Genomic DNA, 288,358 nt, shown 5'->3' with positions numbered 1-288,358 from the left:
CTTGAGAAATATCTCAAGGATTTCAAAAAGAAATATCTAATAAGTTAGACCTTGGGTTATTTACTAGTGAAAAAAATAGAAAAATCATAACCTCTGCAGGAATATGGAAATGCTCTTTCTAGGGCTAAAAGAATATTCAGCAAGGCGTCTGGATTATCCACTCTGTATTGCAGATTGTTTAGGGAGAGTCTGTAAATTACCAGGCTTCAGCAGCTTGACTTCTAACTTCTACAGCTGATTTGTTGTTGGGGAGTGTTGTTCTCCCTGATGGTTTGCTTTCCCTCTGAGGGACTTCTGAAGAAGTGCTCTGATACAATGCAGTTTTTAAAAACTGCACATAATTTCTTTCCAGGCTACCTCTTCATCTTCCACGAATCACTGATATAGAAGCAGTTTTGAATAATATTTCACCCTAGTCAATAAGGTAGGACTAAAGCACAAAATTTGGGGAAAACCAAAATTGTTGTATTAGTATATTTATCGTATACTTATTATTTATTGCATGTTATTTATGTTGTTATATTGATATATTTTGCTTGAAGTAGCTGTTTATGTTAATAAGTAAATCAGTTATGAAAGCTAGACTTCATTAAATATTGATTCATAACTCACAAAGCTTTTTCATACTTTATTACACAAATAAACAAAAAAAATCCAGAAGCTGTTAGGCAGTATGAGCCATTCATGATTTTGGTAATAATTTTCCAAAACACTGCTGCTGACATGCCACCTTGGGGGCAACCTCAGTCATTTATTTACTTTTTGATGTGTTTGATATAACATTGTCAGAACAGGAAAGATGCAAACCAATTAAAAATCCTCCCTATGCCCAACTGGAGTAATTTACCAACACAAAGGCCCTTTGATGCATTCACTTTTATTATGAAATAAAACAGTGTGTATTTCGTACAGCTTTTGACGAGATTAATTTTGAATCTTCGTGTCAAGAGATGTACAAGTGTTATCTGTAAATGAGAAATGTATGCAAGGTACTCAACTACTGCTGAATTTCAATGAACTTTCTGGTTCTAATGTCATGAAGCTCTGTCAAATGTTAACAGAAATTAAAGGTAAAATTCATATGGAGCTTTCACAAATCACAGCCTTATCTGTCAACATTTTATAATAACCTAACAGTTATGATCTATCAAGGTATTAAAGTGCAATTCTGAGCCCCTAAGGAAAAATCATGACATTCTCAGACCAGTAAAATAACAATAAATATTTTTATTGAAAAGAATTGTCAAGCTTTCCTTTCAAACTTCTCTCACTAATTGCATTTCAAACAACTTCTGTTACAAATGTTGAGAATAGACAGGAAAAAAAAAGCCACTGAGACTATTATAACTTTGAAACACTTTAGATAACACTAGTTTATGTTTATTTAACGTTTCTTTCTTCCTGCATTTTTAAAAATGAAGCTGATTTTAAATTTTTATAAGGTAGTTTTCTTTACAAGCACATGAAACTGTGGCACTACAGTTCTCATTTAGCAGGGTGGAAGAGACATTAAATACATGAAAGCATTCCATCTTATCTGTCAACACTTAAATTTCTATAAAGACCTCTGTTATATGAATCCAGACACTCTAAGAAATGTGTGGCTTCACATTCAACTACTTGGCCCAAACTTTGAAAATCTATCAGGCCTATGAAAATCTATCAGGCCTATGAAGTTCATTGTGCTTTTTCAAAACTATATTAATCTTATTTGCTGCTGCTGAAATCATAAGGGCTTATAGCCAGATTCTGGTCTGCATTACAGCCCGGTTTTGCTGCTCCAAGGTTCAAAGGGCTAGAAAGCCAATCATAACAGTCAGCGAAGGGTTGGATCAGCTTCATCTGACTCATCCCTAGTTTTCCAATGGAGAAGTTGTGGAAAATGTCAAGAGTTCCCTGTTGAAAAAACATTTGCTTGGAATTATCTGAATAAAAATTATCTATGAGGATTATATCTTAATTATTTACTAGTTTGCTGTTGCCTTTTCCCTGTGTGGTTCAGAAGTACCATTTGTTTAAGGTGTGGAAAATCAAAGGTCAGTTCTTATGCACGTGTGCATGTATATACATGCATATGCATATATACTGCACACCTATATGCACACACACCTGTCTAAGGGGATTAGAAGCTCACATATTAAGAAGATTCTGTGACGTTTAACATGTACACTACCCACCCTCTGATATTAAACTTATTTGTTTCTGCCAGAAACATTCAATAGATCAGGGACTCGATGAAGTACTTCAGAAGATTATTCTTTTGTTGTTATTGTAGTTGTCTTAATCACTAAAGGCTCTATATGAAGTTAAAGAGAATGGGGGCATGTTCAGATGCTTATTTTTTCAGTTAACAAAGGTAGAAGACTCAAATTCAAACCTAATCTATTTCTGCTTTGACACAGCGTGTGATTATACACGCAAGTACACTTAATTCTTAAATGGGTTCCTGAGTATTGGAAATAAAAGTGCATTTGGACAGGCATGTCTTTCTCATATCTTACAAGAGATATATAAAATTTCTAGTCATTATTTACACTGAGAATCTAAGGTAAAGGCTTATCCTCTAGTCTGGTGGTCAGGACATGTGCATTATCAAAATGGGTTCAGCTCTCTTTCTTCAGCTGCAGGTAGATGTTGAAACTGTGTTTCTTGTGTTTCAGGTGGAAGTTGTTACTAACTGATCTATTTATTAAAAAGAGGTTATCTTCAGTTATGGGAATTTATCCTTTCATTTTCTTAGCAATTTTACCTAAGAAAAAGAGAGCTTTTTGCTTTTATTTCATTTCATTTGATTTTATTTCATTAGGACTACAGAAGTCCTAATCACTGTAAGTTTTATTTGCTCTGAAGTATTTTTTGAGGAACATTCACTTCACCTGCCAAACCACAAATAATCTCTGTCTCCTTATGTTATAAAAACTTAAGTCTTATGTTGAGGACAAACTGTAATAACTATAATAATTTTAGAACCTTTAAAGTGCTACTTTTCTACCACTTTTCATCCGTAGAAATTCCAAGCAAATTTTTCATATCATTGTCCATGTAGTATCATTTTTGTCTGCACACAAGTTTTGGCACAGTTAATGCGAATCACTGTTTTCAGAGTTTTCATATTTAATCTATATGATGCTGTCATCAATCCAGCAGAATTAACTTGTGGTCAAACATGCTGTTTAGGAGAAAGGCACAAAGTGTTCTGCTTCTGTAGGAAAGTGCTCCAGAGTGAGCCTGATACCTTGGACCTGGAAAGGGAGGTGGCTGGAACTTTCGTTCCTTACACAAGTTAGGGCTCTGTTTGCATGGAACTGTTTTCATGTTGTGGAAACTGTTTTTCATGTGCTGGGGTAATTTCACTAAAAGCAAAGCTAAAGAATTCTTTTCCTACCAAGAGATTTCCTGCTTTCATTATTATCCTCAGTAGCTGTATGCAGACCTCTAGATCTTTGCTGCAGCTGCCAGGTCCCTCATCTCAGAACCTTACTGTGCCACCATTACTGCATTCAGCATTTTCTCAGAATATGCTTATTATTTAGGCCCTGGTACTTAATATTTCTGACTGGACTCACATGGCTTTTTCCCGGTATTCCACAGATCTACTTTCATCCCTGATTAGATCCAGGAAATGCAGCAATACAAAAATAACCAGTGGAAAAAAGAGTAAAATTGATTTCCTTACTAGTTTTAAGAATAGTTATGAATGTTTATTTGTGGGAAATAACAGTCTGTGCTCTCTTCACTGCATGATCTTTAAAACTATTTTGAAATAAAAAGATTATGTCTCTCCTGCAAAAGGAGCACTTGTATTCCATGCACTGTCATTCTTTACTTATATGCATGTATGAAAGCAAAACTAGAATTCCTGAAGAAAACTCCAAAACTTTTCTCTTAAAATAAAAAAGCCAGGTATTCAGCATTAGATCTGAGTTAAATTTGTTACTGCATTCCAACTTCTAGGCAGGAACATTGTGATAAGATAGAACTATAGTTAAATGCTTGGACTGCCTTTCTTTGTTAAAGAGCTTCAGGTGAAGGAGATGTGGTAGGAGCAAGGAGATTGCTTTCATGCTGAAATCTCTTTTTTGTCTAAGAAGAGCCTCAGAACCACAGCAGTACTAAGAACTGCAGAAATAACACTATAAATGTATTCCAAAGCCTGTTATTTCAGATGGATTTTTATATCTTATCAGATCAGATCTACGGTGACCTAAACAAGTGAGTTTTGGAGAAAACAGTGTTATGCGTATTTTTTAATCCATTTTCCTTTGGAGAGTTTTCATCCTGAGATTACTTCCTTTGAACAGGAACAAGATTCTGCTCGGAAAGGTAAAAATGGAGATTAGAATTTAATAGAAATTGGAGTCCAGAAAAGACTAGAAAGATTTCTTTGCACATGTAAACATTCAGTAATCGAGAAAATTATATTTTATAACAGAAATATTAAATCCAGCTTAAAAGTCTATCCTCTGCCTTTGTGGAATCAGTATTCCAGGTATGCTTTGGGTCTTTGAAGTTATTTTTTGTCATACTTAAAACACTGTGTTATGTTAGGATTGTGGGATGGCTTTCCAATTTTACACATTTTATGTAATACAGAGCATGACTGACATGCTTAGTTTTGAAGTGTTCCTTTTGTTTTGGTAGAGAACGGATGCTCTTAATTTTATGGTACAAGGAACTAGTATTTTGTGGCATAATTCCTCCACAACTAATGTATTTTTGTCTGATGGTATTTTTGGATATAAAAGTGCCTGCAAACACATAAGGGTATATACTATATTTTTTTTTTCTCATGAGAAATAACCTTGGCCGTAACAGATAATACAGTATGTAAAATACAGGAACAAATTTGTGGATAGCAAGCACAGCAGCTCAGTGTCTGTGTATGGTGGATTCTAGAATAACTCTTTTCATTTTGAGTTTTTACCTATGTTCACAGGTAATTAATATGTTTGCAGAATTCCATCACCGGGCATTATCTTATGTCTTTCCTGAGATCCTTGTGTGACCTCTCACCCTCTGATATGCTGGACTTGACTAAGTCATAAAGTCATCAGACTGTTCATGAAAAAGTCTACAGCTTTGCTTTTAGTCACCAGAAGTGTGGTTGGAGGACTTGTAAAATACAGAGTTTTACTGACACACTTGAAACTGTTGTAAATTGGGAAGAGCTTTGGGTTTGTAAAAACAAGATCAGGTGAATTTTGTATGTTTTTTCATAGTTCTGTCTGTTCCCTTTAGACCTTAGCAAGTTTGCTATTTCAACTAAAATCTTATCCTCTTACTAGCTGTCTGGATTTAGAGTTTACGTAAGGAAACTAGAAAATCAGATTTGGTCACTGTACAGATCCAAGACCAATTCACTTTGATTTTGCTTTAGTATTGCGTTTTAAAAATTAGTTTGTAGGAGCTGTTTAATTTCAATTTCCTGTTTAAAATCACTGCAGTCTACTGAATAAGGTTTCAATGAGCTTGAACACAAAAGATAAACAATAAGCATTTCTTTGTTTTCAAATAGCTTTTGAAGCTTTGTTTGGTAGTACCAGACCTTGCTTTCTGTGAGATGGCCACTGTCTGCTAAAGCCTTCAGGGAAAATGAAAGCAAAAACCAGATAATGTGAAGACTGCATTAAAATGTGAGAAATACTTCAGTGTCCAAATACAGCTAGTAGTGTCAAGGATACATAATGATGGCACAATAAAGTACTTGAAGGAATAAAGGATCAGACAGTGTCTTTTGAACAGATGGGGACATAAATAGTCTAGCATATATCAAAAGTGCTAGTACACTGTGTTTAGGAATGTTACTTTATTGGGTTCATAAAAACTTCATTTAATGCAAACCAAAAAAACTTACTTAACTAAATCTAAATGTGTACATATTAAAGTCTTAATGAAAAAACTTTATATTTGGCACCTTTATCTTTCTCTTTAGATAAACTGAAAAATGAACCCTAATGAGTTTGGTGCCCAGAGTCCCACTAGGCTTAGGTATTTCTAGACAGTTTTGAAATCTCAGCTTGAATGGCAGGACAACATTAAAAGCAAAGTACTTGCTCCTGGAGGAGTTCTAATACCTGATAATTCTCTCACGGCCTTTTGCTGTCATTTGCTAAGGGTGTTCTCCATTGCTGCCCAACTCATTCCTTGAAGCAGGGGAAACTCCACCTGTCACTATAGAAACAAATGCATTGCTGCATTTTCTGCACTGGGGGGAAACAGGTAAGCTAATAACCCTAGAATAATTCTGCTGATTCCAGGGCTAAACCTGAAATCCTTTAGTTCACTTTCAGATACAGAACCGTGTAATGTAAACCAGTAAAGCCTATGTTTATAGACACCTCTCTAGTACTTAGTAAGCACGTCTTAGAAAACTACACGGAGCAGGGAAATACTTGGTTTGTCTTCCTTGGCATGAGTCCTTTGCTTGTGTCATTCTGAATGCAACTGTAGGTTTTGTATCTACTGGGGTTTTGCATTTTTTTATTTTTGCTTTTACATTTCTAAGTCAAACTCAACCAATTCCTCAGTCTGTGCATAAAAATAGTCTGTACATTACCTGTTTCACTGAGAAAATGTGCAAGGTGAGCATTTGGTATGTGTCACTAAAAATATTTTTGGACTAATCTGGTCTGAGTTCCAGGTTTATGTCAGTTTTCTCACAGACTTTTTGCAAACCGTTGGCAACAGTGTCAACTTTAGCACTGTCAGAGATCTGGGCTGGAACAAAAGAGTGATAAGACATGGATCTTTTAACATTAAATGTGACACTAGACTCCAAATCTGTTCATCATCACTGCTCTACAACCTCATCCTGCACCTTTTGAGGTTTTCCATGTGAGGAACATGTTGTTTCCCTGGGCTAGCAGGTAAAGCTGCTCAATCTGAATTATTGTTCAGCAGCTTCTGTGCTCTCTTTTTGAAAACATGTCTGTTTTGTTTTTCCATAGCCACTTCTTTGTAATGGCATATTCAAGTAAATCTAAAAAGCAGTTTCCACTGTGCTTTTCTTTCTACCAATCATATTTAATCATTTCACTTCTAATATTTCTTCTATGCTTTCTTTTGCAGTCATCATCCTCTTTTGCTATTCCCTTGAGTTCATTTCTGAAGGGAATATATAAACTATAGTTCTGTCCTTTCTCAATAGCTATTCACAGCAGACATTAAAAAGGAGCAACATGAGTTTATCCTGTATGGGAGCTGTCTCTCCATTGCCTACCCACCTTCTGCCAGAGGAAGGCTAGCTCATATGTAGCAATATGTGTATCTCCTTAGATTCGCCAGTCTTAGGGTTGCCCACAGGGTTTTGTCTGCATGCACAAAGCTTCATTTAGGTTTTTCTTTTGCCTCAACAAATGAAAAAAAAAAAAGGGTTTTGGATGCGTTCTCCTATCATTCCTAATTTTTAGGGCAAAACCAAACTTCTAAAACATTAAATTCTTGTCAACAAATTTTAAAATAAAGTTACAAAAGAGAAAATTATGGGTTTTATATATTTTTTAATTTCTAGATCATATTTAAGAAAGGAGTTAGTTTCCAGTTGCTCCTTTGCCCCTTCAAACTTGAGGGGCTGGTTTACTCAGCCATCAATACTCCAGAAGTCTGACTGTACATGTTTGATCACAATGAAATGTACTTTATGTTAAAGAGAGCCCTTTTACCCTGCTTACATCAGTCCTTTGCTAAGTCAGATTCTCTGTGGTTCTTCTGCTGCACTTTGTTTCTTCACGTCTGGTCGCCAGGTTCTTTACCTTTCTTCTGTTCAGCCAGTATTGTACAGGCTGCCATAAATGTTTTCACTGTGAATGCTATTAGGAAATTGCAATCCCCAGTTGTCCCGGATGAAATTCCTAGAGCAAACAATGTTTATAGTTCAGCATATGTTTTTTGTAGTGACTGAGAAAAATAACCAATCCAAACCTCCTGTATTCCTAACAGGCTTGCCTAAATAATATGCTTCATGGCACCACTGGATGTTCTGGGAAAGCCAGCATCGCTTGAATATTTCTCTTTTACTGCTATTGTTGCTTTGACAGCTTTGATTTTATAGCAACTTTAATCATGTGTATCCTATTCCTTCACCTCTGGCATTTTGCAAATATTCCATTCCTTGGTTTCTGCTACCATAACTACCTTCATCAAATTATAATTCATCAATCTCTTTCTCTCACACCCACAAGGAAAACCCCAAAAGGAGACCATGTCAGCTAAAACAGAAAATGCTAAATGTATACATGTAAGAAAATCTATTAATTAAAAAACATTAAAAAAGAAAAAATAGGTATACAAGTTAATGTGACCTCAAGGCAACATTGGCAGTAAGTTGTGCGCTGACAGTTATGAGCCTGTTTATTCTATGCTCAACCATACATAGAAAAAAGTGCTATCCAGTAGAACAATAAAATGGACTTGTGTTATCCTAAAGATACAAAGTAGCAATAAATCATGTGAAGAACACTAAAGCTATATTTACATTCTCCCCTTAAAAAACAAAACAAAACAAACAACAAAAAAGAAACCATTCATTTCTAGAGGCTTTTATTTTGTTTATAACATTTATTTAGCTCCCTATACCAGGGAAAGCTGTAGGAGTTTCCACCTGGATTACAAAAGTTTATAGATCTGTACCTGCTATTAGGAGCTACGAGGCATTGTACCTGCAGGGCTCCTAGCAGTTCCTGTTTCTTGGCCAGTGTAAGATGTATTCTTCCTCACCCCCTTCAGCTTTTAAGTGAGGTGGATAAGTATAGGGCTATAAAAATACTTTTGTCTTGAGTTTTTTTGTGAAACATTAAGGTGTCCAGGTGCTGGACATGGTCTATGAGCAAGAAAGAATACGGACATAAGCGGATTTCTTATAGTTTGCAATGCCTTGATTATTTTCCTTTAATCTGCTTTTTGTAAATGACAATGAAAAGAAACTAAAATAAAAATTTGATTCTGTTTCTGCAGCCCCCTCCCTTACCTTATTGTCCTAGAGTTGTCCTAGAAGATACCTAATGATAATACTGTCATCAAGGAAGACAGAACTGCCAGTCAGTCCAGTGCAGAAGACAGTAGGAAAAATGAACAGCGGTTGTGCAGAATCTGGTTCTGTGGCAAAAGCCAGTGAGTAGAACCACACTGATGCTTTGAAGCACAAAACGTACCAGAAGAAAGTTGCAGAGGATGGTGAATACAGGGAGCTGCAGTTGTGACACCTAAAGCTGCGTGCTATTAGCTGCAGAAATAGATAATTGTCATGGTTTAAGCCCAGGCTGAAAATCAGAACCACTCAGTCAACTCCCCCCCCACCCCCACCTTTCTTGCCTCCCCTCACGCCTGGAGGGGTGGGGAGGAAAATCGAAAGAATGTAACTCCCACGGGTTGAGATAAGAACAGTCCAGTAACTAAGGTATAACACAAACCACTGCTGCTGCCACCAATAATAATAATGATAAGGGAAATAACAAGGGAAGAGAATACAACCACTCACCACCCGCTGACCAATACCCAGCCCAACCCAGCAGTGATCTAGCCCTTCCAGGTAACTCTCAGTTTACATCCTGGGCATGACGTGCTGTGGTATGGAATACCTCTTTGGTCAGTTTGAGTCAGGTGTCCTGTCTCTGCTTCCTCCTGGCTTCCCCTCCTCCCTGGCAGAGCATGAGACTCAGAAAGTCCTTGGTCAGACTAAACATTACTGAGCAACAACTAAAAACATCAGTGTTATCAGCGCTGTTCCCAGGCTGAAAGTCAAAACACAGAGCTGCACCAGTTGCTAAGAAGGAGAAAAAATGACTGCTACTGCTGAACCCAGGACAATGATTTTCTAGGGAAAAAAGATCAAAAGTTGAATACTTGATGTCAGGTTCCCAGATGACTCCATAGTTTTCGGGAATGTAAACAGTCATAACTCATGGGTTAGCACCAAAAAATGTGAGATTAACTTTTAAGTACAATAGCAGCTGGATTCATTTCATTCGTCTTCTGGCTTCTGACCCAGGCTAGTAATACCAGTTCTCTTTTTAAATTCTTATTTGCAGTCTGATTCTTCTTGAGTTAAAAGGGAGTCTGTTTTGGTCCAGGTTGGTTCTTTTGATGGTAGGCCTGACTTTATTTTAATAAAGCACACTACCACCATGAGATCAGCATTCAAAATGTATTGAAATTACCTTTTGATTCATGGAAGTACCAGATGCAAAACCACCAAAACTCTGTAAAAGCTTCCTATTGAGTCTTGTCCCATATAATCAGAAACGAGAGTATTTCTGTGCTTGTAAAAGCATAACATTTACTTGCTAAAATTCTTAATTCTTAATGATGCATATCAAGAGGTTCTAAGAATTTCTAAATAACTGAATACTGTGGATCCTGACCCATCAAAAGGATAAGCTGTATAGATTTTTTCCACACAGTATTCCTAGTAGATGCACAATTTCCAAAGAAAGGAGAAAGAAAAACCGCAATTACTGTTTGAAAAGATAACTGAGATGTAAAATGAACAAGCATTTTTCTAAGCAATGTCTAGAGTTTCAACCCCAAACAGAGAACACTGAACTGCATGCAAAAAAATTGTGCTGTTAAGGTTTTCACTAACAAATCACGGACAGCTATTGAGTAACATACCTTCTGCTGAGAATCTCCTGCATCTTACCTGAAATGTAATCGACAGAGAGAAAAGGACCCATTAAATCCTTAATAATAGATGAAAGCATCAATTGATCTAAGTAGTAAATTAAAATCCACAGAATATTAGGAATGTCGAAAAAGAGCATGACTCCATGTGTTTACCCCAATCTTCTTCACTTAGAAGTGATGTCATTACCACGTGAAATCCATGGGAGTGACTTGCAATTAGTAAGACACCTTAAGCAGCTCAACATGCAGTGATGACATTCAAGAGAACTTGTTGTAATTACATACCATAGTTGAACGAAGATGCAATGGGAGAATTTTGCTATATAGCAGCTCATCCATAATAGTGATGCTACTCCTTATGCTTGGCCATTTGGTCTGTTATATTTTAGGTAATTAATTTTTCTTAAGGTGTTGAAAGCTTGTATGTCATTTCCCTGCAAATTTAACCATGATGACACACAAAGCTTAGTGCTCTATCTCAGGATTCGTTCCATAAGATGAGGGGCTATTATGTTTAATTGTAGTGTACTTTTGAAATAAAGTATCTCTTTGTTTATGATGTAACACATTCTTCCTACTCACATGCAAAAATTACTAAACTGATTTAAATTACTAATTTAGTTTACACTGAACTAACTACTATCATGTACCAAAATGAGAACTGACAGCTAATTTTTCCTTGTTATTGTCAAAGAAATGAAAAAAATTTGTTCATAGATACAGTGCATATACTATGCATCTTTTTCCCCCCACCTTAAATTCTTCATCTCTGCGAAGGGCATTGGTGTCTATTGCTAGCTATGTATCTCCATGCCAGAGCACAATGTTAGATAGCAAGACCTCAGCTGAACATGACAGTGTATTATTCCCAATAAACTGAGGCACAGGAAATATTAACCCCGTTAGCTCAAAAGGAACATTGGACGATTGCAGGTATACAGTTTTAGTATTCACTAGTACGAATACCAGGGAAGAGATATGCTACAGAGTGAAGTTGCGAAATTAAACACTGCAGATGAGACAAAGGTCTTTGGCCATTTTCAGTGATGGCCTGTGCATCAGATCCGTTACGGTTTTGCAGGTAGAAATCCAGAAAGCAACCAATGGGCTTGATGCAGCAGTGCAATTGTTACCAGAAGTTTGGAAACAACCCTCCTCATCCCAATGGCCCATGAAAGAAGGAGACAAACACAAAGAAGAAATGCTATCCTAAATGTTGTTCTCTGTGATGTTCCTGTAGAGGTAAGAGGAATTTATGAAAAGCAGTAAAAACTTACTTTTCCACCTGCAAGTAAGTAAATATTTCTCTGAAATATGCAGGTGATTGATTTTCTGACCAAGAAGGCTCCATTATATGCAGGTATTTTGTAATCATTAAGTTATTAGTTTGGTCCTAAAGACTATTATAATAATTACATGGTTGCAGGTGACTCCTTACATTTAATTTTCTATGAATGCCCAAAATGAATGTTGACCAGCACACCCTTCAGAGATACTTCAGTTTTTTGCATGTAAATTTTAATTTGTAATGCTGTGTCTTGATTAGCATGGTCTTTAGTAGGACAGCAATCCAGATTCTAACGAGGCAGCTTTGCAGACTTCGTGGCTCTTTTTGCTCTTGTTGTATTTTAGTCTGCGTTCGAAAAACTGTCTTTCATTTACCAGTGCACTTGAGCATAGGCACAGGCAAATGTAATTTTGGCTATGTGTAACATAGCGTATCTACTGTCATCTCTAGAACATCAGAGTTCTCTGCAAATATTACTCTCATTGCTAAACTGGGCAGGGGTCTTCTTTTATACAGAATACTGTATTAAAAACTAAAATACTTAGGCAGTAACTACTTTTTAGTAGCTTTTCTGGATATATCTCCATGGAGATGGATACAGGTCCTCTTTTTCTTCATCATTGTTCTCTCAACTATGGCTGAAAAAAATACAAGCAAAGAAAATAACAGCTGTTTCATCTACTATAATATGCTCTCACTCTCTGCTGCTGGCATGCACAGTCCCTCAACTTCTGAGCTGTGTACTGCCCAGTGTAAGGGACTGTATTTCTTTTTTCCTTCTATTTCGCAATGCTGTCCTGTGGCTTTCCTTTCTTTCTCCCAGTGGTACATCCAAATTAAATTCCTAATGCCAGTGAGCCTTCTTGAGCTGTGAAGATTTAGATTTCCCCCATTCTTTTCATTCATCTCTGCAATATCATGTAGTAGGATACAATAAGTCCCAGTATGCAGCATACAGTGATAGGATTCCACAATAATCCATGCTAAGTGAGACCTGTTATATAACTCACTAATCTAATTTATTCACCTGTGCTACATCTTGCATCTTATCTCAGACCTATCAATAGAGAGAAGATCCGTTTTTAATAATGTATTATAGCATTTGCTTCTCCGTGTTGGTCTAGAAGTTGTGCAAAACACAGACTTCTTATATACACTTTGCAATTCAAACTGTTGTAAAAGTTTTGGATAAAAGTTCCAGAAATTCAAAGACAGAGAAGACAGTACTAATAATTTCACTGTCAGATGTGCAAGTACAACAAGAACATAGGGCTGACTATCAAGTCTATCAAGTCCACTGAATTCTGTCCCCTGCCTTTCATCACACCACAAATTTAATTTAAAATATATAGTCAAAAGGTTTACTGTTCACTTCTTTTATGGTATCCTTGTATTTCTTTAGCCATGCTGTAGTAGACATTACAGTTTTTCTCAATTACATTCTTCCAAAAAGCAAAAAGGCACAAAGTATCTGCCATCACTGATTTGACTGGGGGTGTTTTGAGAAAGTTTATGTCTACAAAGAAATAACAAAAAAAAAAAAAAAAGAAAAAAAAATTAAAAAAATGGTGAAAAGATAAAAGGAAAGCAACAGCCGCCCCAAAACCCAAACCAAAAACAAATCAACCCCTTCTCCAGTCAGCATTATTTAATTTGGGCCTAAACAAACAAATGAGCAAAAGAAGTTTGAAAAGATTGTTTTTCTGACATCTGAGGGAGAAATTGTTTAAGAAACCTGTCCCCTGTGCTGAGAGAAGCAGGATTTTGCACATGCCTTTGAAGAAAGGAGCATTGCATCAATTTCTGTAGAAGAGTGGAATAAAGAAATTTCTTCTGACAGAGTCCTGAATTTCAACTAAATGTTTAGGTCGGAAGGGGCAGAAATTTGAAGAGCTTATCTTTGGTTGATTCCATCCTGAATGACTAAAGCAATTTACTTCATGTATTTAAATAACATCAGCAACTGCTGAAATACAGACTTTTTGGATAGTGTGTTTCATGTAATGTTGCATTTTCTGGACCAAGTGAAATAAGCTTCTGTGTTTCTGGGATGTTCCTCCCAATTTTCTTCTGACCACTTTGTTGAAAGGAGTCTGAGCTACAAGACTTGAGTGCCAGATCCAGATTTCAAACCTTCTTGTGTTCAGAAATATTCATGACTGTGGGTTTTGTTTTGGCCCATTTCTCATCATAATTAAATATATTAAACAATATTGGCCTTTCTGCTGGTCCCTAGGGTACCCCACTATTAATCTTTCCTATACTGAGAATGGTCTATTTACTCCTGCTCTTTGCTTCCTGCCTATTAGCCAGCTTTTAATCACTGACAAGAATTTACCTCTTACCCTGTAGTTACTAAATTTCCTTAATAGTTTCTTGTGAGGAACTTTATCAAAAGCCTTTCAAAAGTCATAAGCACATCATATTCATTGCTGCTTCTTCATTTTGTGCACCATTTCAAATGGTAAACACTGTTTTGTTTACCACTTCAAATAATCATAGTGGGTTTGAAAAGCATAATTCATCCTAGTCAAAGACAGGTTTTCTTTCTTTATCATATTCTATATAATACAGTCTTCTTTCTTTTAAATTATTGCTTTAATTTTTTATGGTGCTGCTTGTATGTTGAGTTGGTTTGTAATATGTCATATTATGAATCTGAAAAATATAAATATTATTCTAAAGACTATAAAACACAAAACAGTCATATCTGATTCACTACAGAATTGTCTTAGCTTGGATCAGAACCTCTATAAAATAGAAATTACTCTCCATCTCAGCTATTAATTCTCAAAAATATTTAAGTTCAGGATTTAAAGTAATTTAGACAGATAGCTGTGCATCTCAGTTTTTTGGGTAAAATCAGGTACCTGTCCATGTCAACAGGCAAATAACCAGAGGGAAGGAAAATGGGTGCACCTCAAAAAGTGGGGTCATGAGTTATCTTTTCAGTACTGAAAAGCCCAGCATAACACATGCAATTTAGCAATCAGTCTCGGAAGTCTTCGCTCTCCACATTGAGTAAAACTCAACTCTTGTTAGTCTCATGTTCAACATGTGAAATGATATCCAAGTCTGCCATGTGCACAATAATCTTTGGCACCTGTAGAAAACAGTATTCAGTGTATATTTGGGATACAGTGAGGTCCTGATTCTGAACAGTGGCTGTAATTAAAAATATAGTTTCTACCTCTGCTCATAATGTTTTATGGCATTGGGCAATAATTACAGAATTAATTATCTAAACAAACCCCTAACTACTATTACTTATTATCCTAAAACACCAAAGAGCAAAAAATACCATTTAACATTTCTCTTGTATTTTCTGGTAGATGATTTGTACATTAAAGGGTAATTAGCATGACATTGAAAATATACCAAATAAAATTAGATGGTGGTGCTGCCTTTATCAAAAATGTTTCCAGAGAGCCTGTCACAACAGGGCATTGATCCCTGATTATGGTACTTAGGTACTACCATGGTATGAATAAATGATGATAGAATAAAACTTTCCACTGCTGACTGCAGTACTTCGCATGCTCTTTCAGCTTTCTGGGCAGCCCCTCTCCTCCAGCCCTCCCCTTCCCACTTCCCTGGTGCTTTTCTTTTCTTTCAGTCAATACCAATGGTTCAAGTGACAAATAAAATTTCTGTCTCTCAGTACTTTTCTAGACTACAGGTTGGAACAAGTGAACCATTAGTCACTTCATGAAATCCTCCTTTGTGCCACCAGGCTGAGAGCAGTTGCACCTTTATGCATATTTTATGCACATTTATGGGCTGCGTTTCAGTGCTGTATTTAGTTCCATTACAGTTTTCCATCATATTGCTCTTTTATTATGGCATTAATTATGTATTGGTTTTACTTTATCTTACAGTATTTTTTTTTACATTATTTTCTTAGTTGTGTTTTATAATGTGTATAAAATTAATTTGTAACAGTAAGGCTAATGTTATCCTGGCACTTTACATTAGCCAAGTTGTTATTTTCTGAACACTTTTGTTGAGTACCTTTTAAATTCCCTGTTTTAAAAAAAATCAACATTAAAAAGTCTGACACTAAATAATTCATAAGCAAAGGGAATTTTTAAAAAACACAAGAGCTTTTTTAGGAGGATGAGCTTCCACTGTCACCCTTTCAGGTCACATGAATCAGCCATGTTAAAAGTGGGCCACAGTCAATCTGAGAGATGTTGTGAAACAGTAGCTAATGAAAGTGAATTAATTAAAACAGCATATAGAGTTAGACTCATATAAAGTATAAAGGCTTTTCTCACCACAGATAGATTTCGTTCTCCGCACATGATGATGTGCGGTGAGCCTCTGAGTTGGCAACTAGATGAATGAGTCAGTTATCAGTTGTGGGGTTTTCCGGAGATAATTCAGGGCACTGAGAGGAGAAATCTTTGGATATAAGTCTATTAGAGAAAACACTGTTTTTTTTTCAAATGTGCTAATAGAAGGGTTACATATGTCAAATAATAGTCATGAAGGAATAAAAAAAAAAGGCATTATCATCATGAGTTTTTGAGATACATTGGGATTTCTTGAAAAATCATAAAATTGTTGAGCTTGAATAAGAGATGAACTGATACCCAATATTTCCATTACACCACCTAAGAAAAAAAAAACAAACAAAACATGATTTCTGTGTGGTATTAAAGGTTCTGATGAGGTTTATTTGGGTAATGTCATCCCACACTTTGGAATTGTAATTGTGGACATCAGTCTGCAGGTATCACCAAATAATGACTGTATTGACATGGAAGTAATTTCAGTGATGCTGTCTTAAGCTAGCAAGTCCTAGCAGAAGACAGAAGAAGGCTGAAAGTGTAGCAACCAGAATTATTCATACCAGGAGAATCTTTCATACCAGGGGAATTATTTGTACCAGGAGAATTACAGTGAACAATTCCTAGGTCATGTTAGTGTCGTGGTTTAAACCCAGTCAGGTAATTCGTTCACTCACTTCCCCCCCTTTCTTGCCCTCCCCCTGCTCCTGGAGGGACGGAGAGGAGAATCGAAAAGAATGCAACTCCCACGGGTTGAGATATGAACAGTTTAGTAACTAAGGTATAACACAGATCACTACTGCTACCATCAATGATAATAATGATAAAGGAAATAACAAGGGAAGAGAATACAACACCTCAGCACCAGCTGACCGATAACTCGGCCCCCAAGCCCGACCAAGCTCCGACCGATACCTCCTCCAACCCTGCAGTCTCCCAGCCCTTCCGGCTAACTCCCAGTTACATCCTGGGCATGACGTGCTGTGGTATGGAATACCTCTTTGGTCAGTTTGGGTCAGGTGTCCTGTCTCTGCTTCCTCCCGGCTTCCCCTCCTCCCTGGCAGAGCATGAGGCTCACAAAGTCCTTGGCCAAACCAAAACATCACTATCAGTTCTGCTCCTAGGCCAAAAGTCAAAACACTGCACTGCACCAGCTACCAAGAAGGGGAAAAATGACTGCTACTGCTGAACCCATGACAGTTAGAAATAGGCTACAAAGGTTACTGGTGAGAGTACTGCAACATTCTGGGTGATTTTAACTAGAAATACGAGGTGATTTAACTGTGAGGCCAATTATGCTTCTGAAGGACAATAGTGGGTATGGGTGGAAAATTTGGTCTTGAGAGCTGAGCTCAGAGCTGCCATGCTCAGTAGTGCCGATGCAGATGCTGAAGGTGAAAGACTAACTGCAACAGAATTCTTCTGCAACTGTCAGGTTGCCTCTGCTCAAGGATTACAGCTCAGCCCTGGAGGTGGAAAGTTACTGCAGAGCCAGCAATGGGACCTAATTTAGTGCCACATAGTTTGAAAACAGTGAGCACAGCTGAAGTTTTGCAAACCCTTAGTATATTTCCCTGTAATTGAGGTTCAATGAAATAATACTATGAAGTCCTACCTTCTGTTTCACATGGAGACTTGATTCTCTTTTTTTATTAATTTCTATCCATTTGCATACCAGGTATTCTTAATTTTTGGTGGCAAGTCTTGATTTATGAGGTACTGGAAAATTGGCCAAGTCTTTATTAAGGATGGTTAAGAAATTCTGCAATAGTGATAGAACCAGAAGAAAAAAAATGTTAATTGACAAAAGCTTTGACTGTGACTTCCCACCTTATTTCTAGAACCTCCAGCTCTTTGAATTTGTTACTTCATAAATTCTTTTTTTTTTAAATATAACAAGTAGATTAACAAAGCTGAGTGAGGTTTTATACTTACTTGCTAAACACCTGCAGATCTCAGAAATTATGGCTGCTGACAGCTTATGAAAATCAGACCATGTTACATTTCATATTAAGCTTTTCCATATATTTTCTTCTGTTTTCAGAGGACAGAATAAATCTTGTGACTCGTGATTGTTTGAGAACAGTCATTTTGAAGTGATTTGCCCATTTGAAACAAAGATTAAAAAACAGACGCAAAGGGAAAAAGTTGATTTGTCCTTTGTTGCTGTTTTGCTGTTTTTAAGAGCACAGGAATTCTTTTGCCTCTTTCATACTGCTTTTCTAGCTTAGGCACAGCTGGAGTTCTGGCTTCCTTTCCTACTTGAACACTGGCTCCTCTTTCCTATCTAATTTGGGGTGGTCAGGAGAGGAAAAATATCTATATGTAAACAGAGAAAGCAAATATTTGAAGATAACAAGTAAAGTGATCATGAATGTACTTTCTCTTTCATTAGATTTGCCATTTGCATCCTTTAAATTAATTATAAGGGTCATGTTGCATATCTATTCTGTTGTTCCTGCTTCAATGATATTATTCATTCCTGGCATTTCTATGACAAAAAAAAAAAAAAAAAAAAAAAAAAGAAGAAAGAGGAAAAAATATAAATCTTTCTGACAGAAAAATTCTGGCAATTTTTTCTCACAGTTCCTTCGTTTGTGCATAGTTGACGAGCTACTTAAACACAATGTGAGCCCATGCAGAAGGCTTCACAAGCTCTTTCTCCTTCCATACTCTCTTTGTCCCCCTTCCTTGTCTGTGTTTTTCCCATTCAGGGCCACAGTGTGGGTGCAGGCATGATGAAGGAAAAGGAGGGGGATGAAGTCATGGCAGGGAGTCCAGCTGTGCTTGGTACAGCACCAAAATTTGTGGAGAGCTGGATCAGCTCATTACTGACTCCCTTTACTCACTGTCCCTGAGTGTTGGTACAAGGTTGTGCCTCTCCTCTGGGGAAAAGGTGACTGACAGGACGCAGGAGCAAAGCCCAGTTAGTGCCCTGGTGCAAGTGGGTCTTGGCCAATTTGGAGGAAGCCCAAGGCAGGCAAGATTCAGAGCGTGCAAATGTGGCAGTAAAGTGTGGGCATCTTTCTCCAGGCACCTCCCAGGGTGACTTAGTGAACCACGCTGTTGGTGAGTGACTGAGGTTTCTTCCTCTCTCTGCCTGTTCTTTTCTTCGTTTTGTATTTTTTCATGCGGTGCTTGACAGCTCTGGTGTACAAATCAGACACATTAACAGTTTCAATGATCAGCACAAGTATGATTTGAGTACAAGGAACACCCTGTATGCTATTACAGAGCCTCCAGCTCAGCAGGGTGACAGCAGCTCCTATCGGTACTCATATCCATGCTGGAGGCAGAGCAGAAATTACAAGTTGTACCATGAATTTACTAAAAATAATGGATGTAAGTCTTACAACAGTAACATATGAAGCCGAAAGCAGTACATTAAGCAGATAGCACTTTTTAAAGAAGGATCATATAAAACAACATTACTTTCATTTATAATTAGGCAATTATTTAGAATTCATGTACCTTTTAAAATAATTAATTACATTCAAAATAGTAGTTTTAATGCATCATTTTAAATTAAACTTATGAATTTAGGTATGTCATTAGGATGAAAATAAATATAGAACTTAATTTAATAGTTATGAAATAAACCTAGATTATATATTTGTGCCTTGTGAATATAATAGAAAACAAGGAAAAATAATTTCATATTAAAATCTGGGTAACTGCAGGGCATTTACTAAAGCTAATATTATCTTAGTTAACTTTCAAATATAAAAAAGGGCTGGGTAAATAACTCCATATGAAATCTAAAGTATAATTTATAATGAATTTGTACTAATGATATCTAATGTGCCTAGTTAAAATGAAAGCTTTATTGAAAATGTTACTCATTTACTTCAAAGGGAGTTACCAGACTTATATAATTTGACAGTAATTTAAAAAATAGAACAATATTGGCTAATAAATGCATGATTTACAAATATCCCTTATGAAAATGAGATACGTGCAGTATAAAATTGTATTTAATTGCGTAACATTTTAAAAAAAAATAAAGCTTCACTTGAGAGTATTTTGGTTGTAAAGCAACTAAGAAATTCCTGAAAAGTTCTCTCCGTGATGAATTCTTAAATACTGCTACTTAAATCAACAGATGAATTATTTCAGTGAAATGTTAAGTTAGCTATTATACTGGTACTATGAGGTATAGTTTTCTGGGAATATTAAAAAATTAGGATTTTAAGTTCTATTAATTTGTATGGCCAAAACATGCATAGGTCCTGATTCCGTACAGTGCAGTCAAACAATTTCAGCAAAAGCAGGCTTGTGCCCCATACATATTAATAATTGCATTAGATATGTTTGGGTTCATTATGAGAAAAATGCAGCAGAAAGACCCACATTTTATAAAACAGTCATTGTTTTTAATGGATGTATAATTGGTTCTACTGTAATAAAATGAAAAACTATCCCGTAGATGGATTTTCCTCAGATTTTCTTCACAGGCATGAAACTCCTAATTTAGTATGGCATCTTCTAAAATATTTTCCCCCATATATCTTTCCACATTTTACAGAGGAACCATTCAATCGTCCTTATGGCTTGCAATATAAAGATTTGTTCCATCATTAAGGGACTTGCAGAGACCTTTGCTCATATTACTTGTTCCACAGGGAATGTTGGCCTTTTTTGTTTCATTTAAAGCAAAGAAGTGCATAGTGCATCATTCCTCTTTAGAATTCACAAAAATGGGAAGTCTTCAGTCTCACACAGTCATGCATTGTCATGTCTTGCTTAATTTACATTAAAGAAATATAAATTTCTTTAGCTAAACAAAAAGAAAATCCTTGTCTCATACTTATCTGAGCCAGTATATTTTATTTTTAATAGTGAATCCTCCAGTACATTTATTTTTAAAGATATGTGTAGTATAATCTGGCTTTCTGGGATATTCAAGGAATTGCGGAGTCACATCTGTAAAGTATACTGCTGTTTTCAGCTTTTGCGGATGGTGAAAGGACATTGTGAGGTTTGTCTGATTGTGGGCTTTTTTTGCAGGAAGTTGTTGAGATTGGTATGAATCATATTATATCAACTGTTTTCTGCAGGGGCACCTATAAAAGACTTTACTGCACTGAAATTAAAATTTGAAACCTTTTTTTATAATCTGTTCTGTAGCTGATATCCTAGGGCAGTACCTTGATTTGATTGCATTTTGCATCATTGAAAACTGATTCCGGTGGATTGGATCCGTTCTTCAGTGAGCTGAAGCCATTAGTGATGCACAAAGAATGAGAACAAGCTCTTCTAAAGGAGAAACTTTACTGCCAAAAGGACAGTTATATCACTATAAATGCTAGCAAAGGCAAGGCAGCTCTAGTGTCTCATCCAGTTCACTAACACTTACTAGGTATAACATGATAAAAAATTCTTTGACAAGGAAATCTTTTTATTTATTGAAGATACAGACTTAAGGAGAAGAGAGGTGCCTTAGCTTCTGCACCTTGCAGTGAGACCAGCAATACAGTGTAGCTGGTCTGGATCGTACTAGGAGAGGGATAATATTTACTGTTTACCTGATTGCCACATTTCTACCTACCTTTACATATTATTGTACCTTGGCACATGAACCCTTGAGCTGCTTGGACCCTGTGCATTTGTAGTTGCTCCTTCATAAGAGCTTTGGCAAAGGCCAAAGGTTCTTATTATGATGATATTGCTGTGTCTGAGTCTGATTATCAAAAGTACTTCCTCTTTCTCAATGACAGCCATTCTTCCACAACTGTTACTACCAATGATTTTGATTGCAGCAGTTTAGTGGCATCTTGAAGTAGGCAAACACTCACATACCGGGTTGGTCTGTGACAGAGAGGTTATCTGCCTCATTCATGCAGTACTTGTGTGACACACCAGTGAACTCAGAGGAAGTGAAATTAAGGAAACACATGAGCATTTTGTTAGATGAGTTCTACTTGTGGGGTCAGTGACATTTGCAGACAAAACTGTCTGATTTGTCTCTATACATATGCTCATTCCATAGAAGTAGATCATTGTTTAAGAGAAAAGCCTCTGATTTATCCACATATTAGCAAACCTGGCTTTTCAGTAATGGTCCTCTAATGTTGTTTTAACAGCAGTCCACTCCTAACCAAATTAAAAGGGGTATTTTCTTACTTTCCACATCTCATGAAAAGTGAAAACATCCCCCTTTGTCTGTGAGTCTATTTTCCAATTCTGTGGAAGAAAAAACTATGGGACAGTGCGAGAAGGTTTCATAAAAATTTCAGGATTTGCCAAAATATTCTGAACATGCCTAGAAGGCAGACTTTGGGATCCTGTAGGGAAGTTTCACTAGGAAGTCCAGAATACTGGCTCACAGTATTTTGATTTTATTCCTGTTGTCTCTAAAAAATAAACCCCCCAAATATCAGGAGAGTACAGTGAATGTGGATACTGATTCTGTGGGCTAGGGGGCTGTCAGAGTTCTTCCTGTGTTTTTAATTCCTTCAGATTTTGGATAGTTTCTCCCCCACTTTATTCTTCTTCACTTATTTCTATGCTCCAACCTAAAGGGGAAGCATGATTATTATCCACACTGTGTTGTATATTGTCAGTTTAGGATGGCTGCAGACCTTTTCATCTAATCAGCACTCATGTGTCAACTAATGCAAGCGTAACACTAAACATGTTCTGATCATCCCCCAGAGAAATGACATTTCATCTCTAGATGTACATTGTGAGAAATCCAAAATGTTTTTCTCATTGGACTGAACACTGGGTGAATATCAAGAAAACCAACTAAATTCAAAAGGTCAGATAAGACAATTCTGAGGTGAACAGATGTGACTGTATAAGGTTACAGCTAGGTACTGCATGTGCACTTTTTATACTTGTAGAATTGCATTTCTGAAACAGTCTCATAGGTGCTGTTATGCAAATTTAAGTGTAAATCAGCAGGAGACCAAAAACTAAGCAAGTCTAAACTCTCAGTAATACTTTTATTGCACTTTTGATGAGTCAAAGTGAAGCCCAAAGACATATCTTTTTGTGGAACAAAACCTTAATTAGATGATAAATCTAGATGCTATGACCTGCTAAGTTATCTTGAGCGCTTTTGAATTACTTTTTTTTTCCAGTTAATAGCAAATTATCTGAGGAAAAACACTCTTGGATGGCATCTGCTGCTAAGTGAAATGTAAGATGGTCTCTGCAATGAATATAGACAGTTCTCATAGCCATTGACCACAAATGTCAGCGTACTGTCAAGCCATGCGCATACCTCTTTATGTATTGGGATAAACAGAACTGTATTGCAGTAAACAAAGTGCAGGGCAAAGTAATTTATTTTTATTGTGGGATTAGAAAAGTATTAGTGTAATTTGATACAGATATTGTATGATGAGGGGAGAATGTTGTCTAAGGGAAAATCCTGAAAGAAGGATTACATTCTCATCCCAACAGAACAGCTCACATAGATAGACTGTATTTTCACGAATACTGAAGCTATAAAATGTTCTGGGTATCTATGTTGACTGCACAAGTAATAAAGTACACGTAAACGTTGCAATTGTCCTTTGGATTAATGGGTACCAGTGCTTCAGTGTATCAATTCCTGACCTGTTGGATTCTGCAGCAATTCACAAATTATGAAGTTGTGGCACTTCTCACCATTGGTTTGCTGAGGGGAGCAGCTCCAGAGGAGCCTTCAACCCCAGGGCGAGGGGAAACACCGCGTCCAGGAGCCTCACTTCTGAGCGGCGAGAGACATCAAGGGAACCTCAAGCCCTCGCCAAGCCTTGCCCAGGAGCCGGCAGCTCCGCTGAAGCGAGCAGGGACTCACAGGAGGCGGTACCAGGAGGGACGCGGGTAAAATCCACCCCAGGGAGTGCGGGAGCAGCGCGTGGGGTGGCAGTTGGCACCGGAAGCTGGAGCGGGATGGGGAGACCCAGGGCCAGGCCCAGTCTGGGGGCTCTGCTGGGTCAGGGTCAAAGGAAAAACAGACATTACTGTGGCTGCCTAAGCAGGGCAACTCGGTGGATGAAGCACCCTAGAGACAGATAGGAGCAGCCTCACGCTCACAGGCGCTTGTTCTCATGGGGGATTTCAACCACCCTGACATCTGTTGGAGGGATGCTACGGCCCAGCACAAGCAATCCAGGAGGTTCCTCGATTGTGTAGAAGCCAACTTCCTTCTGCAAGTAATAGAGGAGCCGACAAGGAGAGGTGCCATGCTTGACCTCGTGCTCACCAACAGGGAAGGGCTCGTTGGAAATGTGATACTCCAGGGCAGCCTTGGATGCAGTGATCACGAGATGGTCAAGTTTGAGATCCTCAGTGAGAAGGGCACACAGCAAGCTCACTGCCCTGGACTTCAAGAGAGCAGACTTTGGCCTCTTCAGGAACCTGCTTAATAAGGTTCCATGGAATAAAGACTTATCTTGGGCAGGAGGGCCCAAGACTGTTGGTTGATATTCAAGGATAACCTGCTTAAAAGCTCAGGAGTGTTGCATCCCAACTAGAAGGAAGTGCAGCAGGAGCACCAGGAGATCTCCATGGATGAATAAGGAGCTGCTCAAAAAACTTAGAGGGGAAAAAATAAGTTTATAAAAGGTGGAAGCGAGGACAAGTGGCCTGGGAAGAATACAGGGATATTGTCTAGGAAGCTGGGGACCATGTCAGGATAAAGAACTGGCTGGATGGCTGCACGCAAAGAGTTGGGGTCAATGGCTCAATGTCCAGCTGGAGACAGTAACGAGTGGTGTCCCTCAGGGACTGGTGTTGGAACTGGTCTTTTTCAACATCTTTGTCAGTGACATGGACAATGGGATTGAGTGCGCCCTCAGCAAGTTTGCCAGTGACACCAAGCTGTGGGGTTTGGTTGATACACTGGAGGGATGGAATGCCATCCAGAGGGACCTTGACACGCGTGTGAGGTGGGCTGATGCCAGGCTCATGAAGTTCAACCAAACCAAGTGCAAGGACCTACATCTGGGTCAGGGCACTCCCAGGCACAGCTACAGGTTGGGCAGAGATTCAGAATTTCACAGTATCACAGTATGCTAGAGATTGGAAGGGACCTCAAAAGATCATCTAGTCCAATCCCCCTGCCGGAGAAGGAACACCTAGATAATGTTACACAGGAATGTGTCCAGGTGAGTTTTGAATGTCTCCAGGGAAGGAGACTCCACAACCTCCCTGGGCAGCCTGTTCCAGTGTTCTGTCGCCCTCGCTGAGAAGAAGTTTCTTCTCAAGTTTAAGTGGAACCTCTTGTGTTCTTGAGTAGCCTTGGCAGAAGGACTTTGGGGCGTTGGCTGATGAGAAAATGAACATGAGCCAGCTTCAGTGTGATCTCGCAGCCCAGAAAGCCAAACATATCCTGGGCTGCATCAAAAGGAGTGTGACCAGCAGGTCACAGGAGGTGATCCTGCCCTGCTACTCGTGAGACCCCACTTGGAGTACTGTGTACAGTTCTGGTGTCCTCAATGTAAAAAGGATATGGAGCTGTTGAAGCAAGTGCAGAGGAGGGCCACGAGGATTATAAGGGGACTGGAGCACCTCCTGTATGAAGACAGGCTGAGAAAGTTGGGGCTGTTCAGCCTGGAGAAGAGAAGGCTGTGTGGAGACCTCATAGCAGCCTTCCAGTATCTGAAGGGGGCCTATAGGGATGCTGGGGAGGGACTCTTCATTAGGGACTGTAGTGACAGGACAAGGGGTAACGGGTTCAAACTTAAACAGGGGAAGTTTAGATTGGATATAAGGAAGAAATTCTTTCCTGTTAGGGTGGTGAGGCACTGGAATGGGTTGCCCAAGGACGTTGTGAATGCTTCATCCCTGGCAGTGTTCAAGGCTGGGTTGGGTGGAGTCTTGGGTGGCATGGTTTAGTGTGTGGTGTCTCTGCCCATGGCAGGGGGGTTGGAACTCGATGATCTTAAGGTGCTTTCCAACCCTAACTATTCTATAATTCTATGATTGCACTCTGCAGTTAACGAGTTCCTTGACTATACAGAATCAATCAGAGATCCCAATAAAAACTTTTTAGATTATATGAGCTTAATTTCATAGTTCTTGCATTAGAGATAAACTCAGTATGATAGTTTGTAAAGATAAACTGCAGAGAACAAAAATTCATGTAAGTAGAAAACTAAATATAGGAAATGGTCCCATATTTATATCTCAGTAGTCAGAATACAAATAAACATCCTTGGTGAAAACACATCACTGCTTCCAATTAAGGTAATATAATTGCATGCTTTGAAGTGGAACAATGGAAAATTCTGCCAATCCATTGTATTAATATGAGGCACAGACTTCAGAGACATATAAAAATAACATTTAATCTGTTTAAAGCATCTGCTACTATACCCTTTTTGTATAACATTTGTGTATTTTGTGTAAACACACACATTAGATCAATAAATAGATACCTAACGAGATAAATATATACCATATGAATTGTGGTCCTATCTTTCAATGTTTTCCACAGCCCATAGCTTTAAAATACTCTAAAGTTTTTACACATTGAATTGAAGTACATTTTTAGTAGGCACCAGTGGTATAATGAAAACATGTGAGGCTAAGGCCCTTTACCAAAGAAGGAATCACCACCTTCGTGGCCATAACTGAAGGAGTTTTTACAAACTGAAAAGTCAGTCTTTATGTGCATTTAGTCCTTGTAAATTCTTGCTGGAGTCCCAGCAAGGGTGAAAATTGTCCTAGTGGGTGTTCTGACGTTGACATTTTTTTCATTAGGAGTATAATGTGACCAGCAGCTATTTGTAGGCATGTACAGATATATGACCTTTTTGCTTATATATAGGCTGTTCTGCTTGATGTACACTGTGAAAGCCTTTTAAGATACTAGTGCAATATTGCAATTCTCTTTTGAGGTCACAGAGTTTTGCTATCCCTGGTTTAGAATTAAAGTTTCTCAAAAAGAGAGGCAGAAAGCATATTATATTGATGTACTACCAGAATGCTTAGGTTTTAGCCATGGACCAGAACCTTGCCTGTGCTAAAGTTTGTAAATCTATAGGTGGTGGGAATGCCCTAAAATCATTCATGGATCCTGTAGCAGAGAAGGGGGGGGGGGGGGGGGAAGCCCTCTTCAGTGCTACCCTTTTGCTAAGATTCCACTTAGCAGCACCAGCTGGGTACACCTTGTTAGTAAATGCGACAGTGACCAGCTTGAGTCTCATCTGAGCAGGGGTGTTGCTTGTTAGACTATCTGTCCAGACCAGTACCATATATAGGCAGAGGTGGGAAATGTCACAGTCTCATTTTCAGCAATTCAGCCGTGCCCTGGAATGGTGGTGAGGGAGCACAGTGCTCCATGATACAGCAAAGCCTGGAAAATCTGGAATAATTTCTTGATGGAAGTATTCAGTCATGCAGAAAGTTAATAAATACGATGCATGCATCTTGGTTCAACAGATTTCTCATTATCAGTTGTAGTTATTAGTAGATGAAAATTATCAGTGTTTCATCAATTATACCAATGGTTGAACAACGTAAATAAATTACTGGTGTTTTTTCTTATCGTATCATACTCTTTTATTTTTTTTTCTTATTTGTTTGTGTTAGAGCATTCTTCCATCAGAATCACCAAAATGGGTGTTTACATTTCAGTCTGTGCTCTTGGGACTTGTTTGGCTTGATTATAAAGGTGAGATCTTGTAAGTTAAACACCTCCAACTAAATCCAGCTCTTTTGTCATAAATATTTATTTATGGAAAGAGTTTTACACTGGTCATTTTTCAAAGATAGGACCTACAGTTATCTTCTTCGGATGCACTCCTGCAATAAAATGTTCTGTACAGCTAGTATTGATTTTCTCTCTGTGTCTTTCCATGGGAAGGGAAGCCAGCTTACTAACAGAAATGAGTAATTGTTGTTTACTCTGCCTCTTCAACAGTCTGACCATTGAAGCAGTTTGTCTAAAATATTGTTTGGTCACCAGTGGGGAGACTGATCCAGGATGCAACTCTGGGCATGCAGATTTCAAAGCAGCAAGGCTGAGGGAGATAAAGTGGGTTCATCCCCAAAAGAGGTAATTTAAATCACTGATACTGCTTCTAAAGGGCATAACACAGGTTCTTTATGCCAGTACAGAGCAAAGGGGAAAGAGCATGTAAAATACAACCTCTCCAATTTGGAAATGCTTTAGACCCTTTTAGCATTTAATGGCAGGTTATAAAAAGGGCAGGGCAGAGAATCAGAACAATGGGTTGACACTGACACCAGGTGCCTTCAATTGCCTTGGTTTGCTGCTCCCTGTAACTAGGATTTGAGTGTTGCCATCCACCAGGGCTTACTGCAGAACTAGCCTTTTCCTGAGGCAGCAGGGAAAAGGACACAGTGTGCTAGTCTCACCACGCCAGCCCCACGCCTTTCCTGTGTCGTGTGGGTTGGTTGTTTTTTTTTCCCCCACAGAGCATTGGCACTGTTAGCTTCCTGGCTAAAACCTGGAGCAAGTTTCAAAGCTGGGTCTAGAAAGTTTTTGGGTGGTCTCCACCCTAGTTCCTTGACGGGATGCTCATAGACAATGTTTTTGTGTAAACCAACGGTTTTGTGAATGGCGATAAATGAAATATGTTAAGCAGGGAAGTAAACAGTGATGGTTAACATCAGTGAATGCTATTGCACGTTGGAGGACTGCCGAACCTGCTATTGCACTTGCTGCTTTCTCTGCCTCTGCTTTCATGTATCACAGTTGCAGTGCTCTGCCACAACTGTAAGAGTTGTCCTTCCTTTTCATTCTGGCTTTATTATTGTAAGGGGATTTTTACTGAAGCTAGGGTAAATTTTGTCACTGATATGTATGCCAGCTGTATTTTAAAGCATGAAATCTCTTGCAGCACCTGAACTGTCCTGGCCTGAAGCTACAAAGGAGACACGTAATGATATAATTTTAAGGCAAACTGCTCTACATCTCCCTCTCTTTGTACAATTTTTTGTTGCCAGCTAGTTGCCCTTGATGGCTACCATAAATATATTCAATTTTTTTTGGTATGATCTAAAGCACTACAGCTGAAGGAAGATGGAATTGCACAGTTTGCCTGTAATTTGAGCAATATATTCTCCTAGCCTGGTGGAATCACAGAATAATTCAGGTTGGTATGGACCTCATGAGGTCTCTAGTCCATTTGCCAGTCCAAAGCAGGGCCAGCTGGAGGTCAGACAAGACTGCTCAGAGCTTTATTCAGCTGTTCCTTGGAAGCCTCCAAGGAAGGAGACTGCACAACCTCTTGGGTCCCTGCTCTCCTGCTTAGATGGTCTTGTGGTGCCCACAGTAAGCAACAAACTTACCTGCTCAGTGAGTCTGGTGGCAAATAGGTGCCACTTTCCCTACAGGAGGAGGTCTCCCACTACTGTCATGAGCTACATCCTGTTGGTGATGCTGGCCTAAATACACGTTGCTTCCCATAGTCTGCTACCAGGGAAATGAATCTGTTTTGCAGTTACAGATCTGCAGGTGGAGAAGGAGCCTTCTGCCTGTTGCCAGAAGTTGCAAGCCTTCAGGCTTCTCTATCTTGGGAGTGAAAACTATTGCTTTTTTTGTTATTGTGGCTTCTACGTATTTTTTGAGGAATTTTTAGTGTTTATGAAAAGGACACAATTGAATAACCCAGTAACGAATTCCTTGGGCAATAGCATCTTTACTTTTCCCCACTGGTACTGTGTTTCAATCCTGATCTGCAAAAATCATACCTTGCGGGTTAAGACAGTAGTTCAGAGTCTTTGGCCCTAGGACAGCACCATCATGACAGATGCTGATCGTATAGCGTCTGTGTCAGAAGTTCAGAATGTGTTTAAACACAGGCTCCTCCAGCATTACACAGAGAAGGCCTGGGGGTAATAGCGATTGTTCGCTACTCAGTATTAAAATATGGAGTTATTTTTTTTAGTATCTGCTGTCTGAAGAAAAAGAGAATAGAGAATCTTAAATAGAAAGTGCTTATAAAGAATTTATTCCTTACAACATTTTGTCAGTGCAACACTGCCATACCAAAACACTCTGAATTTAGAGAAACAGGGATTTTTATTTTTTTTATTTATTTTATTTTCTTCTTTTCTCCTCTGTGCACTTCTCAGATGCTTAGTAACAACCATGAAAGTTAAAAACTAAGTACTGGAGCTTAAGTGTAGTTATGCTTTAAGTCTGGAGTACCACCCCTTAAAGGTAATGGAACTTCATCACATACACTTCATTTTAAAAGAAATGATAATCTTATTTTTATCAGAAGTAATTATATGGTAATAAGCCTGTAGTTCAGAAATGAGAATGGGCTTGTGAATATGTAGCAAAATATTGGAAATATGGTAAAGTAGATTATTAGTGACAAAGTAATACATTTCAGTGTAAAATGTGTACTAAATACCAGTTTTTATGATCAGGCAAAAGGAAGAAATGTAAGCATGAATGTGTCTTCTTCGGCAGCTGTTTCCTATGAACACAAAGCAATGATGTGAACGCAAGAAGGAAATTATTTTAAATTATTTTGCAATAGCACTTGACAAAAGTTTGTAACTACCAGTATTTCTTTGCAGTTTATGGAGAATATTTAAAAATGTAAGCAAGAAGTGTTAGGAATAAGAGCCAGAGCTGGCCATGTATAAAAGACTGTATAAGGCATTGCTGTTCAGGTCATCAGGCATCTTAATGTTACAGAAACAAAAATACTCTGTATTCAAAGGTCTATATTTACACATTTCTCTTATCTTTTGAACCATGTTTGTATTCATACATTTGTCACAGCTTTTGAGCCAAGAGTTTTGTATTCTTTGTTAAAGAGTAAACTTCAATTAACTTCAGTGGAATTCACCTGAAAATTTCACTGGATTCTCAAACTAAGTTACTGCCCTTCAGATGAAAGGTCACCTTTATTTTTGGCTGTCAGTTGATCCGTTAGTGAGTGAACAAAGTCCTGTTTCTCGGTTCAGTTGCACAGTGAGCACTTTTTTTTTTTCACCACAAATCAGTCAACTTACTAAGAAAATGATCTGTTAAAAATACTCAGGGAAATGAATGCATAATGGAAGTGGCCTGTGTTTGAAGGGGAGTATGGAAGAAAGCATTGTTTGTTAGAGAGGAGTTGCTAGATATTAATTAAAAGCAGAATGATGGAGCTTCCAAAAAAAAAATTATTGAAGTACTTGACATTTGGTTTCTTGTCCCCTCTTGAGGTATTTTTGTACCACTTCCTTTCCTTCTTGAATAATATAATCTTTGTTTCCTTTACAGAATACTTTCATTGTTTTCCACTGTACTTAATTTTCAGAATGGAAACATGACCTAAGAAGAGTATTGTTGTCTGTCAAGATAAACCACAATGCATTCCTGTGCTATCTTTCCCTTGTTCTGTCCCTGTTTCTAGGCAGTTATTTGTGGTCCTTTTCAGCCCTGTAAGTACTGAGGCATTGGAGGAAGAACAAAAAAAAAATTTTTTTAGCTGCAGGGTATAAATACCTTGAAAATAATCACAAGTGGGATCAGAGGTGGCAACAGTTTCAACATCCATAATTAAAAAGAATGGAAAATAGACATACACAAATGAACAGAGTGGACCAGAAAATGGATGGGGAAAAAATCCAACTATTTCTCTCTCTGGTATTAAGGTCAAGCAGATAACTTGTGTTTTAATACTCCATTTTCTCTTAGTCTGAGCTTGCTCCACCTACTACTGTTAGGCACCGGTTAAATTCATTCCCCATTTTATTAACTCGTCCTTATCATAAACTGCTAAGCTTGGCTCCCAGTGAACTTTTCTGTGAACCTTGCCAAAGTTCAGGGCCTGAAGTCAGAGATTGCTCTTATTCCTTTCCACAGACTATTGCTACACATTGCAGGGTGTACTTCGGAGAAGTCTGTCAGCAGTAATCTCATATTACCTCCTCTAGTTTTTTTTTCATTTCCTCACTGTCTTTACTTTTCTTTGTGGTCAGTCAACATGTGTCTGTAGCAGTATTTGTCAGGACCTGCTAAGTGGGTGGCTGGGCCAGTTGCATCCTGATGAATGTGCAGGAACTACACAGAGGTCAGCCACAGGCGTGTTTTGCAGCGCAAGCAGCACAGGGCCAGATTGCTGTGCAGACAGAGGATTAACTATGTGAAAATACAATTCAGACAAGACCCTTGACAAATTTTATGAAAATGATCTGCAATGAGGAATTTGAGGAGGCACTCGGTGCTGCAGTCAGCACTAAATCCCTTGTATTTTACAACCCAATAATCAACCTGCTGCTGTGATTATCAGAGTGGAAGAGGATGAGTGGCGGGAGTAAGTGGCTGTTGGTATGGTGCCCAGACCTACCAGAGCCCTGAAGCAGCTCCAGCAGGAAGCTATCCCCATTTGACGTCCTTGCAGTCTAAGCAGACAATGAAGATTTGGGGAAGAAGAAATACATATAGAAGGTCTTAATTTAGTTGCCTTTGTCCTATATTTATTCTGATTAGAATCCTTTATTCACTCTTTTCTCTACTGTCCCTAAGCCCATGAAAAGATTATAATGCCAGGAGACAAAGTCAAACATTGTCACCTGAGAAAAATGTCGTCTAACGACCTTCAGCTTTGCCAGCATTGTTTTATTCTCCCAGACACAATTGTCACCAAATACTAGCACTCCCAACAGTTTCAGTAAAATATATTTAAGAAAATGTCTTAGTTTTTCTTTTCCCCTTTCTTTTCTTTAGAAAAAGTTCCATTTCTCCCCAGCAGGAGACAAAGTTTTTTGGCAGATTAAAAGGTCTGCATCTGTAAAAAACAGCAATGATAGCAATCTTACATGAAAATTTCACCAAACTGGCTTTTTCAATTTTAGTTAATGATTTATTTTTTTTTCCAGTTCCTTTTCAGTTTGTGTGATCTCTCTGGCATTTTTAATAAACCAGATACTCTTAGGGTGGTATAAAATCCTGTAAGTGGGAATTCATCCACTGAAAAGTGCCTACATAATTACTACACCAAGACCATGCATGAAATCTGAGACCTGCTCAGACTTCCTTGTGCTTTTAGCTGTATCCTGCCTGAATTACTGCAGTCTCATGAGGCCTTACCCACTCAGAACCTGCAAAGAAGTGAGCAGACAGTGCCCTGGAGAGCTGGTCATTACATAGCAATGGCATGAACGCTTTCCAGGCCAAACAGGATATTAAATAACCCAGATATTGGGTAGGTTCAGTTAGTTCACCTTGGCAGCAAAGAGAGAGGTGAGGATTGGAAATGTTCCTTGTCCTGTAACTGTTATGTCACCCTCCAAAAGTGGCAGTGTGTAATAAAGAGGTACAGCTGAGGCTAACCTGCTTTTCAGCTCTTTAGTGACTGTCTCTTTAGCATGAGACTGAAGTTTGAAACCCAAGTCTATCCTCTATCCTCAGCTCTGTCTTCGTTTCCTGCTTGTGGACTTTAGTGAGCCCAGCTCCGCTGGACTGGAGGATCCAGTTTGGAATGGTCACTCTTGTTGATACATGTTGCTTTCATCCTTATCTGTTGAGCTATTTTGTCCAAAATATCAGTAGTCACAAATTATTGAATAAGAGCCCCCAGAAAATCACATTACATATGGATGAGAAAAGATTATTACTGTAGGCAACTTTGAAGGTTCTAAAGGTTAGTTGTGCTCTTTCATTGGCATGGAAGTAGGGGAGTGGAGCAGAGGGAAGAAATAAATATGTTCAAAGGACAGGCTACTCTGCACACAATATGGAATTGCAGCATTTCCTTTTGAGTTATCTGATGCATCCTTTCAGCAGCAGGATAGGGGTTTGTAATGAAATTCAGCTTCTCAGGTTCTAGGAAAAGTTGAACTCTTGCTGCTCAGTGACTTTGAAAAGATTTAAGGATCGCTGATCAATTGCCATGCTTTCTGGTATACAAGGGGGAGGACATCTGATTAATGACCTATGACACAAGCTTCACCTGTCCACAGGAATCTGCATACCAGCTGAATACTATGATGACAGCTTAACAAAGTATTTTGTACAGTCTTTATTGAAAAAGCCTATGTGGTCTGGAGGTCAGTTTAACAAGTACAAATACAAGGTTATTTTTAATTACACATAAGCTTTTCTTACCCTCTGAAATAGCAGAGAGGACTGGGAGGGAGTTTTGCCATCAAGTTTGGAGTGTGAACACTTTTTCTTGTTTCTTTTATTGGTCTGGAGATTTTCCCAGTGTTAAACCTTTTAGAACTCAACTCCACAGCTTGCTTTGTTTTGTTTTTTTTAATTGCTGCTTTTTTTTTTGCTACAACTGACTCCTTGTTTATAAGCACTGAATCTAGTCTTTTGTTTAGTGAGGATAGACAGATTAGACACACATCTGAATGACCTATTATGCATTGTAAGGGCTGTGTTTAACAGGGGAAAAAAAAAATAAAAGCCAAAAAACAGCTGCTTAATTTATGGATGTGCACAACAGGACAAACAATTTCAACATGGCAAGCAGAGCACCCATCATTTATAGAGTTGGGATCATTTCCTCATGCATTGCAGTTGCAGTAGAAATCTCTCATTGAGAGTTAATTCAATGCTTTTGAGAGGTGCTAGATGGTATTCCTGGAGACTGTAGCCCTGTGTCCTTGTGGGAATAGGTGTGGCACAGGCAGCCTGGGCAGCAACTGGGCAGCCCCGGCTCCAGCACCAGCAGTAACTTGCTTACCCTAGGAGGGAAAATCATCAAAGGAGAGAAAACAAATGCGCCAGTGTCCCATAGCCTGTGTTCTGAGATTGTCAGTTTGGAGATAGAGATCTGTCTAGCAGGAACTGGGCTCTTCTAAGAGAGGTGATAGTGAACACTCAGTATGTAGTAATGAAGCTTTTGTCACTACACTGGCACCTTCTTTTTTGTGAGGCATTTGCTCATTAAAGGAATAATGTCCCTTTTAACCCGTAGATTTAATATGTGCAGGAAGAAATACAACAAAATGACGGGAAACAATGGTAGTCCATGTTCTTGGTTCTATACAGGCACTGGGCTGCACTCATTAATCTTTTGCAAGTGCCTTTCAGTAGATTATTAGGAAACATCTGTTTAATTTTTATTTTTTTTATTTCCTTATTGCATTTTCTGTTTTAGTCTCAAAATACTCTCCTTAGGGGCAAGAAAGCATGTGTAGTGGAGGCTATGATTTTGACAGTATTGTTGGTGTTGATCCTTTTCTTTTTCCTTTTCCTTTTCCTTTTCCTTTTCCTTTTCCTTTTCCTTCTCCTTCTCTTTCTCCTTTTCTTTTTCCTTTTCCTTTTTCTTTTCCTTTTCCTTTTCCTTTTCCTTCTCTTTCTCCCTTTCCTTTTCCTTTTCCTGTCTTTCTTTTTTAACAACTCAGTTTTTCATAAAGATTGTAAGATCACAGAACTGTGCATTGAATTAATTTCTTTCTTCTGTCATTGGGGATGTTCTGTCTTCCAGGTAGAAAAGTTGTAACTCCCTGAGCATTATGTTACTGAATGAGTGAAGCTGTATTTTAAGGTTGTGAGTCCCAGAATTTTATTTAGTCTTTTGAAAATCTTGGGCCCAGGCAATTGTTTATCTTCAAAGTAGTAACTGAGAATGTCCCTTGATTTAAGAGTTAATAAGTCACTGTAAGAGAGGATAGATTTGCTCAGGGCAGCTCATGTATTACAGTGTGTTATGCTAATTGGAGTTTCCTAAGGTGTGATGGCTTCATGCCCAGGAACTATATGGCTGTAATCCAGCTGAGAGGTGACACATGTAAATAACCGAAGGCTGGGTGTCATCTGCCAAGATGGTACAGAGCCTTCTAACAATCAGTGATAATAGAAACTGCTGCCTATGGATGGTACTGTGTAACTCAGTTTCATCAAGGAATCCAAATACCTTCAAGCTATGTATTGAACTGGCTAATGATGGAGGGCAATGCACCTTTCTTCATATTCTTTGTAATGCCTTCCTCTGCCACTCAGTAGTCTGTCTTTTTTTAGATTCAAACACAGTTTTTTTTATAAATGAACTGATCTTATCTAAGCTTTTGTTTACTGGAGATATGGTAAAACCTGGTAAATGCTGAATATCTTCATTGTTTTATTGACACATGCATCTAGATAATTTGACAAATTCACATCCTGGGAAGAATACAGGTATGCTGTCTGGGAAGCTAGGGACCAAGTTAGGAAAGCTAAGGCCCAGTTAGAATTAAACTTGGTTGGGGATGCTAAAGATAAGAGGGAGGGATTCTACAGGTACGTAGCAAAAAAAAGGCAGACTAGGAACAATGTAGGCCCCCTCCGAAAGCTATCAGGAGAACTGGCTACCCTGGATTTGGAGACGGCCGAGGTTCTGAATGACTTCTTTGCCTCGGTCTTCACTGGCAAATGCTCTGACCACACCACCCAAATCTTGGAAGGCAGACGCAGGGACTGTGAGAATGAACATGAGCAGGCAGTGTGCGCTCACAGCCCAGAAAGCCAACTGTATCCTGGGCTGCATCAAGAGGACCGTGACCAGCAGGTCACAGGAGGTGATCCTGCCTCTCTACTCTGCTCTTGTGAGGCCTCACCTGGAGTATTGTGTGCAGTGCTGGTGTCCTCAACATAAAAAGGACATGGAACTGTTGGAACAAGTGCAGAGGAGGGCCACAAGCATGATCAGGGGACTGGAGAACCTCCTGTATGAAGATAGGCTGACAGAGTTGGGGCTGTTCAGCCTGGAGAAGAGAAGGCTGCGTGGAGACCTCATAGCAGCCTTCCAGTATCTGAAGGGGGCCTATAGGGATGCTGGGGAGGGACTCTTCATTAGGGACTGTAGTGACAGGACAAGGGGTAATGGGTTAAAACTTAAACAGGGGAAGTTTAGATTGGATATAAGGAAGAAATTCTTTCCTGTTAGGGTGGTGAGGGACTGGAATGGGTTGCCCAGGGAGGTTGTGAATGCTCCATCCCTGGCAGTGTTCAAGGCCAGGTTGGATGGAGTCTCGGGTGGCATGGTTTAGTGTGTGGCGTTCCTGCCCATGGCAGGGGGGTTGGAACTAGGTGATCTTAAGGTCCTTTCCAACCCTAACTATTCCATGATTCTGATTCTATACATTATTGAGAGTAATATAGAAAATGACTGGAAATAATTGATTCTTGTGGGATGCCTCGAATGAAGTAAAGCTTCTCATTCCTGTTTGAGAAGGACTGAAATCCATGTATCTTCTCTCCTCTTCCAAAAGATGCCAAGATGTCCTCTGAGAAACTTGAATGCATTTGTACAAAAGGGTGAATATCTTCCACCTATTTACAAATAAAGATCCATCTATATTTCTAAGCAGTTTCAATTTCATGTTTGAGTTTTACTCTAGGTTACTTCAGGTCTAGACAGATCCTTCAAGTCTAGTAATGCTTTAATTTACTTATAGTTAAATTTTGTCCATCTCATTTTGAAGTCTTTTAAAGTATGTGTGGATTACCACTAGACTCTAGTTGAATTGAACTGAATATGCAGGGTGGTCGTATTAGTGAACCCTGGGAAATCATGTCATACTTGAAGAAGGAATAGAAGAGTCTCGGTTTATATTGCTGAACTCTCATACCAGAAATCAAATGGGTTTCTGTCCTTTAACCATCCACCCGCAGATCTGCCACTCCCCAGTGTGCAGTCCCTTTGGCCCATCATCCCTGCTACTATTGCACTGCTTGATTTCTTCATAGCTAGACCATAACAGTAATCCTTGTCACAATGATGCATTGATTACTTCAGTCAGGAATTTCCTAACATTGGGATTTTTTTTCTGCTTTTCTTAGGCTATTAAATATACAAGCTGAATTCAGAAGTGTTATGATGCAGGATGTGATGAGTGCGATTGAAATGCCAGGACTAAAAGTATAGTATTGCTCAGCAGATCTGGGCAGAGAAGCCCATGGGATCTGGGGGAGACTTTTCAGTTGATGTCATCTTTAAGTGTAACACAGTGATAAGCGTGACTCAAGTTCTTGCCATTTCTGAGTTCTCAGTTTCAAAACAAATCTTTACTATAATCAGTACTGTCTGAATAACAGCATCTGGGATTGTAGAATTGCAAAGGTATCTTGTAAGTTTAGAAAATGAGACTCAACAGTGGATCTAATTATATAAGCTGTTCTCTTGGTACATCCAATCTGGATAGACGTAGACAGTACCAGGTATTTTTTAAAAGCCTGGTTTTTCAAGATTTCTAGCTTCATCGGGAAGGTCCATTAAGTATTTAAAAGTTAAGGAAGTTACTGAACCTCCCAGACCTCTGAGACTAACTCTTCACCATCTGCAGAGACCATTAAATATCTGTATCATATGCTGCATTTTATGAGAAAATAGCTAAAGATTTTTTTGCAGTCTAGGGCACTTAACCTCTTGGCAGTATAACGTAGCCTGTGAGTTAGGCTGACAGGGCAGTATGCACTATCTTTTCCAGCCTTTAATTTTCAGGAAAAGCCTGTCTATCCACTACTCCAGATCAGTGTGTTTACTACTCCAGATCAGTGTGTCTGTTATTGTTACAAAATCTGATGTGCAAGTCTTAGGATTCCCTGACATGAAGTAAAAAACCTCCTTTGATTTTAGTGGCAGATCCTCTTGTATTTAGAAGAACACAGCAGGCATAAACCCATGGAAAAAAAATCAAATTTCCTGTATCGTTAACTATATCTGAAATTATTAAATTAATGAAATTTTCTACATGCAATTTATTTTTTGCCACCTATTGCTGCTAGTCAACTTCCTGTTCAATTTAGACAAAGGACGAATCCTGTTATCTTCTGAACTATATAGTATTGTACTGTTTAGGTTCACATATAATGCAAAAGAACATTAAAAACCTAAAAAATATGATTGTAACTGATATCATTACCTGTGATCATATATTTTTTCACATTGAATAGCATGATAATCATAAAAAGCTATATCAGACTCAGCACATTTCTTTCTGTTGGAAATTCCAAGTTACATAATGGACACCACTGCCTGTTAACATGCAAGTACTCTGCTTCCTCTGCTCTTGGAAGTGAATTTCTTATTGTTAAGAAGAAATAGTGCCATGAAATACATTCTCTAGCTTCAATAGAAGGGAAAAAATTATTAAAAGGATTTAAAAATAATTCACCCAGATACAGACCTGATTATGATCTTTGGACATAACCCATTGGGAGTTTTTCATTATTATTTTTTAATGTTTAAAGAATGAAGTTTAAAATATTGTCTGAAGCAAACTGTATATAGAGTACTTTCTTATGCAGTACTGCATTATAGAAAAAAAAAATGAAGAAAATGGAAGTCTTCAGCATAGTAATATCTGATAAACTATAAAAAATGCATATATCAAGCAAACTGCAGTTTACAAGAGGCAGACTTCTTTTATGCATGTGCATAAGGTATTAAGAATAGACTCATGCTTGAACATAAATGAGAATTTAATTGACAACTCCCACAATTATCTGTGCAACAATACTGTCATGTAATTAGTATTAAAATAAATGTGCAAGCCAAAGATTATTATGGAGAATGCCGTTTTACTGCAACAAAGACTAGTGACAGGAAGATGCTAAACTACAGAAATGTGCTTAGAGTCTGTTCTTTAATCATTCTCAAAAGATACTCATTTTACTCATAGTCAAATCCAAGAGGTTTGTTTCAGCAGTGTTAGTGTGGGAGAAGCAGTAGCTGAAGGGCACTTGAAAATGGATATGTTAATAATTGTGTAAGCAACCAAATGTCTTTTCCTAATAAGAAGAGTAGACGAACACAGTATGTGCTACAAAGATACCGCTTTTTTCCTCTCTTTGCTGTATTTGCACCACAGACAACAGTCTGCCAATGCAACCAAAATAATTGGCAGCCAAACTTGCCTGTTTGCATAAGACTCTCCTGTTTCACAGTTCTTAATTCATTTCATCTCCTGTGACATACAATAATGTTGTTGAAAATAACTATATATCTACCTGCCAGTCTCATTGAGAAGGAATTTCTGCCAGGCTCATTGACAAGGAAGTTCTTGGCTTAATTATGGGAAGGAAAGTACCTGGTTAATTAAAGATGAGTCTAGAAATTATCTTGCTGCTAATTTCTGCTCTCCATGTAATAGGTATTATAATGCTCCCATATTGTGAGGCCTTGCAATGGTCCTGGAGCTACCATCCATCATTAAGGCAAAAGTCAGTAGGATGCAGTTTTGCATGAGATAAAAATGAATCCCTCATCTATAAGGATGTGTTAGTTTTAAGATGAGTATTTTGAAATGTTCACTGACTAAACTTACACCTTATATCACTGATACCCCTTGTAGCTAGATCATTTATAGCCTCAACACATCAAAGTCACCACCTGTGTCACTGCTACTATCCTCAAGCTAAGTGAATCATTCTGAGGAATACCTGTTGCTATAAAGACTGGGTGCAAAAAAGCTTGAGATTGCATGAAGATGCCACTCACTACTGTTCTTGGCCTTTGTGCTTTTGCTTATTGAGTTCCCACTTATCTATTTCATGACCTTTTTATTTTTGTTGCATACCAGTATGTACCAGTTGGATGGGGCTTTGAGCAACCTGGTCTAGTCAGATGTGTCCCTTCCAACCCAAACCATTCTGTGATTCTATGTTGTTAGGTTATCGAATTTTGAATTAAGAGCTCTTAGCACATTGTTGTGAGAAATGGAGGGGGAGTGGGGGCAGAAGTGTAAGACAGGGCTTTTGAACAATGCAGTTCCATATTAAATGATGGGATTTTACCTACAAGATATTGTTTTCTAAACACTGGGCAAAAGAATCAGTATTTTTCAAAGGACAAAGATATGCTTCCTGTCCCAGCAAAGCTGATCCCACCCCTTTCTTTCTTTTTTAAATGAAGTAGATCACCTGACGTAGAATTGAAATTACTTGAAGCTAACAGAAATTGTTTTGGAAAAACACATTTTAAATTTTTGAAGGGTATCATGAAGACAAATAATGTCAGAGTTAAAACATTAAAATGGTTTCAGTGTTCCACTCTATTTTATCAAACTTCTTTTGTAAACCAAGACTTTTTGCTGATCTGCCAAATGTATATTTTGTCTTTCTTGAGGGATCTGGAGCAGACAACTGATCTGATTGCTGTCTTGAAGTCCCATGCACACTGGGGATATGTTGTTGGCTTTAGTCAGCTATTTGAAAGATATTTCGGGTTTCCCCTTATCTTCAGTAACTGGCGATCAGAAGCATGGAGGAGGATAATTAGCCACTGAGTCTGCTAGACTTAGAGAGACTTGGAAAACCATCACAGAGTTTGGTATATGGGGGAAGGGCTTTTACTCATCAAAGGAAAATGGAAATTCCTTCCAGCCAGGAGATCTGGTAAAGATATTTGTCCTATATGATGCAGGATTTTTCACCTGATTTTTCACTCTTTAACAATTTTTGCTCAAACAGAAAACTTTCCTTGAAGTAAGGCAGTTATTTTTAACCTCTAAAGCCAGAAGAAAATCTTCCTGGTAAAACAACAAACACACAGTACAATTTTGTAAAGCCTTTGATAATTGTAAAGCTATTTAATTTGTTTTAATTTTTTTTCTTTAATTTTGCTTTTGCAATTAGTCTTTATGCAAAAGAAGAAGAAGAAACCTTGAGAAAATATAAGGCAACTGCTGTTTTCTGTAGTGGTTTTAATTCATTAGATTTCTTTATCCGTTGCTCACCCCCTCCTTCCCCTATTGCAACAGCTTCTATCTTATGCCACAAGCAAATATAATTTCTGTTGTTGCTTCTTTGCAAAATCCAATTTGTTATGATGTATTATGCATGCCAGTATAATTGCAGAGGAGGAGTTAAACTGAATGACAGTTTAAAGAGGTGTATTCCTTTGGCTGTGTCACTCACAAAGAGCAGCAAAAAGAAAAGTGGGACAAATTGATGCCCTGATGAAAGTATTAATCTGTGAAGATTTCAGATGAAACAATGGTACTGCCCTAATCAAGCAGTATCCTCTAGAGAACAAGACGATGGCAGGGGCTTCTGATACTGAGATTACTATAGCCTCAGCAGCGATATCAGTGATAATATCTACCATTATCTTTGTGTATACATTACTAGCAATTAAAAAAGTGCTTGTCAGTACCAATCTTAGCATAAACCATTTTTTCCCAAGAAATGTGAGTTTTATGAGATGCTGTATAATGAGTTAGTCTTTTGCCATTTATTTTTTTAGAAAGAATAGAATAAAATATGTAATAATAATAAATAAGAGCAAAGTAGCAAGGTGGGTAAATATTCCAAGTGAAATCTCTTTAAAGAAAATGGGTAAGATTTTCACTGCAAATGAGGATAGAGGTTATAAATACAACAAATTATGCCTTTTTAATTCTGATGCTGGGGAACATGATGTATCCATTAAAATAATGGTAAAGTGGTTTATACTTTTTATTTTCTTCAACAAATTGCATTGGTAAAAAGCAGCTTTTAAAGTCAAGCTTTCCTTCTCTTTTTTTTTTTTTTGACTCTTTACACCACTGAACTACAATTCCTTTCTGCACTATAGCCTGAGTTTGTCCCAGACAGCCATATCAGATGCTAACAGATGTGGGGCAGGAAGGTATAAGCAGTAACCTTTGAGACACTGGAGACTTCTTGATGCTAGAAGCTTTCAGTTACTCACAGATGCCTACTATAGGAAAGGACCCTGCAATCAAGGGTGATTCTTCTCCCCCACTGCCTTGCATTATCCTGCCCCAGGTCTTCAAAATTGTTCATAAAACTGCTTGTGGTCTTTGAGAAATGTATTTATTGTTGGTCTAAACTAGTTACACTGGTCTCTACAATATAGAAAGAGTTCTGCATGCAACAGGAAAGTAAGACTGACTTTTCATAGTCGTTAACCTTGTAGGAATCAGATAAAAAAGATCTTCAAATGAACAAAAGTTTTGATGGTTAAATTAGAATGGGCAGCAGAGTCAAACTGGCCAGCTGTAGTCTCATATCAGTTCTCCAGGGGCACTGCATCTCAGAAGTGCTGTCCATTTCTACTGACCATCATGAGCTAGTCACTAGAAACTTGCCTGTTACTCCTGGAGCCTCTGCTCATTAAATATCTAAATATTTGTATGCGCAAATCATCAATGTGCTCCTGTAATCCTGTTAAGCTATTATTTGTGGAAGCTTCAACTTCCTGTAATTGTGAAAGTCACCCCTCCAAACTTTTCACCATGTCTCAGTATGTAACTTCTACAATCCTTATTGGACAATGTGAAATCTGAGAAAAGTATCCCAGGTCCTCCTTCCTTGATAATTGGTTAAGTTTGAATACTACCAGATGGGGAAACAGTCTGACATTGTAGGTGCAACATTATGATATCTCCCCAAGAATTCTGAAATGGAGGAAACAGTAGTTTGTTTCTTTAAAAAAAAAATATTTTTTATAGAAATGTGAGCATACTGCCAACATCTACTCTCCCAAGAAACACTGAATTTTTCTCCTTAGATCTGGGTTCAGACATTATCAAGTCCCTGCACACTTATGGACTGAACAGGATCCTATAATAATAGTTTTATCCCAGTGAAGATCAATTCAAAGAAAAAGACCTCAAGCATAAAAGCCTTTTCTGAGTGCTAGTTAGCAAGTCCATTATAAATAGAATCTGTTTATTATTTCCTTGGAGTTGTCTTATCAAATCCTCATAGAAATGAGATCTATCTGAAAGCATCTTTAGAAATTGCAAACAGACATACAAATTGAAGCGAAGTGTTGCTATTCATGAAAATAATCTTTTTACAGGATATTTTTGTACAAAGAGAAATATTACGTTTGGTAATTTTATTTCAAAGAGGCACTTTAGGCTTTGGTAATAAATAGTACTGTTATCAACACACACGCACAAAAGTCAAGTGACTATAAATTCTTATAGAAGTGTCATGTACTTCAGTAACAAATATTTCTTACAGAGTTTTATGGTACTGAATAGAATGGAAGTACTCAGAAAAGAAAACAAAACAAAGCAAAACCCTTCCAAGTCTGAAGCCCTTTTTTTGCCAGCTACCCCAGCAGGTGAAAAAGTAATGTACAGGTATAAGTATTGCATGTGCTTTCAAAGCTGATGACCTAAATTTTCAGAGCACTCATGTTTCCACTGCCTTCAGTGGTTATGTGGGTGTTAAGTACTTGGAACAGCCAAGCCACCAGCTCAGGTGAGAGCAGTCTAGCCCAGACAGCCTCACAAAAAGCACCACTCGCAAAGAAACAGTGAAAAAATAAGTATATTGATTCATTTCAGAAATATTTGACTGCTGAAAGGACTGTGTGAACCTGCACAAGAGAGTCCTGACATCTGTGGGGCCACCAGCCTCAGGATCATGGATCGGCAGAATGGAGATTGCCAAGGCACGGTATTTCAGAGCTGAGAGAATCATAGTGCTCTCTGTAAAGTTCTGGTACTGAATGTAAAGCTGGGGAGTGGGGTGTGAAAATCAGCACTGACTTCTGACATGGAAATCCTGGTGCATACATTCATTGAGTAAATAATCTAGCATACACAGCATACATTAAGTTAATGATTTTAGAAATCAATAGTGAAATTCATAGAAATCAGTGGTCATTTAGTCCACATTTAATCACAGTATTATCTCTGGGTATTTTTGTTTTTCTGCTCTTTCATTATCCTGTCTGTTTGGACAGTGTAGTTATTGCAGATTTCTCTATAAAGGTCACTTATTTGCCCTCACTGTGTGAAACAATATTGTCAGATAGTTCATTATACATAAAAGCAGGCAGATGTGACAGAATTTTGGGAAACCATTAAGTAAGACCTATAAAACTTGGCTCAGGCAAGATTTTTTACAGTGAAGTATAACCTTGTTCTTAAAGTTCAGTTCAGAAGACACAGAACTGCTATTTAATGATGACTTCTGAAGCTGGAGTCAGTATACCTTCAGTGCAACAGGGGTAGAAGGTGGGTATAATCCACCCAGCCCACATTGACTTAGACTCTTCATGCTGCTCTGAATGATTCCTGGTAGCCAGTTGCCAAAGAAACCATACAGGCTTGATGGGATCACAAGTTTATCAATATAATGAACTTCAGTGTTCTTTAGGAAGATTCCCATTGTGGAAAATGGAAGGAAAAAACAACGAAAAAGACAGAACAGCCTTGCAGTAAGTTATTGATAAAATAATGCGTATGATTAGGTTGACTCATTTCGAAGGTGATTTCTGCTACCTCATTATGCCATACTTGTAAGTATGGCGTAATGAGAAGAAGCTCCCCACATTATTACAGGAAAGTGAATCATTCACTGTAAAGTGCCTTTCCCTTATTGCTCTACATGTTATACCTCAAAGAAGAACAAAAGGAACCTTTCTGTTAAAGGTATTGTATTCCAGTTGGCATTTAAAGTAAGTAATCTGAAAATAGCTGTTGGCACTGTTTTTCATCTGCTACTTGGCTGTGTAGGTCAGTTTGAAAAAGCTTCCTTCCCTAACTTTTAAATATAATGTAGAAGTGTAGTATCAACCTTCTTTTTGTAATCCTTTTATCTATGTCATATTGTGATATATCTGTGAGTGTGATTATGAATAGGGTCTTGAGATATATTAATCACAGTTAAAAAAAATCAGTATCAAGAAATGTATCAAGTATCAAAATTTAGTCTGGAGTATTTAATACAGAAAACTCTTCTTGTTTTAGAAGCAGCTGGTAGAGTTCTTTGCATTTTTAAGTACCGGAACTTCCCAAACTAGTTCCGTTTTTATCATCTTGTACTATAGTCTATAAATGTCTAGGGAAGTAGCAGGATTATGGTTTTTGAAGATTAAGAAAGACTTCTTCAGTCATTAAGTCAGCTCCCTTTCAACCAAACCTATGTTGTTTTCTGTAGAACATAAACTAATACCTTATTGTGGGATACTTCTACGTTAGGGGACTGCCCATTTCAGAAAAAAACAAAACAAAACAAACCAAAACAAATAGATAAAAATGAGAATAAATATGTGGCACCTGCACTTCCCTCCTAAGCTCAGGTACCATTGGTTGCATAAGGGAATGTCTCTGTATATGTGTCAGCTTCTTCAGAAATGTCCTGCCTTGCTGTATGGTGTATATTTCACTGTTAACATTTAGATTTCCACTCACTATGGCACAGCCCTGGCACCAGTATGTTAAAGACTTCAGAGGTCAAATGTGGAGTTCAGTGAATCACAGCTTCTTAACTAGACTTTGACCTGGAATCACCCTAAGTGAAGTCAAGAGAAGACAAGGATAGAGTAGTCCCATTGCTTTCACTTGCAGATGTTCCATGCAACTGATGCAACTTGGAGTAGTCTTGAGAGTGCTGTAAATTTCATACAGGCCTTTAGGCCAATTTCTGGGCTCTGTAATCCAAAGCAAAGTGGAAGAGCAGAGGCTGGGTAGCCCTCAATGGCAGGCAGCCCCAGTGACTCGCACAGGATTTGCTTGTCCTTGTGCTCTTGGCCTGGTGCTAGTGCTCTGAGCAGTAAGCTCCGTTAAGTACATATGAACTTCTCTCGGGTGATTGTTCAATAAGAAGATTAAACATGAATCCATCTTGAAGCTGTGCCATGCATCATGCAGAATCGGGGCCTGATTCAAGACTAAAGACTTTTTCTTCTATTTTCTATACCTTTATGATTCATCTGAGTTTATTTCTTTGTTCTGAAATTTGTTAAAAGAAAAAGTGCATATCAAAAGGAAAACAGGTTTCACAATGTTAGCTTTGAAGCTTGTAATCTCCCACAGAAACCTGACTGAAACTTCCAACATGGTTTGCCCCACACAGAGCAGGTGAAAACATGATTTGGAACAGTGTGACAATGGATCTCAACTCCAAATGCATCAATTAAAAAGAAAATCCTTCTGCCCACAAATTCTGCCTGTGTTCAATTAGAATGAAAATGTAACAGAAAACTAGATGGATTAAAGAGTACTTGTTTTTCTTCCTCTCTAGTATCCTAATTTCAATATAATGCAACTTTGTTGTTTTGTTTGTACAGATCTAGTTGCTTGCTTGGTCAGGAATTTCTGTCCCAGCCTTCTTCAGCTACTAACACTGATAGTGCCGCTTGCATTCTTTTCATATTATGTATACAATGAATTTGTATTATTGTTTGTTCTAAACTTCTGACTTTATTTTCCAAGGCTATCTGGTTTTAAATTAGTAATTTTCACTCCCTCATGCAATTCTTCTAAATTACTTTTTGGAGTACTGGCTATTAATATTTTAGGTAGCTTTGATGTTTTACTTTATGGTCTTCAATTTTATTTTACATTTCACAGGTTCCTAGTTGCAAATAATCCTACAGGCAATTTTCTCACATTGCAACTATTCCTTGAAAGATATGCTAATGTATCAAGGCACTTGCAATGCTGGGGGTTAAGTTAATCACCCAAAATGAGCCATATTACTGTCAGTGGTACATAAAGACATCCCATAGTGAATTACTAGGCAGACTAGCATTAAAGCTCCTTTATAAAATACCAGAACCTGAAGGTGTGCAGAAATAAGCATTCATTTAAGAATCTATTGAGCTAAGGAATCTGTTTTTTGTTATTTCTGGACTTGAAGGTACCAAGCAAATAGAATGTTTGTGTATCCTTTAAAAAATTTGAAATATTGTTTGACAAGCCTTTGTGAATTGAAAGAGAAAAAAAACCCTAGTAATTACTGCCTTTATGTTAATATATTTGTACAGAAAAAGGAGTTGCCTGCTTTCTGTTCTCACTAAGCAGGGTACCTAAAAAATAAACAGATTAGATTATATCATTTAGAATGAAAAATTGAATGATTCTCATACCCTTAGACTTATTTGCAAGTAACCAGAAGATATGTGCAATAGACATATATGTTAATTTATTCATTATATACTATAATTCACAATATGTGTTTAAACAGTGCTTCAAAGAGACATTTTAGGCTCCTACATATAAATGTTTGCCAGATATTTCTACCTGTCTCCTAGAGTTACCAACGAAGTAAACTTCATTGGGATGTGAATGATGAGCCTTTTATCCAGAAAAATAGAATGCTGTGCTGGAAATGTACCCCGTGCACGTAGAACTAACCAGATGCTATCAAACGAGGTGTTCCTTTGCTCCAGCTGAGCACAAAGAAACATTTAGCTAGGCAGGCTGAAGAACATAGTTAGGATCTTCTGCCAGGTCTGATTTTTGTTGGTTCCATCATATGCAATGCATCAGCACTGTTCTGTATAGACAGCAGATTAAGGAGTTTTGGATAGTCTTAATCTGTTCTGTCAGAAGGGTACTTTCTCAGCAGACTGACTGTTAGAGGGAGGCAGAGGTACAGTTCAGTGCTGCATTTTAAAACACCAGTACAGCAGTACTTGTAATGATCTAGATTTGTGTCTCTTGTCTGGAAAAAAAAAAATGAAATAAGATTTAGTTGCATTGTAATGATATGTTTTTTTATGAGAACAAATGTATTTCAAAGCAGAAAGGATAGAGAGTGTACAGGAAAAGTTTACATGGAACACTGTATTTATTTGCCATGCATATTTGATATGCGTTCATTAAATACGCAATAGAAATGTCAACATAAAGTGCTGTTTAGATCCTCCTATAAAAACAAACTGCACTGGTATTAAAGTTGGAATGCACTAATCTTTGGTTAAATACAAGCTTTATTTGCTATCCAGCAAAGAAATGTTTGGTTGAGTGTTGTTAAATAACCATATATTTAACCTAATTTAATTTGCCCTTCATTTATAAAGTCTGATAGAGTGATACTGTGTCAGTGTAAGCAGCACTTTCACATACCATCATCTGCCATTATATGGTTTTACTTTCCACTCTCACCCTTGACGTTCAATCACTAGCAATTATCACCAGCCCATACCTAACTCGAAAGTATTTTTGCAGGCTTGCTGAACCATGGCAAATCCTTCTCACAAAGAGGAAAAAGCATCTATTTCTTCAAGGAATATTTTTGTATTACATACAGTCCTATGGCATAACTACAACAGATAAATCTCTTCACTAGTAACATTTGAGATAGATGCCCTCATTTGTGAGTTGGAAGTGACAATTAAATTGTAAATATTCCTAAATTAGGGTATTTTGGTTTTGGTTAGAGTTGGTTTGGTTGAGTTGGTTTTTTTCTGGTTTATCTATGCTGACTTTAAAAGTTGTTCCTTTCAAATAACTGGACTCAGGCTTTTAAACAATATTTATAATAATGGTTTACATATACTGAAAAGAGTCTTCTTCAATGATCACTGGAAAAGTACTTTTAATCGGGATATCCAATCAGGAATGTAAAATACACCTATAACAGGATTGTCACAGAAACCTTACCTGGAGCAGCAGTTTGTAGGGAGCTTTAAATTGGGGTTGCATAAACCTGCAGCATAATATTATCTCTTCCTTATGGCCTTTGCAATTATTTCATTCTCTATAATACGATCATGAATGTTCCTACTGCCTATGTATCTACTATTTTGGGAGGGGGTTTACTACACTATACTATTAACTCAATAATAATTTTAGAAGGCGTTCCGTAGGTGTACAATTTATCTAAAAACTGTCTTTCTACAAGTCTTTCTGTAGGTTTACCCAGCAATCATTCTAGTGCCTGCAGTTTAATGCAGAGAAACCTGAGCTAGATTTAAATTTAAACACTGGTAACAATCTAACCAAGGCAGCACTGAGCTCAGCACAGCCAATTTTCTTTGCTGAGGAGATTAGGTCATGCTGAGCTCTGCGCTGCCATAGGTGACTGCTGGCAGTACCCAGGCTCACTAGTTTAAAGCTAGTGTGAGCACCTCTGTGGTGGGCTGCAGTTGTTGCTGGTGTACTGTCACAGTACAGTGTATGCATACACATAAATCTTTGCTTTTCTCTTTCAGTGGGTGTCTGTTGAATATGTTCCGTGTAAGAATTTCCTAATTTTCTTGCTCTGATGTTATTTTTATATTTTTTGTCCTATCTATCTCATTTTCTGTCTCTTCAAAACAAAATAAAACAAAACAACACAACAGCAGTTCAGTTTTTGTTTTTGCCTCTAGCCTTTTCCAGTTCTGCGGCGTGTTTCAAGTTGGAGTGACCAGAGTAAGCATGTTACCTCCTTCCATGTGCTTCATACTGTTGTCTGTACATGCCACATGTGAATGTCTTCTTTCTAAAATAAATATTCACATGGTGCCTCCACAGACTTTAGGGAGAGTTAGTTAACATGATGCCATGGTGACTGCTTCTCCCTGGTGTGTCCTGGCCCAGTATCCTGAAGGATGTACTTATCACACACGTTCCAGAACTACAAAGGAGTTATAGCATACACAAGATACGCTGACAGAAATTACGTTGACAAGGGTAATCAGAAATAAGTTTTGAAATAATTAAAAATATCAAGAATAACTCTCCAAATGTTGCTATGCCTTTTTTTAATCTTCTCTTCCTGTTCTCATATCTTTGTCCTTTTCTACTCTGGCCATTGTGACTCTGACTCTTTGAAAATATGCTTTGATTGATACAGCATCTTCTGAGCTCATTAAAAGCACAGAAGTGATATGCATTGTTTGTGATAGAATAATGCAACACATATCTTGGCACATGAGAAATAGAAAGGAAAAGTAACACAAAATCTGTCTCATTCAACAAGTTTATTACAGTTATCTGTTTTTTTTTTAAATAGCTGGTGAAATAGCTACTACTCTAAAAAGGGCCAGACAGGTAGACAGTCATGCAAGTAGATCTCTGTACTTTATTGGTTTGGAGGACTGATGGAAAATTATCACACTTGGCAAAAATTCTGAACATTATGAGAGAAGGCCGCAGAAGAAAAGCAGTACTGTATTTAGGGATTTCATTACATCCTTCATTAAAGATCAGAATGAAAAAACAGGGTTTTAATAATGAGGTATAATTCAAAATAATTAGACAATTAGAATAAATGCCTCATTAAAATAATGAGATTTGTGTGCTACATAATAATGCTTGTTTTTAACTCATTCAAAAATATGGAAGTTTTGGTCAATATTTGAACTCCCAGAAATGCTCTTCTGTTAAGGGTGGCTTTTATCCTACCCCTGGGCAAGGACCAGCCTAGACTCTGTGACTTTGGTGAGCACTGCAGGCTCTCACTACTCACAGGAACCCAGCATGTCCTTCAGTTCAGATCAGTAAGGACCATACCCCTTAGCTGTCCTGAATGGTTTTTTGGAAATAATGATGTGAATTTTGTCACTTTAAAAATGGTCTTTTGGGGGAAATACCAACAGCTAATGGGTGTTGGAATGAGAGCGACATCCTGTCCTCCAGGCTTTTTCATGAAAGAAAAGTATTTCATTGCCATTTGAAATGACCAGGGACATATATTTGTTCACATTCTCGTATCACAAACACCTAATCAAAATGGTATGAAGAGACAGGGAAAGCCATTACCAAGCTGAACCCAAATGTGCCCGGTTTCAACCTGAGAGAAATTTGTAGCCTGAAGTTATAAGCCACTGAAAATAGGTGTTTATAATGGAAGTGCCATCTTAACCTTATCTGTAGTGGCACTACTGCTTTGCTATAATATCTCTTCTCCTAGCATCTGTGAAATTGTAATCTGTCCTACGGCTGGTAACTGAGGAGATGATGAAACCTAGGGATATGCTCTGAACTACCTTAATTTATCTGTACTAGGTTTTTACTGACACATAAAAAGGGAAGGTGAGCAGGGGGTGAGGGGCTGATGTCAGACAGCTGAGTTCCTCAAACATGCTTGGTAGAAAGGGAAACAGGGCACCAGATGACTGTGCATCAGTCACCAGATTATCTTTTTATACCTCAATATTTTTTTCTTTTTCTGCAGCAAGCATGGAACAAAACGTTCATGATATTTGAAGGTTTCATCTGCAATATTTGTTTTTTAGCCTAGTAGACCTGGAAGAAAGCCAGTGTCGGACATCATGGTCCTGCTAATGAAGATGTTATCTCTGGAAACTTTCTGCATTACTCAGCATTATGCTATCCAGCTGCCAAATAGCGGTATGTGCTACACTGATTCTTTGTAATTAAAATAGCTCTTCCGTTGCTGCCTCTATCATTTAGGCATGATGAGAGAGGCCTTTAATGGTATCTTAAAAAAAGTCATGGTAAATATTTTTGATGCATAACTACCTTGTTATTTTTGTCTCCTAAATTGTGTGTTGCCTTACCTGACTTCTTTATAAATTGGCCAGTTTTATCTTGAAGCACACAATTATCTTCAATGGTCAAAAAAATTAATTTCTTTTTCAGACTGTTATGTTTCTACCATTAGCCCACAGTAATGTTCAAGAATACAGGATCTGACTCCTTGGAAGTGTTCTTACAAAAATGAACCATTTTCCCATTTGAACAAGAACACATAAATATTGGTGGTACGAGTGATGTGAGCCTTGAAAGAAGTCAGGATTTTAACTTTTGACAAAGATAGCTTTGCTTATAACTTAAGTAGTATCTCATGTCTAACTGGTGAGAGGACCAGATAAGGTAGAACTTCAGTCCTGCTATTAGTCTGCAGGGCTGTTCAGACAAATCTGGTAAAGCTTTGAGTTTGATTCTCTACAGGAAAAAGGAATTGGCAAAAATTTCTGTTATCCAAAATCCCTAAGAGTACTCCGCTTAGTGTATCTTTCTGTACCCGTATTTCGTATGCATAACATGGAACTGCTAGAATGAAGGGCTGTAGGGGTCTCTTTTGTGCACTATGCAGTGCAGCATATTGGCCTCTGGCCTCATTCTCTCAGAAATTACCCTTGTTAATAATCTGCTTTATCCTTGCATTGCCTTCTGATTCTCTTACAGCTCGGTGAGTGCTCTTATTCTGGCTCATGCAGATACACAGCAGTCATCAATGATTTCTCAGCACTTCACATTATTCAGACTTCTGCTAATTCTGGGAACTATTTGACTATAAGGGACTAAATTTGCCTGAGGGTGTGTCCTGCTTTCATCTGGGATAGAGTTAATTTTCTTCCTAGTAGCTAATACAGTGCTCTGTGAGAATGTTGATAACACATTGATGTTTTAGCTGTTCCTAAGTAGTGCTTACTCTGATCAAGGACTTCTCAGTCTCTCATGCTCTGCCAGTGAGGAGGGGCACAAGAAGCTGGGAGGGAGCAGAAACAGGACGTCTGACCCAAACTAGAAAAGGAGTATTTCATGCCACAGAATACCACAGAACATCATGCTCAGGATATATACCAGGGAGAGCTGTCCAGGAGCTTCCAATTGATGCTCAAGAATGGACTGGGCATTGGTCAGTGGGTAGTGAGCAGTCCTACTATTCATTACTTGTGTTTCTTGAGTTTTAGTCTGTGTTCCAGACTTGGAATGTGGAGCTCTCATCTTATGTGAAAAGAGCAGTTTTATTTTCTACACACAGATGAAATTTATTTTCAAGTACACTATTCCCATATTTTTTTTTCTGAAATAAGAGTATAAAAGGTTCTGAAGACCAGTATAAAAAAGGAGGAGGTATTTTGTAAAACAGGGAAAATACTAAAAGGGACATAAATATGAAATGTTGTCACTTTTGGGCCAAATCTAATTGTCAGGAACATTCAACACAGGGGTTGAAATTCATTAGTTTCACAAGGATACGTACAGACTCTTTCACATAATTGAGTCCTGTAACAATGTTTGCCTGGTTATCAGAAGACTGTTTCAAACTGGTTTGATTTTGCTTTTGTAGTGAAATATTATTTTTTAAAAAATTGGCATTACAATTTCAGATGCCTTTCTACAAAAAAAAAACCCGCGATTGCCATGAAAATAATGTTTAGATGAACTGGTTGCTTATCTGAAATGTTTTTTTTCTAATACTTGTTAGGACACTTTAAAATAGCTGCAAAATTACTGTAAATCTTTTTCTATACTATTTTCTACATATCCTGATACTCTTGTTCTGTCCGTTATCCAGATATCCTTCATTACCAAGGCAATTCTCTGAGCAGCTGCAACAATGCTGGGAAATGCCACGTGAAATTGGAAGACAATATCAAGTTTTCAGAAGAGATAATATTTTGTTTTATTAGTTTACAATAAACTGTACCATCTTCGGCAACAAATAAATGAACTTTTATTAGAGACTTTTATTACAGAGACTTTTATTAGCTGTGTGGCTGGCATGTGTTTGCGTGCCTACTTTTGCAATGAGGGTCATGCTTTTTAACAGATAAGTACAGAACCTCAAGCAAACAGAAGCATGCTTCCAGGAGCACATATATATGTGTGTGTATAAATATATGTATGTATATTTATATATTAAAAAGAAGTGCTTAAACAGAAGCACTCCTCATGTATAAAAAAGGAACACTTTTAAACAGACTTGCTGCCTTTAGGTAGACTGAACTTTTAAAGTGCAATAAAATGCAGAATTTTATCAGTACCAGTATCATCTATAAGATAGAAATGGAGAGTTAGTGCTAATTATGTGCAGAAAATAAATGAACACGTAGGTGTCCACCTCAGTGACTGAGCAGTTAATTATCTTCATCACAGATGAGGAAATTTTGCACATGTATTTGTGTTAGTACTGTAAGAGCATGTTTCGTGTGCAATAACTGGGCCTAGATATCTTCCCTGTTTTCTTTCAGAGATCTTGATGCAGACTGCAGCAGCAACCAACACTGGGTAAGTCCTCTTACTGCAACCCCTCTCTCCCTTTGATATTAGAGTGTTTTCACAGAAATTTCTTGTTTGAAAGAATATTGATCATTACTTCTTGTCAGTCTGTCTCATGTATCATAGTTTCTATGTACTGGTTAAGAAGATGACAGAGCTAGAGGGGTCTTCTACAACAAAAATGTGGCCAAGTTCACCTCAGTTGATTTCTATCTGAAACAAAGAAATAAACCCACCAGAGATTCAAGCAGGACAATGCTAAGAGCCTTCAAAGTAATTTGGCAGTTCAAAGTACAAAAACCTTTTGTTCTGTCTGGATAGACACAAAAATGCCTGAGATACTGAGTGTTGGTTTCTGATTAAATTCTGCAGCATTTGGTAAAATAAATCTGTCCTTTTAAAGGTAGAATATATAGTGTATAAAATTATATGTAAATCAAACAGTTTTGCCTTAGTGAAGCTTGGTTAAAAAAATTCTCTAGAAGCATAAACCACAGGAACAGAAGCTGAAAAAAGCATTAATTGAAATTCATGCCTCCGGAATTTATACATTTATATAACAAGTGTGTTGTGCTCTTTCAAACTGGTGAGCTAGTCTTCACTTTGCAAAGATGATCCACTGCCTCCCCCCCACCCCCCTTAATTTCAAGTAAAAACCATCTGCTTCTCTCTAGTGGTTACTTTTTAATTACCTTGAGTGCCCTAATTCTGTTGTTAAGAAAGTTTGAGGTTTCCAAGTCCAGTTATATACTAAAAAAATGCTAGTTTGTGAGCTAGAACTGAAGTCAGAGTATTGATCTCAGAAAAAAATTACTTGTGGGGATTTTCTCTGACAAGAAAGAATGACTTTTAAGGCTTCCAAAGATGCAAAATTCTTTCAGTGACATGCATTAGTGATAATCAGTGTGTGTTGCTATGGTTCAGTAGAACTCAGCACTGAACTTCACAAAACTCTTTCAACCTTTCCTCTCTAACTGTATAAATGTGAAAGTAACAATAAATCTTGTTGACAATTACTTCCACATCTACTGGCAGTCAGTCAGCTGCAATGTGAACAGTATTGTGCACAATATGTGCAGCGCAGCCAACACCCATTAACTATCTCCCTAGTTTCTCCTGTGATTTAGAGAACGTGTTATTTTTCCCAAGTGAGCAGCCCTTTCAAATGTTGAATTAGTAATATTAGCACCAAATACTACTAATTTGTCAGCCAGGCTGTGTTTTTCCAAAGTGTTCACAATGGGGTCTGATAACTGCTTTGTAGTGCAGCAGAGCAAAGATGAAAATTCAAAAACTTTTGTAAATCATTTGTATAAGATGTAAGTGGTGTAATTTTTTATTTATTTTTTTTTTTTTACTGTTAGAATAGTGTGTATCTAAAAAAAATTAAGAAGTGGAATTTCAACCCTATTCAGCAACAAATTCAAATGCATGCTAAAATGGAAGCATATACATTAGTTCTTTCAAGAAAAAGAGAGAAACATTTTCTAACAATATGAATACTTGTTAAAAAAGGGTATTGTCAGGACCCCTATATTTTCAGACTTTAGTGGCTAGCTTAAATAATATTTATGAAGAAGAAAAGAAACCTCTGCTATAAAAAAGAGATTTCTATTGTATATCATGCATTCATTGCTTGCATACAGTTTTCATTGACATCAGTATGAAATTTGAGTAAACAATTGTGCAGCGTATGAAACTGAAAAGCACAAAGGATTGATGGTCTATTTTTCTAATCAGTTTTCCCATGCAATTCTTACAGCCAAATGGACATACACACTTATATGTAAAGCCATACTCATATGGATAGATAGATCTGTATCTAATTTTCATAAATACACAGCTACCTACTATCAGAAAAACATGACATTCAGTAGACAACAGAGATTTGCTGTGGACATCTGAAAAATTAATTCAGCTTCTTTCATTTCATGAAGTTGTTTATTTTCAATTCATGTTTAGTTAAATACATCATATGAATGATATGTAAGTAGGGGTTGTTATAGTTAAAGCTATCCATAGTTTTCCCCATTGCAAAATTCACAATAGGTCAGCATTAAGCTGACTGATTTAGTACAGGGAGAGAAATGGAGCCACTTTGGTGACTGGGGAAGATGTACAGGAAGCCTTTTTGCCAGAATAGTCTAAAATGTTGGAAGGAAGTTTGTGAATTATATGTGATTATCCATGGAGTTTTGTCCACACCTGTATAGCACTATTTTTAAAACGAAAAGGTGTAATTGAACTGAAGACTGGATGGCATTATAGGAATACTCACTGCAGGGAGAGCCTATGTTACTGAGTAACTTTGTTATCTTGCAGCCCCTGGAAGGTTCCTCACTTCCAGGACTAGAAAGTCGGCTTATAATGTAGGAAAAAATGTATTTCATTCCCGATGTGTTAATGTTGAATAAAAAAAAAAAAAAAAAAGAAAAACACTGGGAGTGAGGACTGTGAGGAAGGTTCTGTTCTGGGAGTTATCGCTGAGTTCTTGACTCTTGGCCAATCACTGGCAAACAGTTTCAGTGCTATATAAACTGGATATCTAAATCCATTTTAGACAACTGGCATGATTAACACCCACAGTTCTCCCCAAAATAGTGACTCAAGGCAGTTCCTTACAGATTTGATAATTTGGAGAGAAGAACATTGCCCAGGGATTCTGGAAATAAAATAAAATTTATTACTCTCTAAAATGTGGTCTGAGGAGGTTAGCATCTAGTTCCCAGTTTTGTCATTAACCTTCCTAGACCCACTGAGTACATTGTGGAAGCAACACAATTTTGACTGATAGTTTTTTGGCTTAGTTAGACAATACTTTTAAAAGACTGTTAAGATTTTCCATGGAAATTTCTCTGTAACAGAGATGGACTGCCCCTTGCAGAATATAATAGATACTACCTCTTTCTTTTCTTTTATTTGAATTTGGATAAAAAGAGTTGATGGAATTATTCAGTACTATAGAGCTGAAGCGATGATACTGGCTGTAAAAACTGCCCCTGTGCAAGAATGTTACATTTTTATTGAAGTCTTCTGCTTTATACTCAGAAATTGCCCTGTTTTTAATTCTCTCATAACACTAAAAAGAAGGGGAAAAAAGGAAAATATAAGAGTATATGCTGTAAATGTTATGTTCACATATTTTTTCTCCAGAAAAAAAGAGGAAACTGCTAGAAATGTTGATTTGTTTTAAACCTTTCAACAATTGGAGATTATTGAAATACTAAATTACTGGCACACAGGAGAACTAGATGATTGTTGTTCCACATTTACAACACGAACCAAATGATGGCTTCGAAAGAACAGCAGCAAACATTTTGAGTCTTAATTATCAGGCTGAAAAGGCTGATGAACAAAAGAGAGAAGGGGGTAATGTGTGGAATAGTGAACAGAAGGACAAACATGTTAAAAAAAAAATTTAAAGCCTTTGTCAGACTCAAAAAGAGAAACAGACTTAATTATTATTTTCTCTTCATTTCATTTTGGGAGCTTTATCTGAAACTATAACTTACAAAGAGCAATTATAAACAAATGGCACCCAGCGTGAATATTTCTCTGAGGTTTGCTCGTCTCATCCTTGGCTCTTACATCAGCACAATGATGTGTTGCCCATTGGAAACCAGCATGACTAGGAGTGTAGAAGAGGAGCCATGCAGTGATTTAAACCTATAGCTTCATTTTTCTGCTCCATATGGAATTGCAACCTGGACAATGGTATCAATCCATTAAAATGAAGGGCTTATTCCAATGGAACCTGGCTAGATTAGTTAAAGTATTCTGCAATTCAAGGAGAACAGTAGAGAATATGGAAATAATTTGCTAGAATAATCCAGAGACTTACTTTATGCTTCTGATATAGATCGCTGGGGAAATAATTTAAAAGCATTTTTAAATATCTTGAATTTTCTATTATGAGCTTTTGGATTTCCACAGTTTGAGAGAAGTGAGACTTTGTGGCTTAAACTAATTACAAAACATAAAAATGCTCAAGTCTAATGGAACAAATCAGACAGAAAAAAGATTTCCATATAGAAAGATCAGTGTTGGAATGGAAGCTACAGCTTTTACGTGTCTTCCTCTCAACATCTTTGTTATACATTCTCTTTGTTCCTGTTAGCTTACTAATTAGCTGTGATTTTTTTTTTAATGCCCCTTACACTGGGTTAATTTTGTCTTACTCAACAGCAGGGGTTTGTGTAATAATAATTCACATAGCAATGTCAATGATTAAAATCCTTTCATTAACATGGTACCTTAAAGATAATGAATGTGAAGCTTTTAGCTAACCCAATCTCTAGGCTCAGAAAGGCAGTTTTTGCAGAAAATAATAATAAAAAAAATCCTTGTACAGATTAGCTTTTGCCAGCAGAACAAATGAGATCTTTGTTTGGGTGTATTACAAACACAAAGTCATACAAATCAAAGAGCATTTATTATGAATACAATGATGTAGCTTGCTTCTTTTGACAAAAGAATTCTAATAATGTACTTGAAGAATGCAAAACAGGCATTCAGAAGTGCTAATTTTCTGGAATTTTTTTGTAGACAGCACTGTCAAGGCCCAGATAATCAACTGAGGGGTCAGAGTGCCTTGAGCTGAATGTTGTCGGAGATGTGGCGGAAGGTGCTTTCGGCTGGGTACGTCATTTCTCTTCAGCCTCTTCAAGAATTTTAAACAGATTTATCTGTCAGGATACAAGAAGTGTGGTTCAGTAATTAGGGACACAAGATGAAATACCATTTTGGAAAGTTTTAATAAGTGGTGGAACGACTGTTCTATTGAACTTGCTGTCTTTTCTAAAAACTACCTTTTTCACCTACATTCTAATGGTTCTTACATTTCATTTTTCCTAAATGCAGAAGATGTTTGCTGGATGAATTCATCCACATACAAATAGTGTAACTAATAAAGAAAGGTGCCCTAGCAACAGCAGCAGGGTGACAATATTGAGAAGACCAGTATTCCTCATTGAAATCAGGCACAGCATTTCCCCTTAATACACTGTGCTTTCACTTCCGTAAGTCAAATCTTGGTTTTGAAAACCAGTATATAGTATATCTCTATTTTCTATGTTCCCATATATTTGGATTATTTTTTTGAATGTCAAATTACATTTGAGCAATAGCCAACTGATTTATGTGAATAAATTCTGGCTTTAACAGTTTTATTTTAAAACTGGGGGGAAAACTGTTCTTGATACCATCTTGCCTAGTTAAGATTGTAGGGGTTTGTACATTTTAAACTATCTTTTCCCAGTACAATGGAAACTTCTAAATCTCAAGTTAAGGAAACATTCCGCAAAAACTCAAGCAAATCTGTGGCTTTATTTATGTAGATGCTGTCATTAAAGTCAGCTGTGTGCTTGCTAAGCCTTTACTGTATTAAGGTTTTTAGCAATTGATCAACATGAACAGAATTCCTCAACAAATGAGCTCAGCTGACATTTTCAATGGGGTGGTAGCCAAATGGGTCTTTCAGATTGTCTCTCTGCTGTGTCATTCACTCAAGTAAGTAATTCAAGAAGGAGGTCAGTGAATGAGTAGTTAGTGGGAACACTTACTGCAGCTGTAGCTTCTCTGTAATTTTCCTGTGGATAATTTCATATATTTTTGTCTTTAGTGCATTGCTGTTCCCATTGCTCTCATAAGCACAAATAATTGCTTCCATTTTTTAAAGGAAAGAAAGCAGAAGATAGCCCCCTAGAAAGCTGAGTCACTAAACTGAATACTAAAATTAATATAAATATGACTAAGTAAAAGTTTCATCTGATAAAGGCATTAATATGAAAGCTGAAATAAATGGTTTTGTGTAAGACTGTCAAGACAAAGCTTCAGGTTTTGATTTGCCCAGCAAGATACAGAATCTGTGAAAATTCTTATCTTGTGTATGTAAACCGGAATAGTCTGTATCTTGTTATTTTTCCTCACATTTTGACTTACAGGCAATAATAGCCTGGTGAATCTGCTTCTGCTGAGCAGAGTTCTACACACTGTGTAACTTGCCTCATAGCCCTCCTCAAAAAAACCCTGAACTGAGTTGTGTGGATTCTTATTTCCCAGAATGCCTCATAGACTGAAAAAGTGAAAAGAAAAACTTTGTTCTCCAAATAAATCGATGCTGCAAAATATGGGGCAGCCACAGTTTCTTTGAGCTCAGTGGGTGAGGTCTGTTGCGAACTGGATGCTTTCAGTACTCTGCTACTTCCAGGCCTATGGCAAAATAGAGCATGATACTGGGACTTACATAACAATATGGCATCATATTGGGGACAGAGAAAAGTTTTAGAAGGTACAAGAGAAGTAAGTCCGTGGGGACTGAAGGGGAAATGTGGTGCATAGAGCAGTCATAATGCAGTTACACCCAGGTTGTTCTGATAAATTGGAAAATAATGCCTTTTTACCCACTTCAGTTGTAGACAGTCCAAAGGTGATTCAAGACCAGATTTCCCTCTTGCCACACTTTCATGGTCGCTCTAGTTCCATACTGGAACATAGTTGATCCTGTGTTACACAATCTGAGCAACAATTTTGTATGATCCTTTGGATTTTATTGTTGAATTACTTCTTCCTGCAGAAGTTGCATATTGAGTTCAAGATTATAATTATTTATTCTCTTATAGCAAATGCTTCCTAGACTTAATAACAGCATTAAATACCAGAAAAGGAATTAACTGGCCCTTATAGAGTCAATTCTATATCAGCACAGACAGTGAAAAGGCTTAGCTAAGACCCTCAGAAGTTCTTCTGGGAGTCCAATTTTAAAATGCCAATTTGTGTCTGTTAAGTACTGAAGTAATATTTTCTGATTGAATATTGAAATAATATTTTTGGTTTCTTTAGTTTTATGTTTACTATTTTGGGGCCTCTTGAGTACTCATGGATAAAGAAGCGCTTGACAGACTCTGCCATCCTTTTACAAGGTGTCTTCTGAGTTCTATATTTCACTTAATTTCCTCACCTTTTTTTCAATTCTGACATGCAATGCTTCCCTCACCCTTCCAAATAATAATCAACTGTTTCTTATCAATAAACCTGCTCCTTAAAGAATGGGCTCAAATGGATAAACACTCTGACCTCCATCTCTCTCTCCTGGATAAGCTGTGCTCAGCTGAGACATAGATAGTTACCTATCAGGAGATAACTGTTTCAGTATCTCTTTTATATCATCCAATACAAATCATATCTTATTGAACTGAAAAATGCAAATCTTGTTGGAGTTATCATTTTCTTCTCAGCCTTCAGATGCGTGAGAGTGTATCTTCAGTAAAGACTACTAATAAAAGAATGAGACCTATTGTTCCTATATATATTTTGCCATATTCTGATACATTTCAATTTTTATGGCATGTGCAACAGCACACATGATAAAAGAGAGAAGAAATCAAGTGAAATTGAATATATGTAATTGTATCATGGATGGGGAGATAATTTTCCCCTAGAAAATATTTTGAAGCAGCTTATTGCTGTATGATTGGGGACCATCCTTCAGTTACTAGTAGGGCATTGGAATAACTTGATTTTTAATACCATTTTTTTTTTAATTAAATATCTCAGTGGTCTGGTAAAGAAAAAATAGTGAAAGAAGTAAATAATAATAGCTTCAGAGATTAAAATAATGCACGGTATTTTTTAATTTTTTTTTTTTTTCTGAAATGTCTTGTTGGGGTGTTAGGATTTCTAAGTATACTGGGCTTTTGTGGCTGTCCTAGCATGTAGTTTAGAAGAGGCCCTATTGCAACTAGCATAGCACTCTGTGTGTGTCCTTACTGTCTGTGCTGGGATTTAATTTTGGTATATCCCTACAGCCAAGAAAACCTTAGCACTGCAGTTTGTTGCACTTTTTTATGATATTTACCTCAATGAAGTTCATTCTCCCCAGCCCGCAGCCACAGCCTGCTAACATGGAACACTGCTCTTGCACATGATGAGAAAAGTAAAATCATACCAGAGAAAATTAATGGACAGTCCTTTCTACTGGCTTTGTAAAGACTATGACCTCAGCAAAGCTGAGTCAGTGTTCATGCTGCTACTTCTGCCTGGAGCTGTGCAAGATTTTATACTTACATATATTTGGTCCAGGGGAAACATATTTATGCAGCCAAAAGCCAGTAGTTGCGTAGGTCACGATTTGGTCTCATAGGTCTAAAGAATAACAGTATATTCTTAGCCTGTATGTGATATAAGTAGGTGTGCTGCCAGCTATGTTTTGTATCTTGTCCTTGTGGTAGAACAGCTGAAGGCAAATGTGGAGAGGGAAAGGAAGAGAGATTTATAATGCAGAGATTGTCACAGTTAAAGTTTTCTTGATTCCCTAACCAAAATGTTGTGAGGCTTTCTGCTTTGTGGAACAGAAACACAGGATGGCCTATAATTCCTTAGAGTAACCATTCTGACACGTAAAACGTTCCAAAATATAACTCTGAAACAACTCCTTGCTGTCTCCAGTAGGGACAATAGCTGAATGTAACAGAAAGGTCAGATTCCAAGGTTGAAAATCACCAGTCTCCAAGTAAGAAACCTGTGAAAATGTTTTGGAAGGATTGTTTAATTTCTGTGGGTTTACCTTTAAGAGAAAATATCAAATGTGTGGAATTCCTTTCAAAAAGGAGTTCCTCTTGCAAAGGCTACCTGTCACTCCAATGATTATTTGAAAATGGCATCGTCTTACTAGTTTTGACAGGAGTTCAGATTTTGTGTTTGCAACCTATCTGTACTGTACGTATGGGTTTATTGTCCATTGTTAAGAAACTCTTGTGGTAAAGGAAATGGAAACAGAACTGACTGGCAAAAGTTAATAAACAGTCAATACAACCCTGAGCTGCAACCTTTGCTCCTTTACTGTTCCTGAAATACTGAGATACTTAAAGTATACCTGGGTACTACACTGTGGTTTAAATCATAGTAATGTGCTCCTCTAATCATCTGATGGTGATTTTAGGTCTTTGTCTTGGACTAGAAACTAAACAGGAGTCCATAATTAACTGCAGAATTAGATGGCATTAAACTCTATTTAGTTTAATACACTGTACTACTTGCCCAAGTGAAAGGCACAGTGCTCTGAAGAGCCTCCTGAAAGAACAGGGAATAAGCTCTATAGAGCTAATATCTTTTCTGTTAATATAAGTTACTGATGTAATTATATACAGTTAAAGAAATGAAGGTGAGCCAAATATGTCTTTAAAAATATGTAATAATGGTAATTGCTGCATACCCTTACAGTGAAATAGGAAAAAAGAAGGAAAAATTTAAAAATGCTATAAGAAGTTAAATTATAAAAAAATACAGTATAAGCACACTTGTTAGACTTTATTAGATTCAAAAGCTTGCTCTTATGTGAAATTCACTCTTCGCCTTTACAAACACTAGAAGTGCATATTCTAGTACTTAACATTCTTGTTAACAGAAAATTGGTGGTCAAGGGTTTTTAGTACAGGGTCTCGAATACACTACTGCACCCATTCTCCATCTCCCCCTTCCCAGATTCGTGTCTGTCTTCATTTCACATGGGCAGAACAATATTTGGAGTTAATTTATGCTGCTTTTAATTTGGCTAGATGGGTCACCACTGAATTATGTGGATAGTGTGTTTCTGCCTTTTTTAGCACTTCCAGCTCTTTGTGGTCCCGTATCACGAAGAGCCCTAAGTTAACCTAAATCTCTCCCACATTGTGGAAAACTAATCCACCATAACTTGGAAACCACTTTAAGAAAGGGAACAAATTCTGAGGCAGTAAGTTACGCCACTTGAACTCAGAATTGCACAGATTACTCATACTGACACTCATGAGTACAAAATGGGCACATACATTTGTGCAAGTGGAGATGGAATAAGGCATAGGAAAGATATAAATAGGGTAAGATCTGCTTTTAGCATACATCCTGCTAGTAACTGCTTTATTGGTTCTACTCCTCTCAGTAATTTTCAACATGAGTAGGTCAAACTCAGTAGCAATGTTTCAAATATATGCTGGTAAACACTCCTATGATAAATCTTAGAGACTGCCCTGGAAGAAAGTTAAAATTATGTCAACTAAGAACTTTTTCTAAATGTATTTTGATACCTCTCTGAATTTGATGTTATCTGTGTTCATGTCAATACAGGCCACAGTAGATTATTTTGTTGCAGAATATGTTACTCTGAAACAAAATTATTGCATATTCACTGGGTGGTATCAGACTGGTCTTTGCTTTGCTGCAATTAGATGGTAGTGATGGTGTTATGACGGACATCAACACAGTGATAGAAAAAAAGGGACATGTAAATCAACCTGAGTGTAATAAATGCTTGAGAATTTGACAATAACAATTTGAGAGTCAACAGGGAAGCTTGGCACAATGAAGTGCAGTGAATCAGGATGATCAAATGATTTTATTAGTTTGCTTTTATTAGTCAGATCTATTTCCATTTTTTTAATATGACCAGGGAAAAAAGAAGTAATTGTAATCAGTTTATCAACTACAGCCCTGGCAGAGAGTATGCCACTGGTAACTTGATTTTTCTCTAACTGAACACGCTATGTTTTGACTAATCTTCAGCATCCAAGATAATTCCTTTAAAATGTCAGGAAGATGAGTCAGAGTAATAGTTTATTTGTTTTATTTTGGTGGTTTACTTAAAATAATCTCAAAATATGTTTCAGAGCTGGTCTTGTAATTTCTGGCAGACATGGGACAGATGAAGTTTAAGAAACTGAAAAACATCTCAATTTATCTTCAGACCACAGACAGAGAGTCTATCATGGGCAGTCACAGTATAAGCTTTGCCAGTGCCCCTGCCCTCTCCTCATGTCACATGAACTTCACCTAAAATAATCATGTACTCAGCAGGAGAGAACAGATTCTTTAACTGTGATAGCTGATGCCCAAGGCTCCCCTAAGCAATGATGAACAATTACTATAAACTATTCCAAATTATAGACAGTAGGCACTGTGATAGAGACTTTTGTAGACTGGACTGAGACAATTACCAAATGAAGGAAAATATTATTATTTTAGGAAATGTAACATTTTAATACATTGTGAAAAATGATGAGGGAATAATAAATGGAGGGCATAAAAAGAGCTAATAATAAAAAGAAGCTTGGTGAGAAATCCCGCTGTCATATTTGCATTTACCCTGAAACTAATGCCGTGCACATTTTTGAATGCAAATAATTCACAAGAGGAAGCAAAATGAGGATGTTAATAATCATTTTTCCCTTAATGAGAAGCTGTACTTTGATTGAAAGGAGCTTTAAGGTGGCCTAAACTAGGCCTAACAAAAGAGCTTTTGGTTTTTTTTTCTTTCGGAGACTTTAAAAGAATGAGTTAGAATAATATTCTGTCACTTAAAATCCCCAGCATTAACATTGTTATCACAAATCTTATTTCAAATTAAAAAAGACGTGTTAGGAAAATTATTCATTCCTTATGGGATTTTCTTTTTCACTTTGGCTATTAACTTAAAGTGCTTTTTCTTTTGGGAAAAGCTAAAGTTTTAGGTTTCTTTTCTTTTTATTTTAAATTGGATTGACAAAATAGATCGTTGTATCAGCTCTTTATCTCAGGACTTCCACACCAAGGCTCTAGGTTGTCTTCCTCATTCTTTTACCTAGTGAAGGCTTGTTAGTCCCAAATGGCTTAAATGGAAACTGGCCTACTGAATTGACTGGGCTGTCCATCTTCTTACTGTTGCTTAGAAACATTCATGTGTTTTGGTTGAAGTACCCTAATGAATTAAACCTAGGTTAATTCAGACTTGAAGACATCGTTTCCAAACATTAAGAATATGGAAATTACATTGGATTAGACTGGAGACACTTTGCAAATGTTGGCCAGCACCTTTTACTCCACTCAAGGCAAATCCTAAATTCTTATTTTATTAAATTAACACACTTTCTGTAAAAGGAGGTGAACCAAACTGATTTGTCCCCGTATGGTCTGAATCTTGTAACTCTCCCCAGTGGAGGAGTATAGTATGATTAACTGTGAGTCATCATCAACAGAAGGAAGAGCTAGTGAAACATCTTCACTTGTGCCATGTATACTGGAAGGCAGTGGTCATGTTTTCTGTGAGGAATTCAGCCAACAGGGTTTGATTTTTTTGTGTGTATTTGTTTTTACTAGGTATTTTGAAAACAGTCAGTGGGTTGTGTATGCTCTGCGCTGCGTGGGGTGTGTGGCTGATAGCTGATGTGTCATGTGATGCACTTTCTCCTTGATTGCACCTGTTTTAAAGAGGAAAACATAAAATGAATATGATGAGGCAAATAATAAACAGGAGTAGTAGAAGGACCTGAATCTCCAAAATGAGCTGTGAAATGCCCCACACACTGTAGGCAGTCACAGGGCCTGCATGCCCAGGATGTCCTGTCCCTTTTTCAGTCATATAAGGGCTGGGAAGTCGTTACCCACTGCATACATGGGAGAAGCCATTCAATTTCACCCTCAGTGTTGTAGTGGGGAGCCTTACAGTCAGTTATCAAACATACATATTTTCTAGTATAAAATTCCTCACACAGTTCTGTGAGATAAAACTATGCATTTGAATGTTTTAATGGACTTTAAGAGGGCAAACGCAATTTAATTGATCCGTGGCTCACAAAATCAGAGTAAGTTGCCACTCATAAGCTTTTCTGCAGTGACCATTGAGCTGCAGTGTACATTTGCAGGGCATAATTACTATTGCCTGTCATTAAAATGCACCATCTTTCTTATATAACCCCTTACTTTGATTTGATACTCATTACTCATCAGCTGGTAATGGCACAGCAGAGTAGATGCATTTTTAAAAGCAACTGTTGTCTTAGGGATTATTGTTAGTATTTTATAGAATTGGTTTCTTTGTAACTGAGCTAGGTAATTGTCCTGGCCCCTACAAGACCAAAACTACTTAGGTATAAAGTTCAGTAAATAAGATTAATTTCATTCTGTATGCCAACCTTACAAACTAAATTTTCTGATCCATGTTTATAGGCTTTTAAGAGATTGTGATACCTCCAATATTGGCTTTGTGAATTCTTGCAAACAATGCATGAAAATAGTTTGATGACTACAGATTTAACCATATTTTTTAATTAAAGGATTGTTTCTTTATATTTTTCCCCTGAGTTTTTCAGGCTTCTCATTAATGTTGTAGCATGCAGTGACCATTGAGCTGCAGTGTACATCTCTTTCAAACCTTCAGGTTGATCAACCAAAAATTGTCATCTCTAATGGTGCAATACTGCCATTTTTCCCCATGTTGTGGGGAAACTCCAAAAGTAATCAAATTCAAACTCAGTTGGATTACTCAATTAAAACTTAGCCAACATTGAGGATGGCTGAGTATCAGTCTCAGAAACAGCTTCCCAATCATCTGAGCAAGCACTTATTTAGGATCCAATCCTGTAACAACTAATTTGTCATGAACTACATGTGTGAGATTTATCCATGAGGTTGTTTGTGTGCATAAATGCATGTATAAATCTTTGCTTGATGAAGACCTTACACAGTGCAACTAATGAAATTAAATTATTTGTCCTCTGTTAAGGTCATGGGTATTTATTTCTCTTAACAAGTATGTGTGATTTTTATGGGCTAGTTTCTGATTATGTGTTAGACTTAGGAAAATATTATTTCATGTGGCTATAAATCTGTGCTCAATAACTCTTTTCAGTTTTATTTTCTTAATGGTGGTATAAGAGTTCTTATATTTGTGGAATGGCTTTCCTGGCATTTGACAACTTTTAGCTCAAGTTTAATAGGTTACAAGTTAAATAGGTTAATTAGATTTTCTAATGTGTATTCACAGTGTTGCTTATATATACCGAGGTATTAATGCAAAACTAAAAGATGTCAGTGTACATAACAAAGGATATTCTTTAAGTACATGAATAGATCAATTTGAAAACTATTTCAACTGAACAATAATTCATATGCAATACTTGGATTTCATATTGACAAAAAAATCATGTAAACACTATTTGCTTTTTTTGAACATAATTAATTGAAGCAGATACACTTTAATGATGACAATAATAGAATTTTATACATATATTTATACATTTTCATGTATCTATATGCTGTGTGAATTTAATTGAAATATAGGTGCTATGAAATGTACCACAGCACCCTGCATTGGCTAATGTTATTTAAAACAAAGTTTTTTAAATGAGGCTAAAATAACCCTTGGATTCCTACTACACAAAATTTGAAAATAATTTGAACCTCAAAAAATTGTAATCAAAAGAACTGCAAAGTCTTTGGGGTGTCTGAAGGGGGCCTATAGAGATGCTGGGGAGGGACTCTTCATTAGGGACTGTAGTGATAGGACAAGGGGTAATGGGTTCAAACTTAAACAGGGGAAGTTCAGATTGGATATAAGGAAGAAATTCTTTCCTGTAAGGGTGGTGAGGCACTGGAATGGGTTGCCCAGGGAGGGTTGTGAATGCTCCATCCCTGGCAGTGCTCAAGACCACATTGGACGAGGCCTTGGGTGATATGGTTTAGTGTGAGGTGTCCCTGCCCATGGCAGGAGGGTTGGAACTAGATGATCTTAAGGTCCTTTCCAACCCTAACTATTCTATGATTCTATGATTCTATGTACTGTGTGTCTGTGTGTTCAATGCTTTGTTAGCAGTGACAATTCACAGTCTTGTGGCATTAATGTTTACTTTCACACTGATTTATTGGTTTGTCTGATCCTATGCAAACGTGTGCACTTATTATCAAAATTTTTTATCAGTGATAATTTCAATGGAAATATGCCTAGGAATCTATCATACATGGTACTTGTGTTTGGATTCTACTTTATGCCCTTTTCCACAACTTGTGACCTTTTATCCAGGCTATTTTTCTCTCTCTCACCCCCTGAGCTTTGTCCCCATAAGACTTTTGAAGTTTTATACCTTCAGATCTCCAGCAAAGAATAACAAGGGAGACAGAAACAACTGGATAAAATGTCACTGATATAATCTAGTTCCACAGAAGAACTCTGATTTGTTTATTTAGTCTTTAGTTTTCAAGTGTATATGCTGTTTACATCTCTTTCTTTACCTTCAGCAAATATTGAATTGATCTATCTCATATTTACTAATTGCAAATGTTGCTGCAGGTTTTGCCATCTGAAAACTGAAGGAAGCTTTATATTCTGAGCCAAAAGCAAATGCCTGCCACAGCTACAGGTGTATATGGTATTGCCATAAACTAGTATTTACAGTGACCCTCTGTTGTTCCTCTGACACTGGCTGAAGAGCAACTATCCTGTATTCTGTAAGAAAACTATGTGTTTATTTATGTAATTGTTGAACATGGCAGTATTTTTCACTAGAAATCAGGATTTGCAAGTACTGAGGACAATGGGGAGGCTAATGAATCATTCTTTCAACCGCAACCTTTTTATATATTTATATGTATACATGCACAAAAAAATCTGGTTTCTGTTCAAATAATGTTTAGCTATATTTTAACTAATGTTAGACCTAAAGTCCTTTCAGGCTAACAATACCAAGAATATATTTAAAAAAAAAAAAAGTAAACTTAATCACCAGGTACTCCTAAGGCAGTCCACTGGCTCACAATAATTGTTTTTATGGCTGTAAAAGCCTACAAAAACTGTCTGGACATCCCTAAGATTAAAGTTTTTGTCAAGGAAAGAAAACTGTTAATGTATTAAAAAGGCTAATATATTTTATTGTGCTACATAAAGTTATAATGTTTTAGCATACACTCTGCACTGTATTTTCATTCTTGGAATAGGATTTCCCAACTAGACAACCTTTTATCAGATCGTATTAGGATTTTTATCTTCCCCTTGACAGCTGCGTTTAGTAGAGAAGTCAATGGGATCATCAACAAAGTAACAAGAGACCATACAGCTACATTTTTACAGGAAATGGAACTACATGCGTTAACTGTGAGAGTATTTTTTTCCTTCTAGCATTTAAGGTTGGAGACTGAATTTAGATAGGTACTGATGTAGCTTCCAAATCTTGATTTCTCTGTGTGAGACATCACACTGAATACTGCTCACTGGATCTCTAATTGGGAGTGGTAGAAATCATACTTTCATTCTACTTACGGTAGCTGCAAGACAGTAACTCAGGAATAGTCACCAACATGGTTTGGAGAGCTTTGGTGGTTTTCTTATTGTTCTTTGCACAGCAGGCATTAGGACAAATGTTTATCAGGAAAAAAAAACCTGAGGGTTAAACAGAACTAAAGTGAAATGCAAGCATGTTTAAACAGTTTTCTCCCAGGCATTGTTCCAGTTTTTGATCTGCATATCTCTACCAAAATTAAATGGTGTTTTAAACTTACCAATGTTTTGTATCCCTTATTTAATTTTTAACTCCTGACTTGAGAATTATTAACAACATTAAATATTAGTCTTACAGTGTTAGCTGACTAGTAAATGGAAAAAATGTCTAAGAAGTCTTATTATTACCCCTCCTGGAATCATTTCAGATAGTTAAAAGGTACAAAAGACATGCTAATATTAGAATCCTGCTAGTGGAGCTACCCAATGAAGAATAAGAATATTCAATATAATACCAATTAAAATGAGATATAAAAAGGATCTAATACTAATTGGTTTTATCTCTAAATTACTAAATAGTTATAGACTAGAGAAACAAGAATCCTATTATTTCTAATTATTTCTGTAACAGATAGCTGCAGTGGTTTAGAGATAGACAAAGGAATTCAGTTTTAGAATTGGTAAATCCTTGCTGGCATTTTGGATAAGCTAACAGTTACTAAATGCAGAAATGCAAGTGACTTGACCTAATGGGATTAAAGGTTTTTAATTTAAATAAAGGGATGAATATCAGTGGGTTTTCCCTGTTAGACCTCTTAATAAAGAGTGTTTTGGAACAGATAATTTAATGAATATCAAAGATGTCAAATTAGAAATAAATTCAATTTCTTCGTTCATTAAAGTTTATATTATTTCCAGACAGCACAAAAGGCAGTATAACATGTATTTGGAGTGATTTGTTACTACTTTAAGTTCTGGTATAATTCTCAAAATCCTATTTATTTGTTATAAAAACTGATTAAATCTAATTTCTTGGCAGATCTTTTGCTGATACTATCTCACCAATTATTCTGAAACTAAATTGCAGAAACAATGGTAGTTTTTCATGGCAGTATAATGCTGCTTCCTTTTCTCTTTAGTGGTTTACTATTTTGGGAGGAATAAGGTGAAAGTGTATAAATGTGGAATTAGCATCTCGTTGCAGGGAGGGGTCTATTTGGCACTTGTAGATTTCTTTGATCTCTTCCTCTTTCCCAACACAGTGAAGGACCTTTTTCAGGGATTCATGAATGTAACGTGGTATATTGGTAACATCCCATTTTATGAACATGCAGTCTGCTACCATATGTGCAACAGTGTTGTAGTTCTTCAGACACAGAATGTTTGGGCTTTATTGACAGATTTCTCTGAATCTTATCATTTAATTAAATTTGTGAGATAGGGCTTTTCTTCAGTCATGAGTTATACATCTGTTTCAAATTAATCTAAACCACACCTAATGTCTTTGTCCAAGTCTCTATATGTAAATGAGTATCAATCACCATGTTGTCTCTGAAGTTTTTCTAAAGCTGATTCTTAACTTTCTGAGTTTGTAAAGGAAACTGGAAAAACAGTTCCCTAGTTACTTAAATAATATAAATATAAAACATATTCAAAAGGATTCATGTACCAGTAACCAGTTATTTTATGGCCATTCAATTCTCTGCTCATGGAAAAAATATCAGACTGGTTTTATAATACTACATCATGTCAGAGAAGCCTGGAGACCATTTTCAAAAGGCAGCTAATCCACTAACATTATGAATTCCCAGCCTGCTAGAACAGCTCTGTAGCGTGTGCTGTGATTTCTCAGTGCTCTAGTACAGGCATAAACCACAATGACCACCACAGTATCCCTAGGTACTTTAAAAATCTGCTAGTCAGTCTGTTCGTACAATGAAATGACAAATAATTCCATAAGCTCCAGGATAAATTAACTGCAATTTTCTATGGATTTGTGTCTTCTAGTTGTTCGACACTCCTGTTTACAAAAATACAAGATTGAGCTAAAGTGTAGCTCACTGATGAGATTTTATAGGGCTTTCTTCCATCTGGTGTCATTTGTGGCCATGCTGTAACTTATATAGATGCTGCTTTACTACTTGGCCTGGCTATTTTCATAAAATTTGAGTGCCATTAGCTATCTTTAACAACTCCATCTTCTGTCAAATTTGGTTAAGAAATTAAAAACTTTTGGTGGACCCATGCAGAAGCAGATAGAATCTATGTACAAATTATTTGCATAAGAAAAAAACACTACTTGGGGGGGGGGGGGAGGAGGGGGTTTGGGGAGGAGGGGAAGGGCTTTACTTACTATTCTAACCTCATTCACCCTTTTGCCTTACATTGTGGAAAGGAGGGGGTGTTAGGGGGAAGCCTTCTCTTCAACTCTGCACTAATTGCAATTTATTGCTCTGTTATCTTTTACAGTTCTGGGTTTCTCCAGAGCAGAGAAAACATGGGGAAACACAGTTTACAAATATGAATTTTCAGCCTTACCATTGGGGGGCCATACATTCCAGCTGGCAACGCATTAGCTTCCGATTTGGAAGCCATGAGCTTTGTTCCGGCTCAGTTCTTAATTAACTCCATGTCCTGAGGTTTGTTGTCTCAAATTTCATTCATATTCTCTAATACAATGGAAATACATTTCTGATATCTGTGAATTTGGGGCTAGATCCCTTACAGTTCTATTTCTGAATTTAAATTAGTATTTTTTTGAATAAGAATGATGTTTATATAAAGTAGGATTATAATTTTTTGATCTTCACATGAAGAATCTCCTAACTGCTAAGGGTTTATAACAACTAATTAAGAGACTGTAAAGGTGCCATTTGTTTCGTGAATTGGAATTCCAGCTGGTCTTGGGTCTAGCACGATAGATATGTTCAATGCCTGTGTATCTCCATGCGTCCTCACTGAAGAAGCCAAGGTTTAGCTTGTGGAGGTCCATTGACAGGAATTCAGCAGGAGTCTTGGGTATGTCCTTCTGTACCTGACCGCCCTGAAATCATTCCATTAGTCTTTCATGCATGTAAGAAATTAATTCACAGCTCTACGAACCCTAGTAATGTTTTAGAGAAATGTATATTTGTACCTAATATTTTTAAAAAGAGTTCCAAATGAAAACATTTAAAAAATATTACCCCAGAACTATGCCAAGACAAAGCAGCCTTGCATTTTCTACTGTTTAAGGAGCTGTGTGAATTAGAACTTGCCACAGTGTTCTAATTTGCACAACTCACATCTGAGATATTTTCCCAATTTAAAATTAATATGAGTTTACTTTTTGTACTTTTTGTAAATTTTATGGTGTAGTCATTTTTGCTTAAATCACTCAGAATGTATTTTTGTTCTTTAAAAAATTAATCTTTTGGAAGTAATCTTGGAAGTTTTCCAAGAATGTTTTTAACAGCTATAATTGGTTCAAGATCAAATCACTTCTTATTTTACACCTTGGAGGTTGTTATGAATTTCTGCATTTCCATTAAATGATCCTATATTTTCTTCAGTAAATGCTATTTAACTATTCCAGTAATTAATAAAACCAAAGAGTGGTTCCTACTGTGAGTCTTGCCTACATGCTTTTAAGTCTGTGTATCATAGGTGAGGATATGTTTGTAAAGTCTGACATTTAATTAAGTTGTTTTGATCTTTTGTTCTCCTTTTTGCACATATTAATTATTATACCTATGAAGTCTAATTCAATTGTTTGATATGTGTTGATGTTTTCATAATATAACAAGGCTTTGTTTCTTGTGTACTAGAGTTATTGTTTAACTGTGATCACAAGATACCCAAAGCTTTGTAACATACAAGAAAAGTATGCTCATGACCCAAGTTTACAATACTGATTCTTTTCCTTGTAGGGTAAATGTCAGTAATTTGAACATGTGGGTTGATTTCCTTTTTAATGGGTACGTTTGATATAATGGGACTAAGTTCAAAGCTTAAAGAAGGAAACACTTTTAAAAGCAAGAAAGGGGTGAGCCCTACTTCTTACAGTATATGATTTTTAATGATGAGTTTGCCCAGTTCATTTCAGTAGGATTTAATGGAGCTCATGCAGTGATGCAGTCATTTGAAAGAAATGTCCATTTTCTTCTATAAGTAAATCTGCATCTGGAACATCTTTCCAGTAAAGTTCATGCACTAAGTGCAATTGTAATTTGACTCTCTTGGTAGGTTGGTTTTGGTTTTTGTTCCATCCTACTTCCCTAGGCTAGACCTGATCCCTCCCTGGCAACTGTTAGTGAACCTGTTTGGAATGAATGACAGCAAACAGTATAAAGATGTTACTCTGACTGATGTGTCTGAAAGGGACTACAGAAAGGGAGTCTCTATGTAATAGGAAATTTTTATCCAAATTGCTTAAAGAAAAATGTTGTTGCCTTAACCAGTGATTACACTGATTTTAAAAATTAATTCAAAATTACCTCTCACTTCATTGAACTAGCCACTGTTCAAAATCATTTTGCTGAATACTTTGTAAGATGGAACATTCTTTTGATTTACTTTTGTTGCCCTTTAACAGTCTGTACTATGAACTAACTTGGAAAGTGAAGCAACAGGTCAGAATTCTTTCTGTGGGGGATAAATGAATACAAACTGAGAGATTTTTCATATACTTTGATCCACATTAACTCTTTAATACCTTGCAGGTTCACAATTATGGTTAGAATATATTTTGTCATCTGTATGTGCACAGTTTTGACCATATTTCCTCATGCTGAACAGAACACAGAAAGGTACAGAACTAATTTGAAATGCCTATAAACCTCAAGTCCAAAGTTTGAAGTTCTGTCTAGCGCTCATGGAGTTTGGTCTGATTCTTTCACTATGTCTTGCCTATAAAACCAAAGGATTTGCTTTTGTCTTCATCCACTATAACAGTTAGTTACTCATGTCACTCAGTGTGAAACTATATCCTTTTACCTTAGCTTTATGTGTGTTACAAAATGCACTGGGAATGATAGTCATCATACAATTATTAGTTTAGATAAATAGCAGATCAAATACTCGGTTAAATTCTTCTTGATCCAAATGTATGTGAGGTGTATTTCAAAATCACCTAGATAATATATTGGAATTTTTTCAGATTTAGTAGAGCTTAGATGGTAGGAGCTTTTCCACTGTTTAGAACATTTATTTACATAACTGGAGAATGAACGATTTTTATTAGCTAAAATATTGGTTATTCATTTCATTTGATTTAATGTTTAAAAGATTTATTTATTTTTTTTTTTAGGACAGACAAAACAGTCAGTTACATTGCTAGAATTCTCTGATTTTTCTAGTAAATTCCATGATCACTCTAGTAAACTACCCCAAGCTTTTGCAATTTTACAAGGAATATGTTTTCTAGAAAATACTTTTTGAAGTGGTCATTGTGAACTCTTTGCAGACTTCAAGATGTTAAGGATTGTATTATTACAGTTGTTTTGCTTGAAGATAAAGGAACAGTTTGCAATACCAGAAAGATCTCCAGAGCTTCATGTGTGTCTCGAAAGATTTACAAGAAAATAACTCTCTGAGTGGAAACTCCAAGTTCTTTGACAATATGTAATGCTGCTGCTGATTCTCTTCTGAGTTTGGTGGTGTCCTTCATGTTTCACATAAGTGCTAAAGAGTAGATGAGGGATATTTTTCCATTATTTAGGTAAAAATCAGTGCTCACAAGGATTATTGTCTTATAACTAGATGATACTTTGCTAATGAGTAGACTTGTCCTTTTTTGTTGATCTTATTACGCAGGCATGCCTTAAATCAAAACTCTTCTGAGAGGTATTGTACATGCCAGTCCTTTCTGCATTATATCTTGCTCCCTTGTGGCCTATATACATAGGCTGCAAAAACACTGTAAAAGCTCAATGGAAAACCTTTCTGGCAGGTGGTAACTGGGAATACAGTTCTAGAGGCAGATGTCCATTCCTAATACCTTCAGGTACTGTGCCTTAAATATAGAGCAGTTAAGGATATAAAGTCTTTGGTTAGAAATATATTTGCCTTTGTTTTTTTTTCTATTTATGAGGTTTTGTATTGCTTGCCTGGAAAATTGCTATGACCCTATGTGTACTGAGAAAGTAAGTAATCACCTAGACAAGTGATAATTGTTATTCTTATCTGAAAAAAAGACGTGAAAGAATAGCAAAAGACTTGTCACCAAAAATACAGTCACCAGGTAATTTTTCAATATTGAAAATATGGTCTAATCCAACTCACAAAAGCTAAATTCCAATCCAATGAGGGGTGGTTAGATAGGCAGTTCTTCATAATGGAGGAGCAAACTGTTAAAAACAAAGGAATGACCTGCAAAATGATCCTGTAGGCATGAAACAATCATGTAAATGTTAAAAAAACTCAGAACCTTGATTATAAGGTAATAAAGATTAATTATTCAGCTACATAAAACTAAACTGGAATTCATCTTTGGATATGCAGAGCTACACAGTGATGCTTCATTAATATTTAAAATCACTGTGGACAATGTTCAGACCTTGATATCATCTCTTAAAATCGTGTCTCACCTATCTAGAGAGTCGTTGTTAACACAGTCCAGTGGATTTTCATGCCACTTAAGACGGCTTAATTTTTATTTCTTACTCTGATATACTTGCTGCACAGTGATACTACGTACTACATACCCATTTTCATAAAATAGCTATGAGAATATTTTAATTGAAGAAAATGACTGCAAGTTTAAAGATGATATGTGAATTTGATTATTAATAAGTTTGATCAATATAGTAATGAATTTAATAAATTATGTAATCTTTTAAGACAACAAAAAATAACCTTCTATTTTGTATAAAAACACAGGATTTCTGGATGATGTCCAGAAGCTCTCCACCTCTCACCTACCAGCACGAGGGAATGTGGCACATTACGGCATCATATGAACTGATTGTGATTGCCTGCATAGCTTTTTCCCCATCCATTTCAATCAGAAATCTGCTCCAGAGTATGAGCCAACCATCGTGTTTCTATGAGATTTGCAGCAGCTATATCTGACACCCATCGCTGTGCTTCTGTCGCTGAGCTCTGTGGTGCTTCTGACAAATCTGTTTCCCTCAGATTGGCTTCAGCCGCTCTGTTCGGTGTGCCTGCAGACTCTTTTCATTATAAGCAGTAGGGTTGTGGGGAGGAAGAGAATAAAGAAGAAACAAGTAGATTGATAAGAGTGATTTGAGTAGAGAGAGAAAATCTGCACAACAGAGCATTTTTAAGTTTATGTTATTGCAATTTGTGTTTCCTCTTTGGCAAGAGGGAAGCATTGAGTTTTAATAACAACACATGACAGGCTTAAGGGAAGGGATGATAGGGTTTTCTTGCCTTCTATTCAGCAGCTGTAAGCAGCTGTTTGTCCATACTGGCCAGTCAGTACCTAAGAAAAAGTTGGGTTGGAAGTAGAAGAATGTACCTGTAGCAAGTAATAAATGAAGCAGACCATGGAAGTAACTGAAGGTTTGAACATAACTCAGCCTATTTAAATAAGTTATACGTGTCAAGACCATCATCAAAACCTCCTAATGGTAAGAAAAACCCGAGTATGGTAATGTCTTAGAAAAAAAATCAACAACCGTTGAGTATATTCTTTTTGGACAAAGACATAGAAAAGGTAATTGTGAATTAAATCCAGCTGCACAGAGAAGGTAAATGAGAATCAACTCCAGCTGTGCCTGATTTCCATAAGTATCTGAGATTGCAGTTCAGGCTACAGGCCTAGATATAGCACAATTTACTGGATGCTTCTTACTGCCCTTGAGAAAAAAAAACCAAATCAAAACAAAAGCTTCATTTATGCTGATATCGCTTCAACAATATGTTATTGGCATGCTTACACAGTGTGACAGAGCTAAGCTAATCACATGCAAAATATTAAGATAGATGCTGAACAAATGTGTTTGCTTCCCAAAACGTAATGACTGCATGATGTTTTAAGTGGGACTGATTGTGTTGCTTTACATTTTCCACTGGAGTGCTGTGTTCTGTTGTCATATCCATGCCAAACTATAACCCTTTCATTGATTAACACAAGCACAGTCATAGGATACATAGTCCAACCAAGTAATATTATATCATTTCCATCATAAGGGTGTGTATATATACATAGATCAGCACAGTAATAATCATTCCATCAGTGTCTTTATATATCGGCAATTTTAACTTATAATTGTCTTCTTAGTATATTGTCATTTCCACATCCCCTCCTACTCATTAATGGTATTTATGTATTCAATTAATGCATTTCTTTCAAGTAAAAGGTTATTTTATGACTAAAGCTGCAAGGAGAAAGAAAAAAAAAGAACAATCTATGAGTGGAATAAAATTAGACCTTTTGTGAGTAAAGGGCCTTGGAATGCCAGAGGATCCCAAATGCCTATTGTCTGGGGAAGAAAATGATTTATAATATATGCTAGATGAATTCAGTGTTTGAAAATTAGCAAGGCGATGAGGTTGATTGTTCCAGGACTGCTTTTATTAAGAAATCTGGCATTGTGCTATACATAAAGTCCATGTTTAAATGCTACCTATTTGTCATATAACTGGCATAGTCCCACAGTGCCAGAGTGTTTTGATGAAATAGTGGCAGCTGAGGACTGACAGATAGTTGTCATCTAGATCAACTGTTCCACCACAGAGTTTTATTTAATTAACCAGATATGGAAGAGATATTTTTTGCTATTGGAATTAGGTGAATAAAATAGTATAAAACCCAGTAACTTTTTACATTACTTCTGTTTAAAAAAGAAAAAAACAAACAACAACAACAAAAATCCAAACCACCTGTTTCTATCATTACTTTCTAGTAAGAAAAAAAGTTACAGTCACATCAGCTGCTGAGTTGAAACCTTTTGTTGCATGAGGAGGACTAAATCTATGTTCTAATAGGTAAGTTAAGTATAAACCATAACCATCCAAAAGTGGTTTTGCTCAGAAACTAACTTTTAGGTGTCTAATCTCTGGACATGCAATCTCTCCTACATTTCCTGACTAGAATTATGTCCTAAGAAATGTTATCTAAATACCTGTGTGGTAAGTAGAGGCATACGAGGCTATGTGGCAAGATGTTTCAAGAAATCTGCTTTCCTCCTCTGTTTAAGGCTAAGTTGCCCTGGACTTTTACAGTCAATCTCTGTCTGCTTGGGATATGCAGTCCCAAGGCTCCCCAAGTTATACACCTAGAACTGTTCTTTGAAATAAAGAACATTAGCGGTTTTCTTTTCAAATGTACCCTGTGGAGAAGAAACCTCATAGCTAAGTGTGAGGTTTTTTGCTGTGAGATATACATGTAAAACCTCTCAGGATGAAGAAGGAATTTAACACATTTCCTATTTGCGGTGAGTGCTCTCCCTGTTAAGCTATTACACCATTCTTTTCTTGCAGTCATTATGAAAGGATATTTAGCTGTACTTTCATTGAGAGTAAATTCTGCTTGTACATTATGTATATTTTCCACCACCACCCCGCCCCCCCTGGATTGCACCCTTCAGGATTTAAGGAATCCTCTGCATAATTTTTGGATTCCTTTCAAGCTTAAGACAAACTAAATGAACTGCTAAAACTGGAATAGTTTTGAACATGCTCTGAAACAGACTCTTAGATCCTAGAGGAATTAGGCTAAGTCAAACAAAGAAATACCTCTGTGGTTAGATAGTAGGAAGGCTGGAGCTTTTTCAATCACAGTTATAGACTTTTCCTCAACTGCAGTTGAATTCAGGAGAGAAGGGTTGTTAAGAAAATCTCTAACCGTTAGCGTTTTGCACAGCAACACCCAAAAACTTGAGAGACATAATGTGCAACTTGGTAGAGAGACAGAACGCTTGACTGTGAAGACACTGGTGTTAAAAAAGATGGATCAAAAACCTGAAACATATTTATCCAGGAAGGAAATAAAAAACAGTTTGCGTTTTTTCTCTTGGAGGATATCTCTTCCTCCTCTCTACTCCTGTAAAATAACCAATTTTAGCTGTTTCTGTTCTATTTATCTCAAATGTATTAAAGGAGGAAATGCAGAATACATCTTCTTTTGTCAAGGAAATTACAGATAGCAGTTTCAGTCTTGGAGTAATCTTAAAATTGTCCATGGCCAAATTCAACAATACAACCCAGTGCAGCCAAGTACTTCAGTATGCACGTAATTTTATTCACTTACTTAAATCCCTTTGACTTCAAGAGGATTTGAGCAGTGCTTAAGTGCTTTGCTACAAGAGTGCCTTAAATTGGTAGATGGCAAATTTCAGACAGAAAAAGGAAAACCACAGTTTTTTCAGTCCCTGCTGGTAGGTGCCTGAAAAATTGGTTTGATTTTTTCAGATGATCCTATAATTCCTACTGCCTCCAATTTTTTTTTGTTCTTTTGGTGCTTTTTTTTAGAACTATTTTGTTCCGGTTTTTTTTAGGATCCTCAGTTATACACCACTCCCTGCCTCATTCCAAAACTAAAAGAAGAGATGTTCTGGTCTGGTTTCGACAAGTAATGTTCCAGCAATTGCACACAGTGGAGATTTTTTCAAGGCACATCAGGTATATCCTGTATCAAAATGGATGGACCATGCAAGAACACACTTCCAACACTTAACAAGGTAAATAGGAACAATTTCTAATGGGTTATTTTCAAAAGCAGTTAGGTGCTAACCCTAGTGAAAGTAAGTTATAACTTTGAAAATGTCACCTTTTACATTTTGTTTATTTAGTTTACATAGATACTGTCTTCTAAATGTGATAACTGATCTTGAATATGATCAAATTGTCATTCCACTTTACTGGCAAAAAGATCACAAAGTGTTAAGATGATTAATGTAACTGTCAGGTGATATATTCATAAATTTAGCTGACCTAATTCATATACAAAGAGATAATATGTATCAGAGTTTATGTGCCTCACTCACATTGCAAAAACACAGCTTGTGACTTGAGTAAATGCACGCTGAATTACAAATACGAAGGGAAAACAGAAAAAAGGCTTGCTGTGTTTTTATGCTTTTATTTCAAATAAATCTTTAGACACACATCTTTTTACCATATAAAACATAATCCTCACTCTGATTTGAAATGACGGACTGCACAAAAGTTACTAATTAAAAAGCTAATAATTAAAACCAGTTTCTACAAAAGAGAGGGAGAGGTGATATTACAGTGTCCTGTGAGGAAACCTAAGCTTTGTGCTGTTACTCTTTTCCCCACTGAACAGAACAAACTTTTAGCACAAAACCTGGATCTGTTGCTCAGATAAGAAATGGAATGTATGTGGCAGGCATTTAATGAAGGTTCACTGCTGGTCAGACTCTGCCTTTTAGAACCTGTCCTCAGTGTTCTGGCAGAACAACATTCTCTTCAAAAGAAGCACTCTCATGTGCATTAACCAAGTGGAGAACTCACTAGCTGTAGCAGGGAAATAAACTGCATTTCATGTGGGCTTTTTTTTTCCGGAATATTTTTTCAACTAAGTTAGGAGAATAAACAGAAAAAACTCTTAAGGTACAGGCTCCCATGGCATACCTGCACTCAGTCTTACCTTAAACACTATGTTTATGAGGGCCTGTGCTACATCCCAAGCTACGTATTCTCAATCCTCTTTTGGAAGGTCTAACATGTAAATATGACACATAAGATGAGAATTGTTCTGAATGTCACCATTTTTGTTTCTCCTCTTTTCTTTCAAATACTGCTGACTTACTTACCCAGTCATTGCAGCTACTCAATGAGCAGCTGAATTGAATAACTCTGAGTGTATGTTTCAGACAATTTTGGTTAAGTAGCCTGCTATGTGGATGTATAAAGTCTTTAAAGACTCTATCCAGAGAACACTTTGGAAACACTTTTTTCTTTTTTTTTTTTTGGTTCTTCTTTGAAGGTTATTGATAGTGTGGAACAGTCTTAAGCACTTGCTTGAGTCCTGTGCTAGAGCTTTTTGTTTTCACTAGAAACTGGTGGAGATCAGCACTTTTTTGACACTCCTTGTACCAAGTGCTTATAAAGTGTTTATATCTATAATTGTGTCAAATTATGTTGATTAAGCGCTGAAAGACACGAGTAAGTTGAAGTGCTCAAAAAGTGCATTACTCTGAGTGTCACCCAGGGACTCTTCACATCAGACACTTGGGGGACAATTTTTTTCCTTCCAAGCACCTTTAGAGCACTATGGTTTAAAGTGTCTTTCTAGCATTAATTAAATTAAAAAAGCAAGTGCCAGTTAAGCGCACATGATTTACTCTGATCTTCTGAAATGCAAACGTACTTTAGGCTAAAATGGCCTTCCCTCTTTACAATTCACCAGTTTCCTTCTCAGTTGTACCCCACACCTTTTCTGACGGAGTATTCAACCACTAAAAACAGCCATGGGAAAGGCTTGGAGTTAGTTCCGTTATGAGTCATCAGACAGAAAATAGAAGTGTTCAAAGAATCAAATACACATATTAATGTATCTAATAGCCTTATGAAGAAAAGTCGTATTAGCTTAAGGGAAATGCTGTGTAGAACTGGACCATTCTGAATTTGTTCTTCTTAGGCCTGCCCCCCCCCCCCCCCCCCCCGGGTTACACACTGAAATTTATGCTGCAGGTTTCTAAAGTAACTGCAGCAGACAAGAGTTACAGTTTCCTACCAGTGAACTTTGATCATATGTTGGTCATTAGCCATATGCTAGAGTCATGTACATGACAAAGACAAAATGGTTTGGCCATGATGGTCTAGTAAAATGGAAGCTTATGCCCCACATTAGATTATTGATCTCTACTGCTATTGCAAAATGGAAGAGCTTCGTATGGCATTGTAGGTATTTAGTGTGAGGACAGAACAAGAAAAATACAGTTTCTAAAGGAGAACAGTTGGAACATAGAGACAGCAGCACAAGGACACCAAAACTTGGTACGTTTCCCTGAAGAGGAAATAAAGAAAAAAAAAAAAAATTCTGAAGTCTGATAAAAAACCAACCAGTCACTTTTAAGAATGTTATTACTGAATATCCTACTTCAAGGGCTATTCTGTTTCATGGTAGAATATTCTTCTTTTAGGTGTGAGGATAACAAGCCTTACATTACCTAATTCTGACCAGACTCTATTAAAATTATTTTTTCACTTTTCTGAGAGACTGTATTTAATCCCTATGTCAATGTGCTGAGAAAGATAGTAAAGATATACCTGAACTTTAAACATCTTTAATCTTTCTCTTTAGCTTTCATTCTTGTTGCACAGCCTCAGCAATCAGATTTCAACACTCCATTCCTCAGAAAAACTCACAGATTTAGAAACCATAGTGAGATAAGATTCTCCTTTGACCAACAGACACATTCCGTTACACCTTTGAAAGGTCTTATAAATAGCAATGTCTAGTGAACTTTTCTAAATAGATAGAATTTTATTTGGCAATGACTAGAAAGTAGCAGACAGGTGGCAGAAGTCCACAGGAGTGTAGAGCTGAGTTGTATACTGCACCTAAGGAGACATCCCAGTCAGTCCTCACTGGAAGCATTATCTGAAAAGTCCTTTTTAGCCTAGAGTTTGTAAACTGAATTGTTCTTAACTTCATTCCCTGGGGAAAGATATCCATTTCACAAATGTCACTCTCAATGTAGCAGCAGTGAAGAAGCCAAGAGCTGGGTAAACACTGAGTATGTTTTGCCAGTTCAAGGTAAAATACATTGTCGGGGTATCTGAAGCCTTTCTCAACAATTGCTTATACTGTGTATGTATTGGAGCGACTTTCACTGCTGTATAAAGCAGAGGCTTTATGCTCTGCAGATCCCATTCCAGTTCTTACCTGCAGGTTGATCCAGTTATTGGTGAAGTCAATTACCAAGGGACTGATTTAGAGTGAGCTGAATGAAGTCTCCAGAGTATCAATTAAACGTAGAAAAGAAAATTTGAATCGTGATTAGTTTGAACTGTTATTGTCTTCTGTTTGGAAGGAAAGGAATCAGTGCTCTGATTGTCTTCTGTAAGGTTACCTATTATACATCGTATCCCTCTTTTCTGTCCTTCTAGCTACTTGATTGCCTATTTATTTGCAATAGTCTTCAGAGGTAATGAACAGATTAAATTTAGATAGAGAGCTCAGATTCACTGTTGGCACAGCTCTGCTGAAATAAGTGGAATTAGCTAGGAGAGTCAAAATACTTTGTGTTCAGCAACCATAAGCTATCTGGCCTGTTGATGACTTCTAAAATCCCGCCAGCGTATGATAGTGTGTGGTTGTACAGCCTAATTTTAAAGGTCTGAAAACCATTGAAATATAGAATGCATTACATTACCTAGATGAAGTAATTGTCAGAATGAGTAAAATTAAGCATTTGGAGGAGGGACCAGTGAGAAAATAATTTTTGCATTTGGGTAATATTTCACTTGGTTAGGTACTTTTTTTTTTTTTTTTTCAGTCCTTGGAAAGAAATCTGGTTTAGTTTGGATCCAGGTCTTTTTAATATAAGGTACATACCATCCACCAAATGTTGTGAGTAGTGAAGATAAATGGTATTGGTTACTGTTACATAAATGAATTTGTAATCACAGCATCAGCCAACAGATAGCTTCCAGCATTGTTACTGTTGTACATGCTACCAGCATTCAGTATTTCTGAGGTACAACAGGTCGTGAAAAATCTCAAATTAACTGACAGACCTTAGGACATCTGCTGCTTGTCTAACTAGGAAGAGAAAGACTGATGAGCGTACAAAATCAGAGGATCATTAAAGTCCAGTTTTAAAGCCACAGCCATATAAAGAGTAGGACAGAATGGGGCACAAACACAATGAAGTTAAAAAGAGAAGCTTATAAGACACAGGAAAAAAAAAAGAAAGTCCTTGGAGCAAGAAGAATGAACATTTAACTGCAAATACATGCTTTAATAACCTGGCAGGGCATACCACTTTGTACTGGTGGCCATGAGGGTTTTTAGGATATGGCTGTACAAAGCTGTGGTGTACCAGAAGTGCCATGAAGCTTTTAGACCTTCAACTCATGAAAGCATAAAAGGTGAGTCTCTACTTTTTACTTTCCAGTATCCCATTTGCATGAGGGAATGAAAATGTAGCCTTCAATAAAAATGCCTTATTTGATGAGTATCTTATGCTACAGAATTTTTTTAATAAAATGTTCATGTATGACATACTTGGCAATTATTTTCCATTGCTCTAAACTTGTATATATTTTCCTTATGCAGTCAGTACATAACTCCAATGATGTGTTTTTCCCTTTACACTTACAGTAAGTTAGTTTTCATAAGGATGAGAAAGTGCCTCCTGAGACAACACATTGCTGAGAAGAATTAGAACACCAAAGGTAATAGATCTCTTAATTTAAGATAGAGCCACTTGCCATTTCTGTTCCTTTAAAAAGCAGTCAAATCTAATTATAGAGATTTATCTTGGATTAAGGAAGAAAAATACGAAAGTAAGCACTGCTGCTTCTACTCTAGCTCTAGGGTTAAGGCTTTTCTAAATGGGAATTATGCTTAGTGAGGACAGTAAAGTGCCATCAAATTCTGAATTAACTGTTCATATGATGGGAACTTTGTTGTTCTGAAGGTATTTTCCTTTTCACTGGCAATTACCGCTGTTGGGGAAGAAAGAAAAACAGTGAGGGGGAGATGCTTTTTGAAAGGAGGAAAGCACTTCTAATAGTTCTTGTAAAGTTGTATTCAATTTAATCCACAGAATATCAAAATTTGAATGAAAGAAAACACTTGTGATCCATCTTAACTAGAATATTTTTAGAGTCCAACGCAGAAAGCAAATGTTTCAATAAAAACTACAGACACTCTGGTTGAAAAATATTAACATGCAAAGAATCACTTTCAGTGCAGTTTCAAAGACAACTGTTGCATTTCCTCATCTTCCCCTTTTGCTCATGACCCTGGAATGTTTTTTATTTTATCATATCTTCATTTTTTTCTGATAGTGTTTGTTCTCCAAATGGAAATTCTTTAGTCCTCATCAAGATATCTGGTATCCTTCCCTGAGATATCATCTATCATGGACTGTTTATCACTTTCTTTATCTGGGGCACACATGTGCTGGCCTGTATTTGGAGACCTCATTCTTTTCTGAGCTATCAAAAAATCTGGGGAGGAACAGGACAACAAAAACCAAGCCACCTCCTAGAAACAAGGTTTCACCCTCTTGTTGTAGGAAATGTGATCTGACTTTATTTAGTAAAGTAAAAGATCAGCCTTATGCCAAACTTTCTGGTATTTCATTGTTACCCATATAAGGAGAGTTGTAGAAATTATGTTCTACCTCTCTCAAAAATCTTGGTATTGATATTGCACAGCCTTCAATATTTAGCCCTCAGTCTGGTTCCAAGGCAGAACTAAGGAATCAGAGTATGTTTTTAGTGCATTTTATTATGGGTATCTGTGATCTAACCCTTAAAACTGCAAGCATCTCTTAAAGCATATATTCATAAAATATAAAGCCAGAGAAGACTTTTAATGTCTTCTGTTAAATGTAAAAAAACCCCATATATATTCCTAAAATGTTTTGAGTATTTTCGGTAAGCAGCTTAGGTAGAAGACTGACACATGGACAATATAATAATTTGGAATTAAAATAAATATCAAGAACTGAACAATATCTATTTTATTTTTCATGTTTTAGTAAATCATTGTTCTCAAACTAATACACTATTGAATGATTAGAAGTTGTATTCTTTCAACTTCATTATACTTTTTTACCGATCACATTATTCTTGAGTTTCTTAATACAAATATGCCTGGAGTTACGTTTTCTGAAGAAAATATCCACAAAATGAGAAGTCACCAAGAAGGAACTCCTGAATGATATCTACATGTACAAAATGAAATGACAAATACATATGAAAGGTGAGTGTAAATTTGTAAGAAGTATATCCAAAACATTCAAAATGCAACCTAAATCAACTTCAAAGAAAAATGTGGGTAAGTTTAACTGCAGTGGTTATTTGAGGTAGTTGGCTGAGTATAGATGACAGATGAAAATCTGTTCATATATTGATCAGCTGCAAGAAGAGAAAGAACAAACAAAACAAATAACAAACTCTGCGGCAGTGCAAAGACCCATTTGAATTTTACCCATTTGGTATGTTACTTTTCTGAGTAATGAATGGAAACATATGCTCAACACCAACTTGCCCAGGCATGGCCCAGAGGATGCACTAAGGACATAAACAAGAGTTCAGAGTCTTTGACTAATTACAGAAATGTATCTTCAGGAGATTGGACTCTACTATTCCATTAAGCCTCTTCCAAAGAACAAGGGCAGGGATGAAAAGAGAGACTTTGCAGCATGGTGAGAAGTAGTGAGAAGTTTGCAGAAGATTTCAGAATCTAAATGAGCTGTCCTGAGATCTCTGTTTCTCCAGCACCAACAGATTGGATGAACACATGGCCTTATTTTGCAACTGCAGCAGGGACTGCACCTCTGTGGACACCCCAGGAGACACCTACATAGCAGCATGAAAATCCCGCACAGAGATGACACTTCTAAAGACATCACCCAGCAGGAGAGAGCTGAGCAGGCAGTACAGGTGACAAGGAAGTGCAGTAGTGCTTTCTCCTGCAGACTGGAGAGGAGCCTGTCCCAGTGAGTATGGAACACTACCCACAATCAGGTGTTCTAGGCCCTGTTTGGAGATGTATTTTACTTTTTAACCTTCACACTCTGCTTTTTAACTTTCACACTCTTTCCCAGACTAGTGCTATATTGCAGTTTCATGCTGTACTCCAGTTCCATTTAATGAAACTATTTGTTTCATACCAAAACTTTTGGTTGCAATTGGGAATGTATTGTCCAGTGAGTGATCCTGAGAAAAATGTTTCTCCTGCTTTTGGAGGAATGGGAATATTGAGCTGGTTTTAATTCAAGTTTTTAAGAACTCTTGAGTTCTGAACTTGGCCCTTGCTACTATTGAAAACTCCTGACAGAGCACTCAAAATACTGTGTACGCTAGGAAAAAAATATCTCCAGTAAATAAAGTGGTAGTAACTCAATATTATAGTCATCAGTAATCTAATTAGAAATCATTAGAAATCTAAAAGAGTAATTCTTTCAGCAAACCTGAAGAAGGCTTCCAGAGTTAATGAATGATTCAATCCATAACTGGCCCGAAAGAAGAGTATTAAATACATTTGTTTAAGATGAGTACCAAGCTTTAGCCAGGAGGAAAATCTCATAGATATTCTGCATATGAGTGTCACTGAAACAAGTCTGCCTGGAGTATGAAGCTTCTGGTAGCACTGTGACCCCTCTTGTCATTAATGCTACTTTTACACAGGGCTAAGCATTTCTGAATTTACTTTTTTTTTTCCCCCAGAATATTTCCCTCACAGCATAATCAACTGTTTCAAGTTTCAGATTTGAAATTAACACACTTGATCAGACACAGGATTATTTATTGCTTCTTACAAAGTATAAATGAGAAACTTTCACAGTTCCAGTGCAAAAATGAAAACAAAACCTGGCCAGATCTGCAGACTTATCCAGATATTAAAATGAGACTTCAGTAGTGGTATATTTTCTGCTGGAACTCTTACAGACTTCTTTAAAAGAGCTCAAATTTTCTCTGCAGTGCAACAACCCAAGGCTCTGTAGCAAGCGTCCAATATTCTGTTATTCATCTGTAACAATGCCAAGAGTAAAAGGGGAGGAACTGTTATTTAAAAGTCTGTAGAGACAGTACTTGGTTATTTTCTTTAACTCAGCGATGAATCTCCTTTTAATATATGTGGAGAACAAAGCAGTTCAGACCATTACACGTTCTAAACAGAATGTAGGAAGAGAGACAATTCCTCACGCACTTGAATGAGGTGCTTGTAGGCAATACTTGTCTAGCACACACCTCTTCAATTTTCAATCCCTGCATTGTAAACGGCTCAAAATATCTACCACACTGAAGAACCATTTCCTCATCAGTGAGGAGATGACAGGTTATTAACTTTATTTTTTTCTCTTTTTTGTTAATAAAATCCTTCATGGATTAAGCAAGCAGCAAGTTAATCACAATGGAAAATATGTAAGATTAAAGACAAGGCACAAAGGCTCCTCAGGGTGCTTAGCTGTTCCATCTGCCCATTTAAAATCCTCCTCTGGCTGTGCTTGAGAGGTGTGATGTGCTAGGGTGAGCACGGATGGTGCGTGATTCCTCCTGTTCTGCATTCACCTGCCTGGGGCAGTCACATTTTGAGAAATGCTCATCAGAAAGTAAGGGGAGATAGTCCTTATGCAGCAAATTCATCTGCAGTGTTTGATAGCTTGTCTTCAACCCTGGCATGTCACAGTGGTGCTAACCTACAGAATCCATGGGTAAACTATCTCTCCGCTGGATTCAATAGTTCAGGTTTGACTTTAATGTTTATTGTATGCATTGGCCTACAATGTTAGGCTTTTTTGGGGTTTTGCCCTTGTTTTCCCAGAAGGGTTGAAGACATCAGGCAATCCCAGTCTGCCCTTCAGTCTGGGTCGCACCCATCTAGCAAGTGCCTGATTTTATCCGATCGCACAGTGGTGCTTAGAGCCCATGAGGAATGTGGGAGTCCTGGCTTCAGTTTCTGACTGCGCTTGACGATTGAATCCACATGGCTACAAGGTATTTAGGATGGAGATAATCCAGATATTAATTGGATGCAGAAACTGGGAGCCAGAATTCCCTTCTCCCAGGTGATTGCTGAATCAAGGTAGGTTCTGGAGTAATATTTGTTCTTACAACTATGGCTTCATAGTCAGGATGTAGCAGCAAATGATTCTCCATTTATTTGAGGAAAGTGATTTCTCTGTTTATTTGAGGAAGAAAAGATAATTTCACTTCAATGGAAATATCTTATGTTGATTTTCTCTGAACTGGCCGATGCTGAGTGTTTGTTCATCTTTTTTCTATCTACAAACATTTTACCAACTTCCATCACAAGCCAAGAGGACTGCAGTGTTTCTCATCTTTATGGTTTGACAGTGCACATTAAAAGTGAAGTGGTTCGACCTTGTGATTTTTTTTTTTCCTGTTCTACAGAACAGAGTCGGCAAACTACAGCTATCATGTTAGGAATATATTCAAAAGATATTACATCAGTACCTAAGGTGGCGAGTTTTAAAATTTAACCAAAGCTGCTTAAGGAGAATGTTTCTTTATTTGGGTTTTGTTTTGGGTGGGGTTTTTGTTTTGGTTTGTGTTTTTCTGTAACAAGCAATTTCTCAGTTTTGGTCTTTATTTCATAAATTATAACTAAACAGAAGCATGTCTCTACTTTTTTTGAATGTTCCAGTACTGCTCTTTGCTTGAAATTTTTTTTGCCAGTTTACTGTTCAGTAATAGACAAGCAATAGTGATAATTATATACACATATATATTTGCTATTCAGAGCTGGCAAATACACATACGGTGAATAATTTTTTTCACAAATATAGTGATGCTTATATTTGCAGAAGTAAGGGATACAAACAAGAAAAAAGTAATGGGTATGTTATGGAATTGAAATGACAAGAAAGTTTTAGGCAGTTATACTGCAGTTATTCAAGTTGTAATCTGATGTTGTCGTCTGTCTGGAAATGTTTATTTTCAACTTCCTAACATGAATATTGCCTTGACTAACTGCAGTACACATTACAAATAATATCTCTGCTACAACTATCAAAGTATATAGGCATAATCCACAGACACAGCATCTCAGAAGCCTTATATTTGTTAAACAGAATTAACGTTCACCCTGTATGCTCCCTCACATGTAAAAAGGACCCTTTCTCAGCATTTACATGGTTTCATTGGTAGCATTTTAATGCCAAAATTCTGTATATAATTTCTGATGCTAGAATAAAATGGATATACTTTTAATTGCAAATTAATTTCCAAGCACCCCAGCCGTATCAATGTGTTGCTTTGTCCCACTCAGAAAATCTCCCTTCAGTACATGATCAGCAGTGAAATTGCAGGGACTTGCAGATAGATTTGAATAAACTCATTTCTATGAAGACATAAGGAAGAAATGATCAGAAGTTCAAAGGTCAGAGCTCCCTGTTTAATTTTTTTATGATTTCCAATTCTTGATGAGGTTCCCAGTATCAACATTCTGCTCAGTTATTTGCCCAGCACTCATCCTATTCATATTTGATATAGGATAATTAGCAACTGGCCTTGAGAAGTGCAGCCCTTTCTACCATCTGCACAATCAATGTTAGAAAGTGTTCTGCTTCCTAGGGATAGCCATGTATTTTTCTGTATAGCTCTTGATTTATTAGAAGGGATGTAATGATCATGAAAAGTGTTAAACTTACAGCCTTCTATCGACAGTAGTTCTGTTTAGCTTCATTAGATGTGATGCTAACATCTGTCTGGTGAAATGGAGACCACCTGCTCATTTTATGTAAGTTCAAATACTTATTAATTTCTAAAGACCTATATATTCAGCACATTAAGCAGTGCCAATGATAAGAATGAAAATATTTGTGATTCCTTTTCAGCCTTGCAATTTTGTCTTTTTATTGAACTATTGTATTATACTTCCTGTAATTCTTTGTAAGCAGGCAAGAGTAACAGGTCTTTGTCCTTTCAAGCTGGCAATTTAAATCCCACTAAGATACCAGCCTGAGGTGGCAGTGCTAATTTCAATGATTGGCATGAGGACTAGCGAATGCACAGGCTTTGAATGATGAGATGTGTAAATGGTTTGTAAACACTGGAAAAATAAGCACATTCTCCAGCATGACTTGCCAATAGTAATAGGTGACATTAACATGAATTCATAGTAAATACTTATAAAAATGAACCAATTTTTTGCTGGTCCATGACATATAAAATGATGCCTCATCTCTCCTTTCCCTTAAAAACAACCAATGGAGTCTAAACTCCTCTGTACACAGTAACCTGTGTCATACTTCATTAGAATCATAGAATCATAGAATAGTTAGGGTTGGAGAGGACCTTAAGATCATCCAGTTCCAACCCCCCTGCCATGGGCAGGGACACCTCACACTAAACCATGTCACCCAAGGCTCTTTCCAACCTGGACTTGAACACTGCCAGGGATGGAGCATTCACAGCTTCCCTGGGCAACCCTTTCCAGTGCCTCACCACCCTTACAGTAAAGAATTTCTTCCTTATATCCAGTCTAAACTTCCCCTGTTCAAGTTTTAACCTGTTACCCTTTGTCCTATCACTACAGTCCCCAATGAAGAGTCATAATAGTATGTATACATAATAGTCATACATAATAGTATGTATAGTACTTAGTGTAGTAGATAGATAGATATAGTAGACAAAATAGTATCTTTAAGCACAACAGCTATTACTTTCGTTCACGTCTGGCAAGACCCTTTTTCTTTCTCCTAAGGGAATTTATACTATGATGAATAAAAAGAGAGAGATAAATATTAAAGCTATGGCAACCACAGCTAAACAAATATCTCTCTTTATCAAAAAGACAGACCATTTCTGGCATCTTAAAGAGATTTTTTTTTACGGGCTGTTCTAACAAAGTCCTAGAAAAGTCTCCTACTATTAAATTAGTATGTCTGTTCAGCATGCTTGCATACCAAATGGGAATTTATGCTGTGTTAGCCAATAATGCACTTGCAGAATTTTTACCTTAATGCAAACAATGATCTTAATAAGCATATTAAATTGGAACACAGTATCTGATGATGTGCATTTTATTTTGCTACTAACAGGCTGAATTACATGCTAAAGGTTTGCTGTCAAATAAAAACCTAGCCAGTCCATAAAAGTGATTTAATAACAGATTCCTGTAGTGCAGTATTCCTGCATCTCCCTTTAACTACTGTGGTTTTAAAATCCATCTTTTCTCATTTCATTTACAAAAATGCTTCTCTTTTGAGCATTATGAAAGTGAAAAGGGCTACAAGCATGCAGGTGAGCTAGTGAAGCCTGCCACATATGATGACATGAAAGCTGTCTGTGTTAAAGGCAGTAGGAAAACACTAGTGAGGAGGAATTCTCACATAAAGTACAGTCATATACAGAATAAAGACATTGAAAATAGGCAATAGCATTGTCACTACTACGTATCTCCCAAACTGAATAAATTAAGCCTTTTCAGAGGGAAGTAAACGTTTTTGAAATAGATGGTTAAACTTTGACTATTTAAAACCAAGTTAAAGTTTGCTGAAGCAAGAGGGAGCATTTCCGACTGAGAAGCATCTGAAAAAAAACGTTGCTTTTTAACTTTTTTGTCCTAGGAGGATATTCTATAGCTGCATTTTGTGATTTTTCCTTGTATTTAATCACTGTATTGTGTGATTCCTTCTCTACCTTTCCCACTTTAGGCAAAATATAATCTTGGAACCCAGCTTCATAATTTTGATATGCATATAATTTTACGTAGTTGGTGAATCCAGCATGCAATGGTAAACAGCAGGGAGGGGCACAATGGAAACTCATTTGTTAGTTTTCCCACTTGGAGGCAGTTATTTTTATAAATTACTGATATTGGACACTGTAGGAGTGCCCTTTTTCATGTACACTGAAGTACTTCACTGGCCCCAGGAGTCACTAAGACTAGTGGATTTTAATAGTTATAGATCTTAAATGAAGGGTTAGAAATTGTTTCTTTTCATTACAATTACAACAAGGAATTAACCCCAAGGGTATCCACTTAATTTCATAATATATAGACTGGAACGCTAATAATGTGTCTCTTCTAAAATGTAATAAAGAAGCAACTGCCCCTTGGTTCCCTAGGGTAGATTTTTGTAAAATGTATTACAAAAAATGTAACACAAAGAAGGTTTTACGTTAACAAGCTTTGTAATGTCACTAGCTCCAGTGCTCAGAGTGCTCTGAAGCTCATAGACACCAAGCATTGGCACTGTTTTTACAGCAGGAATTTAGTACCAGCATTTCCGTATCACTTCACTGATACAAGTTAAAACTAAACCAGTGCTAGGAGTGGAGGGTAATTTACAATTAAGTACATAAAGAAGTGAAGGAGCAGAAGAGGAAGAGGGAGTACAGTAGTACAAAGTAATTACTTCCTTCAAGGTCCACTTGGACCTATCCACCGGCCAAGTTTCCTGTGTTATTTTAATCTTCCATGCCCTATTGCAAATCAAACCTTGCCCTTACAATTGGCAGCAAGTGAACTTCAGTACATTTGCAGTTCCATTTGCACTTGTGAGTAGCAGAGTAGCCTCTGACCTCTCAGTCATTATGGATGGTGACTGTGGAACAAATTCCTGGCCAAGATCTTACTGGATCAAGCCATGGTTTTAAATCTAGGTTAAAGACATTTCTATTTGCTGATTATTTTAGTGGGTCTGACTAGATACAGTATCCTGGGAAAGCTTTGCGGTAAAGACAGCAGAAAAGAAGTACACTAGATGTGCCTATTCTGTACTGAAAGGAAAAACATGCAGTTAAAAGAAAAGTCCTTTATGTTTTGGTTTGACTTCTAATTGTAATGCTTCTAGGCATTTCTAATAGAGGTTCTAAGATTGTTGCTTCTTGAAGAAAATTTATTAGGGAAGAAACTGTTGGCCAGTGTTTTTTAATTATTCATGATATGCCCAGATTTCTGTGCATCTACTTATGTTGCAAATACTCTGTTTGCAACAGCAAATTTAAATAAATTGCCTGAATAATCACAGGCATCTGCAAATGCTCAGCTGATGTGTTTTCACTCATTCCCTAAAACTGGGTACCCCAGAGTTACTTAGTAAGAATTTTACCTATAATTTCTGGCTTGTATGCATTTATTGGACTCCTACTCTCAAATGCTAAAAATCGAAAGTCATGATCTCTGAACTAACTTTTCTAGTTAAACTGATAGTTCCCATTCAATTTATGTAAAATTTTCTATAAAGATGCAAAAGCACCTGTCTTTAACAAAAGTTACTGCTGCTGTCAGAGATATGCCAAGGCAAGAGAGAATAGATGTCTAGAAGGCTGCCAAGAAAAAGAATGGAAATTGAAAGAGTGAGATAGCACTGTTCACTAACACAGTACATGGCAATGCATCCAGCAGTACATTACAAGCAGAGGTGGGAATGCTAAGCACCATATATGCCTACAATTTAGATTGTATGGGCCTGACAGGAAGAGGCATAGCAGTGTTTATTTTAAAGGTTAGGAGATCAGATCAGAAAGATTACAGAATCGCAGAATGGCTGAGATTGGAAGGCACCTCTGGAGGTTATCTTGTCCAGTCCTCCTCCTCAAGAAGGGCTACCTAGGGCCAGGTGCCAAGGACCATGTCCAGATAGCTTTTGAGTATCTCCAAGAAGGGAGACTCCACACACTCTCTGGCAACCTGTGCCAATGGTCAGTCACCCTTACAGTAAGAAGTGTTTCCTGATGTTCAGATGGCATTTCCTGTGTTTCAGTTTGTGTCCATCGCTTCATATCCCATCACAGGACACTAGTGAAAAGAGCCTGGCTCCATCTTCTGTGCACCCTCTCTTCAGGTATTTATGCATATTGGTGAGATCGCCCCAGAGCCCTCTCTAGGCTGAACAGTTTCAGTTCTCTCAGCCTTTCCTTGTAGGAGAGATGCTCTAGTTCCTCAATCATCTTCGTGGCCCTTCTCTCTAGTATGTCCATGTCTCACTTATATTGGGATGCTCAGAATTGGACATAGTGCTCCAGGTGTGGCCTGGAGTGCTGAGTAGAGGGGAAGGATCACCCCCTTTGACTTGCTGTCAATGCTTTGCTGAATGCAGCCCAGATTACCCTTAGTCTTCTTTGTTTAAAAAACAAACAAACAAACAAGAAGAGTGCCTCTGCAGCTGGCACTTTCAACTCACAGTGAAGTACAGTGGGTTGCTTTCTACTGAGACGCCTTTGTGCCATTTCAAGCCTTCCCTCACTTTTCTTTTTCTTAATTTTTTTGCTTTTCTTTTTCCATTTCTGATTTCCATGGGAAGTCACCTCAAAATTTTGACTGATAAGCTCCATCTAAAAAAAACCTAAAACAAAGCAAAACAAAACTCCCCAGAAAATAATCTGGGAGAAAAATCTAAATTCATAAATTTTGCCAGACAGTTTCAGTTAATTTTATTTTACTGTTATTAAATTTGGCATTTATGGGCCTTTTTTTTTCCTTTATTGGCATATTGGGGAAAGATTTACATAAGACAATTTACATTTTAACTTTCATCACTTTCTCCAGTTTGCAATGTTAATGTTCTTAAATGTATCCTGAAGCCAGAATACTCTGTAAGAACAGCAAGAGCAAAAATGCCAAAGAAGAACAGGAGAGGCAGAATAGAAGTTCAGCATACAACTGAGTTAGAAGGCTGTGAGAGTCTGAAGAGAAAAGCTTCAGTATTAAAGGAAATGCTTGCAGCCATTTTTTCCACTTGTGAGCAATTACTCATATGCAACTGAGTAATAATTGCAACTGAAATCACATGAATGATTTCAGCACTCAGAGTTATGATCATGGATCATAATCCGGATTTTAATGAAGGAAAAATTAAGAAATAAAGTGCTATGGATCTCTTCAAGAACTGTTTTGTTTTTGTGTTTTTTTTGCAAATGGTAGGTCAGAGTTGTTTCACTATGTGAAGTCAAGTTGAAATTCTGTATATGTTAGGAATTAAACTGGAGATCTTAGTGGAAGGGCATGCATTTCATTTCTTCATAGGAAAGCACCCATGCTAAGTTTCTTTCATTTCTTCCATCTATTCACAAGTGACACAGAAGTGAGTCATTTCAAGGGAAGTCTGTGTTATAGCAAGATAAAAAATGTGATGTACTTCACAAACGGCGTTATCTCCTTCAGCCAGATACAAACACAGATACTATAGGTTAGGTGCCAATTTGTTTCACACAAATGACATGCTGTAAATCACTCCTGCTGTATTGTCATGTATCTAGTCATATTGTACCCAGCCCCTGTGACCCTAGGATAGATTCACTTGTAAGAAATTCACAGTTAAACATATGCTATTAAAAATGGAAGTACCATACTTGAGATCTGGAAGCGGGCATCTGAAGCACCAACTATTCCACTTTATGGGTATTGTAATTTTTGCCCTTTTTTTTACAGTGCTAGGTAAGTATATGGGATTTTTTTCCAGTAAGGGTTATTATTTCTGTGATAGGCACCAGATGTTCTGTGGCCTTTATTCTAAAATCCCCATTCTTTTTAAATGCCTTTATTCAGCATAAAAATATGTTACTTGTCCATTTGATAGGTTTTTGAAAAGGCATAAAAAATGAAGTCATCATAAGTACTAAGGTCATGCTTTCATAAATAATTGTTTTTGAGAAACTGGCTGTAGAGAATAGTATCTACTGTGCACAGCCCAAATTGTACTGGGATCTGTGTTGTGGAGAGTATGAGACAGCTGTAGACTCCTACCTGCAGAAAGACCAATTTACAAATCACAAAAAAAACACCCTGATTTGGACTCTTAAGAAAGGCAAGTAAGGGAAGAATGTTTAGAATACTAAATCCATGTGATGCTTTCCAACAGGTTAAGTCTTGAAAATGCCTCATCATAAACTTCCATAGGGAGCCCATGTCAAAGGAATAGAAAAAATGCCATGGTATTTACAGTCAACATGGGGGTAATGTTGAATGCATAGCTGGAGGTGTGAAAAACAGGCCGAAGGGATGGGGATGTAAAAACATGTTTGGGATGCTGAAATTACCTTTCTCTCTGGGGAGCAGAGGCTAGGCAAACTGCTTGTGATTAGTAATTTAGTATTGCTTCATTTAATCAAATTCTAGATCTTGAAAGAACCTATTCCAGATTTTTTTTTTTTCTAATTTTCAATATAAGGACAGCTTTAAGCAAGTAAATAATTCGTTATCCTTCATATAGAAGGTTTTATGCAGCATATCACTGAGTAAGGACTTAAATCAGACTCTGTTCAGGTTGTTTGTATATCAGATGAGGTAACTGGTACTCAGCAGGTCTGATAAAAAAGTCCATGGAAATACTTGAAGTAATCTTTCTATAAAGATTTTTAAAAGTCGATTTGATTTATGAATATGAAAAATTCTTCTGTCTCTCCTGGTTATAAATGTCAAGGCACCAAAAGAATACGATGCACTTTGTAACTAATCTTTTAGTTGCACCAAGATATTATTAGCGTGGAGGGGCACGTGCTGAGAATGGGAGCATCTTTTTGAGAAGTGAGGAAAGTATTTCTATTTTTAAAATGGAGCATGCTGTCTTATTCATCTCTGATTGTTTCAAATGTGTTATATTCTTTTATTAACTCATACTTCTTTTATTAAGAAAATCCAGGTGGGTTCTTCTTGCTTTCGTAATACCTGTAGAATACACTAAAGTTCACTTGAGGAGAAAAAAATCACTCTGTTTTCATCCCAAAGTGCATCTTATAGAGAGTTCTAAATAGACTACACTCTCACATTCAAACTTGAAAAGCAGGGTTTGTGCCACTTTTCTCAGTAAAAGCCAATGTGCAGTTGTACTAATATCTTTGGGGAAATATAACTGTCCAGAAGGTACACTGAGGTCTAGGATGTAAGTAGGTACAAAATTCATTCCAATTTAAGCAACTACATTATGACTTGATTTTTGTGAGGCCAGTAAAGTTTGTGCAGAGCATTCATTTTTATTATTAGGAGAGAAATGGTCTGATCACAGCCAAGACATTTTTCATGGTCTTTCTTACTTGCCTTGAGCAAAAACTGATAAATAGCAGCAGAGACAGCTGTGCTTATAGCCAGAGATTGTGGCTCTCAGCCTCACTTTGTGGTTTCACAAAAGCACAGCTTACTGCTTGAAATTTCCAGCCAAACTGCTTTTCTACACTATATCTGTTATAATACATACTTTTCTGCACCAAATAGACCCTTTTACTTGAAGAAATTCACCACAGGGAGTGATAATGCCATGTCTACTTAAACTTGCATATAATCCATTTCCATATGAGCACTGAGATACTAGCTAAAGGACTTGCAGAACACCTGGTGTCCATATCGTTTCCTTTGTAGTCTTTCAAAATCCTAGAGAAACCATAAGTAGGTGTAGTTAAACTAATGTCAGTAATAATCCTAAATTTCTTTAGTTACTTGGGAGCGGATGACAAATCAGGACACTTAAAATATGCAGAGCTGGTGTGAGTAATACATGTGAAAGACAAAAAAGTAGCAGCATGATCTTGCTTATTGGATGGTTTTCAAACACCCAAATTCAGATGGTATAGGAAATTAATGTGCCATGCAGTCATTGATGCTGCCTGAAATTGCATGTGTTGTCATGTCTTTAAAATGTTGTGATCCTAAACCTCTTCTCAGGACAGTGGAATAGGAGCTGACACTGTGGTACCCTGGTACATAGGGTACCTGGAGCACTCAGCCATCATGTGGCAAACTGGGTATGGTTCTCTCCTCATCTTCTGTGGATTTCAGCCTTCTCTTACCTCTCAAAACAGCGTGCTGTCCACTAGCAGCGGTAGAGATGGGTCTGCAACCAGATTTTAAGTGGCAAAGTTCAGACGTGCTACTGCTATTGCTCATGTAGTTGCATGAGCAATATTTTATTCTTAAATATTTATCAAAACAAAACACTTTAAACGAGACTTTAAACAAAAAAAAGCTCTTTTCCTCCACCTCGTGACTTCACAAGTAGAGAGACTGGGCATGTGAACTTAAATCTTTCCAAGGCAAAGAATTGTATCCAGATTTTACATGTGATAAATGAGCATTCCTGTTCCGTGAGAGATCTGATCTATTTGATTATATTTATTAGACAGGTCTAGAAGACATGAAGATTGAACAATTGACAAATTTATGGATCCAGATTGGACTGTGGTGGGGTCTTGGCGTGTGTTTCATTTACAGGATGAATATGGATGTGTGATGCATGAACAAATTAATGTGTACAAAGAAATGAAATCAATGTGTCACTACAGTCTCTTATGTAGTGTACATGCAAATCCTTCTTACCTGTCTTTCACTGTTGGAGGAGGTATCATAAAGGCATGTTCAAAATCATAAAGTCATACATGAAGTTTCCTGTTTGTGTGTTCTGGACTTAGAAGTAACAGAGAAATAAATTTTCTGGTGGAAAAATTAAATATGTATGGCATCTAACTGCTTTCAAGGCTGGAGAGCTGTTGAGTTGGGTAGGTGGATTGCAGTCTTACACAAAGTGTTCTGTGGGAGCTGAGCAGTCGTGACTGTGCTGTCAGCAATTGATAATCAGAGAGCAGTACTAATGAACCTTTTCTGCTTCCAATAACTAAACTACCTAATATCGTCTGATGCAACACACAATGTAGATGCACTTGAATATTTTTATATCTAGTTCTGTGTATCTTCCTTTTATTAATTTCCCACTAGAAACCTCTCTATAGATATTTAAATACCTTAAATTACCCAAAGACTGATAAATCAAAAACAGATATAGCAAATTAAGTTACATGGGAGACATGTTTATGGCAAACAAGCTAATATTTTCATTGTGTGTGAAGAGGGGACCAACATCATAACATGTTGACTGTGACACTAAATGTGCTACTCCACCTCTGTGTCTGTGTTCAGTAGTCTGCAAAATTATGATGATGATACCTACTATACACAACTGTTGAAAGAATTAATTCATTAGTGTTTGCAAAGAACTTTGAGATCCTCTAGCAGAAGGTACTACACAATTGCTAAGCATTAATTTATTACTATTATTCGATAGGACATGTAATATAAATCTTTAAAAAAAGCAAACAAAAGGCTAATCAGGAGTCTCTTTTTCGCACTGTCAAAGCTGATAATGACCAAATAGTCTTGTTTGTGGAAGAACAAAAAAAAATAACCCATGCTACTTGGTATGTTGAAGCAGCAATTAGCACGCATTGTAGGGAGAAGAAGTGGAGCTAGACCAGAAATGAGCCTTGATGAGCCTAATTGCCTTTAATTATTCCTAAACATTTTCTTGTTGTCTGTCTTATGAAGGCAGAAGAAACCCTGTATCTCTAAAAAGAAATAAGGCTTGGTTTTGTTTTCGTCTTTTAAAGAGGGACATAATAGCCACCATAGAAACATGCTCTTAATCAACGGCATTAAACTCCTGGCTGCTCTGCTTCTCTTGAAATTGCCTAGCTTCATTATTATCAGGGGGAAGGAGGAGGAGAAGGGGTTTAATCACTATTTAGCTTTTCTTAGCAAATTAAAATATTAATTACAATACACATTATTTTATCTTTGCTTAAGTTATTTGTAAGTATTGGTGAATGAGAGCTCACTTCAAGTTGGAGTAAATTATTCTCAAACTATTCAGACTTACTTTTTCTATTCCTCTTAAAAAATCATCGGGGCATGAAATGGTGTCTTCTGAGAGGCAAGAAAAAACATCTTTTCTCTTTTTTTGGTCTTGAAGATAACTGTGTAATTAAAGGTAAATTTTCTACAAACTAAAATGTGATTACTTCAGCACAGTCAAATGCTATGGGAAGCTGAGGAATGGAAGACCAAACACCTCCAGACGAATGGATGGGTGTTTCTCTTTTTTTACTGTTTAGATGATGCAATGCAGTAATCAACCTGATTTTTTTTCAGTTCGCAGAATAATGAAAAAGAGGAGGAGGCTTTTGGTTAAAGGTACTGTCATAGGAAATCCATGACCTCTGCAAGTCTACCTCTCCCAAAGATTATGTTAGTGATGTTATTTTGGTTGATGGAATACAGAAATATAGCGGGATTAGAAAAAATGATTTATAAAATGAGCAAGGTTAGCACTATTATGCATCTTTTGTAAGCATTTGTCCTGGGTTCAGCAGTAGCAGTCATGTTTTTTCCTTTGTGTTAACTGGTGCAGTGCTGTGTTTTGACTTCTAGTTTGAGAACAGCGTTGGTGAAGCCGATGTTTTCGGTTGTTGCTAAGTGATGTTTACCCTGACCAAGGACTCTGTGAGGCTCATGCTCTGCCAGGGAGGAGGGGAAGCTGTGAGGAAGCAGAGACGGGGCGCCTGACCCGGGCTAGCCGGGGAGGTATTCCATACCACAGCACGTCATGCCCGGGGTGGGGGGTAACTGGGAGTTGCCCGGAAGGACAGGGGCTTCCGGGTGGAACTCGTTTTCTTGGCCGGTGGTATCGTATTCTCTTCCCTTGTTATTTTCCCTTATCATTGTTTTAGCTGATAGTAGCGGTGGTGATTTGTTGCTGGACTGTTCTTGTCTCAACCCGTAGGAGTTGCACTCTCTCGATCCTCCTCCCCGTTCCTCCGGGAGCGGGGAAGGGGAGAGCCCCGGTGCAGGGGGGGGGGGGGGGGGGGGGGGGGGGGGGGGGGGGGGGGGGGGGGGGGGGGGGGGGGGGGGGGGGAGACGGACACGGACCTTGATTGTTGTCAGCTCGGCACCACTCACTGGGAGTGAGTGAACAAGTTACCTGACTGGGTTTAAACCACGACAGCATTGTACACCTTTTCTTGGTGTGTCCATGCCATTTTTAATTTTTTGTTGTGAGCGTTCTGCTTTTAATCTCATAGGGAAGAAAATTTGCAGAAAGGAAACAAATTAAACAATCTCTCTAGATCAAATTGTGGCTCAATAAACTTTTTCTTTTAAATAAAATATGTGCTGGCATAAATCAGTATATTTCTATTAACTGTAATGAAGCTATGTTGATTTATAACAACTGCAGATACAATTAATTAATCTATTGAAGTAGTTTGAGTAGAATTACATGGAAGGCTGTAGGAAATACACAGTGCTATGTCAAACAGATGTAGTCCTACATGCATTGCTGGCATTGCTGCAGGTCAATGGACAATAGACAGAAGAAGCCAAAAGCATATTACTGGTTTTCACTAAACTGTGATCTGAGACTTCTGCTTTCTTTATGGTTGTCTTGCAAAGTTTGTGGATATTGCAGGGAAAAGCTGGGCATGACTAAGTAGCTGAGGGAGCATTTAGCCTCTATCAAGAAAGCCCTACTAGTCATTGCATCTACATCTGCATTCTGAACACTGAAAGGTATTTAAGAGATATGTTGGCTGATTTAATTAATTCAGATTACTAGAATTAAATCTTTTGGTAAACAGAGGGGGAAAGAATCTGGCCGTGAAAGTAAACCTTTTTTTCATTTCTTTTTTTTTTTTTTTAAATGGTCAAGTTACCAATTAAGAAAAAAACTGAAGTGAAATTTGCCAGCAGCAACTTCCATTTCAGTTCAGTTCTAGACCCGACCTCTTTTATCATTGTCATCTTTTCCTTTCACCTTAAAGAACAAATATGTTAAAAGCTCAGGGTATGTGTGTGGAGAGGGTCAACCAACCTAAACAATATTTTTAATTGTAGCCATGGGATATTCATCTCAGAAGACAGGCCATGGGGTCAAAGGATTTTTCTTAATTGCAGAATCCTTACACAGGCTTACCCCTAGACATTCTTGCTGACCTTCATTATTGATGCGGCCTAACTTGCTGGCCTTTTTTTATTTTATGTGGCACTTCATTGTCCTGCCCCATTGCTGTGTTTTCTGACTCTTTTCTAGTTGTTCTTTTTATTGTTGCTATTGTTCTTATGCTGCAAGTAAAGCTGAGAAAAATGCATTATGAAGCCTGGTTACATCACCTTCTGTGGCAGTGGAAGCCACAACCATGAAGACAGCATTTGATTAATCCTGCAGGCCTTTATATATACTACTTCTTACCAAATATGATTTTTTTCTGTTTGTATGTGGGTGCCCTTGGGCTACACATGCCAGGAAGTATTTCTTCCTAGGACCCAGCCTAATGCAATGGACAACTAATGCTGTCCTTTGCTTGCAACTTTCTAATAAATTTGTGATGGAGGAGATGAAGCTAGTGAATATTTGGAGTGGCAGAATGCTGAATATTGCTCATCTTGGAAGCATTGAGGGTTTGGGCCATCCTGAAGGATCATAAAGCCACTTTCTGAATTATTTTCTCTTCTCATATTCAGATGAATTTTCTTTATTGCATACAAGTAAGAAATTTTCAAAGTATTTTTCACCTTGCCAAACTGTTCAGTTCAATTTTCGTTTTCCATAAAGCATATCTACTAACACCAGTATCATGCACTCTAAGCAATGTTCTTCCCTGTGCTTGGGTTGTTACTTTAAAGAGTTCATTGTTTTGCAGCTACTCATAGGCCAGATGCTCTTTGTCATAGTTGCTTTCCCCTAGCTCTCAGCATGTATAGATTTGTATGAAGATTTACGGCAGTGGTTTAAGCACATGGAACTTCTGCTATTGCCTTTACAATGCCCTCCCCCCAAGGTTTCCTGGGGTAACTCATGTAAATTCCTAGCTGAACTAAGAAATTAAATCCTTAATAATAAAATATCTATATTATCTGCTTGAGGATGATGAATTGGTGGTTTTGTGCAGGATTATGTACATCTTATGCACAGATGTTTGACCTTCCCTTTAGACATGTGTTACTTTTGCATTTAGCGAGGAATGGGCTTGGTGTTCCAGCAAGTGGTTGGATCGGGCCCTTTGAAGGCTTTGATTGTGCTTCTCTGTGGCAAAATCAATGCATGAGAGCAAATGGTTGTACCTATTTGCTCCTTTACCTGTGTCAGTACAATTCCCTACGAGCCGAGAGGAATCCAGCAATTAGAAGGTTTTTTTCAGGGTAGAGGGGAGGGAAGTTAATAGGAACCATATTAGTACAGCTGCTAGATGTGTAACATTTTATTTGCTCTGTGATCTTTGCTTGCTGTATACGAGACAGAAGTTGAAACTTTAGTCCTGAAATCAGATTTAGCAGCTGGGCTGCCACAGAGTTCAGTTTGGATTGGAAGCTGGAAGCAGCTGTTTTTATGAAGGTGAAAGCCTGCATCAATCTGTCACTGATCCTGTTGATATCACAGCCTCTGTAGAGCTCTTACCTCCTCTTATTCTCAAAGGTACAACTTTATCTTCCTGAGGATCTTCACTTTGAAGAGTGCAAAGGTTGTTGTAATTCCCAGGTCAGGGGAGACTTGTTTTCCCAGCTCCTGGTAAGCTTAAAGAGAGCCAGAGCTAGGATCCAGTAGCTTGTTTGAGAAATGCAGAAATGTGAAGAAAGCAGCAGCATCTGCTGAATTCCTGATAATCCTCTTGGTTTATATATTATTATTTTTAATTATTATTACAATAATATAATATATTTTATATATTATTATTTTATATATTAGTATTTTTTTAATGACAATGAGGGCTATATTCAAAGTCTTTGTGTTTGATACATGAGTACCTAAAGTTATGTGCAACTTACTTACTTTGAGCCTAGAAAACCTCGGAAAAGATGAAGAGATCTTCCAGACCCAAGTTGACATCCTGTGCTGCCATCAGCACTTTACTGCATTCTTCTGTGCCAGTTATTTTACTAGGTTACATCTCTGTGCCTTAAAAATTTGCCTTTTCCACCGCTACTGTGAGGGGAAGCAAGCTGAAGATAAAGTAGCCTCGTTGACTGTGAGAGGTCCAGTGGGTCTGGTGCTAACCTCTGAATTTTATCAGAGACAATGTGGTAACACAGTCTTAAGTCTAAACCTCACAAAGTTTGGAGCATCTAAAGAAAGGCTGTGTTACAGTAGTTTAAGGGGTACTTCTGGTAGTCATTTAATTGCATTTTGCACTAGCAACAAATCTTTCCATGCATAGTAAAGATAACAAAGACTGAAAATACTTTTTTTGAGTGGATATGTTTATTAATATTCCTAATTTATCAATTACTTGAAGTGAGTATACAAGAAAAGCCCCAGACAGATGAGATCTATCCCTGTCTGCTCTGTGTTAACACATCTCTCTATCTGTTAGCAAGCTCAGAATTATTCTCATACAAAATCATATTTTGATTCTCCTGGTAGTATTTTCATAGTGATGTGGTAGTTCTGACAGTTTCAAAAATCAATTTACACTTGATAGCAATAAATTTCTGATAGACATCGGGAAGTTTTCAAAGCAATTCTACCCTTTGCCATTCCATAATCACACAGACATAATTATGTTGCAGGGTGATGCTGTACAAAGATAACTAAGACAGTGTTGATATACGAAACAGAACCATATTTGTAGAGTGGTCCTTTGCCAGAATAAATATGTTGTTTTCCTCATCAGAGTTGCTAAGCCCATCTAAGTATCCAGCAGTATGACTCTACAGCTCCCAGCAATCAGCTATTTAATTCAGAGGTAGCAATTATTCATGGAAATTCCGTGTGTAAGATATAGTTATCCTGGGAACATCCTCCTCGTGGTACAGTTATGTTAATCATCTCAATTCCTTCAGAACCTTCAGCAATGGAGAACATATGAGGGTGGCCCTTAAGAATAAATATGGAGAATGGAAAATCTTCTCAGATGTAAAAGGTTAAGTTGGGAGTGTTCAAGGAAGCCTGACTCAAAACAAAGCTGTGGTGTATGAAAGTGAATGTTTTCCACTAATGTAACTTTTCAAAGTTTTGATTTTCATTTTCAGTGCTACCAACCATGGAAGCTTCCGTTTCAGGCAAGAGCAAATTGGAAACTCTGACGCTCAGCCAAACAGCAACTCAGTAGGGAAAGCTTTGACTCTAGACCCTATTGAGCTGGTATCTCTAAAGCTTAAAATCATATTTTGAAACTGCTAATAAACCATCACACATAGTATCAAAACGGCATTTTTTTCTTCTATGTAATGCTATGCTTTTGCTTGTATTAGTTAGAGCGGTCCTCATTTCTGATCTTTGCTGTAGCTTCTTCCTTCACCTCTTTCATTACTCAGCAGCAAGCTTGTATGTTATGTGCAGAAGAAATATTAGTCCTGTGTGAACAGCCTACATGTGGTTTGCGTACCACTGAACTTCACTTAATTGTATTGAAGGTGAGTGGAAAGCTGCCTACAGTTATACCAACTATAGTATGAGATGAACATCGCCTCTCAAGAAACATGGTATGGCATTTTGTGGCTAAGAATTACAGTGTACCCTGTTATGAAATGGATTCTCAGATCATAGCCTTTACTTCCGTAGCAGCTGCTGACAAATTGTGATCACCTAAGTCATTTGGAAACTCATGGACTTTGGAAACTGAAGTTATCTTCTGCTATATTTTTCTGTGTATATGTATATATGCATATACACACACACACAGTGGCATAGGTACATCTGATAATTCAGCAGAAGTCAGTAAAAGATAAACCAGACATATTTCTTGAAGTGTCACATAAAACACAAACAACAAAGTTCCTATTATAGAATGGCTGTAACATGAATGGACACTCTCATTCAGAAGTGGAGTAGACCTCTTAAAAAATCTTCCTGAAATTCACCCTCCTGCCTTCTCATTGGCAATGTGTTTTTTTTAGTTCATACAACCCCTAAAATCGAATGATCAGCTTGTATCTGGTTGCACAGGTACCTAGAAAAAGGAATCTTAAATTACAGCTGAAAGTAGATTCATTTCTAGCATTTGACAAGGTTCAAGAAGTCCAGTGGCAATGCAATGTCGAATATAGTCCAACCCATTCTCTTATAGTTGCATTTGACATTGCAGGATTTTATTTTTAAGAACCTTAGTAACAATGCTTTCAGGATAGGTTTTCATCTTCATCATCTATTTGACACTGTCAGCAGTGAATGCAAAGTAATCAATAGTCCTGACCTAGGATTTATTTTGCAGCCCAAGATTGGCTTTAACATTTGTCAGGTCATATTTTTCCCAACTTTTTTTCCCCGCAATATAATGAGTAAAATTCTAGGATAGAAGAGGTGAGATGAAAACTGAGATTCTCAAGTCCATCTTCTTCCATTTCATTCCCAAATATAGTGAAAGGTGGCAATAGCACACCTAGCTAATCTTTCCCACAGGACCTTCCCCCCCCCGATGAGGAACAAAGCTTGAGACCAACCCAATACTTCCAGCTTGTTCTCTTAGCAACAGGAGAAGCAGTTACCATGCCATAGTTCACAGACACTACTGGAGAGCAGGCATGTAGATCTTGCTATCATCCTCCAAATCCCCTATTTTTAGAGTGGGTGATTGGAATAGAAAACCGTACGCTTAAATGCCTGCTTTTGATTGAGGAGGACTCAGCTGACACTTACAAGTAACCTGAGACTGTATGGAAAAGCAGGCAAACGTAGGAAGACACAGCTTGCAAGAAGAGGAAAAGTGTCTGTTTCCCTCTGAGCTGCTCCTGAGCTGCAGAAGTACCAGCAAGCACATTCACTGAGGATTATTTTTTTGTCCCTAAACTCTGTAGATGAAAAAGTTTATTACTGGAGTGATCTGGGTCTTTTTTTTTTTTTTTTTAAGTAGGTGTTTGGTTTTTTTTTTTTAAAGCAGGTAAATGATGAGATTTTGAGTAACTTTAAAACACTCATTTTCCATTTCTACTAAGACTTCAGAAAGAAATCCTTTTGTACCATTTTCTACACCTTTTTCATCACCCTTTAAGTTCCCACTTATGTGAGTAACAGACCTTTTGCAGATGACAGTACTGAAGGATAGAGAGATTAAAAGAGATGCTTATGTTTTGAGAATAAAGACTGGGAGTTTAAAAGAGATACGATATGTATATTCATATGTTGTATTTACGTTTGACACTGAACTGTAATACGTTTTAAACAATTGCACAGCATTTGTTTGGTATGGTATGGCATTTGTATGGTAACTATTTTATGCCTGTAAGAATAAACATGTGATTGAAACAAAGATGAAGACTCCCAATTCAAAATATTTCCAATTTAAACTGCAGAATTAAATACAGACATAAAGGGCTTTTTATTATTATAATCTCCTTGCTTGGTAGAATGATAAAACCTTTGAATACAAAATAGCAAAGTTTGTAATATCACTTTTTTTCTGCTAAACCTCTTCATAAGATTGTGTATCTCTAACAGGAAAATATCTGAGAGGCAAGTATTTCCAAGATGAGGTTAAATGAATGAAAGTCGTGTGGATTTCCTGAAAATCGTGAGCTTCACAAACACTGTTACATATTTTACTAATGCCTTCAGTCAGCAGAAGTGCAAGTCCTTATCTTTGTGTATAAATTTGCTGTGATTAATATTAAATATTGTACGATGTTTAAAGGATCATGGCCTCAACTAATAAATATGGGAACATTGTAAACTTCTGGTTTCCATTTAAAGGAATTAGACATGTAACAGCAATTGCTCTGTCTCTTAGAATGGCCCCCTAAAGTCCCATCTGAGTTGCTCTCTGGGCAGATGTCTTCGCTCAGTGTCTAAAATGACACTAGATACTGTTGTTTAAACACAGAATTATTCTCACTGTTCATTGCTTGACTGCTCCTTGTGTCTTACAGGGGCAGAGAAATCTCAGATGTAATTAGGCAGCTCTGGGGATTTGCCCGAGAGTGCAAATCTAAGTTGTGGCTTTTTCCCAGCTGTTCCTGAAGCTGAAGCTTGCAAAAGGCCTGGTGGAAAGCAGCAGTTTAGAAATCTTGTTTTAAAAGGAACCTATGCCAGAGGATGCTTCCACAGTTTGCTATCAATCAGTGCTTATGCTGGTCCATCCTCTTTGTGCAAAGGATTTTGTGCCACAGCCTTTGATCTAGAACATATTGCAAGAGACTTGCTTGTCCCCCCCTTTCTGCAGATAAATTGCTCCAGGGAAGAGCACTGTTAAACAAAGCAAAAAAACCCAACCAAACAAAAAGAACAAAACCCAAGCCAAACAAAAACAAAGGAACAAAGAACAACCAACCCACCAACCAAAAACAACAAAAAAAAGCCCACAAAAAACAAAACCAAAACCCAAACAAACAAACTAAAAGTATCTGTCTCATAATTGTGGAAAAGTATTTTAAAAAAAAACTTGAGGGAGATTTTCTGGTGTATGAACACTGTGCTCTCCCAAATGTCTTAATTTCTGAGTTAACCACCGAGTGCACATTCATTTTTTTCCTGTATTCTATGAGTTAATACAGCAGAATAACTGTGATTTTGACCCTCCACATAAGCTTGAGGACGTATATGAGAAGAGAGTCTGTCTCATATCACAATAAAGATAAGTAAATCAAGAATTCAAAATTGGGTGCAGAAGTGAAAAATGTATCTGCAGCTCAGCTGTATTCATTCTGTTTTGAACAGGGATTCCAGAGCTTAGACATTTTTCAGGAAAGAAATGCTGGTATAGCAAAAAAAAAGTATAATACATTAAATTAACTTATTTTAGCATTTATTTTGTATTGAAACAATCATTACAAAGCTGTACAAGGCTGATGTTAGATAGCTGCCAATTTTACTAAATCTGAGCCAAGTTATAATTTCTTATTAATAATGCCAAAATATTGAACCAGGACTTTAATAACGCCTCATGCAAGAATTTGATCAATAGCTTTTCCGTACTGTAAATATTTCAAAGGTATTTAGCTACCTAAAGGCATCTTTAAAACAGACCTCTTTCATTTCTGGCATTCTACCAAAAACTCAGTCAGAGATACGCCTTTTGCAGCCTGTCAGGGTCATCACCAAATTCTGTTTATTTTACAATAAAGAACAGTTAGACAAGATTTGTATTATTCTTTAGGTGTAGAATGACAATTTAGGGGAGACTTTCTTTAGAAGTTTTTCAGGGAAGGACACGGTTTGTAGTTAACATTGTCAGGAGTATCGTTCTAACACACTTTAAAAATGGATATATTAATTGCAACTTCATTTTACAAGTATTAACTTCAGAAGGTTATTCCCAGGTGCATGAGGAGGAGAACTGGAAGAAGATAAAACCCATGGGTTGAGATGAGAACAGCTTAATAACTGAAATGAAGTAAAAGATAATAATAATAGAAATAAAAGAATAATAATAATAGGAAAAAGAGAGAAGGAGGAATAAAACCCAGGAAAGACAAGTGATGCACTATACAATTGCTCAACCCTTGCTGACTGATGCCCAGCCCATCTCTTGGCAATGATCAGCCCCTCCTGGCCAACTGACCCCCACATTCTATACCAAGCATGGTATGGAATACCCCTTTGGCTAGTTTGGATCAGGTGTCCTGTCCCTGCTCCCTCCCAGCTCCTTGTGCCCTCCCAGCTCCATTTGCTGGCAGAGCATGAGAGTCTGAAAAGTCCTTGATCATGGTGTTACTGAGCAACAACTAAAAACATCAGTGTGTTATCAGCATTGTTCTCAGACTAAAGCCAAAACACAGCCCTGCATCAGCCTCTAGAAATAAAAGAATAATTATCCTAGCCAAAACCAGGACAGTAGAGTATATGAATATTAATTTAATGTCACTGTTGTGAAACCTTGCCTCAACAACATCAATATTCAAATGTTTCTAGGTAGCCCCCTTTCAAATTTCAACTAGAATTTGGATTCACAAAATATACCTCTTTCATTCTGGCATTCTACCAAAAACTTTTGTGATATTGGCACTAGTGGACTACTTTTATTAGCTATTCAGCAGGATTGATCGGTTTACTTTAAAATACACCAAATTTGCTACAATAAAGATTTCCACCAGCTCTTTGTTCTTTGCACCTCAAAAGGAGGATCTATTTTGGATCTTTATGCTTAAATCTCTCACTGGACAAATACATGTGCTTATTTTAGGATATCATTAAAATTCTCACCCTCCACAGTCAACATACTCCAACGCTTTTTTTTTGTTCTCTCCAATTTTTTTTTTCCTTTCTTCTTCTGCAATTTTTATTTCTCTGCTGTCATCCTGCTTCTTTTTAGACAATTTTTGTTTTCCAGAGGCTGATGTTACTTACATTCAGTATATTCACTTGCTTTTCCTCATGTAATGTTGCTGCCACAGTGAATAACCTTAAAGGACAGGCCTCTGAGATTCCTGTCCTTTTCTCAGCTTAATTTTAAGCTATCCTGGGAAAAGAATGGTGTCTGTTGTTTTACTTTTTGTTTTCTCCTGAATGCAGATGACCCATAGTAAGAGAAAGCAATGAGCCATGCTCTGAGTGCTCTAGAAGTCAATGTAGAAAAATGAACAAACTGATTCTCTGTCCTTCACTATGATTTGTACTGTCCCACTCTTTATTGAATTAAATGTGCTAATAAAGGACTTATGTAGCAGCTAAGAAGGAGTTGGCTGTCATTTATCAATTAATTACCCATGAAAACTGATGTTACATGGTAGTAGTAATCGTACCCATGGTGTTAGGCATATGCTACATAAAAATGCAGTCACCTTGAAATAATATGAGCAAATCAGATTGCAACCTAAAGAATAATGTGGTCCTGAGTACTGCAGGACTGAAATTTGTCTCTGAATTGTCTCTTGATGTATCATGGAATATTTTATATTTTTAGGTCAAATTTTGTGTGACTGTTGCATTCAGAGTATAGAAATTGATACATCTGAGAGAAGTAGAGATGAGACTGTAGTTGAACTACCTGTTGCTGTCATCACAGGTGGTATAGGGGGCAGCAACTTTCTCACTTTGGTGTGTTTATTATATGTAAATGAGGGATAAGGACTGCCTTAGGTCAGGTTGCTCAAGGGCTGTGGGTCTTGCACAAAGGTAGAACAAAACTGTGAAACATTGGCATCACCCCTTCTTCCACCCAGCTGAGGCAGCATTAAGGGCCACCCAGCCTGCACCTGGTAGCCTAATCACCCCTATCAGTAGCCCATCAGGATGTTATACTTCACTCGTTAATTCCTTCACTACATATCTCATGGTCGCAGGCCTCATTCCTACAGTGAGCAAATTGGTTGAGCTACTTTAATTCTGAAATCAGGGATTTGTCTCTTACCAGACCCTACATGCATGAAGTAAGTTTAACATTTCTTTGAAGAGGGCAGGGGGCATGAGGATTTGTGGCAGACAGGCTGTGGAAAACCAAGTTGTAAGGGAAGTTAAAGACACATTGGTAGAACTTGTACTGACTTCAACAGCTAATGTCTACAGCAGGAGAATAAAAGCCCTGATATGATACTGTTCTCCTTGCTATTTGCTTTTTAAATCAGACTAATACAAAGAGAGAAAAGGTTCTATGCAGTATGTTACAAATTATATTATGGGCTTCAAGTCATTTGTGTTGCATTAGAGACTGCTGCTGAAGGACCTTAGAGAGAAGATGGTACAAACCACAAGTATGTTTCAGGCTGGTAACATTTACCGGGGTTTGCTCCTGACTCTGTGTCCTGGGTTCAGCAGTAGCAGTCATGTTTCTCCTTTGTGGTAGCTGGTGCAGTGCTGTGTTTTGACTTCCAGCCTGGGAACAGTGCTGGTGATACCGATGTTTTCAGTTGTTGCTAAGTGATGTTTACCCTGACCAAGGACTTTGTGAGGCTCATGCTCTGCCAGGGAGGAGGGGAAGCCAGGAGGAAGCAGAGATGGGGCACCTGACCCGGGCTAGCCAGGGAGGTATTCCATACCACAGCACGTCATGGCCGGGGTGGGGAGTAACTGGGAGTTACCCGGAAGGACACGGGCTTCCGGGTGGAACTCGTTCTCTTGGCCAGTGGTATCGTATTCTCTTCCCTTGTTATTTTCTCTTATCATTGTTGTAGTTGATAGTAGCGGTGGTGATTTGTTGCTGGGCTGTTCTTGTCTCAACCCGTAGGAGTTGCGCTCTTTCGATCCTCCTCCCCGTTCCTCCAGGAGCGGGGAAGGGGAGAGCCCCGGTGGGGGGGGGGACATGGACCTCGATTGTTGTCAGCTCGGCACCACTCACTGGGAGTGAGTGAACAAGTTACCTGACTGGGTTTAAACCACGACACTCTGGAATGAATGATAAAACCTGGAAAAAAAAGAGCAGCTATGGTATATAAGTACAGCAATATCGCCTTAGAGGTTGTATAAAATATGTTGATATGTCTGCTCTTGTCTTTTACAGTCCTGATTGCTGAAAGTATTCTTGACCCCCCACTATGCTAATGTTACATAACCTTCTTGCAGTGCAGTTAGACACCAGACTGTTGCCTCTTTTTAGCAAAGTCATTGACTCAGTGAATCTTTCTTTTTATGAGGACTGGAGCAGATATTGAGTCTGTTCAGACTTTGTTGCTGGAGTGTCCAACAGTGAATGCAAATAATAGCACATCATTGTTCGTGTTTAGGTTGCCAACATCTATTGTCTTCTCATACAGGGAAAGATTAGGCATTTCCCAGAAAGCTTGCAGTCAACACTTCTAGGTGAAGTATACGAGTGAATAGCAAATATGAACACAAAGAGGTTGAAGCAGTAACAGCAGTATAATAACCTAAATCCTGTTTAAATCAAAAGCAATATACTTGTTAACTGAAACTGTCTTTTGACTCTAGAAAGACGATGCAAGAAAAAAACTGATGACACTTCAATTTTTATATATCAAGTTACCTAATTTTTCAATAGGCTTTGAGCAGAAAGTACAGTATCTTGGGAAGACAGTTGACTTTTGGTTTAGTTAGATTTCTGTGTGTGGTATCTGACATGCGTAGGTAAAATGTTTTTGTTATCCCCCACCTCACATGCCCCCAGTAAAAAAACCCACTTTAATATGAAAGTAATAGTATAAGCCACAATATATTTGTAGTTTGGAATTTTCCTCTCTCCAACTTTAACCTATGGCTTAATAAATGAAAAATAATATGCACAAAATGGTAAAAATTATGCCCAGGCATTAATTTCAGAGTCAGAGCTATTTGGATGCAGCTATAAATGTGTGAGTTGTGCCAATAACTAAACAATAAGTTTATTCTAGCTTTGTTGTTGGAGCATTTTACACTTCAAGAATATTATATGCTTCTGATCATACGTTGTGCACTGTGTACTCTTTGTAATTATGGCAGTCATCTGACTCGTTGCTAAGGTTGAAAAAGGTAACTGCCACTAGGAATCTGAAAAAGTGAATTAATTAATACATTTCATTATGTAAGAGAGCACTGTCAAAGTTCCCATTTTATGTTGAGTTCAGAAACATTCCAAAATGCTGCCTTTTGGAAAGAAAGAAGTATTCTTATTATTTCAGCTGTATTGACAAGGATTCAGTTTAGATTTTATTCCAAAGTCATATATGAGTCTCATGTTGAAATCTGGGCTGTAAATGGTGCTACCTTTGTGCAGCAGAACAGAGGTTAGCAGCCTCTGGAAGCAAATAAGCATAAGGTCAGGGTATAGGTAAAGATTATGTTGTATAGAATGTGAAATAAAACACTGTCACCCTTGAATAAGCTGTAGCAGATATGTTCTCAGATAGGACGTATGTTATGCAAAACTTCAAATTTGGGCCACTAACTAAAGGAAACGTTGCTGTATTGAGACTTATTCCCAAATCAAGCATTCTGGTGGTCATTTCATGTCAGAGTCCAGGACTGGGGGCACTGGCAGTGTGTCCTGGGCATCCGGTGTTTCTGTAATTGGCTTATTCTTCCTTGAGCTGCGGGTTCCATTGCTAAATTCTTTCTAGCTGATTCAAAGCAAGGACTTCAACCTCAAGGTGCCAAAAGGGTGACTGCCTTATTTTTCCTGTTGTATCTCCATCTCTGTAAGAAGCTTTCAATTTGACTACAGGAAGTAAACAACTGTTTTTTTTTCTCCGGATATTGCTTTAAGAACACAGGTTTTAAGTCCCTACTGACAGTGAACATGGTTTATCTGTTTTTAAGACAGCCAGACAGAAGCACGAGTTTCTCTAAAGACAAATGGTACGTCAGCAGCCAATTGCAGAAAAGATAAAGGACTCCAAAAGCTGTGAATATTGCAGTCAACTATCTGGGGCTTATTTAATATCCTTTATTCTAACTTCTTTCATCACTTTAGTCTTTTCTACTCAGAATATAAGTAGTTCACTTCAATGCGTTCACAGAAGTATGATACAATAACTTCTGCCCTATTCCAATATAGAATGGATTACCTATATGTCTTACTTGCCCTTCGACTCTTCTTCTGTTTCAATAAAACAAGTTTCCTATCAGTCTTTCCCATTTCCTACTTTGATCATCATCATCTTGTCTCCTTTAAGCTCCTGTGAACAGGAACTGAAGATAAAGTGTGTGTTTATAGGTAGCATTTTAAAACAGCTGCAATTTCAGTGCTGGACCAACCCTCTGATTAGACAAGTAGAAAAGTTGTGGCATATACTCTATAATAAATGTCAGTGCAAAGAAGAGCAAAGATGAAAAAAATATCCTATTAGAGACAAGCAATAGCCAGGAAGTAAAAGAAGAACCTGTGTCAAAAAGCAAAACAAAAAATCAAGAGCAGAACAGAAGTTTAAGGGTGACAAAGAAAAGGATCACAGCCCTTTTGGTGAGTAAATACTTTTAGACAGGTATTGATCTAGTGGGGGAAAAAATAGTGTATGTTTTCCGTTGTGAAATAGTGCTTATTGGCGGTGATGCATGGGGGAACAAGGTTAACAGTAGTGAAGAGAAACAAAGTCTTTTTCCATGGTTGGAAAGCATTTTGAAACATCAAGATCCTTTTTGTCTTTATTTTCTAACGTCCAGTACCCAAGTCTAAGAATCAACAAATGGATCCTCTTAATGTTTCAGAAAAGAAATTGTAATCTCACTGAAGTCAGCAAAAAACTTTTGCCATTGATATAACTCGGGCCAGGGCCTCACTACAGGCTTTACTGTTATGAACTATAATCTGGTGTTTACGGCAGAAAAAACCATGGCAACAAGAAATATGTTGCAAAAGCTCCTGTCTTCTATTGTCTTCACTTTTCCTTCTGTTGAAGATGCTACTGTGGCCCAGTGGTGGGTTTAGAGTACGTGGTATCTGTTATTTTCTACCAACTGGACTAGTTGATCTGGATTCCTTTAATCATATCATAGGATCATTTGCTAATGAAAGAAGTTGAATATGCATTGGTATAAATGGGTGAGTTTTCTTGTTTTCTAAGAGGAAATTATGCACTAAATCTTGTCATTCCCCACCCCCCAACTGTTCAATTATTCCTTGCCTGTTGAGAGAAAAGTGATTAAGGAATGAGTATTAAATTTACCAGTGATGCTACAAGAAGGAGAGCATGGATGTGGAACAGCACTGGCTTTGAGATAAGGTAATAAAACAAAGGGGATGAGCCACAGAGAGAAATGGCAGGAAATGTATGGTACCAGACAGCAAACCTCACTCTGTTCCTATTAACAAAAGCAGGTCCAGAATAATCTCACACATCTCAATTAAAATATGCTAACTTTGTATTGGCTTGAATTGAGTCAAAGCTTATTTGGTCAGATCCTGCATGCTCTGCCACTCCCTCTTGTAAAAGAATGCTTGTTTGTGTACTGCCTTGTAACTACAATGAAACAATTGTGTTAATCTTTCAGTAGTTCAGGAAAAATATCCACAGAGAGCTGTAAGAGGAGGCCACAGTATTTTCCCTAATTCTCCAAAGCCAACCAGGTATCTTCATGATCTCTCAGATGGAGGAGTTGCTGAATTAAATTTCACTCCTTACACTGTCTTTGTTCAGCTGGGTGCTTTCAATATGTCTTGCTGCCTTTAGCACCCGGGACTCACACATTTCAGGGTACTGAGCAGATTCACAGCTGTTGAGACAATGTTTTTCTGGAGCTACCACTGTTTTCTTACTGAGAGTATAACCTATTGCACTTCATCCTGGGGCATGTAGCAGACAGCAGCAGGTTGATCAACCACTACACAGGGTGACACTTTAGATCATTCCTTTTTTCCTGTTTTGGATGATAGCCAAATACTAAATGTTTGACATGAACCTTTCCCCTTGCCTGCTTAGGCATCATCACCATTCATAGAGGAGAAACGCAGCTTTTCTGTAAGCAAGTGGTGCTGGGATGATACCTGGGGTTTGAAGGTAGGTAGATTTACTAGGCTGAATGCAACTTTGTACCAACCGTGGAGTACATTGGTCCATGAGGAAAATGTCCTTTTCATTTTGGTGATTGCTAATGAATACATTCTTAACTTTGCTGGTGTTGCTGACTCTCACACAAAGCATACTGGCTAGTATGCAGACCATTTCAAGAGCAGCCTGTCTGTATCTTTGTAGTGAGCAAAGACCTTGAAAAGCTGTTCTATTCCTGATGCATTTAATCAGAAAAATGTGGAACATACAATTGTCTATGCCACATAAATAAAAAGGACTTAGTTTTTATTGGAAGGAAGAGCTTATCTAAATAATAAGCTGGCAAGCTTTTAGAACTTCACTAATTGCAACTAGTTGGTGGAAGACTCCTTTCAAATTACTGAAAGTTGTAAATCAGTGTTTAAAGAAGCAAACCAAACAAGGCTAGTGTTATTTGAACAATTTCCCAGATCCTAATTCTTTTGCTCCAAAGAAATACATTTTATGTTTCCTTTTCCTGACAATGCAAATCAAATATTAACTGATTACTTTTCAATGTAATCATCATATTCTAGGGAAGGGTTGAGGAGCAGACAGAAAGAAGAGTTGTTTGTTTTTACCAGGGTAACCAAGAGCTTTTCTGTGTGTATGCTTAATGAATGAATTGGCCTACTTTAGCACACAATTGCTTATATTGATAATTATTCAAGAAATGATACTGCCTTGGGAAAATCTATACTAACAAAAAAGAAATCTGGATGGGCTGAATAACCTTTTCAGGCAGATATTTATCTCCAAATGAAGCTATTTTTTGTAAAGTTTCTATTATTTAGAAAAAGTGCTATTGGATGGTTAAAAAAATAATCAGATTGTTAGGGTTTAGAGTCTGGAGTTTAGGGTGGTAGTAAAATAAAGCATCACTGGATGGTATCCTCAGCTGTATAGCTGGGAAGATTGTTAGATTTTACATATAATGTCAAAGTGGCAATATGAGCTGAATCTATGCATCTGTACTCAAGTGACAACCGTTACTATTACCAGTATGAACAGATAGCAGGTTCTAATTAAAGTTACAAGCCAGAGGGAATAGGCATTAAGAAAGAAAAGAATAATTCCATGAATAAATTGCACTTGATTTACTAGTTCACAAAAACGGTCTAGAAAATAGTATCCAAAATTACTTTAAATACAGCATCTATCAAACCACTGAACAATAATCAAGTTGACCTAATTGGAACACTTATAGCTATAAGCAGCCTGTAGCATTCTCTTATCTTGACGTGGGGAGACCAAGTAGTCCCCTAAGTGCCAGTTAATCTACAACAAACTTTTGCTAAGACCTAGAAGAAACTCCATGCACTAGCTACCTGCTTACTTTAGATGTCAGACTATCTAGAATGTAGTTTCTTGTACTCTGCATGAAAAGTAACTTCTGTGTGTATGACGTGAGTTGGATGACGACAGATCCTCAGCAAATTACACAGCCCTTTGTAGGAGCAGTTTTGCCCATAAAGATAGGTTAGCCTTCTTTATGTGTAGGTGTCACTTTTATTTACACTTTTGCTTACTTGCTCTTAGTATTCATTCAGGCCAACAGTTCTTTAAGCATGTGACAAACACTGATACATAGCTTTTTAAGAGTGGACAGAAGCCAGGTTCCTTAAGGGGTGCTGAGGAATATGATACTGTACGTATAACCAGCACCCCTGGACAGCTAACATTGCCTTGCTGGTATTGATCAGAGAAGGGTGAATTTAGCTTTAGAAATAGCTTTAGAAAAGTGGGCTAGATAATTGATGGGAAGCCACTGCTAAGGGAAATCCCTAACTTTTTTTGCTAGGTGTATTGACAGTTTCCTTCATTTTTCAGTGGTTTTGTAAGTGGTATAATTTTGGTTCATGAAATAAGTTGTTTTGGTTAAATTCAGATTTGAAAGTGTGCTTTGAAGATTTTGGGATGTGCTTATAATGATAAATTTGTAGAATGCTTTCTCTGAGCATATTATGATCTGATAATGCTAGGCCATAAACATGAATTAACAAGGCTGAAAAGTTACTAAACTGAAGTATTTTGTAAAATTATCCAGATGGGTGGACACTAGTGAGACTTTTCTGTCTTGTCTTGAGAGGGCAGCAGCTAGTGGTGCTGCAAAGGAGAGAAATGAGCAAGGGCAAAATCAATTCTATAGCTCATTTGATTCATATTATCCTTTTATTTTCTTCTCCATCTGTCTGTATTCCCCTTCTCCCCCCAGCTTTTGAAAGAAAGTCCAGGCTCATACTCTTCCAGCACCCTCTAATGTGCTTGTTCCCTGTTTCATATAAGCCTGAATGTGTTTGTACTTTGTCACAGAGACAAGCCTGTCACCAGCTGCTTCAGCTACGGTTGATGCTCTGCTAAGGAAGGTTTTTAGCAGTACCTTCACATTGAGCTACTGCTGCCTGACAGAAATAGTGCTGAGTGCCCCAGTCATTATTTGCAGCATGCAAAGTGGGCCAGCCCACTTTTGATTCTCTGAGTTTCTTAGCTAGAAGCTGTGTGTGGGAATGGAGGGCTGTGAGTGCACCTTGGTGTTGTGGTGCCCACCTTTGGCTACAGAGCATCTACAGGCCACCCTGCAGCCCACGTGGTGTGCCGGTACTGTGAACACGGCACTACATGGTCTGCTGGGGTTGCTTACCCTGGGAACACCTTACTGTGGCCTTTCAGTACTTAAAAGGGGCCTATAAGAAAGACGGGAGAGACTGCTTAGCAGGGTCTGTTCCAACAGGATGGGGTAATGGTTTTAAAATAAAAGAGGGGAGATTCAGGCTGAGGAAAAAATTTTTAAAATGAGGGTGGTAAAATTCTGTCACAGCGTTGTTTGTCCCCATAAATTTTCATTACCTCCCCCAGAGAGGTGATGGATGCGCCACCCCTGGAGACATTGAAGGCCAGGCTGGATGTGGTTCTGGGCACCTGATCTAGTGAAGAAGAGTGTGTGTGTGGGGGTGGACTTGATAGCCTTTGAGGGTCCCTTCCAACCAAACCATTCTATGATTCTGTGATTTACAGAGCCCCTCGCACCATGTATGTCGTGTCAAAACCTGTGGAGTTTTTTGATCTGCACAGGCAGGATCTGTGACCCTTTCACAACACAACAGTAAACCTGGCATGGTCAGAGCCTTCAGCTGCCATATGATGAAAACAAAGACCTGGGAGAAATTTTACAGCCTGTTTCCCATAGCAAAGGGATGCATGTGGGCTCACCAAGATTTGGAAAGATTCTCAAATGCAGCTCTTGCTGCAAGGAGACAGCTGAAGTACAGGCAGATCAGCGAGCGCTGCAGAGCTTCAGTGGTGATACTACACCACAAAATTACACAGACACGGCTTATCTCTTCAGACAAATTGCAGTTATTGTCAGTGCAGTAGCTTCAGCAGGGGAGGGAAGGATCCCCTCTGTAACCTAATTTCTGGATTATGGCATGCAGAGGCTGCCCTGGTACACACGATGAGGCAGTGATGCTGCTTCTGGTGCCTGGCTTGCCTTGGCTCACCTCTACTGTGACAATGTGGCTGTACACGCACACTAACCAGAAGTGGGATGGCAAAATGCTTCTACAAGGTAAGAATTAATTCTGCCCCTGAAGTAATGCCCATTTTACCTGTGGATGATGTCCCCTGGGGATTTCAGTGCCTAAATTCCACCTAAGTTTCCCTTTGAACGGTTAAGTGCTTTTTGTGTCTGGCATCTAGCAGCTCCACGTTTAAGCACATAGTGCAGAGGAAACATTGCAAAAAGAGCTGTAACTACTTAGGGCAAGAAAATTGTGCCTCTCTAGCATACTAAAATTAAGTCAATCGTGCAGTGGCTGAGAGTAGAGGGAATGGTTGATGTAATTTATTTGGGTTTAATAAAAAAAAAAAAATCCTTGTAAAAATATCCCTACCAAGAAGCCATTTAAACAAATCAGGATTGAGAAAGTGAGAGGTAATTTTCCATTAGAAACTAAGAGGTAGAGCAGGATTAAATGGTCACTTTTTTTATCATGGCAAAAGGCTAATGATAGTGCCCCAACACTGTACTCAAACTGGTGCTATCTGAAGAAGATGAGCAGGCTACCTGAAAGATGGCACTGTTTGCTGGTAACAGAGAATTATTTCAATTAATCAGAACTGAGGAAGATTGTGAATGACCTGGGTTAACAAAGCGAATAAATGGGAAGTGTTGTGTGTGATGCAGACACAATGCTGATAAATACAAGTCTGGGGACACATTCAGGGGAATAATTTGAAGTATTCCTAGGCTTTGCAGGGTTCTAAATTAGCCATAACTATTTAGGTCATTACTTGCTATGATCAGGTTAGTGGAAAAAAGTGTGTTGTGAAGTTGAAAACAAAAGATGATGTTTTAAAAACAAAAGATAATGTAAGACTATGCGGGGGAAAAAAAAAGGGGGAGAAAGGAACACACAATAGACAATAGAACTCCATCCATAAACCAACGCTAATGATTTGCCCATAACTTTGTTCTTGCCCTGTCTCTTAAAGCATATTGACAAAAAGTAATTCTGTGGACTGGCAGATAAATGATTAGAGAAACAGGAGGCTGAAAACAAGGATTTGTTTAGAAAGGAGTCAAGTAATAGGGGATAGAGGTAAAGTATTTAAAACATTGAGTGGTATAAATACAAGCTATGAAGTTTCTATTTATCCTGCTAATGCAAAAAGGAAGAAAAGTGGTATATTTAAAGAGAATGAAAATGAATTATTTTCATGAAAACCTCGTTAACCTTTAGGACTTACTCTCTTAAGCAATCACGGAGGCAAGAAGTTCAGCAGCATTATGCTATTTTAAATCAATTATGCTATAAGAGGACTGGAACAGTTAGATATTCCAGATAGCTATTCAGTGCTGCTTATTCAGAGATCCTGCTTCTCCATTAGAAAAGCCCGTGCAGATATTAACCTGATGCTTCCTATCTGTCGATCAGACTTTTAATGAGCATAGATATTTTTGTGCTCAGCTTTGCCGTCTTGAAACTTTTAACTGGTTGGCAGTGCAAAGTCTACGTCGTGCCAGGGCTCCTACACCAACACAAGGGAGGTGTACACCCAAGCAAGAAGCACTTAAGAATTACATAACTTTGCTGTAGAATTTTCTTGATAGAACTACCTATTCCTAATGTTATTTCTGCAACTGTGACTTCCCCCTTCTGGGATCCTGGACTGATGACTCCAGCAGCTGGTGCATTATATGGAATGGTCCTTTAAAATCTCCTTGCTGCTGAGTTAAGGCTTGTTTGATTTTTTCAGTAGCATTTATAACCACTCAGGCTGCACCACGGTGTGATCCATTTCACATGCCAGGAACTTTGACGGGGAGTGGCTGAGATTAATGATGACATAATACAGTAAAAGAGGTATTCATGCTCTTAAGCATGAATTAATGAAATACCATTGAGAATTTATCCTGCATGAATAAACGGATTTGGAAGTTGTCATTCTAAAGACCACATGGAGGATTTTACTAAAAAAAAACAAACACTCTATTGAAATATACAGGTCCCTAATGAACCTTCACTCCAGATTTTTGTTGGAGCCAGGTGATTGAGCTGGATCCATTAATTGAATTCCTAATTAACTGTTTATACAAATAAGAAGCACAGATCTCTTGCTTCCAGGGCTATAGTGGAATTAATTTTTCTCCCCATCTCAGTCCAAAGCTGGATTCCAACCTGTAATGCATTTGTGAAGCAGAGAACAAGCACACCAGTGCATTCATGAACCTGGGATTCTTCTCTCACATTGCAGCCATACAGCACCTTTACCAAAATGGCAGCAATTATCTTCATAAATGTGGAGAGTGCCTGTCACTGTCTACTTTAAAAAAATCTAAGGTGTACTTTACTGTGACCTCCTTGGCATCAAGTATCTTCGCTACAGGTACGGCTGAGGTGGAACTGAAGAATTACGGCTGTCTCCCAGCATTTTTCATTCTCCATTGTCCCTTAGAATTAGGTGAGTTAAAACCCCAGTGAAGATGTTGCATATATATAATTGTCTATCTGTAGCTTCTTTTTTAAGACATTTTTATTCAGGGAAAAAAACTTTACACTGGCATATATTGTCATATAATCAAGTCTAGAAGACAAGTTTAGTTAGTTTTGAGTCAAAGTGGGGTAACAACAGTACACAGGGACTGCTTAGGGTTTTTTGTTGTTCTGTTAATGTCCAAGTGGTTCAGAAAAAAATTTCCTTAAAAATTAGGACATAAAATATGACACATATTTTATCCATAACTTAAGTCAATTTGAAACACCTTTTATTGCCTACATAAGTGAATATATGTAAACTTTATTAGTAATTTCATTTCAAATTTAAAAGAAGCGAAGGTGTATTGTAGAATTCACAGATAAAGGTTAATTTTAACTATAAAGGTATTACCAGTGTTGCATTTCTTCATGTTATGGTTCACTTATGTAGAATTGAGATGTATTTTATATTAAACAATGCATAGCACCATTATACAACAGTTCACTAAATGCACATCCCATTTAATCTTTTGCAGGAATTAATATAACTGGACTGAAGTTACAAGGAAGAATTGAACTGAGCTAGTAGGGTTAACACTGATACTAACAGGAGATTACTAGCCATAAGAAAATTACAGCTCTTCTGAAAGACGGTGCCTAAAATAGCAGCATATCCTTGGCACCATCATAGGAACTGGTTAACTGATGACCCTGAAGAAACACTTGTTTCCATTAATTCTGCTGTCATTATTTTCGCTATTTTCGAACTCTTCCTCTGAATTCTTCTGTCCTTCTGATCCCAAGACAAGATGGCAGGAACGTGAGAACATAAAGAAATTACAATAAGCTGTCGGCTATATAATTATACTGTAACCTACTACACTGAGAAGTTACACCAACAGAAATTTGGCAAGGAATCGGCTGCTAGCTGAACACAGGACACTCACTAGCATAACATTAAAAAAATCAGGCTCACTAAAAAGCAACATCTACGTTACAAAGAAGCTAACAAAAGAATTCCCTTATGATACTTAGGTTCATCTGGTTCATCTTAGGTTCATCAGCTACATTTTCTTGTTTTATGAATACTTGTTACATTTGCCATTGACTATATATTTAAGATCACAATGCTACAAACCTTCTTCCAGTATGTAGTTTTGCCACCTTTAGTTAGACACAAAGGAGTACTTGCTTGAACAAAGGTTGAAGATTCTGTTGGAAGTTGGTGACATTATTAGGTCATGTGTACTGTAATTACTTGAGCACCACAATTTTTAAATCCCTAAGACACAATTTCCTAGGTAGAAGGCAGCAAGTATGCTTTTAAGTTGCCAGACAGACCAAGAGAATAATTTTTGCTCCAAAGAGTCTGCTGTATACCCTGAATCAGAACAAATTCTTACTTCACAGAGACTTCAGATTTTTAAAGCATCTCTACTCAACAGAGCTAAACAGTTTCTGATTTAATTTTAAATGTTCCAGTGACTGGAACTGCAAGCATAGTAACTTTTAACTGTTAAGGAACAGCAAGAGTTACCAGTAGGGTGAATGGTGCTGACGCCTTTTTCTTCAAGAACATTTGCTACAGTGTCACAGTCCTGATTATTACCTGAACCCCAGGGTTCCACCTCAACCTAGATTTTATTATTTTTACATTTTGAATTGTCTCAACAGCAGGAAATCTTGCCCAAAATGCTCTTCCTAAACTTTTTCAAAACTCATTGATTTATTTTCCAAATGGACTTTATATATTCCAGTGCATTAGAAGGTTAACAACTGATATGGCTTTCAAGTGAATTTTTGCTGTTATCATACATGTAGTCACAAACTGCCACATGTGAAATGGTGACCCCTGTGATAACAGGGCATTAATTTTGGTGTTATTTGGAAGAATACAGTTTTGGGAGTGGTGACAAATGAAGTCCTTGGCATTATCTTTTGAGAGGCCCTGACTGAGAGGGACAAAAGAGGCTTGGGAATCAACAAAACAAAGACCTCGGACTTCCAATTTTGCCACTGATTTGGTCAGAAACATCTTGGACATCAGCTGCCTTCTGCAGTTCTCTGGTCTGATAAAAATAGGGACAATCATGCTTATTTATCTAACAATGCCATGATGGATTAATTATTTAGATAGCTCTCAGTGCTATCCAAATGCTTATTCATGTTTTCCCCACTGCAACAATGTATCTTCATCACTAATAATTAACTGCTAATTACTGTTGCTGAGAATACAATACTGGTGTTTACCACCTTATTTTTAATTTCAGCACAGATGCCTACTTAAAAGTTATGTAAATGATGAAATTACAGTACATTTTCCTAATGACCCTGCTATGTCTGAGTTTGATCTTATCCAATTTTGACTAGAGTAATGAATAGGTAAGATGACCTCTCTTCTGTAGAGCTATAGAGACAGTTTCTATTGTATTCTCAACATTAAATCATGAAATGTAAAGAAGCCAGTCTAAGCAGGATACAGCTGGGTCGAAGGACTGGTGATGCCAATTATGCTTCGTACATAAGAATGCACATTTTACCTATTTGCAAAAAAAATTCACATTTATTTACTGTCAAACAGGTGTTAAAACTTTACACTGGATATTAGTGATGGGCTCATTATTAACAGGTTTACACAAAGGGATGAAAAAAGCAGAATTTTGTTGAAACAATTTACATTTCATTAGATTTTTATCATAAAATAAATTAATTACTAAATATAGGCAGAAGGAATATGGAAGAGTAATAGTTACGTTTTATTTATTTTTTTAAAGGACAGGCACCTTTTATTCACGAGAAAGCTTGTGAGAAGTGTCCGGTGTCCCCTTTACCCCTTACCACCCAACCCTGATTAATTAAAGAATGAACAGGGAATTGAGTTACAATCTTTGTTAGCTATACCAAATTTGTGCAAGGCTTGGCATAATTGGTTTCTAAAACAATTTTCTCCCCAAATTATGGTTTTTGGCAATAAAAATTCAAAACGTAAGAATAAAAACTAACTTGTCAAAGCATAACACTGTTTACAGTGAAAAATAAGTGAAAACGGGTAGAACTTGCATTTAAACATACTACCGTACTATGAACAGTGTAAGAAAAACAGCTTATAACATATGTGCAACCAAGAGCTTTTCACAATATTTTCTTCAAACTCTTTAAAATTATTTTTTAATGACAATTATATTTCAGTTGGACACAAATGTATTTATTTTACCCTAGCAATAGAACAAAATATAATTTCTTTAGCCATTTTTTTTTTCATGAGAACGGTTCATTGTACAGTTGAGGAAATATATGAAATAAGGCCTGTGGCTTGATTGCTAGTGGTTAGACATGTATTCAATCTTTGCCCTAATGGAAAAGATTTGCAGTGAACTGCAAACTGATGCAGAATATCTCTCCTGCTTTTGCAAGTCTTGTCAGGAATAGTAAGGTACAGTAAATTTGTCCCACAGGATTTTAGAGCCTACGCCTTGTATATAATACAATGTAGGCCTAGAAAAAAGAATGGTGCAGCCATATTTACAAATTTAGTTCACAAACTGCTGCAGTAAAATGGCTGAGAAGTGTTTTATTTCTCTTTTTTTTCTTCACAATTTTGTTAAATTCAGCAGCAGAAGATATCTTAAAATACCTTGTTTGGTATTTCTTTTCTTTGTAACAAATAACTCATTTTAGTATACTCTGTGTATATACAAAGTTTTTGTTTTATAAAAATTCACAGAACTGCGAGGTCCAGTCATCCCCATTACTGGAGAACCACAGGGTCAACAGAATTGTCTCTTCAAGCAGATATGAGGGAGCCTGCATGGGGCCAATTAAGTCTTTTTAATACTTGTACGTGGCCTTTAATATTTCTTTGCTACACTATTAAAGGCTTGTCACTAGTTGCATTTGTCCTTCTCTAACGTCCCCTTCTGGAATACATCCTTCCTTGTTAATGGGAATTATATAGCCGTCGCTATTACCCCTGCTGATTTGATAGTACATCTGAAGCTGATGGCCAGCTCCTAGGTTTGGCATGCTCTTGTAGTAAATGTCCTCATTTTCACTCCTCCTGGAGGGAGAGAGATCTTCTTCAACATCGGGGCTGCTCTCTGGATACGGAGAGTCTCTGAGATTGGGCATGCTCGTATAAAGAGAGTCTCTGTTGGGGGACTGGAGGTGGTCGTCAGCCTCGGCTGTCAGCTGTGAGACGTAGCTGTCCGTTCCCTCGGTCTTCACTTTCTTCTGGGGCTGGTACAGAAGGGAGTGAGTCCGCTGAGGAATGAGCGGGGCCTCGAGCTCTTTGTGGTGGAGCTCCAGCCCGGGGGTGTCACTGTGCATCAAAGATGACGCATCTGCCACGATGGCATCATCTTCGCTACTGCTCCCGCCGATCACAGCTTTGGCCGGTAGCGTGCGCTCCAGGTTGTGGTTCTTGCTGCTGCCCCGCAGGTTGTTGTGCACTAATTCTGAAATGATCATTTTCTCAAAAGCAGTATCATTCAGGCTTAGTCCACAGTCTACAACTTGCACACTGTCGTTATAGTCTCCATTGCGCAATGAGTAGCTGTTGTTGAAATTACCATTTAGCGGTAGAGTATCCATGGCACTTGTATCCCTGGCATTGTTCAGTGAATGTCCTGAAATGGAAAAGGACAGCTCTTGGTTATTGCCTGATGTGCTTTTTATCACATAATTATTTTTTTTAAACAAAATTCTTTAATGTAGTTCAGGACAAAGTTGTACTTGGAAGTAAGACTTGAGAAAAGTTAGGTTATTGAACATTCCCAAATGTAAACAGTTGCACACCTTATAGGAAAGATGCATCTTAAAAACAGTAACGTGTATTTCCTGTGGGGAATAGTGGCATTTTGATTTCTTAATTTAGTGTCAACTCTGTGACTCTTCCACAAGGAACTGTTCACTCCATGCCCTTGCATATGTAATGCAAAGCAATTTATTTGGAAAAATCTATGTTTTGAAGTACACCATCATGATTTAGAAAGAGCAAATGAACAGAATTTGTCCTAAACGACACTAAATTAAAAAGGAATTAAATTACAGACATAACTGAAGGTAAATGTGGAACATAAACCCACGTAACTGGCAAGCAACTACTTCAACAACATTTCTAACATTTTTTCCTTTTTTTTTTTTTTTTGAGATGAAGTAAAGAAAAGAATGAAAAAAAATGGATAAATACAAAGAATTTATGTTGAACAAGGACAGCCATCTTTCACACTACAGGGACCAGGGCCCACAAGCACCATCCAACAACACAATAGACAGCAGGTGGAATGACTCACTTTGGACAACTCACATCATGTCTGTCTGCTCAGGCTATCTGGCCTAAGAGTAGCTGATATATAAAAGAAAGTAAAATGATTTATTGTAACATGATGAAGAATTACTGAGCTTTTCAGCAACTTAGTCAGAGCAAGGGTTCAGCAAATTAGATTACTAAGCAATAACAGCTTTTTTTTCCCCACTTAATGTAATTTTTTTTGCACTAATATTCTGTCTGCCAACAACAGCCCCAGGCTTCTAAAGGTCAAAGTTTGCCTGCAGTCTGCATCAGTCACAGTGACAGCGCTGAATGAACCAAAATAGTTAATTAAGAGTTAGGCCCACAGTTACCATGGGCATGGAAGTCAAATGCAGAAATGTTAGGAATTTCTGTAAGTATGGGTCACAGAAATTAAACCAAAGAATAAATATTAGCTGTGGAATGGGAAAAGGAAATCAGCCATGGCTGATATCTCATAGCTGCTGGAGGAATGACAGATTGGGTAAATCTGCTGGAAACATGAAAAGAAGTTTAAGGGGGAGGAGGAATGAAGTCTTAGGATGATTAAGGTCTTTATGCTTTTGGTTTTGGCTTTTTCTTTTTTTGGTAACACGATAAAGAAAAGGTTTTCCTACAGACACAAAGACGTAAACTATGACAGCACAGTGCTTCCCAAGCAAAGGAAAAAAAAAGAAAGAAAGAAAAAAAAACCCCAAACTTTGAGAGAAATTAAACAGTCTGAACCATGGAAAGTCAGATGGTTAGAGCATTCCTAGAAAATCACTTTATCTACAGGTATGTCTGGAAGTAAAGAAAGAATGAAGTGAAGTTTACTGAAATGAGACTGACCACTGTGAGGCTGCTGCATTATATGCAAGGCTTGGAGGAGTATGAGAAAAAAGTTGTTTTTGAAAAGATTATACATTTTTCCATTTTGTTTTGGTTTTGTTTTGTTTTCCATAAGTAAAGCTGCAGCTTATCCTAGAAGATTCAGTCTTCCCTGGAAATAATTGTTTTCAATTAAAAAGTAATTGCATTTTCTCAGGAAAAGATTCTGTCTTTAAAAAATAGAGTAATAATTTCCAAATAAATTCTGAGTAATTTGCAAATCATTTTGTATCTGTGTTATTGTTGACTCCTCTCCATGTGTACTGATTTAAACAGTGATGAGGGTTGTTTGAAAGGTCTCTTTAAGCTTTGATTAAACAACTTTGTAGTTTTGTAATTTCATATATGTTCCAAGGTTTTTCTTGCAATGGATTTAGCTGTGCGGAACATATGGCATTTATAAAAGTAGACAACACATGGACCACATGCTGGCATTCATTTCCCTCATGAAAATGATTTAATTCTATAATTTTAATTCTCTTTTCTTCTGCTAAACAGATACCAAAATATATCTGATAATCCAAAATGAATTTTCTATGATATACTGCAGAGTTAAGCATGCTAGAATATATTCAAATTGGTTTGATGAGGCAAATTTCGTTGCCCACGATCAGGTAATTCATTTGAAATCTTTCCATAGCCTGTAGCAAGATTACTATGGGAATGTAAAAATATGAGTAAATTGTTAAGCATTTCTGCTTGACACTGTTCTGGTTTTAAACAGCAAATTATTTCAGCATTGCATAACTTCTGTTACCAATAGGGTTTGCTACAGACCTCATGTTGTTTCCCAAAAAGCAGTATGCAAGTACTTTTGAATGTGGAAACATTTCATTTGCAAATTGTGAACCACTTGCCCGCTGAGTCTACTTCATGACCGCTAGTTATGTTTTAATTGTGCCCATTAAAAATCATGCTGAAAAAATTTACATTTGATAGGCAAAGTTAAGTTTTACTCCCATACTTGTCTCTCTGTAGGTTGCTAGAGGAAAGCATAAGGAAAGTAAGAAAACAAGAGAATGAAAATAGAAACTACAGTTCAGTTAAAGAGGAAACTTGAAATAAAAACTGGAAACAAGGTTTTATGAGCTCTTTATCAAGGATTTATCATTCCAGTTACACTAAAGTGATCTTACGACTCATCAAGCAGCAACTGCTAGATATTTACTGATGAATTGCACCACAGTTTAAAAAAGCAATTAGATAATGCAGAAACAAAATGTTAGGTAAGTGATGACACCCTTTATTCCTACAGAACTAAACTCTTCTAACTGTTAATCTCAGGATTTTCCTACAGAAAAATGATCTACCATAAAGCTGCACTATACTATAGTTTATATCTGTTTGACGCTGGATACAATTTTCTACACTGGGGTATCCAAAGGTGTCAAGATGCCTTGTGCATCTAATCACTTCCATAAGCAGGTTTTTGTCAGCAAGCTTTAGAGTCAACCTTATATTGCATAGACATGATACCTCTAAGTGATATATATCTTGAAGATGGGCTCTCGGACCATGTGGTGTCAGTCCTGTAATAGTATATTAAGATTTATGCCACCTGTGTTAAAAACATGGATAATTATTGGTAAATACTGTTATGGCAAAGGCATTACTATAATATAGTGCAGTTTTACAAGCTGACATTGGCAACACTACTTCTTGAACTGACAAGAAATTCAGACTGTATGGCTAAGCTATTGCAACTTGAGTTTCTATCTAGGGAAAAGGAGGGATTTGGAGCAAGCCAAGAAAAGCGGTTTTATTCAGGAAGTATAAGCACACCTGGTGAGTTAAACACAGGAGCTGAAGGGGCATTACATACAACTGTTTCAGCGAGCAATGTGTTATAGGGGTTGTTAGTGCCGTGTGGTCGAAGAAGAGGGTTTGTTAGTAGGTAATTGCCAGTCATTCCTAAAGCAAAAGAAACAGAAAAAAATGTCAGTTCTTTAATTTTAGGCTGACAGTTTCAATAAAGAATAGTTTTTATTCATCATGAATCATGTAGGGCTTGTCAAATGTAATTCAGCTGAAAATTTCTGAATGTATTTGAGCTATGTATTTGAAATGGGAGCAGGAAAACACAGTTAGGTTCCAGTAATTCACAGGTGCTGTCCAAATCCCCAAAGTAAACAGCTGGTGAGAGTGACATTTAGTAGTGTATACAAAATCACTGTTACACAAGAATAGCAATTAAATGTGTAGAGATCAAGGTACTACATAAAACTATTATAACTTTAAAAATTATCACATGGAACACTTCTGTCCAGACTTGAGAGAAATTAATTTCTTGAACTGAAAGGTATTGAAAAATTTATGACAGGATCAGAGCTGTTACTCACTTTATGAAAAACACATGGATAGTGGAAGGGAATTGCTGTTTTCAAACAGACAGTGGATGACAAACTGCAAGAAGCATATCTTAGTATATGCAAAAGTATGCATGCTGAGGGGAAAGCAAAATATTTGCTCTAAGAAATCAGAGCATTCTCATTTTCTCCCTGGACACTCATGCTGCAAATTTATCTGCCAGGTTTTAAAAAAGAATTCCTCAAATGACAATTTTTTTTTTAAACAATCAGTTTACAAACAATGTAAGATGAAGCAAAACACTACATGAATAGATTCTTTTAAACCTATTTTACATTTTAATGCAACACCCATTTTAACACCTCTTGGAATAATTATAAAAAAAAAATCAGCATATTTTGAGAAATTATTAAAAAGTCAATTATCTCTGATTTCTAGCTACTAGAAGAAAAATGGGGTGGAAAAATGACAAAAGAAAACCCCACACAAAATGCTGTGATTTAGAACTTACTTTAAACATTTCATTAAGGTAAAATTCCACTTTCTTTCCTATTGCATTGCACAGCAGTGTATCAGGATCAGTGTATTACAGACCCAAGGACAACTGAAGAGCCAGCTATATTTTTATAGTATGGGCATTTTTATTTGTCAAGGAAAAGAAAATATATATTCCAAATATTAATGCTTCTGTACTACTATAGTTACATAGAAGCAGAAATTAGTGAAAAATTCTAAGATTCAGAGAAATATTGCCTGATTATGCGATCTTATTTGGAAGTTCGTCTCAGCGAACAACCAAAAAGATTCTATCATAGCTTTTTTCCAGTTGTAATTTACTTATTACTAGAAATACTAGCTGAAACATATTTTTCTTGAGTTCAATTGTTGTGTGTGTGTGTGTGTGTGTGTGTACTATGTTTAATCTTGGTTAGAATCATTACCTGTAATTTATGGTTAAAAGAACTTCTCTTTTTCAATCAAAAAATGTTTGCCACTTTTAAAACCTTGATTTTTATTTTTAAGGAAAAATGGCACTTGCAATTAATTACTAAACTATGCTTGCATGTAGATATCACAGAGACAGTGACTGTATTATAACTGAATGAAGATGATATCAATTTTTCTGATCATGGCAGAACACCTCCAGTGACATGGGACTGGAGCTCCAAAAGAGGAAGAAGCTTCCAAGACCTCTGTTCAACTCTGAGTTAACAGAGGGTGCAGCATGGTTAGAGCAAACCTCAGGAGTTGGAGACATCCAATTAGGGTGAAGTCCCAGACTTCTATCTCTAGTGTATTTATGGGATTTTAATAAGACACTGGAAAGGAATGCAGTTCTTTCTTAGGCAGGAAAAATATACATATTCTACTTAGGAGAAGTTACTTAATTTTGATTTGCTAGAGGAACATACAAGATTCAGATGGGGGCTAGCAACGAGACACAAACATCTTACCCACATTCTATACACCAAATAGCAAAAATAGAATCATGCTTTCTGAAATGCTTTCTTTCACAAAATACATTTTTTACTTTCAAAATGAATGTGACTTAAGTACATGTCCTTGCTAACAATCTTGAAAAAATAAAAACAAGGGAGAGAAATTTGGTAGTTGTTGATGAAGGCTTTACAAGCAGCCCTCGCATAGGTGAATTTTCTGTTTGAAAGTTTCTCATTTAAGCAGAAACTGATTGCAATAAGATCAGAGCTATGTGTTCTTTCCTAGGGACTTGGGTGGAAGAACAGGCTTTGAACTTGGCTTGCACAGACCAGTCTTCTCTCCATCGCTAGCTCTAACTGCCTTAGAAAAAACACAGGGAGAATGGAAGGAAGGGATATTCTGTCTCAATACCCTTTTCTCCTAACTGGACATGAGAATGAGGTTACAGATTTCAAAGTCTATTTGAGCTGAGAAATTTGGAGGTTTTGCTTCTATGTGCCTGAAAATCTGGATTCTATCCCACGTGACAGATATGATGTTCTTTGAAAGAGAAAAGATAAATGCTTTACAGACATCTTTTGAATAGAAATGATATCAATTAGATTTCACTGGGAAAATTTCTGCACCTAAAAATCATAGTCAAATATGCATTAAAATGTTACTGCACTCATATTTCTGTTTCAGATTTAACCTATAAAGGTTAGGAAAGATTTAAAATTATGATCTTGCTTTTAAGTTAAATTATAGATGAAACTTATTTAAATACATTATCACAAATGGAGGAATTCAACTCCTATAGCAGGCGGCCAGTTGAGAGAACACAGTTTTAAAATATGCTGGTGGGTGACTTTAAAACTCTACTTTTAGAGAACATTTGTTCCAGAATAATTTTTTTTTCCAAAACATTCTTTTCAATTCCGTGTTAAATAATATAAAATCTTATAAAATTTAAGGGTTCTAAAACGGAAATGTTCCCAGTGACTGACCTTGGTTAAGTGTTGAAGTGCTGTTGATGTCACCTGAGATAAAAGACGATTCAGATTGTTTTCTCACAGTGTCATTCCACATCCTCCTTATACGACTCTGTTAATATAAAGCAGTGAGACAAAAGCACAGTAAGTTACAAAAAGATTTTATCCTACTTATGTGCTATTATGTAGAATATTTGTGTTTATTTTGGCCTGAAGCAAGCCAGGCTTCTAGCACATAGTAAAACTCCTCCTGTTATTATTAAAGCTCTGATTCATTAAATTTCATTTAGATGAAACATGATGGCATAAACCTTCCTATAAAGCAGCACTTAATATACAAGAAAAATAAGGTGTTTGAATTAGACCAAAGTAAAAGGAAATTTTAAAAAGAAATCAATTCTACTATGCAGAAGTATGTATTTGCCATCTAAATAATAATAATGAGAAGAAAATTAGTGTTCCTGATTGGAACACATCTCAGTCGGCTTTTTATAAATAAGGTTAATTAAGAGATGCTGTCAAAGCCTTTGTTACCTGAGTGCCAGAGGAATAGCGGGCACTAGTTCTTGTTGTTGATGCCTTCACTGAACTGTGGGGACTCTCAGTTGGTAGTCCACCACAGCAGTAAGAATGTCGGAAGCATTTGCCATATTCCTTACGTACCTACGGAGAGAAAAGCAATACTTAGCACAAAAAATAGTCTTAAATATCTCCACTGACAAAAACACATAAACCTGGCATAGAAACTATTTACTTTTCACACAAAAAGATATTTCTTGTCTGTTGAACTATTGGCTATTAGCAAAATAAAGCATTCTTCCCTACTTAGTGACAGCATTATCAACTATCCAGGATTTCTGAACAAATTATTTCCAAGGTATACATGCATTTCATTTAGATATGCCTGAATAATCATTACTGAGTTGGGGGGTGGAACTAGATGATCTTTAAGGTCCCTTCCAGGTCAAACCATCCTGTGACTGAGTTATTTATGTAATTATTTTTATTTTGTCATACTATAGATTAATATAGTTCAGTTTACCAGATCTGAATGCTGCCTGAAAATAGCCCTTTTTTATATGAGCTTTTGGTGCAAAAAACATAGAAAGCCTATTTTCCCACCCTAGCAGGCAAAAAGGGCTGAGGTAACTAGCCTGTGTACTTCTCGGTAGTGCCCATTATGTTATCCGTTCTGAGAAAGTGCACAAAACCTGCAATGACTATACGTCATTTTCATATAAAGTTACTATGTGTAACTCAAACAGTTGCTAGTTCATATGGTCACACTAGCTTTGGGATTGTACAAAGCTCACAAATGACACTGCCCCACTTTAGGGAGAATGCCTGCTGTGCTCGTAGAGGCACCATCAGACTTCCAGAGTCAAATTTTAAATTGTGAAGCTTGGAAAATCTTTCAATTTTAGGGCCAAAAAATAAAATCCTCATTACTGTCTTTGCTGAACCTAGAAATGTGACTACACCTATGTGTATGAGATTTTTATCTGACAAAGCAACAAGACTAATTAATGATTCTAGTATTCTGCCTGTATTTATTCACCTTCTGTTTCCAGTGGCCTACAGGAAACTTCAGCTTTGGTATTTTTGCGGCTGCTATGCTAGCTACTATTCTCAGGTAACAAGAAAGTGAATACACATTTTGGCAGCATGACAGTAACAGTGAAAGGACAGAGTAGATAAAATTTGGAAAGGTGCTCAAGTAAATTCATAAATCTTCCTCAGATACTTGGCAGTCTAAGTGTCTCTGCATCAGTGAGACTCGTAAGTTTCTGGGAAAAATGGGTTTTCAGTTCATGTGGAAAGTCTGCTTGACCTATGAAAATACAGGACAGAAAGTTACGTGTATATAGAAAGGGGAAAGGGGAAAATGCAAAAAATTCATAGTGTGGATTTACATGTGCCACGTGCTGTTACCAGTATTACAAGAATTTCATTCATGGAATACATACTGTGATGTTTTTATAAACCACAAGGTTTAAGAAAATTTGAATAGTTAGTGCCTTAATTGAATTCAAGCTAGGGACAATAACTCATCTTTTTATAAAAGTATATGGTACATATTTTAAAGGAACCCCGATCTGTAACAATATGAAAAAACTCATGGAAAATGAAAAAAGTGCATAGACATAGAATTATAATCTTTAACCCTGTAGTCTGTAAAACCTATGTCTGTATGTATCATCACTAGGTGGTATAACACCTAAGAAAATCCATTCCTGAACACAAATGGATATTAAATGCTCCAAACCACTACAAAGTAGAAACAATAGCAATCAAAACTGTATTTTTACCCAAATACCACCCTCTAGGGCTGGTTTTGCCTAACGCCTACATTGCAGTGACTGTACATTATGTGTCAGTATTGCACATTCCACGGTCATTATTTCTAAATTATAGCTTGTTGGAAACCGATGGAAGCAACAGCACTATCATCTTGTCAGAACTGGAAACATAATAGTTTTCACTTTCACACTTCTATTTCACTGTTCAATTTAGTGACCAACTAGTAATAACAGAATAAAAAGACTACATTAGCTATGCAGGCAGAGGATAGGATGATACCCAGTCAAAGGCATCGAAACTTAAAAATCTTAAATGGCAGCTTTAACATTCTTCCAGGTATAAATCTTACTGCTCTAGGTTATGCTTTTTGACACTTGACTGGTATCTTAATATTGCTTTTTGCTGATTCCACTTAATATGAAAACAATGCACAGCTGGAAAAAGAAATAAAAAAATAATCTGGTTTTGATTTTCAAGTCCAATACAAGTGGCAGAAAGGGCAACATTATATGAAACCCTAATCTAGAAATTATTTGCATTTTGAGAATGTCTGCATTTTCTTTCCTCTCTTTTTTCTCTTAGGCTCAATCTCCTCTCTAAGCATGCTTTTATTCTCTCAAAATGAGAGGAATACCAGGTTCATCTCGATAAAACTCTGTCTACCAGATCTATTCCTAAAACATGGCTGAACGCCATTGTTTACACCAAATTTAGAGGTGCTGATACAGTTAGAGCTGGTACAGTTGAGTCACGCAAGAACATGATTTTTGTACTTGCACAGCAATGCTTTATCCAGTGGTCTCAAAACATTTTGTAAATATCAGTTAATTATGTCTCTGGTGAGCTAATTATAATGGGAGTTAATAATTGCTATGTCTCCAACTTAAAACTGGTAAAAATATTTAGAATCTAAATATCACAAATTTGGTATTTCCAAACGTAGCGTGTATTGCATTTTATGTGAAGTTTTTTTTGGGTGGGATTAACATTTACCCTTCCTCTCAACTCTTGTTACTTTTATTTGCTACACCTTACACAGGCTATGAGCTTTTTTCTTTTGTCCTTCAGAAAAGCACCTCTAAGGCATCCCTGCTCAGTCTGGGGACGAGTTGCAGGGAACCCAAAGAGAATCCATGCAGCTGTGCCCTTCACTTCCTTCTCTCCTGTTTGCTCCTCTCCTCTCTCCCCTGCAAACCTTCTCTCTCCCCAGAAGATCTGCTCCTTCTGGACTCCGCTGTTCCCATCGGGCAAAGGGGAGCAGAACTAATTTAGCACATCCCACTTACGAGGGAAAGCTCTTGCCAGGGGATTCAAGTTTTTCCAGTTGAGAGCACAAAGCTGTTGATTGCTGGGGGAGGCAAACACTTGAATTAGAGTAGTCATGCTGGCATCTTTGGGAACCTCTGCCCGTTAGCAGTTGTCTTGTGTTAATGACTACATTTTTTCTATAGTGTGCTGAAGTTAATAATAAAATTAATTTTTACATCTCACTTAATTTTGTAATGAACAAGCACTGATAGTACAATCCCTGCCTATCACCTGTAGCTTTATGTGGCAGATTAATGGGATCTCAGGAGAGGTCCTCTGCCTTGATCTGAGAGAGTTTCCAGGCTGAGATAGGCTGATACCATAAATGATCCTTTGTTAGCAGTGCTGCAGCTAAGGCAGGATTTGTTTCGTGCATACATAAAGACTTTTGGCTGTAAGTCCAGACTAATACATACCATATTACCAATGTTAAGTAGTAGTACATTTTCTATAGTAGTTTTCTTCCAAAAGCCTCAAAACTTTGCAAGCCTAAGTTGGAAATGCTGCATCCATTTTAAACCCACTCGGGCCACAGAGCAGTTACAGGAACCTCACAAGAACACACAGCAAGAATTGCTTTTGAATCTTAGTCCCCTCCTCAAACTATTTCAGAATACCTCGGTTCTTAATGTTGCTTTTTTTTTTTCTCTGTTTTTAAGGAAATATATGTGGTATTTTTAAGGAGTTAGAGAACATGCATGTGTATTTTCATTAACTTACTTTCTTTTGAAGGGCACAATGAAAGATGAAGATAAACATTCCTTGGAAAGCATTAAATACTGTGAAGAGATACGTCATCACAACAGTGCCCTCATTGATAAACAGCAGGCCAAATGACCATGTTAGGCCAAGGAGACACAGGAGAGCAAATGCACCCAGGACCCAGGATCTGTAAAAGAAAATTAATTTTAGTAACATTACTTATGAGAATGCATATCACCAAAACCAATATTAACATTTCAGTTCCTGCAGTTGACTTTTACTAGGTTCATATTCAAATGTAAAAATTCCTTGGGTTTAACCTTTTATCTATTAAAGAAAGAACAATTCCATTTAGTACTCTTAGTCTCCAGTGAAAACAGAAGAGTAGATGTGACCTTTTTCTTTCTCAAGAACTGCACAGGATGTTAAAACTATTTTGAAATTCAGAAGTATAGTGCAAGCCCCAGCTACTCCATTGCTTTATCTTCTTTTAGAAAAGAGATTGATAAATCTGGCTTAGTCACTAATCACACCATAGATTTTAAACTGCCATATGACACCAAATAATGTAACACAAATGCACAAAGGTTGAACAGCAGATTAAAAGCCTAGAGCCCAAATCTTTAATGCGCCGATAAACTCAGCTAAACTGAAGCTAGATGATCTAACTTCCGCATGAAGAAACCCTGCTGAAATGTGACAAAAATATGGATATTGCTCTACAAAATAGTCTAAAAAAGATTCCATCATGAACAGGTTAAGGAAAAGGAATTGTAGAGAACGGCACAGAATGAAAGGGAAAGGGAATTTAGTCAGTGAATTCCACATCTAACTAATGATCTTACTTGATAAATGGCTTATTATCTTCATAGCTAGAAAGCATTATAAGCAGAAAAGAGAAACAAAATTATTAGACAGAATTGAAACAGAAATTAATAAGAGCATTTTTAATTGTCTATAAAAATTAGTCAAAATCAGAAAATTCAAAATGCAGAGGCAAGCAATTTAAAATTATAAAGGCATATAATAGTTTAAAGTTCTTTAGCAAATCAGGTATCTCAAAAGTAGTTAATTAAAATTAAGGGAAATCCACAATATTGACCGAGTTTGTAAAGTTAAAAATCATGCTAGAAATTTGTTAATGTAGGGTTCTATCTTACCCAGGTAAGTCCGTATTATAGTAGCCATCACAAACACGGTAATTACTGGTGTGGATGAGAAGACAGAAAGAGGAAAAGGAAGAAAAGAGAGAGATGCTAAAGATTAGCTCTCTCTCTCATCATGCAACATGCAATGAAGCTGATACTGACCTAGCTAGAACATCTAGTTCACAATGTTATAGCCTTACTGAAAAATCTCCCTTCGCCATTTTCAACATTCAAAGCAAATCTGTAAGACCCTTCCACATCCAACCCTCAGTGTTAGAAAGTTGCATCCTCCCTTCAGTGTTGATAATAAAAACCTTCAGTACAACGTAAAGCTATACAGAATACAGTAAAAGACTATCTAAAGAAGCAAAAGCTGTCAAAGCCTTGTTAATTGTGTAACACTTAACATTACTCTGCAAAAGGGATACTGAAGTACAGCACCATGATAAAGTAAACATTTGTTAAATTAGCATCAAAACAGTAGATAATCTTCAAGTTAACAATAATAATAGAGTCAATTCTCTTGGGAGAACAGGATTAGGAGTAGAAACTGCTCAGAATCCCTAAATCAAAAAGTCATTTAACAAAACAAACTTAATATAATCATATCAGCCATGCAAACAGGAACATCATTTTAGATTTGCGTTTTAAATGCAAATGGAATTACTACAGTGCTGTGGCATTTCCGTGAAATAGGTTCTTGGCACTAGTTCCAGGCCGAAATTATCTAATTTTGACCGGCGTTTGTGACATTACAGCAACAATGTGACGAAAGAAGGATTGGCTCTGTTTGCTTCTAATTGACATCTGCAGTTGCTGGGAGACAATGGCATGTGCTCCTAATGGAGAGTACCTTTCAATCAGTTCAGCAATCAGAAAATAATCATGGTTCTCATACTTGAACACAAAGCACTTACTTAATGTTTTCCAACCTGCTAGAGTCTGGTTTCAAAGTGTTTGAGTGCTTCACCATTTTGCACAATGTGATCACCAGGAAGATAAGATTCAGCTGTCAAAACAGATAAGAATGAAATTAAACTACTTCAAGTAATAGGCTGAATAATGATGATGTTACAGACTAAACAAAACCCCCGTAGTTTATTTTCAAATATGTAGTGAAACTGGGTAACTATATCAGACAGTCTGTAAAAAGTGACTGCAAATATGGATGAGGGGAAAAAAAGAGTTATAGGTCACTTAATCTTTCAAATTCACTACATCATCATGAACCACCATGTTTATCTCATGTCCAATGTCTTTGTCAGTCCAGGTCTGTCTTCCAGCTTGTTGTGCTTGGCCCCTGTTCACCTTCACCTGTCACCTCTGGCCTTGTTCCCCATTTCATTGACCTCCCTGAGGACTACGCTTACCCCTTTAATGTACTATACTAGTTGTCCTTTTTTTACCCCATCCTCCTTCTGGAATGTTTTTTGCCTTTGCTGGTTTCTCCCTTTCCTTTTTTTATCCCCTTTTGTCCGCAAAAATCCTACTCGGTTCTTGAAAACAGCTTAAATGTAACTAAAGAAAAAGAAAGAAAAAAGAAACAAAGATGCAGCAAATACATCAAACTTAACAGTGCTGGTGGTGCACCCTCCTATTGCCCTCTTTCCCTTTGTAGTCTGGATTCTGTCTAAGCAAGACTGCATGAGACTTGAAGGAAAGGACTATGCTGTCTTATTCTTGTTGTATCATTCATATAGATAACAACAGGGAAGATACTGAAGGTAATTTTTTATAGTTTTCCTATTGTGAAACAGAATCACAGGTATGAAAGATACTAGGTGCCTTTCTCCTATTGATTTCAAAGCATGTGAAGAGCATAAGTTAAGCCTAACACAAGGATGCAGTAAGCCAAAAACAAGGATGCCTGAAGAATACAGGCTGAAAAGTGGTATACAGTTATTTTGAGTAATTAGTATGTGCTGTCCTATATCATGCAGACAATTCAAATAAAATTGTATGTTTGAAAACAGTAAGAGCTATGTCCTTTCAAGGAGAAGACACACATCTTTATCTAATAGTACAATGGTCCACAAGAAGTGGCTGAACTGACAGCCAAGATTAAATAGGAGAGTATGCTTGGAAATCCTTATAATCCTTATAACACATAGATAGATCATAACCCCATTCTTACAATACCCCATACATATCTGCAACTGGTTACTGATGGAGAATGATCAAGCCCAGTCTCATTTTGGGGAGCCTTTGGTTTGAGACAGCATCAAAATTCTTTTTGTAACACTGGGGATACCAATTCATACCAGCTGTGTTCCTATAGCTGTGCCACAGTGGTCAGAAATGTCACTCAACTCCTAATAAAGAGCAGGTCTTAATAACCTCAAAAAGATGAGTATTTTAAAGGCTCTGATCAGAGCCTGTTACTAAACGTATGTATTACAGAAATAATTCTTATTGCTAAGGGTATTTAAGTTATCACTGCTGTTGCTGTCTCCAAATCAGGATGGACAGTATTATCTATAATGCAGTTTTCAACACCAGAACAGTGTTTGGAGACCCTTGACATCAACAGTCTTTATTCAAAGTAAAACATTTTTACAACTGTACCTTGAGATTAATACAAAAAGTGTATGTGATACAAATAACAAAACCAAGCTTTTATACTTTATTTCTGCCTGTGTTTCAAGAACTGACAAAAATACTTAACCTTTAAGTGGGGGTATGTACATGGCAAAGGTTAAGCATGACTTCCATTGCTGCAAAATGTAATTCAAGTGTTAATATCTGACAACCCTGCCGATTACTTTTTATGATTCTTATAGGCAATGACTAACCAACTGAGAAACACTTCATTATATCATTGTGATCATTTTGTTTCCCTTATCTATGTTTCCACTGTACTGCATAAGCTCCTTGGGTGAGGAAACAAGTTGCTTCTCTCCCTGGCCTCTGTACCAGACAGAGCACAGGGACTCTGTGCATGACCTGGACCTCAGTTCCATGCCTTTGCAGGCAAACTTTATTCTTCTGTATTTGAAAAAGTTTTTTGCACAGTTTGGTAGCTGATAGCATGAACTTCTCCAGCCTGCTTAAAATGATATAATGTCAATGATATAATGTTTTACTTTCTGTGAAAACAAACAGATTAAGAGCTAAGACACATGTCCCATGCCAATCCTAACATGTAAACCAACTTTGGCTGCAACCTATGCAACTGGGAGTGCACAATCCAGTTCAGAACAGTATTTACAGCACAGCTGGAAGTTAATCGTTGCCTAAGTAGCTACCCTGGAGTATCCTGCATTGTACTAGCTGCATCATTCTTGGATCAAAACCTCATAGATATGGCCTAGACCATAAATGACTGCCTTATGAAACGAGAGGTTTTTATCCTCTGCTTCTCTGTACGACTGAAGTGCTGGTTTGACATATGAAAAACAAAAGCTTGTATTTATATACTGAAGCTCCTTCGGTGACTTGCAAGCAGATACAGCCCTACCCCAGAGCCTGAGCCAAGCTCCAGCATATTAAGCAGGTTTTATGTAGATACTCATCTCTGTCTGTATATATGTCCTTGCTGGCCTAGAGAATAACTTTACACAGCAGTTTCTTAACAGACACTTTAATATGAATATAGGTACAGATCTCCAAAACAGCCACAGAAATAATAATGCTGTATTACAGCAGCTGAAAAAGTCCTTCCAAGAAGAAAAGAAAAAAAGCAAAATTTGTACTTTGCAGACAAAGTAACTATGACAACAGAGCATATGATACCTGTTTTTCCATCATGGTGAAATATTGCTTAGTTTTCAGTTTCAGCAGTCAAAAGACCATGTTTTGCCACTTGTTCAAACATGCTGGCATCTCTGTTACACATTATATCATTATCAAAAGCCTATTTTGCTTGCTTACAAATAATGTAACCAAACCTTTCTATAGATTCGCTTTTGGCTCCCTTACTGTTTTTCATCTAGAAATCGACTGTTTTGGAAGAACTCATGAGTTGAAGATTTTTGGGCATCCTGCCATTTTATTACACAAGGTACTAAGCAGTACGGGAAGGAAACTTACTGGAGAATAACTACTTTTAGAAGGAATGGCTGAATTACTTTTCTTGGTGAGAAATACGTGAGGGGAGAAGGAAACACACTTGGTGTTTTTGCATTCATTTGTATCAACTCTATATAAGGAAAACTTTCAGCCCTGAGCAACTTGGTCTGAGTTCAGCGTTGAGCCTGTTTTGACCACAGACCTCCTGACATCAGTTCCATCCTGAATTGTTTCATGACTGTGGGAGGACTGAACTGTTACTAATCTAAGTAAATGAATCTGTAAATGTTTTACAAGCTTGACATATAGTATGCATAGGACACCTTCCTTTAAGAGGAATGTTCACCACAAACATGCAGTACTGTAGGGTCACATAAAGGCCCACATGAATGGCAAGATGGGCTTTTGAAAGCAAATTTGTAAGAGGCATACATGGGCCTCTGACAATGGTGACTTTCTCATCACTTCTTATAACGAAACAGGTTAGTGATTGGCTGGACCTCATCCTGACCACTGGGCTGCATCCCAGGTGAGCCAAAATCTGCACTTGAACAGTACCTCTCTCCTTCAATGGTAATAGAAAATGTAAATCCATTGTGTGAACACACACACACAGCCACAGTGTTCCACACGTCTTAAACAGTCGGGAAATTATACCCTTGACAAAGTCAGAAAAATCTCTGTCATGTTGCACTTCTGAAAACCAGACCAATGCTCTTTCAAAGGCTAAAAGTAGGAATTTGTAAGTTTTGGATCTGAAGATTCTGTTGTGATACTGTGAGTGACAGAACATGCAGTTACATTAGGTGGAGCTATAATGCGAGATCTCTGAAAACATTAGCTGATAACGATAAGCAAAACTTGGATTGATGGGATTTCATAAATCTATCAGGTTTTTGCTATAATTTCTAAAATATATTACCACTATAACAAACAGGATACTACTGGATGACATAGAGAACTAATTTAATTTATACTCTGATTTTACAAATATATGTAAAAGTAAAGAAGGTTATTAGAGCATGTTTTAAAATACCAGTTCCTGCTTGTCTCTTAATGACAAGTGTAATTTGGATAGAACAAAGGGAAGGCAACTGCATACATATTATTAAATAACATGTAAATACTTAAAACATCTAAAATTTGAAGATTTTTTTACGGTAATGATCAAATGCATCAGCCACGAAGATCAGCTTCTTTCATAGCCAACACACAGAGGGCCATATCTGGTTTGGAAATCAGAAGGTACGGGACATGAAAAATAATGTAAGTAGGAATTTGGTGTTTCTGGCACCTGAAAATACGTAATTTTGAGTGGGACTGACTTCAAGTCAAATTAACTTTTTAAAACAGTGGATGTAATAACCTGCACAGAAGACTAATGGATTCAAATTAGTTGCAGGTACAATGAATTAGTAGCCAAATAAAGCTAGATTTTGCAATAATTATGATAAATTTCCCCCTATGAAGAATAGATAAATACCATTTATCAAGTGTCTACTACAGAAAGATGTGTGTGCATTATTTACACACATAAGCTTACAGATACAGTTCATTTTCATATGCAGAGATGGATTATGCGTGCATTTGTATGTCCACATGCACTGACTGCTAAAGTAATGCCCCCACCTGAGTAAAAAATGTTAATTCCTATGTTAGTGGAACAGGACATCCTAGGAATTTTTGCTTAAATAACCTCCGGTAGCCTAATCTATTGGCTACATCTGTGAGAAGGAAACTCCAGTGGTTTTGGCTGAATTAAAGTGAAAACAACATCACCCATTCCTTGAAGATGAATGAAAATAGATTTACATAGAAGTCAAAATACTCGGGCTTTTCTGACCACAGATTACAGGAGTGCACTGTTTGTTTTATAGCCATGAACCTGCTCAATTGAATCACGTCTGCCTGAGCTTAGCAGCTTAAAATTCATTCCACACAGCCTGCAGTGCTGACATGGATATGATAAGACAGAAGAACAGAAACACCACTCTGAAGTAACCTAGCTGAACTGCACATGTTCTGACCCTTTTTGAACTCCCCAGAGCTTTTGTTACCTGGCAAATGCAGCTCTAAAACTGTTCTTGTATCTCCAGATCTTTGCTCTTAGTCATGCAGAAGCCTATTTCTCCCTGGGACTGGCAGGGAGAGAGGTGCTCTCTGAAGGCTTCTAAATGAGTGTGCACACTGAACTCTTACTGAACTGAATTAATTATTAAAGATGCAGATGGAGCTGTCCAAATGATAAGAACAGCTCCTGACGTATCATGATCCAAGCTTTCATTAAACCATTTCAGGCATACTAATGGTTTCCCACCGCTCATTACTTACATGCTCTTTTCTCATAGATATAATAACCCTGGTGCCCAGAGGCATGACAGGCTATGGAAAATAGTGAAGTAGAAAGTTCCTTAAGAGATGTACAGAGGAACTTCATACTTTCCCCTTGTATTTCCCATCCTCATTTTGAGGAAACCTGTATACAGATACAAGAGCAAATGCTTATAAATGCAGAGAAAGAAATTGTAAATTAAACTAGTAAGCAATACTGTCAAAATGGAGTTTATGTGCATTGACAGTACTATTAAACTTAGAATCACAGAAGTGATTTGATGAACATGTTTAAAAGCTTATCAAGGTAAAATTCTCATGTGCTACTGACACTAAGTAAGCCACACTACAAATACAGCTCTTCAGTTACACTGCACATGACATACTATTTCTCAGCCATTATACTTCTTACACTTCTTTCTCCAGTCTCTCTTGCTTTCTCAGTTGGGACGATTAGAGGGCAAAGCAATTGCTAGAGAAGAATTACTCCCAGGAACTGTGCTGTGATTGCTACCTGCTGTTTCATATTTTTGAAGTTGGGAATACTGCTCCCAAAGGCCTTCTGCGTCTCAGCCTAAATGATTTGCTGGAGGATAATAATGTCATGGCCAGTAAATAATAGTGAACTATGTCTGTACATGGTCAATATGATTAAATGTCCTTCACCTCTATTCTCACTCTGACCTGGTTATGAGGAAGTGAAAAAGCCTTCAGCAAAGCCCAACGCTTCCCATGTGAAATGTTATTTTAAAGCAAGGGAGAGAAATAGAGGTGACTTATCAAAATACTCTCAGTAACAATAAAATAAAAAGCTAGACACAAAAAGCAAAATTATCACCATACAATCAGACTCGAGGTAACTGAACTACTGTGGCATGAAACTTAGAACAATTTTCTAGTAATGATCATAACAACTGCAAGAAACAACTCTGTTTTGAAAAATACTGTCTACCATATTAAAAATACTAAGAACATCTTTCAATTGTAATTGTAGGTTTAATTGAAACTCGATTTAATTTAAATGTATTTAGAATAAACTCAGTACAATTATTATGGTCTATAGTTTAAATCTTACAAACACTGTAATTTTTCTAATTCAATTCATACACACGTGAGTTTTGGCATCTATGGCTATTTCTTAGAAAACATGCCAATGAACTCAAACAACAATGAACATGGCACAGCTGTCTTTTCTTAAGTGACTGTTCAAGGACCGAAAAAGTTTTTGACATAGAGAGTAAACCCAACCTAAATATACATAAGCTTATTTCAATATTGAAGATATTACCTACAAAAGAATGGCTGGGTACATTTTCTATAGAAAGTTCCATCATCAAAGTATCAATTTATTTTTATACGGAGAAGTAAGGTAAACTATGAACTACAAGAAGTGTTAAAATAGTACACCTATACATCAGATCATAGATCTACAGAAGTCAGAAATTTCAAAATTATGCCTGATGCATGTGCTTCAGGCTGAAAAAAATAATAATGGCAAAATCCAATTCCTGAATTTGGGAATTCAAGGGAACCAAATTTCTGTTGACAGTTCACAACTCTAGTATGGCAAAAACACAGAGGAACAGGTAACTATTTGGACCTTCAAAAGCATGAAAAATGAATTAATATTTCCAAACTATCAGCAGTTATGAGAAAAGCTCTCTGTGTAAACAGGCTATGCCCCCAGCACAGACTTCTAGAATATTTCCAAAGTATAGCCAGGCTTTAAAGATACTGAACTAGCAGAGGAAAGCAAGGTGAGTCAAAATGCACATCTTGCATTCACTTTCCTTCCAAAACCCTATGTTCTGCAGTGTTGGTATTATTAGTCTGAAGTAACAGGGAGACATTTTCCCTGGGTTTACAGATGACTATGTGCTTTTTTTTTATCTGAAAGCACTCAGAGAAAGGATAATTGAGGCATGAACATCTCATTTTAAATGGACAACGGGGCACACAGCTACGGATGTACATATGGGTGTGCATGCATATGACTTCACTCAAATGACTGCAATACTTTCTATTGATTGCATAGTATTTTGTTATTTATACTAAAATAGATGAATTTATGTCATACATTACATGTAACATAAATACACATAGCATAGAAGTAGTCGTGGAAAATGTGCACATGCATATGCAAATACATATGCAAATACAGTGTAAGTATAATGAAATATAAGATCTATTTAATTATTCAATGTGTTAGAACACACTTTCGAGATAATTATGTTGGATAATTAGCAATTAAATTCTGGAACACGTACAATAGTGACTCAATTGAAAGCAATAATAATGGTTCCTTTAAAAAAAAACCCGTGTTTTCTACTTCATTGATTTTTCGTATGACTACACATGTCAATATGACCTTCAGTGTTTCAAGCCATTAGATAAAAATGGCTACGCTCAAGTGCCACCACAGCTCTGACAATTAATCATTTGGTCAGCACTCTTTAAAGATTTCTAAACATTTATATGACCACTGGTCACATTACAAATTGTTTATGAGCATTTTCATGAAATGTCTTGTGAATAAGGATGGTACTGACTGATGTTATTCAATCTTTATAACTTTGCTGTGAGGCAACCTAAAAGGAAAGTTAAAAACAAAGTTCTTACCAGAATAATAAAGGTAACAGGTCCAATGAAACTCCAAATAAAATAGTTATCTACATGAAGCCAGCAACTATTGTGGAAAAAAAGAGAATCAAAAGTGAAAAACTGCATTAGTACCTCAGTCTAAGAAAAGGAAAGTGCAAAAATACTTCTTAAGCTAACATTTTGCCAGTAAACAATGATAAACATTGCACAGCACCACTTAGCCTGTGGACAATTTTTCCTAACCTGATACTCTTCTGATGAGTCCTGTTTAATAACATTATTGAACTTAAACCAAATCATCAGGAATAGCTAACATATAAGAAGAAGCAAAACCTAAAGGAACTCGCTCTCCTTTCAGTCAAAAGTTTTGGTTACAGGTGCTATCACGGACAATGAATTTAACATCAGTAAGTATTTCTCATTTTCCATGTAATCTTCAAAATCTGCTTTTAAGTTTGTACCATATGCAAAGTGCTTACTCCTGAGGAATGAGACAAAAAGTGCCATAATTTACTGAAAAACAATATGGTATAAATAATATGTCACAAATAGGAATTGAACAGTAGAGAAAGTATACATATGATACCAGAGTAGATGACGTGTAAACCTATCAGGGCTGACTTAGCGATTCATTTTTCATACAGCTCAGTTCCCTGCTGAATTGCTCTTATTTGTCTTTCATCAGTAGCAAAATCAAGCAGCTTTCTTGTAGTCAACAGTATCTTCCCATTCTGTAACTAATTTCATCAAAAGACAAAGTAAACACTATTGGAAGGCAAATTCATGCCTCCAGCAACTCAAATCCTCAGAAATGTTTTCTGTCTACCTTCTGTCACTTTCTATATATATCCATATTTTTGTAAATAAAAGGCAGTGGCTAATTTTAATCCTGCTCTACTCGTCTGATAAAATATTATCAAAGTGAAACATACGGGTTGAAATATTGTACTGTCATAATTCAGGACAAGAGCTAGCTAGAGGGGCAGTTGAACAAAGAGATCTAATGAAGCATCAGCTTAAAACTGGGTGGTTAGGCCTGTCAGAGACTTTAAGTTGAAAAATTTTACTTAATATACATTTGAGGCCAAAAAGTTATTTACTTTTTCAATTTGTTTCAGGTCAATCTTTTGTGTTAAAAGAAAGACCATAATTTAGAATCAGTCTCTCTAGAGTACAAATCCTCTGAACCTAGAGAATTACAAAAGACTTGATTGTAATTTGTGCACAGCATTGCCATTCTCTTACCAATAAAGCTTTCAGATGGTATTTTAGTCTGTCAGAGACCCTCTGACAGCTAATAGGCTTTAAAAAATTATTCACTTGAAAAACACTCAGGTCACTTGCAATTACTTACGCTTTCTCTGTTCCGTAGCTCTTATAGTCAATAGCTGCTGAAACACCAACGACTGTAGCAGGGAAGAGGTAGCCAGCAACGTAATAGTACTTCTTCCTAGAATATTCACTTTCAAATACTTCTACTAACATCAGATAAAGCTGCACTCCTTCCAGGCACATCCAGGCAAAGGCTGCCAGGAAGAAAAAGTGTAACAGACCTGCAAATATTGGACATGCAATCTGCAAAGAAAAAGAAAAACAGAAGTATAAACCACAAAATCTTCACATTGTTTCAGCTCCAATTAAACAGTGAGTTATAGAACAGCATATACTTCTGTCAGAGATCTTTCACAAATTCAGGAGCATTTTCCCTACCTGAAAACATACATTTAATATCTGAAAATAGTAATGTGTGCTCAGTAGCTACAGAAAGTAAATTAGCTAAAGTGTGTCAACTAAGATAAGGAAATTGCTCCCTCACCCTCCACTCTTCAATTGCAGAGTGGACTTTTTAATTTTATACACATTAATTTTGAAACTGATACTGATTTAGGACTTACAGTTTAGATAATCTGAGACATGAACAGTTGGTTCTAAATGCACAGTGAAATATTGCTTATTTAAAATTAGGAAGCAGCCATCAAGCCATTTTTAGCCGCTCTAATTTGGTGGTTTCTATTGTCATAAGAGAAACCAATCTGAATCCTCCCCCCTTTGGATGAGTTCACTGATTTCAACCCAATGAATCTCCAGATATAATTTCACCAACACTGCCAAAAATCCTGCATGCATGTGTAGTGTAAAAAATGGATAAATATATAGACAAGGCTTTGTACTAATATATATCTATATTCAAAAAAGTAGTGAATAGCTGTTCAGACATATGAATGTAACAAAAAAAATATGCTCCTAGTACATCAACATTTAATCTCCTCTTTCAAAAGTTTAACACCTGCCTCATTAATAGCTGATGTTTCTCAACTGAAAATGAAAAATATTGCAGTAAGTGGGAAGTTAAAGCCACAGCGATATTTTTGACGGATGTAAATAGTATTTATGAACATGGCTGTCGTACAGTCACACTGAGCTTTTATTTCAGCCTTGCTGTGTCAGAATGCTGAAAGCCTGGCGGTGTTGTCATGTTTTAATTCAAATCCATTTCAAACAGTCATTTCAGAGAACAAGATCAGTACACACAGAGAAAACTTACCTTGTACTCTGTCTTATCGATGCCTATTAGGAAAATGAACTCAGCAATGAATAGGTTGATACAAAGGTTCTTGTGAATAGTGTTACGATCACTTTGCAGGCCACGGAAAAAACAGAATGTGAAGATGCAGATGGCCAGGCAAACAAGAGAGATGACAATTCCCACCCAGGTGATGACAGTGAGGAGCAATTCGTGCACTCCATCTTTGTACTAGAAATAACCAAGAATGAGGAAAATTAATATGACTCTTTATGAGTATAAACAAAAACCTATTTTCACTAATAGCATCCAGGAAGGTTACTTGTTCATTACATGAGATGGACAAAATGTACTCAGTAATTTCTCAGTCTCAGATCACCTTTCCAGAAGAGCAAGATTAGGGTAAGGAGAAGATGAGCAGGTCTGAGAGGCAAATGTAACTATTTTAGCCAGATCAGATAGCCTTTTTACTTTTCCTACAGCTTGCTATAAACTCGTCAGACAAGAACAAGTAGAGAAACGTAACACTTTGGAAGTGCCACTAGGCTCTGATGCAAAGAAAGAGGAGAGCTTTCCCTGGGACATGCTGTAAGAGTACACGTTCCTTACTACAGAGGTCCACAGCAGAGAAGAAAGCAATGATTTACACAACAATTAAGATAAAATGCAGAATATGTTACGCGTGTTAATTCCAGCTATATAATCTCACATTTAGCTAAAGAAAGTTCCCTCCTTCAATTGTGACAGAATCACTTTTGTCATCTCGGTTATCTTTCAAGGGACCTTTCTGAATACAATGGTTTTATGAGAGGCCCCATATCCTTGGAAATACTGCATGTTCCGGACCCCCCTGTCATCCAGTAAAGGGCTGACCTTCCTGCTCTAAGGAGAGCTGGCACTTGAGTTTCCAGGGAACAGCCTGCACAGCTGTGACTACAGATACTCTCCAGCTGTACTGAGAGAAGTCTGTAAAAACAATTGTAAGGTGGTCAGTAACTAAAATATGACTTGAGGGAAACTCTTGTCCTTCCTTGTTTTTCTTTCCTGTTATTTTGCTTATAACTTTACAGGTGAGGAAAAAAAGTGCTACAGAAAGCAAATTGCTTTGGAAAGTGTGGCTAGAAGCTAGAAATACTTAAGAAACTTCTGCAACTTTGAATCTTGCCAAAAATTTAAAGCTCAGTCTTTAAAAGTCTGTTCCCTGCCGATGGCTAGTAACATCATTACCTACCACAATTTCCCGATGAGCCATAAGAATTGCAAAGTTGGTTAGGTGACTGCAAGCACACGTTGTATGAGTTCTATTTGTGTCAACAAGTTTGCAGCCTTGAGTTGACCAGTATCCCATCATAGTCCTCTCTGAGTAGTTCCAGAAGGAACAATTTGCATTGAAATAATTGTCAGGCTGGGAGATAAAAGGATAACATAAAATGAGGATTTTACACACTAAGATGGCAATAACAATTGTTTAATATGTGTAAAGGGTAATTTAGATTAAACTTTGCATGTTTCGGACAATAAGTTTTTCATCAGCAAAATTGTCAACTATGTTATACAAGGAAGACATCTAGTTTAAAAGGGACTTTATAGTCCGAAACACTCTAAAGTGTAGTCTCAATTACTGTAGACCCAATTTTAAACAATTACAATTTCCATCTTACAATTTTATGCACTGATGGTACATTATAGCTATCTTTGCTTTCTGCAAACGTAATACTGCAAATTTATTCTGAAGACATTTTTCCTGCAATTGAGAATTTGATAATATGATCTTTTTCCTCTGACTCTCACCTCTGGTCAAGCCAAAGTCATGTGAACAGACATCAGGAAAAAGTTAATTCCTCAATGAAAAAAAGTCAAAACAGATTTATAAAAAGAGGCAAAATGAGAGGAAAATCCAACCATATTTTCTTTATCATGGTAGTGATTATTTACTGTCCCCATGTGAGACATGAAAACAGAAAAGACCAAACTAATGAGCAAATAAACACATCAAATAAATTACTGTGAAGAAAACATAAATAACAAACCAAAATACAATACTTTATTCTTCACCAAATAAAATTATTTAAACAATTTGCACAGGTTTCCAGGACTTGGTCCAATATTAATGCAAAAAGTTAAAAGTGTCATTAAAACTTGTCACATCAGACCACCACGAATCTTAACAGCTATTTTCTACCCTGCTACTAAGGTAAGAGTTAATTTTCAGTTAGAAAAAATTAGTCATTTACATTTTCATGTTGATTACTGAATTAGCTTTCATTAAGAATACACTTAAGTTCTAATAATCACTGAACCAGGCTCATTTAATTTTATGTTCATAGACTTAACTAAGCTTGTGTCTCTGACCTAGTCCAACATTTAAAATTCAAATGGAAAAAACGTTATTTTTCTGCACTGCTTTTCTCTCTTGCTGATTTTATGACCTTCCCATTAATTCATTAGCATAACTCACATCAATGTGTTCCAGTGTAAAATGCACAGGATCGGTCAGGTACACCCGGCTAGACTCCTTGTTGATAGAGGCTGCAATGACGTGCGAGTTCACCGCGATCGTGCTATTCCGTCCAGCAAAGTCGCTGCCTAACTTTATGGTTGCATTTTCCGTGCTGAGAAAACGCCCTAAACTTTTGTAAATGATGAAAACCAGTTTTGCTAACCCTACAAAAGAAAAAAAATCCCATCATCATGCCACAGAAGTCCACAGAAAGACAGCAACCTGTACTCCAATGAACTGACAATAAAGCAGCAGCAGAGAGACATTTTCAGGCTATAGATTTCAAGAAAAGCAACCAGGTACCCATGATGTTTGAGAAAAAGCCACAAAGCAGTTTTGTTGTGTTTTGTTTTGATATTTTAACTAGGTGAGGTAATGTAGGTTTTATAAAAGTTAATGGAGTTTCAGTATTCCATGCCTAAAACTCACCGTTCCTGCTGTTCTGTTTCACAGTGCTTGCAGAGAGCTGAATAGAGTTCCCTCCTTTGCTGCCCTGAGGAAATTTCAAGTCTTGCACCTGGCCCTCCGTAATGAGCACTGCAACATCCAAAACTAGGCAGACCCGAGGAAAGGGAAAAAATAAAAGAAGTGGTAAAAAAGGAGACTGCACAGAAAGTGTCTTGGCCAGATTGCAATATGCCAGATGACAATATTTCCCCCACTCTTTATTCAGTTTTCTCACACTGCTGTCCTAATTTGCCACCGTAAAGACAGTTCTGTACCACATGCTGCAAGCAGTTAGTTTCTTTAACTAAATCCAGTGCACACTATTAAAATAAAAGCATTTTAATAACGATAACATGACATCAAACTTTGTTTCTGTGTGTGCCCCCAAAACATTCGCTTAAGAGTATCACACACACACGTTGCAGAGAAATGTTAATTTTGATGCTCCTAATGTCTATGCAGGATTCTCTATGCTAAAAAATTTAAAACTTTAAATATTGGTTTAGATATAAAGTTTTAAAACAGTCAGCAAACAAACACCTATGTATACTTATGCCATGTGTTTAGCTAATGAAGTATTTGTATCTAAAAAAAATTATACTTTTTTCCTAAATCTGAAAAGGTTTATAGGTTATGGAAGGTATAAAGGTTTACAGAAAACCACTATTTGGTTCTTCTAAAAAAATATTTAAATAGAAAAATTAGATGCCACTCAGCCTTACTTCAAGTACTAACTTTCTAATACATTGTATATTGGGAAGCTTTCATGGGATTACCAGCAAAAGCTGGATTCCCTTGGATATGTAAAATCATAAAGGTCAGAGTGGTCAATTTGTTGACAAATATCTGCATTAGATTAACCTGGTTTAACTATAGGTCTATACTACAGATGGACAAAATGTATGATATTAGGGAATTTTTTCTTTCTCTAAGCCATACATACGTATGTGCGCTGGGAATTCAGTCTTGCATGGCATCAGTAATGTGTTACTATGACTTCAAGACAGCTTATCACAAGAAGTGATATCCAGACAAGTCTACTGAGCTCCATGGAACTGCTCATGAACATCCCAAGAGAGATTTCTGTGACTCTACCCACATTCTTTCAGAAACAACTGGTGCAGTTACTTTGATAACGGACTGTAACACCTTTCCCCATCCTTTTCCAGTACCTGTCTACTCAAATTAAAAACTAGGCAGAATCATCTTTGACAGTTACAAATATGCAGACATTGAAACGTGAAAAGTCTCATTTCTGCAGTCTATTCCAAGTCTCCATCTCAGTACCCCTGAAATTAGCAGACGTTCAGCTTCCTCGTGCCTCACTGAGACTACATTAATCTCTGTAACAGGATGAAGGAATTTTAATTTTATGCATAGCAATGATTTTTGCTTTAACACATCCTGCGTCCCAGTATCTGCACATCTCTAATACCAAACTCCTTCATTTCTCTGTCACCACTTAAATTCCAAATTATGCTCCAACTATCTTCAGCTATTTTGCAGTCTCTGGAGCATAGCTATTCTGCATTATGGGAGATGTAGTTCACTGAACACATTTTTACCTGAAGGCAGTCGTGTTTAATATAAACATTTGCCCTATGTTCTGAGTGCCTAAAATATCTAACTGGCAGAGTACGTTGCAAAAAAGTAATTTAAATTCATTAGGAACAGTTTATATATAACAGAAAAGCATTTCTGAAGCTCTACAGAAAGCAGTTAACTCAAAAAAATCCATACTCTGCCATTTAAGCACTCTTCATATCCATATATTCTGCTAATGATTTTTCAGTAGTAAATCAACTTTGCAACATCAACCACTTTCCTTTTTATACTGTATTAATGACACTAAAGAAGAATGCTAATTTTGAAGAGCTAAACAAGAAAAGTGTGTCTCACCCGCTCAGGATCATTTACCTTTCCACCAAGCATTATGCAGCTCCACTTTCAAAGAGTATGTCGCTCTCTGGAGTATTTTTCCTGACTTTGCATAAAGCAATGTGTAAGACTAACTTATGCTTGAAAAGAAATTTACTTACCAATATTTTCTGTGGGCATTGAGACTCTAGTCGGTTCTAAGAGATTATCAGCCAAGACAAAAGCCCCTTCTTCTAATGTATCAAGTAGCATTGTGGCTGCATGGGCTTGTTCTGAAGAATTCATGTCCTTCCAGGACTCCAGAGCTTCAGGCCTGAGCAGGTTGTCCACTGTATCCACAATTGCCTGCATTCATTAGAAAACTATCATTAGGTCTGAGTGCCCTAGGCAGCTGGGGAAAATTTCCAACGTTATCTGGTGACAATTATAATACTTAACTGTCAGAATGATTTACTGTGATTTAATGGCACTAGAAGACTATTTTCAAAGTAAAAATATTTTCCATCCTCTTGCTGGATAAGTGCAGTTAGCCACTAGCATTGCGTGGTCTCTAAGTGGTAAACATGCAGATTTGACTTGCCTCATATCAGATAAAAAGACAGTCTTATTAATGTGCTGAAAAATGTAAAAATAAATGCCAGAAGTTTTGCCTGAAGCTTTCATCTTGAAGTTAATGTCAAAATGCATAAATTCTATTTAAAAATACTAATGACCAAATTGGCATTCTGCAGTTTAGCCTGCAATGACAATAATACGCTTCTGGAAACTTAGCCCAACTTAGCAGTCACAGCACTATAAACTACTTGTCTATGACAAACTGCCTTCTTTATTAGAGAAGGCATGAAATGAAGCTGACTCAGTGGATATAAATTAGCTTGGGCTATTCCCACTCCCCCTCCTGATCCTGTACCTGTTCATAGATACTTAAAAAGATTACTAACTCCCATTCCTGCACAAAGGTCAGTTAAAAAAGGAAATCAATAGAGCAAACAAGATGTCCACTGGCTGTGCCTGTTATCAGTGAAGGCAAAACTGTAAAACTGAATAAACCTGCCATTTTAAAAAGTCTTTCTTGTTACAAGTCTATGATCATGTTTTAAGGCTCATTAAGCTGCATATAAAGTAACAGTAAATAAGGAAGAAGAAGAATTCCATGACATGATTACATTATTTTTACAAAATAATCCAGAGTAATCAGTTAATCAATTGAAGGCAGGCTCTTACATTAATGCATAATGTATCTGTGCATTGAGTATGCTGTGCATTGAGTACACCATGCATTGCTGAAACACCCTGTTTACTCTGTCCCATTTACCTAGTCATAATGTGTCATTAAGCACATATATAATTTGTTTGATCAATTTAAAAGCAATGGGAATGGAAACAGAACACACTGTACAAACAGAAAGATGTCCGTCTCTAATACTATACTGTGCAAATAAACGAACAGGAAAAGTTGGTCAAGGCTATTGTCAGAGCAACATTAATTAACCCAATCCATTTTAATATCCTCTTTCTGTCTGTATTGTGAGCCACCACGACCTTCCTGCCAGGTGGAAGATAGTTCGAAGTGGCATTAAAGCCTTTTTTCTTTCTCTAATGGAAGACAGAATAGTCAAAATGCTCACACTGATACTGCTGCAGCCATTAACTAGAGTAGAACAGAAATTGGTCTGCAGAGGCCAGATTCATTAGTCACCAAGAAATACAGATTGGAGCCTCTAATCTGAGGTACAAATGAATCCTCTGTCACAAAGTGGGAACTTGCTTCATTTGCATAGTGTAAGTCAGCTTTTGATTTGTAATTTCAAGAGGTTTATTAGTCTTATCTAAGTAGAGAAACCCATTTGAGACCTACAAATAATGACACTGGCTGGAAATTAAGGTTGTGCTATGGTTCCTTGTGTATCTACATATAGCACTGACAGTATGTATTTGTTAATATGAAATGCTTTTTATTTATTATGGGATAATCTAGCTCTGCATTTTTCCTGTTGAAAATTATCTCCTGCCCAGTATTTCTGAGGTGTTCTTTCAGACAGAGGCGAGTGTGCAGTGGGAAGATGACACAGCTGTCGGAGTAACACCATTAGTGCTCAAGTTCATGTTTTCTCTTAAAAATGAAGCATGAAAACCCAAGCCTACTCAAACCGTATCTGCTAGATTTCCCTTTACTATTAAAAGTATTTTCTAATAAAAAGCCATGACTATTATTACTATTTGAGGAGTGATTTTCTTTCCAGATCTTTGTCTCTTTTTGGCAAATTTTTGCGTAACTGGGCATCTCCCATCCACTTTGAGGGATGCAGGATAAAAGCCAAAGTGCCCTGTACAGAGAAATGTCTCTTAACTAAGAGTCTGAATTATTTTATTATGTTGCAAAGTATTTCAAAATTCTTTTCAAAAATCATTTACATTTTATCTCAGAGGGTACAAGTAAAAATCAGTAGTTTTAAAAGAAACTTTGAAAAGATGTGCAATAAAATTTTTCAGACAGACATGATTTGTTCTAGGACTTTTTCTCTTCTTAGAGGTGCAAGGTAGTGTTACTGGCTTTGTATCGTAGAGCAGAAGCTGGCCAATGCAGACTACCACCATTCTACAGCAGATGAAAGAAACTGAAAATAAGTTAGCAATGTGTTACATGCCTTCCATATAACCTGGTTAATGGGACAAGTGTCACACATTTTACTAGTAAAGTTAGAGAAATGTTTGTCTTTGCATTTTATCCTGAAGTCACTGAATCTGGCTTTTGTAACAACTCTTAAAACTGTAAGAAAGAGTGATGTCACAACATATAAAAATACACAAAGAACAAAGCAGACTGTATAATGTACATTTTTCATGCAAGCAAATTAACTCTTAACAGTCTTTGATATAAAATACTACCCAAGCTGAAGTAATTTCTGTTAAGTTGCTAGCTTTTTCCCCTACCCAAAGTTGTATTATGAGAGATGTTACTTCCAATTCAGATAACCATTTCTGCTCTTTTAAGATTTGAACAAGTTGAGGTAAAAGAGGTATAAACTTTGATCTTTAATTTTTTTTTTGAGTGTTATACCTGTGCAAAGCCAACATTTGTACAGTTGATATGGGGCACAATACACATTTATCAAAGACTGAAATACATAGGATCATGCAGCAAGATGATAAAGCGTGGCAGGTTGCTGAAGCAGGGAGAAAGCAGGGTGACAGCACAGGAGAGATACCTTAAGGTAAGCCCTGCATGTCTTCTCGCGTTTTTGGAGCTTTTTAGTAAAAAAGAGAAAATGAGAAGTTAGACAAGTTCTGTAAAGCTCAAAAATATCAAGAAATTAAGTCTGGTGCTTCAAAACCTGAACTACAGCCTGGACATTGATCTTGCTTCTGTCCAGAAATGACTATAAAAAACTATCACATAGGCAGCATTTTTCCCCAGCCTTTACACAGGTGCCCAAGTATCTTTGCCCAAGAGGTGCCATTTGTGTGAAAAGGTCAGAGGAGAATGTTCTTGTGTGGACATTTGATCCGTCTCTAGGAAAACTCTTCTAACGGCAGCTAGGGACTGTAAATGAAACTATTGCCAAAATAACAGAGGAGAACATGGAGATCTCTAAAGAAGGCTGAAAAAACGTTTTGTTTGTAGCTTGTTGAATAAGCTGATGCAAGGAAGAGGCCAAGAAATACAGCATTTCCTCTGAGAAAAAGAGGAATGGCAATAACACTTGTGATCTGTATTTAAACCACAAAGACATGAGTTTTCTCTGAAATGTTTCTCTGAGCATCATTCCTGAGAAAACTTATTTGTGTTTTAGATACACACTTTAAGATATTTTTATAAGATCGACTGTAAGTGATGTTGGCGTCTTTAAAAGGCTAAGAAAGTGCTATTATTCTGCAGGAAGTTGGATTAAAATAAAACCCTGCACCTATGCAGGATCCCACTGATTTTATTACATGTTCAGGGTTAAAAGGATCACTGGATAAACATGCTGATTTGTTACAGAATTTCTGAGAGCTAATGCCCATTTCCTCACACTAGTTATAATGTGTTCCAGATTTTAATAAGAGACACAGCTATGTATTTTAGGACCAGGCAGCTATTGTAAATTATATCGCATTCCCTAAAGAAGGTAATTGCAACTTTCCGCTGCGTATTTACTGCTGTTTTCTCTTACATGTTTATTCCAGTACTATAAGCATGTGAAACAAAGTATAGATTAGTAATTCTGCAAGTAAAAAAATAAAGAAACCAAGGGCAATGGTTATCTCAGCAGGGGGAGGTGACAGGAGGTGTGTACCTTGTTATAACTCCTTCCAGCAGAGTCTTTTTCACTGGGCCGCAGTTCCTGCAGCTGAGCATCCAAAATGTCCACAAGCTGCTCCATCAGCCTCACTGATGAACTAACATCACCAGCAAAGACAGGTCCTTTGGTGTGTTTAGCCAGTTCATTGGCCAGACTAGCAGCATTTTCTCCACTTCTGATCTGAAATGACAAGTTTATATTATCTCAGCAGGGTCCCTTGTTCTGCTTGCGGCTCCTAATTCCAATTCCCCATGTACCTTTGTTGTGGTGAAATAACCATTTGCACATACATTGAAATCTGTAACTAATTGAGACCAATAACGTTCTCTTTATCTCAGAAGATTAAAGGTTCTTAGATCGTGACACACAAAAGCAGTTCTTAACAGCCATCAAAACCAGAAATCAGACTGGGACTTTCGGGCTAGATATTCTATTCATCCTCACTTTTATTTTACTGCCATTATCAGACAGTAAGAAATCTATTTGTTCGTACTAGTGCTTGAGGCATTTCAAAGTCAAGTAGCCTGGTACTGACAACAAATTATCCAGTTTTCGTAAACTTAGTACATCTCAGTAGGGAAGAAAAACACAGAAAATGGTTCTGTGCTCTAATCATACTGTTATTAATTCACTCAGAAAAAAACCCTATTTATTACAGTATAATTTTTACTAAACCAAAACCCTTTCTGTATACCACAGTTTTCTGCTGCATGATTTATATTTGATTTATTAAGCAAATACAGCTTTTTTTCTTTGAACACCAGCAAAGCTACTTTGCTTTAAATAGCGATAAAAACACGTAACCACAGATTCAATACAAGAACTTAAGAGAGAGACTGTACCAAAACACACATATGCACACAAAGTACACATAACTGTCTACTTTAGATGAGCACAGAATAACAAAGAGGGCTTCAACAAACTGAATTATTAATGCTCAGAGTTAAAATCCTCAATCACCAGTGTACAGCAGATTAAAAGGTTTCAACCAACCTTCTGAGCCAGCTGATTTACCCAGTGTGAGGTGCAGTTGCTTAGATCAGGGCCTTTGGGGTTCCACATTCCAGTTAAGACCACGCAGAGATAGGAGGCAGTTCCTACAACATATATAGAAAACGACAGTGAAATGGAAACCATTTTTCTGCACACATTCAGGAAATCAGCTACACTGGGCTAAGCAATGTTAAATTCTGAATGCCGCTAATAGCAGTAGCTGACAATAACTGACAAAAACGTAAGGAAATAATGCAGATTACAAACAGCAATAAAAAAGTCAGTGAAAAGTACCAGACGTTTTCTGCAAACAAACAAAAAGCCCTTGATTTTTCCTGGAGCTCATCCAGAGGAGAGCTTATAATGAGAAAGGCAGCTGTAAGCATTATTTCACAACAGTCCTCAAGCAAAGCCCTAAAATTTGACCTGGATTCTCAAAAGCACATGCACAAGGTAATTCTGCAGTTACGCTCAAATGCCATTTGCAGATTAAAACTTGACCATTGCCTGCAGATACTGCATTCTCCAAGTAACAAAAAAATTGTGTGACAGGCAGCTTGAGATTAAAAAAACAATTCACCATAAGAGAGCAGCACATTGCTTTTGAAATGTCTGCCTGAGATCAAGATATATTTTTAAAGGCAATACCTCGTGTTCCTTTGGGGCAAGGGCGTTCAACCATCATTCCTCTTTGTGTCTGAGGCCAGCTAATCCCCCTGGCCTCAGTCGGTTCACAGAATCTCTCTGGCAAAGGGAAAAAACTTGTCACGGGAGGAATTTTGGTTGTGGAAATGGGTGGCGGTGGCTTGGGTCCTCTGCTTCCTTCCTTTGCTCCTCCAGCTAATGTTGTGCTTATGGGACCTTTCTGTGATGTAGTGCTAGTGGTTGACACTGTGGTTTTGTATAGCTCTGCTGAAGAGGTTATTGTCACTGCTGTGGTAGGCACTGCACAGAGAAAATTAGAGTAATAATAAAGTAAATGACTTCAAATTTATATATTAAAAAGCTCTTTAAGTGTTATTTATGCAGTTTTACAAGATTCTCTCGTGTCTCCTTTCCTTTATCTTAATATTACTCTTACTGCTAATCTGGGTGCCTAAGATATAACCTTGACTGATATTTTTTTTTACTCCCAGCTCATACCAGAATGATGTTTCAGCACATTCTCAAAATAATCTCTCCTGCAATAAAAATTGATAGTTACATTTCTAAAGGCTGAAAGGCCTAGTGAGTTATCAGTACATAACAAACACGCTCAAAGCAATTAAAGATTTCTTAATCACTTTTGCAGAAGGAGTAACTCAATAGACAGAATGATTTGAATCAGCGTGCTGTAAACAGTGCAGTCCAGCTTTAACAACAAAGGTAGTGGGCTGTAACTAACGAGACCATTAAAAAAAATAGACCCCAAAACTTCAAGTCACCCAGTACACACCTTCCAGGAAAATAATTATGATAACATCTTCCTACCCAGCAGTCATTCTGCTTGAGAGAGCTGCAGCATGCCCGATTAGCTCCAAACAGAAGCAGCACCTAGCATGTACGAGGTGTTCTCATGTTCAAACACTTCAGGCCTTAACATCCCTTTTTGATAAAGCAGGAATGAAGATGCAACTCATTCAAGCCAGTGCCAAGTACTTAGTTTATGAAACACTAGGATCGGCTTAGGCCAAGTCACTTCTGCCTGGGACTCACAGCTGCTCACTCCACTGACCCACATCAGGAACGCATCACTGGAGCTGCTGAGGTACAGCCTGAACTCTGACAAGGTTTTGAGGCTTTGGAGAGATAATACCAGTTAATGCTAGTGGAGAACACAGCCTGGAATTCATGTTCATCACCTTCAACTGTGCATTGAGCAATGGCTGAAATAATGCAAGTGAGCAAAGTAACTGGAACAGTTATCATTAATTATTTCCAAATCTTAATTACTGTTCACAGTGCTTTACAATAAAAGCGCAGATCCTTGTGCTGAGAAAAAATAAGCTAATACCATGTATTTTTAAATCCTAACCGATACAAGAATAAATGAAACTAATTTAAGATTAACAACAGTGGATAGACTGGCTTTTTTCTTTCTTTTTGTCTTCTTCTGCTAGGCCCTTGAACTCTGACTTACTGGACAACACATCTTCTGTATGTTAAATCATAAATGAAAAACAAAGAGCTGCCTCACTTTCTTTTGGCAGATATTTTTTTAAGTTAGTGTTTTGAGTAAGACTGACTTTCAGTAGTTTGGCAGATCACAATTATTTCAGAATCCGTTTTCAATTATATTCCAGTTATATTAGGATTCTCAAATATGAATTTATCTTATTTTCACATGAATTCAGAATGGAGTTTTTGAACATCACAATGCAAAGATGTGCTTTTCATCCCTCTCTTGCTCACAAATGAGAACTTCTTCAGTGCTGTCTTCAGTCTCATTCTTGGCTGCTTGAATACCGTCTGTGTAATTGTGCTGAATTCGTGGTGTAGCCAGCTACTATGAAACCTATTGCAGATCTGTTCTGCAAGTACTTGCCTGACATCTTGTGAAACTGCTGTAATTTTCTTTTGATTACAATGCATCCAGCTTTCTAGTGCTTTCCCAATTAACATTTGTCAAAAGCATTTGCAATCACTTGCAGAAGTGTCAGGCAACGCCTGCTGAATCAGGTCCTGGGGAACGGAGAACTGGTGGGCACAGAGAATGATGCAGGGGACAACCAATTATTACTATCTATCCCCTAACACATTGTGCTAATTAGTACATATTTAATCACTGGAATGTGTATTAGCATTATTGCAATTACTACTCAAAACCTATAATGTTTAGGATAGCTTTGTCTCAGGAGCAAAATATCACCATAAGAATTCATAACAACTCTCTTAAGTTCAGTAACAATTTTCAGAACATGTTTTGTGCTGCACCCTGAGCTAAAATATTCTGCTCTCACTACTTCAGGTAGAACAATTTGAATGTTATCCATTAAAATCAGTTTCAAAGCATACCACCTATGATTCAAAAATGACCTACATAGTAGGACATACTTTAGAAATATATTTTTAATCTAACATTTTAGAAGAAAGACTTCAAAACCACCTCTTACAAAACTGAAAAAAATACAAGCAATCTCTATGAGATTTTATCTTGAGTTAGATCTTTAAGAAGAAGAAGTCAGTGTATTTAAGAATATACCAGAAAATTCCAGACAGTGCTGGAAACTTGGGAATATCTGAGAAAATAAGAAACAACCAAACACATCACTTTAAGGAATACATCCACCTTTTAGAAGGCAGATTATTTTGTTTTTAATGACCTGTTGGAGAACATGATCTGCAAGGAAATTCTCCTGAGCTGCAAGAAGACACATGATAGCTGCCACCACCACATGATGTGTAATGTTCTGAAAGCTGAGGGTGATGGCATCTGCAGGCTCACATGCAAGGTCTTGCAGAGCACTTTGCCAATAGAAGATAATGACAGTGCTGATTAATATGCCACAACTAAGAAGAAGAACAAACTCCATGTCGAGGTTATTATCCTATTGTTCCAAGCAGCAGGACCGAGCCTCTCTACAAGGCTGAAAATACGTACCTTTTGTCCAAAACCAAAAAAGCCACTTTTACAATGTGCGATTCTATTTTAGACTTTTTGGCTAAGCTTGACATGCTGAGGAGAACCCCCAAACCTCTTTTTTAAGAATAGGTGTGTCTCATTATCAGCTGAAGGTTGTCTTTGTGAAATAAAATATATATATAAAAAAAAAAAAGAGCGATAGGAAGTAAATCCACAGACTCAAGTTGGGGGTAATTAATTCACATTTGTTTCATGCAGTTACCAACAGCTGATGTAAACAGTTATGCGTACTATCAGTTTCTAAAAACGAAGACACCACTGGAGTAAAACTTAACACCTGTTTAACAGTGTGATGTCTATAAAAAACATAACACAATTGCCTAGGACAGCAGGGGAACAGTAACTTTGTTTCCCCAACTGACAGTGAAAAGCAGATTTAGAGGAGGCACACAAGCTATCTAGTATTCTTTGCCAACAGGTTTCTATTCTAAGCAGGCATAAAATACATTTTTTTTTAAATGAAACCAAGTCAAAAAAATCCCCACCCAAAATACAACTCTAACATTAAATTTAAAATTGTCTTGAAATGCCCAGATGATGCACTGCTTCTGAAAATACTAATACTTCTATTTTCATCTCCAGCATATAGGTAACTGTAGGTATCAGCTGCATGTATTTTTTCGTTAAATGTATACTCTTATAGGACAGGTATTTCGATGCATTTGGACATGTAAATATCTATGTGCCCACCTTTGCTTTCAAAAGGTGTCATACACTGAGCTGCCATGTAAAGCAATGCAGATCTGAAACCAGGGCAAATCCAGATTTCCCTGCCATATTACCACTGTGTGCCTGTTTTCATGCTTCAGTGAATAGCAGGGAAGTCACTAAGACTCACGTAATTATCTATAGGTTCCAGCTATTATGCTAGCCAGTACTCTATTGACCCTGCCAAATCCCATTTAGCTGACAGTGAAATGTTTACATAGCCATTCATACATATATACCCTGAAAATGATAACAAGTACGCCACAAAATTAGCAAAATACCAATGATCAAGAAATGTGCTATCTGGTCCCTATTATGTTGTCCATACTTGTACAGCCACTCTTTAATCAACCTGTAGTGTATCAGATTCAATATAACAGTAACGATCTAATTTACTTAACAATTTGCTGCATGACTTCATTGTAGATTCTTGGTATTATAAAGATTTAGTTGTACTAGTCTCCTATTATTTCAAGCCCTTAGTGATAGTACTTTCTGAGTTTCTGTTCTGTCCACACTCACAACATCCGTATTTTCCTGCAGTGATCCAATAAAACTTAATGATGGGTATCATGGTACAAAAGGGGAGACAACTTTAGTTTGAACAGTTTGCACAGTTAGCACAAATTGGGATGAGTGTAGATGAAATCTCTCCCTAACGCACTAACACAGAACAAAAGGATTTATCTTCTTCTTGTTACCAAGGAAACCCTACAATGTAATGCTCATATTCACTTTCTAGGGGGAAAATTCCCTTCATTCTTCCTGTCTTTTAACTTAAAAATCTTCTAAAACTTCCTGTTTCAGTGAGAATTCATTTGGTCCCTGAATGAATGAAACAGGACATACCCACTAAATTTACCAAGGATATAAAAACTCTGGTTTGTTTCAATTTTTTCATAGTGGCTTTTTGCAGGGACCTGATATATTTTATTTTGCTTCCAAATTATGGTTTTCATTGCTAAATGTAATTTTTAAGCTTAACCTCAGAAAATGTGCTCTCCTGCAATATCTGAGTGGTACTTGTCAGCCATAGCTCTGGAAACCATTTCTGCATCTACGTAGACTCAGATGTAGACTGAGGTGTAGAAGAGGCTGAATGTTTAACATGTTGCACTGTCTTGGCAGACATGCTGCAAATGCCAGGAGACACAAGCACTGCAGAAACAGGAGGACCCCTCAGAAAACTGCAGCGTTTCCTCAGCATCAGATGCGTAGACGGTGCACAGGGACATGGTTTAGCGGTGGACTTGGCAGTTTTGGGTTTACAGCTGGACTTGATGATCTTAAGGGCCTTTTCCAACCTAAATGTTCTATGCTACATCTATGCATTATAATTTCCATGGGAAGAGAAGAAAAAAAGACACATGAGAAGGAGGTGAAGGGAGGTTCTAAGAGCAGCAGACTGCATTGTCAAGGTAAAACAGTAGCCTGGCTGCTGCATCTGCTAGAAGTCTGAACAGTTCTCCTGAAGATTTAAGAAAATAAGGGTACAGTGAGCACATAATATGGACAGTTTTAAGAGGAGAAAATGGTGTAGGTTTGCAGCAAGGGCAAGGCCAACATCAGGTTAATTACAGTGGTATTTCAGAGGTTTCGATAAGCAGATTTAAAAATGAAAGAAACAACAGAAAGAAAAAGGCAAGTTTGGGGTCACGGATGAGTCCGAGATTTTGGCCCTGGGAGCAAATGCAAACCCTTGAGCTCAAAAGCGTGAGTCTAATGTGACAAATCCATCTTTCATGTAGGAAGAAAGACTGTTGGTTTTGAAGCACTCAGTAGTTGAACATTATGGTGTAGACAAGAACTGATAGCCGAGACAGATAGATGAGGAAAAAAAAAATCAGTGTGTGTCTACTGCTCCCACGGCAACAGAGGGAACACAGATTGCCGAGTTTCCCACAATGGCCCCAAGTTAACCATTCGAACAGAAAAGGCCACGACTTCCAATTTTGAGGCACTGACCTTGTGACACCATTAAATACTTGATATTAAAGTACCACTGCAAAAGACACTAAAAGAAGGTTCTTGGGTAGGTGAGTTATAGAATATTACCCTATGTCTTTTGAGTAGATTATTAAGTAATGTGAGTCAACAACAAAAAAACTCAAACCAAACCATAACAAAAGAAACACAAAACCGCCCTTCATCAAATGTGCTGAAAATCTGGTCTATTTCCATATGAAATAAAAAAATCCAAATGCGTATTACATATATAGATCCTTTACCTGCGTTACAAGAGAAGGAATGATTTTTTATACTGACTTCATGCTGAAACAAAGAGTAACTGAGAATATAATACAAATAAAAAAGCTAGAATCTTTTCTTGTTTCTACAGCAGTACATTTCAAGGACAATCATATTAGATAACTTTTCCTTTAATTTAGTAGTCTTTAACTACAGGCAATTGGCTTAGGCAAAAGAGGAAATGAACTGAAACGTATTCTTAGATCTGCTATGTACAGATCCATAGAAAATTAAAATAATGGGTCTTGGCTTTATATAAGGAAAAATACTGTTTGTGAATATATGCATTACACATTCAAATAAACCTAGTGCCTTCATATGGTTTCTATATTTTGAAAAGGCCATAATCAAACTATATTTACTTATGTCATAATGCAGTTAAAACTCAAACTCACAAATCACTCAAAATACACTCCTCTGCATTCACGGATGAATGGGCAAAGAGCTCAGACGAGAGGCAAGCACCCTGTGGTGTGCCCTTGGAACCCTTCTTGCCTACGTCTGGTTAGAATAAACCATTTCTTCCCCTTCCTTACATGCCAGTAAGGAAACCAGGAACATTAAGGGGTACTGGTGAACACTCAGATCTCTTTCTGGTATTAGATGGGCTGTGGCCAGCACATGCACTGAAACTCAGGATCTTGGAGACTCTCATAATAAAACATTACGAAATGTCTTACTTGAGACCTTTGATGATTTACTAAAGCAAAGGAACAATTCCATAAAGCCTTTTCTTCCCTCCCTGCCCTTCCTTAACACTTTTTCTTCAATGCACTGATTTAAAGATTAGCTTTTGCCACATTCATGGCAGCTGCCTGAACTGAGAAAGCTCCTTAGAGCCTGCACCTCCATTTTCCCTCTCACTATTAAAGCTTTGGAGAATTTAAAATGCATCTTCATCTCAGTTAAACCGAATTAAAAGTGACATCATGCATGAGAATGTATGAAAATGAAAGCCTTAAATTTTTCCTAATTACATAGGTGGGTATGTCTCTGCTAAGAGCAGCCCCAAAGCCTCCCTGAGGAATGGACTAGCTTGATATACAGGACGGCTTGCCAGGACGGCTGCCCTTGCAGCCAGAGCTCAGTCCCCAGACACCAGAAAACTGCCTGAGCCTGGCCATGGACTGCCAGAGACAGATCACTTGGCTCTGGAGATCACTCAAGTATCAGTTCTAAACTGCCTTGTTCTGCTGTGTATTGCGTACTTCTTTACCTGGAAAAGCTATATGTATGTTGATATAATTGTGTGCACACTACTTAGTTTGCACTGCTGTGCCTGAATCAGCTTCACTGAAGCAGGATAGCTGCCTTTCATGTGGAGAAGCCATTATTACTACATTTTTGAAGTAGAAAAAGCAGCTGCTAAACATGCATACCAGTTAGATGAGAGAAGTGAAGTATTACCTTCATTGCTAAAGGAGCTTATCAACATTCTGTTCCTTGCTGTATGCATCTTCTGCCACGGAGCATTTATCTTGGTATTTACTCTCCTCTGCAGACGTTAATATGTGGCTGTGCCTGTTCATGCCATTTTTAGGGATTTCTGAGCCCTCAGAAGCTCTGTTTATTCCCCCTCTTGGCAGTTAGTGTCTTTCCTTTTAGCTAAGTTGTTCTAACTTCAAGTGAGCTGAACTGCAATTGCAATGGACTTACACGGAAACCTGCTAAGATGTTGGATAATCTAGTCTAACCTGGCATTAGAAACTAAAATAGGGCTGCAGAAAAATATTTATGCTTGGTATTGCACATTAACCCCCGACATCTCCTCCGGGACCTCCTAGCATACATGGCTCTTAGCTGCTGGCGCCAAGAAGTTAAAAGGTCTGCATGTATGTTGTAATCAATTCAGAAGTCAGGTAACACTGATCAAATGGGAACAGGCTTCTGGCTCAGCATGAATGAACTCAAACTTAGTTTAGCTATAGAAGTCAGACTGACTGATGGTACACAGTAAATAAACAATTCCTCAACTTGTTCTTAAATACAGAAAAGCTGAACACTTGTATTAAAAAAAAAAAAAATGAAAGAAAGAAAAGCACAAACCCATAAACCAAATAAAGAAATTCTATCTCTCTTCACAGGTTCTGCAAATTTTCCTTGCACCACTGTAATTCTGTACAGTGCAGACAAACAACTCTTCCCTGCCTTTCTGACAATAGCTAAGTCTAAAACAAAAAATATCATAACAAATTATGTGAATGGAAGTACAAAGAGATTAAAAATGGGAAACCCAAATTCTTACCTTGGGCAGGATCAGGTGGGCCAAACTCCAAAGAATATCGCAGAATGAAGTTGTTATTCCACACGTACAGCTGGTTGTCTCTGGGGTTGTAATCCACTGCAGCGATGTACTGGTACTGGTTGGGGAAAGGAATGTCCACATGCTCGCCTCTGCTTAACCGGGTATTGTAGATGTAATCGATGGCATTCTTGCCGGTCTCACTCTCATTGTCCTGATACACTGACCGCACTACGTACAGGACACCACATATCATGAAAGCATTGGATGCTCCCCGCTTGTCATATGTCGTTTCCCAGGTGGCTTCAAAACGCAGGGTGTAGGGATTCAGCTGGCTAATTACTATCATCCCATTGTTTTGCTCCGTAGCATAAATTACCCACAAGCCATTTTCATCAACTGCCAAGTCAATGTCAGTCTTTCCCCCCCATCGGTATGGAGAGGTGTCATGGTAATTAGCATAATTGATTATGGCCTCTCCACTCTTAATTCTAGTCCTCAAATCAAATTTTACTATGTTCCTAGTTCTTTCCTTGTTAAAAAAGACAGCGCCATCGTACACTACAAATCCAGTGCCATCCACTCTATTTGGCAATTTATATGTCGTCTGCTGGCGTCCATTTTGGAAGTCCTCTAAAGAAGCATATTCTATCAAAGTATCGGTGCGATACGGAGTCCATGGCATGAAGTATATTTTATCTGCAGCCTGGAGAGGATCTTTGCACCAAGCACCTGCTTTTTGTTCAGCTTCATATAAATACGGTGAGTCCACAATTGCTTTCAACGTCCCCGGGCAAACAAAAACTAACAGTCACAGAAAGAAGTAAGACAAGAATTACGTCAAATTAAGACTTTCTCATAATAAATGGAAAAAAAATAAGGAAAAAAAAAAGGTAGGTAAATCATAATGACTGTGTCAGGAAGAAAAAAAATTTATTTAATTGGCACTAGATTATACCTTATGTTATAATTAATGCAAGTATCACCCTTTATCATCCACTTTTCTTAAAGTTACCATGTTCTTGCTGTACCAGTATGGAAAGTGGATGGGAACTGTTTTCACTAGTACAGACCAAGGCTCAATGGCATACACAGACAGCTGAAAATGTAGAGTTACTCCTGCATTTTCATCTTAGACTTTTAGTGAGTACGCATTAACGTTCCAGAGCTTTTAACTGGTGTGCAGCAGTGCGCTAGGTCATTTCAGTCCAAAAAAAAATCACATCAACTTGTTTAGAACTTTAAGAAGTGGTGAGGCTGAAAAAGGAGGTGCCTCGATTAAAAATAAAGGAACAAAACAAATCATCAGGTATATAGAGAAAGCAATTAGGAGCAGAGAAAACAAAACACAACCAAAGCAATGAATGAAACAGACCAGGAAACCCTGTAACCATGGCATGCTATGGAGAGGGTTCTGGAAGCCAGGCAAGATGACACTTGATTAACAAGAATTTACCCAAGGGTGAGAGAAAGAGAGGGAAAAAGAGACAAAGAGAAAGGGAGAGAAAAAAAGCAAGGGAGTCTTCCCTCCAGCCCAAGTATTTCAGACACTATACCCCGCCACCTACTTCAAGCAGCCAAGTCACTTTATTGCAAACAGTCGACTTCTTTATGAGGTGTACTTATGAGATCCTGCTGATTATCATAATATAAGAGTGTTGTGGGAAGGGGAAGGGAAGAGGTTAACATCCATAAGGCACATAACAAGGAGCTGGGGTTTGGACTGTATACGTTATTTACCTTTTTGCTCCACTTCTATTTTAAGCATCGGAAGAAAAATAAAAAAGTGCAAGGAAAAAAGAAAGAAGATTAACATAAATTGACTATTAATCTAAAGATTAAATTAGTAACAGACGCTAAATATAGGGAGAATAAGAACTGCACTATATTGGATAAAGAGAAACAGACAACAGGAAAACCTAGCAGGAGAGAGATTCTACGGTTACACAAGTGAACATGGATCAATCATTCTAGTAGATTAAGGAGGCAATACAGATATGTTGGCATGTAGTTTCACTTAGTGAACCTGAATAAATAATAAATGACTTTACTAATGCATGCTATATATATTCTTCTTCTTTTCAAAGTATAATCCTGTCAAGTTGTTAAATGCCACACTGATATATTATTATCATATATGTGCGAGTGCACATATACATATTATATTGATTAATTATAAGTGCAAAATGCAGGATATTATTTATATAGATTTGTATGTGTGCTTATTAAACCTTCTCCCAGCTTTGCCCCAGACACCCCTCTGCTTCTCTTTCTTGTAAAGAAATCTGCTTGCATCCTTTTGCTCTCCTTAGGTTTTATTTTATTTGTTTTCCTGAATGTTAATCTTGAGAACTTTTGCCACTTCTTAGTCTATAACTGTAAAATCACACTAGAAGGAATAAGCAAAAACATCTAGAAAAAAAGAAGCAAAAGCACAGTAAGCAAGAGGAAAAGAGAAAATTAACATTTAGCTCATTCAGATATTCTCCAGCATCATCGATTAAGCTCGAAACAGCAAGCTAGTACGCAAGGACAGTCATACTAAATGTGTAAACAAATATGCATCCCACCACACGGTATATGGAAAATACAAAACGAACCCGATTAACAGAGTTATATTACTATTGCAATTTTTCCCAAAGGAAGTTTTAAGGAGCATGTAACAGGAAATCATATAGCTGAAGTCCAGCTAGCAAATAGTTTTCCAATAATTATTGGCAATAAAATCTATTTCATATAATCAGTAGACCTTGAAGTAAGCTCCCTTAGTTTCATAAAATGACCTGGAAAATGACAGATGTACCAATCTGTGTAACAGTAGTTGCTGATACCAAGGAAGTGTATCAAAACTATTTGCACAGCTATTACGTTTTCAGTATTATCCTTAAGAATGTATTTGTGTGTTTCATACGAAGTTTTGGATTTTCAGTTTCATTTAACAAAATTACAGATGATTATTTTGAGAGAATGGTATTGGCTGAGCTGATCTAGTGTTTCTTCAGGGAACAATTCCAAAACCTTATGAGGGAGTGGGAGGGGGTTAATATTCTCAAAAACAGCAGTAGTTTTCCTAGCCTTTGTTCATTTATACGTCTTTAGGTAAAATACTTTTTCTTCTACAATTTGTAATTCTTGAGTTATCCAAGTAAACAGAAGATGCATTCTGAGGTGAATTCCTGGGTTTCACAATCGGTGTTAATGACTTTGAGATGATTCTGTTTGTGAACTTTTATGCATGAGTTTATTCCTCGCCAAAGCACAATATTGATATTGTACCTGCTTAGAATTAGTAATAGGAGAGGGGGGAAGAAGATAGGGATACAAAAATCATTACCGGCATGTCTGCTCTGCATGCTTTGGTGTACAGCTGTACATTTTTCAGGGACAGATGGGCTTATTGAAATAAACAAATGCTGCAAAATCCAATCAATACAGACAGAGAGAGAATAAAACACTTTAAAACGTTTTCTATTGAATTCCTGAGACCAAAAAAGGCTTAAAATAAAAATGCACAGATGTACAAAATGGTACTTTTGATGTCCTTCCTTATAAAAGGGCCGACTTCTGTTATTCAGTCAAAGTGTCAACATACATTGTGCAGCATAATTGACATAAATGTCAATTATGGTAGTCTCAATTTCTTAGTAATTTAATCAATAACACCCTTATTTTAGGACAAAGCAATGCCTATCAAATTTGTTGAGAATTTTTTGTTTTGTTGGAGATCCAATGGAGTATCATTGAGATAGCTAGGGGTTTTTTTGTCTACACTTTGAGATGCAAAAAAAGGAAGTTTTTAATTAAGTACTTTCTTATGAGGGTGACAAATGCAGAACCCAGAGAAAGCTCAATCAGTACGCATTATCAGCAAAGCAACTATGTATTTCTGGAGCCCAGCAACACACAAAGGAGCTCATGAACTGCATTTTGTACAAGGGTGACACCAACTCCAGTATGTAAGAACTCCCAGCTTTCGCCACAAAACCTGGTATGATTGCTATTTGTAATCTCTCATGGACTGAAATGTACCACACACAGTGAGACACAGTAAAATTTGCAGTCTTGCAGTAACTGAAGGTGAAGTTCAGAAAAAGTAAGAACCATCACTGAACTTTTGTTAGAAATGGCATGATCACTAAAATCCTCCCTTCCTAGGCCCACAAAAGCCTATCCCACCTTCCTAACAAGTTTCTTATGCTGGGACAGCTGCTATTCGCAAACCTAATAATTTCAGTCTTTCCGTATGCTTAGATATGGAGCCCTGGAACAATTAAGGGAGAAAAAAATTAGAGTTGGTAACTGGAATTTATCAGGCATCAGAAAAAAGTGACTTGGAAAAATACCGGAATAGGCTTTGTGGGACAGGGAAGAAAGATGGTCAACAATCAAAATGGCTACTGAAGCACAATGTCGTTTGAAATCAAACTTCCAAACTGATTATAGCAACTGGTAACCTTTTTGATGACTTCTGGTAATGATGAGTGATGCCTCTTACAATTCTGGAATTTGGCATAATGTCATCACTGTACATGCTGCAGTTGACAAACTCAAAAACTTAAGAGACTTTGAAGGACAAGTAGCATCCAGAATCCTGAATTATGATAGACACAGAATTACATAATTCAAAGGCTAGGCCAATGCAATTGACAGTAAAGAAAAATAAACAATCAAAAAGTAGAATATCTACATGTTAGAACACAGGGCAGGCCGCGTTGTGGCACTATACTTCAGAAAACTGGAAAAGAAAAGGTTCCTGTAGATAGCAATACCCAATCGGTAGAACATATCCACACTTCTCTTCCTAAAACAGCACAAAAAATTATGTTTGAACATTATTTGCATTACTTTTTTTTTCTCTACAAGCTAGCCTACTGGAACTGGAAACGTAACCTCTTGTCATGTGACTGACCTCATGGTTTGGAATCAGATGCACTGCCCTCTTTCTGAGAATTTGGGAATGAAAATAATGCTAAAGTAAAAGTGATCTTTGTGGAACAAAACTTTGGTTAGATTGGGGTAAGACATCACTCCTCAAAAGTGGCACAAGAAGAACAGTTAAAACAAGCCACCGATACTACACACAGGAGGAATGGTACTAGGGATCATTGTATGCAGTAGGCTTCCAATCCTACAAATGGTACAGGAAAAAAAATCAGCAAGCAACCATTTCACAATGACACAGCAGAAATGAAGAAAAAAGAGATGATCTGTGTTTGGCCTTTAACAACAGTGAAGGTTCAGTGTGGTGAAGCATTATAAAGTAGTGTTTTGGTTTAAGAAGTCTAAATTTTAAAGTCATGCAGGAAACAGTATGGACAGTTTTGACATAGCTTTGCTTATGTCAGAACTCATTTCCATCCTTCTGGGGATATATACTGTCACCACAGTGTTTTTGCATCTCAGACTTGGCCTGTTTCCTGTACCAACAGAAAATGTGACTTCGGTTAAGGATTACTGCAGATCAAGAAATTCACACTTAATAGTAACTTCAGGGAATGATCAGTGCACTGCTCAAATTCCACTGCAAACACAGCTATTTCTCTGTTGAATTACAGGACGAGGGAGAAGTCACTGCAAAGAATGACCTTACAAGAAAGCAAATCCAGTTAAAAGTGTTGAATCTGCAGAACTCTTATAAACATGCATGCATGTCAATGAAAAAAAGCATTAATTATTGCAAGGAAATACGAAGTATGTCTAAAGCTACTGAATTCTGGCAATAGAATACTGTACAAAACCTCAAATTTCTCTATCTCAATATGATTTCAGTATTTGTTTTCAGTGAAAAATTCTATTTTGGCAGCTGATTCAAGGCACAACTTATATTTTTCCTTTGCATTAAAAGTAAACATTTCTTTCTCACTCTTTTCCCCATTGCTTTTAAGAACCAAGTTTAAGTAACTTATTAATTATTCACTCTGAATTTGCATTCACTTATATGTGCTCCTGAAGCACAAAGTCATTTTAAAATGTCCCCAACCAGGTCATTTGCCTCCTAGTGTCAGTGTTGGGTATTGCTATGCACCCAAATTCACCACAACAGCAGGTAGCCTTTCAAGTAGATCATGATTAAAATTGAAGTCAATTCCTGCTTTAGAAGTCTGTGAGCCAAGCCAATTTGTCAGCAACTGGTAGCGGGCAAAAGTACAAATTTCTATCTGGCCTATTGAATAGCTAATTTGAGTTTGTTTTCTGGAAAAACAGTAGCCTTAAAAGCCAAACACTTAAGAACACAGACAGACACTTGGCCAGCATCACACCATGGCTTCCTTCCACACTTCGTGAAGCTAATTGGAGGCCCTAGTCTGCAAGTGCTCTGCATGCATAATGGGTCTGTAGGCCATAAACATATGCTTCTTTTCCGTGTAACAGCACTCCAGCTTTAATTGTGAGGGCCAGAGGAAGTGAGCAAGAATAAAAAGATTATACTTACTGTAAGGAACACATTCATACTGAACTTCTAGATATTTGTATGTTCCAGGACAAGGATCAGGAAATACATCTGATCCAGTAACTACTATACACTGTGTTCGGTTGTTGCACCTGTAATGGGAAAAGCAAGCAAGCTAATTAATTTAAAATTACATTTAATTTGCAAGTTCATACTAAGGTACTATATGCAGTGCTAACTCTCTTCACACTTGGGCAGTCTAATCCATAAGACAACAAAGTCAATTAATACTAGATCAGTCAAAATCCATAAATAAGGCTTGAAGACAATATTTCATTTCAGGCTTTATACTTTTAAATTTGGAGATGAATGTTATCTCAAATGTCACTTGTTGAAACTGATAAAGATAGCGGTCCCAAATATAAACTGATTTGATACTACTAGTCAATAAAATCAAAGCAAAATGCAAAGATACTATGAAATGAAAAAATGTGTAATTTTGAACAACATACAATAACACAAATGAGCAATTCTTCCCATCTTTAGAGATACACATTCTCCTGAATGGTTTAACATCACAAGGAAATTATTTTGGTTGGAATAATTATTGTAGCCAAAGGGTATTAGCATTTCCACTTTAATTATTTTAGGAGGAGCAATTGGTGGACTCTAAGCTTCCTCTGTTAGGTTACACAAAGAGGTAAAGAATGACTATCTGAGGAAATAGAAAAAAAACAGTTAAAAAGAACAACTGCAAGAAAATTAATGAAAATGTATTTTAGAGGAGACTGGATAAGAAACATATATATGACTTGCCTAACAATGGAAGTCAATACATATTGATAAAAAAAAAAACTGTATTATAATGCCTCTAACCAAAAGGGTCTACTGAATTTAATGTTTTTTTTGAAGTTTGGTGGTTGTTTTTTTTTTTAATAATAAGAAATTTTGGAGTAGCATTCCTTTTTACAGGGAAAAAAAAAAGCTTGGAAGTTAAAAGTGGAAAAATGACCACGTAACCCTGGAGAGATGGTCAAAATGTAATGCAGAAAAGACTGTCAGAAGGAAGTAGATGAAAAAAAGAAAAAAAAGAGAAGGTCATGGAGTTTGGTGACTAAAAGAGAGAGAGCTTGGCTGATCTTCTCAGGGGTTAGTTTTGTTTGTCAGCAAACTGAATAACAGAAGTCTGAATTTAAGTAATAGTCTAGCCTTTGACTCCAGCTGTACATCAACTTCTCTATTGCCCCGCTACTTCCCACACTCCCTGAATACCACATCCCAAGCTAAAATAATCTATCTTGTATCAACGGCTTTCAACAGCTGTACATTGCCAATAGGTATAAGAATAATTCACGCTACCTCATAAAAGGTAGAGCAAGCACATTTGAAGAACTCCGATATAAATCACTTTCCTTTTTATATACGAATGGAACTAGCACAGAGCTGGTCAGGACATGTTGTGCCTCTTGCTGAGCAAGCTCGGGAACAACAACTCTTCTGACTTAATCAGTTAATTCTTTTCTTTTTTTTTTTTTTTTGCTACTTATTTCTAGCCTCATAGGGCACGTTAACTGCAGAACTACTTGGAAATAGCCAGGAATTTCTGTATATATGCACAACCATGGATACAGATAGATGGTGAGGAATTCAACCTGTCACCTCTGTGCTGCTTCTAGCAGTGACTTTCTGGAAAGCACAGGGGGCAGGTCCCCCGTACAGCTATCGCACAACTAATGCTGTACTACTCCCAGTAGCACTGTGACTTACTGCAACAGCCTGCCCAGTATATTAGAGAGTCTGAAATGAGTATGACACATCCAATAGCTTTCAGACCCATGCTGGAGTGATGAAATGTGCACCCAACTTGCAGAGAAAATCACTGCACTGAATCTGTAATACTGAAAATGTACAATACAGCCACTTTTTGTATTCACACAAAGGTCAAAGTGCTGCTCTCATGTGTCATGTAGGAGGAGGCTGTAAAAGCAGGAGAATGCAAAATGGCCCAAGCCTCACAGGCCAGTCTGTTCTGTTTGTTGTTTTTTTTTATGCCCCACATCTCAGGCCAGAATAACCAGTATGAGAAAACTTATAACGTAAGATTTTGTAATTAATTTTTTTTTCTATTTCCTTAGTGCAAACCTTAAAATGAAATCAAAATAATTCCCATAAAAAGACTGCACAGTGCATCATTCGGCATAGTAGTTTCCACAGCTTGGAGCTGTATGAAAATTTCATTTTTCACTTGACTGAGCGGCAATTAAGAGCGAAATATTGATTTGTTACAAAATAAAATGGATACGTATTGGGAGAAATTGCTTGAGAATGAAACTGATGAAGGTCATATTTAGCTGTGGGAAAAAAGTTCTATTAGAAGTATTTGTAAATTTTATTAAAAAGATGGACTCTTCCTACAAAAAGCTGTTTCTTTCTTTTTCATTTTCTTCTAGTGAAAGACTCATAATGTTGCCATCAGTAAGGAAACTGAGAAGAACTTTATGCTAGCTTGCATCAAAAGGATGCCTAATAATAATAATTCAGAACAAAATGCAGTATATTTTTCTTCGTACAGTGCTAGTGTCAAACTTCAGACATTAAGTGGTGTTTACTGGAAGCTGCTGACCTTCTAAAAAATTCTGACTATTTCTTCATGCAAGATTTCGCCCGCTGTGTACAGGGCCACCTTTTGCTTACCTTTGGCCAAAGTGAAGGACACCCCGATTCCAAACCAATAAGCTGTGCCCACTTCTGCAGTACACAGCAGTGCTACAAAGCACACCATCACCTTACAGAAGTGCAATTACTTGGAAAGCTAAATGAATAGAAGAATTTGTGATTTAAATTGTAGGGGTTTTCCATTCAAATCACTGATTTTGCTGCATTGCTGGCTGCGTTTTATAAAACCTGAGTAATTATAAGGCTCTGATTTTCACGTACTTCTAAGATTTTAAATTAAAGACACCTGATTAAGATATTCACATTTTTAGAAGTCAACATTAAGGTAACTATTTGTTACATAGTTAGACTGGCCATATTGCAACTCCAGTGAAACCTTCAAATAAAAACAACTACTACAGCAGCTGTCAACCCCAATTCATGGGTGACAGAGATGTAGAATAAAAGGACTTTGCAGAGGTAGCTCTGAGACAAGTAATTCAGGGAATTTACACTCCTGCAATTTATTCTCAAGATAAATGAAAGTCTTCTGTCTGCTGCATTCTTTTTTTTCCCCTGTAAAACCGGGAATACTAACTACTGTATCATTTACTGGCCTACAGTTCTGCTGCTGCCTGCAAAAACCATTCTATGAACTTATAAAGATTTCATTTGAGCTTCTTTAAGACAAGAAGCTCTGAATTCTGTGGTATACCAGACAAAAGATAGTCCACTCTCCATAACATGGCACTAAACATATTATTCTACATGGCTACAGATCATCAAAGCCTCCACACTGTTGTAGCTGAGTTTCATAACTTTGAGAAACCTTTAGACTTGGAAACACTATACCCAAGGAAGAGGATATACACTGCTACAGCCTTCAACTCAATCCTGTGACTTGTTTTCATTCCTTTTTGTAATGGGCAAACCCTTTCTGAGTGCAGCCACCTCATGAGATTCTCCAAAACAAGACTGTAGTGGACATAACGTTCCTAGTGATTTGCAAAACTGGCCCAGACACACGGGGGGAAATAAATTACAAACCTCAAAAAACCTTAACTGGAAATAACTTGAAGTCCCTCGTTCATTTTAACTAATATTATTTTTTCCACACAAATACTGTTTGGTCACACTCTTTAAAAACTCCTTTAGGAAACTCCAAGGAAGGCAGGATACAAAACAGCTCTGATTTCTGCAAATTTTAAGAAGTCAAATCACAAATACTCTAGTGTTTTAGTGTCTGTAATCTAGTGTTTAAGTTTTCTGTAGGTTCTAAGCACCATTTAAGTGTTCTGTAATCTACTTAACTGCATACTTCCGTAGCATATGTTAAAATACGCAAATTCTCAGGTTTTTATGTGCAGTCTTTAAAATTCATACTATCTTACACTAAGAGGTATCTTCACGCTTAGGACACAATATTCACAAAGATTTATGATACAATGACTTTGTTATTTACAAGACAAGGAAATAAAGCAGATCTGCAAAGAACTCTATACAAACTCAATAACTATTGATTTATGAAAGGTAATATATAAATTAAATTGGAAACTCTAGTTAGGAAAAGACTAACTGTAGCACTGAAGGGATGATAATTCAGGTTGTGCTAGCAACAGTAATTTTTGCAAGGGAAAATGTAAGAAGTATCACTATTCTCATAAATGCAAGGAGCAATTGTGTAACTAACACTCATTTCTTCAGTAATTTAGTATGAATGTATGAATGAAGAAAGGTTACATTTTCATAATGCAGATGCATCACTCAGAGTAATCTAGAAATCAAATGGAGTGTTTAATTAACAGTTACAGTACAATGTCTGAAATCTTTTCACCTCAGGAAGAAGACTCTGCAAATGAAGAATGGCCCTTTCACATGTCAGATGAATACAGAAAAAAAGGAAACTAAAGCAGTTCCAGCAGGGCTGTTAGCAAGTGTTTTCTGCTCATGATGCAGCCATGTCCCTGCTGCATCCCACCCCTTCTGTGCTCAAAGGAGAGCTGTACTTTCCATGATAATTTGTTTGCATTTAAACTCTAATCTTGGACTGGTAAAATTCCCAACAAATTGTTTTTGCTCTTTTTTTTTATTATCTTATGCTCATTATTGCGCTTTTCCATGTGCAGTGTATGGAGATGAGAGTCCATATGCAACCTATTGTGTGAGGTGTTTTAATCAATAATCTTGTTCTGCTGATTAAGCAGGGGCTTCTGTTTTGGCAAGATAACATTAGTTTCTCCTGTCATGCTCCAAAAGCTATTGGGAATCTTCAGCAGATCACTGGATATGCTACAATAAAGCTTTGGTACATTCTCTTTTCTTTCTTAAATTACTTCTTCACTGTCCTATCATTCCCTGTCACCGCTGGCACTGCATTATTATTACAGCTCCCCTGAAACTTGCACTAGAGCTATGTCTCCAGGCCATAGGATGCCATTTTCAATTGAAGCTTCTGCTTGAAAATATAAATTAAGAAAATTTCATTATCTCCTGCCAAGGGCCATTATTCACCACTGTTCTAAGGAAGATTAAAAATGCAAAAATCTATGGACTTGAACAAATACTCCAGAACTAAAATGAAAAACACAGTGTATCTTGCCTGGACCAGAAAGCAAAGTACTAGATGGAATCTGAGAAGCAGATTCTGGGAAGATGTTAGCATTACATGGATCAGACTGACTGACTGAGGGAACAGGCGATCTTTCTGGGTAGAAGTCACATCAGTCACATAAAGTCACATACAGTTCCTTTCCAAGTAGTTGTTTCAGTTTGCAAAATTAAGGTACGTAGGAAATACTGTCCACACGACAATTTATCCTTCAAATGTCTACTTTGACAAAGATAGTAACATAAAACAAACATTGTTTCTTTTGAAAAAGGATATCAGTTACCATCTAGCCAGAAATAGGCTATTAAAGTAATTTTGAGTATTCCTAATGCTGCATTTCTGTGAATGCAGTGTTTCACTAAGTAAGGTAAAACTGCCAAGCACAGAAAACAGTCATGTGTACTTCACTTTAAAAAGAAAAAAAAAAAAAAAAAACAAACCAAGACCAAAGAGATACAGTACAAAGCCATGTTTAACAAAATTCATTTTAAATACAATTGTCAATACGATGAAAAAATCTATCTTGGTATGTTTTGAAACTTTTAAGCCAGATCTGACAATACTTCTCTTTCAGCATATTGATTAAATACTTAAAAGCTAGCATGATGACATGTTCCCGCATATTGCCTGCAGCAACCTGCTTAAACACCACTTGAAGCACATAAACTCTGAGTTGTAGCACCACATACTCCATATGGTCTTCTTGTTCCTTATTCACCCTGGGTGAGCTGCAGTATAAGTAAAAAGAGATGGGAATGTGGGATGACTACACTTCGTGTATTGACTTTTAACAACAGCTTATTTTAAATGGAAAAATTCCTGCATCTCTTTACTCAGAGTAAATGGCTGTCTTTACATATGTATTCCTAATGGTCTACAACTGCTATGTGAGATGTGCTCCTCCTTTTGTATTCATATTCACTAGACCTCCACTACTGTTTTAAAACTCAAAGCTACATATGCATGAAGATGTCAGATATTACTTAAATGCTATTATTAATCAGGACTCAGAAAGTATGCACAAAAATTATGTATCAAATAGCCAGAGAAAAGAGATTTTGTTTTAGGGGTGTATACATACATACATATGCACACACGCATACCACAACAGATAAAAGTATTTGAAGGAATGTATTTAAATTCTGAGTTTCAAATTCACCTCACAAGAAATACATTATTACATACTGAAACCTAATGATTTTACAAATTGGGCCTAACCAAACCCTGAAAAAAAGACCTGCTAAAAATACCCCAGCCTTGCTATAAATCCCTGATTTGAAACAGCATCGGCCAGCCCTCGCTGCAATATCCATAGCGCTCCAGGAACTGCAGCAGCACAACCCTACCCATGCAGGGAATGAGAACATGTATCCTTACAGAGACCTGATCCTTGAAGACAGACATATGATCCTATCAACTGGGTTTTCAAAAAGCCAGGATCCCACATGGGCAATTTTACTTACTCATGAGTAAGATTTTCTGAAAATTATTTTCGAGTTACAATCCCTAAGACTATTATGGGGAAATAAGCATGCAAAAGGAAGACAGCATCAATTTTACCTAGCTCAAAAGATTCAGTGTGCTGTGATGGTTCTCGTAATCTAAGAAAAAAAAAGGGAGATACATAAGCACGTATGATGGCAGAATTTGGCTGTAAGAGTTGTGTCTAGATATTGGAGAACTTCCTGTGACTGCTCAAGCAGTAAGGCATGCTATAGCTTGGTTTGAAAATTCACAACCCAACCTTGGGATTTTCGATACACTTGGCAAGGTGACCACTACAGCAACAAACCTGGTGGCTTCAGATGAAAAATATTTCAGGGAAAAAAACCTGAGAAAATAGTTTCTATTTTCTTTTAAATATAATACTGATGATTTGCTGAATCTTCCTAATTACTGAGTAAACCTGACATAAGCAAGCTAAATAGTGTATAATTAATATTGTAGAAGAAGGTGCACCATAGGATTGTTTCTGTTTGCCCAATAAATATGCAATAACATTTGTGTTTTCTTTATACCATGTAATCTTGTGGGAGTCTAAGGGTACACATTAAGGATGAAAACTCAAAATAGACAATAAAACACAACAGAAAATACGCTACACCCACAGGCCATTTTTTTCGGATTACCTGGCCTGATTCACTATCAATGAATGTGTATCACACTTGTATGGGAAAGTAATTTAACAGAGTACTTCTTGCTTTCAAACCTCTTCTTACAATTTTAATACATTTAGTTATGACCCATTTGCCTTTTAGCATTCATGTTCTCTAAGTTCATGGCAGTCACGAATCATCTCACTTACTTGCAATCTAAGCTAGCAGTTTTTTTTTTTCTTGTAATGATTCATCCTTGTTCCAGTACTTTGTTTACTGGTGTATATGCTATTATTATGGGGCTATTATTAACCTGAAACTGAAGCATTAGATAAAATAGGGAAGGTAAAAAAATTGAAAGTGTAGGTTCCAGTGGAATATGTATCTCCTGTTTTATCTCAGTAATTTTGTAAGTGCTTTTATAATCCCATGTCTCTATCCCCACTACTTTCTGCCACAGATATGTCCTAGAACTACCAGAGTCTGTGAGATGATGACTGTAAAGCAAGGACAGGAAAACTAGGTATCAAAAGATGCAGTGAGGTGTGCAAAGTAAATGGAACAATCTCCTGGTGAGGTTTGCGTAGGTGCAAATCCAAAGCTTTTAACAGTATGAAGCAAGAGAGACCTGCTTTTTAGATAAAATGTTTCCAATGCAACCCTGCCTCAGGAAGAAGAAATGGTAATAAAGTAATAGTCACAATCTCGTCTTACTATTTATGTGCATGCGTATTTGCAAGCAAAATGCAGCATGGGATTACCAGCAGTGTATGTCTTAGTGCACCAAGTAAGCCAAGCAGATCCGCACTGCTGAAAAGTAATCAGTTCAAAAGATCCAATTAAATGTTTTACCATTTAGACAAAAGAAGTAGCCCGCAGCTATGCTTATTTACTAATGAAAACTTAGCAGTGCAGCATTGTAATATCTGAGCAATTTACACGGATTATTCACACTCAAACAACAAGCATGAGTGCAGCATCTCGCCTTGTGGGTTGAGGAGGTTTCAGGGGAGAAACATAGGGCTGGGTAATAATATCAGAGCTTTATGAAGGAGCATTTATTTCTGAGGCACAGTACTACAGTAAAGCATATAGAAAATCCAAGTGAAAATCCTGAAGCACAGTGTCTGATCCTTAGGCATAACACTGCAACAGACTTGCAGAAGAAGAGAGTCCCAGATAGAGAATATAGGATAAAAGTAAAAACCCTTTAACACTCTTTGTTGCAGCACTGTTGATCTTTTTTATCCATGGCTTGGCATGCAGCATATTCACAGTGTAGTTAAAAGGTATGTAACTTAAATCAGCTTCTGAGTCATTATTAAATAAGTTAAAGAATTACAATATTGAAAACATACAGCTTTGTCCTTTACATTAATTTGCACAGCTCTTAAATACATTCTAAAAAATCACCCACTTAAATTACTAAAATAAGGTATTTCAAATGGCAGGTGTGATTTTTACTGCAAATTCTGAAATGTAGAAGCCTTGGTATACTTTTAATATTCACGCTTCAACTGGATCTCCAGCTCAGCTCAACGAAAATTCAGCTTGGCTCACTATGGTTCTCCTGATTTTAACACAGCTCTTCTGTTTGCAGAAATGCCTATTCAACATAAATGTCTTAGCTGTAATAGGAAATTAAGACTTACTAATTTACAGAATTGGCTGTTGAGGCAACATGATTTCATAGGGCCCTTTGGTTTCTCTCCACAATGGACAGGATGAGGAAAATTTCAAATGGGGTTGTGGTGGGAGTAACCCTAACTGAACTTTAACACATGCATTCCCCTTGAATAATTAAAAATATTATAGCCTGTATCAATTAGGAGCAATTATTTATAAAAATGTTCACCTATTGCAGTTTGCATACACAGAAACGATCACATTTTTAACAAGGGAAATGGGAAATCGCTATGGGATGCCCTACTTATATTAAATTAGCAAGAAACTTGTTATCAGACCATATAAAAGATACACCATAATAAGACATGACCTTGCAGAACCTTGGAGCCAATCTGTGATTTTTTCCTCCTGTAACCCTCCCTAATTATCTGCAAAGTTACAGACCCTTTTGTGGCAGGTTATTTTTCTGTGAATAGTGAGGGGTTTTGGGCTTTTAAATATTTAATTAGTCTTCTGATATGAGAATTGTTGCACATGCCAACTGCTTCGATTTTCAAACTGTGTTCATCCTAATTATATTCAGATTTAGATTGGTCATCCCAAACCTCTCACTCTTGTAATTATTTACTCCTTAAAGATCATTCAGTGGAGAAATATTTTTCACCCTTATGGCTCTTTCTTTCCACAAATGGCTTTTCTGGTCCGTTAATTACCCACTCAGAGGATTAGAGTTTGTAATAATGCAAGAGATCCTGCATGTAAGATGAGTTTTACAGGGTGAAAAAGAATAAATTGTTTTTTGTAAACTTGCCTCAGGGAATATCCCCTTTTTGGGTTATAATTTTCATGAACAGAGGCCGTGTGCCCATTGCTGCATATCTACCAATTCCACAGGGCTATGGAGTGACTCATTTCTATGGCTCAACAGAACTCAAAGCAAAATGCTGAGCAAGAAGCCAAAAGACAACTTGGTTATTTTACAAGGTTTATAAAAGCGCAGTCTGCTAGCAAGGTGGTTTGTCATAATTTTTAATTCTCATTTCATAGCTTTAAACTTACGTATATTTAACCAATAACTAGAATAAAATTACAACTTTTCTTATTTTATCTGCTGATTTTTTCCAGAAGTGCTGTCCCTTGGTAGGTCTTTAATCAACTCTGTAACAGTGGTGTCATTTCCTATTAAAATGTGTCTGAGAGCCCTCACTACAAGTACTTTCTTTTCTTCTGAGAGGAATGCTTGTCATGAAAGCACTGTTATTCATTACCCACAGTGATGTCTGGATCTAATTATCATCCGGAAAGTTCACAGGGCTTCCAGGTATAGGACCTCCCCTGCAAAAGTATCCTTCTGCTCTAACTTGGAAAGCACAATCCCACTTTCTTCTTTGCATTTTGAATTCAAAGGATTAAATTACTGGTTAGAGCTGCGCACTCCGATTCCTGAACTCCCAGGTTTAAGCCCAGCAAGTCTAGGGGGCTGCTTTTGTTTGCTTGTTTTTTATATCTGCAAAAAAACCTGTGTATTCTGTGGTTGGTTTTGATGCAAGTCAGGCAGATTCCCCCCTATAAAAAACAAATCAGAAAATACACTGGCTTGATTCTGTCAACACACAGATAATCTTCAATTGTGTCAAAAATATTCATGATATAATCCTTTTATCAAACTGTCTACCCACTGAAGGAGTCTCATGTGCCTGCACAATTAAAAACCCCATGTTAGCCATACATAATACTGTATTACATCTGATGCAAATCCCTTTCTATTGAAATAAGCACTGGACTGACAGCAGGAAGTGGCTGATAAGAAAGCAACAAGGCATTGCTGATGGCATTCATGATAACTGAGCACTAACTCATATGTGTTCTGTCTACAGTACATTACCCAAAGTGCTCCTGTTTTAAATGTGACTCCAGGAGGTGTTCTTTTTCTGTATTTCTGTCACAAAGGCAGCAAAATTATCTAAGAAAGCTAAATGTACAAAGTAAATGTTTTTCATACCCACCAGTGATGCTGGCACTAGAATAATATACTGAAGAGAGTACTAGTGCTACTACATCCTAGATGAGAAAACACCTACAGCTTCATGAGTGTAGTAGTACAGTTGAGCTCAACGCTGTGAAGAAATTCAGTAAACAGGGGAAGATTATAAGCTCAGAACTGTAACACTTTGTTACACTTAAAACTCAGCCAAAAAGAATGTATTAATTAGAGGAAAAGGAGCACAATGTCTTGAGTTATGGTGAAACAACAATTTTACATTGCTGGAAAAATGTGTGTATACATACATTTCCAATCTGCTCCATCATATACATCAAGAAACAAGGTATCTTGAGAATCAGTGAGAAGCAATGAACAGTAAGGTTAAATATCACAGATTACTACTCAGAAAGGAACATAAATGCCTTTGTACATACAATGACAAAACATGTATCTTGCCAGATAAAACATTATGCAGCTCAGTGTCTTTAAGAAGTAATTAAGAAGTTCCTCCAGGGTGCTTGAACTGTATGACTTTGGTCATTTCATTTCCTCAATGGAATGATTCTGCTGCCTAATTTCTTTTCTTGTTTTGCATGTGTATGTGTGCGTGTGTTAGAAGAAACTGAAATTCAAAGGTTCTGATAGCTACCATGTTATAGTGAAAATCTGGTGAAAAAAAGAAAAAGGCTTTCAATAGTAAATTTGTAGTAAGGATTCTGCACTGCAAGTGTATTATAAAGCTGGTTTGACATGCAAGAACACTTCCTCCCCATTGATGTGTCTACAGCAGGCTAAAAATATACTGAATACTGAGTATTCGGTCTATGTAACACTCTTAAGACTGCATTAACTTCATTGCAGTAACTTGTTTTATAGGCTCAGTTCATCATGACCTATAAAATCTTAGGCTGAAGTGCTTTAAATATCTGCTAACACCATGTGCAAGCCTGGGAGTACAAGGCACTGTGCTGTGAAGCGGCAAAGACAGTACTCTTCTGAGAAAGTAGCACGCACTCTTATGTCACTGATATAAACAGGGTAAGGATGCTAAATAATGTATGAAACAGGCAGCCAATCTTTATCTAAAACAGGAATTCTACTTTAGTTCTTTGCTTCATTTGACCAGGATGAAATTAGTTCAGATTGCTTCTTAAAACACATACAAGTTGTATGTAAAACACATACAAGTATCATATTAAATTGAAAAACATACATGCAAATTTCTTTCATTCACAGCTCTTGTATGAAGGGAAAAAAAAAAAAATAAAGACCTCTTTCATTTGTGGCCACATCATTTTTGCTAATTATTCTTCTCCACTATGTAGAAAATAAAATGTGAAGAGGGGAAAAAGCAAAGAGGGAAATTGTCTTTCAGTAAACATGGCCCATTTATTAAGCAATTAGATTGCAATTTTATTATTAGAGAGAAAAAAAGAAATGTTGTAAAATACTGTTATTGCTTTTATCTTTGATCCTTAAACTTCTTCATTTCAACAACCTCATTAATGTCAAAATGCCATGAATACGGCCACCCCTTTTAGAATGTATACCCTGGGCACAGGCAGAATCTATGCAATTCCATAAAGAAGTTTTTTCTTGTTGAATTCAACTAAAAAGCTTAATTGAGCCACAAAGGTCAGATGGTTCCTTTTTATCATAAGTAGAAGATTATTCTGTGGCAGAAGGAAATTTCCAGAATATGAGATCTGCTCATTTTTACACTACTCTGTAGCTACTTTTTAATTTTTAAACACATGTTACTCTTCAATTCTTTTCCTCTGAGCTTCACTGTAATAATCTTTAAATTCTATTTCCTTTATGTTACTAATGAAAACTTTTCACTTTCATCATTACTGCTGACTTTATAACACTAAAAAGTACTCATCATTTACTTACATATATTTAATTCATATTAATCTGTTCTAATTTACAATCTATACCCTGCTCTGCCCATCTTCATGTACCTTTTCCATGTCAGTTCTGTTTACTAAGTGATATTCAACGGATCTCCTATAGTGCAGTGAACCTTAACAGGCAGCTTTTAATTGCCTCGCATAGGAAACCACATCACTATTAATTCCACAGCAACAGTATAAAATAAAACTATTGCTTCTCAGACTCTAGAGCAATTAGACCTCTCGGCTATTTGGCTAACTCTGCTTCATGATACCCAGTGCAGTTAATTATATTTTTTGATGTTAATAGTCTCTGTCAGTTTCAAGCATAACTCCTCTTTGATGAATATTTAAATTATATTTGAATAAAAAAATAATCTTGGTTACATTTCATATTCAGCAGTCATCACAGCTTAATAAAGGTCTCCTCAGCAAGGGTTGAGATAAATGGCTATATGAACACATGTATGAAGTCCTAAATCAACTTACCAGATACTGTAGCTGTTTTGGCTAAGTATTATAGAGGATATACTGGGGTGGGAGGAATTAATAGGCTTCAATTATTAAGGAATTATTCTATATGAAGTAAATTTGGCACAGAAATATAAAAGTAAATCAGAGGTTTTTAATAATAAAACTCTGACAGTAACTGAACCAAGAACTTACCTTGGCAAGACTAGAAATTTCAAAACTATGTAAAATTCATACAAATTCATCCAAGAGAACACAAAATTCAACTGAAAAGTGTTGAAGGTTAAGCAATGTTGTCTGGGTCAAGTTCTCAAAAATATTAGTGAATTACCAAGAGAGGTAATTATACGCCCAAAACATATTATACATAATTAACTGTAGGTTAAACAGTATGCACACCCTAGGAAAGTCCTGTTCAGAAATCAGGAAAAAAACCCTCAAACCCCAAAACAAAACCAAATCAAACAAACTCCAACAAAACAAACTCAAATTTAAAACAAAAACAAAAACCCCAAATCCTACCCCCCCCCCAAAGGCAAACAAGAAAATCAGAGGCTGAAGTATGTATTTTGCATGATGCTCAAATATAAAGGAAACAGCATATAATACTTAAAATTTTATGTATACGTATGTATAGTTATTTATTTTCACCCACAAACAGCAATGAAAGACTGATGAATATGTATATACTATTGTGCCAGATATAACCTGACTTAAAAAGAATTTGATGGTGGTTGGTGACAAAGATCCTTTTGTTGTTTCCTTTGTAGCTTGCCCAATGCCATGACTACAGCAATGTGCATGTTACGTGCTTGAACATGTGTAACATAGTATCTTCTGCAGAAAATAACAACAGAACACACTGCAAAATGATAATCAAGTACCACTGACAGCTATTTCACCTTACCTGACTGGTCAGAACCTTGTAATATGAAGATTTGTATTTAATTTATGAAATAATGCTATAACAGATGAACCCCATTAATAAAACCCCTATTTTTAATGAGTAAACTAGACCTACTACTTTCATATTAATGGTAGTGAAAATGCACAATGCTAGAATGCTTCTCAGTCATGGGTATTACTGTGTTTTTTTCTGCAATAAAGCCACGGACTACGGTATGCTTCACGAATATTCTAGGCTCTGTGATTATGCTTAGTTCATTAAAATAGGCTACATGTGTTTCTGCTTTTCTTTTTCCTTTACATTTCAGTTATAACTAGGTCTTGCAACTAACACAGAGACAACAAAACAAAACAAAAATCCACTGTGCCATGGCCCAGCATAGTGAAAAGCTTAGTTTAAAAATAAAGAGAATTTTAAGCTTCTGCTACATCAAAATACTCACAGGGATCGCTGCCATACTAAGACTTACGTCTGTTTCAGATGGGTAGAAGCCTTCACCTCTAAAGGATGCTTTAAAAACATATCTAATGGTGATAATCTTTTATGGCAAATGTTTGTGAAGCAATTGTCAGCAAGCTGAACCAGAAACCACTGGAATGTCAAAGCAAAAGAAGGACTTCATACATGAGATCGGCATCAGTACCACATCAACTCTGATGTGCATAAATTCCAAGAATGTACCTTATCCACATCAGCCTCTGCTATCCTGTCATCAGCATCTGTATTTCTCTGAGAGACATGCAAGCTCTTAATGACCACAAAGTAGAAAAAGGCAGGGTGTATTCTCTTATTCTTAGACACTTTCCACTATGTAATACCTTTAGCAAAGGGAGGCAATCTTCAGCTGAAGAAGAAAAAGCGAAGGAAAAAGCAAGCATAGCAGCAGGGGTCAGCAGAGCCCTTGTCTGAGCCTGGCAGACCCCCGAAGTAAAGCACCATTATCTCAATCACAGCCACTTGTGAATGGCAGAGGGTAAAATCCTGCCCAAGAAAACTGTTTTAAGTCACGTTAAGAAATGCAAATCTGAAGAGTGTTACAGTTTAAACACAGACTCAACGGCAGGCCCTGAGGAAGCTATTTCTGAGGCACCAGAATGCTTTGCAAGACTTTGTGCAAAGGCTCGAATTCAGCTCTGCAGTGACCCCACAGCAGGCTTTGCCTTCTACCAGCAAATACACCCTGGACGAAGTTCCCTTTTGGTGAGACCTCTTCAGGCTTATGAGTGAGATTAATCACTTACACGAGATTTATCCACCATCCACGCAAGCCTGGAGTCCAGTAGAAGATTTTGTTTATTCATTCACATTATGGAACAGACCAAACTTGTTTTCACTTGAAAGGGGACATGGTATGACAATGTTTCCTCTGCAGACCTGACAGGCAGGAATGAGACGAGGGGCTTGAAAGATGTGTCTTTGTCAGAGGAGAACTCATTTTTTTTTGTCTTTCAAAAATGTCTGATTCTGATTTACATATAGGATTTTTCAAAATGACACATTTGTTGGATATGCAAATAGATGGAAAAGAATGAACATCCATTCTCCCACGCTTGTGTCGGGAAGGATTAAGAAAAAAATAAAGTCTAAGGAGAAGGAATGGATACACTGCTCCTTTTGGCTTTCCCTTGATCACTGTGGGGCAGAAGGCACTTCACTCACATTTTGAAGACCCTCTGTTTAAGTGCAGCTGTCTTGCAGAAAGATGATGGACGTAACAGGTTAAGAGTATCGCCATGTGAGAAAAGTTCATGGTAACAAAAACCCAGGCATGAACTCTTCACTGGTGTCACAACGGGCACAGTAATTGAAGGTACATGTGTTGCATGTGCTATAGATAGGACAGGATGCATGCAACAGAAAAAAACACTCACTGCTAAAGAGGATTTATTCCTCTTTTAACCACTTTACTTTTCTGCAGCAATGTTGTAAAAGGAAGGGTATTTTAAAAAATCGCAGTTCCCCAAGTTCATCTATTATACCTAACATTTTTATATTTATGCTTACATTTATACTGAGGTTTGCTTTGTTTGTGCATATATAAAAAGCAAAATGATACTCATTAAATATGTTTAGTAAAGATCCCATGAAGATACAATTACAGTATAAATTGTAGATGAAAATAGAATTTTAAGGCCATTCCGCTACAGGATTCACGTAACCTCCTTTCTGTTGCAGATCAAAAATAAACTGAAACTGCAAGACTGTAGTTTCTTCTGTGGATGCCTGCATGTGCTGCAAGACCTGTAGTTTAGACTATTTTGAATTTTTCCTCTTTTAACAATTACAACGATTATGCTCTCAGTATCAGAACACAGATCAGAAGTTCCTATTTAAAAATTCAAGGTATATTAGCCTTTATTAGGAGGGAAACAATGCTTTCCTTCTGAATTTAACGTGAATTTGTCTGTCAACAGTAAATGCCTGAATTTTGCATCTAAGTAAATGATTTCATAGATTTGGCATCAATAAGCTGTTATTTTTTTCTTTAAATACAGAATGTTCATTTTTAACAACCCCCCCCCCCCCCCCCCCCAAATCTGTAACTGTAAATCACTCAAAAAATAAGGTATACAGAATAGGATGAACCTGACATTTTTTTAATACTGGATTTCTCAAAATTTAGAATTATATTATGGAAAATTATCATCTGCCACACTACAAAAGTATTTATTTAAATATACAGGCAAAATTATCATCTAATTGCACTGTACTGGATTCACAAAGATAGTTATATTGTCTAACCTTTAAAATAATTGGAAAATTTTCTTAAACAAAAAGTTTAGGATGAGGAAATATGATTCCTATTGAAAAAAGCCTGGTTTTAATTCAGAAGTGAAATGTCCCAGCATGCAAAAAATGCATTTCTGTAGCTTATTTTTCCACTATAAATTACATATATAACACGCCTCTGCCTTTGAAACTGAAATGTATTTTAAGTATTTACAGGTACTTTTAAATATACGTTATTATTTTAAGCTAATAAAAAGAGAAATCTGAACACTATGTGGTATTTCTTTAATACTTAGTGCCTGTCCTGAGAAAACCGTATGGTCCATCCACCTGCAAGCGGTGGCTTTGAAGTTGACACTGGCAGCAGAAAGCCCTCATAAATACACAGGCGGTTTGCATATAACTCACACAACCCACCTGCAATCCACTTACAATGAAGTGGACTTAAGACTAGGTCATAAGTAAATTTTATCATGTTAATTTTCAGACCTCTGCTGTGCCTATAAAGAGCTGTACTATTTAGCCTTATCAACTTCAAAGTCTTGTGACAGTTTTCTGACTACAGCCACACTATCACACTTTATGAGCAAGCGACTACAGTAATTTTCCCAGGCTGCTTTGCATCTTCTGCTTCCTGTTCATTTAATTTCTTTCTAAACAAAGAGGAAATGGAGGAGATTTGTCCCTGCTGAAGGACAGCAGAGCACCAAGGAGCCTGACTATTTTTAAGAACTAAATTGCCTGAAACACAGTTCCTCTGCCACTCACACTACTCCCTCACCAAATATTCCACTAATAAGCTTATTTCTAAACTCAACTTTAGCACGTGGTAGGATCTCTCCAACTTGACTATATGCAAACGCCGGGGTTAATTATCAGAGAAGTGTGAAAGGGGAGAGGGATTTTCTAAAGGTCTAGTCTCTTTCTTCAAAGCTTTAATTTTAACCATGTCAGTCTGAAGTTTACGCGGAATCTAAATACATCTGAAAGACTTTATTCTGGAATAATTGGGATCTAATTTCAATCAGGGACTAAAAATTTAATAACTACTTTACAAAGGTAAAAGCAAAGCAATGAAGTCATTAGTGTTCTATTCAGGCTTCCTAGGAAAGCATTAAGTTAAAAATCTGTCTAGAACTACAGAAAAGAAAGAAAAGGGAGGGAGAAAAGATCAAGTAGCAGTTTCTTCTGAGAAAGAGGAGCTGATGCACCAGTGGACACTGGCAAAGTTTGTGTGCTAGTATCTCAAATTCTCTGGAAGGGGAGCAGGGCATGTGATTACATGGCTTTGTGTTCAACTGGAAACCTCATCTTATTTTTCAGTCTTCAGATTTCACAGTATTGATCTCATTAAGCTAGTGTTTTCACGCTGTAACTGCAGTAAATGTAGTTGCTGTGCAAAAGCTGTGGAGTAATGTTGCAAATGAACAATGAGTATTTAATAATTGCCGTGGAACTACATTTAACTGCAGGTCTAAACTGAATTGAGTGGTCAAACTCAGTGGTAGAAACACTGCTGGCTGAAGTGATAAAAACGTGTCATTAGTCCTTAGAAGTAAACACTGTAGGATTTTAATTAGCAATCTAGAAACAATTGCTGCTTATTTTTAAAGGTATGGAAGAACAGTTTTCCTTGTGATCAAATGTTTTAACAGATTTTTTTTTTTCTAGTCAGTTAAAAAAAATCCCCAATGAATCTGATAGTCCTTCAGGTGAGATTTTTCTATGCAATTGCTGCCATCAAAATACAGCTGATGCAGCACTTTTAGATATCAGATTAAGGACATGTGCTGAGTACCAAATAACAGTTTGCCTTAGACAACAAAAAATTATGATCACCAATGCAGTTATACATAAATGAGATGCAAGAACTTTAAATCTTTCATATGAAATTTGCAATGTTCTTCTTTGCAATATAGCACAAATCGAGCAATTCTGAGAAAAGATTAAACAAGGCAAGTGACAGCTTTTCTACTTAATGACAGGACTGAGAGAGAAAACTGTGAAAGCAAACTTCTGAATTACTATAAATGCCAGAAAAATAGAAAGCAAAGTGTCAAATGATCTTTGCCGTTCATTCAGGCCACGAAGAAAAAAAGGAACAAAACCCAGAAACTCTCTCTGAGCACAGGTATTCTGAACCAATGTCAGAGATCTGATCACAACTTCATCTTAATCTGTTGAAAAAGAGTGGAAGATTGGGGAACTTCAAAAATACTTTCTGCTATCATTAACTTATAGTTGATTAACTGGAATGGAAGGATTGAAATTTCAGCTTTCCAGTAAGAGTTTGATGTCACTTTAAACAAGATTGTGCCTCTATACTTGTCTCTGACTACCTTAATCTGTATATTTGCCGTGAACATAAGGAGGACTTTGATCAAAACACAACATGCATTTTACACAACAAGGAAGTCTACAGAGAGGCACTACATTTACAAAAGCAATTGAAGGTGGTTTCAAAGGGAGTTGACAGATTAGAGCATGATGACACTGCTGCTGTACTCTCAACGGAAATCTGGCTTGATCTAATTAACAGCAACGAACTAGAACCACAAAAAGATAATTCAAAAATGATTTAAAGAAGTTATATTACCTTTTTACTGGCATAGTGATGGAGCCTTTCCTTTACTGATCACAGAACAAGTCACAGGTTGAACACTCAACAAGAATAAAAAGCCTGATATCCTTAATTTACCTCCAACGTTTGAAATTGAAGCCTGAGAGCTAGCCAAAATGTTTCACTACAGAAGTAGAGAGAATCTATGTATTCCCATGAAAATAATAAAAAAATTATAAGAGTCACACTCACGACAACTTTAGTCAATTGGGAAATCAAAATGGAAGACTATTTTTAAGACTTGACTGTATCTGAGTGCTACCATGTTCGAACAGAAGACAGAACATGGAGCACAGCATGAAGGACAACTTGCATGTTTCATTTCAGACATCTGTGCACATGCACGAGAAAGCTCCCAGGTTACTCACATCCCCTTTACGTATAGATTCCTCACCCTATGAAAAATGCACTGGGAGGAAGACTTCCCACCAATCCTGAACTTACTCAGGCTTGTAGTTTAAGCCAGTAACAATGCCAGTGACTGATTCGTGCTGACACATACACAACTGTCAGCACCAGGTGACTGCTGCTTATATGCAGCCTTGTAGCACAGGGATTTCTGTGAATCTTAGTTCTGATGCACTTTTTGTACGAAAAACACTTATTGGAGCTTTATGACTTGGGTTAGTGGTGCATTTGGCAGTACTAAGTTTATGGTTGGACTCAATCTCAATGGTCTTTTCCAACCTAAGTGACCCTAAGGTTCTTTGGCTCTTCTGACTGATGATGTTCTCTGAGTGACAAACACTGCCACTAAGACATACTTCACTGTGAGGATGGTGAGGCACTGGAACAGGTTGCCCAAAGAAGTGGTAAATGCTCCATCCCCAGCAGTGTTCAAGGCCAGGCTGGACAGAGCCTTGGGTGACATAGTCTAATGTGAGACCCCCCTGAGGCAGGGGGGTCGGAACTGGATGATCCTAAGGTCCTTCACAACGCTAACTATTCTGTGATTCTAAACTTGAGTTTAGAAGCACATATGCTTCTGTACACACATGTATAATGGTATGCTACCATCTTGGCATTTAATCATTCTGACATTTTCCATTGGATGCATTTTACAGGTGGGAACTATGGCAATAATTTACTGCATTCGTAGGAAATGTGTAACTTTGCCAGGGAATGTAGAAGTTAATGAAAAATGCAGCCGTTTGGACACACTTTGAATACTGTTTGACCACCTAAAAGACAAGGAGACAGGGAATCTCCAAGTAAGTAAAATGTTTCTTGTTGTAAGTAAATAAATTCTCCTTGCAGTTATCTTCCCGCATTTTAACTTTTACTCATGGAATCAAAAAAAAAACCCAACTCTCTAATTGCAACTGGTAATTTTTAATACCATCTAGTATTACCTGATAGAAATAATAACTCCTCAATAGTAAACTGGCAGCTATGACTCAGTACTTCTTACAGTATATACCTCACTGTATTAATTCAGGCATTTTTCTCTTTAGTACTCAAATTATATATATATATTTACCTTTGTGTCATAATTTTGTAGGCATCTGGAAGGAAGCATTCCGTGTTCTCCATCTGGAAAGGGTCAGCATCACAAATCTTGTCATCTGTCCGTCCATAATTAGCACTTTCTATCATAATAACATCACTTCCTGGACACCGGAGGTCAATGGAGTAGCCTTCACAGGAGAGCTCCCTCCTAACCAAACCAAACGGTAGCGCTGCTCGGCTAAAACCTGCAAAAAAAAAAAAGGAAGAAATAAAGGGATTAGATAGACTTGAGCCTAAAGAATATATTCATTGCACTATTCTTTTTTTGTCACATAAGCACCAGTTCTCATCAGTGTGCTAAAGGAAGTGCACCTTTAAACAGTTTGCCCTGGTACTATGATAAGTGAAGCATCTTTCATGAAACTGTCATATCCCTGCACCACTGCCACTGTGTCCTTAATCTGAGAAAGGAGAAATTTCTCTTCATTTATTCTAACCCTTGCTAGTGCTGCCTGTCTGGATGCTACATTGCATGCTCCTGTTCCCACCTCTTTTCTCTCTGCTTCCTTCTTCCTTGTTTGGGCACAATCAAGCTGTGTCTGAAAGTGGAGAGCAGCAGAACAGGCAGGATTTGCAAATGCAGAAGTAACTTAAAAAAAAACCAACAAATCCAAACAAACAAACAAACCCCACAAAAACACCCCACACAAAACCATATTTCCAACTTCATTAGTCTTTCTTATATAAGAAAAACTTATGAGAAACTTAACATGAGCCAGCAGTGTGCACTCGCAGCCCAGAAAGCCAACCGTACCCTGGGCTGCATCAAAAGGAGCGTGACCAGCAGGTCAAAGAAGTGATCCTGCCTCTCTGCTCTGCTCTTGTGAGACCTCACTTGGAGTATTGTGTGCAGTTCTGGTGTCCTCAACATAAAAAGACATGGAACTGTTGGAACAAGTCCAGAGGAGGGCCACGAGGATGATCAGGGGACTGGAGCACCTCCTGTATGAAGACAGGCTGAGAAAGTTGGGGCTGTTCAGCCTGGAGAAGAGAAGGCTGCGTGGAGACCTCATAGCAGCCTTCCAGTATCTGAAGGGGGCTATAGGGATGCTGCGGAGGGACTCTTCATTAAGGACTGTAGTGACAAGACAAGGGGTAACGCGTTAAACGGGAAATTCAGATTGGATATAAGGAAGAAATTCTTTACTGTGAGGGTGGTGAGGCACTGGAATGGGTTGCCCAGGGAGGTTGTGAATGCTCCATGCCTGGCAGTGTTCAAGGCCAGGCTGGACAGAGCCTTGGGTGATACGGTTTAGTGTGAGGTGTCCCTGCCCATGGCAGGGGTTTTGGAACTTGATGATCTTAAGGTCCTTTCCAACCCTAACTATTCCATGATTCTATATCTTCCTTTCTCCAGGAAGAGTTGGTTTCTTTTGCTTAGCTATTTTATGGACATGTTTGTGCCACCAGATCTTATGTACATTCTGATCCTTTACCTAGTTGAACTTCAGTGTTTCAGTGCCTTTTACCAAAAAAATAACAAAACAACAGCTGAGATTCTGAACAAATGCATAAATGATCAGTACCACAAACTGCAGATCTGTATTCCACACTTCCTTGTACACAGCTACTGGTGGATTAGTACTACACAGAATATTTCTGTTTCTTACAAAACGTGTGCGTTACTGCCTTCTGGAAGGCAAGGTGGGTAACATGGTACTGTTAAGTACCTATTTCTTTAAAATAGTAAATCATTTCTACATTTTCACCAGATTTACAGATATGCCTATTTTGAAAAAGTCATCCTAATACAGTAGTACAAGGCCATTAATATTTCAGTGCAGGCTGCTGGAGACAAGTTGTGACAGCAAAGAGAAATAACCAGTAAGTATTGAAAGAGGGAGCTCTACAGTGTTTTGAAGGTAAAGAAAATAAACCTTTCTTAAAAAGCATGATGGGTTAGAAGAGGCAAGGAAGCGGGATCTAAGAAGATCAAGAACAACTTGAGATAACCCCTTGATAGTAAATTTTCACACGAACCAGAGGCTGCCAGTTTTTCTACTGAATTAATGATCTGTGGATTAAAACTACTGTATGAAGATAACTGCCTGTTAGGATTGCAAAAAAGAGCTGTTGATAATGATCACACCAGTGTCTGGATGTAGCTTCCTGGCAAACAGAGCCCATCTACCCATCCTCTATCTGCACACCCCGCCTTCCCTTTGCACCAGCACCCGCTTTTGTCCAATTTGTATAGTAAACTAATGCAAGAAGCTGGTCTGACTCTAACCTCCTTCTACTGCAGAAGAGCAGATGAGGTCTCAGAGGACCAGCTCTTTGGCTGTGTGGGAAATTCACCCCAGCACAAGGAGAAGGCCAGAATGCAGCAACCAGGTCTGCCTTTACATTTTGTGGAATCGCATCCAACAGTACCATTACTCTGGTGATATGTTTCAGTATTTGTTAATATGGGAAGAGGCCATATTGCCATGGAAAGCACCACAATTCACTCCTGTCGGTTCGGCTGCACATACCATGTGCAATAGCAAACATTATTATTAGAGGCGCGCTAAAGTATCATGAGCTGAAAGCTGGAAAGAGCTAAAACACGAATCCAGCACATTTAACACCCTACATGTTCCTCCCATGCAGCAAATTAATACAATGAATACAGAAGCTGCTCACGGCTCAGTGAGGGCGTGAAATGGGCATACAGAGGGGTGCATGCAAAGCCCCCACCCCATATGCATATAGCAGCTCCTTTGATTAATTACCATCACAACAGCCGCAGTGGGACCAAATATAATGCTGCTAGTGACTGCCATTCCTACATCCTACTGCTCCTGTCAAATTTAATGCCATCCATATAAAACTCATTCCACCAGCTGCTGGCAATGGTGCCTGTATCTCCAGCACACAGCAGGGCTTCCTCCAGGGCATGGCACCACCGTGGCCTGCCTGTAGAGTCTGGCCACCCCCCCACCCTCCCCAAACTTTTGGGTTTTGAGGAAAGAAACAGCAGCTTCGGCTGTCCAAAGGGTATTCTGTAGAAGGGCAGACAGGGGAGGGGAAGGGGTGGCACACGGTACAGCTGCTGAGGTGTCGGTGGCTACACATGCAGCAGCAGGGCAGGAACGCTATGGGGGCAGGGTTGACAGTGAGCTGCCTGTGACAAGCACTAAATCCTTACTGTAGATCCTGCAGCACTGTCTCCACGTCTACTAGGAAATACCTTGAATTCAAAGATGAGAGCTCTGCAGTTTGTTACAGAAGTCAGCTGCCTGCAAATCTTATTTCATCATCTATGGCAACTGCTCTAAGTACTGCGAATGTGTTTTATCCTGCAGTTTTTCCCCCTGCAGGCATCCATGAGAAGTTCTGTATTAGGACAAACATTAAAAATACTAGAGCAAGGTTAGATCACTTCACAAGCAACAGAGGACACACCTGAGATTATAATGTAGGTGTTACATTGCAAAAGCAGCAAGCGATAAAGCAAAACAATGCAGCAAGCATTAGGTGGGGAGACTAAGGAATTTCTCAGGTGCAGGAATAATTTTAACTAAGTAAATTTAAAGTCCACTAACAAAGCTGCTATGATCTTTATGCTGAAGCTTTATTTGTAATTTTTTCCTATCAACAAAGAATAAGTAAGTGTATCAACAAGCAAAGTGTAATTCAATCCATCTTGCTACCCTGACAATCGACGAAAGAACTTGTGGGAGGCCCTGTGAGCAAAAAATCAATATTGCAGCTTTGTGCTGCAAATGTGAATACTGCCAAATAGCAGTGCTTAGGGTAAAATGAACTGTTTTGCTCCATTTTCTCCTCTCTGAACAAATGATTTTGAAACGACAGCTCTTTTTGGAGCTATAAACCATCAAGCAATAACTCTCTGCACTTTAGGCAAGTGATTGGAATAAATACCTCTTGGCAACAGGTGCAATGACTTAGGACTGAAATTCATTTACATTCAGAAGATAATTCCCGATAAACAGATGTAATGCCACAGGATGGAAGTTTGAACGACCAGCATCTGAATGTTACTGCCTGCTTCTGCATCATTCCAGAGCTTTTTAGACGTAAGTATGTGGCTCTGTCAATAATTACTGTTGTCACCAGTAACTTTTTATCTCCAGTGCAATTCCTCATGAATATTTGCAATGCTGTGTTTTCCAACCAACCTGTGTTCAGCCTGCTGCTTGCCTTACTGTACTTTGCATAAACCTATTTTGTTTGGCTGTCCTCCTCAGTTGAAATCAACATTCCGTCTTCCTACTAATTGTTTCAAGGCAAACTGTGCCATGGATGGCACTGCTGTCTGCCACCCAAGAATGCAAAGTGCTTCCCAATTGCAAAGATCTTTCTGTTGCCCAGCTAGGACTTCCAACACAGCCTTAACATTAACTCAAGTAAGCGTCTATTACCAGATGAAACATATGCTGTCTCTGATTCATTTGCGTTTGCATATATAAATCAGTGTTGTATGTGGTGGTTTGCCGTTTGGCTTTTTTTTTTTTTTTTTCCAAAATGGAAGAAGATTAATACCTAATGAGAAAAAGAGTGTGCTTTCTGTCCTGCTGACTGTTTTGATTATAAAAAAGCTTCCTGGCAAACATATGTTTGCTCTACGTTTTATCTGCTCACAAATTAGTTGAGTGCAGGCTCTTTAATTTAAGAAGAAAATAAACTGCTTTTGCGAAATCGCATTCCTAAGGAAAAAAGGTAGAGGGGATTTTTAGTGGTAATATACATTCTGTAATGCTTTATTGATCAATTCATGTAGAAAAACACGCTGAGAAAAAAAAATCTATATGAAACACCACAAACAAAAATCTTTCCTCTTATACTTTATGAAATGAAAATAATAATTCTAGGAAAGAAATGTAACTCAGAACCCTGTTTCAGAAATATGTTAAATTCACATTTGGCTAAAAATCATTCTATGTAAGTTTGCAATGCCTTATTTACCATTCTACAGTCTTGGTTCCTTTATAAAAACTATTTGTCTTTACACAGATAACCTAAATTTGTCAAAGTGCAAAGAAAAGTTAATAATTCACAGCATCCTGCCCACTAGCATATCATCTTTTTCAGTTGTCAATAATAAGAGTGTGCCAAGTTTGGTAGATTAAAGTAAATAGCACCACCACATTTGAAAGTTCACCCCATACCAAGGAAAAACAGTGGAATGTAAACAGGCTAACATCAGTATTCCTTGACATCAGAAGCAAGGAACCTTTGATTAAAACTTAAAGCACAGAGAAAGTCAACATGGAAATATAAAATTATTTCAAAGAATGCAGATACTGGAAGAACCGAGTATCCAAAACAAATCTTTACAGAAACAAATATATATGTGTCTGAGAGCAACGAAATATTGCTTCTTGTGTTTTTGGCTCTAACAGAAAGGTCTTTTGAAAAGAGCACATCTTTTCAAACAGAATGTTTACAGTCGTCTCTTTCACAATCTCTTTTATTTTACCAAATCATGCAACATGATGATTCAAATTCTACACAAGACGAAGTGATGCGTCTTGGGCAGCATTTCAATAATATACGTTGAACAAATGAAAAGCCTGACAAAAATTCTGCTGAGAATCCTCTTCCGGCAAAGTGTGTATGTGCGCACACGGAGGTTGCAGAGAGACAGCTGAACATACGTTGCCATCTGAAAATCATGCAAATTCTCAACATGGGCTTCACAAAGCTTTTATAATTCCGCAGTAAAGCTTCAGTATCCTGCAGTTTCTAAAGAATCCCACGAACTCTGTCAAGGGAGACTTCTTCCTGTCTCTCAGCACTGCATGTATTTCACGCAGACAAGCATGCTATTTTGTTAAACAGCTTTTAAATTATCCAATCCTGGTCAACAGATCACTACCAACTACTACAAAGACAGAGGCAATTTAAATGACAACTGTGCTTTCTAATTCTATCTTTGAAGGAAAAAGTCATTCTGGCAAGCATGTCTATTAAAAGATTACACTGGCACAGTAAGAGCTTCTGATACTGCACCGAGGTCTGGAGTTCACACCACTCAGCTCTTCTTTCAGGAAAACCCCGCAGCCAGCGCACAGCCAGCCTGTGCTTTAGCTCGGCAGACAAAACCCCACTGTTCAGTCGGGGTCAAGTTAGGCAGGAAGAGATCATTTAAAATATATTCTCCAGCAGCTGTATTCTTTGCCATTTTAAGTATATATTCATTTGAGATTCTGGAAGGAGGGGACATCTAGAGACAAGGGATTATCCAGTGAAGGAAACCTATTTTCTAGCAAGGGACATCTTCCTTGTTGTTTTTTTTTAACTCATTCACAGAAATGGGGTTAACTCAAAACAAGGTACATGAAAGTACGCTCATTATTTGAACTTTAACAAAGAGGCCTGAAATCCTAAGGAACAGACTTGACTAAATTATACTGATGCAAGGCAACTATTTCATTGATTAAATTAGCTGTGAGGGGTAATTTTTAACACTGGCTTCTAGAATTCTGTTTCTCGGACATACTGCTTCGTATTTTAATTAGTTGGCTAAAATCTCGAAGTATGTCTCTTACAAAATAGGAATGCCAACTGCTACCAATAAAGCTTTTAGAAATACTAACTAACCTGCCTTTGGGTTTTTAAAATTATTTTTTATGTTTTATTAGATCATTATTTAGTCTTAAAAAAAATTTAGAAAATCTTTAGTGTTCTTCAGTATTCAGTGTGAGCAGCAGAATTAGAACTGTAGGTAATTTCTTGTAATTATATATTTAATATTCAGTGTACATAAACACAGAGCACGGTGTGTCTCTGATTAATGAAAGTCAGGGCAGAAGCCTGAGTTACGCCCTCTGACTCACACAGGATGGGTCCTGCCTTCCAGGTTAACTGAAACTTATTACAATTTTATTTCTACATTTTCCAGTCTCTATGCAATTCTCAAAAATATCCCTGTGAGGCTCTCTCCAGCAAAAAAAAAAGAGTCAGGGCTTACCTGCTTTCTGCACCTTGCTGAATGATTCAGCAAAACCAAACATGAGCAGGAGCATCTCAGCCTTTTAATGTAACAGTGTCAATCCTTCCTATGTACAGATGGCAAGGTTCTCATTTAAGTTCTCCTAAACAGCTCTCACCCCTCATTCAGAAGGACAAGATCATGTCTCTCCAAGGTATCAGAATTAAGGGGGCTTTTGGATTGTGGTTTTGTTGGTGTTTGTGTGGTTTTCTCTTTCGTTAATAGCAGGAGAGAAAAGAGTGCTATCTTGACCGGCCGGTAAAGTGAAGTCCTTCAATCACCTGGAACAACCACAGCCCAGACAGCAGCTGTGCACGCATCCCCACATTAGCCCATCATGTCTCAACCCTATTTTTAAGGAATTGCCAGTATGGGAAAAAAGACAGTTTGGTCTTCATGCCCATTTAAGCCTTCACCTGCCTGCCGAGGCTGCCACAAGAGTACTAATTAATGCTAAATTGTGAAAATGGGCTTCTGCACTTCAAATCCAGCCACACTGAAACTGGATAGAAACCACTAATTCCTTTAATGAAAGTCACAAAACCAGAGCCTGGCTCCTGGCAGCATTTTAGCAATGCCTGCATGTGGCAGATGGAAACCACATGACCTAAACATGAAAGTCTAAATATCTAGTGTAAAAATGTGTTGTTCAGTTCTCACTTAGAATCAAATTTTATTCTCATATGCATGCACCTTTCCCATCCCTTTTCAGTGGGAGCTGTATGCATGAGAGCAAAACTTTGCCCTCTTGATCTAAAATTATCCCAGTTTGAAACAGCATTCATCTGTCAGTGATATTTCTTTTCTTTTGCCAGCCAGATGTCTGTTCTCAGGCTGCAAGAATCTCCTTCCTTTTTTCCTTCACATCGTACACACTTGATCCTCTGCCAGCTCGCAAAAAGCACTCTACCCTTTTCTTTCTTGCCGTTAAATACATTGCATCTTCAAAATTTCTCAAGGCAAGTAAGTCCCATGGTCTCTGCAAATCCCCCTCCTGGAGGTTATCTTCAGTTTACCAACTGTGAACTCTCTGAGCACACCACCTGTCAGGAAGGAGAAGCTTCTGAATCAGAAACAACCTCTGAAACAGGGAGGTAAGACACACAAAGGCTGATGGGTCAGAAATGTTGTGTCAACAGGATTTCCTGTCGAATTATTTCCTCTGCACAGGATATTGGTAGTAGAATAAAAATAAATATTCTTTTATTTTCCATTAAAATGTATCTTGACAACAATTCATATTTTATCTCAATCATTTTTTATGGGAAACCATGCACTGAGGAGGGGCAGAGGAAGAGGAAGAACAGGGAATTCCCATCAGCAGTATTCAGAGGCAACAGCTGACAAAAGAAATATGCTTTTATTCCCATTTTTAAGAATCAAAAAGCCTTATCACCTCAGAGATTCATAAAAACCAGGCACAGATGTACCATTTCCTTGAGAATATGTGCACTGGTGAAAGTTAAATCATTCCAGCAGGTGACATGTTGGGTTCTAATAATAACTCTTGACATTGTGTACACTGCCTTATTAAACAGGTTATACTCTAACCTGGGTAAGGAAGCAAAACATTTCACCTCACTAAAATGGGGAAGAAACTGGACACTGATAATTCTGGGTTATTTTAAAAGAAAATGCTATTCTACAAGTGGTAGAGTTTAAAATACTGAATACTGGCCTAGTGTTAAAAATTTATCACATATTTAATTAAAAATATTGTATGATAGCTACAACATGGCAATATCTGAGATCACAGCTGTAAAATTATAAAGGGGGTGTCCTCTTGTTTACAAACAGAATTACATATGGAGTGGAATCATGCAATAATGTAAAGTTCATATACTCTATCCAATAAAATGATGGGGTGGAGTCAACTGTCACAATATAAATTACAGCGGAAAAATTATGTGGTTAACTTTAATGATGGCAAGCCACTTAAACAGTGCTTATGAGTATGCAAACAGCACAGCAATCCCCCTTCTCATTCAGTATAGCTTCTGAAACATTTCTGAGGACTCAGAAGTAGAAAGAAGAACCCTTGGAAACATAAAAGCTCAAGATCCTGCAGATGAAACTGCTAAACCAAAATACACAGTCATACCTTTTGAAAACAAGGAGAAGAGCGATGTGATGAATGTACTTCAAGGTAAATGTGCCATCACTTCAAATACTCCCACAAATAGATATGAGACAAGAGTGGCAAGCAATCTCAGAAAATGCCTGTCAGAGAGAAAGGCCTTCTTCCTGGCCTTACCTTCTGTGAAGTACTGGTGGATTCCTAAAAGACTATTATAGAGAGGAAAGAAATACACCATACAGAGTTTTTGCAATGTACTGAAGGTTTTGGCACATTCAGGGAATCATGGAATAATCCTACACAGATACTTGAGAGCATCCTCTGAGTAATAAATTGTATGAAGGAAAACTATTTAATCGTTTATCAATAAATTGGTAATTTTTAAAGTCCTCGGGAATAAACAGTTCTAACATGCTCCCTGGACAGGCTGGAAGTAAGAAAGAATGGCAACAGAGGTACTATTTCCAGAGTAAATAAAGGAAATATGCATCTCTGCTACCCTCTCAAACTGCTGTTAATCACCTATAAAGGAACTTCATATTCACATGCCCCATTGCAAACATGAAAGACAAGGGAGATAAAGTAACAGGATTGCTGAATTCCACCTGGATTCAAACTCAGGGATTCTGAATTTGGATTCTGGTTTTTAATCTTGGAATTTGTGCCCCCTCCACCCCAAATGTCACAATGTGGATGTAAGAATGCTCTCAGCTTTTAGAGAATCAGCTAATGGGTGCTCAAATTGAATAAATGAAAACTCGAGATCCCTGAAATCTCTCTCCAAGTACTAAGACAGAAAGTAAACAATTTTCCATAATTATGTGCTAAAAGTTCCGTAATTAATGCTATTTATATTAGAAAGTAACAAAAGGGATGAATACACACTGTAACACAGAGAGGAAAACTTTGTATTTGCTAATTACTTCTATTTAGAAGCACACACCTAATAGCTTCCGAAGTTGTTCACTGATCTTAATACAAGCAATAATAAACGACAGGACTAGGAGAGCTCTGCACCGGGGGGGGGGGGGGGGGGGGGGGGTAAATCATCGTTAGGTGCTAAAGTATAAACTCAATAATCAGCAAGACAGAAGCACTGCACTGTTACTACAGATGTGGAAGGCAATTTTCTCAGTAATTAATGTATTTTGAATAGTACAAGGCCAGTTTCCTTTTAAAAAAATCTGTCCCTATGTGTCTAAAGCAAGTACTTCAGGAGGAGGCAGCTGTGAAGTATAAAAGATCTGATTGCTCCACTTTTTTCCACACCACCTAAAACGGCACTTTCCTACCAAAAGCACCATGTTCTCCTGATACATTATTTAGGCGTACAAACAGGCAGAGGGCTTCTGCAAGTCAGAGGGGATGGTGCCTCATCTAACCACCAGGTCGGGGGGGAGCACAGGGCTGCCCAGGAGCTGTGGGTCCCGCAGGACTCAGCCTCCTCACCGTCCTGCACCAGCAAAGACAGCCTTGCCGGGCTGACTGCCAGCTCCTGCTTGCACCCATGGGGTCCCTCCGCTTGTCCATCCATTTACATTGTTGTTTCTTTTACAGCAGTGAGTTTGATTAATCAAGATAATTTCCAGAGCAAGATCAGAGCATGATCAAAGCAGCCGTTATGGCAGCGTAATTGAGGAGGGAGTTGTTCATCTGCTGGGGATGGCAAGGAGGGAAGGAGAAGGTTAGGGGTGTCCAAAGGAGGCAGGTACAAGCAGGTGTTAGGGTAACTATTTAAATCAGACATCCTGACATAATCATTTATAACAGAGGCTTCAGACTCCCTGGAAGGCACTAAAACTGGATATCCTATCTACTCAGTAAGCAAGCTGCGTTTCGGTACAAACTGTGATTCTAGTATGCCTGCACTACCACAGAGCAAGTTGCCCTTAATGAAACTCTTCTCTGAAATTCATACAGTCCCATGGTACTCCTGCAGCATCCTTTCCATCTCTGCCACTGCTGAATTTAAAGTTCAGATTCCTACTGGGTTTCAGCAATGTATGGCCCACATTATCTTCCAATACACAAATAAAGACAGTGTTTGAACTCCAGAACCAAAACAAATCCTATTTTTCATGACAGTTTGCAGGTACACAGGCCTCTAGAAAATTACAAGGGTACTTTATGAATCAAATACAAAATACAGAAATAATATTATTTCCCACTGAAATGCTGTCATCTCTGACGGATGTGTTGAGATCCAACATTATACAACTCTTTCATAGTAGTAATTTTGCAATATTTTATCTACTTGAAAATAATAGGGAATTTTAGGTAAGCAGAATCTTAATTACCCCAATTAAGCTCTCATCCTGCATCACTAACATCACAGGGAGCTTTGGCACTAACCTCAATGAGTGCAGGATAGATTCCTTAGAATTTAACCTGGACACTCAGTATTCTTGTTCTAATGAAAAATGCATTAATGAGCTTCATTAGACTGTTCCATTTTAAAGAAGCATCTTCAGCAGTCAGTTTCCCTCACCAGCCTAATGGGGCACTGGTGCATTAGTGAGCTAGGACTTGACACAGGCATGTTCAGGTCACTGTAAGCCGTCTTACTGACTCAATGAGCTTCATGTTCAGCCTACTAAGGGAAGAGCAACACCTACTGACTCACTTCAGGAGCTCCCTGAAGTAAAGCTGACAAAACGTGTATAAACCATTGAAATTAAAACTGCAGTGGTACAGCTGAAAGATTATACATAATGAAATAAACACAATTAAAACTAGAATTCATCCTTATAATTTAAAAAAAGACACTGATTTTCTATACAGTCTGCACAGATGATCCTCAACCCCTTTCAATTGCTATCTTTTTTCCAGTCATCTACTGGGATACATTATGGGAAAACTAGTGATCTCCTGTGACCTTCATTTTATTTTATTAAATGCAGTAGACACCTCATGCTGAACATGAAATAAAAAGTATGCAACCCAGGAAAGTACTTTAAGAAAAAATGTCCTTTGGAGGACCCAATTTCAGTCTTGATATATAATGACACCGATTTGCCCCTGACATTTGAATAAAAATCTCTATTATATATATTATTGTGTTCAAAGTTCTATTCTGAATTCCTAAATTTAGAACAGGCCCTGCAGATCATGTTTCAGTCAATGCTTTATAAATGTGGTAAATACATATTTGACATACATGTGAAGTTGGAGCCGACTAACTGCACCTCCCATCTTTAGTCACATTTTAGGAGAAGATTTCTGTTTCAAAATAGCTATCCAACTGGTAGTAGTAAAAAATCTCCCAAGTATCAAAATACACTCTTTGTTTACACAACAGTGGCTGATGTATTGCTAATAAAGCCTTCAAGGAGCAAATAATGTGAATCGCCCAAGCAAGGGAAACTGGCAGTTGCAGGTACTATTTTATCTTTCCTATAGCTCTAAGGATAATAGAGAAGTATCACTTGTTGCCGTCCCTTGCCTTTGAAAAAATTGGCGGGGGAGGGGGGAAGCGGGCAAGGGTGGAAAAGGAGGTGATGAGTGCAGACGTCTATTATCCCTGCTAGTAAGTGCAGATTAACAAGTCATCACCCAACATAATATCCATTGAATTTCAGTTAACTGCTGTCTGAGCAACCTGTCTAAAATTCCAAACGCTAAATGCCAAACCTAATTTCTTGCTGGTTTAGAGCCACATCAATTTGGGATAGGAGGTGTAGTTGGTCTTAACAATAATGAGGGGGTACTCAAATTTGGAAGGGGGGGGGGGGGCTTGCGGAAATCCCTCTCCCTAATTAAATCAGAGAATGAAGAGTTTGAAGTGGTAAATAATAAATCACAAAGAATCCTCAATCTTGTTGTCAAGGAAACCAGTATGCCTCTGCCATAATTGCTGTGAGCCCAATCTTGCCCTTTTTGACATCAAGCCTTATCATGCATTCTGGTCAGAGACTGAGAAAGTAGCTTTTCTATTCCTCTCATGCAATCCTGTAACTCGCAGTGAGCTCGCCTGAGCAGGGCCATACCACAGAGGCACTCAGCACCAGCCACCTCCTCTCTGCAGATGGTCACTGACTCGAGAGCTCCAGCACACTGCCATCAACTCTTCAGATTAGAAATGGGGCCGACCGGCTTGATCCTGGCATTGGAAGGTCTCAGCAGCTGTGTTTACTAGAAACGCTTTCCTAATTTACTGTGGCTAACATCTTGAGCCTGGTTATCTCAGCCTGTCATGAGTCCCAGGAATTTCTAGCTCCCCTGTATTCCTACTCCCCTGAGCACATCCTCCTGGAAGGAGGAATCAGCAGTTCATCTTACTCATGGACATGTAAGATGCTTATGGACAGGGAAAGGGAAGTACAAGACAAAATAAAAAAGCACAACAAAAGAGATTAAAAACTGACTCCATGCCAAGTCATTCAGATAGCTTACTGCATCATTGTCTTCTTCCTCTGCAATGATAATTACCTTTTATAAACACATCCAAGCTTGTTTTTTCCTTCTCTTTTGGTGTAATCACACATAACCACTGGTCACACACCAAACTGAGCATAAGCAATTCCCAGTACTTCAACAGCAGGAAGGCCAAATGGGGGAAAAAGCTATACTGGTGTCTCTATCTCATCCTTCAAGAAATCCTGAAGCAAGTTTTAGAGGAAGTATCTTCAAAGTAAGGAAATAGGAGGAACAACGGGCAAGTACATTATGTTCCCAGCTGACTTTAAGCAAAAGAAAATCCAGAGAGACAGGGAAGGACTGTGGGAAGGAAAAAACTTCTAAATCTCGCTTAAGGAACTACAGAGAGAAAAAGACTACCAGAAAGGTTTCTAAAGTGAGAATTGCCACTGATTCTGTTTGAAAAGCTGCAACTAGCTGATTATCTCCTTGCTATTTTACCAATAAATGGACAAATCTTATTTTGATTCCAAGACACCACCACCATATTTCTTCAATATATTTTTATAAATTCAGTGTTAGCAAAACATGTTGAAAGTAACAAGATTGATATGCCCTGGTGATTTTAATCTATTGATGAATGCCATTCCAATGACTTTTGTTTCTTTCTGTACCTGAAGGATTCAAAGGACTCATGTCAGCATCCAAGTTTCAATGGGGCACTCTGGAAACCCACTATATAATTTCTGAACTTACTCAAATGTGATGTCATGATAAAATGTCATTTACAATTTTTATCTATTACTCAAAGGGGTATAACATGATAATAGCACTTTCTTCTATCTGTTCAACTATTACTCAAAGAAAGCTATTTATTTAGCTTGATAAATAAATATTATTATTAGCAACTGTTGTAGCCTTCCTTTTTCATTTTGTTTTGGTTCATAGATAAACCAAAGCATCTCAAGAAAACATCATGGTGCATCACAGGTTTCTGCTGTAACATCCAACTATTCCAACATAAAGTAAGGACGTTAGTAAAAACCTTTGTTCAATAGATCTGTAGACACACAATGCATAAAAAGCAATAAATGCTTCTTTCAGAGCAGGCTCAGTTCAAAATAAAATGAACCCTCCTCCAAACCCAACCCAAATCCTACCCGTATTCTTCTCTCCAGGAAGCACAGTGTAGGTGCTTGGTAGCTAACAGAGCCTGGGCAAATTCGTCTTTGACCAAAACAGGATCAGAGCATTATAAGGTAATTCAGGCTGAAAATGGACTCCTGCCTCTTTGTGTTTGCTCAAAATATTCTTTAATCCAAATACGTCTTTCAGCTGTGAAACCTAATTCACATATAAAAATTATTCCTCCATATTTTAAAAACTGAAGCCCCTGTAGTTGTCATCCCAGTTAAAAAGGTACAATTACGGATTAATCACAGTCAATTACAATAATGCATATTAATATCTGTATCACTGTATATGCCTCTAAGACTCAGTCACCTTAAGAAAAAAAAGAAAAAGACAAAGGTTTCCATTAGAAGAGAGAGCGCAAAAGCAAATGAATGTGCCATTTGAGTATAAGCAAGTTCATTTGCAAAATATGCATGTAGCATCCATCAGAGGAAAAAAGGCCTTTAGCTGATTTACAGATAATTTACTATGGCACACTCTTACCACTATTTTATTCTTATTTGAAAAATTAGTCTGGATTCCTGAGCACAATGACAGCAACCAGTTTATGTCTTTTGCTAAATTTCAGTGATCTTGAACCTTCAGGGCTAAACATCTCTGTGACAATCTATTTCTGTCATCCAAGAGTTTCACATTCTTTGCTATTCAAAGAACGGTATCACACGCTTTTCCAGTGACACAACATGTCATGCTGGAGAAGTAGTTCAATATCACCCAGACCCTGTTCCGTCATAATCCACTGTGAAAAAAATACCTCTTTATCTTCTGTTGGTAGGAAGCCATAACAACCTGATATTTCTCCTCTGGACAATTTTTCATGTGGCCAATTTGATTTGTTAGTTCTTTAGAATTTTTATGTCCTCTGTTTGAGTAGTTTCTATCCATCATCTTTTGTCTTCACCTTTTTGCTTAGACTTCCGCAATTTTGAACAAAAGCTTTCAAACCTCCCATTCTCTATAATGCTAATCCCTGGACTTCAATAAACTTTCCTATTATGGGGGCAGTTTTTGAACGGCATTATTCGTTCTTTATCTGAAACCAAACTGTTACTCATGTGGTAGGAACCGAAACAGAGGCAGTTTGTCCTGTAGTAGTGCAAACCAAAGGCTTCCCATTTATTCATGTTTGTGCTAGCCCACAAAGCACTGCAGTGGGCACGCTGCCTCCCTTCTGATGCAAACCTCAACTCACTGTACTTTAAATTGGCCAAAAGCTGTGCTGCAGGGTAGCTCCAAGCCGACAGGCAACTGCTGCCAGATCTTGGTTTACGAGGTTGGGCGTGGAATCACTAAACTGTAGATAAGCAGTTTCCGAACAGTTCTGAGCTCAGATGCAATTTCAGTATGTCCCTGAACAGCATCATGCAGAAATACCCACAACTCTCTCCTGCAGTAGTTATGAGAAATGGTTATTAATTTTAATTGGCCTAAGCTAGCTTTTAGGGAAATTATATCTTCAGGCTTCATCACCTATCTGAATAGCCTCTTTTTTGCAGTTACCACTGCTGTTCATCTACCAAGAAATACAGGCAGCACATTGGTAATCTGTGAGGAAATACAGAACAATATTAAGCAAAGATGACTGGAAGCAAAACAGAAATATAAAATTAAAGGCACTTTGAAACAAATTGGCTGTGATGCTTGTTTATAGGCAACTTATCCATAGGTCTCCTTCTGGGAGAGTAGGATGAGACAGAAAACAAACTCTGAAATGGCAAACCACAGCATACCCCTCTGCGAAAATTACACAAACTTTATGTTGAGAAACAAGCTCTGGGTGAAGGACAATATTCCAGTAGCTCTTATCTTTCCCAACATTCCTTCCAGGTGCTTGACAGAATTAGCTGTAGTTCACAATCCCCCATTCAAAACAAAAATTAGAATTATCAGATTCAACATAAAAACATCCTAGCTGTACAGGGGTGATAATTTTAAAGGTTAGCATTGCTAATAATTTTGAAAGACAAAACATTTCCCATTGCCATGACAACTTTACAGACCTGTAAATAAGAAACACTTCACTTTTTGCAGTTCAATTTTAAGCATCTCCTCTCAGTCTTTGGTCACTCTGTAACAGCCTCAAGTGACCATGTATCAGAAGAAGAAACAAGGGTTATCTCACCTAGGTAGCTAGTGAGAAGCTTTATGAGGGTTTTCCCATCACCTTTCTTCACCTGCATAGCAAGAAACCAGCCAGTGGGACAGACACAGAAGCTAAATTTGTTCAAGTCTTGCTCAGTAGGGTTTCTGGAATTAGGACATCACAGCACATCACAGTGGAGGCAGTTTTACCAAGAAAAACAAATTCAGCACCAATATGAAGTACCTGACAGTTTGGAGTATAAAACTTAATCAGTTTTGAAGGTCTGTGCTCTACGAAAAGCAACCACTAAGATACCAGCAGAATAATTTAATGAACTGAAATCTGTGGGGTTTTTTTTGTTTGGTTGGGTATTTTTTTTCCTTCTGAAAATACCACATTTTCTCTTTGGCTTGCAAAGAGTTTGAACAAGTGGCCTTTGCAAGGAGTAATTTAACAAACAAAAAAAATACTGCCTTGTGAATTAAAACTACTTTAAATAGAATCTGTTGTGACTACAATTCATACTAGCACGGCAAGCTCTTACAGAACGCCTTTTCAAGGAAAGAAATATATTCCTTGTGTGTTCAAGTACAGAGCCATAAACCATATGAGACCCTATTTATTTCAAATTTCCCATGATGCCATTTACTCCAGCTTTTAACCTTTTATGTGACATTGAGCTATTTTACAATCATAAAATAGTAGAAAAAACGACCTGTTAATTTGAAAGGGACACATTACAACATCTCTCCCCGGCACTATAATATTTTAATTTCTTTTTTCAAGTCAAACCAGTTGGAAAGTGACCATCTGCTAGTCTCTTAGCACTATTCAAGCAAAGTAATGCACAAAATGTCCTCCTTTCCCAGCAAGACTAGAACTATTAACTGAAAGGAATTTAGTATATTGCCATGTGAGTTTAACAGACTGATTCACAACAAAATAAAATCTCCATTTCTTTAATTACTGTTGAATATACTGTCTATAGGGTCAGTACTTCACATTGTGTGGCACCTACAGCAGTACAAGAAATCTGAACCTAACCTCTCCAAGCAACAAATCAGTATTATCAGATTTCCTATGCAAATTGTGTTCTTCTATTTTGAGTGTTAAGCTAAATGCAAGCATAACTTTTACAAGTATAGTTCTGTTTCTCACTTCAAAATACACAATGTGCTTTGGACACTGGGTAAGTTTTCAGTAGCACTTAAGGTTTTGAATATTTCAAAACAGTTGATAATGGCAGTGAAAGGAAACTCGACAAGCTCTCCATGCTGATAAATATAGAACTTTTTGGATGAGTAGAGCTCAGCGGAGCTGTAATCTTGGCTGGCACCTGTACATGATACTATAACACATACAGCTAGAACTGCAAGTTTGTGAGAATAAATTAAATTAAAATCACATTCATGTTAACGCTTTAAAAGATGTTGTCAGTACAACTTTGTATGCATGCAAGCCACTGCACTTTTGAAAGTTTTACCCTAAATGTTTAGAATTCAAGCACATTGTCTTGAAGGTTAGGAGATACACTGGCCATATCTTAATCGGCCTTTATCCACATTATTCATATCTGTACCTTCTTGACATACCTAACTAAACCGCAAATTAGGCTGAAAATGAAGTAACTGCACTTCAACTTGTTAAATTCTAACAGAGTTTATCGTATCTCAAATTGCGAAAGATAGCAGATGTCAAATGCCATTACCAAAATGTATTCCGCAGTTGCCTTAAATCTGCAGTATATTTTACTGTAAAAGCATTTTTCTTTTGTTCTTCTTCCTAGTCTCCCTATCAAAAAATAATCAGGCAATTCAGGAATTTACACAAATAGTAAAATACTTGCTAAATGTAAAAGACTTTCTCATCTGTTTTTTCGAACAAATAGATATTTTTGACCAGTTATTAATGATGCAGTAGTCGCATCTATTTGCCCAATAAATGTGTAAATCTTACTGCTTTCCCTGGTTTTATTTATAAATTCCATAATGGCAGTAAGGCACTTTAAACTGTGTATTTCTCAGGGAATACTGCACTTCAGGGACTGTTAAAGTCACTCTGCCTTCAGCTTTTACCAACCTGCATGAGGTACAATATGCATTGAGAAATGTGTTGCCTATTGTGTGCCTTGTTTTAAAGTTCATGTCCAGCAGTTCTCCTGTCCTTTCTGTTTAAATTTCATTCCTTCCCAAGCCCTTTCTCAGACACATTCTCATCAAGTCTAACCAATTCATAACAATTTTGGACAACAGAATGGTGTTGAGTGGTACCAGGCTCAAGTTACTCAACAGCCTCATTCACATGGCTAAAAACTCACCTACTGAGTACTCCAATATGTCATGATTAGGGACTACTGCTCACTCATACGCTGGATTCTGGGCCTTTTGCCTAAAACCTTCCACTACTCCATGTGAAATTTCCTTTACTGGTCAGTTTTCCCAATAACTACACATTACCAGGCTTCAACAAAGTCAAGGAGACCTTGCTCATGATGTTTCTCACGATTCAGGGTACACTTTGAACAGAAATTGAAGGAAGGGTGTATGTCATTTATGTTATTTCTTTACCAGAGAGTCAGGTAATTCAGTGCTATTTTGCAGGGTGCAAACAAAAGTTCTAGTTAAGCAGTAAGCTACAAAAACTATGCAGAAGACAAGAGTGATTCTCCAAACATGCTAGGATGCCATGAAGGAATTCAAAAGCGACATTACCTACAATTGCCTTAGTTTTTGACTGGCTGAATCAGACAAGAGGGGAAAGTCAGATGGCACTTTTATCTGGCTGTGGAGACGTAACTGTTAATTCTCTGTGTGGCTCTAATTCTCCTACAAAAAGCCAGGCACACACATAAATATGTATTTATTTGCCATTATGCTGATTTTCTTAAAAAACATAAATAGTTGATCAGCTGAAAAATCTGTGTGATTCTGAAAGGCTTTTGAAAACATATATGTCTGACTTGACCTTATGACCATTTTCTCCTTCAGGCAAACTAATATTATAACCAGAACAACACGAGAGGATGAACATTGTTGGGGAGTTGCTCACTGTGCCTGTCATACCCCGTTAATGCAACTTTGATTTGCCTTTGTTCTGACAGTAGCAAACAGCTGCTTGTAAATGAGCCACAGTCCCTGGGCTGCCTCCTATTATTCCACACTTTTGTTTGACAAGGTCACTTGCTGTGGGGATTTTGGGGAGAAAGAGTGTGCAGCCTATAGAATTAGAGTTAAACCACAGGCAACCCAGCTTGAATACTCTTATTATATCTTTTTTTTTTTTTCATAGCACCAGCAAAGCAAGAATAACAAAGAGAAAATCTTTTGCTCTGTGAGCAAGTCAAACTTTTCTTTTTCCCAGTGTTGATTTCATAATCCTAAAACTATCTTATAAAAAACAAGTCATGTTTCCCTAAATCCCCTTTCATTCAAATCTTAACAGGATTTATATGAAAGATGTATTTAATTACAAAACAGGATTAACAAAACCAGATTAATATTGTTTTGTTCATCTGCTGCTACAATTCATCAGGATACAATACCCAGCTACAGCTAACAGCAACTCTGACAAACGCTGCAAAAACACCAAGAAACAATCTGAAAGATTTATGCCAGTTTCTACAGGAAATTGATTTATTTTTTATAGGAAACAAGACAGACTAGTCTTCCAGACTTCCAGAAAGAAAGGCACCTCATTAGCAAATTTCTGCAATGACTGCTGCCCGTTTAAGGATAAGCAGACACTTCTTTGACTTGGAAGTTTTATAGTGTTGAATTAAACGTAAAATCAGTTTACAAAGACATCAGGATAGTATCCGGTGCAATCAAATCATCCCTGAACCTTTTATTTTCCATTTTGACCTATGATCTTAAAGACAGTGAAAACAGTCATTCAGGACAGCCTATTTCTTTGTGACAACTGTTGCTTTAGAAACCATGCTTTAACAAGGAATAGGTTGAAAATATCCAAAGGGATGGTTGATACTATGAGAGGAAACAGTCAGTGGCAGTCTGCAACCACAGATGAATCACAGCTGAGTGCTTTCAAAATTTACAAGTGAAGAAAGAAGAGGTGCTAACTTTTAAAATGTCTTCCAGGCTCTTCAAGGAGGGTCACTGAAAACAATGAATGGAAATCAGTCCAAAAACCTCCGCAAGCAGCCAGATGCGCCATTCCGAAGGGACAGTCCTAATTGTTCAGATTTTTATCTCATCAGCCCAAAAAGTGGATGAGCTCTTCCTGCTCTGAATCGTTTGTTTCCTAGTTTTTTGTTAGGCCACTGGAAGAAATAATCATCAAATAATTCATCACAAAGGCCTCTGCATCCGTATTAAAAATTTACGGACATTTCTGTAATCTTTGATTTAATTTCTGAATCTTCTGGTGTTCTCCACAGAAAAGCATGAGAGACCATGAGACAAGTTTACACATCTTTCCCAGGCATACTGCAAACTCTGACCAAGCTTGGAAGACTACATTTATGACCACAGGATAGGGACAGTCAGCCTTCTACTCTCTCACCTCTTTTCAGCTAATTCAACTTAAATCTTGCTCTCCACCACAAATGATTCAACAGCCACTTACATGCAAGTAAGTCAAGTCTTCCCAAGTGTCAGCTGGAAGTCTTCCTTGTCAAATGCCAGTTACAGAATACAGTTAGTGACATATCCGAATTCTAACTGAATTACACTTGAATTATCCACTGCTAACAAGCAGTCATCGACAACAAAGTCTAATGATAACTCATGATGACAACACTCACTTTCCAATAAAGCACGCTGAAAACATTCTGGTAGCTGACTGCCAGAGTGCAGGACAGGAGGTTGTTAGCCTCATTTGTATTCAAAGGCAGGCAAATCACTAAAACTCATTTACATCCTTCTATCTTTCTTAGTGCATGTCAACAGCAGGTGGTCTATCGATACTACATTTGAAATAAGTAGGTGGTTTAAATTGCCTTCAAATTTCAGTAAAAACCCTGAATTATAGAATAGTCCTTGAGTATTAACTTCCCTGTTTTCTTTCTGTAGGCTGTAACAGAACATGAATAAGTACAGCACTTACTTCATTCCTATTTTAATCTACATTAAAAAATAACTTTTACACATAAATCTAGGCACCTTAATCTTGAATGTTAGCAAAGCCAGTCACAGACACAATCATCTCAGCAAAGTGAGTTGAAGTAGTTTATTTGCAAAGGTTTGAGTAAAATCAACAACAGATTAGGAAAGACTTCTGTAGACTTTTATTTTTTTTAAAAAAGCACACATTTTTAGGACAAGCAGATGAAGACTGACTCTTGAATCCTTTGATGTATGTGTTTCAGTTTCCCTGCTGCTAGCCCACTGAGAACTACTACTCTGAATAGATTACATTCACCTACACACTTGTAGGGACATATGTCTCCTATTTTTCTTTGTGGCATTGTGACTATTCCTAACAACCAGTTTAAAAACACAAATGTCTGTTGTCAATCAGTACCAAATTCTGATGAAGTGAGAAGAAACACTGCCTAAAATGGGAATTAAGGACATCTTCATGCCCAGAACAGTAGTGAGCCAGCAGTAAGAAACATCACAAATGTGTTTATACAAACCCAGAATAGATTAAAGTAACTAAAACCAGCATTTGGTTGGTTTTGCTCTGTGATGTTTGCTTTCACATTTTGACAACTCCCTCAATTTCTGTGAAATTCAGTGTCCGCCAAAATTAATACTTTGATGTCTGGCTTCAAACTTCTATAAAGAACAGTGTCTTTTGAAAGGCAACACAGAGGTCAGTAATAACTCCCCAGACTCTGCAGATTATGCTAAATTAGCTCCCATACTTCGGACAGTGGGAGGAGAAAACATGATACACTTGTGCCAGTACTACTGAAAGATGAATCTGGGGACAGTCCCCACAAATCAATTACAACCTGAGAGGGTTTGTTTACTACCCTGTCTGGCCTGAGTTGAGGATTTGTAAAAACTGGCATGCACAATTCACATTTAAAGATTCGATTAAAGCTTGGTTGCTAATAAATACACATATTTGTTTATACAAAGGGGATTTTTCATGTGAAAAGATGTCAGGATGCTGAAGGTGCCCCTTGTGCTGCTAAGCATAAGGGAACTTGTACTTCACAATGAGTTAAACATTGTTTAAAGACCAGGACAGTCATTAAGCTGTATTTACTGTCTAGACAGGAATAGCTCCACCTAAGCATTCCCAAAGGTTGTTAGCATTTCTAAAAATTAAGCAGCAGCAAGAAAAGGTTAAGATCAACTTACTAATTAAGTTACACTCACAGAAATCTGGAGAGGGGAAGGGAATGTAAATTGGAATGGCATCCCCCAGCCCGAGTACCAATCCTCAAATGTAAGTCTTGCTCCACACAGGAAAAACCTTAGGACGGAACGTCTACATGCAAGGTTGATGCCCAGTACAGGGCTGCACAAAAACACTATCAGCTTGAGACAGATAAAAGAAACCCCTTGAAGTTTATCTAAACTACTGCTATGCAAAAGCAGTATTTCATTTTATTTCCATACTGTAAATCTGTGGTCTGCTGGTAGGTATATTCTCTGGTCTTTTTTAGTTTTTGGTGTTAAAAGGTGAATTCAAGATAACTGCCAAACAATGAGGCAAGTTCCACCCCCAAATTATGATGTTAATTGTATGATAAAAGCGGAGATTTAGGTCACTTCCACGGTGCTTAGCAAACTCCCTAGGGCACTTGACAGGAAAGCAGAACTCCTCCAGCGAGGAGATTAAAGAGATCTCTTCTGGTGACAAGCATTACTCAGAAATTCCTTAGCAAGCCCTGAGACAAGACTGACTGAGAGATCCCTCAAGACTTCCAGGACATGGACAGAGCTTTTCTGCTCCACAGATTCATGCATGTGGAAACCTTGAGTAAGGCTCAGGGATGTGTTTGGTTTCCATTGCTACAAAGTGCTCCTCTTGTATCATTTGTGCTTTGTTACATAAAGGAGACGAGAAGAGTTTGTTGACGCAATAATTAAATGCTAAACCAAGGAATAACTAACTACATGTGCAATGAATGTGTGGCATACAGAGCCACTACCATCCACACCTCTGGAAAAAGAATGGATGAGTGTAAATCAAACTGCTTAGAATCACTAAAATTGCTGTTTAAATCAAAGTTCAATTAATCAAATTGTCTGAAAGAAACCTGTATTTACAGAATCAATTAATCCTTACTTACATCTGCATTGTTATTATTAAAGGATATCTCAGTGACTGATAATCACACTGATAAAACATAGATTTTAAACTGAATTTGCGATTTCTTTTGCCAATTTCTAGATCTATTTACCTCAATGATACTTCAAATGAGATTTTTACATTCTTAACTCCGTTGTTATATTTGGAAAGTTAATTTTGTTTGGTTTTTGTTTTTTGTTTTTAATTAAATGACTACCAAATCCTACTCTCACTTGTGCTGGACCTTTCTGGGGTAAAAAACCCGGACTGGAATTCAACAAAACATGCACCTCTTCAGATCTTGCGGATTATTGCCGCTGAAGTTTTCCAACCTGTTTACATTACAAATGGACCTAATAAAAAAGCAAAGCATTTTCTGGAATGAAAAACTGAACTGTTTGGGTTTGGTAACCAAGTCATGCAAAAAATTTAAAACCAGCTTAATCTCATCCTCTTACATAAAAGAAAATTAGTTAAGAGATCAAGGAAAAATATTTTTACAATTTCACTGTTCCTGGATAACTAACTTTTAACAAACCTGTCATAGAAGTGGAATAAGCAAGTATAAATAGAGCTTAAAAATAAATCCCAAATTAATGCCAACTCCTACAGAGGACAGCACTCATGCCTAAAGCTAGCTTTGCACCTCCCAGACTTTTGCTCCAGATCAAATTGATGTTCTCACCATCCCTCTTTCTTAGAGAGGGAAGAAGCAGGCCAGTAGTGCTTGATTATTGCTTATTAAATGCAAACCAAGAAGTGCGTGCGAGGGAACCGCAGTACTGGCAAGCGGCACAGCAGTGGGCCTGCCCATCCTTCCCTGGCCTCCCTCTGTGCTTCGCCTGCCTGCCTTCCTCCCTTCCCAGGCACTGGTGAATTAATAAACTCAGCTCACACTCCTGACATCACTACTGCTAAGCAGACACTAATGACTTTTTTCTCTCTTTCTCCTACTTCCCTATGGGCAGAAGTTGATAATAAACTCTGTATATGGCACTGGCACTCTTACTGGGGAGAAATAATAAACTGCAATTCCACCTCTTCTCTGCCCATCTCTCTGGGAGGGTAGGTTAATGGCAAGGCCTACATTTTCTCTCCCCCTCCCTCAGACAAAAGGTTAATAAACCACTCAGCATTTGCTTTTTGTGGAAATGATACATGTGGATTAATTAGCATTTCCTAGGTAACACACTAATAGCATTGTGAGTTCTCAATACCAGCTTATTCCAGAGGCCTATTATAAAAATGTAACCCAAAGGCAGCTGAGGATTCCTTCATTTTAAGAACAAAGAAATAATTCTGGCTATGACTACATCTGTACCTTGGCCTAAAACAGAGCACAGACTACTGCATCAGATCAAGAGCATGACCAGGAGCTAAGTGACCTAGTTAGAATCTCTGGCAGCAGGCCTTCATGTTTTAAGACAATTTGTATTTGGTCGAGGTTGGAGGATACATATCTAACATCAACATCCAGCTAGAACAGCATCTTGCAGGATTTTGTGGATCTTCCCCAAGCAGATAACTGACAGAAGGGACAGAGTGAACCTCTTCAGCCTGGAGCTTAGGCTTGCCTCAGAAGAGATCTCCTGCTGAGCACACTACAGATTTCCAGCTCCATGCGTGAGTGCACATTTACGGGAGTTATTTTTTTGTAGAAGGAGAGAAAGTACCAGTAGCAAAACCAGAACTACTCCTAGCAGGTTCACCTTGGAATAATGATAAATGTAGGAACAAGCAGTGCCTTCCAGATCTCAGGTGGTAGAAGATAACTGCAAGTAGCCCTGAGTGTTAACTCAGAACTAAGTCACAGAAAAAATACATTTCCTACTGGCTTGTCGTGGAAAAACTTCAGGTCAGACCACCAGAGACTTCAGATCCCACTTCGGGGTACCACCAAATATACAAGTACAGTGACTTTGAGAGTGTGGAACCACATACCTAACATTAAGCAAGACCAAGACTGAATGTCTAATGCCCAAACCTCCCATGCAGGTATCACAAATATCGAGGGATCACTGCTTCCAAAATCAGCAATTACTTACCAATAAAAGCTGATACTGAAAATTAAAAAAAAAAAAAAACAACTAAGATCAGCTATATAAATATATATGACCAAAAAAAAAAAAAAACCCAAAATCAAAATCCCAAAGAAAATAGGCCAAACTACAAATACACTGTATCTCAAATGATCTATACAATCATTTTCATGTGAGTCAATTACATTTCCAGGAAGGCATCACACGGCTTCAGAGCAAGGCATCTGCCATATCAATGAGATCCCAAAAGTCACAACAAAAGCACAAATAAGTACTAAATCAAAAAATCCCCATACTGTAAGTGGACCCTACCATCTAAAACTGCAGGTGCTTAGGAAAAAATGATTTAACTGTTACACAAACATTGACAAAAGATGACTTTTTCTTCATCTGGTGTTCATCAGAAACTTTTGCTGAAGTCTCAAAGCAGCACCATTTTTGCATCTTCCAGCACAAAAAAAAAAAACCAAAGGGGATATCACTGGGGATGAGAAAACAAAAACCTTGAGGAGCTGGCTCAGAGTAACTAAATACTTCAGTTCTAAATTTTAGTCACTTCAACATGTTTGGAAGCAATGCAGGTTGGCTGAGAGCCATCTTCAACCCAACAAGTGTACCTCACCAGCTGGCATGACACAGACAAGAGCCCCCAACACCTCAGGAGGGAAGAGCTGGGAACAGATCGAATGAATTAATGCAGCACTCCAGGTTGCGTGCCTGGGCAAAACTGTTTGTTCGTCGGCTCTGGTTTCAAAACCAGTCAGTATTTAAACTGCCTGCTCTTTAGCTCAGATTTCAGAATTGGTGTTTATGTTTTATTGTTTTACAGTTCAGCAAGATCAAGCACAATTAGCTTATAAAATACTATACTGCCATTCTTCAAGGTTGAGGGAGGGGGTGAGGGAAGTAGAATTTAACACTGAGCAGTTACACACTTGGGCAGCTCTGGGCACACTCAAGTTTTATGCCATAGCACATTCCAGCAGCTGTTGAAGCTACCATGTAAACCAAGACAAATAAAACTGTGCGGTCAACATCAAAGCAAAGCTTGTCTGCATTTGCAAAACTGGGCCAAGCCTGTTGAAACCCCACATTTCTGCTGCACTGGGGAGAGGAGGACTAGGGCAGGGCAGGACCGCAGCCATGCAGCAGGGGCTGGCGCCACTTATTGTAAATTTTACTGATTTTTTTTCTTTTTGGCAATAAAATTTTTTCAAGACGCTTTCTTGGATCCACACTGACATTTTTGATCAGAGGAGCCACGATTTTGAACGAGGGAGAACAGAGTGTGAGAGCTTTCCTCTGCTGGGAACGCGGTGGGTTCCGAGGCCACAGTGTGTTGTCTGGGAGCTCACAGGTAGCTGTGGGTCAGGACGCAGAGTGGCTCAGCATACCAAGCCTGCAGCTCCTCTGAGGCAAAGTGTCTATTATGATGTTACAGAAATGACTCAGCCTCTATGAATTTCCATTACATGGGGTACAAAAATCAATCCAACAGAGGGTGAAGAGGTGACTTATGTGTAAGTACCTACGGGGGGGGAAAGCTCATCAGTAAGTATTCTTGTAAACACAGCAAGAGTAGGCAGGGGCAAGCAGAACACAAGATAAGGAGCTGTGCAGGTTTAAAAGTGACACACTTTAAAGTAATAAGGAATGCTCACTTTCCTTTGAACACAAAAAGCAGCTCCCTCTGACCAGTCCATGCAGGCTACCTGCTGTGACACATGCATGTATTATACGAATCCCTGAACTTCTGTACAGGACAAACCACACAAATAGTCAGCTTTATCCAGGATTTAAGGTTACTTTTTTTTAATAAAAGCATTAAAACAGTCTCAGCATTTTTTTTTTTTTAATAAAAGGATGTTTCAATGGAATTGCAGGGCCCACCATTCCTAATGATGAAGTTAAAAAAAAACCAAAACAAAACAAGAAACAAAACCCCCAAATCAACGAACATCAGAATTAACCATTCTTAGTTACTTAACAGAAGAAATATTTTGGTATAGTTTGTAGCTACAGCTATGAAATTTAAACACTATTAGTATTTTAAGAGGTACCACCTAACGATTCCTAAATACTTTTTAAATCACTCCAGTGTTACCTGTTTTACAAAATGCATGCATGGGCATTCCAGTAATTCCAAAAATAGGGAAAAATATGAATGAATTTTTACTCTACAGTATTTGCTGCAATACGTGTGAATTCAGACAGAAGATGTTGATCTTAAGTGAGACCACTACTTTTAGAAAGCGCAGTCACATGATTTATTTTAAACTTCATTCTATTTTCTCAGTGGAAACATACTTCTACAACCTGGATTGCCTCAGCTCCTGGCTCCAGACCTACAGTGAAAATCCACAAGTGCATGTGTGCAGTTGTTTTGTAAGATCCCACTTTATTTTCTAGCAATTACTACTCAGTACTTACAATGCCACGTTACCAGATAACCCATTCCGACTGCTTATTAAAGCATGAACAGGGTATCTCAAGTCTGTAATAGACATAATCCTGGGGGTGCCTCTTCTGGTCTCTGGACGACACCACACACATCCCAAAACATCAGTGCTACATTACCCTTTCAGTTGCGTGAGGTACCTTCTAGCTAATAGCTCAATTAATCATGAGGATGTACTTGAAAAAGAAGCTGAAATCTTGTTTGGATAATAAAACAGAGATTATAGGATGCTTAAGAAGAAATTGTGCCATACAAGCACAAATTGAACATGTTCATTAAAGTGGTGCAATACACTTATTAAAACTTCAAGAATTTGACAAAATCTTAATTATCATTTTACAAATTAACAACTTCAGGTAAAAATGGATGTAGATTGATTAAGGGGTCTGAGGAATCTAATAGGGCCAAACAGTATGCTGCTCAGAATTCACACAAGTTAGGTTTTTATTTATAGTTATCAGTTCCACAATAATGCTCAAAAAATGGCATATTCTCTTACTGATAGATTGCATTAAAGAGGCTGAAAATTAAGATGAAAATATATTTCTAACTGAAGACAGAGCACATTTTAATATTACTGACCTAGAATTGTTGAGCCTAAAAAATCCATTTTGTAGTCTGTCTCTAGAGTTTCATTGCACATTAAAGAATATTTGAGTCCAGCCATGTGAGGATCTGGACTCTGGTGAAACTGGAAAGGGGACATGTCCACCAGCTCACCCTCATGTTCTCCCACAACAGATGTTACATCTGCATCATTTCTTCCATAAAGAAGTTCACAAATATAGAGTAACAAATAAGATTACATCATTTTGCAATCTGCATTTACATTCAGCAAAGCAGTAATTTGTTGCTTATTCTTACTGCTATCTTTTAAAAGTATTTTTAATAACTCTTCTTTGTGTTCAAAACAGTAATAGTTTCTTTGAATTTACTTCCAAGTATGAATGTATTCATATTCCAGTTACTTCATTTATTGTAGTTTTAACTGCACGTATTCCAATATTCTAGTTATTCCAAGAAACTGGTAACACAACCATTAAAATATGAGAACATGGAAGACCAGAATTTTTTCCCTGCTTAGGCAGTGAGCAGTCCTAATCATACAGAAGTCTTGTTTTATTACAGTTTTAAACAACATCCACCCCTCATTCCTACCACACAACTATCTGGATTTACACAACTGAATCAGACTTTCAAAACTGCTAGGAGACTGGTGAACATTAGGTACCTCTTTCATACCACCAGATCCAAGCTTACTGTAACTGGCTGAAGACACTGTGCTACTGAGTAATCAGAAAACAATAGCTCGACCTTTTCCACGCTGTTATCCAATTCACAAATAAAGAGCATTAAAGCAGATTACATGAAAGCCTTAAAGCACCCAGCATTATATCTATTTATGTTTTTGTTAGCTCTGAACATATAAACAGAGGTAGGAATTAGTGGAGGCACTGAATGCTTGTCAGTTCTAGGGTTTGCATGTGCATTTTCAGAGTCTCAGGAAAACGAGGTATTTACACAAAGTTTTAAAAACAAATCTTAAGAGAAAGCTAGCACTGAATGCATGGCTAGTGAAGTCATGGCAATTAAACTTGTTCTTATTTAATGAGGATCTGGCCTGAAACCTCTCACCTGCAGGAATAAAACAATTACCATGATATTTTATTATTTTACCTTACTTTAATTTCAGGATTTTTATTTTTAAGGAAACAAAACCTTACAAAATGAGATCTGTTAAATGACCTAGCGAAAAGAGTATTGGACTACTTAAATGGGCACTAAATTCTGCGCTCACATATAGTCTTGCAAAGGCTGGTAGGCTCTACTTTCATGGATAAGCACATCCTAAAGAGATTACAACATCTTAGGCAAAAGGCTATTGAGTTACAGTGAGGATTAAATTACAGAATTTGGTAAGAGTGTAGTATCATATATCAGCACATCCACCAGTTTAGTTCAGGAGATAAATTACTAAAACTATGCAAGAAACTGAATAGCCTCTTATGACAGTTTGATGCATTATTGATTTTTTTCCCCATTTTTATTTCCAAAACAAATTTCATTTAATTTTCATTATTTAATTCCCATCAATTCAGGCAATTCACAGTCTTTTCTGACTGTTGAATGTCTTTGTGCAGAATATGTTTAAGTAACTGAGCGGAAAATTCTGTCATAACCATGCTTTTTCCTCCTAACTATTGGTAGTTAATTCTCCCAAATCAATGACAGAGTTACAACCAACTTAATTTTTACATATGAAGACTCAAGAAAAATAATTTTATGGAAATACAGACAGTTATTAGTACTCCAGCATTCCAGGTTACTAATCATCCAAAGGAGCAATTATTCATTCCTTGGTACAGCTTACCAGGAAGTCACCTATTTAATTTTTGCCCTTCTGTTTTAAACACAGGTTTCATAATACAGTTCTTGCCTTTTCAATTCAGTTGCTTAGGATACTTTAATGCTAAAATAAAATTATCTATATTAGATCCGCCAAAAACCTCATTATTCATACTTTAGGCAAGCAAAGAAAAGAAGGTATCTCTTTTAAGGACTCGGTTCTGTTAAATCTTAATAAAAAAATAATATTTCTAGGATATTTGTACACTACAGGGTAATATGAAGCAAGTCAAACTATAATAATGAAGAATAACCAATTTAAGTATTTATAAAAATATGTCTCTTTATGGGAACTGTTCAAACATAACCCAAGAAAGAAACAGCTATATTCAGCCTCTGGGAACTTTTGCTAGACACATTGTTTTACATTTATATTAGATCATAAAACATAATTGATATTTTCAGAAGAACTGTTTGAATTACATGAGGAAAAGCTGCTTCTGCAGTAACTTCATGCTGGTCAACTAGAATGTAAACCCAACACCTACATATACGTTTCATATTTGGAAAAAGCAGAGTATTTCACAGAACCAAAACATGGAAACTAGCACAACTAGCACAGTTACAAGTTACTCCTTACATGCAAGAATGTAAAGTTATAGGTATATTTTAAAACAGACAGAGAAAATCTGGCAAAACCACAATAGTATTTTTTGCATGATAAGAGAACATAATGCAAAATATATTTTACCAGTCTTTGTGGCCTGAGGGACTACAGATTATACAATGATGACGCTTAAATTGTATAATAGCACAGACAAATCTGTCATCCCAAGATTTCCTTTTACCTGTAATAAACTATTGTTCAGTTCATTCAATAATGGAATGTTCTACTTGGGTCAATGATGGCAGCTCAGGCAAACAAAAGAAGCCTTTATGCTCCATCTAGATGCTGCAAGGTGCTTATTCAATTTCTTCTGCATCAGGGGCACTGTTCCTTACCTAATATGTATACATTTGCTGAGTGTTATTCAGCCTTTGTTGCTTCTGACCCTCACTTGGCATTTAATTCCCAGTCCACCAGGGTATTCATGCTTGATGGCACTGATGCACGCACTGAATGCTTTATTTATTTAATAGTACAGGGAACGAAGCTATAAACTCTATTAGACAATATCCTGTTTAAAGATGCCAATGGTCGGTGTCAAAGCATTACTGACCCAAGTCTAGAGCAGTGAATACGTCACTGAAATTCAGAGAACTGTACATAATGATTACAGATCAATGCTGCAATAAGGTCTACATTCAGAATCCTATTTAATAATTTTCAGGAATAATATTATAGTACTGAAAATGTTATGCTTGTTTTTATGATCTCTATTTTTCAAAGATGCACATTAATCTTCACTGTTAGTCGCAAAGAAATTTTCCTCCAAATACTGCAGTCCTCAGTAAAAACTGCTGATACTACAATGAAATTTAAGATATATCCCTGTGTAGCTATGCAGAATAGTTTTGGAGCTCTATGGATAAAACAGTAGACAGCTGATTGTAAACAATTCCTGTACAATTCAGTAAGTATTGAAGAAAAATACTGACCTTCAGTCAGCTAAACAACTTTATCATTTATAACAATAGCAGGAACTTCACCTACAGTGGTATAGTCTTTCTCCTATTTAAGGCAACATTTTCAAACATCAAAACTCATGAATGCTATTCTCTCAAAAAGTCTATTATCTAAAGCCAAATAAACAATATTTGACCAAAATATTACGGAAGTGACTAACGCAGTTGGGACCTACAAAAATCTCCCCATCTGAATACATTGACTAAAGGGAAACACCGCACAAATGCTAACAGGCAACAACAGCAAGAGGTATTTTAGAGGAACTTAAAATTATTCTGGAAGCCTGGGACCTAAGATCAATAACAGCCTATATCATCTGTTGTTTTTAATTATGTCTTTTAAAAAAGGTCCCCTGCTGTGATTCTGAAATACTAAATGGCCTCTGCCGCTACTTCGCATAACTCATTCTAATTCATGATTACAATATAGTATTTTCAGACTATTCCCTCTTTCCCAGCAACTACTTAAATGGGGAAAAAGAAGAAAAAAATCATTTTGTCTGAATTCCTATTTAAGCCATCCATTTGAGGCATAAGATTTGAAATGCGATAGGTGCCAAGTCACAGTACATAACATTTACGTTACGCTTCTGCAGAATTCCAGGGTAAAAGGAATTTTAAAAAACGTTAAGCATGCTGATTTATTATTTGCTAGGCAAAAAAAGAAGGATTGTTAAAGTTTTTCCTTTAAGTAGGACAGTGTGGACTGAGTAAGATTTGATTTCCATATTTATTCTGCTGTGCCTGACAAAGAATTTTAAGATTACAGCCACATACATGCAAAGTAAAACGTTCTGCTCAATGCAGTAGACATTGTATTTCCTAACTGCACTTTCACCTGCAAATGCTAAAAGTTGGTATGTGTATCCTATAAGCTGCAACTTTATTAATAAGGCTATGCCCTTGAGGTTCAAAAAAACACGCTGTACCACTTAGATTCACCCACTTCAGATGACCTGTCCTCCAAAAGATTACTCCCATAAACACTGATAGCCTTTTCCTTCTTTACTCTCTTCTTCCTAGAACACTACTGATTCTTTTTTAAAGAACAGTGCCATTAAGAATTGTATCATTTGCATAAGAGAATTACTATTGTTATCTCCCTGAGAAAAGGAGAGCAAGGTAATGGGGAGGGAAGGGAATAACTGAACGCTTGGGGTCATAAGGACTAAGCCTTAAACAAAGGCAGAATACAGAGTATTCATGAATTTGCAACTAGTCAAGATGTGCGAAGGACCGTGTTTCCTCTCTGTAAGATCTTTTGTGCTGCATATAAGAAAAAGTCAAGCTAACCCTGAAAGAAGCAGTATCTGATTTTCTGGACAGTTCCTCTGATAGGACATAGCTTGGGCTCTGTTTATCTGGAATAACGTTTGACAGCTGCATCCCACAAGCACATGCCCTGATACAATGTCCCAAGACGGGTAAAGCATGTATAACAAAATGAAATTTAAAGCAAGACAGACAAGTCAGACTAAATCCCTGTTTCATTGAGTCATTTCTTGACTGAAAGACAGGGGACTGTCTCTTGGTAACCTACAGAGAAACCACCAGATCTACAAGGGGAATATAGTGTAATACTTTGCTTTTTTTTTTTTTTTTTAACATTGATTTTGAACAGCACGTTAGAAAGAAGGATGACAGAATCAATAGAATTTAAGGAGCTCTTGTAATCTGGGTTTAACTTCATAGTAACACCTCTAATCAAAGGCAGGGAACCCTCTATGGCATTTTGACATCTACATCTATCATGTGGATACAGCTTTTATTGAGCTGAATTAACAACTTTAATCAAATAATTAAAATCTAGCTGCCCAAAATGTCAGAGTAAAAGTAGTTTAACACTTCATCATTCTTGTAAAAGTGCAATTTTAATCTGTGCTTTATGCCAGCTGTTTTGTGGGTTTACAATAAAAGTAATCAAGCAGCAGAACGGAAAAAGAAATTGTAAAACAGCAAAAGAAATAACACTACAGTAGCCTGCCACATGTTGAAATTAGTACTGATTTTACTCCATGGAAATTAAATCCACCTATAAAAACTGATAATACCTCAAAACTATAAGCAAGGGAATACTTAAAACATCAAATCCAACCTGCATTCTATTTTTCTCCTTAAATAAAAGGAGTCATAAAAATCTCTCATTTCCTCCCAAAAGTGGAAGTAAAAAGTATCATGGATTCTATCCTTCAATTTGTCTTCTCATATCCTGTTGCACTGAGAAAATTTGATTCTCCAACTACAAACCGAGTTTAGAAAGACCAAGGCTGTCCTTGCAAAATGCATGAATGAGGAACACCATCAAAAAAAAAAAAAAAATTAGTTTGGCTTTCATTTTTCTGCTCCTCCCTTCTTTTGGCTAGGGGCTTTGTGGTTTGTTTTGGTTTAAGTAGATCACTCATGCTGCCTAACTGATCAGGGTTCAGACCACACTTCTGTAGGGAGGGGCAAACAAAAGTTGGGAACAGGTCCCAGGGGTGGGGGAGAAAGGTAGGATGCTTTTTCAAGTGGTCATGTTGGCTTATTTTAATTGCAAATGAGTATAATCTCAGTTTTCTATTACTCTCAGCAGTTGAAGGATTTATTAACTTAATTCACAGTAATTGAAATATAGACAAGGCAACAAGTATTTATAATTTTCCAAAACAGAGGTTCCTTTGCCTTTCCCTTCTATTATTATTGGTACTGGTGTACAAGACCATTTCCACTGAGAGATATTACCTTTTCAAAACAAAGGAGTAAGTGTGAGACGGGAGGGAAAGGAGATGAAAGATGATGCCAGTGCTGCAGTCATTTTATGCTAAAAGCTCTGCTTATATGCGTAATAATTTGAGAGCTAAGTTTCCAACAGCCTGTATAAATGGTGTGTTTTGTTTCAGGAAATGTCGTCTTCACTGAAATGCTGGTAACACGTATATAACTATGTCAAAATAAAAATCACATTTTTAAAAAAAACTTTGATGCCTTAACTTTAAAAACAAACTCAGTGACTATTTTATTTTACTACCTTGATGCCAATTATTTTGAGTTTACAGATACGTATCTTTCTTTCAGCCAGGCTCTTTCCTTGCTAACTGCATTAACAATGTTAATGACAAAACCACACTTTCCATACAGATGAAAAAAAACCTTCATAGTCATGGCTTTTTTTTTTTTTTCACTTCTCGTGGTTTAAAATGCAGAGTAAGGATTTCAAATTATGAGACTTACACCGCAGCAGTAGAGTCCCTATAGCAAAGCACTTTCAGAGGGCCAAGCACTGTCTCCAGATGCACAGCACAGCTTCTTATTTATTTCAGTGGGAGTCTTAAACAGGCAAAGATGACAAAAAATAATAAGCACCTGGGGAAAAGATTAAGTAATAAGAAAAAAATATACCTAATCTTCTACTCATCGTGGAAAGGTGCTGACACACTTCTCACCTCTGCAAAGTGAAGAGTAATGAGACAACTTAATTCTTTCATATTTCGATAACACTATAGTTATGCCTAGAGAGTGCAGCTAAAAATTCTGGCAAGAAATTTTCATTCCTGCAACTCGGAACCAAGTCCCAACAAGAACCTAGGCTGATACATCTGAGATAACTCACAGATCAAGTTTCTAGGTTAAATTAACACATCCCTCTACTACTCACTTTAGGCTGAGTAAGGTGAACTGAATTTCATTAAGAAAATCTGGAAGGTGCTGTTTGAACTGGCAAGGAAACAGGGAAGGGTGGTGGGAGGCAGAGACTAGCAGCTGAAACACATCTGCAGCCTCAACTCCAAACCTTTCCAGAAATCCACAATCCTATTGGATGAAGGATAAAAAAAAAAAAAAAAAAAAAAGATGGAAGAACATGCGCTGAAGAAAGCTTTCTGAAAAATGCTCTCTTATCCAGACTGGCCACTAAACCAACATTAACTTGAATGCCTTGATGCTTCTGGGAGATTAAGAACTGCCCCAAAGGGAAACACTGCAAAAGAAATGGTTTAACAAGAAGTGAGTTCTAAAAACTTTTTTTTTTTTTTTAAACTGTAGACAAGAACAACAGCTGAAGGGGAAATTAGAAAGAACATGAAACTCCTGTGGATGATAAGGAATTGAGAGAGTTCAGATCTCTCATGAGATTATTACAGCTAACAACCCAATTCAGAGAGATGCAAGATACATGTTACCATTTCTAACCCTCACAGCACCAACAAATCTGACTAGCTACAATGTAGAAAATAAACATTACAGGCAAATATTGTAATTGTAGTGCTAATTTAGTTGGTTTTACTCTTTAAGTGTTCTGTTCGCTTGGGGTGGTTTTTTTTTGTTTTTTTTTTTTTACATCAACCCCACTCAAGCACATCACTGCGGAGAAACATGGAGTGGGTGACTACAGGCTTCTCTCCCTCAGACACCTTCCAAATACCCTCAACCTCATAAAAATAAACTAGAAATTCTGCACAATATTTGTTTTTTATTATTTTACTGTTCCATGTGAGAAACTGCGTATTACTCATTACAGATGTCTCTGGTGCACAATTATTTGGACTGAGAGGTTGCAGCTTTTCCTGCTTAAAGAGTGTTTTCTTCCTCCCACCCTAAAGAAACATCTTGTCTCACTGCTATCTGCCTCTGGCCCAGCAGGACACCTCACTGCCTGCAGGGCATCAATCAGGGCAGCATCTTCCTCCTGCCTGACATTCACAACGCCCCTTGGCAGGCTGATGGAGCAATTAAGCAGGAGATGCATCTCACGGCTGCTGGTCCACGTCTTGGACACAGGCTGAAAATGTCAGGTAGATAAACATTTTTAAAAACTGAGAAATGTGACTACAAAATTGGGAAGAGGTAACAAAGAAATGCAAAATATAAAGGCAAAATTGTAAAGCTTGTTTCGCAAGGAAATCCTTCCTAGCTCTGTCACCGTCTTGGTTCACTTGGAGGGTTTTCGAGCTCCTCCTCTACCCATAGCTAACCTGCTTCAGAGAGTTACTCGCAGCTACATTTCCTCTGTTCCTTTGTTAAAGATGAAGTCCCCCCAGGGCTGCTCACAGCACTTGCTCAGGGCTACCTTCCTCCCCCTTCCACCAAAGTGGAATATCTTAAGTCTCCTATCAGGTATCCCTGCCTTTCACAATTTCCAGCCCTACTCATATCATACATAGTTGAAATTTGTATTTTCCCTCCTGCTTTCTGGAGTAAGAATTTATTATTTTTTTTTTAAATACAATGAAGTAGGACACCATAGTCCCTGCACTAGGGAATCAGGTTTCATTCCAATCAGGTTCAAGATCTACTATAACGTACAACTCCGGATTAGAAATATTATATACTTAGAACTATTCAACATATATGTAGCTCATTTATTACCTAATGCCTCTTTTTAGTGTTTCATAGAGGTCACATGCAACGTATGAATAATATGGCTAACATCTAGATAGACTGCCTTTTCCAGATTACTGTCCATTACTGATTTGTGTCAGTTGCCACCACAAGATGGAGTTCCCTCCAGCTGAATCTTGAGCAAAACCACCAAATACAAATCTGTATTTCTGGTACTGTTCTAACAACCAATTTCTTTGTTCAGATTTAGATACATTAAGCTCCAACGACAGAAAATATATCGTGTGAAGTGTGTACCTCACCTTAAAAGGTGAAAAGATACAGTTTTAAAGTAACAGCAAGATTTTCTTTTTGAATTCCTTTAAATATTTCCTACACATCCTGAAGGCACCTACTGCCTTATGCATGAATCTAGCCTCTTCTGCATGGTACAGGGCAACCTGTACATAAAAAGCACCATGCCCTGCCATCAACAGCTTGCCATATGAATTATTGAATCATAAGCAGATACTTGAAAATGATGACAACTACACTTAGAAACAGAATTGAATTGCATAAAAATGTGTTTAAATACTTCTTGGTTGCTGACAAAACAAAGGAGATTACATAATGACCATAGGAAATATCAGTATGATAAAAACAATGGAAAACTTTATTTCTATAGCTCAACCCCTACCTCTACATATATATACTTTCTTTCTTTTCCTTCAAAATACTGTGTGAATGTATGTTAATGTAATGGTATAAAGTTGACCCAGAAAAAACACACACTGTAGCAAAAAAAAATTGGAAAAATGAAAATATCCTTCAAGAAATCATTATACTGTACTTATAATATGTAACACAGTACAGCACTAAATAATTAGCAAATTTTAATTACAGGATATAGAAATTATTTTTCTTTTGATACTCTGACATTTTATCTGAACTTTACATCATTAAAGAATTACTTTTATTGTGTCCTAAACATTACTTTCAAAATCACTTAATTTTTTCAAAGAGAAAATATTTCCTGTTTCATTAAGAGGTCCTTTTTTTTGTTATGGAGTTTTGAAAAAGAGTGGAAAAAAAAAATCATGGTTTTTGCAAAAGTGTCCCGTATCCTCTGAATTCAGTTTGTTTCTACATGATCAATCCCAGCTGAGCTCACAGATCTCATGGTAAAACTTATGAAACAGCTACAGTAAATATCAGAAAGACAAGAAATAGCTGATCTGACTTTCTGCTCAGGCTATTGCAGAACGAACAGATCAGTTTCCCAGATGTTTATTCATACCTTGACTGGGGAAGGCATTAAAATGAAAATTCAAGTTAAAAGGTCTGGGGCCTTACCTGGCCTGGAGGTATTCTCTGAAAATCCTGTTTTTCCTGGTCTAGGAGTCACCTAAAGAAGTGACCCCTTGAACAAGGTAAATGAGCTCTTCAGAGGCTTGAAATAAATTCCTAGGTGCAAGATGATATTTGGTCTTTGTTATTTACCCATTTCCCTCAGGTTAATGCACTTCAGCAGAAATGAGAGCTGGAAAATGCCGCTGTCATAGTCTCCCATGACTACATTTTAGGCACCTAAAATGCAGATACAATGCCTAATGGCATCTATAAACATACATTTTCCTAACACTAAAGGACATATGGCATGCACTCACAATCAAGTGGTTGCCTCTACCTCTAAGCACATCAACACTTTTAAAAATACCTGGCTCTTTGGACAGAACATTAAAGCTTTGTTGAAACTAGGACATTGATGTGAGATAGAGGAAATAGTTACAGAGTTAATTTGATCCATCATAAAATTGTTCTGCCACAGAAAGGGTTAGCACTGTGTCCTCCAACATGCCCCCACTAATGCCCAGCCCCTCTTGCCACCCTAGGGCTGGGAACCAATTCAGGCCAGCACCACCAGTGGCCCTGCCACTGGGGAGAGGGGAAACCAGCCCTTCAGGATGGGCAGAGGAGAAACACCCCACCTCCATTTGGCAGCAGGGTGGGTCACTGTGGGACTGAATTCACTGAGAAATCATGATACCCATTTGAAGTCCCAAAGCCCATGAAGAAAAACTGACCAGCACTATTGTTATGTTTCAAGTAAGCTCCAGCTTCACAGATTAGCCAGATGATTTTACCTCCAGAATCTGAATATGATTTAAATTAGGGATAATTGATTTAAAAAAAATTACTTGAGAATTTCCATTGCTCTCTGACCTTCCTGAATTGCTGCCTACAAACTCGGAGACAGAAAACAATACAGATTAAGCACGTGGAAAAAGTCTCAATTAATTTTAGGGAGCTGGATCCAATTTTCATCAATATTTATTTTACTTTAGATTGGCAGTAACAGAAACATGCGCTGCCAGTAGTTAGATATGCAAAGAGAAGAGAAAGATCTAATCCATGACATCAAAACCCACACACTGATTTTCAAGGCAGTCTGATTTGCATAGTCACTGCACGCTCAGGTATTATTCCAGAATCGTTCCTTTTAGGACTACAAATTCAGAATAGTTTCCCACCTGTAAAATGCAAAAAGATAAATCCATATATATATATAACTACCTTTTTGGTACCTGCTGAGTTTTTAGTCAAAACTGTTCATCTGTGAATGCATATTTTATGCAACAGATGTCAGAGGAAATGACTTGACTGTATGTGAATTAATGTATTTTTAAAATACTATTTCCTTTAGCATCCTTAGTTTAAAAGGAAAGGACCTCTGCATACACATCAGGGTTCGAGTGTTTACTGCCTCTGTATTTTAGGGCAAGGAACTTGCCTTTTCATTCCATGATTTATTCTTTTATAAGATAAAGAAATTGTAACACAACACCACTAGAAGATAGCTGTTCATGACACGTTCTGACGACACCGTGCAGTGGAGAGCTCTGCTACACTGTGCTACACCTTCCCCAGCTTTCACGCTCCTTTTTGCTTTCTAAAATTATCTGTCAGTAACTCAATGGATACACACACCTATCTTTTCTGCTATCAAAATTTTGTTTTCTTCTCCAGACACTTATAAGAGATAGAAGCAGGGAAAAGGAATGTACCAGCTAATGGGATTTGTGGTAGTTCAAGGTGAGAACATGGGAAGGTTTCTGAGCCCCAAGTGTCCATGCTGCCCAGTGAACCTGCTCAACTCACTTATGGAGTCAGGTCCCCAGAACAGCTATGCTGACCCCTCAAGCAAGCTGCCTGTGCTCAGCTCCAAATACTCCTGGGATTGCACCAGAGTAGCAGGGCATGGATATAGTCAAAGCAAGAGTGAAAGAAAACTATGATTAATTCAGCGTAATCTGTGCATGACATAAAAGTGACCCAAGTTTGATTAGTCTTCCTAATCAAACAGAGAGCAGCTCATCCATTTATGAGGAAGCATTTCTTGGTTAAGCGAGAATCCTTACCAAATGCTTATTTTTTGAGTTTTTTTAAACGCACCCAATTCTCCCTGATTGGAACAGAAGTTAGGCACCTAACATTCATAAATACAATCATAATTATCAGCCTTGCTTCATGTATTAACTAGAGTTATTACCTTGATCAGTTTCACTCCTACTCAATGTGATAATGAAAAGGCGATTTTTTCTAGCTACTGAAACACAACCTCCTTGTTTTCTTGCAGTAACACTGAGAACCAAATAGATGACAGAAAAAATGAAAGAGAAAGACAGCAAGATGCACACAGATTTGTTTTCACAGAAATTATGAGAACTGACCCTGGAAACAACCTGAGATCCTTTAAAATAGGCCCCAAGATTGATACTGATGTTTTCTGAATACACTTAAGACCACTATTTTCAAATATAACTTACCATATAGTACCTTAAGCTCAACATGAGTACATCAAGAAAGCGGTAGGAGTAATTTTCAAGGTAGTTTAAAAAAAACCCTGTTCATTTGCTAGATTCTGTAACTACGTATGCATTTAAATGTTTACTAACTCTTCATAACTGGTTTTTAAGAGTGCATCATTAGTAACTAATTTTTTTCATCAAAACTCTGGGCTGAGTTTTTCAACTCAGAGGAAAAGCATTGTCATCCACTCATGGGTTTATCTGTGGTTTTGTTTTGTTGTGTGTTTTTTCTGTTTGTTTGGGTTTTTTATTCTTTTTACTTCGTGGTGGTTTTTTTTCTGTGGAATTTTTTCTGCTTTGTTTTTTTGGGGGTGTTTTGTTGGGAGGGGGAGTGTTGTGGGTTTGTGTTTTTTTTTTCTATTAACAAGTTGTTCTGCAGTAACACCTGAGCACTAGTAAATATTAACTTGCAAACAAGAGGCACGAAATAAAACATGCATGAAGGTGTAGCTACTAATAAATTTGTCTTGGGCATACACAGCTGAGTTACTCACATGAACATCATGAATTCTGGACTCTACAGAATGCCTGAGAATGAAAATTGTAACTCTTAGGAGAAATGCGGACAACTGCAAGAAGAAATCATAAAAAAAGATGCTGCACTTTCACACAGTAAGGCATGTATCTATTCTACAAACAGCATTACAGAAACGTAAAAGAGCAATTGGATGACATCAACACTTTTGAAGCTTCTTTGGATTCATTTTAACAAATATCAGGTAAAGAGAAGCATAATTTCACTGTCTGAATTACTGGATTATGAATTAAAAGGCTCCTTTTACCATTCTGTACTCAAACCACAGTCGTATTAAGCATAAGACTGTAATATGAATTCTTAAAGAATGAAAAAATATTATCAGTGCTGCAAGTGATTAAGTCTAGCCCAAAAAGAACATGTAAGGCAAATGCTTTGGAAAGCCTGCCTTTTTTGTATAAATGACAGATCAAAGTGGTATTAGTAAAATTATATAATCCTGTTAAACTGGATCCTTGAAAAGGAGTACTGAAAGGCAATTTAGACTCTACCACTTCCTTAAACCACCACATTCTATTTATTTTAACTTGCAGGTCCTTGCAAAACTCTTACTGGCATGTGCATATTTTCCTTTCAGCTGAAATCACAAGACAGGACAATCAGGTTTGTTATCAAAAAGACTCCAACATAACAAACACACGCACACATTTTTCTTGAGCTGAGGAATAGCAGTCTTCTGCTTTTCACACTGATAAATTTTACAGACAGAAAAAGTCTCTCAAATTTGTCTTCTGCTCTTCACTGAAGACTTAAAAAAAAAAAAAAAAAAAAGCCATACACAGATGGATAGAGATTTCTCACATGTTCTGCACACTGTACTGTCACCACAGGACCACCTGCAATCCTGCACTGTCCAGATAGGTGTTCTCAAAAACACTTGGGTAAGCTGTTTGCCCAAGGACTGTGTACTGGAGATAAGAGGTAATTAGCAAACGAAACTCTTCCTAGCACCCCTCCTTCAACATTAAGTGCAGAGCTGCAGCAGCAAGCTGGCACCTGGTAGAGGGAAATGCTAGATGTGATCATTTCAATTTACACATTCAGCACTACATCCCATATGCTTGTCAATGTGAAAGTGTCAGTGATAACACAGATACCCTAAGAAAATGCTCTGTTGAAATGCTGACATGAAGTTTTTGTGTATGTAGCAGACCCTCTCCTCTGGACCATCTGTAATTTCTTCCTTTTCTCATGGGGAATGTGTCGGCCATAAAATCTTTTCATTAAAACAAAATTAAAAATTAAGTTTGACTTTAAAGAGAAAATTATAAGCCCTTAAACATCCATAAACCAAGTTATATACCCACATATTCATATAAGCACAGTACTTACTCAGCAAGAATAAAAATCTGCTGAACAGGAGAAGTCTGCTGCAATTAGATATAGCAAAATGTGTAACTGTGATGTAAAATTAAAAAGTATCTGGCACTCTGACTTGTATCACTATAGGAAGTTAACCAAACCAGCAAAATATGACTGGTTTTGGCTCCTAACTGTGGTATAATTTTCCATGTCTATGTTCTGTCCACTTCTTAAACTCACAGATGTTTTTTCTGAAAGGTTTTCCAATGATTTCATAACCACAAATTCCTTAAGCACAACAAAAGTAGGAAGTCTACTTTTGTGTGAGAAGTGGCGAGTTTGCTGAATTAGGTGACCAACTAAAGCTAAGGAAGACAATGCAGAGAAGCTGAATAATTTCCTCTGCACAGCTGAGGTTTACAAATTGGCATAAATCATCAGAAAACGATGATGGGAGGATGGAGGGGGAGAACCAGGATCACAGTTTACAGGGCAACAGGGTCGCTCAGCATACTCCTTCAATGATCTGGAAATAAGGCAAGAAGAGAGAGAGACAGAAATGTGCTCCATGACATTATCTTTTATAAGTGAACTCTACTAAAGACAAGAAGATTAACGTCCACAGTAATGCACTCCAAAAACTAAAGACATAACTTAGGATATTTAAAAAGTACTTAGTTAAGCAATGAGTTGGGATCTCCTGGGACTGACTGGCAGGAGACAGTTAAGAAATGTCCACTGTAAGCAGCCCTCTTTGTGCATTTTAGTATTTTGGCACCTTCCTCTAAAGCTTCTGTACTGACTACCAATGCAAGAAAAAAATCTGAACTGGAAGGACCAAGCCACAATGAGGAAATTTCAGTTCCCAGCAATCTTAAAATCCCTAAAGCACCTTTGAAAGGATGAGCTTATCTGGGAAATCAGCCCTTTGGAGAAATCTTGTTTCCCTCTTCAGGACAAAAAAAAAAAAAAAAAAAAAAAAAAAAATCAGATGCCACTCTGACATCTACCTAATCACACCCTTACCAAGCCACAAAGACAGTCTTCATATCTGCACTTCCAGACAATTTGGGATACCCTTCACCATCAAGAAGATTGAGGCTCTAGATATTCCGACTTCAGATGTCAGAGTCCCACAGAGTAGCATTAATTGTGCTAAGAGTCAAACTGATCCTAGATTCTAACAAAGAATAACACATTTTAAACCTGTTTTCCCTCCTGAAAATAAAATGCCTATTCATCTGGCACAGTGGTTTCCCAAGCTCCAGTGGATGCACCAATCTCACTGTTTTTTTCCATCTACATAAAGGTGGAGCACTCTCACAGCTCTGCACCTCTCCCACTTTCCCACTGCCCAGGTGACATGGTTCAGAGAGGTGACTGTGGAAAATATCTTCGTAAAAGAAAGATAGTCTCCTGCCAGTCCTGATCCATTTATCAGTCCACAGCAGCAGCACCACCACATGGGTGCCAGAGCCACCACAGAGGAGATGATGTGACGACAGAGCAGGATTCAATGCTCCCCACCACTATCAGATGAAAATACTGTGGCACAGCAGTATGCGGCTCACCTCACTGATGTGCCTATACCCTGAAGCACAGCCATGCCCAACCCCTTGACATTCTCACAGGGCAGGTGTGGATGCCCTCCTGCCCAGGTGCATGGAGGGCACCCACACCCTTGCCCTTCACAGTCTTCCAAAGGCACACTGCCTACTGCAAACATCTTCTGATAATTGAATTTTAATACTTTCACTTTGGAAAGCAAACACCTGACACAGAGAAGCTGTGCACATCTCCACATGCTCCAGAGATTTTCCTAAATAACTTGTCAGCAGTACTAATTGAAAGTGTGTAGCGTTAATATGTTAATAGCACACATATGATTAAAAATACAGATTTTTCCACAGAAAAGTGGAATTTGTTGGGGGGGATGGAGTTGGGGGGGGACACGACAGAAGTGGATTTATTATGGATTTATTATGTACATTTTTTTAAAGTATTTGGCATCTAGATTAGAAATTACTGTTACACATTCTAACCATATGCTTCATAGGTGTTTTCTTCCCCTCCCTTTAAAGAGCATCATTAGACAACATTACAGGTAACTTTGAGTTCTGATTTCCTAAACACAACACACACAGAAAACTGCTGTGCTGCTCTTGAAGACTGACTATAAGGTCTAGGGGTATATTTAAGTGACACAGGCAAATCTGACAGCTCTAAAAACAGCCTTATCAATATAGGTTACAGACATGCTATTGTGTTGCTATCGTGTTGTCTGTTCTCCTGAGTCAGCAGAATAAGCATTCTTGTAACCTTCAATAGTGAAGGAAACAAAAAAAGGCGAGTGTGAAAATCCCAGAGAAAACAAAAAATAAGCATTCTAAGTCATAGGATGTTGGTCTATCATTATCAAATAGAGACACCTACCCTATGAGGCAGAACTAATGTGGGAAAGCATGACTTTACAAATGCTCAAAGAATAGAAATTAAATTCTAGCTGAGCATATATGTAGACATTGTTAAATAAACATACATATAAATGCCTGTCTTTAAGCTCAAACTATAATCTGTTGAAAAATTCCCAGTGAAGAACACACATTTGTGTGGGTAATACAAACAGAAACTGATTCCCGAGTCTTTTATTCCAATACCTCCTTCACCTCTAATTCCCCCAGGTTATTTTAACAATGTAGCATAATTGAGAATTATTTTCATGGAACAGCAATTTTTGATAAATGGGATATTAGAGATCAGAGTTGTAGATCCAAAAGTGCTTTTGTGCCTAAAACATGAAATATCATGCAGTAAACATAGCATGTTTTGCCTATTTAAATGATTAGATGGCATAAATAATGAGAGATTAAAAATTATTTTTAAGAACTGAATTATTAGTTAACAAGCTTCTAGTAAAAGTCACCTCATGAAGACCAAATTAAGGTACCACAAAAATGTGAACTACCTTTTTGTTGATAGATCTATTGCTAATACTCATGGGAAACATTTATTTGTGAGCAGTTAACTAATGCCATGTTATCAAGATATAAAGATGTTGCATAAAATTCTCAAGATCTTCAATAATGAACTTTCCTCGAGTTATTTCTTCATAGTGTCATTGGAAACAATTCACTGGGCCTTATCAGACAAGAGTTCCCATTTTCTATCATTCCATTTTAACCTGCCTAATCAGTTGAACAAAAGTACTTTGTGTAAAATGATTCCTTTAGTTGCCTTAGCTACAAATCCCTGCAGTATTGTATAATTGAAATCTACTCACGTAAGTTAGGAATAATTAGGACCCCGAATTAAGCCAAACACAAAGTTAATTCAAATAGTCAGCTGCTGTCATTTAAGTGGTTACAGAGTTTTATTGTTGCTTAACATCTCTGAATGCTTTTAAATGCACTTTTTTTTTCTTTCTTCACAGTTATGATCTCATCCCTCCCAATTGAAACAGGATCAAGAGAATTGGTTTTGATCAGGTCATAATCATTCACAACTTGACCAAAAATTTTATTTAGTAAAGTTTTTCCCTGTTATTATCACTATTTTTTTTAAAATCTACCATATTAACATAGGAATTAAAAAAATGGAAATAGAAGAGGCTTTGAGGTAACTGAAGTTAGAATTGCTGAGTCTGTTACAAATGACATTAACGTGACAACAAACTTTTAGTAGCAAAAAAAGGCAATATAGAAATGGTGTTAAAATGGATCCAAGAAATCCAACAGCTAGAAAATAATGCATTAAAGAGGTAAGGTTACATACTGTAATTGGATTTGTTGCCAGGACTGAGTTAGAACTCACATAGTGAAATTCAAAATAATTCATACTGCAAATTAATTGTGATACTGTTATATAGAATACATGTAACAAACTGACTGTAAAAAAAATGGTAAAGGAAACACTGGTGTTTAGATGCATTTTTTTACTTTCTCCATTGGCAGTTAGTTTACACTGCAGAACAAAACACTTTATATTACAAATCCTTCAAGACAGTTTACATGTGGATGAATTTTAGACTTCTGTATTCTGAGATTTTAACATGTCTTTGCACAGATGCTTTTTATGTATATGAAGATATATATATATATATGTCTTTACAATAGTATAAAAATATAAGAGATCTGAAGTTTCTTATTACTGAGCAGGATTTTAACTGAAGGCCTAAACCAGTTTATGCATGATATGCTATACTGATATATTTAATTATTTTTCTAGCTGGTGCATTAGTAGATGAAGTGATGTTTTGTGAACTCCATCTATCTTTATGGGTAATAATCCACATCACAAACCACCCACGTGCCCTCTAGGACTTCCCATGCTTCACTCTTCATGCATGCCAGCTTTGTCTATTGCAAATTAAATGATGCAAAAGCACAATCAGCAAATTGTTCGGTTTTGTTTACTAAAAGTGTATTTATATTAAGCCACTAAAAAGCATGATCAGTTCTAAGCCACAAACCCACATTTTTCCAATAGACTTTCAATGGTAAATGTTAACAATGGCACAGAATAAATCACAGCTTTATTCTTAAAGTAACATTTGATAATTAAAAAAAAAAAGACAAAATATTAAAGGCAATCCAAAGTTAGAGAAAAGAACTCGGCAGGGAGAAATTAATGTGAAATACTGTGGAAGGCAGATCAAGTCACATGCATAGTCAAACAGGACCAGTGGTGAACAGGCAAATCCGACTGAAGCTCACCAGGAAGATGGTTAAAACAGAAGTTATGTGAAATAGCATCAGTGTCTTTAAAAAGCAAACACTTCTCATTGCTTTTCCAACTAAAAATGCAGCAGATACAAGAATCTGGTTTCAGCATCAACTTGCTCTCAGGTTTCCTAAACGAATTACTGAATTCAAATTTAACAGGAAAATTGCTCAAACAGGACCTTGCATTAATTTTCCTTTCTGCTGTAACAGAACAAAACTACCGAACTCCTGAGAGAGACATCAAAATCCCTGACAAGGGAGAACACAAAAGCCAGCTCTCCTTCCTTTGTCAAGATGCCTCATAAAACTCATCGAGTGCTGTATCCAACAACTGAAAGTTATGTGGTCCCCCTGGGTTTCTCACATGTATGTGTTGCTCAGGCAACAGTTGAAAAGAAAAAAAATAATCATTTTGCTTCCCAACTAGTCTCCCACACATACACTCTATACACCGAGAAAACACCAGTGATTGTTATACTGCTATAAATCCAGAAAAAAAGAAGAATGAAACATTCCCAATAACCTAGACTGGTCCAAGCTCAGAAGGAACAACCAGGGAATCTCCCTCATCACTAACAACACACTCACATTCGTTTACACGGGCTCCCTTAATGCCACCAGGTCATGGATGAATTGTCTCCCTGACTGAATGAAGGACCCACAAACTGTGCTAACGTTGATACAACTCTATTCCTTTATACTTCAAAAGAAAGCCAGAAGACATTACAGAAACACAAAGAGCTTTAGCACAATTGGGTTTTGAAAGCCAGTGTAAGAGTTCAACACACTTCCTGGAAGAGCAGGAATTTGGGACACCTTCAAGTAAAAGGATTTTTTCAGCTGCTATCCATCAGAAATGGATGCTATCCACCAGAAATGCATATTCAATTTATCATAAAATGTCTTTGTATTTGAGGCAGGGCTCATTTACAGCATCACCCATATAAAATTTATCCTGTGTTAAAAATGTAAAAGTTCAGTATTTCTGAAAAAAGTGAATGAGTGGTAAAATATCCAGCATTCATATATCTCATTCAAAATGTAAATCAAAACAAACCACCAATGGATAAACTAGTAGTATCTATAGAAATTAGTAAAACTGGAGCTGATTCAGTGTTGAATGGCATTTTATCAAATTTGAAGTGATTAGGAAAAATAAAAAAAAACCAACCTGCAGTGTGATTCTACCAACACAGGAACTATGTAATACCAGGTACCAGGCAGTAAGTACCATGTAAAACTGAAAGTACAACAAAATTATTCATGACCTTTGCTATGTATGTATGGTTTATTTCTTTCCTTTCTTTCTAATGATTTTATACTTGGACAGGTTATAACACAAACAAGTGCTGCTTTAGAACCATATTATCCAACTATGAAGCCATATTAATAAAAATAATCAGAAGGAGCAACTATATATATTCTTCAACCAACCAATGTTGATGTGTAACTATGACACTAATGTAAAAAGCCAGGCAACTTTTAATTGTCACTTTCACGAAGGTTACTGTATAATATATACAACTGCAGAACATGTTGGGAGCTCCTGTAGTATTAAGTGCATTTATGATGAGAGTATGGATAAGACAACCAGCCAAGAACTTCTCCCTGTGAATAGCTTTATCTCCTCTTCCTCCCGTAACACAACCTGGAACGCTATACAAACATGCAAGCAGGCACATACATGAAACATGATTAAACCTGTTTGCACAGATACTTTTTCTGCAGTGCTTTTGTCCTATGCACACTTGCCACTATTAACACATCTACCCAGCACAAAATGTTTTGCTTTTCTGTACCGTTTATGCACAGGGGGTAGACCATGGACATCAATGGACCTACCTGCAAGTATAAAACCCATTATGTGCTTGTAGAACCTGGCAACAAATATTAAACCTAAACTCATTATATTTTATGATAATTTTTATAACCTGATCGTAAGGACACTAAATGTAATAAGAAAGCCAGTGCTGAGGCAGTTATACTTCCATTTTAGACTATGACCTAAAAAGTACAGTATAAAGACAATTTTGTTAAAAATAAAACCTCTTGTTATTAAGACAAACAGTATTCTTTCACTTGACATAAAACAAATGAAAATAATTAAACACTTTTAAAATACAACTGTTAATAAAAGTAAGTAAACAAATTATTTTTTCTGTATTTAGTAACACGATACTAATAAGCTGTTTTTTAATTACAGAATTCTGCTATTGTGTTCTTGGAAAGGTACCTTACCATAATAAACTAATTAAAATATAACCAGATTTATATTTAATAAAAGCCCCTTAGGCAATTGTGTCAGTGCAGGTTAGCTGAAGGTTAAAGCAATCTGCTCTCACTGTGGTGGTCAGATGCATAGCTCACCTCACCCACTGAGACACACGGAGGTTATAGCAACAAAAGATGGTAAACTGAAGTAATAGCTTAGAGGGCTCTGAAAAATATAACATTTGCCCTTAGCACAAGACACTATTTCTATCGTTCTACATGTTATAGGGTTCTTTTCTTCCTCTGAATACAGAGCTGAAGAAGATGTAAAATCTCCCCTCATGAAGAAGAATGTCTTTTAAATAAGTGAGGAAGAAAACAGTATCAAAATAGTACTACTATTATTCATCTCATAGTAATTACACATTTATACTTTTGCTTGCTTGAATTATAAGAGCATTATATTAACACTTCCTCGAAAATTCTCATGTAAGAGTTAGTAAAGTATTTAAAATGGTTCTTCACGCATTCTTTTACATGGTTCTTCTACATTTTAAAATAATGGTGGTTTTGCTTTGGTTTCAAAAATTTAACGTTACAGTGCAGCATCCATCAGACCTCACTGCTCAGGGAATACATGAAAGCATATTCATTGCCGGCACTCTAAAGAATCTGGCTTTTCCAGGCAGCCTGTCAGTCTCTACTATATGGAAATGTACTTGACAAGTTTAACAGACATGCTTCTTTAAGAAGAATTTTGGTCTCACTGTTTAGATCAATTTCCTTTTTAGAAGATATGTTGGTCCTATACCTCCCTCAGAAAAGGAAAGAGATGTCCCAGATAAGTAAGTACCAGAATATCCCAGTGAAAAACGGCATGCTCTTCCAGGAAACAAAATAGGAATTGGTGCAGCAGTTGCTTTCTGCAGAAATACAACTGCTCTCTTTTACACAGATATTTCCTTCTGAATACTGTGCATTAGCCAACTAAGAAAAAATATTTAACAAAAAATCATAAAACACATTAGGTATACATGATAAAAATGAAGATAGTATTGGAAGGCTTACAAGAGTGACTCTTCAAGGGGTGGGCAATAATTTGCAGTCCTTAGCATGCCAGATATGCTTATGGATGCTTTGGATTCTTTGCAACCACTGTTAAACCAAGTAGTTGCCTACTAACTTTGCTTCACAGAGCTCTCACTCTGAAAAATTCCCTGGCTAGAAATTAAATTAGTGCTCCTATTTGCTCTTACGTGACTCTGCAATGGGTTTCACCCCTTGCAGAACTTAAATCCACTAATTAACAGAAGTTGATTTCTTCTCAATTCCAGAGTACAAGATTTTTTCAATTTTTATCCTGGGCAAAATCCTACTAATACCTCTTAGTAAATGTGTAGGAAACCTGGTATGTTTCTACAGTTTGTTGAGTACCTGTGCCATATACTTTACACACTCCTAGTGGCTCAAGAGGAAGCTGAAGGTCTGAAGCAATGCACTAAAAGAGCAAAAACCTTTGTAGTGGCCCAATGTACATTATCTGTATGTAGTATGCTTTTCTTTTAGCAAATACACTAACACTGGATACACACTTAAAACTGCTACCAATTTAGCACTCGGCTCCTTGCCTGGCATAAGTGGAATTTATATTTCTCAGCATCATGTTAATTAAAATGTACATTCAGAGGCAAAGACAGGCTGGATTTTTTTTTTTTTAATTAATGCCGTTTAGATAAATGGAATTAAACAGATAATGGAAGCATGATGCTTCTTCCTTTGGACAAAGCATAGATAATAATACATAAGAAAATGAATTAGAATTAAACCTTGATTGTAATAAAATGTAAGGAAAGAAAATTATTCCAGTGCTTCCCAAGCACTTGTGGTTCTCAAGCAGCAGAAGACAATAAAAACAAAAGGTATCTAAAGCTAGTCAAAAAGGTGGCCTTTGTAAGCAAGATAAAGCTTAAAATATCAAAACTTGTAGAGTCCAAAAGTCGATCCTAATCAGAATGTTTAGCTCTGACATCTTTTTTTCATATGCATATTAGTGTATGTCTTAACTTGTTTGAAGAGAAACCAATAATATGTATAATAAGCTTTTTACTCTGCTTTGCTATGGAAACAAGGCATGTGTGATCTCACCCTCTGACTTTCTGTATTTTCTCAGATAATTTTTAACTTGTTGGATGATTTCTCCTAATTAGGAGGGGGGGTAGGGGAAGAGGTGCTGCCAAAAGTAATTAATTTCCTGCAGTTTGTAGAAACCAGGTAAAGAACTGTGTGGGACTCGGCTGAACGGGACAGACAGGAGCGCAAACACCCTCCTATTCAAGCCAGAGAGACAGGACAACATGGGACATGTGATGGGGACAGACTATGGTACAGCCACAGTGGGAGCTCCCATATTCCCTAAGCAATCAGCCATGGTACAAGGTGGGACTTCACACAACCACCTGTGTAACTCCTAAATACTTTCCAAGGTAGTTCATTCCGTCTGTCTTTTATAACAACATTGTAGTTTTAAAGACACCTTTAGCAGAATATGCTAGAAAAATACCTTCAGAAATGATATTAATATTCAAGCTCATGACTTCAACTTTTCACTTTTTTCCTGTCTCTTATCTTTGCCTTATTTAGGGCTACAATGCTTGCTGTTGATGGTAATAACAATGTTTTTCAAGCCTCTACACTTTTTTCAAGCCTCTACACAACAACATTGACCTATTGTTGATCCATGCATCACCACTGTGTAACAACTCGGTGCAGTTTTCCCCTCCAGCTTCCAGCATTCATCTGTTTCAGGTTCATTTTACCTGAAGGAAGGGACTGCTTCAAAAGCAACCCCACCTGGACTGCGCTAGCCAAGGAAACCAAAGCAAAACCAAGGATTTCTTAACCACAGATAGGATTCCTGTTTGGACAGGTAACACTAGAATAAAATTGCAGCCTTCAGATAACTGTGCTGCTTGCTAATTCCCTGGTGAGTTAAAGCTAAAGCACTCTGAAGGTAATGAGACTTAGCTTGATTGGAAAATGTCTCATTATGTGAACAAATGAATCACTTGTCCACACCCAGGATCTCCATCCCCCTTCCCCCTATTTAACTCTACAGAAACATTAAAATGTAACAGCAGGGAATTCAGCCAGGTTTCATCGCCCCCACTAACTGCAACAACCTCCATACACACATAAAATGTCTATAAAAATCCCGAAGTTCCAAGTAAGAGAACTAAAGACTTCCTTATTTCTAGCAAAAGTTAGATGCTCTTATTTTAACCTTTGTTCATGTTCGTACTTCCAGGCATGAAGTGCTACTAAAGCACGTTACACTTGGCATCTCTTATTACTGAAGCAGAAGGCAATGTAATCTTGTGAGAAAGTGTAATAATGCGGTATTCATTTTGCTTCTGTGGCTGGAAGCCAACTCTATATTAATATTCATTTTCAGTATACAGAGCCACCGTATTTCATTTATTTTAAGAATTTACAATTAATTTGGTATGATTCTGTTATCTGTTCCCAATTTCCTTTCCTGTTTCTTTTAGCTGAAAAAGCAGCTCTTGTATAGACTTTAAAAAAGTAAATTCACAACTGAAGCATCAAAAGATTGCTACTGGCTACTAAAAGCAAGAAAAACAGGGAGAGAACAAAATGAACTTGAAATATTACAGATGACAATGAAAATTAGCTTCCTGCAAATAGCAAGAATTCAATCTGCAGAAGTTCTCAGCTGACTTTTTCCTTTCCAAACTCAGCACACAGAACGCTCTTTGCACCATGCTGTTTGCTACTGTAATCAAACCAGAGAAATTAAGTTGTTTGCCTGTTTTTCCTTTCTGCTTTCAAATGTTTTCAACCACAGCACAGCATTAACTGTAAGCACATGAATCTTTGTCAAATGTATTACATACAGGGATTTGAAACTTAGTATTTTAAAATTTCAGAAAAAGCACAGATGCCTCTACTTCCTACACCTTTGGTTTCAACTAGCGTAACCACTTCAGCAATGTGAGAGCATTTATAATTAACACAAGTTATTACCTAACCAGCCAGTCATAAGAGCTGTAATTCCATTCTCCTAATGTGCATTTACCTTCCTTACCTGTGAAAGAGGCTGAAACACATTTTACCTCCTGGCTGATGGCACTTACTTTCCTATGAAAGTGAGATTATACCCAAGTCCACAGACTCAACAGACACCAAAAGAGCAGTCAGTACAGCAGTACAAGCAGTACAGTCAGTACAGCTGCTATCAAATCATCAACGATGAAACCATCCCAAAATCTGCAGTGTGCTGTGGGAAATGCCAGTTCTATAATTTATCCTGATGATATCCAAGAAGAAAGGGGGAAGGGAAGGTGAACTGGCTCTTAAAGCTATTTAAGTGAAATGAGACTTCTTCATGTTCAGAACAGATGAGGAGACAGACTAACTGGATAAAACAGTTTATGAATAAAACCAGATAAAGAGTAGATGATGCAATTTTTTAAAGAAGCCTTTTCCTTCCTCATCTCTTTCATATAAAAGCCGTTTTAAACACCACAGTTGATAGCAGTGAAGTATTTCCCCATTTTTAAAGCAAAAATTAAGTAGATGCTACTTCTGTATGCAGTTTTGAGTTTTATTTTCTGAAAATTTCGCATAGTTCTAATCTTAATGAAGTGTTTGCTATTTTATTTTCAGCCAAACAAATTAGAAAGGTAAAACAGGTATCTGCTCTGTTTAGTTGCTTTATACCACATTTAGCATACCTAAACATTGTTTCTAAATGATTGTGCAATGAGGATAAAAAATATAAACAGGATGAGTCCAAAAATAAAGCACCTATCAATCAAGGATATTAATACTGTCACTTCAATTGCCTGAACACTGCGTTTCAGCTTCAACATACCACATTGTATGTATCAAAACCAAAAAATGTATTTCCTTTTTTCAATGAAAAAAGAGAATTTGATTCTTAAAAATTAAACCTAGAACATGCTACAGGTACTTCTAATTTGACATCCTAAAACTTCAAGTCATTTAACAGAAATTAACTGTACAGACCATTCATCTTATCTGCAAAATCAAGTGAAAAAAAACTTCTAGCTTACCTTCAGTACACTGCAGGAAGCTGATAACAAGCAGAAACCAAAAACTTTGCATTCTGCAGCCAGAAGACACCATTATTGATCCCTGTAAGAATTTTCTTTGTATTCCTTAATGAATCCAGTTATAAAAGCCCAGCATCATCGAAACCAGTGGTCTGCATTATTCATCTTCATACCTGGAGAAGCAGAGGATATGGAAGAAAAAGAGCAGAGAAGAAAATAAATAAAAATGCCATCAATCGCTGAACACCAGTAATTTGGAATACCAAATTTTACTTGACATAAAGACAGAAATTTTTAATAAAAACTGACAGTACACCTGTACTGTAGCTGTGAATTTGGCAGGTTTGTGGATGTAATCTCTCAAGGTCAGTGATCATTAAACAGAATGCCAAAAAGTGATACACGTTAAAGTTGAAAGTACAAATGTTATTGATGTACTTGTGTCAAGGGGAGAGGAGGAGGCAGGAATAGAAAGAACATTTTCTCTGAATATATCAAATCGGTTTTGCAAATGACTGGGTTAAGATTTTCCCACTCCCAAAACCCAGCACAACCTATATTTCTCTACCTTAAAGAACAACAATAAAATTGAATCTAGGGCCCTGCCATTTTTCGTAGGGATTCAAAACATGCAGTGGCTGAGAACAAGGGACCAACAGGTCTCTCTGCCACCGCTCCAGCATTCCCTTCGTGCTACACATAGGTTGCTCTCCTCAGATGAGAAGCAGTAACAGCAGTTTAATCAACAAAATGCTCTACTGAAGGAGCCTCTTCATATGACCCTACAATTTGTTGTATTCTGACCTAATAAATCGCTTCAGAGAAAAGGGTATAAACAAAATGGGTGAAAATCTCCCGTCCTTAGCCTCTGATGAGATTTGTCTCCAACTGAGAAATACGAACCAAACTGCTCCTGTAAATGATGTACCAAAGGAAGAATTCTTAAAACTATCATTTGCATTTGAAAAAACATAATTATGGTGATAGAGTGCAGTAGCTGTGATAGAAGATTTGACAGCAGAGTGCTCCCTTTTGCTAACAATTTCATTCTCTCACCAGCCAACTGAGTAACTGTACAACCTCTTCCATATCTTACTGTATGAAGCTAGATCATGCTTCAGCCCCGTCTACTAGAGTTTGGGAAGTTAGAGAAAAATTAACATTCATGTAAAACCAAATTACTTTTAACTACAAAGCTGGCTTTATATATTACAGATATATGAAAGGATTCTGGAACATCGTGGCAATTACAGATCCGAAGAGCTGAGTCTGGTGCCACACTGGCTTGGCCTCTCCAAGCCCAATGGACAGGACTGCATGGATGTATTTCTGATACCTGAAACTAACGTTACTTTGAAAGCACACAACAACTATGTAAAAATTTAAGTGGCAGGATCCAAGGGTCACTTAGGAGTCTTAGAAGTACTAAAGCATGCTGAGGCTTTAAAAATACCCTTTTGGCAAGGAGAACTGGAAAGGATAAAGATCACAAAATGCCAGACAACAAAATTTGATGAACTGTAAATCATTTTCAGAAGTAGAAAGTGTAACTCCTTTTATATTAGCCAATGTTAATATTAACCAATGATAAGTTTGCTCTCTGAGCACATAAACATCAACAAGACTGACACTCACTTTCTTCCCCAAGGAGAGAAAGAAGGGAATTAAGAGAAAACATTATGGAACAACTTCTGTGGCTCTCAATGAAAGCAATATGACTGTGGCAGAATACAAGATTATTAAATAGCCAAGTAGGCTTCTCTTTAAGAGAGAAGCAATGCCACTTCAGTGCTTCGGTGTGGGCATCCCTTTCCCACAATACAAGTGTGCTTGTGATTTCTCACACAGGGAAATGAAGGAGAACTAACATCTGAGGCCAAGTGATTTTATGTGTATTTATACAGAAAAACAAGCCCTTTTTCCCACATCCAGCTACAGACAGGTGCTCTTCAGTCACAAGCACTTTTATTGCACATATTTCAACAAACAGCATGAAATAGCTAGCAGTGCTTTAGTGCAGGACAGCCAGAGCGTGGCCTACCCTGGCAGAGGGCCCTGTGCCTGGAGGTAAAAGATGTGCCCTCAAATTAAATGGTGATATACCAACTGCTACAGGACAACCCAGAAGCAATTATGAAGAGAGAGTCATATCATATCCCGAGATCTTTTGCACTGGGCTGAGACCGGTTTGCAATCAAAATAAAATAAAACAAAAAAAAAATCTGCAAATTCACAAAGGATGCACTGCATTCAGCAGAGATTACAATTGCAAAGGAGCTCCTGCTGAGTAGAAATTGCCATGACGATATAAGTCTGTCCAGAAGATTCTGACTTCTTGAGACTCAAGTTTTATCATTATTTCCATAATATATCAGTGCACACAAGGGGTCTGAAACATCTTCGTTTACCTTCAAGTGGATAGTGACATACCTGTGCTTTATCTTTCTTAAATTCATTGCTTCCTGGGCTTTTTTTTAAACTGGAGAGAGGAGAAGGGTGTAAGGGGAAAAGGTTGTGTTAAAACCAAAAACAATAACCAAAGCACCACCTGCAGTACTCAACATCTCTCTAGGAAATAGCTGCAAAACCTATGAGACTTTTTATTGTTGCTGTTTTAAATTAAGTAAGAATTCCTGATCTTGTGAACTTACTTTATCTATTTCAATAAGAAAACACAGTTTCAGAAAGGATATTCATGTTTTTATGATACCAAAACCAGCAGAAACTATTCAACTAAGAATAAATGCAAAATATTTTAAGGATAAATTTAAGTGTTTTGTGCAGTACATTGTTCCCTCTAGATTGCTGTAGCCTACAGACATAGAATTTAACTCAGTGTGCTGCTGCAGTAAGTATTCAGAAGAAACTAACCAGCCCCTACCAGATTAACAGTAACTCACATTTTTCTAAAAAGGCATTAAAAAATAAGCAGTGTTTGAAAACTGATGCAACAGGGTTTGAGTTCGCTTCTTTGTGAGTTTTCAAATAAAGACTAACAGCTTCACAGCAAACAAGTTTTAATGCAACCCATATATTTGAGAAACTCTATGTGGCTCCAAGTAAAAAATAGTGCAGTTCTGAACCAACTATTCATCAGCATAACAAAAGCTAATCCTGAAAAAGGTACCCAGACATGAGCTGGAGCCAGAGCGCATTCTGGCTACAGACACTGCCGTCATCCTTGTCCTTTTGACCATCCATCTATCAGCAACAGAGAGATGTCAGTGGCATTTCACAACAACAAATCCCAAACCAAGCAAGTAGGACCAGGCAAAGACGTTTTAAGTTACTTCTTTGTGAGCAGAAAAAGCAGACCATGGTGAGCGCTGCCTTGTGCAAATAACTTACTTCCCCTCAGACCTTAATAAACTTTTTCTCTGGATCACTGACTGCTTTGGTTGTGGGTGGGGCAGAGAGAAACTCCCTAGAGCAAAAGGTTGCTTGAATTTCAGAGTGTAATAAAAGCTGCCCAGAAAATTTCAGCTGTAACTTAAATCCCTACCTCTGGGTCAAACTGCAGTCTCCATAGAAAAAAAAACCAGCCCTCCACTAGAAACAACACAGTTCACCTTGTTAGGTTTCTTCATATATATGCTGTTAAAGAAGACTAGATCAGTAATGGAAATGTTAATGTTCAAACCCGTACACTCCAAAGGTATTGGGCACCTCTTCATACTGTGTTCATAAGCTCTGCTTCAAGTCCTGAATAACTTAGAACCCCTGTCTCGATTCCTTGCTCTTCTGTACTTCTGAAACTTCTTACAGACGGAACACAACTGCTGCTGAACACGTGCCACTGTTGGCCATCCCTCTCTCCTCAACGTTACTCAAGAGCACCCCAGAGATAAGAGAAAGCTGCTCCAAGCATGCTCCTTGAAATGCTTTTATCTTTGATGAGAAAGACCTCTAAAGGACTGCTGCGTCCCAACTCTACTCTGTTTAACCTTCCCAAGGTTTTATTTTCTAAAGCCAAAAAAGAGCCTTTTAAGAGCTTCTGGACAACTGACACAGCATGCTCAAGAGCTGCTTTTTCCCTCCTGTTCCATACAGCTTTTCAGGCAATTAAGAGAAAGGGGGACATAGAGATCTCCCCAGCTAAGCAAGGATGTTTTTCTTTGGCTGAAAAGTCTTTCAGACTAACGCTGGAGTATTTTACCATATAGTGCTTAATTTTCCAAATCATCTTAGAAACACCGTGAGCATTTGCAACCTCAGCCAAGCTTTAACATCCCCATTACAGAAATTAAATCTACACTAGCATTAACAGACGATGAGGCACAGAGAGGTAAAGAACATCAGCGGTAGCTGCACAGCTCGTACATACTGAAGAACTAGCAGGACCCAGGCAGTCCTTCTTATAAATCCCGCATGACCTAGCTTGCCACACATGCAGCACCCCCACTGCCTTTCATAACCCAGTTTATGAAACTAAGTAATTCTGTAATATATCCGAGACACTCTGCAGAGGAAAGAGGGGGAAGAGGAGGAGGCAAGGGTGAGTAGATATATATTCATACAATATAATAGACTACCTAGTCTCCTGAGAAATCATGTATCCACATGCTTTCCCATCATGACACTTTCCCAATCTAAAAAAAACAAAAGTTAAACTTCCTATAACCTGTAACGTAAGAATTTAATTAGTGCAGTGTGATTAGTAAAACCGTCTAAACCACATTAGTAAAATACTAGAATGAGACCAATGCTGCTTATGATCCAAGAGCTAGTTTTACACGTATCTGCAATGAGACCCAGCTCTTGTTTTCAACCCTGAACATATCTTCAGATGCACTGGAATTATTCCTAAGCCTTCAATATGTTTTTTTCAAAAACTGACTTACATGAACAACTTTGCATTAGTGGTACATTACTAGATTGCAGAAAATCGTCGAAGTTATGAGATCTTACAAAAAATTCCAAAGACAAGTAAGACCCTGTGCTGATTCAGTTAACATCCTTCTAATACTGATGGTAAACAAGCAATGTCTGATTCTGTTCCAATTAAACAAGTTGCAAATTGCAAGAATGGAGAGGCTAACTCTGCTCTGTCTAAAACTGGTTAACAAAGACGTATTTTCCATTAAAAGCAACTAAATTTTTAAAATTTACCAGTCTTCTCTCCAAATCTGGATTAACCAGTCCCTATTGTCACCTTAAACACTGGATTTCTAAACCCAAAACATCTCTTCACAAGTTGTAGGTAAAGAATACAGTATTAGGGAAGGGAATAACACAGTAAGAACAAGATTTGACCATGGTCATCCAATCTTGCAACAAAAAAAAAAAACAAAACCAAAAACAAAACAAACATTACTTCAATGCATTCAGCTGCATAGTGCTCTGAAACGACCCAGATGTCTGAAATAGTGCACAGTAAACACCCTAATGAATACCCTAAATTGAGGATGCCCACAGAAATGCCCACATCAGCCTGGTTTCCCAGCTCACTTCCCAGTGCAGCAGGTCATTCAAAATACAAATCTACCTATGTAAGACATGACACTGAACAGTAGTGCACTGACACTATTTTGACAGTGCAGCATTATGATTTAGTTCATCAGTCCATAGCAGCTCAGTGGTCTACCACAATCATTCACAGAGAAAATAAATAGGATTTGAGAGGAAAAGATGAATATTTTCCTTTGTCATCAGCACTCCAGTTCGGCTTGGCCTCACTCTTGTGTTTTACAGACACATTACACGGCGGTCCATTTCTGACAAGCCAGCTTTACCCCTTCTTGTTAACACAGGATAAAGCCTGGACACTCTAGGGAGTTTTCATTCAATAAGCCAGAAAAGTAAACCTTTGCTAGCGCTAATAAGAATGGCTTTTTTTGGCTCCAGGCACTCTACTTTTGCCAAGTCTGAATTTCTCTTTTTGCCTTTGCTAAATGCTCAGAATCAAGGGGAGGGGGTTGGGGGGTGTCACTCAATGCTCATTGCAAATTCCCTGTTTTTCACCTGAATCAACACCATGCCGCTACATCAGAGAGCCTCCACTCAAAGTGCAGGTAAAACCTTTCTAACACTTCTGCCCTCTGCATCACTACATCTTCCTGGGGTCTCAAATCCCCAGCATCCAAAGGAGGGAGGGAAAGGGAGGCTGTAAGTCAATTACAACTGTTATCGGCTGTAATATCTTAGTGTCACGCTGAGCATGTTAAATATGCTGATCACTTTGGACACCAGAGGCACAGAGGCTGTTTGCCATTCTCTTCATTAAACTGCAAAACAAATAGCTCTCATTTTCAAACCTATGTAGGACAGATTTTATGAATATCAAAAATAAACAAGTAAATAATGAACAGCTATAAAAAAAAAAACACAGAGAGCCATATGACAAACCAAAAGAAGCAATCGTAACAGCTGAAGAAAATTCAAAGGCTTTTCAAACTTCTCACAGAAGAGAAATCCTTAAAATAATCTATTTATAATAGACGTTATCATTTCTTTCCCTTGGAAAAAGAAAATGAAAAAAAAAAATCACTAGACTAACATCAACCAAAGACACTGCAGTCTGTAAGACAGTAAACTGCTTGTTGACAGCCTTGACAAGGCTTTGCAAAGGCCCATATTTCTCTAAGCTGTTATGCCACTTAGCTGATCTCTTTTTTTCCTCCCATCCAGTGTTTTTCGCAGCCAAGAACTTGTTTGAAGTGGAAGTAGACTGAAAAACAAAACAAACAGAACTAAGTCTTGGGACTATGGTCAGACATGTCTGTACCTGTGCAGTGACATGGTGTTTCTCTAGCTCACTGCAAGGATTTCAACATACTTGATCTGCTTTATCACCACTTGTCACTGGGCTGAAGCAAGGAATTGAGTTCTGGGGCCCTCAACATAATGACGTAGACCTGTTGGAGCAAGTCAAGAGGAGGGACACAAAGATGACACAAGGTCTGGAGCACCTCTCCTATGGAGACAGGCCGAGACCTGGGCTTGTTCAGCCTGAAGAGAAGGCTCCAGGGAGACCTTAGAGCAGCTTCCAATGCCTGAAGGGGCCTACAAGAAATCCAGAGAGGGACATTTTACAAGGGCCTGTAGTGACAGGTCAAGGGGGAATGGCTTGGAACTGACAGAGAGGAGATTCAGATTACATATAAGGAATAAATTTTTCACTGCGAGGGTGGTGAGACACAGGCACAGGTTGCCCAGAGCATTTGTGACTGCCCCATACCTGGCATTGTTCAAGGCCAGGTTGGAAGGGACTTTGAGCAACCTGCTGTAGTGGAAGGTGTCCCTGACCATGGCAGGGGCCTGGAACTGGATGATCTATAAGGTCCCTTCTAACCCAAACCATTCTATGACGACATAACTCTCACAGCTGACACAACGAAGTAAGACAATCTCATTAAACCAGCATAAAGCCACCAGCAAAACACCCACAAGCTATTAACTTCCAAAATAAAATCAAATCACAGGCAAGAGCAGACAAGTACATGTTTTTACCCACGCATTTACAGCACTTTTACCCATGCTTTAAGTGGGCCAGCAGAGACTGTGTAACTGCAATACACTGGACCTGCAACCAAACCATGATCAGGGATGGCTGTGCTGCAGCCCCAGCATCTCATGTTCATACACAAACCTTCAATTTGGTAGCATCAATCCCCTGGAAACTACTGGCCGGAAGATTTCTTTTCTAGGCATGTGCCAAAAAAATCCTAAAAAGATTCATAAAGGTGCCATTTTAGCATCCATTTTAAAGCATCCCATTTTCTATCAGTTGTATTTAAGGTCAGTGCATGTGGTCTGTATTCCACACCATAAATGATATGGTTCAAGTTTCAAGAACATGGTTGTGCGGGCAGCAAAGTTATTTTTGATTATTTTTTGAAATTCTATCCAAAACCTTTGTTGTTACCACAGAAATACCAACTCTTTAAAAAGTAACTGAAAAATATTTATCATTTTTAAAAGTAAGTCAGAAGCAGGAGTCAGATACATATGCACCATGCAATGGGTATAATTCCTGGTGTATCTTTTGCTTAATAGAGGAGTAGGGTTCTAACATTAACATCTGTGAGACCCTGGCCTAATCACTGTGCAGTGAAATATGAAACAAAATCAATGGTGGCACATAAGACATAATCTCTACTATGTTTGGCTCACTGCACTGAATCCTTGACTCATAAATCACTGTTACTAGCCATTCAGTGAATCAATATTCAGATTCCCTCTTGGTCTATACATATGACCACTAAATGAAATAATAATGACCAAAATCTGTCATGTATTAGGTTATCAATATTACCAAGAGGGATTTCTTAGGAGCAATGAGGTAATCTAGGATAAAATACATCTGATGAGAATATGAAGAAATGTGAAAAACCTGTAACTAAATATAGAGACAGCAGCAGAAAGGTATTTTAAAATGCCTCTTATCCATCATGCCCTCAAGTATTAAAATTTACTATAGTATCACAATAATGCTTTTTCTGTAAGACAATTTCAATAATGTATGCTTTTAATTACGTTTTAAAACATGCTGTACTTAAGCACTTTTTCTCCTTTCAAATAACCCCTTAAGTTATTGCTAGCTCTTGTTTCTTTTCTCTGAAGCACAAATATTACAGTGATCAGATCGTAGTATTTCTTTAAGCAGAAGCCTGATAGTCAGGAGCTTCAGAAGACCACTTTTTAGTTCAATTAAAAAAAACAAACTTCTAAAAGTAATTCCATAAATCTGTATTTTCCCAATCATTCACAACCCAATTGTTATTAAATTGTTATTAAAAAGTAGTAGACCATGTCTAGCACAGGACCCTGAGAAGTGTTGTGTGCTACCAGCCCACACTCAGCTGTAAGTCACATCAAAATTTGTGATTTTGACAACAGAAGAAAGACTTCAAATGTCTCACCTTTGAAAGAATAAGCAGCTAAGAACGGTCTTTAAGTGGTTTCTAAGCACACAAGAGATTCTCCAGGCAAGTATGACTTACAGGTAGAATCTTCACTGAAGAACTTCTGCATGTACATTAGCAAAAAAAAAAAAAAACAACACACACTGACAGAAGACACATCTTTCAGGTCTACCAGTTTTACATACCAGTAGCACTTAGAAGGCTGCAAACTCAAAAATCATGAAACAAAAAAACTCTGTTCCTTCCTCATACAGGCATTCATGGTGAAAGCAAGAACTCAAGGGTGAGAAGCCATATGACAGTACTGCACAGGCAGCACTAACACCCTTGCACCTACACACAAACATACAACCAAATTACATACCTATTTCTTTCACATCAAGAATATGAGAAGCATATGCAATAAATATGGCAAATAAATCTTCAGTACCTATTCGGAAAGGGCCTGATTCTGAAACAAAACAAAGAAATCGCTTCTGTTACTAGATGATGGGCTCTGTAAAGAGGCACGAGTTGCCCAGGCATCTAATGGTAGAACTACAGTTAAGAGTATTTTCTTGTACAATTTAATAAGCAATGAACCTTCAGGTGACTATTCTTAACTGTACAAGGCAGCTGAATGACTACCAGTCATCCATCAGAGCTGTACCACTGCTTTAATTGGGGTGAACTGTGGGCTTTCTTATTTATTCAAACAGTAACAGAAAATAGAACAGCACTTTTTTTATCCCTTTTGTAGAAAGGCTAAGTCAGATAACTATAATGATTACATCTGGAGAACTTACGAGCAAAAAGAGTTCTAAATTATAATTCAACAGAATGGCTCCTTCTACTTGCAGGTACTACTGCTGAAAACTCTTCTCCCTAGCATCCTACACAGTATTTTCTCTGGGGGCGGGGGTGAAAAAAAGGGAAAAAGAAAAGGGAATTAAAAAAGATGCATTGTGGAAGCAGTGAAGGCCTTTTCCATGCACTATAAAAAGAGAAGCTTGAAGTGATATGTTCTATTAAACAAAATGGAATATGGCTTATCTCCAGTACTGCCATACTAGCCACAGTGAACACTTGAGGACAAAGTGTCCCTAAATTGCTTTCATTTGAAGAATTTTTAAAAAGACTGAATACTTTTTCAAGTATTCAAAAGACTGAGCTCTTTTCACTGGACTGACTGAAAAACCTTACAAGTCCCATACATTCTATTTTTCTTTAAATCATCCATACAGCACAGATGAAATTCAAGATACATTTTTAACACATTTTTAGCAGCAACATGACCTCTGATATTCTGTGGTTTTGTCAAGCAGACCAAGAACTTTGTGTCACACATTTACAGTTTCTTTTAAATAGCACAGGTCTTGGTAGCTCAATGTGACAATGACACTGCTACTTTGGAAAAAATGCCATTATTTTTAATGAGGTTACATTATGATTTTAAATGATAATTTATTTAGTCTTTCATGATTAAAAATACTTAATGGCTTTTTTTTTATTCTTTTACTAGAAATTAAGAGAACTCTTTTTTTCATATGTTCTGCTGCAGTTCATGAACTTCATGTGCAACTAAAGAGAAAAAAAATACAGACTACATTTGTCTATCAACAATATTTATAAGTGAACAGAGTGGGAAGATTACAAAATTTTAATAAGAACATTATATTATAGCAGTAATAATCTAGGTGTTTTACTGGGAAGTGAAGTGGATTACCGTAAATGAAATTTTAAACATTCTTTCCATTTTACAGATAACACAAAATGACTCTTTTCATGTCTCCAGCGATAAGGATACATGTGCCACACATTTAAATAGTGCCTTCACCCTATCCAACCCTGCTCATGAATTAATAATTCAGTGACATTAATACAAGAAGATAAATGATAAAGAGGTTACAGCACAAGGGCCAACAGTACACATATACTTCTTTTAGAACAGCTAATACCTCTCTGCCAATTACAGTTTAGAACTTTTTAACAGTTTTCAATGGCATTTTTACAATCTAAATAGCAGCTTATACACACACAATTTCACACAACTCAAGCTTAATAAATCTCCTGCTGCTACCAAACAATCATTCTGGGGGATTAAAGTGCAACATCTGCTAACATTAATAAGCATTTTACATAGCAATATGTATAAAAGCAGTTGCTATCAGTCTTCTGAAAAAGCTTCTAGACTGGTTTGGCATAAATTATACCTTTATTGTTCAAATGGTAACTTTAGCTTACGGCAATGATAAGGTAGCTATATTGCTATCTAGCGGGAAAAGACAACGAAATTATATATTGACTGCAATTATCAGCTGTAGTGGAACAATTAAAAAAAAAAAGGAAAAAGAAAAGAAAAAGAAACAAAACATGTATCCATGCAAAAAAATTTCTGGTAGAACCTGCTAAAGTACCACCATTTCGATGCTTACATGAATCCAAAGCTTCCAAAGCTACTCATCTGTTTGCAAGAGACAATTTCTCTCCTAATACCAGTTACAGCTTCTTAATCCACCTCGGGCTTCTTTAATTTTTATTTGTATTTCTACCAGAGCAGCATCTACTGTGAAAGGATGCATGCCTTTCCAAGGCATAAAATAAATATCAAGGGGTTTATTTAATTAGGAATTCCAGCATACATTTTTAGGTAGAATTTGGCAAATGAACATGCTTTGGAATCAAGAGACATGAAACATCAGCTTGAGCCAAGAACACAGTTGGCTAAGACGGCACAAACTTTTACACACAGCCCTGCCAACGCAACTCAAGCCCTGCAGTTCAACTGTGGACAGCCGAAAGCCAGAGCCTGCCAATCACCCTTTTTCTGCAGTGAGTAAACGAACAAAGTCATAGTCTAGCTGGTATTACCATTTTATTGTAAAGCAGTTTTTAAAAGCTTTTAAAAAATAACGAAGAGGTAAAGTATTTCAGGCTCTCCATGCATAAACTCCATAATCTTAGTATTTTTCAGAAACTGAAAAGAATCAATAGTCAGCTTCTCAGTAATAGATATTATAACACTTAAAATACCTTTTATATTGCTCCAAGGTAATTTTGTTATGGGGACACACACACAGGCCAGTATCTGCAAGCTTATTTCTTTTACACAAAAAAAAAATTGTATCCAAAATATCCAAAGATATAAGAGAGCAGAAAACTGGACCAAAGAAGTATGCAGAAAATATTTGATCTACGTTCTTCTTCATTAGCAATTAATTTTCCCTGATTTTCCTATTATGAATTGCTTAAATATTATTGTTTTAACATCATTTTTTAAGTCAAAACATTGTTTTAAAAATTACTATTATCATATTCTCCTGACATCGCCCTACATTCTTATTTGACATCTTATGAAAGAAATGAAGAAAATCAAAGCAAAAGATAATAAAAGATTCCAGCAATGCCAGTGCTTGACAACTAACACTCAGGACCTTTTGATGCTATCAGGCTTTAAAGCACACAGAACAGGGGCTGAAGCCAGGATTAGCAGAGAAAAAAAAAAAAAAGTCATTTAAGGTCAGAAGGAAAAAGCTTAAAAAATAATTAAAAAATTAAAAAAATGTAAGTACATCTAGCATCTACTTTTTCCTCAGACTGCTGGTTTCTATAGGCTGAAGTCTACACCTGCAATTCCCATACATATTTCAAAGATCAGAGTCACTGTTGCCGGAGGAAGCACATGGGGATTAACAACCCAGATGCCTCGGTGCCACAAACAGTCTTTCTTATGTATAGCTTGAACTTCAGGTTTTCATTTTAAAATAATTCTTTTTTTCTAAGTTACTGGCTGTAAAAACACAGCTTTATATTAAAGCGACAAATTCTTGCTTTTTTTCTTTTAGAATAGAAAAACATTATATTGGTACATGACTTTGTTTTCAGGCTATTCCTCCATCTGCACTCTAATTCTCACATCAGACGTATGCCCTGCCATGTGCTAGCCTTACATGTTCTTGAAGATTTACTGCTGCTGTAGTAGTCTCATGGCTATTTCAAATCCAGGTCACAACTTCCCACAGTCACTCAGATTAACATTTGCAATTTAATCTATTTTAACATAGGAATTCAACAGCACCGAGATGAAAACAAGGTGACTCTTTTGCTCAAAGATGACTGAATATTAAATATGAAATTTAACAGGTTTTAATCATAACAGTTTGTAAACAGTGTAATATATATGTCTGCCCTAATTTAGTAAGATGGAATTCGCACATAACACTCATCAAACTGAGCACAAAAAAATTGTTCTGGCATTTCACTAAATTAAAATCTTCAGTCCCCACAGCAAGAACGCACAAATTTAGATTTTATTAATACCTTAAATCAAACTCACATTTATGAAAGGCAATTTACAAGTCATCTTCTCTTGTGATAGCAAAGAACAGAACAGGGTCTTAAGCATATTTTTACAGACACTTTGATGACAGCCTAACCTTTTGGTCTGTTTGCTATTTTTAACAAAAATCACATTTTCTTTGAAATCCAGCAATTCTTGTTCTCATGAATATAGTTTTAAGCCTTCAGTGACAGAGTGGTTGACAGCTCAACAGATATAAGGCAAATCTAAGAGAAGTTGTTCCTGTTAAGAAAATGCATGCCATTTTACTATCTTCTCATTCAGCAATCTGAAAAACTCCAAATTTAATCCAGATCGCTCTATTTCACAGCTTGCCCGAAGACATCACACTGTGCAAAACCTTCACGCTCACAAAACCACGCAAGTTATACACATGCTCCACAAGCCACCTTGATTTAACTGGTACTTTATGCACTTTAATATTTCAAATTTCTAACACTAAATAACACTATCAAACCGCCTGCATTAAGGCGCTTCTGCAATAGATTACAAATCAGATGCACAATGAAATCATCATCATCAGGTAGACTCCCCCGTACTGCCAGTTACTCACCAGAAATCAGTGAGAGTCACACCGTGGGGCCAGAAAAAAGGAGAGGGGGAAAAAAAGAAGGGAGGGGGAGAAAGGGGAAAAAAAAGAATGGAGCAGGCAGAGCTGGAAGATGGCATTCCCCCCAGCTAGTCTGAAGTGCAAGGGAAGTGGGAAAGCCCTTGGGTAGGGTGTAGAAGGAAAGCAAGCAGATGGAAATGGAAAGGCCTAAGGAAAGATGCAGAAGCGCGGGCAGGCTCGCCCTGCGTGCCATGGGTGGATGTGTCAGGGAGCCTGTGCAAAATAAAGAGGCAATTGAAGGAGCGGAGGAAGGCTGACAATGAAGGAATGCAAGTCAACAGGGAACAGAAAACATGCAGCACAGTACAGAAAAGGGAAGAACTTGCTAGTATGAAATATCTGAGTAATTTGATTTCCTTCAAGTGGACTGACAGCATTTAGGATCAGCTGCCACACTCTCGTAACTCCCTGTACAAAACTTGCTTCTAACCCAAGACACAAACACAAGCTACACTAACTGCAACTATCTGCTTTTTAATCCACACAAAAAGCCAGCCAACACACATCAGAGGCCACAAATCTGAATGAAGAGTAAGTCAAAGCAGTAATAAACGTGGAGACAGAAAAAGTTTACATTGGCAATAAATGTCACAAGAAGGGCCAGAACACATGTGCAGAGATGTATGTCTGCGTATGTACCTGCATAAAATTATTTAGAAACATTTGCTGTTCTGCAAGTAATTATATTCTATAAATAACTGATGATTTCACAATGCAATAATAATTAAAAAAAGCTGACCACAATTTCAACACATCTATTACACATTCTGGGCATTTTTTCTGTTTAAAAATCAAATCCAGAAGAGGCTGTGACAGTAATAAACATATGCTTTATTTATGGGTCAATACTGGGCTGAACCAAGATTTTATTTCTGGAAGAAGAGAAAGACAGGACAATATGTAACACAGAAGAACAGAAAAGAAAAAAAACCCAAACCTAAAGGACCATCTCAGATACGTAACAAGTCGCAGACGGAGGCATGACAGAACACTTCACCTGACACTGCCCGGTTATCAACATACACTCTAGAAGTTACTCAGTTTTATTTTAATCTCTCTTCAGTCAAAAGGTGATTTGATGGTTTTGACCTAAAAATAGCAGCTTTACAGCTCTTCTAAAAATAAAAATATCTAACCCAAGATTACTAGGGTGTACAAGAAGAGCTTGCCGCAAGCACAGTGTAAGATTTCAACAGCCAGACATGATTTCCAGTCACCAAAACAAGACCAAATTCACTGTTCCAGTATTATTTCATGACAGTGAAGTAAGTATCACTCTTTAGCTTTCCCTCAGTGTTGTTATTTACCTCCTAGAATATGTACACCTACAGTCCAGCTGGCTGAGAGCAGAATGAATGAAACCATGCTGGCTCTTCTTGGCTGGCAGCAACCTTTGTCCATGCCTCTGGACAAGCATCTCTTCTCCTGACCCACCTCACATTACATGATAAACTGGACACTTTGTATTTTTTAACAAGTACCATATTAATAAATACCAAAGACATACATGTACTGAACCATACACACAATTACAAGCAGACATTCATTTACTATTGTTCAATTTGTTATTATTCCATTCACTTCTGAAAACATTTATAAAAAACAGCCTCTAAGAGTATAAGATAGCTACAAATAATAATGTATTCAGCTAAATGCTTTCAAAAATTTAAATATATTTAAATATACTAATGTTTCATTTCTCTCCAGGAAGTGGTCTTGCAATGACCACAAACAGCTCTAACATTCGAACAGTGGGTACCCACTGCTTCAACATTCACAAAACATCTATATCTTAAAACCTGAACCTTTCCTACTTTCCAGTTTGAGCCCCACTCAGTAAGTCATAATTATGGGTATTCTATTACAGGTACTGGACTATTACTCATTAAACTGGGGCTGAACAGGCTGTGGTATGGGAAAAGTACCACTGCCCTTCTACTAAGTACCAGAACATCAATAATTCAAGCTGAATAGGGAAACACTATTCAACAAGATGATTAATTTTTAAGGATGTGGTGGGGATAGTAACAAACGTCACAGAACAATTTTAAGTTTTACAAGAAGCACCAACAAAGCTTACAAACATGAAGTCTTAGAAATAAATAAATCTACACCTCTTCTTGATCCGGGTTAAAAAACCTGTACTCCAGGAACCACAATTCTGGAAGCCAGCCAGCAAAGCTACGAGCATCACTGTGCCAGGGTACTCTACCGCTATGAGTAAGCAGTACAGTATTTTGTGCCATGTATACTGTGCTGCACCACTTAATAAGGTTTGTCAACACAACTCTGAGGGCTTTTTGATCTTAAAGCTGTTCTGTTGTAGGTTCCCCATCCAGAAGCAAATATTCAGTGAAACTGAATGAATGTCAGTGAGCATGCCTGAGAACACACTGGTTTTAGAAAGAACAACCTACCATGCCAAAACTAAAAATCCAAAATACAACTATCCTCTGAGGTGTCTCCATTTCCAACACATTGGTACAACTGCCACTGCTCCAGATGCTCCCACAAGCTTCTCAGGGTCCCCACACCACTCACCTGCAGCCCTGAGCACGGAGCAGGGTCAAAGGCTCCCCCAGCCCTGGTGCATGTGGGAGACCTTTCCAGGAAGAAAGATAAGCAAATACACCGACAGGATGAACCTTTCTGCTCATAAGTGCTCTTACAGTTTCCATAGTGAATGTCATTTACATGAAGACATTATAAAGGTTCCCACATGAAAATGCATCTCTGGCATAATTACATTCTTTCAAGTTACTTTTCCTCCCACTTGCTATAGCCCTTAGGTGAAAGGAAAATACTGACAAAAACAGGACATGAGGGGGACATAAGGTAACCACAGATTGAAAAATATTAAACCACCAAGCCATTTACAACTATTAAAAAAAAAAAACAAAACAAACAAAAAACCCAACTTTAACTCTTCATTGCAACTGGGCAGCAACATCAGCTACACAGGGTAAGACACTCTAATTTATAGCCGAAGGGCTTTTCCATGTTTAAGAGGAAGCAGCATGTAAAGAAATGCTGTATCTTTCTCAACCTGACTGTTCTTTGAAATGTCTTCATTAAAATGGATATTTTGACTTTTTGACTGTAACAGAAAAAGGACAAACCTGGTTTCTGAGGATCTTCATCTGCAGACAGCGCACACAATGCTCCCCTCTTTCGTCTCAAAATGATCATGCTTTTATATCACATGTAATTTTTGAGGGAGAAGGGCAGATGGGACTACCTCCAGTTCATGATGATTAACTAAATTAGTTCTAACTACACCTCTGTGTTATTAATTACAAAGCAACTGAAATCATCTAGCCATGAATTTGGATCTCCAGCACCAAAGGACTCACATTTTCCCAGAACCAAGTGGCAGCCATGACCACAACCACCACTGCATGCAAGATGATGACAGTTGCATTATCAGACCATGTCACAAGAGACCTCCAAATCACAAGCTTAGAGAAAAATAGGTGCTCCCTGTGTTTGGAGTGCTCTGGGTTGGTTTTTGGGTTTGGATTTTTTTATGATAGGAACACCTTGTACACATTGGCATTCACAGTTTTTCCACAAACACTGCAGTAAAACCACAATTTGTTCAATGGTCAGATGGACTTGAATGAATTCTAGAGCACAATACCAGCAGCTACTTCTTTACGCCATTTGTGAGCCGTAATAAAATTCCACGTGTATTTGCTCAGCTGGTTTAGCAGAAGCTAACATTTCCTATATGTACAAGCCCTGAACAGCGGATCTTTTAGGTAACTTAAATAATGACTGCAATTAAGTGATTGAGGAGATATTAACTGCATCTCTCAACTACACAGAATTTTCGAACACAGTTGTATTAACCATACCACTGAAACATCAACAAATTTTCTTACTGCCCCACGTATTTTTCATAAAACCTTACCAATTATTTTTAATACTCTGTTAATGCTGCAGCTTTACCTAGTGCACTAGTTATTATATAGCTGTTTAAAACATAAACAGAAATAATTTACTGGTTATCTTCCAGCAGACCTGCTATAAAAATCTCCATTTATTTAACTTCCCTTCAATTAACAGATAGGACTCCAGCAACCTTTTTTCTTTCTTTAATATGTATAACTATATATTGAACAAAAATATTTTTTTATAAATGACCATTTCATGTATTGAATGATTTTCTGTGAAAAATAACCAAGAACTAATTTATCATTTACAGAATTCAGCAGTCTATCACATGCAAAGATCAGTCAAAGCTGGACAAAACAGTAGTCTGAATATAATTAAAATAAGCCAAATTTTAAAACTGACCATAAATTAAATAGGTAATAGAAAGCTGCCGATTTCACTATCTTATTATCTTAAAATAAATCTAAGGGACTGTATGTTCAGAAGCAGGCTGAAAACGATACCTTCTACTCATGCCACTTATCCAAGCACTGCTGTAAATATCATGATAATCAGAAATAACAACATTAGAAGTGAAGATACAGTAAAGACATATGAATTCTGCATATGTGACAGAAGTGCAAGGAAGAATTTCATTCACAGGTATACTTGAAAAGTTATACTGGTTTTACGTGCTCTGTTCGGCAGATTTTTCAGTTGTGAGCCAAGAACTGCGATTACTTGCATCCATCCCATTTGCCAAATACAGAAGCTTTATTAGTCATAGCAGCACTTCTGGTCCAAACAGACAAACAGATATAAATAAAAAAGACAGACAAAAGAAAAAAAAAAAAAGACAGACTTATCCCTTCTTCAGGGTTAGCTGTCTGTGGGCAGTTAAGTATGACTTAGTGTGGATACATTTTTAATGCACACTACAAGTAAAATGACTACAGTGTGGATTGTGCTTTGATTTATTGTCTTGCAAACAGAAGAATACTAATTTTAAGAAGCCATTCGTTACAGCCTTTGTACAAAAAGAAAAACAGTTAATTTTCATCTTACAGCTTACATATACATATCCCCAAAATATTTCAGGAGAGCGCATGAGGCTAACAATTTGATAAGAATATTTCTGCATATATTTTCCTTCTTCAAACCTAGACATTGTCTTCTAAAACATCAAAAAACACTGTTAATGATAAAAGTGTAAAAAAAAATCCTCTGTAACCAATTTTTAATACTTTAAATTAATTATACATATTTGTAGTATTTAACGCACTGATAAAAATGTTTTACCCCTCACTGAATTTTTATGCATTATCCACCCTTCTATTCTAAGTACTGATTCTTCTCAGTTAGGGTACACAAGCCAGGAACTGCCCTCAACAACGCAGCCACAGTTCACACTCTTAAATCAGTTGGAGCTCCACATTCATCAAGGGGGCAACATTTGTCCTTTTGTGTTTTCTTTTTACTTAAGACAAAAGTTACAATTGTTTTCCACAAAAATGAATGTTCAAAATGAATGAGATGTGAAGCCAACCTAAAAACCTTACAGGAGTTTTTCTAAAATAGAAAATGTTATTCTTTGGGTCATAATTCTTGATCTGAACTTAAGACTAAAGACAAAGCTCCAGAATTTTGTTCCAGTTGTATAAACACGAGACGTACGAGTCATACAACATTATTATGACTAAAAAATAATGACGTCTTTAAAATTCATCATTTAATCCAGTTATTTTCCAATAACTCACCAGAAAACACTTAAATCTGTGCTCAACCTTACCTTCAATTAGCACATTTTCAGAAGTGGAGTATTTAATTTCAAAAGAAACAGGTGCATCTTTCCTCTGGCTTTTGGTAATCAACAGCAATTTAAAACAGATGGGTACAGGATCTTTCTACATTAAGTCTTATATGTGAAATTAATCCAAAAAATCCTGGAAATGTCGAGTCTTACAAATTTAAATAACACTATCTATGCATGCGTACAATACATGGAACATATATTGGGAAGTTCTCGTACAGTAAGAACTGCCATCTAGAAATTTTCTTCATTTGGAATGACCTAACTATGACTTTGTTATAGTGAATGAGGAAAAGAAAGGTTGCTTGTTTAAACACTTATTATTATAGTATTTACTGAATTACACCTCAAGGTATCATCTTAAAATGTGTGGCTATTTCATCACACTTTGCCATTCCATTCTGCTCTTCTACTCAATGCAGTTATTCAGAAATTACTATATAACCTAATGTATTTTGTTCACTCTGTCCCCATAAGTGTTTTTTATTGATAAAACACAATTCATTTTATTAAATGTGACTGGTACATTGCTTCTGCCAAGTAAGTTAAGTATTAATGTCTCACTTGTGTTTTTAAAAAAAAACAGATGGAAAATTTTCAGAAGTAAGGAACAGCTTGAATGTCACTTACATGAAAAACTGTACTAGGTTGACATTATTGTCACTTTTAGAAATTACTACAAGTGACAAACAAAAGTAAGTTACTTATCACCATAAAAAGCTAGTGCTAATGAAACAGAAAATGTGTGTTACGCTACAGCTAAAACAAAGCAACATGATTTTATACAAGCAGGCTCTTACACTGTAGCAAGTAATTTACCACTGTTCAAAATCCAGGTGTTAAAAAAATTTATCTTAATCCCAGCTGTTATTACCCTCACGACAGAATTAAAGTTACATACATGTCTTGATTTTCATATTGTTCGGCAGTCTCCACCGAATGGAATTTCTGAAACATCCTTACCTCACCAAGAAAGAGAAAGACACACTGTGTAAAGAAAGATTACATCCACTGCCTCCCCATAATTCCTCAACAAGATTAAGAAACCTCTCTTTCTTCATCATGACTAATACATCAGTATTTTCCCATGTGAAAAGAATGATGCAACTTTTCAACTCCTCACACTCCGAAATCTCTACAAAAGAGATCACTTATATATATTCTGTAAATCTTACCATTATAATCCTATTGGAGTGTAATTGCTGTGGCTAATATTCTTACCCTGTTATGAAAATGCTCAACATAAATGTGGCACTGAGTTGTTAAGATAATACATGGTCATGCTGTGAGAGGGTAATACCTATACAATAGCCCCTGCCAATACCATAAATCTCTTTATTAGACAACAACCTATTACAGGAGATCTACTTAACTGTTTCCCTACTTAGAGGGCCATTTGGTGTTACAATAACAAGCTGACTTTTCACATTAGCAAGGATTAGCCAGTATAAATAATAAATTGACAGAGTTGCCGCTCTCTTAGATATGGTAAATTTTTCCTGGTGTTTAAAACCAGAATCCAAGCTAAAACCCTAAGACCATGTTAGGCTGAACATATGCTAAGTTTAAAGTTCTGCTTAAGCTAACCAAAAAAAAAAAAAAAAAAATCAACTCAAACCAATTTATGTGACAGATTTATTACAGAAGAGCATGTTACGGAGAGCCGTTTCTGTTTCATGAAATGTGCATGCATACTGCTTAATTTCCTAACAGCATCATAGCAAATCATCTTTAAATTTGTTGAAATATTTTAAAGTAAAATGATTGCCACCATTTTCCCAGAGATAGATAGTGCAAAATTCATCCAAGTACCATCTATTATGCTTCTTGCTCAGCAAGCAAAACTGTAGTATAAATGAATTATTTTCTTCTCTGAAGTCTTAACTTATTGAAAGATCACACACTTTCATCATTCAGAAGACTATAATACAAATTATAAAACCTGCAGTATACCAAATCATTTCTTTCATTGTGCCAAATTAAGGAAAAATCACAAATTAAACTGAGTATTTCTGATTCTTCAAGCTAGTTTTTAATTTACAATTTATATATAAACTTAGGTTATGATATTCCTTATTCTTTGTTGTCAGTATTTTTCTAAAGCTTAAGACAGCAATCCTTCCCACTGTTTGCCTGCTTCAATCCGACTGTATGAATTCATTAATTACATTTGGATGAAATTCATTCACCTTTTTATATTTTATAATAGAGAAAAAGCAAAATTAAGAGTTAGCCTTGCACATGCAATCACCCTGATTACAATTTATAACACTTGCTTGCATAAAAGACTTACCTTTTGGCTAGCACACTACATGAGATATACCGAAGACCTGGAAGTACTGTGCTGTCTCTCTCATGCTGACATGACATTCTTAGAATCAGAGAAGACAGTTTATGCAACAAAAACTTGCTTCCCATCATACTGAGTACCAAAATTGTTCTCTTGCACCTCAACATGTAAGAATTGTTTTCCTTGGTTCCTTTTTAAACTTTAAATGAAAAAAAAAGTTACTTCTCTGAAATATGAAGTATTTCTGAAATCAGCTTCTGCTTACTGATGTTTTGAGATTTCTGCCCGTTGCTATTTACTGTTGCTGATGGACAGCCCTTTTAAAAGCTATCTTGCAGAGCCCTTCTGCTCTGAATAACAGAGAAGGCACTGTGAAATGAAATTGTACTTACTGGAAACAATTCAGCTCTGAATGCCTTGATTACTCTGATTATCTCATATACAAGCTCCCTCTGCAGGTAATAGGAAGAATGAGCAAAAATATGTGGAAAATGTGGGTAACAGCCGGCACAGGAACCCGAATAACCAGTCACCATTTTTAGGAAACTCCCTCAAAAATCCTTCTCCAGTGTTACCTGACATGAGGTGTTAACATAGAAAACATTCTTTCTTGTATTTCCCTCAGAGAAGTTAAACGTTCAGCTCTAGTCTTTCCTATATCAAAATACACAGATTTCTTTTTCAAAGTCACCTAAATGATGTCGGGGGGGGGGGGGGCGGAGGTGAAAAATTATATGCTTATCCAGAACCAAACGGAAATGAAAGACCACCCCCCCAAACCAGAAAACAAATTCATCCTATCTGATACATCTCCCCAACCCAAAACCAACCAAACAACAGCATCCCTCGTTCTATTTACTGCTGGGAGATAAAACCCAATGCCACTTTCAGATACAATTACACATGCACTCCACTGAAGTTTAAAAAGCAAATGAACTGAATGGTAAGTTACCTTGAAAATTAAGAAAGCCTCTATCAATTTTATGAAAATATGAAGTAACAATGTAGTTTCTCATCCAACTGGAGGTAAACTGCTTATTTTCCAAAAGGCACTGTCCTTACCTTAAGTTTCTTTACTGTAATAGCGTGAGCTTTCTAGATAAAAATCCCTTCAATGCGAATGGGAAAAGGCTTCAATGAATGAAGCCATAAATATTAAGCAGATCAAAATTAAGCCTTCATCCTGTCTAACCTTTAGCACACACTCAAAAATACTGGGAAGCCATCAGGCAACATTAATTTCTAACATGTAAAGAACGAAAGTATGCCTGTGGTTTTATTTCTCTTACAGAGCCAAATCCCACTTTCTTTCCCTCTGCAGAAGGAAAGACTCATGCAGAATGCTCATAAAATAAATGCATATGCACAGGGAAAAGTCATATATACCCTTGTCTTTATTTTTCACTGGAAAAATAAACTCCAAAATATAACCTTTCAAGGTCTGAATGTCAACATAAAAAAAAAAAAAGTTGAAATAAAAAAAAGACTAAAAAGTTCATGATATTCTAGTATAGCTACAGCCAGTACATGGGACAAATGTAGGACAAATATGGGGTGTTCACTTCAATATGGTGAAAATGCTGCATACACAGCTCTTTACTGCTGAAGTATCTTTTACAAATGGATCACAACCAGTTATTATCAGATATTATTATACACCTCCTCAAATGAGGGAAAAGAATGAGGAAGTAAAGAAAGCGGGGAGGAGGGCAAATAATTTTAACATTTTGGAGAGATGTTCTATTCAAGCACCAGGTCAGATTATTGCCTGAAGGGCAAAAGGATTTCTTCTCACTTTCAAATTATGTCAGCCTGCAACTCCCCTCCCTTTCCAAAACAACTGCCAGCCTCAGCCCATTTTCCTAGCACAGCAGCTCAGCCAGGGATACATCTCAGCTGCTGAGGCACCTTCTCTCCTTGAAGCACTTTACACTGATTTACACAAGAATCAGCCTCACTGATTCAAAGTCTGCATTTAAGAAGTACCTATCAGACTGAAGGAAATCAAAGCTGCAGGAGACACTGCCCTTCAATATTTAAATGACAAATTTACCAACAAAATAGCTATGAACTGGTCTTCTAGAGAACACTCACTTCATTCAAACCCAAGATACAATCATTATTCATTCTGGGAAAGTTTTCCAAATCGGTCACCCCGTGTAGAAAAAGTCTAAATTAAGCTCAGAAGAATGAATAAAGGGAAGCTTGGATCAGATGAAAAGAATTTTGCCTTCCATCAACACGAGCATCGGGAATTTACCAGAGAAATGCAGAGTCAACAGCAGAACTTGTTCTCAGGAATTTTTTTCTTTAAATGTCACTTTATTTCAAAGCAACGCTGCCTATGGTTAGGGAATTGTTTCTGAACACTGTTCACACCGGTACAGACTGCTGTGCCGTAAAAAGTGACAAACAGGATACTGTAAGGGAATATATAGAAAGGCAAACTGAAGAATCCTTCTGGCATGCGATCTCCCTACACTAATTTCAGACTAAGGCGCGCTCTCTATTTACACCAGATCCCATCAACAGCAATGCAAGTATGATAGTCAGAAACAAGGTCGGTCATCCCCTCCCCAGCTGACAGAAACAACTTTTAACATTAATCAGCATTAGATTATTCGGTCATCTAGATTCAGAGCAACAACCGGTTTGAGGTGTTGACTGATAGGAAAATACCAATAGAGGGCACAAAGGAAAGCAGCAGCCTACCCTAAATGAGAGATGTGGGATTTTATCACGTCCAGAGGCAAATAAATAAACAGAAGCAGCCTAATTTCTAAAGCGCAATTCCCCAGTGATAAATTGTTTTGCTGCTACTCTGCTGATATTATACATTTTTTCAGCAGTCACAGATACAAATCTAACCGTACGCTGAGATACGCCTCTCTAGCTGCCATGCACACGCTGTGTTCAGCTGCTCCCTACACTGTCCCCACAGCAGAAAGCAGCAAAGAAGCCCCAAAAATTACAAGATTTCCCTTCTTTACCCATCTTCTTTACCATAAAAGGTGCAAATACTCCCAACACATAATCTGCGCATCAAGACGCCCCTGATTTAAAAATTAACATATTAAACACACTTTTATTTGTACACTATCAAAATTCAGGACCTTAAGTAGCAGTCGTCATTCCTTTAACTTCATTCCAGCTTTGGTAGCTCTTTGTGACCAAGTGACACATCACTAAAATATAAATACAGTATAAAAAAACCCTCATATGTATTGATCAGCATCAAGTCAATTTGCGTTAAGTTTCAAAAACTGCTCTTTCTCCCCTGTACTGCCGCTTGGGCAAAAGGAAGTATATTTCTTGGGTGGCAAATACTAAAGCAAAAGACAGGAATTTCAGAGTTACTGGGTACACCAAGGGATGAAACAGGCGGACCCAGACTCTACCATATTCGTATGAGAAAATGGCACAAGATAAATCTCCTATGACAAAAAACCTGCATTAGTTAAAAGGAAAATATTCTTAGTTGCACCTACGTAAGAAACCCAAGTAGCTTCTTATCAGCTCTAACTAGATTTTTCCCTGAAGCTAGCTACTTTCACTACTGAAATACAGACATTGATACTTAAATCTTTTTGTATAAATGTTAGTGTTTGTAATGTGCTCCTAAGAGATTAAGATTAGAAAAAAAATAACCACACAACCAAGACGGGCCCCGTTTTTCTCAGCCCATGATCACTTGTCAAGCCATGATTAATGCTGTGCTCTGTAGAGGGAGACATTACATCTAGGCTACAACAGACCTAAATTCTACCCTAAGGCAAAAGTCTGATTTAAACATCTCTATTCAAAGTGACATTTGTCCTCTCTTTTCAACCAGTTTCCTCTGAAATTCCAGTAAACTGACTTTGTGACCTACAAATGGTCCATTGATTCTAACTTGTCATGTTGCCTGTCCTTGTAGCAAAGTTAGTTTTGGTGACTGAATGAAGCAAGATGTTATGCATTCAAGAAAAATACAGGAGCAGAGTCCATTAGGTGCTCCATTAAATGCTTGCTTGAATAACAGCAACGAGAATTTACGGCTATAAGGATTCCAGCTTATACAGAAGAACTAAAGATGGATACCGAGGTCAACATTAAAAATCTGAAAATGTTTTTATATTCAGAAGTAACAATGGCCTTCATACTCTGAGGTGATGAGCAAAGATCATTTTTTTGTATAACAGACAAGAATACTGCATTGTCAGGGCCACCCTGAAAAGTAATTACATTTTATCTCTTGCCTTTCACTCTGAAATGTCTGCTAAGGTATTTACATTTGTCTGTTACAAGAACAACAAGCTAGAGAGCAGAAAAAAATAGCTGTGATCACTTATCTCAAGTAAATACTATTTCTTCAGTGAATGGTATTATTCCATCTATTTTATAAAGTTATTGTTAGGTCTTCTGATTTAACTGTAACTGCTATTGTAGGAATAAAAATAAGACATGCTTATATCTCAAAGAAATAGCCAAACAGCAGACCTGGACATATAGAATAGTCAATATCCTTCTTACTGAACATGAAAAATGGCAATGTTTGATAATATTAAGCAATTTAGACAGTGCTGGCAAGTTCCTACTAGCCAAGGTAATCTTATTTCTGGTGCTTTTCAGGGTAAATTGATTTTTTTTTTCTTCCTCTTAGCTGTTCTGATAATTGAACAAATTTATACAACTGCGATGGGATTTTACTTAGCAGACAACACACAAAATATTCCCTAAACATGAAGTACCTTACTCATAAAAATGAATATTTGTTATAATTAAGCAAACTGCATTTAAGCTTGCTTTGTGCCAGGACAACAATCAATAGCATTTTGTTGGAGACTGCACTCTACCTGCAGGTGTTAAGCACTGTGCTTGCTTCAGTCAGGCTGCAATGTTTTTGATTGTTATGCCTTTCTAAATAATCTGGGTAAACAGCAGGCTGCAGTAAGTCAAACCATTACAATACCTTATGAAAATCATAAGGGAAGAAATGTCATATGCAGATTACACATGCTTCTAAAACCCATAAAATACTCCATTTAATGTAATGATCCATAACCTGGACATGTTACAATTTTGAATGTGTAGGTTTGTTGCCCCCCCCCCCCCCCCCGAATGAATTTCTAGTTAATTATCAGTTTGTATGTAGAGAATACTGTAAGACCTTAAGCAAGTGTATTTCTGTAACTGAATCGTTTACAGTAAGCGACACAATCTTCAGACCCCATGCTGCAGAAACACATCTCATACAGGTTGGAAAAAAAAAAACCAAAACCATGAACTCCAAAAAAATTATGTCTTGAAAAGGGCTTTAAGCCTGTCATCTTTCACTTTTTAATGAAGAATGTTAAAAAGAATCACACTTGTTAACTGAACACTGGCAGTATTTTCTAGACCAGGTATACATTCACATTAAATCACAAGTTACCAATATTGCAACAGAGCCACTTACTCCTTTTATTTTAAGAACTGTTGGAAAAAAAATGCAGCTATCTTTGAAAAGTATTTAAATATTAAACATGACTATACTGAGAATGGCCTTAAAATAGCTTTTGTTTTTCCAGTTTTCTTGACTTCCAACTACAACCGTGATGGTTTAAATCTTTTTACTTGTTTCAAATTGAGGGTTTTTTAAAAAAAATAACAGAGAGCATTTAAGTTTAAAAGCTGCACATAAATACTTAAAAAGGTGAATTTCTTGCAATTCCAAATCGTGTTTGTACATCAGAAACATCAATCCTGAAAAATGCTTCAAAGGAGTCTGTTTAACATAACATCCCCAAGTAACATGTCTGACATGGAATTTCGCTAGCCTAGGCTCTAAAGTATATTGCTTTATAACTGACTGCTTTTCCACCTATGCAAGAATATGATTTCAATTAATACACCAGATGTAGTTTAACTTGTTGTCTTGCAGCTGACCAGGTAAAACCATTAATCATTACTTCAGTTCTTGTATTAGCAGTCATTCACAGATATTCCTCAGTGGAAATGCAGAGGAGGCATAGAGCATTTTTTCATATAAAACATTTCCAAGTGTTTTTCTTCATTATTTAAGGCATAGTGTTATCCTCAGCAAGAGCCATACTCTAAGTTAACGGTATTTTCTCACATGTATGTCATCATATTAGCCGGACACGGGATGAGCTAGGGCTTAGGAAATACATAAACTTTTTAGACCAAATTACAGTAAAAGCTTACATTTCTATCCTCCCTAAACATTAAACAATTATTTATATTGAATGGGTTTTATTATTTGTATCAATTTATGACATGCTACATAAAATCGCATTGTAAATATAACTTATCTAAGTATTTTGCCTGACTAGAGACTTCTCTTTCCACATCCTTAGGTGACAATACTGGACCATTCTAAAAACCTGTCACTCAAGACTGTAGCATTTTGATTCATCAAACTACTTCCATTAAAAAAAAAATACATTAATCAAAACACCATGTCTATATACTGCATTTTCAGGAATAAGATTAATCATATTAACAACCACAAAGACTACAAACTCCTAAGACTATACCAGTCTTAGGTATTTAAATTAGCTTATTTAAATGTTCATAAGGTGCTTCCTTACTAGAGACTAGAATTCCTGAGTCACCCCCTTTCCTGACTTTACACATTAAAAGCAGTAAAAGATAAAGCATTGAGAAAGCTTCTGAAGTGATCAAATAAGAACTAAGCAAACTTTGGTGGGTTGTTGTTTGTTTTTTTTTTTAAAGCTCTCCTCTTGCTCATTTTAAGAAGGGAAACACCCAGAAGCCTAGTGTTAATGTCTCTGCTGATTGTGAAAATTGCAGCAATAAAAACTCCAACTGCTTGTCTTAAATTAAGACTTGCAAGACTACATGTGAGATCTGTATCTTTACATTAGTTTTTATAACATTTGGAAGTTTGGTTGCCTGCTTTGATGTTGGTCTATTAATGAGCAGGGGAGCCAAAAGCCAAAAAAAAAAAAAGTTTACTGGAAATTCTCAAGTCAAAGCCTGAAGTAATTGGTTTGTTCTACCCCACATGATTCAATATCCCGATTTCCCCAGCTAACCAGATCCCTGACCTATCTGAACGTCTATGCTTTTTTGCTGTTGCCAACACACAGTAACCCACAGTGATTGAAAATGGCAGCTGAAGTGCTGCTGCAGCACATTAATTTTTCTCTAAGTGGTCCAATTTTGTCATTTGAATATTGAAATCTTCTTTCCACTATATGTTTTTTCTTTACAGATCTGCCGAATTTGGGGTTGCCATCATATAAACCTAAGTGCAACATTTTCAAGACAATTTTCAGATTATCCCAAATAGCTGGAAGGATAATGCACTTTCTTTATAACATTCTGTATTCAAAGCAGACTAGTTAATAGCAACTTAAGTGTGATAATGGCAATTACATCAATATGTTCCTTTTACACCACCACTACTGCAGACAGCCAAAGATGTTAGGTAAATAAACCGCTGAAATTTACCTGAAAGTAATGACACGCATTTTAGGACCACTAAACACATCTGTCTACAGAATGCCCAAATGGTCAGGTCCATTTAGGAACAACAGAAATCTTTATGAATTATTTAATTAATTGCAAGGGTTTTCACCAAGACATACCATACATACTCAGTTCCATCATTAAATGAAAGGAAACTGAAACATGACTGAAGACATTCTACTCTAAGGGCACATCACTTTCACGACTCTCCCAAGCCACCAAATGGAGAGCCATAAGGGGGGGATACCAAAAAAAAAAAACCACCGAGTGCTGTCTACCAAGCACTTACTTAAACCAACTTTTTAAAAACACAAAACGTATGGTTTAGTATCTGCACCATTCAAGTAAAAGGCTTCGAAGGAAGGAATAATACGCAAGGCAGGCATAGGAAGCTCTTTTTTTTGCCAGATATAAACCAGAATACAGTCCCCAAGAAACATCTGGTCCCTGGAAAAGGTCCCAAAATACTGACAGATAACTGGATTTTGCTTGTTTTTTGTGTGGCTGGATTATGAATATTGATTTGCAAAGATAATAAATGGGTAGGCCTGGCCACATCCCCTTTCAGACTCAAGGAAATAGTAACAAAAGGATAAACCCTACAAATATGTAGTCACGTAGAACAATTACTGTGTGATAGATGTTCTACACAGACACCAAAACAGCACTTCTGCCATACTTTGTTTCAAATTATTTACTATAGGGTAATACTAACCGCAAATTAAGTTATCTTAGTAAACACAGTATCACTGATTAAATGAGATTACAAAAATTACTCATTTTCACTTCTTCAAGGATAAAAAGGAAATGTAAGCATATGGCCGGTGGTGATCAAAACTTCTTTTAAAACTCTCCATAAAAATATCTATTATTCCAGCCTACCCACCCATTAAGGAGGGGAGCATATTTGTTCCAAAGGTCTGGAACCGAGAGGTCTTTTATTACAAGATTTCATTTGTTTTCTGAAGTAATTAGGTCTTCCCCATTCAGTCCCCGCACGCAGTAACGTGTAGGCCATACCCAGGGCATAAGTGCGGGAGAAAGGGCTTTCTAAATCCCCCTAACAGCGAGCAGACATCAGACACCACGCAACAGTGCCTGTCATAAAAGGTCACTTTCTTCCCCTCGGAACAAACTATTAATCAATAGAGTGCGATTGTCCGAGCGCTCGCAAGGGCTCTGCAGCGAAGGGACCTTGGGTTTCACTCGCATAATTGCAAAACAGCGAAAGTTCAGAAACATCACCCAAATCCACCTCCCCATTTTACCCCTTTACAATTCCCACTGCCCTTTGGGCCTCTGCTTGGAAGCAAATGGAAGACAGGCTGAAGTTTTCTCAATTGAGCCGGAGCTGAGAAACCTTTGATATGCTAATGTCCTCCTTCAAACGGTAAGAATTCACACTTGCATTAATTCAAACAATTTCTGCAGAATGATGCGAAATGGCACCTCTTTTCGTGGCAGGCAACAAAAGGAAGGAGCCGGAGCGTCAGAGGAAAGCAAACAACAGAACATTTGTTCTGCAGGACTCCTTCCGTAGCGCACAGGGGCATTTCTATGCAAAGGAAAACACACCTGAGCACCAGCAGCTCTCTTTACTTTCTGACAAACCACGTTCAAACCCCAGCAGGGCTAGCGCAGACTAACAACAAGATGTTATTTTTAGAGCCAGACACAGCAACGGTGCCTCATGACACACTCTGTTTTCTGTCTCCAGATGGCCCCAGATTTCTACATGTGAAAATAAATAGAAATAGAAAGGAAAAAAAAAGAGAAAAAAAAAGTTGCTCTCACTCCACAAAGGGTAATTTATTCCTCCTCCCGAGGCCACCCCCCACCTGGCACGGGCTGGGGGACGGTCGCCGGCTGAGTTACAAAAATAAACCCCGCAACAGGTAATTATTTACTGAACGGATGCAACTTTCCCCGCTGCGCGGGACGCGCCGGGGAGCACCGAACCCCCCTGGGGCCTGCTCTGCGGGAGGACCCCAGCCCGCGGTCCCGCGGCGGGGGGACCACGGGGCGGCGGGGGGACCACGGGCAGCGGGGACCGGCCACCGCTGCCGCAGGCCCCTCCGCAGGGCTCGGGGGGGGAAGGAGGGGGGGGTGCCGGCGGGCTGAGAGCGGCGGTGCTGCTGCGGCGGCGCCGCGCTGCTCGCGTCCGAGGGCCGCGGCCTCACGAGGGTTACGCCGCTCCACCGCCGGCGGCCAACGGACCCCGAGGGAACAGGAGGGGGTGGGGGACACCGGCAGGCGAGGCAGAGCCTTAAGTGTTTCCCCGCTGGCGGCTCGGTGGGAACCGCCAGAAGTAGGGAGCAGCCGCCGGCAGAAACGGGCGGCGAGGCTGCAGCGCGGGGCTCCGCTTACCTCTGTCTGAGAGCCGAAGGCGGGCTGAGATCTCTCGCCCTGGCGGAACCCGCGGGCCGGGTCCCCCACCGAGCGCAGGGCTGCGGGAGAACGCGGCGGACTTAGTCCCGGGGCTCCGCTGGCGGCTGCGCGGGGAACGGGCGGGCAAGCGGCCGGCTCGGGCGGACAACGGGAGGCAGCCGGCGCTGCGGCGCGGCGGGCCGGGGCAGCGCAGAGCGGGAGGCGGCTTCTCCTCCACGCAGCCAGCCGGGAGGCTTCGCTGGGGCTAAGTCAACATTTTCCTGCAGTTCCCGACACTCCGCTCCGCATGAAACGTACGATGTAGCCAGGCTCCGGCACGGAGGCACAAAAAGAAATACAAATTCAATTTTAAAACAACGAAATGGAGGGGGGAGCCGGGCGCAGTGCGAGTGCCCAGCCGTTGGAGTCCGTTCTGTGCAGGATCAGGAGGCGATGGCAGCAGCAGGAGTAGCGGGGAACAACTCAAGATTGTTACAATGGACCCCCCCCCTCCTCCGTGTCTCTCGCTCGCACCGATCGGATTTACATCTCCCAGGATGACATTCTGGCCTCTGGCGGGGTGCGGGTCCGGCCCCTGCGCGGATTTTCTCCTCTTCCTCCCGGTGCTGCTGCCCCGCCAGCGACTGGAGACCGGGCGCCGGGCGCTGAGCTTGTAACGCGCGCAGCAATGGGAAAAACGCAATACATACACACCAAAAAAAAAAAAAAAATCCCAATGAATTGTATCGCAGCCTCCCTTTTGCTCATGCACCTCTCCGTGTGTGACTGGGGATTGCGAAGTCCTGACACAGACTCTCCACCGGCTCTGAACTGGAGTCACCTCCAGCCTCCTCCCCCTCCAATCTCCACCCCTTCTCCCACCCCTGGCTCAGCTAATCATATAAACATATTATCACGTAGAGCAGCCCCAGCGAAGGACAAAAATCTCTCCCTTCGTGCCTTTTTTTTTTTTCCTTCCTTCCTTCCCCCCCACCCCTTCTTCCAGCTGGGGGGCGAAGGCTAATAACGAACGCTTGGTTGCTCGGCACCAAAGGCCGAGCACACCGGCTGCGCGCCAAGGCTGCCCACTCCCGCCCCACCGCCAAGGTTGCTGAAAGGCGCGCACCGCCGCGGAGCAGCTGGGAGCTCCTGCCCGGCGCCTCTCGCCCAGGTGCTGGCCGGTCTCTGGGCCTGGGCCCTGCAGCCGCCCCCTCGTCCTTGGCCGGCGGGTGTCGGCGCGCTGCAGGCCGGCAGGCGTCCCCGCCGTGCTTTCTCCTAGGCAGTATCCTCCTGCGCGACCGCGTACCCGAACTTGGGCGGCAGGAGCTGCGCGGTGCGCGCTGCCCGGGCCTTGCTAACGCTCCGCAATGCTGCGGGTGCCCCCGCCCTCCTTGTCTGCGCCCGAAAATGATTCACTAGGCCCGGAGAGCCGAGCCGGGGAGAGAGACGGGGTTCCCTGCTCCCGCCGCCTTCGCGGCTCTGCCGTCCCCGTCCCTGTCCCTTCGCGTCCTCGAACCGCAGCTGCGAGGCAGCCGCCTGCCCAGCGCGGCTCCTGCGCCGCTCCGCCCGCGGCACTCGTAGGTACGGCGCGCCGGAGCGAGGCTCTGCGTTAGGGAAAACATGTCAGGACAGGGGAAGCGGCGCTTGGAAACGATTGAAAGGGTTCGCAGTTGACTCATTCTTGCGCTCGAGCACAGAACACTGTCCAGCAATGCGGCTGCGTTCTTCTCAAAAACCTGGGCTTTGAAACCATGGTGTGGGGTCGCTGGTGGGATGGGGAGTTTTCCCGCTGTACTGATGCAAAGCACCGAGGACCAGCTCTGACCTTCCAGGACTAGCGGCGTGCACAGCTCCAAGCCGGGGGGGCGGGAAGCAGCCCCACACCGCCGGGGCTGTGCTTCTGCGAGGTGTCGCAGGAGCCTCGGAGGGGAGGGCATCAAGCAAGGCTGCGCAGAGCGGGCCTGAAGACACCCACACACATGCACGGGCTTAGCCATCCCCTCCCTTCTCCAGCTCCAGCACTGGAATGGAATGCTTCCGAACTGAACCCACCCGCAGAACCGCATGTGCAAGGCGGGACCACTCCGTGCTTGGCCAACTCTTCTTAGGTCAAAGCGTGTTGACAATCCAGTTTAAAACACCCACATCACATCAGGGAATCAGGATCATTACCTTTGTTAATAATAATGGTTTATTTTTTAGCTTAATTATTTTGGCTTCTGTCCATACCTGTGCAGAGTTCCTGTTTAGAAAATTATAACACACATTATGAGAAACATTACGTATTTGAAAGGAACTGGATCCTTGAGACCTTTCCACATGAAGTAGTATGAAGGATAGAGCTGGTCCAGCTCTCTTAAAGCCGCATTAAACTTCCAACAGTGTTAGCAATACTCCTTGGGATTAGTATCTAAAAATCACTGAAATACGGGCACACCATGGCCACACTGACCTTCCTCAGCCCAGAGTACTTGTGGAGGGACTGAGATGGGGAAGAGCAGTCCCAGGCTTTGAGAAGCAGAGGAGAAGTTCTGCCACGGTGAGCGGTGCACCTTCCTGAGGCTGGTTACAACTGGGTTAAATCTGCAAACTGCCTTGAAACCAATCTCAGCATGGGAGAACAGGAGATACGTGTCCATGTGACAGTTCTGCGCCTACTATATATAGTTAGAAGTTAAAAGTATTGGTTTCTGTGGGAGCCAAATGTAGCAAATGAGCACAGTTCCCTATTTTTTAAAGTCATTTGTATAACCCTAGTATAGCCAACTGCCCCTTTTTGCTGAAAATAATCTTAAAGATACCTATATAAACCCTAAATAACTCCTTATG

At 37.6% G+C, this 288,358-nt stretch overlaps 1 protein-coding gene and 1 long non-coding RNA gene across 17 annotated transcripts; one reads left to right on the top strand and one right to left on the bottom strand.

The window, feature by feature from the left end:
• The first annotated feature begins 76,770 nt into the window (after nucleotides 1-76,770).
• Nucleotides 76,771-107,163, top strand: LOC130598666 (uncharacterized). 2 transcript variants are annotated; one of them, XR_008972053.1, is made up of 5 exons: nucleotides 76,771-76,916; nucleotides 79,546-79,627; nucleotides 81,139-81,321; nucleotides 85,938-86,011; nucleotides 106,863-107,163. It is a non-coding gene; the product is annotated as an uncharacterized LOC130598666 (long non-coding RNA). The 2 variants fall into 2 exon arrangements; XR_008972054.1 differs by lacking the exon at nucleotides 106,863-107,163 and adding an exon at nucleotides 91,587-91,894.
• A 17,429-nt stretch (nucleotides 107,164-124,592) lies between these two features.
• On the bottom strand, nucleotides 124,593-286,376 carry ADGRL2 (adhesion G protein-coupled receptor L2). Of its 15 annotated transcripts, none has more exons than XM_057408317.1 (25): nucleotides 285,530-286,376; nucleotides 253,898-254,070; nucleotides 198,512-198,725; nucleotides 177,482-177,591; nucleotides 171,052-171,852; nucleotides 162,878-163,174; nucleotides 162,230-162,333; nucleotides 161,231-161,416; nucleotides 160,160-160,198; nucleotides 157,112-157,295; nucleotides 155,055-155,177; nucleotides 154,584-154,789; nucleotides 153,357-153,530; nucleotides 152,147-152,356; nucleotides 150,956-151,176; nucleotides 149,620-149,686; nucleotides 141,579-141,670; nucleotides 140,674-140,718; nucleotides 140,359-140,385; nucleotides 139,532-139,700; nucleotides 135,737-135,865; nucleotides 135,218-135,314; nucleotides 132,267-132,395; nucleotides 129,616-129,668; nucleotides 128,810-128,949 (listed from the first exon to the last, which is right to left on the bottom strand). In XM_057408317.1, the coding sequence occupies exons 2-24, from the start codon at nucleotides 253,968-253,970 to the stop codon at nucleotides 129,631-129,633; spliced, it is 3,735 nt and encodes a 1,244-aa protein (XP_057264300.1). In that variant the 5' UTR covers nucleotides 253,971-254,070; nucleotides 285,530-286,376; the 3' UTR covers nucleotides 128,810-128,949; nucleotides 129,616-129,630. The 15 variants fall into 15 exon arrangements, with proteins under 15 accessions (XP_057264290.1, XP_057264291.1, XP_057264297.1 ...); XM_057408318.1 differs by having other exon boundaries at nucleotides 129,630-129,668; XM_057408307.1 differs by lacking the exon at nucleotides 129,616-129,668 and having other exon boundaries at nucleotides 124,593-128,949; nucleotides 285,530-286,372.
• Between the last annotated feature and the right edge of the window lie 1,982 nt (nucleotides 286,377-288,358).

The sequence above is a fragment of the Pezoporus wallicus genome, unplaced genomic scaffold, assembly GCF_028554395.1.
Source record: "Pezoporus wallicus isolate ANWC-B61680 ecotype Strahan unplaced genomic scaffold, APGP_CSIRO_Pwel_v1 contig_4238, whole genome shotgun sequence".
Classification (NCBI taxonomy): Eukaryota; Metazoa; Chordata; class Aves; order Psittaciformes; family Psittacidae; genus Pezoporus; species Pezoporus wallicus.
This window is presented reverse-complemented; position numbering and strand designations above follow the sequence as displayed.

What these genes read in the sequence shown, in the direction of transcription:
- ADGRL2 (XM_057408307.1), bottom strand. Translation starts at nt 253,970, where the DNA reads ATGGTGTCTTCTGGCTGCAGAATGCAAAGTTTTTGGTTTCTGCTTGTT. An exon ending in TACAAAATTATGACACAAAG is followed by an intron (nt 177,592 to 198,511) that starts GTAAATATATAT and finishes TTCCCATTACAG; the next exon opens with GTGCAACAACCGAACACAGT. An exon ending in TATAATACGGACTTACCTGG is followed by an intron (nt 140,386 to 140,673) that starts GTAAGATAGAAC and finishes AATGCTTTCTAG; the next exon opens with CTATGAAGATAATAAGCCAT.